Raw genomic sequence first — 288,358 nt, 5'->3', positions numbered from 1 at the left:
CAGACTGACTTTACAACCTCTTCTGTTTATTGTAGTACTTTACAATCCTAACGCTTCTATCAAGTGAACAATTTCAACGCTTATCAGTTCATGGTTTACCATTTCGTTATTTTTAAAGCACCCTCTTAATTACCATTTACTATTCTTCATTTTTTTTAACTCATACATAAAGAGTCTCATATCATTTTCCATCTAATATCACCGATGTTTCTCTAGATTCCTTACCTAATAAATTATGTTTTTTATTAAGATCATAAACCTATTGTATTTGAAAAAACGAAGTGGAAGGCGGATCTCCCGGTGTACGTTATTGTGATACTCTCGTGTCATAAGACTTACTATTTATACGAAATATTAGAAAATATATTTCCCATTTCTGGTGATATACGTATGTACCACTTTGTTTTGGGTGTCTTATAAAAGGTTAAATAACGCCTGAAAAAATATCTTCTTTATCTCTCTAATATATTCTTACTTCTTATACGTTTATTCATTTTTCCCATTGACGACAAGTATCGATACAAACTTTTACATTGGTTATGCTTATTTTTATTTATTTTATTTTAATAGTATAATTATACATTTTTACAATTTTAAAAAAAATCACTTATATTTTTACTAAAATCCCACCAAGCCACTTTCTGTAGCTTGCTGGTGAAGATTTTATTTATACTAACTTAATAACACTTTTTACATTTATAAAAACAATAAATAACAGATACAATTTAACAGCCGGAAAGATCAGAATAAACATGTTTATACAAATAATAATCTATAAATTTATTTTTAAATGCAAGAAAATATATGAAAAATTAAAATATTGACACACAAGCTACTATTTATAAATAAACTCTTTATCGAGTAGCCTCTCTCTTACTTTGCTCTCGTTACAATGTGAATTAAATTCAAGTTCTTTCGGCAATAAATTAAAAATGCTAGTTACTAAGTATTATAGAGTTCTCTTTCCATACTTATTACATACTTTTAGTACTACCAAGCCATCATTAGACGTGAAGCGTGTATTATGGTTATGTTTGAGAGGAAACTTGAATGTATTACTATTAAATTGTTCCAAAATGATGCAAAGCCACGGTAGTCCTCGAACACGCAGAGTTTTGATTGTTTTGTACAGGAGATCATTATTACTTCTTTGTTCGTAAATCTCTGCTGGTACAATTCGCTTAACTATAGAGTACTGTAAACCCTGGATCATTTTAATATTAGTTTTAGTCGAAAGTCCCCACGATTTTATACCATATCTTATTATTGATTCTACTAAAGAATAATTAATATTTTAAGAGTGATTTTAGGAAAAATAAAAGATAACTTATAAAAAGCTTGATTCAAATAGTAAAAATGATGCCATGCCAATTTCATTATAATTTTTGTTTAATATCACAATTTACTTATATCTAAAGATTTTACAAAGGAGTGAAAGATACAGTATTATTTATGTTTATTAATGACTTATTATTTGCAAAGGATACAAAGTTTGGCGATAATTTTTCATTTACTTTCATATGACAACGGCCGGTCACATGACAACGGCCTAGCCGGCTTTACCTACAGACACATTAATTTATTGAGTATAAATAATAGTTATAAATAATATAAAATATATTGTTTAGTTTTCCTCACCGGAAAATTACGTGCAGAAAATTTTCTTTTATTTTTTAAGCTCTTAAAACATAAGAATTTGCATGCATTTAATTATTAAAATTCCGGCAAATAATTCATAATATTTATGAATCAACTCTTACACTTTTGTCTTGTTTTGTTGTTCATTTAAGATAACATTCAGATGTATTAAATGTAGGTGCACATTGAGAATAAAAAAAATATATATCTCCATGTAACATTCCATATATTATTAGATACATCACACTTCGCGTCATTTCAACAGAAGCAATATAACGGATGATTGAACTGTTAATTTTATACCTATTTTAAGGTTTAAAAAAAAAATTATTTAAAATCCCACGAGATATAAATGCAAAAACTTACCTAAAAACTCGCGAAAATGCCTTTTCGTTTATGTTTATGCGTCTGTTATATGTATTTGATTAAAAAATCATTTAATAATCCGAAATATAATAGTTTTCAAAATACTCTAAATAGGTTGAAATCACTTCAAAGCATTAATTATATGCTTTAAAGCAATAAAAATTTAACTGTTATCCAATGGAAATATTTCAAAATGTTTTTAAAATAACTCCATAACAACAATTATTTGAAGACGGATAAGTCAAAAGTGGAAAAAATGTGATTTATGAATGTGAACAAAGTGATGTCTTCATGTAAGATATTGAGGTGTTGCGTTTTATTGCATATTTTTTTAACATTTTGTTTTTCAAAGTTTATTCACTATAATATTTCAGAAAACATAAAGCTTACTTAGACTATAAGTTATATCGATCAATATTGATTCCTTTGCTTCATTTGAGGTTTTGCTATATTTATAATTTATTTATATAGTTATACTATCTGCACCTAGCGATGCATAGGAAACTGCAGTGGCACTCCAATCGCGGAGTATCTAGATTATTTTTGTCATATCGCAGGTAAGGTGATTAGTCTTACTATTCGGGTAACAGTCCAGGGACAACGAAGTATTACAGTGATATATCAAAACGTAAAGAAATAGATCACGTCGCTATTTTATTCATATTTAGGAATCGAACCCGAAACCTCGGTAATGATAGGCGAATACGTCAACCACTAGACGGTTTCCAGGCGGATAAAGAAAACAGTGGAAATAACTCAATATCCTTTTTCAGGATTTTCACCTGAGAATAGCCATCGAGTCAAAAACGCTCATCCATGATTCAGGTCCTATTTTGCACGCAGGACTGTTTAATGTATCCGCCTGGAAACGGAATAGATTGTGATTTTTTTTATTTATGAATTCTCCACAATAACCTTTATATATAAAGAAATGCTGATATAACTGTCACGAGATTTCAAAAAAAAATACTGATATTTCATTTCATATAAAATCAGCAGATGCAAAAATTCATAACAAACGGATGAATATACAAGTAGAATGTATATGTATAATGTTCAGTTTGTAATTCATTTAACATGTAAAATGCTAGACTCTGTAATAAACTTCACGTTAAAAATGCACCCTCTCTTATGATCCTTAAGAAATACCTGAAACATAAATTTGTATTCTTAAAACCCTAGCGTTACATCATATTGTTCCTCTTTTTTCCTGATTCATCTCCCTTTTCCCTTCCAGTCTCTTGTGTTAAGTCGCTTAGTTAAACTCTTATTTATACTACGTATAACATAAATATGTAATACACCAGAATCTCTTTTTATCGAAAACAATTATTTTGATTTTTTTATCGTTAGTTAAAAACTAACTATTTTTTTCTTTTAAATCATTTCAATTTTTAATTTAAGATTATTTTTCGTATCTATTGCATTTTTTACTAATAATGCGTGTTTATTTTTTTGTTACTTTTAACTTCGCAGACTTTTTTGTTTTTTTTTTTCATTTATTTGAATTATATGTTTGTAATTATTTTGATTTATTATATTTAGTTCAAATAAGTTTTAATTTGATATTCAAATTCATTTGCTTCTGCGATTATAATTGTAATAACAAAATTGGTAAAGGGTTCTTTAAACCATAAATAAACAAATAAATGTTTGTACATTCTTTTATTGTTTTAAACTTGTTTACCGTTTCTTTTTGATAAAAAAGATTAATAGTATTAGTAACTAAAATAAATATTCAATCATTTAATATGAAATAACAATTTAAATATCACCAATTCAATCAATATAACAAATACTCTAAACTGTTATTTAGAAACAGTAAAATTTGTGAAACTGTAACAGTTATTACTACTTCCTAATTAAAACTGAAAAGCCAATCTCTCGTCTATATTATTGTATTATTTAAGAAAATAAAACGGTTGGGAGAAGAATAAAAAAAAAATATTTTCAGGGAGCATAAAGAAAATAGGGAGGGTGGAAATAGGTGCCCTAGACCTTAAACACAAAACTGGTCTTGCATTCATGTAGTGCCCTACATATCATTTAGTGCGGATAAGGAAACGATAAGAATAACAAAGATTGAATACTTTTGGTAGTTTACTTACTTTAAAAATACGGTACGATAAATTATTGCAAAAACAGAAATTAATAAAATAAAATAAAACTTACTGTGTGGTGATCCTGGGTAGGGTCCTTGTTCGGAGCACGCCCTCCGCCCCTTTGCCAACCTCCCATCCCTGTGTGTTCTGGGAATAGCTCCAGTGTCTTCGTCGACGACACAGGACATCGTTTTAATCCTTGTCGTCTTTTTTCATAAAGCTTAAGTTAATTAGCAATCATTTTCATTTGTATTTCATTAACTTAAACGCATCGAAGCCGTTCTTAAAAAGACCAGTTTTTTATGACATGAGTTGGTAAATACGATGTTTTGTTTCGTTATAATTTAATGATTTAATTTTTCTTCTTTAATTTGTATTTTTTAAGCAAATTGTAGCAACAAAAATAAATCCTTGAAGAATATATAAATACTTCACTTTCAAAGGGGTTTATCTAAAAGTAAGTGTATCGATTTTAATTTTCCAAGGGTTTTAAAAGTTTTTCAATTTCATATTGTTCCATCTGCTACAACCAACGACAAATTTCACTGAGTCCTCTTTAAATTGTGGTTATAATTTATTGTTTGAGGTAGGATTTTGCTTTCACGTCCCTTATTTCCACTCTCAAATGTCTTTATAAAACTTTCGAGTCTTTTATTTTTGGGTAAATAAATTCTCTCGTTTTCTTTTGATGATTTCCAAGATTATTATTTTAAAATCTGAAAAAAAATACGTTTATGAAATAACAATTGTATTTAATTTTAAATGTAAATAAACATCAAAAAAATATTTTCTCAAAACAAGAAAGAAATCATGTTACATAATATATATGCACTCTATATATGAACATTTGCCCATGTTAATTTAAAATCTAGGAAAATTTATAAATTTATATTACTTCATTAAAACTCTTTTAATCAGAACTCCAGATGGCTAAATAACAGGATCTTTATCAGAAAATAAAACTTCAAAATAAAGACCTCGCTACTACAAAAAAAAAACATCCACAGAGCTTTTATATGACGGGTACAAAATCAAAATTCAAGCCTTTCTTGGTATAACAAATCAATTTGTGGGCCTAATAAGTATTCTGCGTTTTCTTTCAAAACGTTGTATTAATTTAATATTTAATCAAATTATCCAGTTTTCCGCATATCCAGATAACGTCTGGTACTCATAGATAGTGGGAGTTTTAATGTAGTAGTTTTTGTATAAATGATACTTTAGCCCCTAGATAGGACATTTATTTGCCTAGTTGGAATCTCATTGATATTCTAAAACGATTTTTTTAAATCATAAAACAAAACCCAACTAATAGGATATTTATAACCGGTGGTAGTGGCATCCCTTAAGCTTTGCGTACTACAAAATATTTTTGTGAATACTTTGTCTATTGTGATGGGGAAAATGACGATTCATTTAAGTATTTGTAGTGAGAGTCGAACAAAGAGATGGGTTCGTTTTGAAGCCGGTAGAAATAAAAATTGGGAAGTGGTCATATTACATACTCGTATATTTACTAATATTATTTGAAATATTTGACCGCAAAGTTAATGCTCTCAATTAAAACAGTACCCAAAATTGTTATTTGTAGACTTTTTGTCAAAAATTAAAATGATTAAAATACTCAAAATCATGAAAACAAATGATGACTCGTAAATTACAAAATGGCCTAGGTTCTTTATTATCTTGGTGTCATGATAATGACATATTTTTCAATATAAGTAAATGAATGTCTACCAAATTTAAAATGAAAATAAACAAAATCATATTCGATTAACAACACGATTTAAACGAACGTTGAGACAATAAGAGATCTTGGGATAACTTTTGATAACAAACTTAAATTCAATCATTACATTGATTACATCGCTAAAAGAGCATCCAAGATATGTGGATTTATTTTGCAAATATCTAAAATCTAAATCATTCGAATTCCCCAACGTTGCAATTACACTGTATAAATCATCTGCTTGTAGCTTGTTTTATTTAATTATATAATATGGTCTCTTTACTATAATATTCATTAAATGCAGATTGAATATGTTCAACGTAAATTTTTAAAATCGTAATTATTTAGAAATGGATTAAATACCCTTATAATGAGGAGCTTCAGCCCTATGGAAAGTGGGACACAAAAAATATTTTTTTGCGCGCGGTAAAAATTAGAGCATAATTAAATTGTACGGAAAAGATTCGTGGAAATGTGCGAAAAAAATAATCAAAATGTTTTAACAAAAACGCACTACTTTAAACGACGTTACTGGTTCATACAAACCAACCAATGATACGGAAGTGATAAAGGATATCCGGTTTGCTAACCGTAAACGAATAAAATCGGGAGAACTGACAGAGAAGAATCTCTGACGTCACACGCCGAGTTATTTCATAAATCCAAAACTTTAAAAAATCAAAGCGCTGATAATACGATGTATAATTTATTGGCTTAGTTCAATAGTCTATTAACAAATAAAAAAAATACAAAAAAAACGCTGAACTTCCTCGCTCTATTATGATCGTCTAGAATACTTTCACATTTTCAGTTTGGAGTTGAGAAAGATTTTGGATGGTTTAATATTCTTGCACAACATAATATCTAACCATTTATGGTAGATGCCTATGATATTTTTGCTCAGATTAACCTTAATGTGTCTCATCGTAACTTGCGTACCAATGCTGTCTTTGTCGTGGGAAATTTTAGAACCGACGTTGGATTCTTTTTCCCTATGTCAAGGATCCTCAGAACATTGAACAAAATCTCATTAAACAGTACTGTCGATGTGTTCCGACGCAAGCGGTGTTTTCACTCCTGACTTGAGATGACACACTTCTCATGTCTTCCTACATCATACCATGACTATCAAATACGGGGGGGAATACCATCCTTATTACAGTGTTTGAATAAAGTTAGTATTCCCTTCCGTATTTCAATTAAATTTTATTTTTTCATTTTTATGTACATTACATACATTTGTCGGCCTCGAGGTGTAATGGTCAGCGCGTTAGCTTGCCATGCAAGAGGTATCGGGTTCGATTCCCGGCATAATTGATGTAAAATATTTATTTAAAAGGGTGTTTTCACACTAGATTATTTCAAAGTTCCTGGGCTAGTACCTGGAGCGTAAGACTGATCACCTTACCTACATGTAACAAAAAAAAATCAAGATACGCTGCGATTGGTGTACCAATGCAGTGCCCTATACACCATTAGGTGCGGAAAGGGAACGATGATGATGATGATATGTACATTACAAAATGGAATATCTCAATTCATACATATAAAAATAATTTAAATAATAAGGTAAAATTAGGTATATATAAAAATAACACAAGTATACATAATATCCAGAGAATAATATGTAAAAAAAGTAAGAGAAACTTGTAACAAAAAACTCCCTCAGAGACGTGAAAAATGTCAATGTCCAAATTAATATTGTTCAACATAGAGATAACCCTTCCAACAGGCATAACCATTGGCAGATTGGTCCTGTATATCGGAATGTAAAACAGTCTATGCTGTTGCTGTCTAAGGTTTTTATCCGGAATATAAAAGCTAATGCTCTGCATAATTTCAGGGTTGTCAATAATACCGCGCAACAATTGAAAGAAGTGCGTAGTTAAAATACACATTCCTTCTGGTCTTTAAACTGCTGGAATCAAACATACGAAGGAACTCAGTGGGATAAAGCCATGGATAATATCCGCACTCCCTTATGTAGAGAAACCGAAGAAATTTCTTCTGAATCCTCTCCACCATAAGAGAGTACTTCAACTCACACGGGCCTCAAATCTTCGAGCCACTCTCGAGTCTACTTCGCACCAACGAGTTATAAAAAGCTCTCAGTACTCGTGTATTACCAAAAACCCTGGTAGTGCGCAAGATTAATCTTAATACCTTCTACGCACTACTACAAACTATTTCGATCTAATCATGAAATGTCAGAGAACTCACAAAAGTAATGCCTAGATCTTTAACCTTTGAAGTCCGCATAAAATTCTGGTCATTCATTCTATAGCGGAAGAAAAGCGTTTGGTGGGCCCTGATGAAAAGCGTAACTGAGCATTTTGAAATATCGAATAACAATTTATTTCGTCTCTCCCATTCAGATAAGTTTATTATATCCGTTTTGAGAATAAATAATCATCTAAAGTTTTAACCCTCAAAAATAGCTTCAAGTCATCCGTGAATAATAAAAAAGCGATTTGACTACAACTTTTTTGATATCAAAAATAAAAAAATTGAACAGCAATGGGCCCAGGTTGGATCCCTGGGGGACACCTGAGTAAGTACTTAAAGTTTTTGATGCAAACAAGCCATGTGAAACGTATTGATTTTGGTTTTGGAGGTAGCTCACCATTAATTTTAGTATTCCATCCGAAAAATTGATCTCACTTAGCTTGTTTAACATTACATCATGATCGACTGTGTCAAAGGCTTTGGAAAAGTCGTTATATGAACAGTCAACCTGATGTCCTGCATCCAATGCAGCCGTTATATAATATGCAAGTATCATTTTGTTTGTTTCAACCGAGCGACCTTTCTTGAACCAATGCTGTTTATCTATTATAAATGGCTCGACTCGAGAAGCGATGATTTTACTTATTAAAATTTCAAATACCTCAGCTGGCGCTGAAAGTACAGCTACAGGTCTGCAGTTTTCTACGGATGGCTTAGAACCACTCTTGTGTATAGAAGTAACTTTAGATGTCTTCTAAATTTCTGGAAAGACTCCTGTATTTAATGGAAAGTTAAATAAAAAACATAGCGGCCTTAACGGCCTCGGCTTAACTTTATACTAAGTTTATGAATAAGGCTTATAGTATATATTAATAAATTTTACGATTAACATATGTTATATTACAACACAGATGTAATATTACAACACAGATAAAAAGCATTTTAAAGAAGGAAATGTAGAAACTAGGCATCCACATGGCTAATGACCTGTCATTGGCTGGTTTAAGAGGCCACTTTACACACTGTGTGACATTCACCATTCTACCTTTATTTAAACATTTATATTCTTTCGATTCTTCTTTTTTATTAAGTTAAAGTTGTGTTTTGACATTCGAAATATAAAATAAACAAAACGCGTCATATTTGATGCAACACACGAGTTCTTTATTAGTTAAAATACGTGTTCCGGGTTGACGTTAAATCAAGAATTAGTTTTATCTCTTAAGATTTATACTATCTAGACTATCTGAGGCCATAATGTTTATTTGCCAGCACTCTATTGTATATAAGAGTTATTATTTTTACCACGAATGTATATTTAATATGGTTTCAGGTTCCATAAACACTTGAGATGAAAAGAAATTATTTCGTGATGGGTAGGTTATATTGACAAAGGATTACGCCGTGGCACGGTGATCATTTGCATGAACGTTTGCCAGAAACGAGAAAATGCTTTAGGGCCATGAAAAAAACCCAAATCATTTTATTTAATAAAAAAAAATTGTGTTGTAAGTAAAAAAATGTATTGTGTATGTAGACAATTCACAGAATTTCATATTAAATTTGGTAATGTATCCAAAATAAAACACATTGTTTGTTCGAACTGTCAGTAGGGTCGCAGTGAGTCACATCTTGCTGGAGGGTGCGATTCTACAAAATGCTGCAAAGGCCCAGTTGCATTCCACCGGCAACACTACTGACTAGTCCAACTCGTTAGCGTCCACGTCACGAACGCTGGGCAATGGGATCACACATATAATGGTGTGATCACAGCAGACGAGTGGATGAAAGGCGAGTTTCTGGCTTCTCTAAACCAGAACCAACCAGCAAAGGGAAGGTAACCCTGACAGAAAAATTCACCAGAGAAGGCAACGGGAAACCACTCTGTTTTTTTTTTCTCAGGAATCACTATGGCGAGTACATCCAATAAGCAGTTGTCTTGGCTGTGGAATATAAGAGAAGCGCAGAACTGAGATGCTTTTGCTGTAGTGATTGCCAACGTTGGGGGGACCTGACAAGGCACAGCAAGGAGAAGATTGTATTTCAAATATACTTTATTTTTGAAAACATACCAGGGGGTATATTGAGACGCGTTTCGTCTTATGAGGACATTTTTAAACTACAAACAAGTTTAAAATAAACAAACGAGTTTAAAAATGTCCTAGTATTTTATTTTGGATACATAACCAAATTTAGTAAGAGAATGGTTTTAAAAATGCCAAATCAAATGGTGTTTAGATTTGAGCCTGATGCAAAGTGCTTGCACATTCCACCGGATCGCATATTGCTGCATATGTCGCAGGCGGATTATCATTTTATGCGAATTACAAATTGTCTAGGCAAATTACAAAACGGCTCTGTTTTGCAAAAGAGCTGAACAAAGATTAGCCGTTTTGCATTTTGCAACTTTACGATTAACATAAAACAGCGAAGAATCTGTTATTGAGCTATCGTTTACTATTACATGCTAGTCAATTCGGTTAATCGGGCCTCATATAATCGGCCCAGCGGGTCTTCAAAGGCCTTGGCTTATAAGAATTTTAGGTACGCTGTATAAGTTATCCACAATACAAAAAATGTCTTTTTTATGAATCACTTTGCAATGCACTCATGAGGAATTACATTACAAAAATGGCGCTATATACGTTATCTATTATAATAATATTTATATGACCTTATTTATAGACCAAATATAAAATAACGCCACGGCATAGTGGTAGAATAACGATGGTATGGCAAAAATTCTTAAACCTCGCATAAAATTATACTCGGTATAAAGCTGTGAAAGCTATCATAGTTACTAATTCCGCGCTTATACTTGGGTCCAACGTGGTATAGCGCTGGAATTAACCAGCGATCCGTCATCTGTCAATTTTTTATTTTGTAAGATGGATTGTAATTATCTCAAATTTAAACAATTTATAAAACATGCTTATTTTTCAGAGATTTTAAAGTAAAATATCGTTTATGGGTGTAAAAATGATCATCAAATTTTCATTTAATTTGGAAAATTTATATTTGGCAGATATTTTAACAACGATCCTTGTTTTGTTTTGCCGTATTGTCTAAACATTTTTATCAACGGCATAGGTCTCAAAGTATGTAATTTATTGTTTTTTATTACCAATTTCGATGTTTATATCAATAATTTGTTTGTGTTTTAATATTTGAGAATTTACTTTCTTTATTTACATTAAATAGTATTATGTTTCAAAAGTCTTATGAAAATAATGTTTGTGGAAAATATGTTTTTATTTTCAACTTGTGCTTTTATAACAAACTTCTAGTGTAAAACACCACAGTTATCAAATAATACATCAATAAATAAATACCTTTATCGATTTTGATATACCTAGATTTCGTTGCAAATAGCTTAATATTAAACGATAACCACTCTGCCCTTATGTAAAAATATATTTTATGTGTTATTAAAAATATGTTATGCAAAGCTTTTTTTTTTTTTTTAAGTTTCAATGGTAGCGAGTTGGTGGACTCAATGGCCAGAGAGGGATGTAACTGTGGTAGTATTCCTTGTTTATTATCTCTGCCTATATCCGGTTACGTTAGTGAAATTAAGGTTGGTGTGGTTGACCAAGAAGATGAAATTTTATATGATTTGCTGACATTATAATATATTACCTTTTTTCCAGACGATGACGCCACCTCAGAATTAGTGCTGCACTCTGAAATAAGAAACGAAGCTCAACTTTCATCTATTGAACCAGACGACCCACTATTTACCAAACAAGAAATAGTTGATATACTACGGAATATGAGCCCCAAAAAAGCACCGGGCAATGACTACTTTACATTAGATATATGCACTAAGGTCACAGAACTATTTGAAAATGAAGTTTTAGAAATGTACAACGCATGTTTACGACTTCATTGCTTTCCTATCTGTTGGAAGTGCTCTAATGTTATTGCTATACCAAAACCTGGCAAAGTCGAGAAAAACGATGTTAAATCATATAGACCTATTGGGCTCATTCCAGTTTTTGGAAAGGTTTTGGAAAAACTTATGATTGAAAGAATTTCTTCGCATCTTAATAAAAAAGCTAAGCCCAAAACAATATGGCTTCACACCCCAGAAGTCTACCGAAGACGCCTTAAATGCAGCCATCAGCTCTATAAATGAAGGAAAAAATAGCCGCCAAATCGTCATAGCTGTCTCATTGGACATCCGTGGAGCCTTTGATCATGCTTGGTGGCCATTCTTAATATGTCAACTACGTCGAAAAAACTGCCCTAAAAATATTTTGGAACTAGTTATCGACTATCTTGAAAACAGAGAGGTCAAAATAACACACGCAGATATAACTAAACACAAAAAGACTTATTTTTATTTTATTTTTATTTTATTTTATTTTATTTAGAAAACATACAGTCATACAAAATCAGTATTAAAAACAACAATTTTTTAACATAAAAAGACCAATTAAGTTTTCATAAATTAAAAAGATATAAACATTAAATGTGACAAAAAATAAAAAATAAATAAGAATTTTAAGTGAAAAAAAGATAATTGTTGACATTTGCGTTTTCCATGGAGGTAATAAATTAAAATAAATAAAAATACCGAATGTACACTCCGAGCCATCCACGCACACACATGAACGCACATATAAAACATACACAAACATATACATTACATGCGGCACATATGCATAGCATAAACCACTCAAGATGTACATTCAGCAACTATCCAAAATAATCGACCCCATGAAGAAATTTTCTGTACAAATGCAACGTGCAGTTAAAAATGTCTACATCAATACTGAGTCCGTTATAATTTCTACAGGTGCGTCTAATAAATGAATTCGAGGTATAATTGTTTTTACAAGTTGGTACATAAAAAAGGGAATTTAATCTAGTATAGCGAAGAGGACAACGGAAACCAATATTTTGTAAAAGATACGGCGAATCAACTATGTTATTGAGAATTTTGAAAAGAAAAATTAAATCATATCTAAGGCGCCTTTTTTGTAGTGATTCTATATTAAAATTGATCAAAGATGCGCCGTAATCATTTTCAATGTTACCAAAACGATATTCCAGGCTCCTTATAAATTTCTTTTGAATGTTTTCAATTTGATTAATATATACATTATATTGAGGGGACCATACTAATGAAGCGAATTCGAGTTGACTTCGCACATAAGTATAGTAAAGAAGTTTTAATGTATTTGGTGATGAGAATGGCTTGGAGATTCGTAAGATAAACCCTAGAAGTCTGTACGCCTTATCTACTATTGTATTTATGTGATCTCTAAATGAAAGCTTATCATCCATAAGTACACCCAAATCTCTCGCTTTCATTGAACGATTGACAATTTTCCCAGATAGTTTGTAGTCAAATAGTATACTTTTTTTCTTTCAAGTAAATGACATGACAAGACATTTATCAGAATTCAATAATAACTGATTGTCCTTGCAATAGCAACAGATTCTATCTAAGTCAGCTTGAAGAACTTCGCAATCATTTATTGAAGACACAATTTTAAATACTTTATTGTCATCAGCGTATAGCAAAAAATTTGAGTTTTGAATGCATAAACTTATATCATTGATATAAATAATAAAAAATAAGGGTCCAAGATGCGAACCTTGAGGGACACCTGATGGGATTGGTTTAAATGATGAATTAAATCCCTTGAGTGAGACCGATTGACTGCGGTTACTAATGTAGGAACATATTCAACGATGCAGATTCCCCCGTATACCAATGTTCCAAAGCTTGCGAAGTAAGACCGAATGACTTATTTTATCGAAAGCCTTTGAATAATCCGTATATAAAACGTCTACCTGAAAACCTGCATCCATTGCATTCAAAACAATATCGGTAAATTCACAAAGATTTGATTCAACTGACCGTTTCTTATAGAATCCATGTTGATTGGGATTGATATGTGGTTTTATAACATCGAAGAGCTGATCGGTTACTATATTTTCAAGGATTTTACTAAAAATGGGAAGAAGAGAAATGGGTCGATAATTTACTACAAGACTCTTATTTCCTTTTTTATGCACAGGTGTAATATTTGCCTTTTTCCATATTTCAGGAAACGTGCCTTCCTTTATTGATAATTGAAAAAGATAAGTAAGAGGACGCGCAAGCTGTTTAATACATTTAGAAATAAAAAAAGGGTGTATGCCATCAAAGCCAGCACCCTTGCTGACTTTAAGTTTTTTGAGATATTTTGTTACCAATGACTCATTTATTTCTATAGCATTAAGATCAATTACACTATTTTCTTCGGCAGGAACACTACAACTAGATGCATTAGTTTCCAAAAATTCAGAATGGAAATATTCCGCGAAAGCATTACAAATATTCTGACCGCCAATTACCAAATTATCTTTGTAGGACATTTGAAGAGGCACATCACACCCAGCTCGCTTGGACTTGACAAAAGACCAGAAAAGTTTAGGTTCTCGGTTAATGTTATATTCAGCAGTTGTGATAAAATGTAGGTAACATTCCTTATTCGTGCGTTTTTGTCTTTCCCTCAGCAAAGAAAAAGTATGATAATCAGACGCTTGAGAGTACTTTTTCCATTTTTTGTGAAATTTTTTTTTTTCTGAAATTAACTTAATTAGCGGTCGAGTGTACCATGGAGGATATCGGCAATTATTATTTGTGAGACGCTTGGGAACAAAATTGTTTATAACTCCATTTAGAACAACGTAAAATTGCTGGGTTGCGTCTTCCATGTTCAGATTAGACAAAGTATCGAACCAATTAATATCATCTAAATGGGCACAAACATCATCGTAGTTTGCCTTATGAAATAAACGAACAAATCTTTGATTATCGGGAAGAATTTTGAATTGTAAATTGAGCAAAATTACAAGAGTCTTATGATGGGCGTCTTCCAGTGTTAATGGGGATACACATTCGGTGACTACGCAGTCAAAGTTGGAGATAACTAGATCTAGAATACGGCCACGAGTATTGGCATGCGAATTGAACTGGTAGAAGTTATTAAATGACATAAAATTACATAGAGACTTGCTAAGTGGATCATCCTTAGGATCGAGGGTGCAGTGATTAAAACTGGGATTCGAAAGCCAGGCAGCATTAGATATATTGAAATCACCAATAATCAGGAAAATTTCATTAGGGGACGTTAAGAGTGTATCGGAAACTTTGTCAAAAAACTCGGATATCACTCGCAAATGTGAATTTCCATGAGGAAAGTAGGAACAGAACATATTTAAGGTTTTGTGATGTGTGATTGTGTTTACTTTAATCCAAATAACTTCCGCCGTTAGGTCCCAAGAATCTACTACAGAACTACAAAACATTTTTTTGACAGCTATAAGCACGCCTCCACCGAGAGTCTGTTGTGTTTTCTCATAATCACGGTCTCTTCGAAATACGTTATATCTACTATCAAAAATTTCGCTATCATTGATACTTGGAAGGAGCCATGTTTCAGATAAAAAAATCATATCATAATCATTAATCAAGACGTTATTTAAAAAATCATGAGTTTTGGAGCGAATGCCGCGTACGTTTTGGTAGTAAATAGATAGACTATTTATGGGATTAGCGCCTGAGAATATTAAAATATTTCAGCCTATTAAACAATAAACTTAAAATACACCAGTAAAATTGATTTAAATTATATTGGACGCACCTGTAAAATGAGTCTCTATATATCAATGCAGTCACTAAAGGCAAGTAGTTCGCTAAATTATACACATTAAAAAAGTTGAAAATATTACAAAGAAAAAGTAAAAACAAAAAATAAGGAAAACAAGAAATAACACTAGTCAGCTGCTTCAAAAGTCATATTATTTTTTCAAGATCAGCGTCTGATGAGATTTTGGATATGGGTGATCCTTCATTTTTCCTAAGGAATATGTTGCCATTTTTCACCCAAAGGAATGCGTACTCTTTATCTATTTTCAACTGCCTCGCTTTACGCAGTAAAAGCTTGTTTGCGGGTGTAAGATGCTCGTTAATGAAAATCCGGCTTGCTTCTCCAGATATTCCAACGTCCGCGGATAACAATTTTTTATGTCTGCGTGCTGCAGTTATAATCGTGTCCTTAAGTTCTCTTCTGATCAAATGTATTATGATATTAGGTTTATCGCGAGAACTGGATCCTGCCGTTGGCCAAGGTTGAACACGGTGAATAGACGTAATTTCTTCTTTTTTGATATTAACTCCAATTTTTTCTGCAATCTTAGAGAATGTGTGTATTAAATTCTCATTTCTGTCAAAAGGCACTCCACTTATTTCAACATTGGAAACCCTGTCCCACTGCTCTCGTCGTTGCTGATGAAGTTCCAGAACATTGCATTTATCAATCAAGTTTTCAATTTTTGCTTCCATTAATTTTATTTTAGTATTATTCTTTTTAACGCTGTCTTTAGTCGCCTCGACCTCCCCAGATAAATAATTTATTGAGCTTTCCATATCTTTAATGGTTTTATTTAATGATTCAAAATTTTTATTACTTTTTTCTCCCTGCTCATTAAGCTTCAATAATATATCATTCTTTAGTGATTCAAATTTTTTATCAATGTATTCAATCATATAATGATTTATTTCACCTGATTGCTGCTTACTCCTTGTAGTCATTGTAGAATTATATTATGCACCCTCTTTTTATATGTATTCAATTTTTATAAATATTTTTTATAGTATGTTTTGTATAATTTATTTAGTTAGTATGTGACTTTTAAATATGCCTTTCAACAATAAATATAAATCTTGAGTAGGTTAAATCCGATTCATTCAATTAAATGTTTTTTTTTTTAAAACTTAAATGTTTTGAAATTCAAGTGTTTTTATTTTGATAACTTAGTATTGTCACCATTCGTTAGATACAAGCACTTAGCACAGAAGTATTTGCAGAATATAAACACAAAACGACTTTAGATGTGAATTGTTTACACATAACACCGAAATAACGTTTGTGCGTATTTTACACTAAGCACTTTATAATCTCACAATGTTTATTTGTCAAAATGTTGAGTAATTATTTGATTTTTGTTAATTTATATGGACAGCGAAAATTTGTGTCACAGTTAATGTGGATGGTTATTGTTGTATTCAACACAACTTCACAAGGATGTATTCAAGGTTCAGTTTGTGGTCCAAGCTTTTGGAATATAATTTTGGATGATCTTTTACAAATAGATTTTGGAAATGGAATTGACATACAAGCGTTTGCTGATGATGTTTTTCTGACAATCAGAGCTCAACTTATGTCTGAAGCCGAAGAAAGAACAAACTGTGCCCTTTCGACAATAGCTGATTGGGGAAAAAAGGTTAAACTTAACTTCTCAGAGGAAAAAACGAAAGCGATGTTAGTAACCAAAAGAAAAGAAACTCTTCCTAATTTATTCATGAACGGTGTAAAGCTAGCTCTTGCTGACTCTATTAGGGTATTAGGTGTAACTGTAGACAAGCATCTCAACTGGTCACTACATGTAGATAACGTCTGCAAGAAGGCTGCCAATCTTTCTGGAATGCTTGTGAGAGTGGCAAAACCAACATGGGGGTGCTCTCCTGCGGTAATGCAGCAAATATATTATGGTGCAATTGAACCTCTTGTTACATATGCGGCCAGCTTATGGGGTGAAGCGGTAAAAAAGAAATGCAATAAGAAAAAACTTGACAGCTTACAAAGACAATTTGCCATAAGATCTTGTAGAGGATACAGAACCATTTCACTCATCTCTGCTCAAGCTCTAACAGGGTTTACACCGTTAGACCTTAAAATTCAAGAAAGGAAGGACATTTACAATGTTATGAAATTTGGTAAGCTGTATTCCATTCCAGATGATCGCAAGTATCAAGGAACTGCAAACTATTTCGATTTACCTCACCCGTGCGAAAGAATTCCCGAAAATATTATTTTACTTGACAAAGATATACCTCCTTATGCTCCCAACGAAATCAGAATCTTTACGGATGGTAGCCTGCTCGACGGAAAAGTGGGAGCGGCATTCGTTCCTTTTGAGAGTGATAAAGAATTACCAGGCAGAACATTTAAATTAGATAATTTCTGCTCAGTTTTCCAGGCTGAACTACTCGCAATACGAGAAGCTCTCGAATGGTTATTAAAGAAACCACCAGAGAGATGGGTTATTGCAAAAATATTATCAGATTGTCGTTCGGGCGTTCAAGCTATAACAGATACTCGGTCGGTAAATCCATTCATTGTAGATATTCAGAGTAAAATTAAGCATCTAAAAATAAGAGGGATGAACATTCAAATATGCTGGATAAGAGGACATGCTGGTATCGTAGGAAATGAGAGAGCGGATGAACGAGCAAGATCCGCAACTTGTAAAAGAACGGCACCTTTCTTCTCAGAATTTCCCCTTAGCTTTGCTAAACGCTGTATAAAACAAAATACGCAGCAGCGTTGGGAGGATCATTACCGCGCTTCTTCTGCAGGTAAAATCACTAAAATGTTTTTCCCAACTCTGGCTGATGCAGCAAACTTCCGTCATCATCACCAAAGTACTTTCGAAACGACCCAAATTTTTACCGGACACGGAGCTATGAGAAGTTATCTATATAGGTTTAAATTAAGGAATGATGACTATTGTCCATGCGATGATATTTCTTCACAGAGTATAGAACATCTGTTATTTCAGTGCCCATTTTTCAGTTTGCAACGCCATAATCTTGAAGCAGAATGCAGGAAAGATGGAATATCCTTAACAGATATCCACACTTTAGTAAAAAGTAGTTATCATGCGCCATTGTTCTTGAACTTTGCAACAATGGTGATTGGACTCATAAAGGTAATAAACCAAAATCAGTGATCGAACATCCCATTTCCAAGACAAACAAAAACTTTTTTTTTCCGAGTACCTTAGCCTTGTACATGACACGTAAGGCTACTAAATACAGGGGTCCAAATATATTTTTAAAAAAATATATATTATTTTTGTTAAGCCCCGGTCTATAAGTTGTTAACTTTGATCCACTCGTGTTTTGGCAACTGTTCGTTAATAACTCGGTAGTCAGATGGCAGAATCCATCTGTAATTTTCAAAAATGTTCAGGAGACCTGGAATATGTCATAATTTCAAGACTTTAATCCACAAACTAAAATATTTCAGTGCTGCTTTTCAATAACAAATTACCACTCTAAATGACGGTGATTTTTTTATATTTTTTAATGCCTGTATTTACTGAAATATTAATGAAAACTTTTGAAAATTTAAACATAGATAAAAATACAGATGGTCCCTTCTGCCATCTGACTACCGAACTAATGCAACAATAACTTTGAAAAATTAAGGCATGTATCACTCAAATTTTGGTGCTTTGCCGAGGAAAAAAAAAGAAGAAGAAGAACAATCTGTATTGTTGTATAGTTTTCTCGCGTGAAGGTTAAATTATTTTGCTAAAAATGTATATAATGAAATTCAAAGAACAGTATGTACTTTGAATGAGATTATTTATAATTTTATGTCAGCTAATTATTTTGACATATTACAACAGAGATGAAAAACTTTTAATAGAAGGTAATATATAAGTCTTAGCAACTACAGGGCTTATGACCTGTCAATGGCTGGCTTAAGTGTTGTTAATATAAACAGCTCCCCAGGGAGTTGAATCCAGTCCTTGTCTACAAAAATTTGGGTAAACTCAAAATATTGTTGATGAATCCACCTGGTCCATGAAGAAGAATAGGAATTGAAAAAATATTATTTTCAGGCGTTGCCAAGTATGTAGGTGAAATAATTTAATTAGATTAATCTCACACACATAAATTAAGGTTTCAGCTCTTTAACTTAACAAACATCAACAGATGAAAGAATTGAAGGAATATAGATGTTCAAATATGGGCAGAATGGTGAATGTTACACAGTGTGTAAAGTGGCCACTCAAACCAGCCATTGACAGGTCATAAGCCCTGTAGATGTCTAGACTTCTATATTACCTTCTCTTAATTTTTGTTCATCTCTGTTGTAATACGTTAATATAAACAGCTCTCCAGGGGGTTGAATCCAGTCCTTGTCTACAAAAATTTGGACTAACTCAAAATATTGTTGCTAATTATTTTGTTCGTAATAAAATCATGCGCCGTATTTTTTATAACCCCTCGTATGTTACTCAATGAGGAACTTCAGCCCTATGAGAAATTGGATACATTTTTTTTTCTTCGCGCGGTAAAAATAAGAGCATTAAATTGTACGGCAAAACTTCTTGAAAATGTACGAAAAGAAAAATTCATGAAAACGCACTACTTTAATATAATTGACGTCACTGGTTCATATGAACCAACCAATGATGTGAGAGCGCTGAAGGATATCCGGTTGGCTTGCCTTGACGAACCAATAGGAAGATCTAATAGAGAACTACCTCTGACTTCACATGCGGAGTTATTTCAGAAATAAAACTTTAAAAAATCATATTGATTATAATACGATTTTATGATTTTTTAGTGAAAAATTAAATAACATATTTTATAATTGGTTTCATTATTTTAGTAATATTCTGGTTTTACTACAATCATGTATATAGGCTTTTTTATCTATTAAATTTGATAAAATAATGCAGCACAATTTTAACGATTATTGGTCTAAAATTACGTTTAAAATAGAGTACTCGTGATGGAAAGATAAATAAATGCGTTACAAATTTGATTTCGACAAAATTGCTTTAATCTTTTATAGTATACGGACCTCCGCCTAAAGCACTAGACTAAATAATTAAATTATGAAATCAATTGATAATCACATATTACAACAGAGATGAAGAACGTTTAGGAGAAGGTAATATAGAAGTCTAGGCATCTACAGGGCTCTTGATCTGTCAATGGCTGGTTTAAGTGGCCACTTTACACACTGTGTAACATTCACCATTTCGCCCATATTCTAACATCTTTATTCCTTTGATTTTTTCATCTGTTGATGTTTGTGAAGTTAAAGAGCTGAAACCTTTATTTATGCGGGTGAGATTCATCTAATTGAATTATTTCACCTACATACTAGGCAACGCCACTTAAACCAGCCATTGACAGGTCATAAGCTCCGTAGATACCTAGACTTCTATATTACCTTCTCTTAAATGTTCTTCATCTCTATTGCAAAATGTTTGTATATTCAGCTCCCAGGGAGTTAAATCCAGTCCTTGTGTACAAAATTTTGGACAAACTCAAAATATTGTCGATTGATAATCGATTACGTTTGGAAAATAAAATAAATGAAAATAGAAATAGAAAGTAACTAAACACGAAAAATCCCCCTCACTTTATAATGGTCAGCGCATTTGTCTACCATGCGAGAGGATTCGGGTTCGATTTTGACATGAAGACGTAAAATATTTATTTTAAATGGTGTTTTTATGCTCAAATATTTAATAGTCTCTAGACTGGCACATTAAGCGTAAACCTAGCCATCGTAACTTCATTTAACCAAAATGATTGGGTACCATTGCGGTTGGTGTACCAATACAGTTCTCTATACACCACTAGGTGCGAGAATGATGAACTTGAAGCCATGAATAAATCCGAGATCTTTTGCATTGTTAGCAAACGCACTGACCGCTAGATTACGAGACAGACAAAAATTTCTGGCGTAATTAGAGTAAAATAATGTACAAAGATGTGGGGTTGTGTAAAAGGTACGGATTAGGGTGAAAAGGATTTATTCATAGCCATCCACATCCATCCCCTCTGTAAGTCCCGTAAGGCACTACTAGGGCTACTTCGTTGCTCCGTTTAACACTACCTAACAAAGCTTTAATTGAAAAGCTTTCAAAACTCAAGGAATATTGATTCACCCATTACCAATTTACCCTTGTCTCTGAGGGTAATTAGAATTTAATGATGAATTTTGGCTAAAATTGTGTTTACACTCCTTCCTTCTTTAGTGGTGGATAGACAACGTGATATATTAGATTGGAATCTCTTATAGATCAGCATATTTGATTCCCAAATTTATTTATTTTTTAGCACAACAAAAAGCCAGAAGACCTAGGCCAGAAAGAAATAATAGGTTATTAACATGATTTGATATTTTTTGGTAAATAAAATACACATTCATTATTTAAAAACTGAAAGGTATGTACTTTTTTCTGTGTTTCATTTTCTAAATAAAATTATTGAAGACTAATCACGAAATAAATTAAATATCTGCCGATGGTTTTCTTTTCTCGTAACCTTTTATGTTGCAATGAAGTCGTCATTAATTCAGTAAAGGTAGAATTATCAATCGTACGCATCAAATGTGAGTCGAGATAGTAAATAATATATTTATGTGAAAAACAACTGTACATTCATAAATTTCCAACATTCTAGCTATTCGTTCAGTTCATTGAGTGGTAATATGAATCTTATTAAATAGTTTTCTAGTCAGAATGATAGTAGGAAATTATTTATATCCTCTCTTTAATTATTAATCCGAAATTCCAGATAATTTATCCTTCCAATTCAGGGACTTTAAGATACTTCAAATTATATTAAATCAATAACGCTTTCCAATATCTTCGGAATCAAATGGTGAATGTTTTATGAATTAAACCAAAAAATATATTAAAAACAAAATACTCATTTTCATAATTACTAATTTACCTGTAATTGAACTTTTATTAATATATTTTTTTTATATCAAAAAAATGGTTAAAATTTACAATGGTTTTAATGATATCCTTAAATCTCAAATTAGCTATCCATGTTCAGTGACTACATGATATATCTAGGTGTATTATATTAATTTATATTTTTATATAATATTCAAACCGTTAGATTAAGAAAGAAATCCTTACCATGTTATAATATCTATGCTAATTAACCGCTTTCAACATTCTCCCCCTCATAAATAAATGAATATATCACCACCCGAAGGGAAAATTCATATTTTATTCAGCGCTTTCCCAGCGATACCTAATTTAAATTATAAATTAATATGATTGGAACGAAATTTGTAACGAAAAGTATGCACTCTGTAAAAACGACAAAAATAAAGACATCGTGTTTGTATTTTTTAACACACATATTTAATTGATTTGATTTTTTGCGTGAACATACAAACTATATTATTTTAGACATAGTTTATAAGTTATTGATAAACAGCTCAGATAAAGTTTTTTGTTTAGATCAACAATTTACCAAAAAATTCAAAACATATCTTATTTTTAAATAAAAATTAAAAGATTAATTTCTATCTACTCAATGCGATAAAAATACATAAATGTAACAAGAATGCAATGTATTTTTTAAAGAGTTTATCGAATATTTAATTAATTAGTGAAAAATTTGACTGAAAATCTTTCAATGAAAATAAAACCATATTGTTGCAAAAATAAACACACACATTGAAATAAAAAGACGGGGGACATTTTATGGCAGGAAATATGAAATTCTTGGTGCTTACAGAACTTATGACCTATCAATAAAGGTTTCAGCTCTTCAACTTCACAAAAATAAAGAATTTGAAATATATGGATTTTCAAATGTAAGAAGAATTATATGATTTTTTTACCGTGTGTAATTTGATTACTTGAACCCGCCAGCGACAGATCATAAGTCTTGTTTTTCATATATTCCCTTCTCAGAAGTATTTTTTCTTTCTGTTGTAAAAAACCTTTGACCAGATTGTCGTTTTGTTTTTTTTTTTATTCTTCGGTTTTCTTTCAACTGTTTTTATTTATAATCGCCGCTTTTAGATACTGTATGTACAGAATCAAACGTCATGCACACCCAAATCTGTTGTGATTGTGGCCCCAAAGTAACCCATTACCATCCCATGATTTGTTATCACATAATAATAATAATTGAAATACAAACTCGTATAAAAAGAACGAGATTCGACTTCGCAGAAGGGTTTCAAGTAACATTCGTTCAAATATTAATGTTTACTTTGAACCTGAAATGTGTTCATATTAGTATATGTGTAAATATTGTGTTTATCAAATACTTCGATGTTTTCCTAAAATACGCTGTTTGCTATTATATGAAGAGTACTTTTATTAAAAATACACGTTTTATTGGCAACAATCGATAAAAGTATATTGTTTAACGTTATTCAACTTTTGCTTTGCTGTGACTTTCCTTTTGAACAATTTCAATGCTTTTTAGGCGAGACTCTTTTATGTTTTCTCTTTTGCCGATTTTGTGAACATTCATTGTATGTGCCTATTTAACTATTATAAAATACTGTATTGTAAGTAAACGTGCTTACAAATCTAATTTTCTAATGCTTTTCCACTGATGGGATTTCTCCCTCAATATCGAACTTCGCTCTATCATAGATTCTCATTTTCTTTCATAGTTACAGTCAACTCATTATATTCAAAATGGCTATTTTATTTATGTTTTTGCTTGAACAAGCAATATAACTTTTAAAAAACATATAATTAATTAAATGGTTAATAAATCAACACATAACAAAGTCCGAGTTGAGCTAAATTAAATTTACTCATTTACTAGCAGTTGCCCAAAAAAATCCATAGAAGTTGCGTTTTTATCGTAATAAAAAAAAAGATAATTAAACAACTCATTCCGCCAATATTTACGAAAATTCGATTAACTTTCAACTTTTTTTAAAGTTTGCTTTTTTTGCTGCCTGGCCGTAAGAAAAATAAACAAAGGATCTCATCTCAAAAGACAAAGAACATTATTTAGGTCTGAAAAAAAACTGTATATACTTCGTAAAACAAATCGTTTTAATTTACAAACATTGTACGTTTGTCTCAATACTATAATTTCACAACTATCCGATATCTAATTTGTGTAAAAATATAAAAAAATAATTTTGGTTTCGATATGTAATAGGAGATAAATCCTCTTGCAACCCAAACCATACAAAAAGTGATTAACTTATATATCATTATTTTTACGTAAATTACTACAGAGATAGCGGCATATGAAGCGTAAGACTGGTCACCCTACTTTATTAAGTTATTATAATGTTATATTATAAGTCACAAAAAAAATCGAGATGCGCTGCAATTGGAGTAACAATTCGTTGCCCTATGCTTCACTGTGTGATTTTTTTTTGTATAAAACCACATTTAAAAAAAATATTTAAATCAACCCTTCCAAGACCTCACGGCATCAAAGGCAATCACTACAACCACTACCCCACGAGTTGGACTTTGGTTCACGTAATTTCTTTTTGAAGATTTTAACTTTAGAGTAACCATCGAGTGAAAACACTCGTCCAGAACTATATTCTTCATCCGCCCGGACACATATAATACACAGAAAACTAATCCATAATCGGCGTAAACTGCGTTTTGGAATTTGGTGCCTACTTACACAAACGAACATTAAATGTTAACTTGATTCTTCAGTTCTTAGTTTCTAGCAAGTTGGAACATGAAAACGAAAAATTGTACAATACTGGAATTGTATATCGTGTGTATAAAAAAGATAAAATAGGCTTAGTAAACATTCGAACGCATTGCAGATAAGTAGATCGTACGAATTCGCTATTTTTTTACTGTGTAAGTAGGTACCGTACTATTCTTAAAGGCAGAAAGTGACTGACGGCAAAGGTTATGTTGGCTTTGAGGGCCGCTGTTATTTGTCGCTTATTCTCATAGACCTGTGACTTAAGAAAACACCAAACGAAGTCGAAAAAGTCTAAGGGGGTCAAATCGCTCGATCTCGTTAGTCAGTCCACGTCAACTCCACGTGAGATACCATGCCCTTAAATCCCTCGTGCTAAATGTCCAATGTGGCATGAGCTCTATGGCACGTAGCGCTGTTCTGTTAAAACCACAAGTCGTTGGTGTCAATATCATCCAATTCAGGCCAAAATAAGTTGTTAATCATCAACCTATAGCGGTTACCTCACCGTTAGCGGTGATGGCCTGGCTAACGATGTTCTCAAAAAAAGTATGGACCGATGACGCCGCCAACCCAAAATCCACACCAAATAGTGACTTTTTAGGATGTATTATACGCTCTTGAATCTTATATGGATTAGTATTATCTCAAATTTGTCAATTTTGTTTATTGACGCACTTATTCATCCAGAAATGAGCCTCATCGTTGTAGATAATTTTTCGATGAAAATTTGGTTCAGTTTCCAACTGCTCCAGAGCTCATTCAGCGAACACACGTAGATCGTTTACCTTCAGTTCCTGGGTCAGTAAATTTTTTTACGGATGCAAGCCTAAGTCATGATGCAAAATTCGCCAAATTGTGGTCTACGAAAGGCCAAGTTCTTGTGGTCGACGCGAAATCGACTGCCTCGCATTCTCCAGCACACTTTTACGGACAGCAGTAATGTTTTTAACAGATCTTGCGTTTCGTTAACTGACAGATGTTGGTTAATAAATTGCCGAACCAATGGACTCAAATTTATCCACGGCAATGCGAATAGTGATCTCGGTAGGACGCCTATGGCGACTGTAGAATGGGCGAAGCGCCGAACGTTGCCTGAACAGAACACCCATTTTGATATAACAATTTTATCAGTTGCACATTTTGTTGAACGCTACATCCGTCCATGGTAATTTGACAAAACATACTTAATAAATGACAGCTAATTTGATTAATATCGCTTCAAAAATATGGCCGCTATTAAATGTCAAAGTTCGGCAATCCCAGTTGAAAGACCCCGTACATATTATTTTTATGATTTTTGTTATTTTCATTTCAAGATCTTTTATGTTCTATGTGTTTTAAAGTTGTTTAAAGTTTGTTTGATTTTTTTTTCATTATTTTCTGTAAGATTTTTTTTGTCCTATTTAACACTTCGCTGCCCTGGTTCTTGTATGTTCAAAAGACCATTTTCGGAAAATTGAGTTATAAATACCAAAATGTTTATTATCTTATTACACGTCCATGTAGCTAAAAAAATATTTAAAAATTCTGTTAGTAAATAGTATTTTTAGCATTTTTGAGCAATTTTCACCCACTGATTTTACTTATTTGACTTTATAAACAAATAAAATGTCTTTTGTTAAATTTGCAAAATGGTCTATTGAATATACAAAAACTTGTAAATATTGTATGTTTATATAACCAAGAATGGTAAAAGCCATAATCAATAAAATAAAATATAAATATATACATGATCAATTTTACTTACAAAGTGTTTGACAAATGTAAACTTTATGCGAGTACAAAGATATTATAATTTGTCACGTTGAGATTTTTTACTATAGTAATATGGTATATAAATCAGCGCTTTTATATAGAAGCATAACGAAAAAATACACACGCATTATTTGTGGAAACATGTTTCATTTATGAACTTTCTTTTAACATTAAGTATACATATGTATCTTTAAGATGCAGAAATTATCGCAATAAGCTATTTTTTCGAGAATAAAACACTAAATTCCACTTTCGCAACATCAATGTTTTTATAAGCTGAAATAAAAAATCTAAAGCCCATTTTGTTTTAATATAAAAAAAACGTCAGTAATCCCAGATTCGCCACGTCAATAAGTACTTTAATTATAAAAATATATATTTTTTAATGGAAAGTTCTTCATATATTGAAAATATCTTCAACAAATGGAAGAATTGAAGAAATATGGATGTTCTAACATAGGCAAAATAGTGAATGTTACACAGTGTGTAAAGTGGCCACTTAAACCAGCCAATGACAGGTCATAAGTCCTGTAAATGCCTAGACTTCCATATTCCTGTATTTAACGTATTCTCCATCCCGTTGTAATTTGTTATTCTTAATAACTCCGGAGGGGGTGAAATCCAGTGTTTTGTCTACGAACATTTGGACCAACTCAAATATTGTAATGAAACCAACTAGTCCAAGAAGAAGTTTAAAAATTGAAAAATTGTTTTCAGGAGTCGCCTAGTATGTGAAATAATTCAGTTATATGAATACTTCTTCGAATATTCTTCTTCACAACAATAAAGGTTTCAGCTCTTTAACTTCACTAAAATCAACAAATGGAAGAATTGAAGAAATATGGATGTTCTAACATAGGCAAAATGGTGAATGTTACACAGTGTGTAATGTGGCCACTTAAACCAGCCAATAACAAGTCATAAGCCCTGTAAACTCCTAGACTTCCATATTCCCTTATTTAAGGTATTCTCCATCCCTGTTGTAATTTATTAATAGTTCAAAAATGATGATGTTTTGGAAATCGCACACTCACAAAATCTTTTTTTCCGAACATTTCGTAAAATGTGACTTCCGCGGTTTATCCTTAAAGGTACAGATATTTAAAAAAATATATTATTGTCAATAGAGATACCGGTTTACTGGACGAAGGACTAACTATACGGTGACGCAAGAAAGAGAAGCAAAATATTCATCTTCGATAGCTACATAAAGGACAGCAGAACTTCCAAGATGGTCCAACAAAGTCAGCCAACACACAGGCAATAATACTATATATTTATGGATCGACTCACCCGTTTCGCTTCGCTTTACGCTTCGGATGTTTTCTTCTTTCTAAATGCGATGTTGTTTATTTGTACTCTAGATTGATGCGGCTATAAAATTACACTTTTTTCAGCGGAGGTTATACGACCAACTGCGATTGACATTGGTATATTCCAAAAAGTTATATGGAAAATTATAGAATGAGGAACTTCAGCCCTACGGGAAATTGGATACAAAAAATGTTTTCTTACTTGCGGTGAAAATTTGATGATTAAATTGTACCGCAAAGTTTCATGAAAATAAACGAAAAAACATAACGTATTAAAATATTAAAGTATTTAACAAAAACGAACTACTTTGAACGATATCACTAGTTCATACGAATTAACCAATAATAAGAGAGCTGTGATAGATACCCGGTTTACTAACCATGAACGAATTTATCGACAGAACTGACCAAGAAAAGCTGAAAAGAACCCTCAACGTCAGATGCGTAGTAATTTCAGAAATATAAAACTTTAAAAAATCTTAGCGCCGATAATACGATATATTTCAATATTTTTAAAATTGGCTTAGTTTACTAGTCTTTCAACAATTTTTTTTTTAAACCACGGAACTTCTTCAATGTGTAATATGTTCTAATAATTATGTGGCTAAAATTGTAATAAACTGAAGGTTAATATGAGAGTCGGAGTTTTGTTTGCTCGCGTGTAAGAAACGCGAATTAACTAAGGTAATTAAGGGAGTCTCTATTACCTTCATTAGAACGGAAAACATCTATCTCTTGGGATTATATCAACCTCCAAGTTAAATATCAAATCCGTCTCCTTCTATGCCAAGTCTTGCTTTTGTGCTTATTTTTATTTACCTATGTATGCAATAGTCGTAAGTTAAGTTAATTCTGGGTTCAGCTTCTTGCATGACAGTGATGAGTTCAATTTTCAGTAATGCGTTTAATTATAATACGTTTGATTGTCGGGACAATTCGAGATCTTGGGATACTTTTTGAAAGCAAACTTAAATTCAACCATCACATTAACCACAATTCAAAAAAAGCGTCTAAAATCAGTGGATTTATTTTGCGAATATCTAAGACATTCTAAAGCCCAAAAATTGCAATTACATTGGATGAACTTTTTTTTCGTAGTTTGCTTGATTTTAATTCCAAAATATGGTCTCCTAATTATAGTATTCATATAACGCGGATTAAATTGGTGCAACGTAAATTTTTAAAATCCTTAATATTTATAATTGGATCAAATACTTTCATAATCAACTATTATGATCGAGTACTTTCATATCTTTAGTGTAGAATTCAGAAGGATTTTGGCCGGTTTGATATCCTTGCACAAATTAATATCTAAATGTATAGATGCCCACGGTATCCTTGCTCAGATAAACTTTAATGTACCTAGCCGTAACTTGCGTTCCAATCCTGTCTTTGCTGTGGGAAATTATAAAACTACATTGGATTCTTTTCCTCTCTGCCAAGGATCCTCGGAACAGTGAACTAAATCTCACTAAACGGTACTGTCGATGTGTTTCGACAGCAAGGGCAGGCATTTGACTCGCGATGTCACACTTGCCATTTCCGCCTCGATTGTACTATTACATACCTTTTTTAAATTTTACACTTTGTTTATTTAATTAGATTTTAAGTATGTTTGGATTTAGTATTACTCATTAATGCCAACCAACAGGTTGCCAATCAACAGATTGGCTTAAAAAAATTTTTTTTTCTAAAGCCTGTATGTTCTATGACGTCATCAGATCTGATAATTGTGGTATGAATATATAATATGTTTAAATCTCGCGGGGCGTACCCGTTTTGGTAAACATAGTAATGGTCCATACCCATGCACAATATATTGAAGATAAAGGAATTTTTACAAAATGGTTTCATTTATTGAACGTTTTATTTAAATACAAGGATAACTAAAGTAAAACAAAAATACGTTATCATTATTTTTTTTAAAGAGATATGAATCAACACAAATCAAAAGTCGTTGTTGCAGGTTGAGGTTAATAAAAATTATGCTCCGCTTAGTAACGATAAATAATTATAAAAAAGATATATTTCATTTACTTCATGGTACAACTTCATTGGTTGATCTTCATTGTGATCACCCGCTCCCTAATTGGAATATATGGTTTCCACAAAAAATTTCCAGACCTTCATGTTTGTTGCCACCTCTTATGCATACTTTTCCCGATGTGTAAAGTTTTGACGGTACATAATATGATATACTATCGCCTGGTAACAGAGGACTTCATGGATTTCTACAAAACGCCAATATCACATAAACATGAAACGCGCCAAAAAGTGAAAGGAAATTTCATAGAAAGATAAGCTATAAGTGCGTATGCAGAGAGGACCAGGGCGTATATACTCCCTCGCATAGTAAAGAGACTCCCGGACGAAATAAAGAATGGTGATATAAATAAAAATAAAGTAAAATTGGTTTTAAAAATCTTTTTCTTTAATTCTAAGTTAAATTTGAAAAAAAAAACAAAATGGGGAAACCAAACAATTTAAAACAGTGTCAAAAAAAGTGTTAGTTTATTATTTTTTATTTATTTCGTTATCAAAAAAAACTTGATTTACTTGTATTTAATTTTTTTAAACTTTTATTATATTGATATATTTAAGATTTTTTTTATGTTTTATGTAAACATTATTATATTGTGTTACCAAAATGTTTAAAGATAGAAATCCCTGCAAAAAAACTGCTTTTGCCGTTTGAAGGGAATTAAAAAAATTGTTCAGAAGAATGCTTATGTGAAAAAAATCAATAAAAAAAAAAGTCAGATTTGGGACCTGCAATTCTGACATAAACTGCCGACGAATAGTCAGCATTGGACCTCCAAGACGTCAAAAACGAGTGATTAAAACTCTATAATTCCTCATATTCTTAGGTACTTATTTCCAAAACACGGTATTTTGTTGAATTCGTAATTATCGTAGAATAACTACGCATGTGATTGTTTCAACTTTATGTGAGAGCCGTTGAAATATTTATTCAATAAGGAGTTTTTGCACTAGAAAATTTCATAGTGCCTGAAGCGTAAGACTAACCATATATTTGTATTTTTTTTAAATTTATGTTGTTTATTTACTCATCTTCTTTTTTTATACCAACTTTACTTCTAAACACTGTTCTATCTTTTGTTGCTTTATATTGTATTTTTAAATTTTATTTTGTTTATGTGCTCATATTTTAAATAATTTTCATGTATGTAAAAGCCTTGTGGGCGTGCAAAATTAATAAAATAAAATGAAAAATAATAAAAAATGACATTCATATATAGAGAAATATCACGATACACTACAATTGGTAAACCAATGCAGTGCCCTACGCACCGTTAGGTATGGAACGGGAATGATAATGATGATGATGATCAGGATTAAAACACTTAATAAGAAATTGTAAAAAGTTTATCAGAGTTTTCATTAACTCAATGAATATAACGAACCTTATTCGTAATCACTTGCGCCCGGAGTGATATTCCAAACGGTCTCGCGGCTGTAGAAAAAGCTTCAGTCTCGCGTATTTTGTATTTAAATACGCGAGATAATAGTGTTGTCTATGGCCGTGAGAGTGGTTCAGAATAGCACCGCTGGATAAATAAGGGTCCAGGGCACAAATTTCATACTCGCCTGACGAAAAGTAGTAAAAGTAAAAATACATCTCGTGGTATCTTTTTTAAATATGTTTTTTTAATTTTAATTTTTTAAGTTTTATTTTTTTTAAGACAGCGAAAGAACGGCTCAAAAGATGTACGATGCGAATGTTGATGAATGCAGAAAACGAGGAAGACCGAGAAATACATGGCACGATCAAGTCCATCAAATACTTGAAGATGGAAATGTCAAGAGTAGGAATAATCGGCGGAGAATATGTATAAATGTAGAGGAAGCGAAGTCTGAATGCAAAGATAGAGTGATATGGCGTTCTATCCCCTCTGTTTTCCCCTACAGGAAAACGGCGTGATGGTTTTTTGTTGTTGTTGTTGTTAGGTGTACTACTTTGCTTCCGCCGTTTTTCTATAGATGGCCTTAGCAGAAACTAGTGGTAGAAATAAATAGATCATACAACTTGGGCACCTGTCAACATAACCTCATAGAAGCATTGGTCGATTTTTGTCTGCATCTTAAAATTATTTTCGATTGAAAATGTAAATTTACGAGCCAAACTCTCATGATTTTCGGGAGGCTTTAATTTTCTGCTTCAATATGAAGAAATCTGCAGCTGAAGCTCATCGAATGCTCTCAAATATTTATGATGAGACCTCTTTTACTGAAATAATGTGTAATGAGTGGTTTGACTTGAGTCAAAGTCAAGAAGAATTGGCACGATCATTAGAAGTAACTCAACAAGCAATTTTATAATACCGCAAAACCATCGGAACTACTCAAAAACAAGTAAATGGGATGCAGTACATCTTGAAACCGAGAGATGTTAAACGGTGTTTGTTTGCCTGTGAACGGTTGCTTGAAAGGCAAAGATAAAAAGGATTTCTGCATCGCGTTGTGCCTGGGGACAAAAAATTGGGATAATACTATAACCTCAAGTGCAGAACATCATAGAGATTTCCCGTCCATGGTTTCACGTCAACGGCCAAACTGAATATTCATGGTTCAAAGGTCATGCTCTGTATTTGAACCAGATTGGCGTAGTGTATTATGAGCTGTTAAAACCAGGAGAAACAATCACAGGTAATCGTAATCAAACACAATTCATGCGTTTGAGCTGAGCATTGGAAGATAAACGGCCGCAACACGATTAAATTATTTTTCATCATGACAATGACTAACCTAATGTTTGGAAAATGGTAAAAATATACATAAAAACGTTTAAATGAGAAGTCCTACCTTATCCCCCGTATTTTCCAGACATTGCTTCCTCTGAGTATAACTTGTATCGATCAATGTAGTAATGTATTTATTTAATGAGTTGCACAAATAAATTTTGAACTAGTTATACCTTAACTAATAAATAACATATCTACAAAAATTATTTCAAAAACAAGACACTTTCCGGTGACACTCTATCTACCTATATGGATGTTTGTTTCAAACAAAAATCAGTGAGACACAGCCTGGCTGACCAGCATTTCCGGTCTTATAAAGAAGTAAAAAATTGGATGGATAACCAGCTGTTTCAACGCGGGATTCGTTCGCTGCCCAAAAATGGGAGAAAGTAGTGGCCAGCAATGGACAATATTTTGAATCACAAATGTATAAGCAGTTTTTTCTTAATAAGGCTTCAAATTTCGGAAAAAAAACGGCTGTAGCAAAATTGTACACTTGATATATAAAAGATTTATCCGTGTTCAGTAGGAAAAAGAACACAGTTATATCTGTGAAATATAATAAAAACCATGAAGGAATGTTTTCGACTCAATGGCTGCTCTAGGGTACCATAAATAAGATAATTGAGTGGAGATAAACCTGCCTTGTTATGTTGTGGCTGATGCGTTGCCCACAATTCTTGCGGTCATTGATTCGATTCCCGGTAGGGTGGACGTTAAATTTAGATAACAGAGATTTTTTAAACGGCAATATTTCCATGTTCCTGGACCAGCACCTAAGGCGTAAGACTGATTGCTGTAATAGATGATTAAGTTATTCTGCATGTGATTTACCAACGCATTACTCTATACACCACTGGATGCGGAAAGGGACATCAATGTTCAAAACTAAAAATGTGAATATTCAATTAAATCTATTTTAAACCCAGCCAAGTTTTAAACTATTTGCCGTCTACGTCATCTACCAATAATCGAATTTGGTAGTTCATAACCTAGCGTTCCCTCGAAACGATTAATTTTCAATCATCCCACTACGCCATGGTGGGCCATTTTCAGTTCATAATTTTACTATGCACGTAAGCTAAAGGAAATTTCTATTAGGCCTCAAAGAAACACAACAAAGGTATACTGTACTTATGATACGAAGCATATCCAGAAAGTAAGATTACTATTTGCCTCTCGTGCTGTGAGATTTTTTTTTCCAAAAGTTGGCAACACTGGTTGGTAGGAGGGGGTCTTTTGAACGCAACGAGCACTGACGACCCTCGTTAGTACCAAAACTTGCCTCGTAGTGTTCGTTTCTGTGAAAGATGTCAATTAGAAATCCCGCCAAGTGCGAGGTGTGCGCGGTCATAAAGTTTCTTCTCGCGGAAGGAAAAACTCCGACTGAATTTTTCGCACGGATCAAAACTGTTTATTGCGAATGTGTTTAAGACCAAACAAACGTGTTTAAGTGGTGTCATGAGTTTAATGAAGGAAGAATGAATATTCATGAAGAGCAAAAGAGTGGAAGATCTTCAATTGTGACTGATGAGTTGGTGCAAAAAATCGACGAAACTGTTCGTAAAGACCGCCGATTGACTGTAGATGAAATGTCTACGATGTTTCAACAAATTTTCAGATCTCTGTCATACAAAACAGTTACAAAAACGCTGGAATCTCGAAAATTTTGCTCAAGATGGGTCCCAAATTAACCGAAAGAGCAGCACAAATTGAATCGGATCGTTAGCGCCCGCGAGTTTCGTGAGCCAAGCCGGGTTCGAACTAGTTTGGTGGCGACATTTTGAACCACCCCACATACTCCCCTGACTTAGCGCCTTCAAATTTTCATCTTTTTACTTTCCTGAAGACTCACATGGGTGGAAAAACAAATTAACCAATGAAGAAGTGGACAAAAGAGATGGCGGGAGAGTTTTATGAGGAAAGCATCAAAAAGCTTAAGCCATGACTTACAACCTGCATAGAACGGGAAGGTGACTACGTGGAAAAATAAGTTATAAATTTACAAACAATGAACTGTAATTTTTTTATTTTTTTTAAATACAAAAATTGAGTACTCTTACTTTCTTGATATGCCTATAATTCCGGGTTCTGTAATGTAATTACCGCAGTCTAGCAAGAAGTCTAGAAGGTTTCAAAATATATTCTAGATGAATATGTAATAGAAAAACATTTTAATTTTTTTTAATAAGCGGCAGGCACTTAAGTAGCATAAAATAATAAGGTAATAAAATCCTCCATTACTTTACACCGCCAACACTGTCCCTCTTTTTTGTACTGAAATATTAATGCATGGCATTTGACTTTTTTTTAATCTCAATAGATATTTAAAAATATATTTCATTTTATAAAAATTGTTTTATAAAAGAATATGGGCAGAATGGTGAAGGTTACACAGTGTGTAAAGTGGCCACTTAAACCAGCCATTGACAGGTCATAAGCCCAGTAAATGCCTAGACTTTTATATTTTCATATCTTAAATGTTCTTCATCTCTGTTGTAATATGTTATTATAAAAATTATTTAAACAGTGTACTTTATAACATTTATCAGTCCAAAAATGCTCTTTAGCCGATGAAAATAAGTCAAATAAATAAGCAGAGGTGTAAAACGAATTAAAATTTATTTTTAACATATGTATATCTTAAGGAAGTATTTTTTTTTTGTCCAAAATTTAATTTATTTAGTTGTTTATTTTATTTGTTGGTACCTGTATTAAGTAGAAGAAAATGTGTTTACCATTGTTGGAATAGGCTGTATATGTCCGTCAATATATAAATACTTACAAAAAAAATGACTCGTGAAAACGTGCAAAAACTGTCCAGATAAAAGAAAAAGACTTTTTATTGATATGTAGGTACTTGTTTATGATTGAATTCCACAACTAAAAAAAAATATATTCAAATATTAAATTTAATTCGGTACCTAGGTACTTGTTTATGGTTGAATTTCGAAACATAAAATAATGCATTTTCAAATATATAATTCTTTTAACAAATGTCAAACTCTGCTCAACTTACCAATAGTGGTGCATTTTGTGTAAAAACCCGTTTTTCAAAAATGTATAAAAAAATGACAGTTAAAAGTATTTAAGCATTGCTAAAAATCAATTTAAAATAAGTTAATATGTTAAAATTAACAAAATCTTAAGTCAATAAATGAATTTATTATTCAACAATGTTTGATTATGTCCAAATGCTTGCAGACTGGCTGGATTTCCTCCCTAGGGAGTTGTTCATATTTAGATTTATTTCAACAGAGAGGGAAAAAGTTTTCGAGAAGAAATTTGGAAGTCTAGGCATTTACAGGGCTTATGACCTGTCATAATCTCACCCACGTGATAAAGGTTTCAGCTCTTTCACTTCACAAAAGTCAACAGATGGAAGAGTTGAGGAAATGTGGATATTCAAACATGGGCAGAATGGTGAATGTTACACAGTGTGTAAAGTGGCCACTTAAACCAGCCAATGACAGGTCATAAGCCCTGTAAATGCCTAGACTTCCAAATTTCTTCTCGAAAACTTTTTCCCTCTCTGTTGAAATAAATCTAAATATGAACAACTCCCTAGGGAGGAAATCCAGCCAGTCTGCAAGCATTTGGACATAATCAAACATTGTTGAATTACTACCTGGTAAAAAAAGAAGTATAAAAAATTGGAAAATTGTTTCCAGGCGTTGCCTAGTAGGTGATTTGGTTCAGCCGGATGAATCTCACCCACGTGATAAAGGTTTCAGCTCTTTCACTTCACAAAAGTCAACAGATGGAAGAGTTGAGGAAATGTGGATATTCAAACATGGGCAGAATGGTGAATGTTACACAGTGTGTAAAGTGGCCACTTAAACCAGCCAATGACAGGTCATAAGCCCTGTAAATGCCTAGACTTCCAAATTTCTTCTCGAAAACTTTTTCCCTCTCTGTTGAAATAAATCTAAATATGAACAACTCCCTAGGGAGGAAATCCAGCCAGTCTGCAAGCATTTGGACATAATCAAACATTGTTGAATTACTACCTGGTAAAAGAAGAAGTATAAAAAATTGGAAAATTGTTTCCAGGCGTTGCCTAGTAGGTGATTTGGTTCAGCCGGATGAATCTCACCCACGTGATAAAGGTTTCAGCTCTTTCACTTCACAAAAGTCAACAGATGGAAGAGTTGAGGAAATGTGGATATTCAAACATGGGCAGAATGGTGAATGTTACACAGTGTGTAAAGTGGCCACTTAAACCAGCCAATGACAGGTCATAAGCCCTGTAAATGCCTAGACTTCCAAATTTCTTCTCGAAAACTTTTTCCCTCTCTGTTGAAATAAATCTGAATTTATTATTCATTAAAAATATTTTATATGTTTAAACGTTAAAATACAAACTTTTTTAATAAACAAAAAAAGCATTCTCCGAATTTTTTTGAATATGCGTTTTAGTCGAATGTTACCCTGGAAGTTTGATGCTTATCTTGAAAACAGCATGGTTGATCTAGAAAATTAAATTGACACGTTGATTCTTGAAAGGATCAATTTTATGCCAAGGAAGTGAAGTTTGTCTAAAAATTCCACCTTCCTACGATTTACCGTTATAACAATTTAATCTGTAACGAGTACGGACCGAGTCAAATTTGACCATAACATATCACATTTGGCTTAGAAATTGTATCTAGAATGAAATATCCAAATTTAACGTTATTAATTTATGGATTCTACTAGGTAAAATAAATTACTCGTCTCTTTAAGATTTAGACATGGACACAGGTAATCAAAACATTGTTAAATTTATGAAAAGCTTCATGCATTCATTTATTTCTACCTAAAAAATAGTTTAACACGAAATGTTGCTCATAAAATTTTGCCTCCAACAATGTGTTATATAAACTTAAGTTTTATGTTAGATATTCTATACAATTTGACATATTTAGTCCAGTTTATAACATGCTTGTTTGGTCTGAACAAAGGGTACAGAATATGTCCTATTTCATGTAGAAATATACTGTTTTCAAAGGTAAAAACAAAGGTTGCTTATTTATATTCCAATGAACAGTAAACGAATAAAAGCTGGTGAACTTTAAAAAAAAAATGGTTAAAAAGTTATATCGATACATTTATACTGAAAATAATACCAGGGTTGCTACTTAAGTTTTGAGATATGGCAACACCAGTGTGAATGTGTCAAATCTGACATTTTTATCGTAAAGTGTCCCATTTTTAATGGTTAACGTACTCAGAACGTTTTATCATACGAATGATATTTGTGTTATTAATTGAATCGGCATTCACTTCGTTATATATTATTATGAAAAAAAAACTTTGTTATTAGTGTTACACAATTTTTATTATTTTACAAGAAGTGTTGTTTACAGATACTTGAAAAATTAATTTTGTTAAAAAAATTCAACTAAATTGAGAACATTTTCGTGCGATGATTTTCTATGACTTTCGACGTGGATTAAACCAACAACAGTGTGCAAACAACTCCTTGCGGCTTTTCGTGATGAAAAACCATTTTGAGCCACTGTGTTTCGCTGGTTTCCTGAATTCAATCGTAGTCGCACTTTGTTTCCGTACGAATTTCGTCCAAAATCGGCTGTGGTGCCAAAAAAATCAGAGTTTTGCGTGAATTGATATTGCAAGATTGTCATGTGACATACCATAAGATTGAGACATGCTTGGACACTAGTTTCACTTGCATACATTCAATATTGCATGAACATATGGTCAGCAAAAAGATTCGTTTTGCGTTGGATACCGCATGTTTATTTTTTATTTTTTTATAATTTGACAATCGCTCAAAAAAAGACTCGTGTCGATTGATGCAAACAAATGTTAAGAAAATTTAATTGCAGTGCTTCAAAAGACGTCTATAAGATCGCGACAGGCGACAAATTATGGATCTGTTCATATGAACCCGAAACTAAACAACAATCAACTGTATGGATCTTTCAAGACTAGCCAAATCAAACAAAAGTTTTTCACGCACAAAGCACTTCGAAGCAAATGGTTGCCTGTTTTTTCGGAATAACTGGGCATGTCGCCACCGTTCCATTAGAGCAACGTAGAACGGTCAATTCTGAATGGTACACTACCATTTGTTTGCCAGGAGTGTTCGAAAAAATAAGAAAAACCAATTGCAGAAGACGAATCATTCTCCACCACGACAATGCAAGTTGTCACACATCAGCTAAAACCAGTGAATTTTTGAGCATTCAAAACATCGAATTGATGGGTCATCTGCAGTACAGTCTTGATTTGGCACCCAATGATTTTTTCTTATTCCCACATAACAAAAATAAATTGTGAGGTCAACGTTTTTCTTCGCCTGAAGAAGCGGTTGATGCGTTTAAATCACATTTTATGGAGGTACTTCAATCGGATTAGAAGAAGTGCTTCGAAAATTGGTTCAAACGCATGCAAAAGTTAATTTATCTTCAAGGAGAATATTTAAAAAAACACTAATGCCATTTTCGATAAATTAAAAAAATTACTTGTCTTTCTTAAAACTTAAGTAGTAACCCTCGTAGTAAGCGTTTTTACGACATGCGGTTGCGAGTATAATCTTTGAAAATAGATTTTTGTTTTAATTTAACTCAAATCCACCTCACAATCATAGAATTTTGTACTTCGTACCAGGTGCAAAGCGAACAACCGTGTTTCTAGAGTGGAGTATAAAGAACTAAACAAATTGATAACTATTACGTCGCGGAATGAACACAGTAAATAAATAAGGTCTTCAGAAAACCTTAACTACTTACTGTGTTCATTATTCGAATGCCAATTATTCCAAATCCAATTCATATATTTTATCGGTATTGTAGTATGTGATATTTTTCTTTATGTTTTTTGGTCTTTTTCTCTTACCATACTGGTCGCATCTTCGTCGCGCTTTAGATGTTAGTGAACAATTTATATTTTAACAACCTCAAAAAAGGTCTCCTCAGAAAATGTTCTAGAAGAAGATAAGAAAAGAAAACACATTTTAAAGAATCGGGTTTCTCAAACAATCAAACATGATGTTAAAAAACATATTGATTAGTTTACTCGATAATCCAATCAATCCTGAAGTTTGATTAGTTTCCACAGAATTTCCTAAATATTTTAGTGAAGATTAAGAGATTAAAGTTTTCAATAGAGAAACCTGTCAAACGTTTCCCTATTGAACTGACAATGTGCTGATTTAATGATAATTAAATAAGGAATTATCGGATTTTAGACCAAAAATAAGACAAATTAGTCTTAATTCTTTATCGAATTATGAAAACGGAGTTTTTCTTTATCATCTAGCATCATTGATTCAAAACCTAAATATTTTGACTTATTTTCCTACAGAACAAGGGTATTGATGTATTGATGGGTGTTTGTGATTTAATTCTGACCAAAATAAAATTTGACAATTTTCTAAACTGGCAGATACTTACCTGTCATTGGGTGGGTAAAATGATCTCTTTACCGTTCTGCTATAATATATTGTGTGATCGTTCATATTTTTTTAATTCTTTTTATTTTACCTTATTTGTTTCTTTTTAGTGTGGTTCCTCATTTTTGTTGAATTGTGATAAACTTTCCAAAGGGTTAAATCGAGTAGATAACTCATTTACAAAGATTTGGATAAACTTAAAATAGTATGGGTGATGCGTAGAGAGCTTAATTAGTAAATTAAATTTAGCGTATCACGATCATCTTTCACATGAAGGTAAATTAAATACAATATTTCATGCCTATTAAAATCTTAAAACCTTTGTTTTTCAATTGACACACGTTGTGTAAAATTCTATGTTGGATCGTTAATATCAATTCAAACACTGATTTAAGTCTTCTTATTTCATTTGTTTTTTGGAAAAATCAGATAATTTTTCCGCCTCATTAGGGTAGATATAGGCGAAACTTTTATCCGATTTTTTCAAACAATAAAAAAAATCATTCAACTTAAATCGGTGTTTGATTTGATTTTAAGGTACGTTTCATGTCGACATTGTTATAGGACCAGAAGCATGTTAGGCAAACGCGCCAACCACTACAATACGAAGGGAACTCATACCTAATCAATTTTCTTTTTCAGGATTTTTGAACAACTAGGATTTGAAAATAGGTCAATAACAAGGACTAAAGTCAAGACCGGAAATGTAGGGTAATAAATATTGAATGTCTAGTGTATCCATGTGTCCGCCCAAAATTCCCCACTCGCCCCTACATTATTTTTCATTATTTAAGAAACAACATTAATGTGGGTCTATCTGTCGACCTTGCGTCCGGCCTAATAATGTCACGTGTAATAATATTATGAAAGTTGATGTTTATTCGATTCAGAATATGCGACGGGGAGAAAGTAGAAATATTACTTTGCCCTAAAGAAGCTCAGCTATTTAACTTGGTTGCATAAAAAAATATCGTCTTACGTTAAAGTCACTGATGTCACATTTTCGTTTAAATGGGTTGCATGAAAAAAAATAACCAAAGCAATCTATTTTTTTCAAGTAAAACCATTTTTTTATTTAACCTTATCTTTTTTATCAATCAATTCAATGGCCGCACCACGTTGCTGCGTGACGCCAACACATAGTGATGTATTTTTTAGTAAATGAAAAATAAATTTAAGGCTTTTATTTTAGGGATCAGTTGTTTAACAAATAAAAAAACAAACTAATTATATTCAATAACTATTTCTATCACAGAATGATTTAATAATAAATAAAAAGTTTCGATCGATTGTTGTACTCCTGCTTGTTTGTCGTTCTCGTGGTGTTATAGTCAGCGCGTTTGCCTACCATGCAAGGGGTCTCGGGTTCGATTTCCGACATGGTTGATATGAAATATTGATTCAAAATTGTGTTTTCACGCAAGAATATTTCATAGTCCCTGGCCTGGTACCTAAAGTGTAAGACTGATCATCTTACCTTTATTTTACAAAAAATATCAAGATACGCTTCGATTGGTGTGCAAATGCAGTGCCCTATGCACTATTATGTGCGGGGAAAATGATGATGATGTTGTACTCTTCGGGCTATAACATCAATATTTAATCACCGATGTGGATAGTAAAAACGCTATAAAAGGGGATCTAACAAAAAAACGCTTAATACTTATCTGCAAAACAAAATGGATTTTTTACCTTTAAAAATAGACACTGAATTATTCTATTTACATAAATTATTAAATAGCAAAGCAGACTCTTTTAACCTACTCTCCAAAATTAACCTCAATGTCCCCTTTTGCGTGACAAGAAATAAGTATTTGTTCCATTTGCCGGTCTGTAGTACTAACTATACACACTCAACAACACTCTTTCTTGTATCGTTCTTGCTCTAACTATAATGCTTTTTTTTCATCTATAGATATATGTTACATGCCCTTTAATTTATTTAAAAATAAATTAAGACTCCTTATTTCTGGCTGCGAGACGATCCCACTTACTATTTAATGGTGCTCACACTTACACACACCTGAACACTTACTCCTACACTAATACACATAAACATACCTCAACATTTACTCTCATACAAATACACATAAACACGCCCTTTTGTTGTAACACAATTTAATAATATGTATGATTCTTATTTGGAAATTTAGCTGGTCTGCCTTTAAACGGTATTTTTTTTTATGTTACTGTATCATTGTCGACTGTTTATTTCTTAAAAATAAATAAATAAATACTGCACAGCTGAAGCTTGATTTTAATTCAAATTATATGACTTAGTTTATTAGCTTTACGGTTTTTATTTTAGTCATGGGTTGACATGTTTTAAGTTAAATTTTGCTTTTTTTTTGTCTATGGCGAAATTCTGTCGTTTCAAAGATTTGTGACAAAATGGACTAGATAAAAATAGGTGCGAATCTTCTCAAATAAACTTTAAAAAATATGAACACGTGAAACCAAATATGATGATTTTCATTTAGAATATTATTGCGACCTTAAGCATAACCCCAAACTTCAGAGTAATAATGCGTCAACCTATAGAGAAGCCCTGTCACTATGTTTCATAGAACGCAAGCGATGTTGGCTAGCTACAAATTGGCGGCCATTATGTTTTGTTTTACAACATGCGCATAACGGTTATATCGGATGTTTTTGTCGCTGTGCTTAGCTTTATAATTTGAATAATAACTTGGATATTTACGTTATAATAAATAAAAATCGACTATGGTGAATTGTAGTATGTTTAGTTGCAGCAGTAGAAGCGTCAAAGGTGTTGGAGTCCGTTTTCACAGGTAATTGATTTCGAATATTTTCCCATGATTTACATTGATATTTGGAATTTATTGTCCTGAGACGTGTATTAAGTTTCTTAAAAACTTTTCTTATATTAACATGTTTACTTCAGATACTATTTTTTCTCAATTAAGGGGATAAATTTGTGAATTCAAGTATGTTTACTGTTGATAATGACAGTTGATTACGGACAATATGTCGGGGCCGCACTAGGCATCCATATAAAGTTTGAGTCTTTCTCTGAAACAAACTCAACACAGGACTTGGTTCCATGGAGTTGGGATTTATGTTTCCATAAATGTAACATAAGCATATTGTGAAAAAATTTATAAATAAATAAAATAATACCCACACATGGATTTTCAGTTTTATAAAATAAATATAAGCGAATTATAGATAAATAAATTGGAATAACCCTGCAATAATAAATACACGGGTACATATTTAAAAGTATTTACAATGCAAATTAATATCCATTTCGCAATTCTCGACCTGATTACGGCTCCTTGTTTTGCTGCGAACTGTAGCTTACTTCATACTCAATAGTCATAGAGTGGTTTTCCTACGTTTGGCCTCCTCTATAGCTTAGCGCATTATTACTCTGAGCCCCAAACACTTTAAGCAGTTTTATATACTTTTAATCATCAGTGTGGTCATTATATGAAGCAAAGTGTCGTCGCATTAAAAAATAAAAATCTTTAAATTAATCACTCTTTTTTACTTCATAGGTACTTTTATAAATAATGTACATGTCTTTATATTTATAAGATAGTATAATGTAAGTAAATAGGTACTATCAGTGTATGTTGAGATCCATTATCGTGGACCCCCATTTTCATTTCTTGAACCCCCAAATTTTTTTTTCGTTGACGTAGACCCCTTGCAGGTTATCATAGACCCCTGGGGGTCGATATAAACCACTTTGGGAATCTCTGATTTAATAGGAAGTCATAGTTAATAAATTCATATCTGATTCCGAGATTAAGGTTAACGTACCTTGGAAATTAATTTTGAACTCTTTTAAGATTATATTGATGTGAACTACAATACGCAGTCCATATAGTTGAGTTGTATTCCGACTGGCTCCCTGACCAAAGCAGTGTACATCAATTTCTAAGTATCAATATTTTTTAAATCTTTTGTCACTCAATATTGTGTATGGGTGTTTCCTCATCTGCACTGCAGATCTACATCCAGAAGTTTCGGAAAAGTTCATTCTAGCAATGTGTTCGTTCAATCTGCAATAACCCTCACTTAATTTCGGCTGAACATTATTAAGCCGAAAGCAAACATTTGCGAATACCCTTTTATGCTCTACTACCTGGCTCGTGACCTAAGATTTTGGAGCCATCGGTATACCACATTATGTCTTCTTCCCTGTAAGGTAGAGGACTATTAGGCAACCATTGTTGCCTGTCAGATATAAGCACCTAAAAGTGCTTTTGGGAGTTGAATAGGGAAATTTAACTTTTTTTGCATTAAAAAAATATGAACGGTCTAAAAAATTCTATCCAGTAAATTAATATTTTAATGCTAATTATTAGTAGCTTAAAAAATACTTTTGAATTTGTAATTTTGAATTCCCGCGGAAACGGTGATTCCATTAGCCACGCCGTTAATACGTCACGATTCATGTTTATTTGTTCTTTGACATTGAAATTTGCGTAGAACAATATCACAAATCCTGACGTCACAACAACCAAGGCCAAACACGTAGCGTTTTTTGACGAACGTATTCTTATTGAATTTAATTTTAACATTTATGTATGAAAACATTTCTGAACAATATCCATTTTGATTTAGAAAATACAATTAATTATTCTAAATCCATTTCATATTATTGGTATTCGTCGTATGTGATACTTCCTTATTGGATTTTAAGGTGACTATTAAAGTCACTTCCATACACTTCGTCGATATTTTTTATGGTTTTTTTTCCAAAATTCCTACGAGTATTTTTCATATGAAAAGTATGCCGCAAGGTAAGGCTACATGATTCCTGAGGTTGCCTGGTATTATGTACCCTCTGTTCTTGACTGCACTTCCTTGCAGCTATGGATCTCTAGGCACGGGTCAGATTACACCATAGATTGGGGTTTTTTGGAATCGATGTGAACTTCTCTGAAGAGTAGGAAGGAGTCGGCGATTGGACTGAAGATAGGTTTGTTAGTTGGATGACGGAATGGGCTGATAGGCATTCCATCTAGCCTGGACAAGAAATGGTGGTATCTTCTCTTGTCCGGGATTAAATTAATGTATCTACAGCCTTGTGCCACTGGCACGACCCAACGAGGCCGGCTTTCCGCAACCCACCGACCCCCCCGGTCGCATGAGAGGAATGGGTCTTACCTGACCAGTTTTCACCAGCACAGTATCATGATAGTATTGCCGTTTAACACTGCTTTGGCTATGGCTGGTAACCTTCGTATGTTTTGTTTTGAAAAATGACATTGTTAAAATAAAACAATAAATGATAGGTAAAAAAAGTTGAGATCTGAGACAAGTAGCTGAGACAAGCATTATTAAAAAAATTAAGAAAGGGGTGATGCGTTGGTTCGGACATATTAAGCAAATGGACTATGAGAGAACGAATCGTCATATGAAAAAATATTTACGATGCATATATTGACTGATGAATAAAACGACGAAAACCGATAAAAACATGGCATAACCAAATCTAACAAATAGCAGAAGATAGATATGTCGAAAGCTGAAATAATCAATAAGCGTATATGAGTTTATGTATGAATGTCAAATAAGCGAGGTTTGTGTTTGTAAACGTCAATCAATTACTTTTCAAAACATTGTCACCTTTATTAAAAAAAATTACGACTTTCAGTTGAAATCTTGTAGTCTATTGAAAATCTCTATACAAGATGCTATAACAAATATTAACTTTGAAGGTCTATACAAAAGCTCAACTTAGAATTTCAATTTGTAGGCTCTATTCGATGTCTCTATTGGCCTTATGCAATATAAACTGTTAGAAAGTTTACTTTATGGCTTAATAAGAAAACTTTGATGCTATAGTTAGAAGACCTTTTAGAATGCAAAGATTGGTGGCAAATAAGAAATTTATGGATTTAATTTAAGTATTTACAGAAAATAAATGATATAATAAACTTTTAAACATAATACAAAAATTATTTTACACGAAGAAAAAATAAGCAAAAGCTTTTGAAACTAAAAAATCAGACGTGATAAAATGGATCATTAAGTTCCACAAAAACCCACATTAGTATGAAAATAATGTACAAACATTACACAATTTAAAATACATTACCAACTAGTAGGAAAACGAAATCAACATACTTATCAATGAACTGATAAAATTTTTATGTTTAACATGATTTTAAAACTAGGGCTAGGTTAACTTTTCATAATAGTTTTATTTGTTTTTAATTCAGATTTTTTAATTTTGATACTTTTTTATTTAATCTTTAAAAAATCACAAAACGTATACAAACAGAAATACGTAAAATTTATGCTGGACTTGCAAAAAAAGAGTAAGACCCCTGTGTTCTATATACCAAGTTTGTCACGTTGTTCAATATCTGAAATAAAAATCTGCATTACTCTTAGGAAGCTTCTTTCACTACAACGTTAGTACTCTCTTTCTTCCGATAACCCTTGTTAACAAATTATCGAAACCACTCTTTCCCATATACGTACCATATAATGATGTTTGGCAGTGGCTGTTTTTATGGAAAGAGAGGCATCTCGTTCTTAACTTTAACCGTAATACGATCAAGTGCACTTAAAGCACACATACTTTCCCTTAATATATTTCACTTTGTTTCATTTAACTTCCTGTCAAGTTCAGTAACTGAGAAGAATGATTTTCGTAGTATTATTTTAATTATTAAATATTTAACTATCGTCCAATTTAGGCATTGAATCGTGAAATCTGTCACGTGTTAGCTTATCGAAAATTTATACATCACTAAAATGTTATTTCACGTCTACTGTAGGTAACAAGAAGATCATAATTTAATTTAATTTACCTATTTTTGATTTTGGTGGGTGGGATGTATGTAAAAGGTATACGCGGCTTTTACAAATAATTTTACTCTTGACAAAAAATAAGTATATGGACTTAACAAATATGAAGATACTGACAGACAGTTATAAAAATCAAATACGTACCCTCAGCTCCTTAAGGATTCAGTAAATCTCTTGCGAGAGCAAAACTAAAATAATTGTCATTTCATATAGATTATATAGCAAAATTTTTAATTGCTCCCACAAACTATGGGAGTTTTCAATAATGTCATGAGCCTTGCTAAAGTTGCATTGGTCAGTGACATGGTATTTAAATGCGTTGAAACGCATTCCGGTCACTTGCTGCATAGCGGCATGATGATATATCCTACACTTCAGATACCCACTAGTCCAGAGATTTTCAGTAACAACAAAACAATATCATTATTCTTTCCGTTAGAGGCTAGATCTGTCGCGCACAAATAATGCAAAAGGTCCAGTTTTTTGTATGATTTATTCCAGTACAATCTTTATCTGCTTGATCAGAGCGAATTGTAATGCCAGTAATTTAGTCCCCGAAAGCTTGAACGGTAAGAACGGACAGTCAAATAAACTTTTAAATCAAAACGTCTTATACTTGAATTCAATTTTTAAAATGACGTGTTGACCTTTTCTATTTGGGCTACCCTGTTTTGCACTTGTGCAATCTGCGACCGAAATGCTCAGTGTAAAATTAAAAATTGTCATTTTTTATTGATATTTACCTCTCATATTGATTTTTAAACAACATTAATAAATTAATCAAGATTATGTCGTTAGGTATCTGGCATAAAACAAGAAGCCCATATGGCGTGTAAATAAATAAATAAATTAGTTGGTTACAACATTTTACTAGTTGTGAGATATTGCACTTTTAAAGTTGAAACCTCGTCCCTAATCAACAATTCTAACAAAGCAGCAAGTTGAATATCGTAACATTTTTGTTTTAAAAAATATTTTTATGTACTTTTTAAACAAATATTATTTTTTGCTATTTTTTAAGATATATCATTTTTCTAAAATTTGTAGTTACCAACTTGTGCCGGAAACCCGAAGATATATTATTATTAATATATTCATCTCAATTTATATTCAATTTTCAAGAAAACAGTGTTTTTCAATTCTTTTGAATGATTTATTTTCAAATATAATTCGTAATAATATATGATATTTATTATTTGCTGTAAACATTTAAATGACTTGGACATATTTGTAGATTAACTTTTAAAAAAAAAATTATCGTCATCATTCCCATTCCGCATCTAATGGTAGATAGGACACTGCATCCGTTCACCAATAGCAGCGTACTTCTTTAAATGGAAAAACATCATTTAAAATCGATATTTCATGTCAACCGTGTCAGGAATCGAACCTGAGACCTCTTGCATGGTAGGCAAACGCGCTGACCATAACACTTTGAGGCGGACAGACATTTTTGCATTGCTTAAGTAATAATGTTGTATCTTAAGTAACATATCACCGTAAGTGAAACACTTAACGAAATCACTTTTTTTTCGGCAAGACCAAATAAAGTTATGTTTAATCAATACGAATACTAAGTGTAATAAACCAATCGCTTATTTAAAATAGAATGATCGTTTTTAAGTAAAAATCCTTGACTTAAACTGTCAATAAGAATTCAATTCAATTACTAAAAAATATTACAAGTTATTTTACGAAACGTAAAAAGAAACGATACGTCTTTCATTGTTATACATAACTTAACACTTTGTATCCCGGAGCAGTGTAAACACGTGATTATATAACCACGCGTTGTGTCCCAGTCCCGTGTTTTCACGTAGTTTACCAGCTGTTTAAAAATTGCATTTCGTTGACTATTAGTGACCTTTATTAGTACTTTTTCGCTGCTGGTAAACTACGTGTTTACACAAAACCGGGACACAACGCGTGGTTATTATAATCACGTGTTTACACGGCTCCGGGATACAAAGCACAAAAAAGAGTGAGACCCTGTATATGTGCGAACAGTGCAATGTGGCTCTCCATAAATGCCAATGTTGGTAAAACTATCGTACAAAAATGTTTCAAATGGTTTCAAATAAATATGAGAAGTTTCAATTGGTATAATCCAGTATTTTTATAATTGTGACACTTTTGAGAAATCCTTCACAAAACAGGAAATTTCACAAAAATGGGCCGGGCACAGGGTAAATTCTATGTGTATTTGGCCGGTACTCAAAGTGTTAAAAGCGCCAAGATTCATGAATATTGTTTTTAATTTGTATTATGGAAAACTAATATGGCGCATCCGTGATCTTAATTAATCAAGGCCCTAAGAGCCGATCAACTGAGGCCCGCGGGACCGATTTAATAAGGCCATTAGGGCAAATCCATTAAGGCCCTCTAGGCTGATTAAATGAGGCCCAAAGTGCCGAAATCACCGGCATGTAGCAGTTAGCGACAGCCGACTGTTATTATTTTAAATTACAGATTCCTTTTTGTCCATTTTAGTCTTCTTTGTTTATTTAACGTTAACATTATCATTTTCCGCTCAAAATGTCTGATTCTTACTCTTTGGCATTGATTTAGATTATAGATAATCGTGTGCATTACTTTTAATATTTAAGAAATTTTATCTGATACAGAAAAAAAGTTTTTTTTTTTAATAAACGTCAATAAGTAGCCAACCATTAATGGAAATTGTTTTAGATAGTTAAGTAGTAATTTAGACACTTGGTCGTCAAAAATAAACGTATTACCTTTACCCATAGGGTTGAACCCAGCCTTGATTGTACATCCCTTATTGGCAGACCGAAAAGAGAGCAACCTAGAAGCACCATCACATGTAATAAAGAGGGTCCTGCCTAAACACAAGATTTTTTTAGCTAGTCGGGACCTGAAACAATGAACATTTGTACATTGTAAAACTGTGAAATAAATAAAATTATTTATTTATTTACATACTTAACTTTATTGTACATTATTTGAGACATAAGTCCCAACTCCATGGGACTAAAAGACCTGTGTTGAGATGGGACAAACAATTAGTTGACATAGATACATGAGTATTTCACCACAAATATTGCACAAGGGATTAAAGCTGTACAATGAGCTACCTGAAGAAATAAAGGAGATAGAAAAGATTAAAATATTTAAAATTAATTTGAAAAAATACGTTATTGAGAAATTTTTGATAAAAAAAAGTAATGTTATCAAAAGTTTACATTGGTTCTTCAAATGTTATAAACTAACTTAATAAAGCATAAATAACAAAGAATATAGGATTAGAAACGTAAAAAAATATTTTTCAAAAATATATTTATATATGGTACATCAATATGGTAAATAAATCTATTTTCTTCTAATACAGTGTTGTCACTAAGCAAACCCTCTCTCTCAACATACATATTACAAAACTATCATCATCTATCATTTTAGTTTTTTTTTCTCATTATTGTGAAATAAACTTCTTGAGCTAAGAGCTAAAACTAAACTGAGTTTATTTTTTCTTAGTTTATTGGGTACTTACATACATTCAAATTTTCTTTTCATTAAAAACTGCTTCAAATCCTTACTTATACCACTCTACATTATTAACAGTGAGACAATCGATACTGGAAACTTTCCATTACTTTGGAAAACTGCTCATACCTCTTCTGTTTTCAAAACAGGTGATAAAGCACTTAAGTAATAATTAATTATAGACCAATTGCCAAACTATCTTGTCGCAGTAACATTTTAGAATCGCTTATTTACGACATATTGTGTCTTCGTGTACAAAAATTATTTTCAGAACAAAAAAGTTTCTTTTTGAAACGATCTGTAATATCAAATCTCATATAATAAATCCAATTTATCAGCAAAATTATAGACAATAATCTTTAACTGAATGCCGTTTAGACAGATTTCTGTAAAGTTTTCAATAAAGTCAATACAAATTAAATACTTCTAAAATTACAATGTTTCGGTATACATGGTTCTCTCCTAAATTGGTTTAAAGCATGTCTCACGCAGAGATCACAGATCGTGGTGATTAGTGGATTTTCTGGTGATTTCTATAACGTAACTTCGGATGTAAAACAAAGATCAAATCTCGGACCTCCACTATTTCTGATATTTACTAACGGCGTTGCAACAAACATAGAATTCTTCAAATTCTTTTTATTCGCTGATGATCAAAAAATTTGAAAAATTCAAGACGTCATGATTTACAAACAGATCTCGATACATTGGACAATGACCTTTACTTCAATAAAGATTAATTTTCGTTTAAATTCTTTAGATTCGTAATTAAAATTATTAAAACCGTATACTAATACAAAATCAATAATTATATATCACAAAATGTTACAACTATCGTAGATTCTGACGCCACAGATTTTGGACTTTAATATCGACAAAATAACAAAAGAATCTTCCAAAACTGGCGGATTCATTCTACAAATATCGAAACCATTCAAAAGCCCAGTTTTTTCAATTACTCTTCATAAATCCTGAATCAGGAGCTTATTACTGTTTTATTCTATAATATGGTATCCTATCTACGATATCCATAAAAAGCGAATTGAATTTGTCCAACGGAAATTTCTAAGAACAATCCTATCCAAACAATGAACTCAATACTTTGATAGACTAGAATATTTTTACATTTTTACCCTGGGATTCAATACAATTTTTTAGCTTCATTGATGGTGTAACATAAAATTTTATCAAGTAAGATATTTTATTTCAAATTAACATCGATGTTAGAAATTTGCTTTTGGAAACTACAGAACCAACACTCTCTTCTTTTCACTAATGCCAAGAAGGTGTTTAAAGACAGCTCGGTCAATGTATTCCTACAGCAAAAATTTATACAAAATGTAAATAATTAGTTTACTTTTCGAAAGATAAAACTTACCGACCGAGCAATGTCTTGTCTCTTCGATATAATAGTTATTTATTTGGATGTTTTATTGTTAAAATATGCAATTTACATATGTAAAAATTAGAATAACTAAGTGTTATTCTAATTTTATTTTGTATATTTAAAATAACTGTTTATTAAGCAATCCATTCGGATGTATAAAACAACCTTTCGATTGGTTTAAATTAAAATAAATTAAAAACTATGCATTTTTCGTCAATAACGGAAACAATTAATTTCAGGTATTTTTTACTGAACAGGGAACTTTACTCAGCCTAGGTAAGATCAAATAAAATTTGAATGATATCGAAAAGGTATATGCATTTATTACTCAAATTTATTGATTGGTTACAATAATAGCCAAAGATAAATCTCTATATTTTTATTAAGTGGTCACTTTCAATTCGTAATAATTTATTCAATAGGAATTAGTTCATGGTACAGGAAAGACGAACTTTGAACTTTCAATGCGAAGCCGCAAAATTATTACGTGACCACAACCAACCCAAGTAAATTAGTTATGATTTTACAAATTCGGTACATATTTTTTTAATGTCGTTTTAGTTTCCAGGTAAAGGCTTAATTTATATTTTCTTTACTTTACTTTATTTTATTATCTTCCGGTTACGATCCTGAAACAGGACAATATTTATTTTAATTCATGTTAATCTAAATATTTCATATGTAGGCACGTTATAAAACAAAGAATTTTATGGCGCTCCTTTACGTTGGAAGAATACAATCGCTATTCTACTCATTTTTATTTTGTCCACAGCCGCTCTGATCCCTTAGCATGTCACGCCTTCGTCTCGTAAGTTGGTTCACATCTTGTATACCTTTCTCACTTTAACGCAATCAAAGTCGTATTTCGCTCTCGTTTCTGCTACACTCAAACGAACATTCTGGGACTCTTGCGTTCACTACTCTGATTAAGATTCAAAGTTACAGTACAACAGCAATCTCATCAAAGGGAAGTAGTATCGCCTTCCTAACCTTCGGTACCTTAATAATTGTCAAATGTAGTACTGGGTGACTATAGGCAGTGTAAATAATTTCATTACTGTAGGAAGGACATCGTGAATTATATAAAGGACGTCACGTCAGTAAAGTTAAAGTAAACTTTCAAAATTATTACAATAATCCGAATTGATTTTCAACTCAAAACATTGAGTGTGTCCAAATGTTGGAAACAATGGACCGAATTCAACCTCCTAGGGATCTACTAATGTCAACATATTACAGAAATGAAAAACATTTTAGAGAAGGGAATATAGAAGTCTCATCCACAAGGCTTATGACCTTTCATTGGCTGGTTTAAGTGGCCACATTACGCAATTAGTAACATTCACCACTCTGCATATATTTATTTTAACATAAACGGCTTTAACTTTAACTTTAACATTTATTGAATATATGTACTCGTGTATACGAACACATGTTTAACAAATATACGAACACATGTACTCGTATATATATATATTCTAAACAAAAAATGATATTGCATAACTATAACAATAGTTTCAAGTAGATTTAACAAAATGTGTACATAAAAATGAAAAAGCAAAAAAGAAAAACATTATTGAACATGAAGGAAACAATGGAATTCCCTCAAGAATTGACAATAAATAATTGAAATCAAACAATAGGAAAGGTTTAAGAATTATATTGCGAGACAAAAAAAGAAATCAGACTCGTTTTAAAACTATCAAGTCCAGAACCAAATAGTCTCAGCCTTGTCCTCATACTAATTACCATATCTGTGGAGCCTAAGGATAGGCGAGTGCATGTGATAGTTGGTCCTGGAACTTGCAGAACAAAGGGGAGATTTGTGGTGTGCATGTCAACCAAGTACACGGAAATATACCAACTCCAGCGAATCTGGACAGTCAATAAATGAATTGAGCACTTTATAAAGTAATATTAGGTCAGTTAGGATTCTTCTATCGGAAAGTTTTAAAAGACTTGCTAAAGACAACAATTGATTTTAATTAACTAAAGCAGTTTAATGTAGTTTGCCTAAGCACGGGTCTTCTTCTGCTTGGCATTACTTTATAATATGTTTTTTTTTTAAATAAAAAAAATTGGATTATGTAGTTTAAAATTAATATATTTTAGAAATTTATTCTGGACGCGCTCAAGTGAATCAGAATGTACACTGTAATGAGGTGACTAGACTGAAGAAATATATTCTAAACGACTTCTAATCAGGGAGCAATTGGGTGACTTGATTGGTGTGATATTTTTTAATTTGATAGAATAAGAGTACATTTATAGAGTACATTTAAGAGTACATTTAAGAATATGTTTAGAGTACATTTAGAGTACATTTAAGAGTAGTAAAGAGTACATTTAAGAGTAGTATAGAGTACATATGAGAGTACATTTAAATGATCTCTTGTTTATCTATAAATTATTAAATAATAAAATAGATTGCCTCGAACTTTTAACTTTAATAAACTTTCGTATTCCACATAGACAAAGAAGACTTAATTTTTTGTTTTACAGTCATCATCATGGTACTAACTATTCATTGAATACACCAATTATTTGCATGCAGCGACTTGCAAATCAATACAGTGATGATTTAGATTTATTTTATACCAAGCCGCTGATGATCAAGTCCTTTGTTTTGAAAAAGAATTAACAATTGAAAATTCAAATGATGATTAGTTCTTCACTTTTCTTTTAACTCTTTATTCTTGTGTGAATATTTTTTTTTTTAAATATATTATTGTTTAGTATTAATATTTATATAAACCATGAAGTAAATTTTTTTACTTTCCTTTTAAAGCACTTTCTTTTTCTTTTTTTTCCCCTTTTAAAGCTCTTATTTTCTGTAGTTTAACTTTCTTTTTTAAAGGTAAGTATTTATATTTGTTACAGATGTAATATTTCTTTTTATATATATATAAATACTGTTTACCATTATATACTTTTCTCGATGTTTTTGTTATTTTTTTAATATTATGCTATTTTGTGTGGTATTATTTTTCACTGGTTTTATTATTATTTTGTAAAAGGTTCGTGGAACCGTAAATAAATAAATTAATTACTAAATTTGATCATATATAATATTAAGAAACTGTCGTAGATTCGCATCTAAACTGGGCGAGTCAAATCAACAATAAGGAAAGAAAGGTTGTGATTGTTTAAACTCCTTTAGAAAAAATTCTGAACAGACCAACATCAATAAAGTGTATTTATCATATAAAATACGGAATAATTGCTTGGATCGGGGCCAGAGAAAATGCCATGTATGGATTAGGAATAGTACAAAAGTGTGTTCTAAAGGCCGAGTAAGGGATCAGATCAGGATAAATGCCATATTTTTGTATGTAAAACAGCAAATAAATTAATTAATAAATTTATCAATATACAACTCGAATCTGACAAAATTTATTTACATACGGTGTTTTTGCAGAGGGAGCTTAAATTGTGAGTTAGATAACTTAATATCTGTTTATATTTCGTGTATCATATTTACACAAATGCTACACAATCGTTGTGAGTGCAGAGTAGTAGAAACCCTTTGAAAAATGCAATTGTGAAGAGAAACGGTCGAAAGGGTTTTCCATTACAAACACAACCCCAGTAATAGAAACTCAATTATATTGACGAAAACGAGCGACTGTAGAGAGACTTAAATTAGAATCATATCTCGAATCAGATCATAACTTAATTTGCATTGGAAGCAGACTCAGATATCAGATATACATATTTATATACGAATACATAACGCTGCCCTTATAAAAACCATACTAGTTGACATGTATTTTAATAAAGGCGGATAATCTATCTCACCGAAACTTGGGCATTGTACTGTAACATTCACCATCCTGTCAATATTCGAACATCCGTAATTTTCCAATTATTTGATCTGTTAACTTTTGCAAGTAAATACTTATACCTTTTTTTCGAAACTCAGCGCTATACCCAAATGCGCAAGAATATATTATTTAAGTTACAATTTTTGAAACTTTTTTGGACATTTTACGCATGTCATATTTGTTTATTAATTTGTATAAACCACTTAAGTTTACAGTTATACGTCGACTGGTTTCGAGATTATTACCTCATCGTCAAGACTTATATGAACATACTAGAAAAGTATAAGTCGTAATGATGAGTGAATAATCTCGAAACCGACTTACGTATAACTGTAAATAAATCAAAATCATAAAAATTTATTCGAAAAATAGCTTCAAACATATGTACTACAAATATGAACAAATACGGAAAAAAACCTCTTAAAAAAACCAGTAATTAACTGGTTTAACTAAATAAAATTGAGCACAGAGTAACAATTTCTATTCTACCTATGTACCACTGTGCCCAGGCGTAATTTTATACCAGGTTTACAATTAAGGACCTAGGTATAGCAGAAGGTGGGGCATAATGGGGTAGGAAGGCAAGATGGGGCCTCGCAATTAAAGCCAAAATCAGTCAAGTAGCTCTGAGCGCATCATGCCATTTCATTTTATCCCTAGACTTCGTGACAGTGACAATGAGTGCACGTTCTTAGGATACCTTTTTTTGCAAATTTTATACTATTTTACATATTTTTTTCTGATTGTGACATAGAGGAAAGAATATCGTGAATTAAACAACTGTCTGATGGTCGCTATGATGGTTTAGTAGTTTAGGTGTATGAATCACACACGTAGAGTTCCAGGCTTGATTCCCGGTGAGAACACAAAAAAATAATAATGTGATTTTTCTCAAGCTTGGGTATTCTGTGCTGTAATTCACCACTATAGTTGGGCTTTCTAGCCTATTGTGGTATGAATAATAATAACAATACAAGCTCTAACCATTGGAATGTAAAGTAAAATCGTCAATTTATGTTACAGAAATTGTATTTAATTATTGAAAAATGTTTTTAACAAACATAGCAAAAGATGCGGCAAGATGGGGTCTCGGGTACCCCATCTTACCTCAGCGCATAAAGACTAAGCATTAGCAACTTTTGTAACCGTTTTTGTTATGTTTGTAGCGCAGAATATGGTCTAGAACTATGTTAAAAAGAACAAAAGGGGGAGCTAGTGAGAGGAATGCATGAAAAAAACTATCGAGGACATTTTAGACAGAAAATAAGGATACAAACAAGCTGCAAGATTTCATTATAAAACTCTTTTGGAGCAAAAAGCTATGTTGGCTAGACATAATAATACAAACATTGACAAAATTAAGGTCCCGTTTAATCTTCAACATACAGTTTCTAATGAAAATGAAGAGACAAAGCTGGTAAAATATGTAAAAGCCATGGAAAAACACATTTTTGGAATTATCGCAAAGTAATTAAGAAAGTGGATGTATTAACTAGCTATTAAAAATAACAAACAGCTTTGCGTGAAGCTTGAAAATATTGATGTTGGGGTTCTTTAAATGTCATCTTGACTTATTAATACTTATATCAGAAAGCACTAGGTCAAAACCAAGCCTAATATAGTGACAGCTGCGCCTTTAACTACAGTGTTAATCGCAATGCCCACTATTTAGTCCGAGACAGTTACTACCTATACCAAAAAGCAGACAGACGGAGAAAATAAAATTTCACCAAGAAGGACAGACTGCCATTCTCACATTATCCACGTATAAGAATAAGAAGGTGCAGCCAAGAATACTGTCAAGGACGAACATTAAAATAATCATAATAAAACCAACAAAATGCAAGCAGCTTTCAAAACGATCTAAATAAGATTCTTATTCCAAAAGAGAAGAAGGTGTTGCAGAGTGTTTGTATTGTGGCGCGTTACGACTTGAGTCCAATGTAGGCGGAAGAGCATGTCAAATGCGCCAGAGCTGGCCACACTGTTCATGCGCTAGAGTAGACGACAAAGACTAAGACTCTATACTTGTGTGTCCACGTTTCGAATTGTACACGCAGTAAGCGGTATCCCATCTTTCCCGCAGACGTACCCCCTCTTTCCCCTACAAGTGGAGCAAGATGGGAAAGTTCTGACTTTTCCTATTTGATTAATTTCATTTTTTTTTTACTTTTACGTTATTTGTAAGGTAAAGGACCGAAGTTTATGTTGATCAACATTTTATTAGAAAATTATCGAATGAGTATGTTCTATTGACTTTAAAGGCCCATTATGCCCCACCTTCCCCTATAACCTGTTCTGAGATAGCTAGCAATAATTCTTTAGCTATTTTTGTGTTGCATGTTTTTAATTATGAAAATATTATTTCAATTGTACAAGCATAAAAACATAATACAAACATATAAAGTTTCCATTTTGATTATGTCATGAAAATATCATTTCATCGTGTAACAGTAGTTCTTATGTATTATTGGAGATGTTTAATTTTTCAATAATTTTCAATAAGCATATTATGTTACACTTTGAATCAGTCCTAATACTCGTAATAATAAGCACGCAGAATAAGAACATCAAAGTTTTATTTAAGCTCATGTAACAATGTAGTAAAATTATCATGGTTTTTATATATACTTCTTATATTTTGACTGAGTATTTTCATGTATGAACTATTTTCTTGATAGACAATATTTTATGTAATTGTTCAACATATTAGACATTTGTAGATATACATATAGTACATATCATTCTCGACATATTATTGATAGTTACAAATATTGCCATTGTAAACTAATAAAAACAATAAACATAATTTATTGGTTCCTTCGAAGTAACGTACCTAGTACAAACAATACTACATTTGGAATTTGTAAAAAATGTAGTTTCTTTTTTATCTAACAGGTAAGGGTAGGTAACCCCGACAGAAAATTCCACCGAAGAAGGCAACGGGAAACCACTTCGGTCAATAATTCCCAGGATATCACTATGGAGAGAAACCAAACAATGGCCCCGAGTCCCGGGCGGTCCTTAAATGGACCAGGGGTGCGAAGAATCTCCCGGCTCGACATAGAACTGTGGAGGAGCTGTTTCGCACTGCTCAGGATAGGGAAGCTTTCTCCCAAGTGATCGTCAACGTCGGGGGGCCCGACACGACACGTGAAGAAGAAGAAGAGATTTCACTAAAGGTTATTAAATATTTGTATATAACCACTTACCGATTTTTCAATGTGTACCGGTTTCGTGACATACCCATCTCTTCGTCGGGACACCAATTAAGGAAGGTGTATGGTGGGTTTTGCATGTTGGTTTAATTGATGTCCTGACGAAGAAACGGGTACGTCTCTAAGCTGGTGGACATTGAAAAGTCAGTAAGTGGTTATTTACAAATGTTTAATAACATTAAGTAAAATGTTTGAACACAAAGTTAATGCTTCAAACATTAATAATACATTAAATTTCGTCTAACTTCATTAAAAATTAACTTAAAGAACTTATCAATTCAGGATTAAAATAAACGTATTTCAAAGATGAAAATTATGAAGATAAAAAAATAAGCTATCTTTTTGATTCTCTTTTTTTGGTTTTTATTTCGAAAAAACTATTATGTCAAAAGGTTACATCCTGTAAACCGGCAATAAGTAATGGTATATTACTTGTTTTTTTAGGCATATACGAGTAGGTTCATGTATATGAATATCGAAGCGGAATAGGTAGCGAAAAAATTCTTAATATATTACCCTTACTTTTCTATATACTATAGTGTATAGTGTACTTAATATTCCAAACGCGACGCCGCGCCGCGCCCGGAAAAATCTCTCCGCCGGCGCGCCGATCAGATATTCTCTGATCTCATTTAAAGGGCATATTTTTAAAAGGTACTTGGTAAAACGGTTATTTTATTTTGCATAAATTATTTTATTGTGCATTGTGACTTGCCAGTGGAACCTTCTCTTATCTATTACAACATTATATTTCACATAGAGATTTTCTACAATTTTATGAAAATTGGGGTTTAAACTGTCACTACGGTTGCAGTGAGTCACATCTCGCTGGAAGGTGTGATTATATAAAATGCTGCAAACGCCCAGTTACATTCTACCGTCAACGCTAGTGACTAGTCCAACTCGTTAGCGTCCACGTCGCGAACCCTGAGCAATGGGATCACACTCAACGGTGTGATCACGGCAAATAGCGAGAGGACGAAAGGTGAGTTTCTAGCGCCTTGAAACCTGAACCAACCAGTTAAAGGAAAGTAACCTCGACCGACGAATTCATCAGGAAAGGCAACGGAAAACCACTCTGGTCATCTTTTACCAGGAATCACTATGGCGAGTACACCCAATAAGCCGTTGTCTTGGCGGCGGAATAAAAGAGTAGCGCAGGACTGAGAAACATTCGCTGTAGTGATCGCCAACGTCGAGAGGACCTGACAAGGCACCGCAAAAAGAAGATGATATGAACATTGACATAGATATATTTTTGTAATTATTATTTGAATCACTCATTTTCGTGTAATAATCAGCCTACCATCGCCGTGCGGTAGACGAAATTAAGATTCAATTTTTTTTATCAAACATCCAAAGAAAAAAAAATCGGTTATATGTATGTATTGTATATTGTGTAAGTAGTAATTTCAAGCTAAAATCACTTATTTTCTCTTATTTAGGAATTGACAAAAATTAATAGTACATTTTTAATATACATATATGTACACAATAACACGAACAACAACAAGAAAGTGTATATATTAATAGAAAAATAGTAGATAACTTAAGTACTAAAAGTATCTTTGTTGCCATCAGAGTCCAAGTCATCACTCAAATTTTCAGTGTCATTGGACGGAATTCTTAGTAGGCTTCAAAGATCAGCAGTGAACATACATAGGACTTTTAGGAAGGAAGGGGAAAAAGGGCTGCGATTGGTGACCAATGCAGTACCCTATGCACCAATAGGTGCGGAAATGGAATGATGATGATGAAATTAGTTCCTATGGTATTATACTGTTTTCTCAGATTTATTTATTTTTTCAACGCTTTTATCCCCCATACATATAATTTTTTTAAGACTATGACTTTTTCATGCACCGATAAGTTCCGATGATTGGACCACCTACAATCCAATGTTTATAGAGTTATCTTCAATTGTCCATAAACTCAAACCAACTGTTCTGTACGAAAGAGTGTACATTTGTATTAAATTTTAAAGAATTTTTTATGCACTGGGGGTCCGGCCATAAAAATTAAACGGTTATTTACTCCTGTAAACAGACAAAAAAAACATTTAATTTGTTAAACAGTGGTTTTTTATTACTGTACTATTCAAGCTACGAAATATTTTTACGCGTCATTGAGACGTCACTATGTTTTTTAGATTTAGAATTTTATAATCCAAGCTATAATTTTTACTTGAGTGAATATTTTTTCTACTGACTTCATCGAGCATTAGAAATTGGCGAATTTATTTGTTTATTATGACGGCATAGCTATGTGAATAAAAAATGTATCAAATTTTCAACAATTGGTTTTGTTATTTTAATCAACATATATTTTTTGATAATTCCTGGATAATTATAAAATGTAATTTCGCACTATTTGTCCTACGTTTCGAATCGCATTACAGTATTCTTCAACATGGTTGATGTTATTTGTATGGATATAATAAATATGTGCATAGAATCAGTACTGTGTCGCGATTGTAGCTATATGCAGCTTTTCGATCATTTTTTTTGTTGTTTTATAAACTACGCTGTTGTATGATTTTGTAATTACTGGATACCAGGATGGTTTTAATCGAATCCTATCATCCCTGTTTAACCGTCAGAATTTGAATAACGTTGTGAAATTACGATTTTTTTTAAATATATAATACTTGTCAATCTACAGATAAAACCCTCCGACTGTATTATTTCCTGTTTAGAGGAAAAAGCATTTTAATGTTTGACACAACAAAAGTCTTTTTCGATCTTCCTTATTCATATTTTAAACATACAAATTTATTTTTACTTCACTCTATTCAAATTTATTTTTACTTCACAAGTTCACTTTTACCTGCCGTTGAAATAAATTTAGAAAAATTGGCGTGAATTTTTTAGATTTTTATTTTTTAAAAATCAATATCATAGATCCTTATCAATACGGTTTTTTTTTTAAACTGCTCTGACTTGCTGCAGGATTTTGCGGATTTCATAAATAACAAATTTAATATTCTGTATCATGTCACTGTACTTTTTATCGATTTTTGAAAAGCTTTTGCCTCTTTATGTAATATGTTTAAGGAAAATGAGCATCAAAATAAAGAATTTATTATGTTCAGCAAGGGAATATTTATCAGGGGTGCCTAGAGGATCCATTCGTGGTCCTTAACAGTATATAATTTACGTGTAAATGATTCGTAATGCTCTCAATGAAGTTGAAACAAGATATAGAGATGATGCCGCAATAGTCATTTTCAATAAAAACCCTTTAGAATATTAAGAGATACTGCAAAATGATTTTAATAAATTGTTAAATTTCGCTCATTACTGTGATCTTCGAAATCTCCACATGCAAAAAAATTAGTTTGCGTTATTGTGTTGCTTATTGCACAAATTGCTATTGAATTATTGTTACTCGTAAAAAATAAAAATTAAAAGTTAAAAGGGTATATTAATGCAATATAAACGACAGTCCATTATAAAATCATTAATATGGAAAGGTGATGCATTAGAGGCTTTTATCAGAACACAATTTAGAGTGCTTGGAATTTTATGTTAATAAAAGCTTCAAATGTTGTTAAAGGATTATATGTGTTCTGAAATGAGTGTGGTGAGCAGGTTGATTTGAAATTAAATATGGGTTAGAAATAATTTTTTTTATAAATGGCATAATGTGGTAGGTGCTTTAAAACAGTATTCGAATACAGAAATTTGAATAGTACTCAAAACTCCCAGTAAGTACGAATGTAGTATGAACAAACAAATATAACTAACCTCATTTGAATGGTTTTATTTATTTCATTATCAGACTAACAGCCAAGTACGTATGAAACCATCTAAGTTCCCTTAATTAGTTTCAATACATGAGATTTCAAAAAATATCCGCTCAATGGAATTAATGGCTTTCACCTGAATACACGTTGAAAAGCAGGAGTTTTAGTGGTTTTTTATACATGCTTACTTCGAAAAACATCTTGGAGAATTAAGAGGGTTTTATTAGTCGATGAAGTTCAAAAAATTACAAACAATTGCATTTCTGTCGATACAAAGTATTGTTGCCCTAAAATAATTTTTTTGAACTATTAAGTTTTGATAGGATTTTCAGCATGTAGGTATAACGTTTTAAAAAAATTCTATTTCTTTATTCACATTCTTCGAAATTTTACGATAGGAAGCTTTGTAATAAAAATAAATATTATATTTATGTTCTTTATTGGTAATTCTTGATGGGATTCCATTGTAAAATCTTTTATTTAAATACAAATTTTTCACCCTAAGCGCCATGTAAGTGTTAAGACTTTCTTATTGCTTTCTCTAAAATATTCTCAATCCCTGTTCTAATTTGTTGATTAAACGTGTTTTTTTTCACTTGTACCACACTAGCAGACTTATGGTATTATACGTGTTATGATTCATATCATTAATTGTAGTGGTTTCGCACTTATAGATTACGTAGACAGGGTATAGTCTAAGCTTATAACCGAGTTGCACAGTTTACACCCGCGCTGTGCCAGCGGGTACCCTGCAAGACATCGGACCCTCGCATTATATTTTATATTTCTAAAATGAACTCTTTTTTTAGACTGTAATGAGATAATATGTTAGTTTTTCGGAATATCTATATTGATTGTGGTTAATATTAATTAGCCGACTGCTAGAAAATGAAACCTTTGAATACTATTGTATTCTGGTTATAAGTGTTTTAATTGAAATTCATTGAAACGGATATTCAAAGAAAATTAGAGTAACGAGAGGGAAATTCAATTTCAATGAATTAACGGAATCAACAATAGACCGACTTAAGAACAAACAAAATTAAAACCTTACTCCTCATTCAGTGACGTTGGTACACCGCAGTTTTTTTCATTACGGTTTTCCGAAATAAGAAATCTGTGTTTATTTATTTTTTATTCGTGTACACGGCACAAATGCCTTTTTTGAACAAAAACATACGCCCTTTATAAATTTCAATATTTTATTAGAAAACTGTAAAATAATACCGAAACAGTATAGTCATAAAAATAAAACACTGTGCATTAAAATTAAAATTAATTAAACTTTTGTTATCGTTAACTTAAGAAAATAATGTAATTAAAACTGGAACAGAATCATCAGAATCACAGAGCATAAACCTTAGCAAAGCATTCTGCAAATAAATTAACAACTTCTTGAGGACTTTCATCCATTTTGTTATCTAGTTAAATATACGAGTATATTACTAAATGTTTGCAGACATATTACTAAAAACCTTTTTTTGCAATGTTTTTAGTAGTAAAATTATTCATATATAGTGAATTTTTTTTCCAATCCATGTTTAATCTTAGCAATAGATAAAAAAAAGGTTCCGAAAAATCTAGAATTTCATTGAAATTACATTATTACGATCTCACGAAATTGAAATTGATGAATACTAATAATAATGAATACTCATAAACTGGGTTGTGGTCTCGTAGCCAATGTCACGGATCAGAGGTTTGAAGTTCGAACCCTGCTCTACAATAACTTCATTCCCATTTTCTCATAGTGAGTCACTTACAACTCGTTGAAAATGCCCTCAAAATTTAAAATATTTCGGAAAATCATATGGACGTAAATATTTATTTTTGAAAGAGTCAAAATATCTCGAAAAGAGGCGCAAATTGTAATTAACTTAAGGAATGATTTGGGGGATGAGATATCCAGATTTTTCTGCCTGAAAACTCTCCAACCCCTCCCAAGCCAAATTTGATATTAAATAATATTTGGAAGATTTTACGCCAGAACGAAAAAAGTGATTGCAGCATATATAGAATATCAAAGTTACAAAAATTGTTTCAAAAAATTCCTTATTTATCATTCATCTAATTTTTAAGAAGTAAAATTGATGTTCGGGAATTTATTACATTCATTTTTATTGAACATATTATTGGTAGGCATTGGATTATATTATACACTTTCGCCATTTTGCCTATTTTTAAAAATCAATATTTTTTAAATATAAATAAAGTATTGTTTTTATTTGCAAAACGCGAATTATTTAAACCCTTAAAGAGCCCTTAACGCCCTTAACGCCCTTAAAGTTAGAGAAACCGCGTTAAGAAATTTTCGTAACATAAAATATGTATGTGGAAAGGATCAAGCTTGTTGGGTTTTCAAAAAAATAAAAATTTTTAGAGAAAAAAAATATTTATTCAACTTTTAAGAAGTTATAAAATCAGCAGAAAAATATAACAGAATATACATTAAAAAAATTACGACAATTAAACTTACATATATATAATTCTTATAAAGGGCTCTCGTATAAGAGGTTTCAGGTTTAAAAAAATTACCACAACTTCATTTTTAATTTTCACACTAATTTACGAATATTTGATTGCAAGAACTCATGAAAAGTTTAACATAAATATTTTATTTTAATATACATGCCAATCTTTTTCCGTATCCATGGGTGCCTCAAGAATTACAGTATGTTGGTTTTCGTTTATTGTTTTTGAAAATACCAGACAGAAAAGAAAACCATTTTTTAAACGGCGAACAAAAGAGATTGAAAAAAAAACATTAAAACTAAAATAAAACACATTTTTTTCACAAAATCAATAAAGATAAAAATGGTTAGCTTTCGAACCTGGCCTAAGCGATACCGGGAGCAATGTAGCTAATAGAATACCTTTATATAAAACGTTTATACCTCATATACCTTTGTATAAAGTCCCTAAAAAGGACCGTTGTGTTGTGTTGAAGATGTTGCGCGCGTTGCAGCTATCAGTGAAATGACCGGTACAAATAAAATTAAAAAAAAAAAAATTAAAAAAAATATATGTCTTTAAGTGCGGTAATGGAGATTCGAGGGTTGCCCTCTCACCTCCAATGTCCATAATGAGTCATGGCTTTGGGATGGGTTGTATTGTCCCCGATAGGTGCCGAGTGCCCAATAGGTCTTTTGATGGGGGGTTGGTTTATATTTTGTAATTAATTGTTTGGTTATTTGGGTTATTGTTAAAATTATTATAAATGAAATAAGTTTTTTTTTCAACCTTTTTTTTTATATTTTTACTTTTTTTTGCTTCTTTTCTCCCTGATTGTGTTTCTGATAAACCACGGAGCTCGTAAAATAATGCATAGTGTTTTGTTTTGGAATGACTGTAGTTTGTGGATGTGATTGACGGTTCCCCAGATATGGCAGGTATAAGTGATGATGGGACGGAAAAGTGTTGTGTATATGAGTAGTTTTGTTTTAGTGCTGAGTGTGCTGTTATTGCATATCAGGGGGATCAATTGATGCTCTGGTGGAGGTCGGTCGATGAGTTTAATGTGTTCGCGCCAGGTAAGTTTTTTTGTCGAGTGTAACTTTAATATATTTCACCGTTGAGTCCCAAGCTATCCTCTCTTCAGACATGATGATATTACCCTAGGGTCTTTTGCGCAGGAGTCGTCTACAAAAGAGGATGGCGATGCTTTTCGAAAGATTGATGGCGATCCTCCAACGGTCGAACCAGCTTTGGAATTTGTCGATGTTGGTTTGTAGTCTCTGAGTGATGGTTTTTGTACTGGCTGATCGGGTGAGGATGGCTGTGTCGTTGGCGTAGAGTGCTATGAAGAAATGGCGGTCGTCGAGGATGGGAAGGTTGTGCGTGTCAATATTATTTAAAAGGGGGGAGAGTATGGAGCCTTAGGGGAATCCGGCTGTCATTCGTCTGATGGTAGATGTTGCGTTTTTTTATTTAACTTTAAATGATCTTTGTTTTAAAAAAGATTTTAGAAGTCCGAATAGTTAAGGGTCAACGTTGGTTTGATAAAGTTTTTAGAGAAGTCTATTGTGCCAAATTTTGTCGAAAAACTCGTACAAGCGGGATGCGCCGCTATTTATTTTTAAAGAGTAACTGCCATATTGTCAAAAAATACATTGCTATTTTGTATAAATGATTTCGGGTATATATAAGAAGTACTTTCACTGCAATATTTCACTGTCCATGGTTGGCACCTGAAGCGTAAGACTGGTCACATTACCTTGATCGAGAAACAGTGTGTGTATTATTCTAATGCAGTGCCCTATGCATCATCAGGTGCGGATAAGAATTTGATGATAATGATAATATGATTATGGGATCTCTATTTTATGTTACGATTTGTACTCGTATTAAGGTCGGTAAAACTGTCTTTAACAATAATGATAATAATGTAAATCAGAATAGATTATGTTTTTATAACTAAAAAAAACAAGTTAGAAAAATACTTTTATAGCGCGAATGTACGTGTAGGTAATAAAGGCAGCTTTTGTTACGGGTTGTGTATTAGCGATATAATATGGCCATGAGTTGTCAGCAAAAATAACATGTCATCACAATATTAGTAACTTTCTTTCAAGAATAACGTGTCATTATAATATTAGTAACTTCTTTTCAAACAAAACCCACAGTAAAGCGGTGATAAATTAAGCAGAGTTAAATTGAATTACTATCGTGGTTAATATAATTGAAATTTTATAAAGTAACTCGATTTTTGCCAAAAAGAATGTTTAAAATATGTGTATAATATGAGCGAAAGACCTGCGGTCTTTATAACTATTTCGGTTGGGTAAAGCAGGGTTTCCCAAACAATTTTCACGAATATTTAACAAGTTAAGCGCGAAACAATGGCGTTCCACGGAGTTTTAATAGGTGTTCCGCAAAAAAATTTATAAATCTGTACAATAACTACTCTTTTGCAATAATTTACTAAAACAAGTAAGGATGATTCCTGAGTTCGGAATCCATTTTTGTGACGGTTAGAGTAGGCTTAAGCGCTAGCAATTATAGAAATCTTATTTCTTTAATAAATTATTAAACTGATTTGAAACAAAAATACAAAGATACAATTATATCAGTACGAGTTTGTTCAAAGAGTACTGTACAGTTAGTACTTGCCGAAACAAACTGTCATTGTTTTTCTTCCATTTTCTACAATTTATTTATGCGAAGAGGGATATCTAATTACGCTTCAGCAAACACAACAGGCATGACATATGTAAGAATTAAACTCACCAAGTGCCCGATATTAAAAAGAATTGCTATTCAATAACTCTAAATCATACTTGTAATTGAGAGTGTATTTATTCATATTATTTATGAGAATTGTCATAATTAATTCATCGTTATTCTCCTTTCCGCACCTAATGATACAAAGGACACTGCAATGGTACACCAATCGCAGCGTATCATAATATTTTTTTAAAATAAATATTTCATGTAAAGCATATCAGGAATCGAACCCGAGACCTCTTGTATGGTAGGAAAACACGCTTATCAATCCACCACGAGGCCGACTTGTTATAATTAGTCAATCAATATTTTTAAAATATTTTTTATTTTTATTTTAACTATTATATTATTACTCAAACTAAAATGATAAGCTAAGTGATCCGTTAAAATTTTCGGATTTGAGAAGCATTCCGTTACTGAAAAACGTTGGGAAACCGTGGTGTTTTTACATGGATTTTTAAAGTTATTTTGCCCACCACCCACTCTGAGAATGAAAAAAAATCTAGATCCTTCGAATGTAAGAAATATATGTTGCGTATTTTAAAAATAGCTATTGAAATTTAATTTTCAAACATGCTACGTTTTATTTCTGAGTTTAAACTTATACTTTAATGGAACCTTTTAAAACAGAGCTAATTCCTTTTTTTGAAATTTATTTAATTGGATTCATTTTTATTCAAACTATAACATAGTATTTCCAAACATATAAAAAGTGAAGGGTGAATCTGGCGCACTTTTCACCGTTCGGTAAAATGCGGCCGTTCTTTGGCTAAAAAAGCTGCGGTAAATAAAACAAAAAAAAAATTATAAATAAGATCAAAATTAATATGAGTATTTCGCTTTTTTATAAGCTTTTGCCCCCTTAGAGAGCCTAAATGCCCCCTATATTCTCTGAGCCTTCTAACACCCCCTGAAGACCTTCAGCGCCCACAAAGGGGTGTTATCGCCCACTTAGAGAGAGACTGGTGTAGAGGAAGTTCTTTTACATAAAAATCATACATTTATAAACAGATTAATAATTCAAAATCATACTTAAATAATGGACTTTATCCATGAAGATTTTTTTTTATATAAAATGTAAACGTCTTTTAATAATTAATAACCATTTGCTTTAAGAATATTAGGATAAAAAGTTTTCTCTCTTCAAATGTTCTCAACATAAGTCGCCAAACCTCTTAAGCTCTTTGTATAATATTCGTTTCTATATAATGAAGGCATATCCTAAATGGCCTGTGGCAGTATTTAGTATAATTATAATTGGAAAATTGCGGCTGAGGGAAATAATAATATGGTCCTTAATATTCGAAGGAAATATGCATTCAGTTTTTACTATAAAGAAAATTCAATTTATAGAACTGGATTATATAAATCGTATTAAATTACTTCTAATTGGCGTCGGGAAGCAAATCTTGCTTACGGAAATAGCAACATCAACTGAAACGGACCTTACTCAATTATTATTGATAACCTAAAGTCAACTCACAAATCTTATGAACGTGATTACGCTTAAACGTAGCAAATGGCGTTTTTCATTTTTAAGAAATTAATATTATAATAATTCTTGTATTGAGTTTAAGCATCGTGTTTCAGTTCCGTCTAACACAGCATGACACTCGGCCTTAAACGAGTTATACATGGTAATCCGTGAGATTAAACCAGAGCTTTGAGAAAATTAATTGTGTTTTTTCGTTCCCATACTTGAAGAACGAAATCTGATGTTTTCTAATTTATCGCTAAAGACTCGTTGGATTATGCATTATCTTCAACTACATCGGAAAGTTTTGGTCTATTCTAATTTAATGCATTTTATGTGACAACGTTTTGAATTTATTTCGACCAAAAACCTCATATATTTTTTATTTTGTACTGATCAATAAGAAAATAAATCCATAATGTACTAATTAATACATGTGTACTTTCATATCTTCATTTATAAACCGTCGAAATTTTCAGCAAATCGTTATATTTTTTTTCAAGCAAAATTGTTAAATTTTAAAAATAAAATTATTAAATCAAATTAAATGAAACTCAAAAAGAAAATAAGTATCTAAAATTTCGCCTTAATCAGACTGAACAAAACGCTCTTGATACCTATGTTGAAACTCAAGGAGTTCAACTGAAAAAGTATGAAAATCCCAAAGTCTTGTTAGAATGTTTATCAATAATTGTGGAGACATGATAACAAAAAACTATCGTTGATTACTATTCCAATCCATATAAAAAAATATAACTATTAAATTTAGCTCAAAAGAGGCACTAACTCCTGCAAATGAACAACTGCTCTGGCTACCCAAAGCCACAAAAACCTGTACATTAGAACTTCAATTATCCTAACGAATTGGGCCGGACCCAATTTGGATAATCGAAAATTTGAATAATTTGTTTTTTTTTCCAAAAAAAATGCTATATTTTAATAATTTAATGTACTTATGTTGAAAATGAAAGAAAAAACTATTTTTAGAGAAAAAATAATCAAATGAAAAGGCTTCACTGTTACTTCTATGTTGTGCGTAGTTACAAGTGCTGTATATTAGTACAGTATGTACGTACGACACACTGACTGACTCAAAATAAACAGTGGAGGAAGGGAGGACAATTCGCGGAAAGAAGGACAATAGCGCGGGTAGACAGAATCATTATATTGCGAATCGCAGTACGTTACCGTCATAATTTTTTTAATGAAATTATGAAAGTGATTCGGATAGTCGGAGTTTAGATTATTGGAGTTCTACTGTATTTATAAGTTCATATGGACAAGACTTGATGATATTCTAATACAATAATAAAAATAAACCATTCACTAATTACCAGATACGAATTGTACTTCGCCTCGACTTCAAGTTGGATAACAAACAACCGATTTATTTTTTCGGTAAATTTTGTATTTTACCGAATTCAGAATAAACACAAGACAATAGTTCTTATTGATAATTAACAAAATGATATCATTCTCTACTATCTACCGAAGTACATTATGCATACAAAAACTTCCAAACATACCTCACAAGGCAGTATCACATTATTTCATAATAAATTACCAATAATATAAATAATACTACAATACCATTTTACTACTCAAACGACAATATTTTGAGTTTATCCGAATTTTTGTAGACAGGGACTGAGTTCAACTCCCAGAAGAGCTGTTAATATTAACATATTACAACAGAGATGAAAAACATTTTAGAGAAGGTAAAATGGAAGTTTAGGCATCTACAGGGCTTATGACTTGTCATTTCCTAATTTAAGTGGCCACTTTACACACTGTGTAACATTCACCATTCTGCCCATATTTAAACATCTTTATTCCTTCTACCCTTTCGCCTGTTGATTTTTGTGAAGTTTAAGATCTGAAACCTTTATTTATGCGGGTGAGATTTATCTAATTGAATTATATCACCTACATACTAGGCAACGACATACAGCAACTTCTTTTTTTCTGTTTCTATACTTTTTCGTAAAAAAATTAAATAAGGTTTCAGCTCTTTAACTTCACAAACATTAACAGATGAAAGGATTAAAGGAATATAGATGTTTAAAAATGGGCAGAATGGTGAATATTAGACAGTGTGTAAAGTAGCCACTTAAACCAGCCAATGACAGATCATAAGCTCTGTAGACTTCTATATTACCTTCTCTAAAATGTTCTTCATCTCTGTTGTAATATGTTAATACTCGAACGACGTTCATACATGTTTTACTTAAATTAAAAAATATTTACACTCCTCACTATACATAGTCCATCGTCCCTTGACAGTACAGTATTTATAAACAAATTACATTATAGATTCTCTTTTTCGGAAAACATTGTTTTTTCATTTGTTCTTTTGGGTTTATTTTTTGTTTCTTTTATTAAAATATTTACACTGTGTATTTTTATTGTGTACGTGCTGTAACGTAAGACTGAAAAAATCATGTTATACCCCACACACAGGCTATGCCTATGTGGGATTTTTAAAATTATTTTTTTATTCTGTTTTATGTTATGCTTGTATGAAATAAAAGTAAAAAAAAAACAATAAACATAAAAATAAGAAAATAGAAAAAATATTTATTTGAGGGTATTAGAAGCAAACTTAGATTAAATGAGTTACTGAGATATTTGTGAAAAACTTTGAAAAGGAAATTGTGATATTTCTAATGAGAAAGTTCAGTGTCTTTTTTTTTCTTTTTTATTTGTTAATGGAATATTGAACTAAGCTAAAATTTGTCCATTTTTATTTTCATATATTTTATTATAAGCACTATGATTTTTGAAAGTTTTGTATTTCTGAAATATCTCCGAGTGTGACGTCAGAGGTTGTGCTATGACAGTTCTTCCGATTGGTTCGTTTACGGTGACCAAACCGGATATCCTTCAAAGCTCTCATATCATTGGATGGTTCATATGAACCAGTGACGTTATTCAAAGTAGTGCGTTTTTATTAAAATAATTTATTTTTTTCGTACATTTTTAAGAAAATTTTCAGTACAATTTAATGCTCTAATTTTTACCGCGCGCAAGAAAACATTATTTTTATCCAATTTCCAGTAGGGCTGAAGTCCCTCATTATGCTTCACTAACGCAATGGAGAATGATTAGTTTGCGGTGTCAAGTAGTATAATTGAAATCTGTTTTCGCAAAATTTAGAAATGGTTTTGAATAACGCTATTATTTAGATAGATACTCGTGGGTTATCATGTATAGTTTATTTTGGCATCAATAATTAATTTACCGTCATCAATAATTAGTTTACTGTGGTGGAGATTTCTAAGTTTGCTTCCAATACCCTCTGTACGCTCTTATTTATACCTTTTTTTCGCTCGTATCGTACTTGTTAAGCACAAAGCAGCACACTTACTTTCGATACTATTCCTGCTTAATTGCCTTTTATTCCTATCCTTAAATTTAATTAAGACAATCAAATGGTTCTTTGCGGAAACGATCACTCATTCGGATAGACTTTTAATCATCCCTAATGATTAGATTGATTTCATCAGATTACTTTGGCAGAATTGCAATTCCGGAAAATCAGAAATTGCGTACTATTTAGTAACAATTCAATGTTTCACATTTTTTTCCATAAATTAGTATAAATATGAAACAGTTTAAAAAAGTAACATATTAGTTATTTGACATTTTACGAAAAAAGATCATATTCCATAAACATTAAAAGATTTTTATGTTAACTTTTGTTACCTTAAACATCAATATCAGACGATAAATATTTAGTATACATTTTTGAGAAGGGAATATGGAAGAATAGGCAGTTCCTTCTAAAAAATGTTTTCTCTCTCTGTTGCAACAAATTTAAATATAAATAACTCCCTAGGGAGGGGATCCAGCCAGTCTGCAAACATTTGGACATACTTAAAACATTGTTATTTTATTTATATGTACATGCCTGATACAATAGTCCTCATCATTCCCTTTCCGCACCTTGTGGTGCATAAGGCAGTGCATTGGTGCACCATCGAAGCGTATCTAGATTCTTTTTGTTGCTTGAAGGTAAAATGATCAGTCTTGGGCTTCAGATACGGGTCCAGGGACTATGAAATATTCTAGTGCAAAAACACCCTTTTAAATAATTATTTCATTTCAACCATGTCAGGAATCGAACCCGAAATATCTTGCATGGTAGGCAAACGCGCTGACTATTACACCACGAGACCGACAATACCTACAATATTGCTTCTGTATTACTTATTTTTATTATAATTACCTATATTATTAATATCGGTCTCGTGGTGTAGTAATTAGCGCGTTTGCCTACCATGCAAGAGGTCTTGGGTTCGATTCCCGATATGACTAACGTTAAATATTTATTTAAAAAAGTGTAATTACACTAGTACTTTTCATGGTTCCTGGACTGGCACCTGAAGCGTACGACTGATCATTTTACATTCATGTGACAAAAATTATCAAGTTTCACTGCGATTGGTGTACCAATGAGTGCCCTGTACACCGTTAGATACGAAAATAGAACAATGATATTAATAACGACAAATCGTATGTTCGTGTTATCAACTATTGTTAGCCTTGTGGTCTAATGATCAGCGTGATGGCCTACCATGCAAGAGATCTCGGGTTCGATTCCCTACGTGGTTGATGTAAAGTATTAATTTAAAAAGGGTGTTTTAACACCAATTTTTTTATAGTTCCTGGACTGGTACCTGAAGCGTAAGACTGATCATATTACCTTCATGTAACAAAAAATATCAAGATACGCTGCGATTGTTGTACCAATGCAGTGCCCTATGCAACATTAGGTGCGGAAAGGGAATTATGATAATTATGAGTTGATATAAATGTGTTTTAACATAATCTTGCTTTTTGTGAAAAAGGGCTCTGTTAATATTTGATGTAAATATCAAACAAAACAAACAAACAAACCATCACGCCGTTTCCCCGTAAGGGTAGGCAGAGAGGATAGAACGCCACAACACTCTATCTTTGCATACAGATCTCGCTTCCTCTACATTCATACATCTTCTCATGCACGCGCGCCGATTATTCCGACTTTTGACATGTCCATCTTTAAGTATTTGTTGGATTTGGTCATGCCATGTCTTTCTCGGTCTTCCTCTATTTCTGCATCCATCAACATTCGCATTGTAAATATTCTTAGCCGTTCTCTCGCTGTCCATTCGTTCTACATGTCCAAACCAGCGCAGAGCTCCTTTCTTGATTTTGTCGATAATGCTTGTCTCAGCCTTACATAATGTACGGATCTCAACATTTGTGCATCTATCGTACATATTTTTACCACACATTCGCCTGAGAGATCGCATTTCGACAGCATTCAGCTTACTTTCATCCCTGTTTTTCCAAGTCCATACTTCGCTCCCATACATCAGGGATGGGACCAGGACTCCGTTGTGAACTGCCAATTTTGCCTCTTGTGACAACCATTTATTTGCCAAGGTCGATTTAAGTGCACCGTTCACTCTGTTCCCGGCACTCACCCTCCTTTCAATATCTTTCTCAGTCATTCCATCCCTAGTGAACATACTTCCCAGATACACAAATTCCTCTACTTGTTTTAGTATAACTCCATTCACAGTGATTTCACATTTAGTCATACTTTCATTTCTTTCAAAAACCATCACATTCGATTTATCGACATTCATCAGCAAATCGCTTCTCTTGCATACATCGTAGACCTTTGTTACCAAGAATTGCAGTTCCTCTTTGTTATTAGCAAGGAGTACAGCATCGTCAGCATACAAAAGACAATTGACTTTTAAATCACCCATTTTTGCTCCCATTCTTAAGCCTTTCAGTTCTTTCATGCAGTTATCGATATACACGTTGAACAGCCATGGTGACATAACACATCCCTGCTTCACTCCTTTATGAATGTCAAACCACGATGTGTATGATCCATTTACCCTAACACATGCTGTGCTGTCTTTATACAGAGAAGCAATAGCACGTGTTAGATTTACGCTTACTCCGTACTCCGATAACACCTTCCATAATTTTTCTCTGTCAACTCTATCAAACGCTTTTTGCAGATCGACAAATGCGCAGAAAAGCTTTTGGTTTTTAGCAAGAAATTTTTCTGTCATGTTTCGTAAAGCAAATATTTGATCCATACATCCTCTTCCATTCATAAAACCGCTCTGAATATCCCACACTCTATCCTTTGTAACTTTTCTTACTCTATCAATCAGTATTCTTCCATACATTTTGCCAACAGCGCTCAAAAGGCTGATTGCTCTATAATTTCCGCATTCTACTCTTGAACCTTTTCCCTTGTATAGAGGCATAACAACAGCCCTTCTCCAGTCTGGAGGAGTGTATTCCTCCTCTAAACATCGGTTGAAAAGTTTGTGCAGCCATACAAAAATTATTTCACCGCCCGCCTTTATAAATTCTGTAGCAACATTATCAAAACCTTGCGCTTTTCCATTCTTCATATATTTGGCAGCAATTCTTATTTCTTCCATTCTTATCTCTGTCGTACCATCATATGCATTTAAACTTACCCGAGGAGGTGCTGCAGTGCTTATATTTCCTGTATGTGTTTCATACACCTCCTCAAAGTATTCCTTCCATCTTGTTTTTATTCCACTATCATTTGTCACCATTTTCCCATCTTTTCCTTTTATAGCTGTCATACATCCACTTTCATTACTGTTTCGGGAATTTTTCACCGCTTTCCAGAATATCTTTATATTTTCTTGGAAGTTCTCGGTCATTTTGATTCCCTCTTTTTTTTTCAACAATTTTTTTCGTTCACACACACCTTGTTTCACTCTCTTCTTACATTCATTATATATGCTTTTTAATTCTGCATACCTATTACCAATTGCTTTATTCACTGTCAGCAGATTTAACCATGCTTCCTTCTTTTCTTGCACTAGTTTTTTTATTCCATCGTCCCACCAAGCATCACCTTTCTTTCTTCTTTGTTTCGTTATACCGCATATTTCCATAGCAGATTCACACATACCATTTTTCAAACATTCCCACATTGCATCAATACTCATATTTTCCACACATTCATCGATCAGTTTAAGATTTACGGCCCTTTCAAATTTATCTTTTATGCAATCATTTTGGAGTTTTTCAACTTTGACTCTAGAAGGCGCCTGCATTTTGCGGGTCTTGGACCGCCATCCTTGAAACAAGATTACCCTTGATACCACCAAGAAGTGATCTGTTTCCATTTCGGCTCCTCTGTACACCCGCGTATCAACTGTTACAGGCCTCAATCTAGAGTCAATGACTACATAGTCGATAATAGATCTTTCATTGCCTCTCTCCCACGTATACTGGTGGATTTCCTTATGATCAAAGAACGTATTTGACACAAAAAGATTCCATTCCAGGCATACTTCTAGCAGTCTTCTTCCATTATCATTCTGTTTTCCATCCCCGAACATGCCTAGGGCTGACTCCATCCCGTCTCTTCGAGTTCCCACCCACCCATTCAAATCTCCCGCAAGTATTACTCTCTCACTATCTTTTTTTCCATTCATTACATTCATCACACTTGTCCAAAACTTATCCTTCTCAGATTCGCAGTCGGAATTCACAGGAGCATATCCTATTAATAAAATAATACTCGTCAATCCAATCTTGAATCTGACAAACATAAGTCTAGAACTTATAAGGACATACTCTTTCATACACTCTATCATTCTGGGCGATAGAAACGCGGCAACACCCTGGCAGGCTCTGTCTGTATCTGGGACACCTGACCAAAGAACCAGGGCGTCACCGTGTTCCATGTAAATATAATTGTAATTGTATAAATGTAAATATAATTGTAAAAATATAAATGAACTTCGAAACAAATAAAAATTACAAATATCTTGGCGTTTGTAAACTTCAAAAAATGCAGACTCCAAGGCCAGATTGTTTGATCATTATTAACAGTTCAAAATTTAAAGTAATATTTAATGTTTTAAAAAAGGAACAAACAAAAAAGATTATAAATATTTTTATTTTTTTATAAATTTGAAGCACTAAAGCACTAACTCCTGTCTAGTTTCGATCGTATTCATCTCACATTACCATCCTTCAAAGAGAAAAAGACTTGATTTATTAATTTCATTGACAGCATACCGATAAAATAAAATAGGCGAAAATTCACTCTTTAATAAACCTTGAGAAAGAAGCTTGTTTAGCTTTGAAACCGGTCGGTGGAAAAGAATAAAAAATAGAGGTTAAGAATTTTTTTTTTTAAATTTATTTTATTAATAAGAATTCTGTTTTAAAAAATTTCACTATTACCTTTGATTTTTAACTATTACTACTGATCAAAAACCTAGATTAAGACAGCCATTTGGTTTCTAGTGCCAAGGCCTAATATTTTAGATGGTGTGGTTACTTTTAATGGGGGGATCAAATAACTGAATTATCTAAGAGCACTTACCTTAATTGACAGTTGAACCTATGTTTTATTTAGATCTAGAATGTTCTGGAACTGACCCATCAATTCGCATTTAATTGTGTTAGAGCGAACGCGTCGAGATATGATGACGTCACCAGTACTAAATTACATCGGGTGGGGGTGGGGGCGGGAGGCGGCGCGAAATATAATACATTTTGGATACTTCATTTTTAAGTCTAATATTAAGTTAAATAAAACACTTTTTAGAAAAACACTAAAAGCATTCACTGTCTGAAAATTGCAGTACCAGTAGATAATATGTAAATGCAATTTTCTTTTAAAAAAATCTAGTTTACTTAATATTTGAATGGCTTACTGGCTTTGTTGTACAATTGAACTATGAACTAATTTTGTCCAAAACAAATTTAAAATATTTTTCTTACTGGTTTTGGAACAGGACTATTGCTTTGTCTAGGCGTAATGTGTATTTTATAGAGGGTGGATCAAGAAATAAGACAGAATGGTTGTTTGCTTTATTTTTTCCGCGGCGTGGTTTGAAAGAACAACGTTTTAAAATAACTAAGCCGTGTGATTTTCTTATTTTTATAAGACTAAAGCCTTATACAAAAATATTTACATGAACGAAAATGTACAAACAGAACTAAAGTACACTTTGAAGTGACAAAACAAAATCAATAAAATTATGAAAGTTACCTGTATGTAGTTCGCAGGTAATCAAAGAACATATTTTACATAATACTTCGACCTCAGCCAACCTCATATAACCCACACTGCATTATGGACGTGTAGATCTACGAAAAATAGGAAGATCTATCTCGAAGGCGTCATTCGAAAATTTTACTAATATAAATGTTCTGTTTATTTCGGCAAAAAATTCAAAATTGCTATCAGAAGATTAATTTGATAAAAAAAGAAAGATTTCTGGTGACACGGTTGGGAACATAAAAAAATATCGGTTAGATTAGGGACAAGACTGACTCACAGGCTTAAGGCTTAGGTATTTTTTAAATGCTTATGAGGTTCTTCTCCGTTTTATGTTTCTCTAAGGTGTCTTTAAACAAACGTATGTATAAAACGGAGAAGGAAGTGAGAAAAAAATGATTAAAATTAACGAAATTTTGATTATGTCTACGGAAAGTTGTTCATAAAAAATCTTTTCTTTAACGTTGTCAAAGCTGAGCATTTAATTGAACAGGGAATTCACTCAAAAATGTATGAAAAAAATCACAAGTTCATGTGACCACTTGTTTACAATAACAAATCAATCAAAGCGTTGTCATGTTGTTGTGACAAACTGCAATAGATTTACGGTTTCCGGGGTAGCCATGTTTTTTACCGTTTAACGTGTTTTGGTTTTGACGTTTAGAGGGTACAAATCATTTGTACGGGGTTCACAACTTACAAATGTCAGACACGCACACCGACCTGTAGTCGAGACGTCGCGGGCGGTATAATATTTCGGTGGGGATTTTTAAATTGCAAACATTAAAAAATTATAGCGATTAGATGCGTGTTTATTTATTATTTTTGGTAAGTTTAATAGTCTATTAACTAAAGATGGGCATTTCAGTTTTTTTTAAATTGCCATAACGGTTATTGTTTCACAAATTGAGCTGATTTGTAAAAAATAACAGTTTAGTGCAGTGGGCGACACCCCCTCCCCCCCCGAATTTCTCAATATAACATTCATCTCAAAAACATCTCTTTTACATCCTCAAGTTCAATCATTGGTCCTCAAAAATGAGGCTCTTTTTATGATGTAAAGCATCACATTTACATGTAATAAGTATAGGTGTTTCCTCATCTGCACTGGAGAACCTACATCTAGAAGTTTCGGAAAGGTTCATTCTACCAAGGTGATTCTTCTGTAGAATGAGTAGTAGAAGTACCTAGGTACATACTTACCAACGAAAAGTTACACAATCTTTTTTACGTTTATCCGAACGGCTTTTACACTCTTTCACGATGCAATCAGGCAATTTGGTTTAAAATTAAATGCAAGTTCATGCCAAAACCCGGCTGGCGCCTAAATAACAACTAAATACGCTTTACGCATGACTGAGCGTTTGGGCATGAGTTACGTGTCATAATTTTAGAGGTCGCAGGGTACGTTTATGTGTAATAATAGGTGAATGGTTTATTGAAGAACACTGAATCAGCTTCCATGGTTACGCAAAAGTATTACGAAGTAAAGTTTAGTAAGTATACTTAATAATGTTTATTCTTAAGAGGAAACGTGGTCTGACTTTTCTTCATAAAAATATATTGCCGTATTTTCTCCCTGGATTATGGTACAAGAGCAGTGATTTTTTTTAGAGATTATAGATATTTACCATTGGCGTGTCTTTTTTGTTTTGTTTTTTGATAAATTGTTTATTATGGAAACTCAAACCACCCAAAAACCCGTAAAAACGCCCGGTTTGCAAATATCATATGATACCTATTTGTGAAAACGTATTGATACAAAAATTTTCATTTTGCAAAAAAGAGGTGTGGAAAACGGGACAACGAAACATCAATTGTGTCTCTTTTAACAAATGGTCTGACATGCAGTTGTCTTTTTCGCACACTATTAAAATTACCTGTCACCGCATCCTTATAATTTATGTAATCCGAAACACAAAAATAATTGTACAATATTTAATTACTCACATTTAGCAATACCAAAGCATTTGACAGGTTCAGCTCGTACCCGATAAAAAGAAACGGAAATCGACATTATGTAATTATTGTATACATTTTTTAATGTGTTTTGTTTTTAATGGAAAAAGACATTACGCATACCAGTCAAGTCCCTGTATTACTTATCAAAAATGTTATCCAGCTCTGTTGTAATATACATTCACGCTCTCTATTAACGTTCCTCCAAAAGTTCTTAAAAATAACCCTTGTCGTCATAGAACCCTTATTTCATCTAATTATCGGCAAAATTCACATTTACGGCAGACTTTCACAAATTTTAATACAATCACGAAATCATTAAGACAGGCGGTGCGCCGTCGCGCAATTGGTTAAACGGCTAACTGTAGAGCTGGCGTCGCGGGTTTGATTTCCGCAAGTAAGAGAAAAAAATCTGAGAAATACAATTATTTTCTAAATAGTTCTTGGTGTTGTGGTGTATTTCCTCACTTTCACACCAACTGACAAGGCTTTAAAACAAAAGCTTAGCGAATTGTTCCTTTTGAAAAAATTAAAGAAAGATTTTTTAGAGAAAAATCATATTAACGTACGGCGTTGGCTTTGGAATTAGTTTACTGCTTATTATGTATTGTTTTTTTTTGTTTTTTGTTTTGTTTTTTTATATTAAACAATGTATGACAGGGTTACGAACGATGAAATCAGGCGAGAGTATAAATCTGAGTCAAATATAATTGATAAGATTAAGAAAGGGTCTCTGAAATGGTTTGGTCACGTAGAACAAATGGACGACAAAAGAATGGTAATATATGGCGAAAATGAACGGTAACGTGAGACGAGAACGACAAAAGAAGACGTGCCATGATCAGATAAACCAAAATCTTAAGTTTGGTTATGTCAAAAGCAGACAGAACCGAAGGGCATGTATTACGAGATGTATGAATGTGGAGGAAGCTAGGAATGTATGCCAGGATAGACGTGTGCGGCGGTCCATTGTAGTAGTAGTAGTAGTAGTAGTGGCAGTAGGTTGCCCAAATAAATAATAAAATAGAAAAACATATCAACATTTGAAATTATGTAATCTCAAATAAAGTACTTATTTTGTTTGCAAAAAACATTTCATCGATGACCTACCTCCTCTTCACCATTTTTTTACAACATCCCAAATTTTATTTAATTAATTTCTGATTAAAGTCTATGTGTTCAACCCTATGGAAGAACGTTATTAAATACCGATCTCAGCAATAGTCCAACGGACAACAGATTAACTGAGTTTGCCAATTCCTTCGTTCGTAATTTTTCCGTCCATACAGAGATAAAATATTGAACGAATAATGATGAAAAACCTTTCTTAATTTTTTGTTTTTCGAAAGGAAGTTACAAAGTATTTCGTAAAGAGTTTTGGTAAATATTTCTTTAAAACCTTTGAAATCGGATAATTTAATTTTCCATAAAATATTTTAATAATATAGCTAATTAACTTTTTTTTTTTTAAATAAATATTTGCGTTCTTATGATTAACCCAATTATTTCATTTTAAGGGCCATTTTTAACGAGTTGTAAATAACTCACTATTAGAAAATGGGAACCGTGTTGGGGTACAGTGGGATTCGAATCATGCACTAGCCACAGGACCACAACCCAATTTGTAAAATTGGGATTAGGTGAAACAAGGTTAACAATAATTTGATACATCACATAAACTGGTTGAAAAATGATTGTCAAAAAAACATCACCTTTACAAAAAACGTCGCAAAATAGCTGACAAAATATGTCTATTGAAAATTACCTCGGGTTCAATTGACTATCCTGAATAACCATCCAAACTCTTTATAAAAGTTCCTCCAAAAGTTCTTAGGAATACCCTTCTTTTTCATGTTCCTCTGGTTTCATCTTATTATAAGCAAAATTCGTGTTTATGACGACCTTTCAATAAATTTAATAAAATAACAAAATCATTCAACGTAGATTTATTTGCGAATAATCATAATGACATGCGGCGTTTGCTTTAAAAATAATTCGTAGTGCTATTTTTTGTATTGGCTTTAGATTACTGTTTATTGTATGTTTGAGAATATATTTGAACTTACTGTGGGGCTACTTGTGAAATCCTGTAATTAGCTTATTTGTAATTAGTTTTGTTTTTGATACATAATAAATTAAGCTATTGGTTATCCGAATAAAGAATAAAAATAAAAATCAGTCATTAAATACGAACACATCACATAAACGGGTTCAACAAAAAATGAATTCGATCACATTGACAAGTTAACCAATATTTTTTTTTTTAAATTCATTAATAATTAAAAACGAACACATCACATAAAAAGCTTTAAAATAAATATTTTTAAATGTTTATGGCGGTATATAAAATGATAAGAATAAAATATTTTTTTTCCTTAAAAAGTATTCTTCTTCTCTTGAGAAATATTCAAAGTTTTTTTTTTCTCAGCAATGCACCCAAATTTGAGTTATACATGCCTTAATAACCCTAAATTATTATTGCAATAGTTTTTAACAAAAGACGACAATGTTTAACGTGTAGATCACAAGTAAAGAGCTTATAGAACAGGGCTGAACAATAAAATAATAATAAATAGTATATTTAATTTTAATTAGTTGTGTAAAAGACATACCCAATAAGAAAATGTCTATCGAAAATTCGTTGTTATGAAACAATCTACAGTTAAATAGAACGTGATCTGCAGTCTTATCTTTCTCTTCAAATTCACATGAAGCAGAAGTAACTATTTGAAATCTTTTGGGGGTAAACACCGTATGGCCGATTCTCAATCTACATATTTTTTAAATTTAAAAAAAATATTTTTTGCACCACAACAGACCAGGAGGCCCAATTACACTAGCGATTGCATCACAGAACACCCGGGCTTGAGAAAAATCAAATTGAATTTTTGTGTTCTCACCGGGAATCGAACCCGGAACCTTCCGTGTGTGCGTCAAGCGTCTTGACTACTACACCTTAGTTTGAATACTTTGAGGTTACTGAAACAGGATATTTTTTAGACTACTGGTTGGATAGATTTGTAGTGTAAGCCGGTCAGCGACTCAAAAAAAAATTTCATCCCATTCGTCAACCAACCTTAATTACATTAACGTAATCGGATATAGACAAAGAGAATACGGCTATGTTCAGATGACCGCGCAGCGCTGCGCGTCGAGGCGCGGGGGTAGCATTCACATGACAGGATATGTACGCGCGGCAGAATTACTTTGTAAGTGAGGGAAAATTAGATTGCCAAGAAAAAAATTTGTAAAACCAGCGGGTCAACTGAACAGGTCGAAACAAGTTTATAGAACTTGTACCGCGCGGTGCAAGATCTTGCGCGCGGGTCCTAGCGCACCGCGCGGTACCGCGCGGTTATGTAGACGATAAACACTGTTTAGTGTGACCTTGTACCGCGCGGTCATCTGAACTAAGCCTTAAAAATGAAAAACACCACAGTTACGGGCCTCATTGGCCATTGAGTCCACCAACTCGTCACCATTGATTCCAATATAGGATGGGATCCAAGCAATTCAAACTATAATTTTAATTGAAACTATAATTTTAATTGAAACTATAATTTTAATTGAAACTACAATCTGGTTGTGGTCCTGTGGCTAGTGTCTCGGACTCACGGACCAAAGGTCCGTGGTTCGAATTCCACTCTACCCCAACTCGATTCCATTTTCTAACAGTGAGTTATTTACAACTCGTTAAAAATGGCCCTCAAAATTAAATATTTGGGTAAATCATAAGAACGCAAATATTGTTTTTTTCTCAAAAAAAAAATGAAACCATAATTTAAACTTTAAATTAGCGCTCAGCCTCCGTACTGGCTGGGCGTGAATTATAGTTTCTATCTCCAATCGTAGCCTAAAATTCGAAATTAAATTGTTGACTGTTAAATAAACATTGTGTTTTTGTGTTTATAAGTGGTCGATGTGTAGACAAAAAGTGGAAAAAGAAGACTATTCATTTTAAAGCATTATTTTGCGCTTTATTCTAACTAAAATATGTGACAAGTAGTGAATAACGGAAACTTTCAAACAACAGTGCGCCTTCTTTAAAATCATATTAAAGTATATGAACCCATTAAAATCGTCAAAGAATGTATTAATTTGTGTTGCGAATGTACCAAGACTTAACTATCTGGAATACTACCTCCCACGATAAATTACAACAGTCCTAATAAAAGTGAACTTATTGATAAATACTCAATGGATTTAAAATATTCTTTCCAATATACTCATACATACAAAATTATACGTCAATCCTCAAACCACTCTCATACACACGTTTGTCTAATAATAATGTAAAAAATAAATTAAAATGAGCGGGAATTTCATACTTATTATAAAACGAAATTATACAGACTAAAATGTATACAAAGTCGTTGGAACAATAGGCTTCTTTCCCCCTCCGGCAACTACACGTGGATTGGACCATCTTCTAGGAATTTAGCAAACAACATGTGTTTGCACATGTGCGATACTGCGATTAGTGACTAGTTACTACCCAAAATCTACAAAAGCTACCCTTCGGATATTTTTATCTGTTATGTTATCCATAGTGTTGAAGTGTTTAGTTTTTTATTCATCTGTTTAGTTTTTTATTGTTTACTTTTTAGCACGAACACTTTACAAACTTACTATTATGCTCAATGTTTGTTTTTGTAAATGTATTGATAATTTTAAGTTGCCAGAATTTCACTCGTCCATGCACTTTGTAGCTGCAAGACGATTAGCAATCTACCTTCAATAGGTAAATGTTATCAAATATCCAAATTTAGTAAATGAGGTCTAGAATTCCAACCATCTATGCGCTCAGTAGCTGCAAGACTTGTTGTAATCTAACTTCTATTTTTATAAATTTGTTTTTTATTTTTGTTTTTTAAATATCACAAAATCTTTAAACTTTTTTGTCAAATAAAAAAATAAAAAATGTAAATAGGGGCTAGATTTCTTACTGTATGCGCTCTGTAGCTGCAAGACGTGCTGTAATCTAGCTCCTGTATATTATAATTGGAGACGAGGAACAAGAATCCCAACCGTCTATGTGCTCTGTAGCTGCAAGACATGGTGGGATATTTATTTATTGTACAGCGCCCTTGAGGTGATTTTCACAAAAACGGCGCTATATAAATCATTCAAATATATATATATGCATAATTACTTTTTAATTTAACACAGTATATTGTTTTTAAAAATGACAGAGTGGTTATAATTTGATATTAAACTATTTGCAACACTGAGAGAATCAGTAAAAAATATCGCCGGTGATAAATACAGTTGAATAATATATATGGATATATGAATAATAATGACTTCGGATAACTGCACAGTATAGCATCATCATTGTTGCTAAATGGACATCCCATCAGACTTGCGAAACAGCTTTTAGGATGTTTATGTTTTTTTTGCACTTAGCCACGATGTTTTCAATTTGTTTTTTCTATGGAAGCTTACGATTTAACGAAACGCCTAGGAATTTAACATATTCTTTAACGGGAACTTGAACACCATTTAGTTTGTTACTAAAATTTAGAATGGTGTGCTTTTTAGAAAAAAATACAATTTGGCTTTAAATGGAGCGAGTTCCAAAGTACTACCCTTAAACCATAAACAAATCGATATCAATCCTTAGAAGCTTGATTTATGGATTTATCAAACATCTTAATTACAAAATCGTCTGCATTCTACAAAACGGAGAGCTGAGGTGGAAATATTACATACTACGAATACTGATAAAAATATATGAAATGGATTCAGAAAAATGAAATAATTACCGAACCGTTTGGTGTTTCTATGTTTATTACTCTATTATACATTATATTTAATACAAGTCAAACAATTTTAACTGGAATTCCACTTCAACTGGAAGATTATTCATTCTTTCCAATAAAGGAAGAAGGACATTATCGTTTGCAGTACTTACGTCCAAAAAACATGGAGTCTTATCAGATTTACTGGATCATGAAAGATGAATATCAGTAACTAATACACTGAGGTTGTCGATGAAGGATTTGTTTTTACCGAAGCCAAATTGCCAGTGTGGCAGAAGATTATTCGTCTCTACAAACCATATAAGTCTAGTCTTGATTATTCCTTGCAGAATTTTTAGGAAACAACACAATCGAGCAATATGAAGATCCAGGGAATAAATCTTTACCGGGTTGGCATACTGTACAATTTGTCTTTTCCAGGAATCGGGTATAGTACAAGATTTTAAAATTGAATTATACATGAACAGAATTGGAATTTAAAAAAAAGTAAAGTGCTTGAAAAGGGAATATGGAATCGTCATGACCTGGAGATGATTCTTCCGTAGAATTAATTGCAGTCGTTAATTTGTCTAGTGAAAATGGTGACGAGAAATAGTTTAAACATTGAATTACTGGAGGGTCTTTTGGGAGTTCAGATATATTCGGAACGTAAGATGGTGCTGGTTTCCCAACAAAATCATCTATCCAAGCCGTGCGTTTGGAAGAGTTTACTCTCGGTGAATATGAACTTCTAAACCTTCTAATCAAATCCCAGTCATCCGTAAGAGATGTTTCAGGTTACATAGTCACAATAATTTTGCTTTTTGTTTCAGTTTCAATCATTCAACTTGTTGAATCTCACTCGTATCAATAAAGATTTCAGCTTTTTGAGATGGAAGATTGAAGGGATAATAGATTTTCAAATATAAAAAATGGTGAATGTCAACCGGACACTGTACTAGACTGTGTAAAATGGCCACTTAAACAAGCTTATGAAAGGTCGTAAACCCTGTTTATGTCTGGTCAAAAATATTTTTTCTCTCTTTTGCAATAAATATTTTTTTTTTTAACTCCCCATGGAGTGAAATACTGCGTTGTCTACAAATATTTGGACATATTGAAAATAACTTCGAGATATTTTTATTTGCAGATTGTTGAATCAGCTCGGATTTGATATTAACACTCTTTTCCCAGTGGACCTATGTGATTGGAAATAACGTGAAAAATATTTTTTATTTCCCATAAAAGTTATATTTCATGATCAACGCTAAAAGGCGATACAATTTCAGTAGCGCAACAGTTGAATATGCAACTTTTTATCACACTATATTTCAAAAGAAATCTAATCAAAGAAATGTGAGGAAAACAGTAGCGGTTCTTCCCACCTTAAAAATCAAGGTTGATTTACGGCGTAATATCTGCATTCTTTTGAATTTGAGAATAAAATAAATTCAGACTTTAAAAATTAAATGATAAATATTTCAGCTGCTTAGATTTTCACGGCTTTCGGATACTTGTTTGCTGGTGTTTTCGAATTATTTTGTTGTTTATTTTTAGCATATTCTTTATGATGTTTCAAACAGAATTGCATTAACTTTCTGTTGCTCGCAGGGTTCGAAAATATCATGAGATTCGTATTAATATCAAAACATCCGATATATGTCGCGATGCTAATTGGATATATGTAGGTATATGAAATAGTTATATTATTGATATTTAAAGCAGTAACTTTGTGGGCAAACATTTTACTAAATATTTCTATAAAACCACTTACAGACTTTTTTACGTCTACCGGTTTCGATACCTACCCGTTTCTTCGTCAGGACACCAATTAAACCAACATTCAGAACCATAGTTGTTCAAAAAAATAAAAAACCAAGACGACATGGATTTTAATAAGCTACCGTTACATGCACTGATCAGGTTTTTTATATTTGTATTAATATTTTTTTATTTTAATGTATTTTTTAAATTTATTTATATATTTCCATGTTGGTGTAATTGGTGTCCTGACAAAGAGACGGGTACGTGTCGAAACCGGTAGACATGGGTAAGTGGTTCATTTATTTATTTATTTAAACACTTTATATAGATATGTAGTTTACATACATATGCATATTGCCTTATGACAAATTCTTCCTACCTACCCAAACCGTTCAATTTGACAAAATCAGTGGTATATGAACATATTGTTGGTTTATTATTAATTTCTTTATAAAACAAAATATTGATAAAAAAAATATTTTTATGAATTTAAAATTGACTAAACATCTTTACTCTACAATGAAGAAAGCAGGAGGTACAGAGAGAAGGAAAAAGGGAAGAAAAAAGAAAAACTTTAATATTCAAGAAGAGACATTTCATACGTGATTTGAATGTAAATAAAGAAGGTGCGTGTCTGACATTAGTTGGTAGATTATTCCATAATCAAGCAGCTACTACTGTGAAAAAGGAGGAAATCAAAAATTAGAGCGTTGAAAGGGTATTGAAAGAGTTCTCTGGTTACTAGAACAAAGAGTTGGCCCATGCTGCCCATGCCCATGGTTCGAAGAGCTCTCTCTGATAAACAAACAAAGTAGTTAAATGCAAATATTTCATAACAGTTAAAAAGTCCTGTTTACATTATGTAAATATTACGCAAAAGACATAGACATTAACATACAGTTTAATTAGGAAGTTGCTATAAATGTCATATTTTTTATTTATTTATTTTTTTTATTTACCCCATTCAAATCAGTAAGTCTGGCTTCAGGGTGACAGTTAAAATATTTAAAGAAAAGTACCAGTTTGCGGTTATTTTATTAGACAAACTATCCATAAGTGTCGACAAAACCAAACTAAAGAACAAAAAGTATCGCTGTAGAGTTATTATTCCTCATTGCTCATGCTGAATCCTCATTCCAATCCACAACACGCAACAAATGCGACTTTATGGAGGCCGGGAAATTCCATTAAAGTTTAATGTGGGGGAACACGGGAATGTCTTACCTTCTAAGCAAACCAAGACACCTACTAAATAATAATTAACTAAATTCGATGATATATATATTTTTTCTAATTTTACTTTTTTTTCTAAAAATATACTGTTTTTACTTTTGCACTTTGGAAAATTTTATAAAAATTATAAAACGCAATCCTGACTTCGAAAAGCGATTAAAGATGTCACGAAGAAAATGCATAAATTCCATCAATATAGAGAAAAATTACTAAAAAAATGTATTTATTAATCACTTTATCCGCTGATATAGTTATATTAAATTACAATTACATGTATAAAATTTAATTGTATTTTTTTTAGCAAGTTCAGTTCTACAGAAAATTGGATATAAAAAATGTTTTCTTACACGTGGTAAAAATTAAAGCATTTAATTTGATTTTATTTTATTTTATTAACATAAATGGCAAATCTGCCTTTTACAAAAATTTATAATACTACATATTTGGCTTTATATTTTTTTTTTAAACAAAAATATCCTTAAACCCAAGATTTACAAATAAAAAATTGACCTAAAAATTATACAAGATTTATATTTTGAATATTATACAGCATATTCAGTAGAAAGTTTAAATAATAAAACATAATACGGTAATACAACAAGAAAATCATTAGTACTGTTTCATACAGCTGGGCAAAGTGAACAAAAAACTATGTATATTATGAAATTCATGAATAAATCAATATAATTACCATTCACCATCTTTGAAAAAGTTCAAAAGGTTTGTTCCATAAGAACAATACCCGACAGTAAATATATCGGATACGTGGGAATAACTATTGCCGAGTTCGTGAAGTCTATTAAATACGGCATTACAATTATACATTGTACGTGAATTGTTGCTACAAAACGGTGGCACCTGTCTAGTCATTCTTCCAGGCACCCTCAAGATGATGAGACATAATAGTTCAGGGAAATTCGTCATGATTGTAGAACAACGAATCATGTGATATTCTTTAACTTGACAGGAGAGCGATTCGATATTTTTTTTTACACTTTTGTATCATAATTTGATAAGGTCAAAAGTATATCCTTTGGTATTCGGGTAAGTTATAAATATTTCATTTTCCTCAAATCTGGAATATGAAGCTTTTATAAAACTTTTTCGAAATCAAATATAAAGGAAAGTCAATTTTGCATTTTTCGCACATCCGTCGTTGTTTTACAATCACGACTAATCAAATACTCTAATTTATCTATAAAATGTTTGAAAAAAATAATAATAAAAATGAACAACTGATCAATTAAAACGTTTTTAAGTGTTGTGATTTCAGGTTTTCGGTTTCCAGATTGTCATTTTTTCAACGTTTAGTGTATTTTGACAGCTACGGGATATTACTTTATATGATAGCACTACTTACCGACAACAACTCTTGACGCCTAAAGCGGAATGATTTCAAAATAACACAACTTTAAATAATCATAGCGTTATAATAAGATGCACAAAAATATTTTTATAAAAACTTTGCTTAGTTAGATTAGTGTCTTAACCAATAAAAAAAAACAATTAACTTCCTCATTACTTGCGCCACCGCTGCTTTGTGTAAACATCCAACTTTTTTTCTTAATAAGCTTCTTGGGATCTTACACGAGTATTTCAGTTGAAGTCTTATAAACTTTTTCCTGAAAATGCGCACATCTTATCAAAAGCAACTTTTTAAATAAATGACTTCTAAAAAATATATTTATTAGAACTAAAATCGAAAAGATATCAGAAAATGAGAAATGTTAAGAAATAATATGTTTAATTGGCGTTCTTTTAATAACCCAAATAAAAAACTTGGAATAAAAAAAGTTAAAACATGATTTCAATAGAAAATTTCATTCATTTAGAAAATGACTTGAACGGGGTCAAGAAATTCAGGTATTTAAATTTATTGTAATTATGTATTTCATTTTGGTATTTTTATGTTTTATATTTTTATCTCCCACACTTTGTTTCTTTAACATAAATAAATAATATTGTAACGAGTGACGTATACAGATCACTGCTCAGTTCAGTAAAATTATAAGCCTCCATTCTCTCATATTATCTTTTTCTTTACGTAAGATACTTCTAGTAACGTATAATTTCTAAGCGTATCGTTCCAGGCTAACTAGCCGCCACGATGGACGGAATCACTTAGAACAAACAAAAGGTGCCACAAATTGTGTAAGTATTACTTTATTCATGTTGATCCAATGTCTCCAAACATCACAATTATTTTTTATTGAAATCCACAGTCCCACTGGTAATATTAATTTAAAAAACAATGACAATTCTGTTTCAAATACAGCATGGTCAGTGACATGTTATATATTTTATTTGATTGTATAATAATGAATCTGGGGTCAAGCTGATGATGCAATCCATTAATTAATCATTCAAGAATATATTTTTTCTAAAAGCATTATCTGTAATTTGGAAAATAAGGAATCAAGAAACTGTCACTGTCACCACATAATGCTGTGTTATTTTGAAGACCTTTCCGGGCTATGAAGTTATGTTTTAAATGGAAGCATCGATCAACGACCCGTGTTTGATCGAACCAGATGACCCATAACTTTAGATGAAATGGTCCAGATTTTTAAAGCAACCGACCAAAATGATATATTTCAAAACTTTCCGAGTTCAACGCGTCATTTTTTTTCATTTATGCAAGATTATGTTTAACATCAATAATTAAATTGATATTTTTACCTTGAAGTAGTAATTTAATTGAACTCACGAATCAGGCAGTAAACTAACCATAAAAAAATGTTATAATGTTTACTGTAATTAAATTCATATGCTGTAAGGACCGGTGTATTTATTTTGAATATTTTATGTCTTAAATTTACTCCTGTGATTGATATACTAAGCTTCGAGCCTATTCGGCCCGTCATTTCCTAGCGTTGTAGCCTAGCCGGTGGCGATGGTTTCGTGAATGGAGGATTGTGAGTTTGGGAACATAAATTCCCGTAAACACTTTCAAATTTCCATTTATATTTTTATTTTTCGATCCTTCACGAACTTTCCATTGCAATTTAACCTTTGTCGTAAAAATAATAGTTTAGTGTTTTAAACAAATAAAGTAAGAGTTAGGAACTAGTTGCACTACCAACAATGCATTAAGATAATAAGTTTTTTAACTTAATGGTGTCTATAAAACTTAGTGTGCTTTTAAAATTTAATGACGTTAAACACAACCGTATTTCTTGTCTTCAAGGTTTATTGAAAGGGGTAATACATAACACATAACTGACGGAAAGTAATGTTCCTATACAGGAACATGATATAATTTTATGTGCTTTATACGTTACATTATACAGCGGAAATATTTGTTAAAAATTTCATTCATAACATTAAATAAATTTATATAGATAAATATTGTTTGTTTAATAAAAACATAAAACATACCTTCAACCAATTTCAATCTAATGAACCAGGAATTTCTTAATCTAAAATCCATATATCCTGAGATTAGAATTGAAATTACAAAAAACCATGCGGAAAGTTGTTTAATTTTGTTAATTACAATAATTTTGATAAGTAAAACCACAATATACAAAAATAGACAAATCTAAGCTTTGTAATAAAATAAATAGTTCTTAATTTAATTTTATAATATGAAATGTTCAGTTGTTTTTAAAAAAAATATTTTAGTTTATTTTTTATTATTATCACGGTTCATTAAAAAAAATATACAATTTTCTTATCTGAAACACGTTTCAGGTAATAGATTTCTATTGATTTTATTTAATTTTTTTTATTATTACAAGAGAGTCTCTATTCAAGAAAACACACATGTTATTACGATATTAATATATTACAAGAATAAAAACATAAAGTATTAAAACATATTTGTCCCGAAAAACTATTAAATAATAGTTTGTCATCGGGTGCTTTGACAAGTTTTTATTAAGATTCAAATAAAAGAGTATAGTACATAATATTGTACACATATAAAATAATTAACATAAATTTATTTAGTGTATGATTCTTTGAAAAAAAAAATAGTTTTAGGAGAAAAAAAGAAAAAACTCAGCACAACCAAATTAAATAGTAAAAAAGTAGTAAACAGAGAAAAAAAATCCAACAGACATGCTATTACCCAAAAAAGAAACAAATTAATCTGAAAATCTATTTAAGTTTACAAAGATATAATTATGGCACAATCTAGGCGGACATGGCAAGTGTGTCATCGCGAGTCGGGAGTGACAACATCGCATGCTTCTTGAATGCTTTCCTTAGCTGTAGGAACACATCGACAGTACTGTTTAATGAGATTTTGTTCACTATTCTGAGGCAGAGAGGAAAAGAATCCGATGCTGGTTTTATAATTTCCCACAGCAAAGACAGCATTGGTACGCAAGTTACGGGTACATTAAGGTTTATCTGAGCAAGAATATCATGGGCATCTATACAGTTAGATATTAATTTGTGCAAGAATATCAAACCAGCCAAAATCCTTCTGAATTCTTGACTGAAGATATAAAGGTACTCTAGACGATCATAACAGTTCATAATGAAACTATTTTATCCAATTCTAAATATTAACGATTTTAAACATTTACGTTACACTTTATTGATTTGATTTAATCCGAATTACATGAATATTATAATTAGGAAACCATAGATAGAATTAAGTTCAAGCAAGCTACTCACAAATGATTTACATAATGTAATTGCAATTTTTGGGCTTTTGAATGGCTTAGATATTCGCAAAATAAATCCACAGATTTAAGACGCTTTCTTGGAAATGTGATTAATTTGATGGTTAAATTTAAGTTTGTTATCAAAAAGTATCCCAGGATCTCGAATTGTCTCGACGTTCATTAAAATTGTATTGATTGATTAAACAATTGAAAATATTTTATTTATTTTCCATATAAATTTTATAGACATACATTTATTTAATTATTAAAAAATAAGTCGTTTCCATGACATCGAGATAATTAAATGTCATTTTGTAGTTAATGACAGTCATCAATAGATTTTATAACTTTGAATATTTTAAGGTTATCCACAAATAAAAGAAATTTGGAAAATTTTATTCCTGAAGCAATAGCATTTATGAATATCAGAAAGAGTAAAGGTCCAAGGTTGGATCCCTGTTGTATACCAGAGGATACGGAATAAGGAGATACTGAAAAACCACCGATAGCAACAATCTGAGATATGTGCGTTAGGTATGTTTTCAACCATTTTGATCCACCCCGAATCTTTGAAGTTTTAATAGTAAAAGATTATAATTGACCTTATCGAAAACTTTACAAAAATCTGTATATATGGCATCAACTTGCAAATCGTCATTGATACTGTTACTCAAAAATTGGGCGAATTGGATAAAATTTGTTGTTACAGATCGTTTGGAAAAAAAACATGTTGTTCTGATAGAATAGAATTTTTAACACTTGAGAATAATATATCATATACAAGAGATTTAAGAATCTTGCTAAGGCATGATAACTTTGCAATTGTTTTGTAATTTCTGACATCCTCTTTATCGCCTTTCTTAAGTATTGGGGAGATATGTGTAGTTTTTCATTGTAATGGAAAAATACCAGAATCAATAGATTTATTAAAGATTTTTTTTTTTTTTGAGTTTGTCCAAATTTTTGTGGACAAGGACTGGGTTCAATAACCTAATGAGCTGTTTATATTAACATCAACAGATGAAAGAACTGAAGGAATATAGATGTTCAAATATGAGCAAAATTGTGAATGTTACACAGTGTGTAAAGTGGCCACTTAAACCAGCCAATGACAAGGCATAAGCCTTGTAGATGCCTAGACTTCTATATTTTTTTCTCGCAAATGTTATTCGTCTCTGTTGTAATATGTTAATGATATAAAGAGGTAGACACAAAGATTCGGAGCAATTTTTCTATAAAAAGAGGAGGTAGACCATCTGGGCCAGCCCCCTTCCTGATATCCAATGATTTGCATTTTTTGAGAATACAAGACGATTAGAGAGTGATTCAACCTTTATTTGGGCACATGATATTCTGCTGCGAAAATGTGAAAGAATCATGAGATGCATTGTATACAGATTTGAAATAATCAGTAAACAGTGCGCTCATTTCTTTTCCACCGGTTTTATTTTTATTATGACATGTTTATAAGTCAAGTGGCAGCATATTAAATATTTTTTCAACAATTCAATTGAACGCTCGCTTTCCATACTTATTTTGAAATTTTGGTACAACTAGACAATCAACAGATGTAAATCTTGTTAGATAACTGTAAAAGTTACTGTTCTATTCAAGAAGGGTGAAGCAGCGTGCATATAAAACCATCGTATTATAATGAAATTAAAGTGATGGTTCCTACTCTTGTAAGAATATATGTAGATAATATATCCATAGATGTTGTAAATAAATATGCATCTAGGCCATAAAAGTGTAGATAGAAAGGAAAATTAAACAATAGAGATCAACCAAAAGGCTGGCAAAAGATGTGCATCTTTCAGAGAATTTTGTCTTATGAAAAATACCCGAACTTCTATCAATCTTAAACGAAAAGTGTTTATTTCCTGCCCTTTGCCAATACATACATATGGGTTTGATACCATCACACTATTCAACAAAAGTGCTTATAAACTGAGTCACACTGAAAGCCATGAAGCGAGCGATGCTATGGATTAGTATTAGAGATAAGTTAAGAAATTTAATCACAAGAACCAAAATAGGAGTGCTGGACATTATTGAAAGAGATGAAACGTTGAAATGGCTCTGAGCTGATCAAGTTGTTCGCAGCTTAGAGGATAAATGCACTAGACGCCTCCTGTGCTGGCGTTCTTGGTCTACTACCAGAAACACGATCGACTCCAGGTCCGCTGGAGAGACGATATTGTAAAGCATTCGGGAGCAGCGTGAATGCAAATAACTCAAGACCTTTTGGCATGGAGAAGAATAAAAGGGTCCTTCGTTCAGGAATAGGTGGCTACGGACTGAAGAAAGGCGCATTTACAGGGCTTATGACCAGTCATTGGCTAGATAAAATAATCACTTTTACTATTGTGTAATATTTCCTACTCTGCGTAATTTTTTTTTTATTCTTCTTTTTTTTGTTTTGAGTTAAAGAACACCTTTTTATGGAGAACAATTTTTATTTTAAAGTATGAACTTAAAGGTCAAACCGCACATTACTGTGATGATGCACTTTGGCGACGCTCTGCGACAACATTTTGTATGGAGTACCGCGCAGTTTGGCACAGTTGTAGTGCGGTTTTTTAAATCCAAAACAGCACAAATAATACTTGGTATTGCTGCAACGCTCAATGCCGTACCGCGCAGTGACGCTCTAATGCGGTTCGACCTTGATATTGAAAATATTATTTTAACAATGAACATTTTGTGATTTAGCTGACTGACGCTGACGGTGTTAGGTAAGCTCTGTTTTTTTTTTGTAATTGAATTATACTCTAGCATGCTGCGAACAAGGACAAGGTACTCGTATATTGTAAATTTGATATTGATAGAATTAGAGTTTTAACGTATGAAGCCAAGCATCTCGTTTGCTCCGTACCGTGACCCGAGCACTAGCTGCATTACTATTAGGCAGACCAGTATGGATATTTTAATAGTATTAGATTACAAATCAATTAAATTTACTAATTGTATTCTAATAGACCGTAAAAAACCATTTCATTATTAAGATTAATTGATTACACATCTATCGATCTTGGCTTGCTTAAAATAGGCCAATGTCAAATTAATGCTAACACACACTGATAATAATTAATATTGCTTCGTATAACACTACGCACGTTTTTTACTTTCCAACATTTCACGAGAATAAAACTTCAGGCGTGCGCAAGCGCTGAACCTCCCCTGGATTGGATTTGTCAGTTTGTTTTTCTTCCTCTTTTACTTAAAATCATATTACCTTCTTAAAATTAGCGAGCAATAGTGCTTCCTTCGTCAAACTATATTGGTTTTAAGAACCAGTCTAATAATTAAAAAATATCTACGACGATCTTTATCTAACCCATAAAAAAAAAAAAAAAAAAAATTATATGTTAAAAGGCACTTATGCTGTTTAATAAATAAATAAATAATAAATAATTCATGCTTTGCTTTAGTTTCAGCAATCCCCTCATCTTACCTCATTTTTTTTATACAGGTAAAGAAGACCAGGGATGAAAGTAACAAACGAGTTAAAGAAGAAGTTATTTTGCTTTTGGTATCTATTCTACTTCTCTCTCATCTCTGTACTGCCCACGGCTCTGTGCTGGACGGTTGTGAGTAATTCGCTAAGGTATCGATAAAATAGAACCTGTAGCAAAGCTGGAGCGATTGAATCAGACGATTGCATCAAGCATTCCACGGGCAGTCAATTTTCCTGACGGTTCTTCGACACTGGCTAAAATAAAAATGGCCGTGTCATACTTAAACCTGACAACCAAAATAAATCAATTAATAGCAGTAAACATTGACGCGTAGCCAATGTAGTTAAACACAAAGTGTTTTTATTTTAATTATACAATTACCAGCCACAAAATTATTGTTAAATCCAAATTTTATTTTACACCATATAAAAGTCAAAATTCAGAAAAGAGCATTATAATTTTGGTTCTAAGAAATTTATTTCGTAACACCTCACCCCATCAAATTTATTCTACGTCGTAATGTGTTCGCGTTTCAAATGTCTTTATTTTATAATCGTTCCTTCGTAAATAATCCAATTAAAAGCGGGTGTTTTATTTATTTTATTATAAATAAAACGATTTTGATGGAGTGCTCGTTAAATTCTGTAAACATTCAACAAATAGAAGTCGTCAATAAGATCGATGTTGACGGAAAAAGATGAGCTGATGCAGAAACTTACGATAATTTAAAACCATGACTACATCACGCAATAAACGTATTTTTATAAATAATAAACATTAAATGCATTATTAACATTATTTTAATAATACAACAATTGTATGTATTATTATCTTTAGAGGTATGGGTCAGTACTATGCAAGCTCCTGACGTCACTGCGACCTATAAAGATCTATTTGTGAAGGAATGTGTACATGTGTAATGTATGTATTATATAATTAGGTATGTGAGCTCACTAGTTCCTTTTAAATTTCTATACATTTTAGTTTCTGAACAGAAATAAATAGAAAAAAAGAGCATAATATTATTATACAATATTTTATATCATTTTGAACACTCGGTTTTTCGTTCAATTCTTTTTTCGAGTCAACCTGGATTGTTTTTATTTTTTCCCCTATGTATGTTTTGATTTTTTATAAATATATTATTAAAAAAAAACTTAAATAAGAAAATTATTTAAAAAGAGGAATGTGAAATCAGGTGATGAGTGTAGAAGAACAAGTAATGAGAAGAAGAAGAGATGTAAAAGGGAAAGAGTAAAAAAGTAAACTCTTTTAAAAAATCAGGCGCTACATTTAGAAAGACATTTTATAAATTAAGAAGAAAATACCTGACAGTAAAATAATAATGTATCCTTTATTCAGTATTTTATTTTATTTATTTATAACTTATTTTATGTTTTTTTATTTATCGCCTACCACTTTTAACAATTAGGTAACAAAATCACCCAATAACTGTCACAATGCAAAAACTGTTTGAATGAAAATTCGCATCCTACAATGAAATTAACTTCTTTTAATGAATCGATACATTCGTTGAAAATAATATTAAAATACGTAATATTGCAAGAATGGGTTTTTCGTTAAATTGTTTGCCTGTTTATTATTTATTCTTTTGATATATTTTATAAAGGCAACAGAGTACAGTACAACAAACATATTAAAATAACAATAAGGGAGAATAACTCTTAGGTATGAAAATGACATTTTAGTTGTAATCCAATTAAATGTGTTTACTCAAATCAAAACAGGGTCTGAGGATGTATGTGTTAGTGAGAGTTTGATAAAAAGTGTAATGATGTTAGTCAGGATAATTTCAGTTTAGAATTCTGTCAGTATAATGTATTTAAAAAAAGTTGGGGAGTCTAGTGACATCTTGATGTCAAGAGTATAATATATTTGATTGTATAAAGTTTGAGCACGATTGTTGGGTGAAATTGTTGCTGCATTTGTACTGTATTTGTATTTATGTATGTAAAAAAGTGTGTGTGTCTTGTCCGCCTAGGTAAGATATTCAAATTAATCGAGGAGAGTAATTCTGAGAAATCAATTTAGCTATTGAGTATTTTTTGTATAAATATGTAAAAGGTCAGGTTATTACAGTTTATACATTTTGTGTGTGTTTATTTATTTTATTTGGGATTAAAGTGGCCACTTAAACCAGCCAATGGCAGGTCTTAAGCCCTGTAAATACCTAGACTTCCATATTCCCTTCTTGAAGGTATTCTCAATCCATGTTGTAATTTGTTAACATAAGAAACGAGTTAACATAATTGTATTTGTGCGATTACATCATGTTTACCCGCACACAGGCAATGCCTATGTATGATTTTTTTTCCTTTTTTTATTATTATGTTTGCATGCTATGTAACGTAAGAAAAAAAACAATAAATAAAATAAATAACTGCATATAAATATGTATATAATATTTGTATGTTCATATGTATAGGTGTGTATATCCTTCACACGTGTTTATTTACCAAGTATTAAACTTTACTCTCTAGAACGTATCTATTAGCTAACGGAGAAACTACGTACACATTTTTGAAATATTTTTTTGGATAATTGAAAGAAATAAAATAAAACAAATGAGCATTGGCATAATAGTGAATGTTATATGGCCACTTAAACCAGGCAATGACAGGTCAAAAGCCCTAGAAATGCCTAGATTTTTATAAACCTTTCCATATTCTCTATCTCTGTTAAAATATCTATCAATAAAGTTTTTTTTTTTAGTTTTATATGTACGAGTATTGATAACTTTACAACACTATTTAAAAGAACAAAATAAACTGATAATAATAATATTGATTGTAACCAAGCCATCAAACAATTTTGGTGTGCTCAAATTACTTCGCACAACAATTACAATATATTATCACGAATATCTGACACCACATGTTTACCCTCGACCCTCAGGTTGTAAGACAGCAAAACTATGTTGGAAAATCGATATACTTTGGTTAAGGGTGATCACCTCCTTAGAAACCCAGCTATAATCTGGCCAAATACGGCATTGCGATGCCACATAATGGTAATTGTATTATTTCATTTTACAATAGGTTGATTCGGGAACTATACAATAGAATGGAGAAAATGATAGATTTTATAAAGGAGAAACCTTTTAAAGAAAAGTGCTTAGTTTTCACGTTTATTATTTTAAATACTGAATTTATCGATCAGATTTGTAGGGTCGCTCCATAATCTATTTTAACAACTTTCAACCCAATTTGTATTTCAATATCCAGAATGTATTAAAATCATGAATTTACATGCAAAATTTATGCTTTGCACTTTGTATTGTATATGTAAGCATTTGATTGTCAAAATATACAGTTAACAAATAAGTATTGCGCATATTAAATAGAATGTAAATAAGTAGGTTTTCTTTAGGTTAATGATCAACATTATGTAATGTTATATTTTATTTTATTTTATTTATTTATTTATTTAATCCAGTATTAAATACAAATACATAGTTAACAAAAATGTTAATACAATAGGTACGATACATTCAATATATTTTTATTTTTATTTATGGATGTAGCCACTCCACTGGCCCACAGGCACGTTCCGGAGTGTCAGTGTATTATTTGTTTTATACATTATTGTACATAATTTCACATCAATTTTGTAAAAATTCAAAAAAAAAATAAAAACATACCTACATCAATAAAACGAAAAAGGATTCTCAAGAAACTAAAATTATATTCTTATATATGAAACGTATTCCTCAGCGTCCTGTCTAGTCTTTTTAGCAATTTACTTATGATATTTAAATTGTTGTTTTTTTATGTGTACTTATATTGATAATTCATTTTAACCTTGTTAACAAATGTATCTGTTAACTGAATTACATCTTATTTTTTTTAATGTAATGTTTTTACTTCCTTGCGACTTTCTGGGAACTCATTGAATACTGTTAAGCCTTTTTTAGTCTCACCTTAGGAAGCCTCAAACCGCCTCTACTTCTCATTTTAGGTCTTCATTGATATTAGCATAATTAATATGTGCGTTTACTGTTTTAAAAATAACAAACTTTAAATTTGAAAAAAAAAATACAAATGAATTACAAATTTTTATGCGTATAAAAATAATATTCTAAAATATCATTTTATTTCATAACAAAATTATTACGTTTAAAGAAAATACATAACTTTGGAATTGAAAATTGAAGTCAATATTAATATAGTCATTGGTATTATGACATGAGTAAATATAAGTCTTCTATTTAGAAAGGAGACAATGTCACAAAGTTTGATTTTATAATTCGTTTATTTTAGCAGAAAAAATAAACGAATTATAAAAAGATACAACCTTATGAAAGAATTAATAATTTTAAACGTTAAAGATCAGATACTGGAAACGTTTTTTGCATCATTCCAACATAAGCAATATTAGTGATTAATAAGTTGTTAATTTTATTCGGATAATTAAGTAAAATCTAAGGTATACAGTGATTGAAATCCCGAATAGAAAATTTTAAATCCCATGAGAAATAATCAGGAATCTACACAAAAACTCGCGAGAATGCCTTTTCTGTCATGCTCCATGCACCATATTTTATTAAAAAATCTTTTCACGATCCCAGATAAAACAAGTAAAATAATATTTTTAATGTTTTCCGACCACAACGAAGTAATTACATTTTTACTGAATTTCCATAAAGCTTTTGAAATATTTCGAAACGCTATAGTTGCCTGCGCGTCGAAATAATTATTAAAATATACTCATTTATTTTTCAGTTTGGAGAAATACTTTGATTTGGGCATTTTCAAACGAATGTCAATCATTCGTTTGAAAATGCCCTAATAAGGCGAAACAATTGTCACGAAGTTTTATTTTTATATGTTTATATTTGTAAAAATAAAATAAAGTATTCAGTAGACTCAAATCAGTGTTTGATTTCTAATTATAAGTTTAAATATGGAGTTCTACAAAATAAACACCAAATCAATCAATAGTATAAAGAACGCTTAAATATTTAAACCCTACTTATTACTTTTATATCATTTATAACAAAATTATATCTATAAAAACACTCAATAATAAACATCAGTCAAGCTTTATTTTTTTTATGAAATGCATTCTTGTCTTCAAGGATACATACATAGACAGGGTAAGATGACCAGATATTCAGGATGGGTAACAATTTATTCCATGTAATTCCGCATAGAAATAATGTTTTATCTTTGAGGATACATACACATACTGGGTAAGACGATCTGATATCCGGGATGGGTAAATTAAAAAAAAAATAGTTACAAATTTACACATTTACACTTTACATAACGCATGGGCCCAGTTTAATATGCTAACCACTACACAGAAAAAACGGGCAAGGTTCATTACGAATTAAAATTTTACAATTGTGTTTAAAAGGTAAATCAAATAATGAACTTTCTCATTTGAAAAGTTTACCCTTGAAAACATTCTGGTTTAATAAAAATTTCAAAGCCTTGTAGAACTTTTTTAACAAATTATTTCAAAAGGGAAACACAAAACGTTTACATGTGCATTTTAAGCAGGTGGTTAATTACAAATATTATTACAATATAAAAGCAAAGACCCCGACGGATTTTGAAACTAAAACATCTACAGCAATATTTTGAGTAGGTTATCAGTATTTTCGTTAACTTGTGTATGCACAATATATACATAAATTGATAAACTCCCTGGAGGGGTATTGCCGTTTTCAGAAACTAAAGTACATTCCTCTGTCCTCGCCATCGAGTTATTCGCTGCATACAAGATTATTTTATACTTTCTTCACCTTGAGTTTAGTGTCTGAATATGGGCATTAAACTCATCACATGTCAACAAAGTTTTGTAAAGTTAAAATATTGATGATCAAACCAACTGGCGAGATAAATCCTCCACGTCTTTGACTTGTTCGTCTACCACTCTGGAGGTCTTGGGTTTTATTCCATTAATTTAAAAGTTGTCTGAACTGCAATGTTTTATTGATCCTGGACTGGTACCTGAAGCGTAAGACTGATCGTCTTATAACAGACAATCGAAACACGCAATGCCCTATGTAAAATCGATCATTCAAGTTTGTTGGTAAAAATTCTTGGTGGATATTCTTTGTAATTTATTATAGAAAAAAATGTAATAAAAGACCGTGATTCTGAAATCCACAAGTTCATGCATCTTTGAGACATCTTTGAGACCAGTTTCAATTTAGTATTACTCGTATTTCATTTTTGTATAAATCTAATACATAGCACTATTATTTTATATAAATAAACGATTATTCGGCCTGTTATGTGGCATGGACGTGACAATTCTGTCAAAAATGAAAGCAAATGACACAATAAAAATGAAGGATTTTATCTTATTGAATTCGTTTTTAAATCGTTACATTTTTATTTATGGCAGAAGCGCAGAAGCAAATATTTGAAGAAATAAATAACAAGCGAATTCTAACGCTACTGAACATAACTGTAATCATTTAACCTGCCTCTATATTTACAATACCATTTGTTTTACAGGATTCGATAAATAATCTCAGATATATAAAACAGATCTTCTCGGCCGCGGCCGTTTGGTAATTCTGATATCAAAATATTTACTCTAGAATAAATACGAGAAATCAAACAGGTGCGAAGAGGCGCCGTCCTCGTTTTAATTTCAGCGTTCAATTTCAAACCCCCTGCGCTTAATTACGTAAAACTCTGTACCTAATTTAATTGCCAATTAAATTTGGTCTGTAAATTTGTGTTTTTGGTATATTATTTAATCTCATTCGAATGACGGTGTTATCCGATTTTGCAGTTTGTTTCCTAAGAATGCCAATCGAGTAGTCGTTGGGATGCGATGTGAGTATTATTTTCATTTATTTTCAGACTTCTACAGGTTCAATTAGAATTTTCATTATAATCTTAATCACTGTTTTATGAAACACAAATAGTATACCATAAAAGTTATCGTACATAAATAATTCTAAAACTTTTTAGTACCGACATTTCGTATGTTTGCATGCCTAGTGATGGGTCGATAAATTACTGTTAAAGCGATAAGTTAAAACAGTTATTTTTAATAATATATGATTTCTCACAAGTATTCGAAACTTATTCAAATAAGGTGTACAGTAAATTCTTTTTTTTTCTTATTTATATGTATTTTGACACAATCTTAGGAACCGTTTTTTTTTTTGTTTTGTTAAAAAAATATTATTACTACTGGAAATGTATGATTGAATACCGATGATTTTAAAGTGTCATTTTCAAGCAAAATACATAATAATTTTGCGCTTTTTTATATGTAAACTATGTGTTTCTTTTTAAGTATAATTTGTGTAGGTCCTAAGTACACCTGCTTAACGTACACGTGTCATTATCTACATACACTCACACAATTTCAATTTTATTCCGATTATCTGTATTAATATTGAACGAAGAGATACGAGAGTCTCATCCTGCCACATATCTAATATAATCCATTGTAATCGCAAACCGTTCCGAAACATTTACATAACAGACTTCCTAATATTATCTTCATTTCATTCATTAATGTTTATCGTTCAAATAAGCATACTGAAACCAGTTTTAATACTATTCAAACTATTGATCCCAAATACCAAAACGTCTCGCTTAATATCTTATATATTATTATTCTAAAAATGATTGATTGTGTCTGTCATGAACGGGCCCGTTTCGCACGTATCGTGTTAATCCACACGGTCCGGTAAAATTAGGGTGGATGGATGGATGACAGTTCAGACGCTTGACTCACAAACGGTAGGTTCCGGGTTCGATTCCCGGTGAGAATCCGAAAATTCAAAATACGATTTTTCTCAACCCTGGGTATTTTGTACTACAATTCACCATTGTAATTGGGCCTCCTGGCCTATTGTGGTATATTAAAATAAAAAATAAAAACAAATCAACAATAAACAGATGGCAGAAAAATACATTTTCTGAGCAAACAGAAAAACGTGAGTGTTTGGTTTATTCATTAATAAGTGAATTGCCAATTTTGGGGACGAATAAATATTAAAATAAATTCCAAGAAAAAAATTTAAATGTCTAAAAATCGGAAGAATTTTGGTAGAATTCGGTAGATCTCTCACAAAATCGGTAGATCTCGGAAGGATCGGGTTGGTGCCCCATCGATTGTTCGGTTTTTTTTAAAAATATTTTTTGTGTTCTCACTAGGAATCGAACCCGGAACCATCCGTGGGTGAGTCAAGCGCGTTAATCACTACATCACGGAGGCCACCCGGATATTTAATATGTTATAGCTGTGTGGTTTTGGTAGCGTTATTCTGGGTGACTGGTTATCCGTTTTTATATTTATTTTTCAAATAAATATTTGTTTTCCTACGATTAACCCAAATATTTAAATTTTTGAGGTCCATTTTTAACGAGTTGTAAATAACTCACTATTAGAAAATGGGAACAAAGTTGTGGTACCGTGGGGTGCAAAGCTCGGTACTATGATCTATGGGTCTGCAACACTAGCCACTGGACCACAACCCGGTTATTTTTTTTAATTTAGATTGCTCCTAACAGCAAAAAATAAATTGTGGGGCTCAAAGGGGTACAATTTCAGTGTCTGTAATTCTAATTGATGAACTGAGCGATTAACTGAGGGCCGCAGGGCCAATAAAGCGAGGCCCGAAATGCCAAAGTTCCTAGTATGTAACAATTGGCGATAGCCGACTGTTGCCTGTTAATGAATATAAATTATTGTTGTAATATAATATATATATGTACAAAGTAATAAAGCACTTTATGCCCACTAACAAACAGCTGTGAAAAAATCTGTCAGTAAAAATTTTGACTAACTTATACCAGTCTGTTTTAGGTTGATTGAAATGTATTATTTTCAACAATAAGCCCGCCAATATAAGTACATATTTATTGTATAAGAAAAATAAATAAATTTAGTTACATTTTAATAAATAAATACGTATGATCAAATTTAACGTTTATATTTATTTATTTGGAGTTTTTTTACTAATATAATAGGCAGTATACAAAATCGACCAATCAAAAGAGAAAAAAAACCTTGCAATATAATAAACAATAAAAATCATACGATTGGAATTAAAACTCCGTCCAAGTACAAAGAATATTAGTTTTTAATTATTCTTAAGCACAAAAAATTCATTATCTTGAAGCAGTATTTTTTTTATATAAAAAACTTACAATAATAAATAATATATCCATATTTTTTTAAACTGGCTTCAAATAAGCTATATAAAATAATTAATTAATTAAATAAAAAAAGAATAATAAAATGCATTTTCCCAATTTATTACACGAAAATATCGTAGTCAAAGTTTTTGTGTAATTATCTTGCTTAGTCATAAAATATAGTAACTGCTATTAAGCACATTGAAAAATAAATCAAAAGAAATTTTTTTAAAGTATTTCAGAGAAGACTGAACATGTTTTTTTTTAAATAAAAGAAGTGAAGTACGTAATTTTTTTCAATATTTTGAAAATAAATAAAAACAAAATACGCAAAAAAAACAGTCAATAATTTGAAATTATAATATATTATGTATCAACATACATTGATGAAATGAAAATTAATAATAAAACAATGTTTAATTGATGATCTTACCTACGTCAATAACTTTTCTGTTAGAAACAAAACTTGTTATCACTTGGGAACATTTTTGCACTTTCTGTACATTTATTAATCCAGGCGAACTTTACATACAACAATAATCACTTCCTATATGTATTAGAACAGGTGACGCTGCTAAATGCTTTGTTTGATAATAAAAATTGGCACAACAGTTAATTTACACGTCGCGTTTTTCACAAAACGAATTTTATTTGAAAATGATTTAACTGAATTAAAACACGCGTACGGTTCAGTATGCTTTGTTATTTTCGTGATAAAATCCCATTGAAAACGGTATTTGCTTTGCAGCGCCCGCCGCGTCCTCTCTATCTGACGACAGAACAAACACTGGTCGTAGCTCCGTAGCACAAGAGTTTCGTAGCTTGTTGTACGGTGTAGATATGTATACTGATCTACTATGAAACCTTATGGCTTGGATATAAAGTTAGTACCTAGCTGATTCACCTTACGAGTTTTCTTCTACCGACGCTTCAAGGTAGTTTTCCACAAAAAAATGTAGTTTTGAGGTTCCGTCCGGATTTGAAGACTGTAATAACATAAATCTAAGCACGCAAACTCCTGGGAATGAATCACAACTTAATTTCTACGCTTCTGGGTATGTGATGGTACACATTTCAATATTTACAATGAACCAAAACTATCTAACCATCATAGAAATTAATGTAATGCTAAACTTTTTATAAAGTTCGATAGTTAAAGTGAAATGAAAAATACTATTGTAATCAATAATATTTTTTCAATCATTAATCTTTTAATAGCATGATGTGTAATTGGTTACTACTTTGGAATTAAGTTTTTTTCGTAAAAAAAGTATAAAGTATATTTAACTAAATTCAAATAGAAAAAATCTGGGAATGGAAAATCGAGTGGAAAAAAGTCAGCCTCGTAGTGTAGTAGTTGGCGCGTTTGCCTACCATGCTTGGGTTCTGGATTCGATTCCCGGTAGGGTCAAAAATTTGTTTGTAAGGTGGTTTTCAATGAAATATTTCATAGTCCCTGAACTAGCATCTAAAGCGTAGATTGATCACCTTACCTTTCTGTAACAGGTGATCAAGATACACTGCATTTTATTTAACAATGCAGTGCCCTATGCACCACAGGGTGCGGATAGGGGTTTGATGATGATGATGATGACTTAGCGTCAGTTAAAAAAACAAAGAAACAAATATATGCAATCTTATTCGAAATCGTGCCAATACAATAGTAGCACAACGTTCTAATCACTACACTGTGTGTCTTGATAGTTAAGGAACTTTGCGTCAGAGCAAAATCTTTAAATCCGTAAAAGCGCTTATAGTGGGTTGTTATTTCCAACTGATTTCATGAAATAAAATTATTTTAACATACCTCAATGGAGTTTAGTTTTGTAACTCGTGAGCTCGTGACAGTGCAAAGGTAGGACAATATGCTAATCACTGCACTATGTGTCTTGCTAGTAAAGGAGCTTAAATAAAATCTATAAAACATAAAACAGTCGTAATAGCTTGTTGACCCAACCGATTTTTCAAAATAATAATAAACATTTTCATTAATACTACAAGTAATGTGCACTAGGGTGAGCCGATAATTTTTATTCAGAATTTTGAAATGAGAGGAGTCTAAAAAGTTGCCTTTTGGCTTACTCGGAATGCAAAAAATATCAAAAAAATTATTGAAGTTTTCGAAAAAATATTTTTTTGCGCTAAACCGGCTGTTATTTCGTATTTAAGGAAGAAAATCAGTCCAATTAAATTTTATAATGATCATTAAACCTTATTAAATAAGCACTTAAGGGCGTGAGTTGCACTTTGTTTTGTAATAAATGGGTAGCATTGTTTTAATGAGCCATTGTTTTCGTCAATATTTCGGCACTTAACGGAAGCAGTTCCGCGGAGTGTAAACTTTTTGCATTTGGGTAGTTTTAAAACGTGTTCAATTTTGTAATGTGATTAAGTTATATCTTTACTAACAAGAAAATAATTTTATCAATATGGATAATTAACAAAATATTCAGACAGGTTTTAACTTCAAACCTCGGTTGAGGGCCAAAAGTAGTATGGAATTTTTTTTTCATTAATTTTTACGTTCAATTTGATATAAAATGCGATTTTTTAGACCCCTTTCACTTTGATGTCCAAAAAAAAAACTTCATACATTATCGGCCCACTCTTGTGTACATTGTGTTACATACTATAAAATAAATATAAACATGGCTTAATAGCGATCCCTTTACCACTGGAAATTTCTTACAGTCTAACCAAAAAACATACCCGTGTGTTATTGATTTGTAAAAACTTTTAAAATCTAGGAAATATTTACTGTAAAAATATTATATTAATGAGCAGCAAATAGATGAAGTTTTGTTAGGAGCACAACACTTAAAAAGGCAAAAAAAAATTGTACCTTGGAAGCAGGATCATCTGGAATGGTAGAACAAAAAGAGAAGTTGACTGAAGGATACATCGAGCAAGATTTTCGAGTCAAACAACATTGACCTAAAGCTCCGCAAGCAAGTTGCCAAGACACATGTATATAGCAAATTGATGTACGGCTGTGAGATATGGTGCCTTACTGAAAGAGATAAAAAAAGGCCAGAGGCCTTTGAGATGTGGTACTACATAAGAATATTAGGAATTTCCTGGAGAGATCACATCACTAATGACGAATTTCTCAGTAAAATCGAAGAAGGGGGAACCTAATCAAAACCATCTCAGAGAGGCGAGCCCGATATATCGGTCACATTATGCATCATGAGTATATGTCTCCTGCATGACTAAATAGAAGGAATGGCTGAGGGAGCAAATCACAGAGGGCGCCCGACAGGATTATTAGTAACAAATGTGCGAGGACTTGAATTGATGAACATACTAAGATCTCAAACTGCTGAGAATAGAGCGCACGAGATGCAGGACTTTTCTGCAAACCAATCCCCAGGATTGAGACTGCGAAGAAGTAGACCTGGGCAGTAATGAAGAAGTTCGGTGGCTTTTTTTATTTATTTTTCATTGGTAATAGACTATTTAACTAAGCCAATTTTTTTTAAATTTTATATATCGTATTATCAGCGCTTTGGTTTTTAAATTTTTGTGTTTCTTAGATTACTCCGCATGCCACGTCAGAGGTTTTCTTCCTCTTACTCTCGGTCGGTTCTGCCAATTGTTCTATTGAGAGTAAGTAAACCAAATATCTTTCACAGCTCTCTTATCATTGGTTAATTCATATGAACTAGTGACGTCGTTCAAAGTAATTCGTTTTTGTTAAAATATTTTTTATTATTTTGATCGTACATTTTCTACAAACTTTGATATAGAATTTAATGCTTTTACTTTTACCAAGGGCAACGAAAAAAAATTGTATTCAATTTCCCTTATGGCTGAAGTTCCTTATTCAAAACGCTTACTTCATCGGTACATACTGAGACGGTATATTTAATTTTCCTAATACCTGTGTACCTTCCTTGGTATACCGAATTTCGATCTAGCGACATGTCGATACGCGTTTTCATTACGTCATCTCAGACGTAATATGATTGGATTCAACCAATAAGTAACGCTGAAACTTTATTCCGCGTTCGATGCTAAATTAAAAATTATTTTAAGTATTTCTCTTTTGTATAGATAGTGTTTTTCTGGGTTATTATGCCGTGTTTGTGGGCTTTGTATTGCCGACGTTTCGGAGCACATTGCAGTGTCCATCTTCAGGGCTGAATGAATGAGTGTAGTTTTTAGTGGGTTTAATTGTGAGGAATTTGTACCGTGTCGCAGTCGGGCAATGTATGTGGTTAAGTGTGTGGAGTTTGTACCGTGGGCTTTGGAAGCACCGGGTACCATGAGGTTCGTAGTCGTAACCCATCATCCCTGTTTATGTTATTAGGATGCTTGTATATTTCTATGGCTTCCTTTATTAAACGGGCTTGATGATTTTTGGGCTTTCCAAGGACATTTGGCTCAAATGAGAAATTATGCCCTGTTTCTATGTAGTGCTCTGCAAGAGCTGATTTATCCGGGTAGCCCAACTTGCATGCACTCTTGTGCTCTTTTATTCTTGTCATTATGTTTCTGGCAGTCTGCCCTATGTAGACTGTTTCACAGCTTTTGCAATTTAATTTATATACTCCATCTGTTTCAAGTGGGTCCCGATCTTTTACTGATTTTAGTAAGTTTCTTACTTTTGAGGTCGTACCGAACACTGTCCTTATGTCCCGTTTCTTAAGCGTTTTTGCGATTCTATCCGTGACATTTTTGACATAGGGAAGGAACGCTATTCTTTTATCCGTATTAGCATCATCCATCTTGGAAATATTCTTTGGATTTGTTACCGACATTATTCTTCTTTTTATATCCTTCTTTTCATAGCCATTACTTTCTAATACTTTTGTCAGTATATTCAATTCCTCTTCTAGGTTACTTTCTTCACAAATACGTGTTGCCCTTCTGGCCAGCGTGTTTATGATGCCTAATTTTTGAGATGGGTGGTGATGTGAGGTAGCATGGAGATACTGGTTTGTATGTGTGGGTTTTCTATACACCGTATGTCCCAGTCTGCCATCTTCCTTTCTGCTTAATTTGACGTCTAGAAAAGATAGGCTTTTGTCCTCCTCTACTTCCATAGTAAACTGTATTGCCGGGTGGAGATTATTTAGGTGGTCTAAAAACACTGTTAATCTTTCTGCACCATGATTCCAAATGACAAATACGTCATCTACGTATCGAAGCCATACTTTGGGTGCATATGGAGCTGTGTCCAAGGCCGTTTCTTCAAATGTCTCCATGAAAAAGTTTGCTAGAACCGGCGATAAAGGATTGCCCATAGCCACTCCTTCTAACTGTTTAAAAATTTCATTTTCAAAAGAAAAGTATCCATTTGTTAAGCAGTACTCAAATAAAGCGCACATGTCTTCACTAAAAATCTCTCTTATAAGTACCATTGCGTCATTCAGGGGCACATTCGTGAAAAGTGACACTACGTCAAAACTGACTAATATATCATCTTTCTCAACTTTTAGCTCCTTTATTGTATCCACGAAATGTGAAGAATCTCTGACAAATGAAGTGGTTTTTCCCGTGTGTTTTTGAAGGAGACTTGCCAAGTATTGTGAGAGTTTGTATGTAGGAGCACCTATAGTGCTTACTATTGGCCTCAAAGGAGTGCCTTCTTTGTGTATTTTTGGTAGTCCGTATAGTGCTGGAGTTTTCGGAGCTTGTGTAAATATCTTCCAATGTAAGTCTTTAGGAATATTAGATTTCCTCACTAACTCCCTTATTCCTTTATCAATCTTATTGGTGGGATTTTTCTTTAGTTTTTCATATGTCTTGCTTTTTAATAGCTCACGCATCTTGTCAGAATATGTTTTTTGATCCAATACCACGGTTGCGTTTCCTTTGTCGGCTGGTAGAATTAAAATATCTTTATTGTCCCTTAGTTCTTTTAAGGCTATGCGTTCCTGTTTGGATATGTTAGATGGTGGTAATTTAGTTTTTCTTAATATCAGGCAAGTATCTTGTCGGATTTCTTCCGCAACTGCAATAGGGATCTTCTTACTTAGTGCCGCCTCAACTCCACATATTATGTCCTCAACCGGGATGGTCTTAGGCGTAACTGCAAAGTTGAGTCCTTTACTGAGTACCGATATTGCATCTTTGCTCAGAGTTCTCTTTTGTAATTTAAAAAGGCTTCTGTTATCACAGACTAAGCTTTTTATTCAAAGTGTTCACATCAACACGATTAAAAATTAAAATAAATCGCAATTAAAGCAAAAATGCTCGCTTGAAGACTATTTTTATACGATTTTTGACAATTCTTAGACGGTATGATTAACTTTTCGTATATCTGTATATAGTATATACCGAGGTATTTCAAAGCCGGTTCTATCGACTTCTCCCACACCAAGAAGTTTCCTCTTGTGTATTTATGTACCTTTATGTATTTCTTTTGTAAAGTAATTTATTAAACATGCTAAATAAATAAACAACCTCTATTCCAAAGATAGGAAAAAAAGTTGGTAAAATATTGTTTCGGACAACATTTTATGAACATTTTTAATCTTAATTTAAATTAATTAGAATTTTTAATGTGCACACTTTTTGTATTTTTCATCGATTTATAGAAACAAACTTTACATCTAAATAACTCCCTTGGAAGAAAATTTACCCTGTCTTCAAACATTCGAGTTGAATAAACTAACTGATATAAGAAGAAGTATAAAAACATATTTAAGAATTTCCGGTGTCGCTGCCTAGATTAGTTCGTCGGATGAATCTAACCCACGTGATAAAGGTTTCACTCTTTTACTTCACAAAAGTCAACAGATGGAAGATTTGATTAAATGTGGATATTTAAACATATTTTATTCAGTTTTTCTAATATCGATTCATAACTACTAAATTTAGTGACAACAGTCTCTACGTGTTCTTTCTAGTTTAAGTGATTATCCAGTTAAATGCCTTAAAGAGAAAGGTGTACAGTTTGACGATACAATTTTTCCAGTATTTAAAGATAGGTTTATTAATGCGTTTATTGTTCAATAAATGAGTTATAAACTTAACTCTATTCTTGTACGTATAAATAACAAATAATTTTATTTCGAACTTTATTTTCCTATCGTTTTCTTTTCTTACTTGATCTGAATTTGTATAGTACTAGGTATATATATGCATTTATTTCTGGTAATAAGTGAATCACGCTACTTTTTCTAGACGTAAAAAACTGGTATTAATTTTCTCATGTCCTAGTTTAAGGGTGGCAAACTAAGGGTTATGTGAAGGAGGCAACATTCCCGGCATTTTTGAGAGATAACGTAATGAATAGCGCTCTGCATAGTAGAATATAAAAATAAATGTCTACCTTCTGTGTTCGAAATTCACTTTGTTTGGTGATCCATCTGACTTCTTGACTGCGGTTTCTAAATCGATCGAATGCCTGACTTGCCTGAACCAGGACCGCTAAATTTAATTGTGTTTATTTTTTCACATTTTCATGTTTTTATCTCCTTAAAGCTATTTTTTTCCATATGCACCACGAAACACAAAACCATATTCAAAAGCTTAATGTAGTCATAGTGAGAAATGTTGTTGTTATCATAGCTTAAAAATCACGCTTTTTCCATATGTCACTAGGGATATGAAGTTAGCAACAAATTTTTGCAAAACAATGCGAAGTTGGCAAATACGAATTGGAAAATCCAATTACTATGTGAAATTAGTTTTATTTAAAGTAAATCATGCTGCAATGACGTTTATCGTAGTATTTTAAATGAAATTATAAAACGTAAAATACTTTAAGACACACGACCAAAAATTAGCAGTGTATTAAATGCAAATCAAAGCCTTAAAACTTTATTGGTGATGATCACAATCTTTATTTATTTATTTAACACTTTTTATACATATACTCGTCAAATTCATATACATATAAAAGCAGGCATATTGCCTAAGGCAATTTTTTTCTACCCACCCAAACCGTTAAGTTTGAGAAATTTATGTTAGTAGAAAATTTGAAACGAAAATTAACTAAAAATCTACACTATACGATAAAGAGAGGAGAGGGCATGGGAAGGAAAGAAGAAGGAGAAAGGAATATATATTAAATATCCATATGTAAGTACTGAATATAATTTATCCAATGATTTCATCTACTACATTTACAAAATCTCGACCGAGACGGCGAAAAAAAACTATACCAAAGTTAAGGCATTTTAGAGCTAAACCAACGAGTTTTGAGATTTCAGAGCTCATTGGCTTGTTCAATTGGTATTTTTAATCAATACAGCATTCACCTATGTTATTCGCCTATGTTTGACACTCCATATCTCAGCAATTTTTTTTGGTTTTGGCCTTGATTTTTCATGCGGAATACATTGATATATATGTTTACACTAAATGCAGCACTAAACGCCCGACTTGTGTTCCATTCAACCGGAGTTCCGGAGTATACCGTGTATTTGGTGGGAAATAGTGTTTTACGCGCAGCGGTAGCGAGCGGTTCGTTCGTTTTATAATTTCGTTTCCTTGTATTTTCAGTAAAATGCCGTTCTGTGTTGTAAGCTAATGCCAAATTACATCCGCAAATATTTGTGAAGCTGGCTGAATTGTGTACGTACGTAATATATATATATCGAACTAATTTGTACTTATAGGTTTTAATTATGTATTTATTTCTTATGTCGATTTAAAAAAGGTACGATTATTTGTTCATCATGTACATGAAAACAAAAATACAATTTCAGGTAGCACTAGGCTTGATGAATATCGCTTGCACCATAAAGATTCCAGCACTATTACTAGGTACCTACATAAAATCAACAAACTGCTCAAATCCATTTCGATAAGCTATTATATTGGTATGAACCTAATACAATTATTTCGCTCCCGACAATTTCTAAAATGAAAAATAAAATTTAACAATAAAAGAAAAATAAAAAGTAATACGTATCTTTTTTTTAATTTATGAAATTCTGAAATTTTCATCACACCTAATCATCATTCAGTTTAGTTTAATTTAAAATTAAAAATAAATTGAAAAACACATGTGCAGAGAGATTAAAATAAAATATCTATTAAAAAAAAAAAAAAAAAAGTATTGAGAAAACAATCCCATAGTATGTAATGCTTTAATATCTTTTATACGCAGTTTTTTTAGACAGTGTAATTAAACAATCGTTTAACTAGTCAAAACTCAATAGGGGAAAAAAGAGAAATAATGATGAGTGACGTTAAATTATTTTTGGCCAAAAACACTCCAGATAAAATAAACCTAAAATTACAAGATTTTTATGGGCCCAAAGCCTACATATTTTTAATTCAAGCCATTATATTCTCCATCAAATAAGTGACTTGTTGTAAGATATGAAGATGGCATTATTTCTGCGTATTTTGAGAAAAAATCGTGCTGCATATTTCGTTTATGTGTTACAGGAAGTAGCCCATTCAAGGAAATGCGTGATTTTTTTAAAAACTCATAAACCAATAGGGTATTATTTTTATGAATTAAAAAAATAATAATTTAGAATATCCTTAGAGAATCGGCTTTAAATATTGTATAAATCGGTGCACTTGAAACAACCTAAATTCACAAATTACGTAAACAAACATTTGTTTTTTACCCGAAAAAGTCTAGTTTGCTTCACTGCCGGCGAGGATCTGTGCTTTATAGGATAATCCGATTTTTATCGTGATGCTGATGCAGCATATTTGTTTAATTCTTTTTGAGACTGTTGTTTTGGTTGGGAGATAATTGTCCCATTCCCAACCGAGACCTACGGCACGGCAAGCGCACGTACCAACCGCTACACTTTTCACTTTTTGTTTAAATTGTATTCTGTTTTTCTTTTGATTCTGTCTTTTTTTTGTTGTATTTTTTTTATAAAATTCTTATTCAAATTTTTATTTTACACCCTCACAATATTATATTAAACAAATAAATAAATATCCTTAAAAAATATATAATTGTAAAAATATAAAAAATGTAAAATATAATATATAATTGGTGATCCATTAACCCTTTGTTGACTGAACATAGATTAAGTAGAGTTTTTGAACTTTTTCCTTTTGAATTATGTTTATAGGCTTGATATCAATTACATAGCTTTCTTGTTTTTTTTTTTTTTAAAAACTCTTCGTATCAAAAAATGTAGTGGTCCAAATTTGTATCGTCAGGGAATTGCAATATAAAAAGTGTTTTTTTCAATGCGATATATTAACAAAGGAAATGAAAAACCCGCACTATATTTAAACCACAAAAATGTTTAAGAAAAAAAGAACTTACTAGCTTCATAATTATAATATTGAGGTTTGTTAAGGAGTAGTAATTTCACACAACCAAACGGGTGAGAGCTCTACGCAAAACTGATCCCCAGAAGTAATTTTCTGGAACCAATGCTTCAAAATGGCCAAAACTACTCAAAAATGTCCAAATATGTACCGACAGTGATTAGTTGCATCAAACGCATTCTCATAAAAGAGATAAATGAGTTATTTAACACCTGGACAAATTTGAACCATCGGAGAGCAAAGGGTTAACTGAGCTTGTTAGTAAAAAGTGGGATGTAAACAAAAGGATTCATGTATGTAGGTACTTACTAACCCATGGCATCTAGAGCTTTCAGCCAATAATTCCGTAAACCGGCTATTCAGTGGTTAAACTTAGTGACCACATACCTATTTGTACCATAACTACAAAGATCTAGGTTCAATATGCACTCATAACATCGATTTTCATTTCAATAGCTATTGTTTAATATATAACAATGATCCTTTCTTATAGTGTTAAATAGTTTTATTTTTTTATATATTACAATACGTATGTATGTACAATATTTATTTTAGGACAATATTAAGATCATTTTCTTATTCTTTTTATTTTTTCGTAAAACCTATAGTCGTATATAGTAATTATTATTATTATTATAAACAAAAATGTAAGTGACAAAAAAAAACTTAGTGAGAAAAGAATAACCGTAAACATTTGTGTTTTCCATGTAGATTTTTTTTGTTTACTTAACTAATATAACATTTTTACAGTTTGAACATTTCAATTTTCATATTTTTACTAAAACTAAAATCCCACTAAGCCACTTTCGGTAGCTTGGTGGTGGAGATTATATTTACACTAACTTATAGAATATTATCTACATTTATATAAACAATAAATTAACAGATAAAGTTAGCTGTGGGAAAGATCAGAATCTACATATGTATATACAAATAATAATTATTATTATTTGTTTATTTTTTAAATACAAGAGCCTAATTAAAAAAAATACTGAAATCACTTTGCTGTATCTCTTGAGATTTTAATGGGTAGTTATTGGAAATAACTAGTGCGGTGTCATCTGCAAAAATAAATAGCCTTACTTCTTTGAAAACATTAAAAATCATTGGCAAATAAATTGTATACAGTTAGGACCCAGAATAGATCCTTGAGGCACCTCTGATAAACATTCCCTTTCTAAACTTAATAAATTCTTTATTTTTATGCTCATTTTCCTCCCCTTTAAATAATTTGAAAAATAGTTAACAAATTTCTCTTTATACCAATTGACTCTAATATATTTATTAATTTAGAATGACATAAAGTGTCAAAAGCTTCTGAAAAATCGATAAAAAGTGCAGTGACATAATGATAAATATTTCATTTATTATTTATAAAATCTGCAAAATCCTACAAGTCATCGCAACTCTTTTTTTTTAACCCGTATAGATGTTGAAATTTTTAAAATAAATATCTAAATAAATGCACAAATATTTTTCTATTTTTTTTCAATAGCAGATAAAAGTGAAATTGGTCAAGGGACAAGGGAAACCAATATTTTGTGAAAGGTACGGCCAATCAACCATATTATTTAGAATTTTGAAAAGAAACATAAAATCATATGTAAGACGCCTATTTTGAAATGATTCTATATTAAATGTAATCAAAGATTCACCGTAATCATTTTCAATGTTACCAAAGCGATATTCCAGGTTCCTTATAAATTTATTTTGAATGTTCTCAATTTGATTAATATATACATTATACTGAGGGGACCATACAAATAAAGCGAATTCGAGTCGACTACGGACATAAGTACAGTAAAGAAGTTTGAGTGAATGTGGTGATGAGAATGGGTTGGGGACCCGTAAGATAACTTTAGAACTCTATACGCCTTATCCACTATTATCATTATGTGATCTCTAAATAAAAGCTTACCATCTATCAGTACACCCATTTCTCTCGCTCTCATTCAACGATTGGCATTTTAACAGATAGTTTGTTGACAAATAATAAAAAAATTCTCTTCCTAAAAAATGACATGTCAAGAAATTTGTAAATATTCAATAATAACTGATTTTCCTTGCAATATCGACAGAATAAACTATATTAGATTTCAATTAATTATCTCTAAATTAGCTTGAAGAACTTTGCAATAATTTATTGAAGAGACTATTTTAAAGGGTATATGGAAATCAATTAAACTAAGTAAATTAGGGCAGTCAGTAATGCCATTTAAAAGCTTGAATAAAAACATCAAGTCACCAATCTGTCGTCTATTTTTAAATCTAAGGAGTCTATCTTACAATGTATTCTCGCTTCATTGTTACATTATTGAATTTGTGTATGATAGACATTTTAATAATTTATTTTTGACTTTTTCTATTTTATATTTGTGACTTCCATAGTATGGGGACCATATTTAAGTACCATGTTCAAGCCGACGTCTAACTAATGCGTAATATAACATTTTCAGGCTATTTATATCTTTAAATAGTTTAGTGACTTTAGTGACAAAACCTAACATTTTGAATGCATCACCTGTAATATGCCTATGTTCGAAAGAATACTGAGGTCCGGAATTATTTGAACATTCTTAATTGATTTGGTAACAAGGTTATATTGATGATGAATAATATAAATGTTTCGAGCGAGGGTAAGATGGCGATATGAGATCTAGAAAAAGTTTTATCAAGGCCACCTCCCCTATTGAATCCTCACAACAAAGAAGAGAGGAAAGTATGATCCAGCCGGACACGTCAAGTAAATAGAATAAAAAAGGAATGCTGGACCGTTTGGCGTGGAGTAAAATAGTAGAGACCTACCCTAAGAAGTGGACGGCTACAGGCTGAGTAGGAAGTTAAAAAATTAGGTATATTTCTGTACATTGCTATTAAATGTCAAGAAGTTCAGATAATTTAACTCACAACAGCATCGTCCAACCTTACAGAGATTACCATTGACTTTTGTGTTGTGTTTAATGTTGTGATGCATTGAACTGGGAGCGTGAGAATCCACGATAAGTCATTTTATGAATGCTCTGATTCGAGTTAAATTAAATAATTAAAGGTGACTTTTCGAGTTTCACACGCCTCCCCCTTAAAATGCAACACCCAGCCAACTCAATCATTAAGTATATAATTCCATTAAAAACAAAAGGATATATCCCTTTATGGGATTTCTCACAGATTCAACGAGGAGAACAGTATGGAAGTTAAATTACTAACGCTAAAATAGTGTTCACAGAGTTTATTTACCTACTACAAACGCAGTCGAAAACGTTGATGTTAATATATGTACTTAGTCAATATGAAATGAAATAAAAAGTGTATTTAGTAGGAGTATTGTTTACTTAATTTTTTTATATTAATAAACTAATAAATACAATTTAGTCTGCATTTATTAATCATTACAATACCAAAATAAACTATCATGATTAACAAGAGGAATGAATGATATTTTATGATAGAAAATTGATGAGATCAGAATTATATACTAATTAACCTCAAAAATATGAATCGATGGAATCCGTTAAGAAAACTGTGACCAGGTTTTATTATAACTATTATCTTCTTATTTAAACATGTTACTATCTTCCTGTGAAAATAAATAAGGCAATCTATCGATCGACTGAGGAAATTTCATTTCCTATACAATACATACGAGTATTTGCAGATTTTACATGAATTATCGATTCCAATGCGGGCTGTCCGTCCCTTAATAATTCAAATACGGAAGTTCCGATAAATATAATTCAAATAGGATAAGAGAACTTTTCCCCCATTACGGTATATAATTATTTTCCAGGATGATACATTATTTCAATCAAAAACTAGCATTGAAAGTTTATGGCATTTGTAAGGAGTTGACCAAAAGGAACCCAATTATGAAGTAAATAAGATAATAATTGATTGTCCGTAGCATCGTAAGCAAAACCGCACATGCTTCCGTAGAATTTCCATGTTTTTTCTCGACTGATAGCGCTCAGCGCATTTGCCGTTTTCGTTTTTGTCTCTGGCAGTCATGCCAGGTGTGAATTTATTGTGCATGTTTGCAAAAAGTTAGGCATGGTACCTGACAATGAGCGGTAAACCGGAAGTAGAATTCAACGGTTTTGGTTTACCATAATATACCAAAGACCTATGGTTCCTGACATTTGTTCTGTTCTGGAAACCATTAACAATATAAAACCATATCTACTAGAACATTCAGAATACTGTGCAAGATCGGCTGTCCAAAATTATGCATATTGTTATGTGATTTTAATTTAATTATTTATTCAATAATTTGAAACCCCCAAGTATTGTTTCGTTTATTTATGAATTTCCATATTGGTTTTTAATAAAACCTTTCCACAAAGATTTTTCTTTTCCTACTAATAAAAAACATAATTTGAAAACCATTGGCTTCACAGATTTTTCAAATAAATATGACATTTTAAAAGTACTAATTGTTACTACCATCTCCTTTAAAAAGTTTTAAAATATATAGTAAATTGAGAAAGTTCAACACTCTATCATTAATTTAATATGTATTTTCAATAAACAATGATCACTTTTATATTATATATTTTTTTAATTGGCGTGACACAATGTTTGCATATTATAATGGACTAAACATTAAAATTATGCTGTCGCTATTTCAAATTGAATTGATTAGGCCTAAAGTATTTTGATGTTCTCCGTCAAAACGTTTTTGTCTTTTAATAACTTAAAATAAAACAAGACATTTTTTAATTTAATGTAAATTCACAATGAAATTAAGTTTGGCCAAAATCACAAAAAAAATCTACAATATGTTATGTAACCTAAAAATATGTCAAAAACTCATGTTTTTATATAAGTTAATAAATAAGTTTATACTTACGATTCCAAAGTAAACTTACTGATATTCTCTATCTCTGGTTTTAATCGCCAGAATTGGTTGATGATATTAAATACCGGATTAATTAGGAAACAATTTTAAACTAAACCTATTCGGTAATCTGATTATTTTTATTTTTATTTTTATTGAACTTTAACAAGTGTTTCGGTCGGTCTGTTGCCAGACTGTTAAATTTAAAATGTACTGACTGGGCTTTTTTTAATTCACTAATAACTACTTAAGACTATTTTTAATGCAGAATTTCAGAGTTATATTTATTTGAAAGATAGGTATTCTGCAAAAATCCTTTAGGAAGAAATTATTGTACTGATTTATTTGTATTTCAATAAGTATATTTATTTATATTGCACGAAAAAATATAACTTCGGATATATTTTATACTATTTTTACTTTGGAGATACTTTTAGCATGCAGTAGACATCAACTGTGGTATTTACAGATTTTATTAACGAAATACTCACGCGAAAATTAAGTCCATCTCTGTTCTTTCTTTTTCCCTTTTTGGAAATTTTTTTTTTGCGCCACAACAGGCCAGGAGGCCCAATTACATTGGTGAATTTCATCACAGAACACCCAGGTTTGAGAAAAATCACATTTAATTTTTGTGTTCTCACCGGGAATCAACCCGAAACCTTCCGTGTGCGAGTCAAGCGTCTTGACCACTACACCACGAAAGCCGCCAACATTTAAATATAAACAATATAAAGTAATTAAAGTATGAAAAGTACGTAAGAAATTGACAAACGTAGGATGTCAATGTATATATTTTTAATTGCTTCGTCTAAAAATGTTATATTTTACGCCTTTGGAGGGGAATCGTAGAATTTAAATAACAGACTACAGCCTTAACTTGATTAGCGGTCGAGTGTACCGTAGAGGATATCGGCAATTATTATTTGTGAGACTCTTGGTAACAAAATTGTTAATAATACCATTTAAAATAATGTAAAATTGCTGGGTTGTGTCTTCGATGTTTAAACTAGACAAAGTATCAAACCAATTAATAACATCTAAATGGGCGTATACCTACATCACCGTAGTTTTCCTTATGAAGTAAACAAACAAATCGTTGATTTTATGGAAGAATTTTAAATTGTTAATTGAGCGAAATCACAAGAGTCTTATGATGGGCGTGTTCTAATGTTAATAAAGATACACATTCGGTGACTCTGCAGTCAAAATTGGAGATAACTAGATTTAGAATTCGGCCACGAGTATTGGCATGTGAATTGAACTAGTAGAAGTTATTAAATAACATAAAATGTGTGACACGTGTGCTTATGTTTATTTTAATCCGAATAACTTCCGCTGTTAGGTCCCAAAAATCTACTACAGAACGTAATTTCTTATCTTTAAATACTAAACTCCATTTTTTTTTAATCTTAGAGAATGTCTGCATTACGTTCTCGTTTCTATTAAAATACACTCCACTTATTTTAATATTGGAAGCCCTGTCCTACTGATCTAATCGTTACTGGTGAAGTTCCAGGGGTGCTATTCTGAACCGCTCTCGTGGCGCGAGAAAACAGTTTTTCTCGTGTATTTTGTATGTAAACACACGAGATAATACAGCCACGAGAGAGTTTGTTAAACCAGCCCAGAGCATTACGTTTGTCAATCAAATTTTCAATTTTTGTTTCCATTAATTTGATTTTGGTATTATTTTTTTAACGCTGCCTTTAGTTGCCTCAACCTCCCTGGATAAATTATGTGTTGAGCTTCTTTAATGGTTTTATTTAATAATTCAAAAAAAAAAAATCTCCCTGCTCATTGAGTTTTGATAGATTATCATTTTTTAGCGATTCGATTTACTTATCGGTGTATTCAATCATATAATTATTTGTTTTGAGTGATCGTTGCTTACTCCTTTAAGTCATTGTAAATTAATGTTTTGCACATTTCAATTTTTTAAATTTAATTCTAGTATTTTTTTTTCAAATATTTGTTTATATTGTTTATTTAGTGATTACGTAGCTTTTAAATACATATGTCTTTTGCCTAATTCTTATTCTTTAAGGTGGGGGTCAGTGCAATACAAACTCCTGACGTCACTACGACCTGTGAAGATCTATTGTGACGGGTCCCCGTGAATAGTTCTCGCCCTCCAAGCCCAGGTATTTAAAGAGATATATTTTTTAATGACCAGTATCTACTGGAATTATGTATACAACACATTGTATGTAAATGAGGAGGTGCAAAACTTTTAATCTATTGTTGAAGTAGTATTTCTTTTGGGTTTTCCTAGAAAATCTCAGGCGACTGGAGGAAGGCGATATCCAAAATGGTTTTCGGGAGCTATTATCAGGGATATTCGAACTAAGCATTCCTATCATAAAATATAGAAAGCTAAAGGCTGTCAGAATGATTTAATGTTGTTTGGGAGATTTCGATTTAGCATTAAATTTGACATTCAATCAGTATACCGAGTGTTAATTTCCAACATGGAAAACAATATTCTCGGGAATACGTATTATTTTTGGGGTTTTATTAAATCTCACGGGGCAAACGGCGGGAATATTGACACCATGACATGACACCGCGATGGAACAGTTCGGGGCGCAGATATTGCGGGAGCATTTGCAGGTCACCTCAAAACTGAATACAGTAGTGAACCTCCGCTTCTTGACGTTGACGCTGCTAAGCAGTGTACTATGCAAAACGGTGCACAATCTATGGTTATTCAAAATATCAATGAGAAAACCGTAACTGAGGTCATCGAAAAATTGAATAATACCAATTTTCTTGGTCCAGATTTTTTACCCACGTTCTTTTTCAAAGGAGGCGTAGTCTTTTAAATGAGCTTCTTTGTTTTTTATTAAATTTATCATTAAATACAGGAGTCTTTCCAAAATTTAGGAAGATATCTAAAGTTACCCCTATACACAAGAGTAGCTCTAAGTCATCCGTAGAATATTATAGACCGGTAGCTGTAATTTTAGCACCAGCTAAGTTATAGATTTTTTTATAGTTTAAGTCATCGCTTCTTGAGTCCAGTCACTTATAATCGATGAACAGCGTGGGTTCAGGGGGGTCGCTCAGTCGAAACAAATTTAATGGTGTTTATAAGCTATATTACAGTTACGTTGGATGCAGAACATCAGGTTGACTGTTCATGTTTATATAATGACTTTGCCAAAGCCTTTGACACAGTCAATCATGACGTTATGTTAAACAAGCTGAGTGAGATCGGTTTCTCGGATGGAATGCTAAAATTAATGGTGAGCTACTCAATACGTTTCACATGGCCGGTTTACATAAAAATAAAATACTTACTCAGGTGTCCCACAAGGATCTAACCATTTATCAACTAAATAATGTTTTTCATTGGAGTAAATTTAATAAAACACTGTTTTTTAAGTAAACAAATAAATAAGGATCCCTTCGAAGTAAATATAAACCTTGTTCATTATAAGCAAGGTAAAAAAAATGCAATTCCTGAGAAAAAAATATTTTTTTTAACGTATTTAACCTGGCTCCATTGCTGTCCTCTATTTTTATTAATGATAGTAAAAGTGTTATTGTCAATTCGCGGATGACTTAAAACTGTTTTTAAGTATTACAGCTTTGGATGATTTTCTTACTTTCCGGGCGGATATAACAAACGTATCTGAATGGGGAAGATGAAATAAATTATTGTTCAATGTTTCAAAATGTTCAGTTAATGTCTTTCACCGGGGCAAAACACTTATTTTTCGCTACAAAATGAATGACCAGAATCTTATGCGGACTTTAAAGGTTAAAAATCTGGGCAATACTTTTGTGAGTTCCCTGACATTTCATGATCAGATGATGTTAAGTAAATAACAGCATTTATCGATACTATTCATGGCTGATTACCTTTCGTTCCCATCTTTCCTTTGACCCATTCTTATGGTACCTACCTAACATCAAGATAGAAGAAATTCAAAATTAGAAGATTCGGATTTAGAACAAAAACCAAACAGCGTTTTTGACGACACATAATATTGGATAAAAAAAGATTGGATTCGTCACGCGTCGTGGAAAACATTATTACATTTTATAGTTCATTTTGTCACCCAGTGCCAGAAATTGAAGAACATTCAGATCATATTAAAGGTAGGTATCCATTCCATGTTCCTATCCTTCCTACAAATATTTCCAATTAACAAAAATGAATAAAATTCGTTGTTCATTTACAGTCCGCATTTCGTTTACAGATGGAAACAATTTGTAGTAGTTCATTAAAGATGTCAGGATTCTTCCTGCGTACTGCCAGGGTTTTCGGTAGTACACGGCACTGAAAATTCTTAGTGCAAAGAAGACTTGAGAGTGGATCGATAATTTCGGGACCATGCGAGTTGAAGTACTCTCTTACGGTGGAAAGGGGTCAGAAGAAAGTTCTATGATTTCTCTACACGAGGGAGTGCAGATATTGTCAATGGCTTCATACTACTGCGTTTCTCCAGAATATGCTTGGTTACGACAGTTTAAAGACCAGAAAGGATATATACCTAACTACGCATTTCTTTCGATAATTGCGCGTTATTGTCGATAACCTTGAAACTATGCATTGCGGAGCATTGGCTTTTATGTTCCGAATAATTAATTACCTTGGACACCGTCGACATAGACTGTTTCACATTCTAATATACAGAACCAACCTGCCAATGGTTATGCCCGTTATGTAAGTAACGTCACAATACGCCAATACTTTTGCTACGAACCAACCGGATATTAATAATAAAGTAACAACTTATTATTTTAATCTTACAGGCATCAACGAATCCAGTGTCAACAAAACCAATTATCCATTAATATAATTATAAATTAATTTAAAATTAAAATTAATAATAAAAATATAAAATAATTATAAAATAAAAATAATATAATAAATTATAATTAAACAACACAGCATAAAGGAGAGTTTGAAATAGACGGAAGGCGAAAGGTCGACTTTAAGTACTTGTTTTAACAACTACAAAGTATTGCTAATCATGGTTCTCCATTTAATTGTAATTTAACTAATTTGAAACTTACCGGAGAATAAAAACCGCTACTTGAGCTACCTCAAGCAGTTCTGTTTTTTTTTAATAAATAATTATTTTACAAATTTATTAAAGCATTGTTTTTTTAGTTTTGAAAAATTTTCCCCTATAAATGAAATTACAATTTAATCACCATTTTTATTTAATAATTCTAAATAGAGCGATTATTACCTATTTTTGTTTTATTCCCGAAAGTGTCTTAAATTCATCCATCTCAATATTTGTGTGTTTTCTTGCTGCAATTGGTGACCATAATAATTTATTTACTTATATATATTGTAAAATAAATAACATAAATACAATAGCCAAATTTCTGTTAAAATATGCATTAAAACAAAAAATGCGTTGTTACTTAAAAATATATATTTGTTTAAATAGAAATGTTATATGGGATTGTCATAGTAAAAAATCTTTTTTTTTATTATTTCTCGAATCTGTTGATAAAAGGACAATTTAATGCTTAACTGAATTAACCTATACATGATTTTATTTTGAAAATTACGTGCATTTTTTGTACTAAAAAGTTGAAAATAATTAAAATTGTAGACAATTTGTAATTAAACGTTGAAAGTCGATAAAAACGAGCATAGAAATTGAATTCAGAGGGTATAAGTAAATTTTTAGGATGAACCAATGTTATTCCGTGTTTGAAATAATTTATCTTCCAGGTAAATATCTATGTAACCCGTCATGTGTTCAAAAGTTGCGAAAGTATGCGTTAGTAGACTGGAACCATTTTTTCGAAATTTATTTTCCCACTGTCGGATAACTCGCATAAACAAAACATAAATAAAACATTATTAAGTATGCATACAAAACATTCATTTTACGTAACCATAGAAACAGATTCGCCTTTCTTAAATAAAACCTATTGATACACATAGTGCACCTTGAGCAACTCATGCCCAAACGCTCAGACATGCCCAACACGTATTTAATCATTTTTTACTCGTCAGCTGGGTTTTAACGTGCGCTTTACATTTCGAAATCAAAATTCCTAATTGAGTCTTAAAAGCGTGAAAAACCCATTCGGATAAACGTTAAAAAAATCATGTTACTTTTCATTTATAAGTAAGTACCTAGGTACTTGTTTATAATTTAATGACATAACTTAAAATAATAAATATTTAAATTTTGAATTATTTTTTGAATGTCAAACTCTGCTCTTTTCGCCAACAGAGGTGCATTTAGTGTAGGAATACGATTTTCAAAAATGTATTAAATATCAGTTAATATTATTTAAGTGTTACCAAAAATCCAGTAAAAAAAGGAAATTTGCAGAAATCAAGAGAAAATTATTTTATTTATTTTATTATTATTATTATTATATTAATTTTAAGCGAGTACTTGTAGCTTAAAGCTGATATGCTGAAATCTATTTTAACGATTTTTATTTCTATTTTTTTCAATTTTTTTTTTGGCGTACTCTAACGAATCTAGTCCATTTTTGAACTCATTGAGACGGCATATCGAGATCCGCTTTTGTTGCAGCTAATTCTAACCGTCAATTGCTCAGTAAATGCTTACGTGCATTTAGATTGAATCTCGTTTTCTCCAGCCTAAGGCTGTGGCCTTGAAGACGAGCATCTTGCTTAAGCTTAAACATGGGATCCAAGTTTGGGCAGCTATGGTGACTGTTGAGTATCTTGTAAGTCTCTATCAGGTCACCCCTTTTTCACCGTTCCTGTTGCGTTGTGAGATCGAGAGTTTCCAGTCTCTCCACATATGTAATCCATTTTAGGCTCGGCTATTTTTTAAATTTATTATTTAAAACTTCAAGTACAAAGAATAAGTACTTTGGCGGACTTATTGCTAAAAGCAATATGTTCCAGCCAACCAAAAAACAGCCTGGTCAGAAGAAGAGTTTGTCAAAAATTTGTATAAAAAAAACATAAATATATATCAAAAGATACATACATAAAATAAAAACACCCTAATTAATTAAAACTAACATCTGTTCTTTTAATTGGGAGATAAGGCTTACACATATTAACTTTTTGTTAAAAGTACATTATGTTATACGTATTAAATGATGAGGAATGTGGAATCAGATAATAAGTTTGGAAGGAGAGAGAAAGAGGAACAAAAGAAAGAAATTATCTTTTTAAGATCCATTAAAAACAAATGCTGTTTGTAAACATTAAAAAACAAACCCCTTTTACAAGCAAAAAAGGACATCATCTCAATTATTAAATATTTTATGCATTCTCGTCAAATGTAACCCTGATAGGTCGATGAATAGTACTAAGGAGTTGTTTTTTGTCTCTCAAAATATTATTTTGTGTTCAAAACAATTTTTATGTTCCTTTATTAAGACCTTCCAACAAAAAAAAATAATAATTTTGACCGAAAACACGTTAAACATGCAGTACAACTCCAACTGTCCGGATTAATAAGTGCCAGATGTTATCACTTAAAAACTTCATTTAAAATATCCAGCAAAGTTAATTACTTAAACTAAAAACCCGTTCGCCACAGTGCCCTTTTTTATTTTTGTTATTATAACATCTATTTTATTTTTTAATTCCTCATAACGATTCTTATATTTGGTAATCCGTATGATGAATTGAGATAAATAAAGTTCTACTGTTGTATTTATACTTACAAAAAATACGTACAATGAGCATAGAAACAACAAAACCAGAAAATTCAAAACAAGTTATCATTGTACGTCACACTTTTAAATGTTTAATTTATGGTATCGAACACCGTAGATTTTGGTTTGAAACGATTATTGTCTTTGAATTTTTGCTGTCATCAACTCAATCAACTGTCTAATTGTTTCTCGGCTTTGCTCGCTTTAAAATACGTACGTCTAGAAAATATGTTGATATTTTTTTTTTACATAAGCTAATGTCTTATATTTAAATATTTGTGACATCACTGTTCTTATAACTATCCACAAAATTACGTATTTAAACATATCGTTTGAATTTTTAGGTTATATTCTTAAAACTAGGTTCTATCAATAAAATGTTAGAATTCCAAGCTGTTGTAATGGCCGGTGGTCGTGGATCTCGATTACCAGATATTCCCGGAGCTCTTCCAAAATGTCTTCTTCCTGTTGGACCTTATCCCCTCGTGTGGTACCCTTTAAATATGTTAGAACGTCAAGGATTTCACGGTGAGCACCAGTTTGACATTAAAATTTATGTACGAAATAACAAATGCATTTTTGTATTGTCAGTGTTATTTTACTTAACTGCTTTGCATACATACTTTTTTTTAAAAATATAAGTTAATTTTTTTACACATTTTTTAAATATTAGTCTGTTTTTCCAAATTTTTCAAAATGAGCACCAAAATGACGTAGCTTACAAATAATATATAATAAACTTACAAAATTATAATACGCATTACTCCTAAACCCGGTAATTAATGTTTTCATCTTAATCAGTATTTGTTCAAAATAGATATTTTAATGTTAAAAAACGTTTTATTATTATGTTACCAGTACTAATGTCCTAATAATTACGTCAGTTACCCCAGTCCTTCGTCCACAAGTGTATTTTTCGTATATATACTTAAACGGTAAACAAATGTAACGCGTATGCGGAAGAAAGCAACATACTAAATAAAACGCACAGTTGACCGATATAAACAGTCTGTGCTTTTTACTGTTACTATGTGTTTTGCTTGCCAAAGGCGATATGATATGACGTGATGACACTTGCATCCCTCGCTGGCTATTCCCTTTCCTTTGGGGACATCTTTATGATTAAGCAGAAGTTTTAACAATGATCCTGGTTATATTTGATTGTATTTATATATTTATAAAAATATTTATTATAACACATATTTCAATTAATTAAATTAAAATATGTGCATCCAGTTGTCTAAACATTCGTCAATTATATATATTTCAGGATATAGTTTTTTTTTATTTATGAATAATGTCAATTTGTGAGTGGAGTAATATCCAAGAAATGCCTTTCTTCAATTTGACTATGAGGATGAGTAAATCTCATGACAAATAGATCATATTGTTTCATAGCCTTTTGGAAGAAATTCTCAACAATAATAAAAATTATGCAATTAGTAATTATCATTTTTGGTTTTTAACAACTTAGATTTTTTTAATAATGCTTGACATTTGTTAAGTAGCTTGTTTTTGTTTTGTTATCAACACTAATGCGAATAACATATAAGTATTAGCAACTTCACATGTGCACACAGCTTGTTCATAAATGTAAGAGAAATTTGGCACAGTCCAAAACGGAATAAGTCCAGTCGGATGTAAATATTTATAGAAGTCTTTTTTTGGGTTTATAGTTTTACCGGGCATACTTATTGCATATTATTGGCTTAGTATAAGAAAATCCAATATGTAAGGCCTTATACCACCAATATAATGCCACTAATGGTGTCTATAAATTGAATTAAGTAAAGAAATATTATCCGCTGAAAAGCATTTTAAATTGTGCGGCTCATATTTTTTTACTAAAAGTAGAAAATTCATGTTTTTGCACAAACAAATTCATGTCATCTGCTTCATTATGAATTTTCTATCTACAGTTTATTCGGATAAGAACAAAAAATTAACATTTTTTTTTTAAATACACTTCCTGCTGTTTTGCTACATAATATTACACATATTTTCTTTATATTTATCATAAACCATTCCTTTTTTTCATTCAAAATATTTAAAATCTTAGGTCATCTATTATTAATGTAATTTTCTCTTGAATTTATTAAGTAGTTTTTAATCTTATTGTTTATATAATTCTAGATATAATGCTAGTTGTCTTAGACACTGAAAAAACGGAAATTCAAAATGCATTGGATAAAACGGGATTAAAGTTGAAAATAGACTACATATCTATACCTTCTGATGTAGACTGGGGAACAGCCGACTCCCTTCGCCATATTCACGACCGAATAGTGACCGATATTGTGGTCATGTCTTGTGATTTCATTACAGATGTAAACTTAGACAACGCTCTTGACTTATTCAGAAAACATAATGCTGCGGCTGTTTCCTTACTGTTTGATAATGGACCGCAAGAGTATATCCAAGTTCCAGGACCCAAGAGTAAAGAAAAGCCGGAAAGAGATTTGATAGGTCTAGATAAAGAAACTAATCGCCTAGTATTTTTAGCCAGTGCTAGTGATTTCGACGAAGTTGTTGAGCTTCCAAATGTTCTACTAAAAAAACATCCATCACTTAGTTTACAAAGCAGACTGCTTGACTCACATGTGTATGTGTTAAAAAAATGGGTGGTTAAATTTTTAATAAAAGAGCAACATTTTACCACTGTAAAGGGGGAACTTCTACCTTACATAGTGAAGAAACAACTTTCTAAACCAACTGGTTTATTATTGGAGGATAAAAACACATCTGTCGCCCATACGGCTATACGCAAAGATATTTATGATTTAGCTACTCAGGATGGTTTTGACCAATTGATAAAACAAACATCGACATATAATGATCACATTAATGGAATGAAGGCGTGCTACCATGATGACCTGATTAGGTGTTATGCTTATATACCGCCAAAAGAGAGTTATGCTATAAGAGTGAATACTTTATCAGCGTTCTGTCTTATTAATAGTAAAGTAAGCAATATTTTTGTTAGTCAATCAATTTTGTTTATTTTTTTACATATCTGTAATATATTAATTTTGCATGCTTTTTTGATTCAGCTGATTTTTAATTACTTTTATTTAAAATATTACCACAATTATGAGTAACTCATATGATATTTTATGTTTCTAAAATCAATTTGTAGATAGATCTAACTTTATAAAAGTCACTTTACAATACTAAGATAGGTAAAGCAATTTGACATTCATGAAGGGATTGATTTTATTTATTGCACATAATATATAGTTTTGTTTCATCTTGTTCACTTCTACTTGTCTTTCTTTACTTTTTATATAAGTTTTATTTCTTTTAGATTATGAAAAAATGGGAAGACATAACTAAAACAAATATGCTGAATAAAATTCACCCGAAAAGTGATGTAAAATCTAAACAAGTTGACGAAGATTCAGTAATTGGTGAACAGTCTTCAATCTGCGAAAAAACTTCCATCAAATGTTCAATAATAGGGAACAATTGCAAATTAGAAAACAAAGTTCGTTTATCAAACTGCATCCTCATGAATAATGTTACTATAAAAGAAGGGTAAGTTTTTTTTTAAGTTATTGAAAATTTTAGTTATGAATCTGACAAATTTATAAAAATTACTATTATCAAATGAAAAACTGTAACATTTATTCGGTTAATCTGAACCAACCGGGAAAATTTTGAATTTTCTGTGTATGTATTCTATTTTGCTTTGTGGTTTAGTAATAAGTTGGTTAACATATTACAACAGAGATGAATAACATTTAAGAAAAGGTAATATAGAAGTCTAGGCATCTACAGGGCTTATGACCTGTCAATGGCTGGTTTAAGTGGCCACTTTACACACTGTGTAACATTCACCATTCTGCCTATATTTGAACATCTATATTCCTTCAATTCTTTCATCTGTTAATGTTTGTGAAGTTAAAGAGCTGAAACCTTTATTTATGCGGGTGAGATTCATCTAATTGAATTATTTCACCTACATACTAGGCAACGCCTGAAAATGTTTTTTTTTCAATTTCTATACTTCTTCATGGACCAGGTAATTTATCAACAATATTTTGAGTTTGTCCAAATCTTTGTAGACAAGGACTGGATTCAACTCCCCGGGGAGCTGCTTATATTGACATATTATGCTTACATTAAAGAATTACCCTGAAAAAAGTCCTAGTAGATCTTTTCGGCCTTATACCTTGACAAAATTACTTTTCTGGTAATTTCTTACCAATTCGATTTTTTAACATTCCTTATGGCGAATAAATTATTCTGGTGGCATAAGATCATCATTCAAAAACCCTTCCATACCCACCAAATGTACAGCATGCTCTTTTTTTAGTGCAATCAGCATTTGATATTGTCTTCACCGTTATTTCTAATTCCTGCTCACATGTTTTTTAGTTTAATATTAATGCTACGCAAAGTCCTCTAATGATAAACTGTTTAAGAAAAAACTCATTTTCTTCATATTTAAATTACAATAATTGGACAATTGATTCAATACCCATGTATTTAACTTCTTGACAACCTTGAGGTTTCATAAATGTTTATCGATGACAATATTTTCTAATAAAATAAATAAAACAACTTTGTTTTTAACCACTAATTTTTATTTTTCACCGACCGGTTTCAAAGCAAACAAGCTTCTTTATCAAGGTTTACGTAACTAATGAATTGATTCTTTTTTTTTTTCTATCATGTTCACTAAATACTACACGTGGACCCAATAAATCAATTGGTTTTTTCTTACACGGGTGGTGATTTGATTTGGTGGCAACATTTATGACTTGAATGAGAATATGTTTTAGTTATTGTCTGCAGATAAATGTTATTCGTTTCTTTGAATCCTGTTTATTGGAAAACAGTTGTGTTAACTTCTTTTTTACATTACTAAATGTTTATTCAACATTATTAAGATATTGCTCCTTTTTTAGGTTAGTGATACAATTATACTGTTTTAATCTCATCCTTTTTTTATATTTCAGGTGCCAATTGCAAGACTGTGTCATATATCCGGGGGTAACAGTTGAACAGGATTGTTTTCTTAAACTTTGTATTGTAGGTGCTCGATACAAAGTTCAACCCAAAACACAGGCTCTTCAACAAATTTATTCAGAAACCAGTGAAAATATGATTACATTGGGCTGAAATTTTCTAAGTCTAGTGGAAATAATAAGATAATATATTTTTATTAATATTTCATTTATGTACATAGTATAATGTCACATATTAAATATAAATATTAAGATTTATAATAAATTAAAATCATTAAAGTTTTGTTTATACAAATATGTTTTGTATATTTATTTACTAATACCTCATAAATTAATTACATATTATATTATTTATTATTGATGGTGGATTAAAATTACTTTTCATTGTCGCATTAGTTGCTTAAGCCGTTATAAAATGAATGTATCATTTCACCCACTAAAAAAAACATTTTTAAATCCAATTTTGGGTTGTACTCAATATTCTAATTAATAGTGATCTCAAATGATAAACTTAAGTATATTATGGAGATATGATTTGATAAATTATTGGTTGTCACTTATTTTATATGTAAATTGTGTTTAATATTGAATGTTTTAATTGAAATGATTAATAATTTATACAGTTATTACAATAAGTTTTTATATACATAAATATGTTTCAATTGTATTTTATGAGGTAACAACATAAAACATATTTAACAATGTAAAACGTTAACAAATTTTATAAGAAATACCTGATAAATTGAAAAAAAGACAACAAGCTTTACTAAATCTCTTTTCGCATTTCAGCATCATCATGGTTTTTGTTGGTAAAACAGTTTTTTTTGTATTGTAACAATAGAGACATCTTAAATATTTTAGTGAATTACATACATGCGTTTTTGAAAAAAGAACGATCAAAGTGACAGCGAGCAATCACTATAGGGTGGACAATTATTACGCATTTTACCCTACATACTTATGTACGTATTTTTTATATGACGTATAATTACATACTAAACATGGTATATCAATTTTAATTACATAATGGTGTTTTATTTTGTATAACTTTCGATTGAACATACTGTCTCTTGTCAAACTAATGGTTATAGTTTTTTTTTATATGTAACAATACTAAAATTAACAAAGGAACGCCTTACACTCGAACTTTAAAATTCAGTGATCAGTTTGCCAAGCGTATAGGGCTCTTCATAAAATCATGAATTTACTGCGGGAAAAGTTTGGCAACAATATTATTTCCAGAAAGGGTCTTTTTAATTGGCCTTCATTAATTTGATGCCTTTTGATTATTGGACCTATGTTAAGTCCATTGTATATGGAAACCTCAGGATAATAATTCGCTCTCGCTTTTAGAGATGCTCTATTACATAAAACAAAAGTGCTATAAATTTTTGGTTTAACAACAAGTTTGTCACAGATGGTTTGGGTTTGCGCTTGCAATTCTCGACCTAAGTACCTATAGCCCGTTGTATTGCTGTAAAATGTAGCTAACTTTGTGATTGATAGGCATAGAACGTTTTTTTTCCAAATGGGGTACTCTATTAACTGGTGCAAATTATTACTCTGGTATGGAAAGATACCAACATTGTTATAAAAATTGGACCAACAGAATGTGCCACGTAACTGCTAGACGCAGAGGACATTTGTTGAATATCATTTTCAAATAATAAATGTGCCACACTTATGCCAATAATTATTTGCTTCTTTTATTTAAAAGTTGAAAATTATTCTATTTCTTTCTGTGCCATATGAGGTCTCCCTGACGTTGGCGATCACTCTAGAGTAGGGATTCCGGTCCAGCGCCAACTAAAACAGCGCCTCAACCCCGCGCACTCCCGACCAGTCGCAGATGTTTCTCAGCCAGGACATCTGTCGCCTTCCAACTCCATGCTTTCCCTTGATCTTTCCCATCGTAATCAGCTGTAGAAGCGTATATTTACTTATGATATGGCCCAGATATGCGAGTTTTATTGAGGACAGTAGTTCTTTTTCGGCACTGGCTCGTCTCAACACCTCCACGTTGGTCACTAAATCTGTCCACAGAATTCTCAGCATTCTCCGGTGAAGCCACATTTCAAAAATTATTATTCAACAAAAAGAACCTAAAATATTTTTAAAATATGTATATTTTACTTCTAATATATTTATTGCCAACATTGATAATGTTGGCATGTTCTTACTGATTTTCTTTTGAAAATGTTAAATAATTTAGTAAAATATGTCATTTGCATCAGCTTCAATAAAGCAATTATGTATAAGAATCATAAATTCTGTTGGTGTAAGAATTATTTTGTCTGAACGATAAAATATTGGTATGACGAGTATGTCTATTGGGCAAAAAATGTATAGTAGAATCTTGATTATCAAGACTAGTAAGGGAAGAAAATAATGTCTGTGATATAGCAATACTGCATGACTATCAACTGAATTTTTTAGCAGGGGAACGTAAAAAGTGTTCTGTTCATATATTACTCACGATTTTAATCAACCAAAAATACCACTGGAGTATCTGAACAACTTTAATTTTTAGAGTAAAAATAGCATTAAAACAAACAATCTTTTTTTTTGCACCACAACAGGCCATGGGGCCCAATCACAGTGGTGAATTACAACACAAAACACCCAGGCTTGAGAAAAATCACATTCAGATACATTCTACTTCACTCTTAAACCACTTTATGACAATATCTAAATGGCGAAATGCTTTGGAATATGTAAAACCGTTCTATTGTGGAAGATATCTTTTCAATTACGTGTTACATTTTAGAATTCATCGTTGGTGACACCTTCATTCCCATTTAGTCGAGCCGTTCTCTAATGAAGATGATTTCTGCCTTGCACATATATTTTTTAATTGCTTCGCTAAGTACTGAGCAAAGTAGGCAATAAGTTATATTTAAAAAAAAAACGGACATAATTTTGGGAGACAACTCCTCTCGTCAACAGATGTCACAAAACTTTTAAATAGGGTAATTCAAAGAGAGACAGCCATAGTTTTTTTTGGAATTGAACGTTTTTTGCCATATAACAAATAAAGCACTTAATTAATTTTCAGTCAAGTCTATTCATTATTCCTCTATTTTTGTGCAACAATGCCATAAAAATAATATGTTTAGAAACTAAAAGCTATAATATTCCTTAACACTGTGGTAAGATGACCATGCTAGTTAATAAAAGATGGCCATTCAACTTAGGATGCGTTTTCTTTGTCTTTGTCTATTCGCTCTCATCTACCTGTGGTCATATTATTCAAATTTGCGTTTTCTTTTTGCAATTGATCTTGATACCACATGGTAGCATTTCTGATTGATTCCATTGGGTGTACAAAAAACTGTACTGAAATTCAGTAAAGTTTTCGTGCTTCCATGCTTACAAGTAGTGTACTGTAACCAGTCCTCAATTTGCCTCCATTTCCTGCTTTGAAATATTTCGATCTCTCCTCTATGGCCTCTCCTGTATACAAAAATATATAAAACACTTTAATTTAATCATAAGTTTGGTTAAAAATGTTGTGCCATGCCATCAAGTGCACTATGTGTATTTAATTCATTTTAATTACTATTATTTTTGCTGAATATTGATGTTTTGGCTGATTATTTATTGTTGTTTATTTTTGCTGTGCCGATTGCCTATCAATTGGCGTACCATTCAATCTTCATCTTTTTTTACATTATGAAATATTTTATATGCAAAAGTAAATTAAGAGTCCTCCTCAATACGGAAATCTGTTCTGAAGAAGACTGTACCGTGTTCAATTTTTTTTTTACATATTTCGCGTGTCATTTAAATATATTTTTATTTCTTCTATACTAATTTTCTTCGATTTCCGCGCCGCCTGTTATAAACGAGTCACTGCATGTTTATCTTATTCCTGTCGAAGGGTGTTATATGTCTCCAACCTATATAAAGGCAGTGATTGTTCGTTTTATTTTCATTAACATAATCGCACGCAATTAATAACGGAGTTTTAAGAGTTGATATTTTACCCACGTATCTGTAAAAACCATGTCGGAAGCAAAAAAAGAAGAGACGGTAGTAAAATGTGGATTTTGTAATTCGGATTTAGCGTTAATCTTACAAACCCATCATCGTCAATGTGCCTTATTTGTCAAAAACATTTTTAAATTAAGTAATGAAGCCTTCTAAGCTTCAAGACAAAGATGTGACCGTTTTCTTAAGACATGAAAAAGAAGTACGAAATTCAGCCAACTATATCAAAACTGTTTTCTTCAGCTTCTAAACAAGACGATGACGGACTTAGCACTTTGTACAATATCTCATTGTTGATTTTTAAAACAGGCAAACCACATACTATTGGGGAATATTTCATTTTACCAGCAGTAAAAGAAGTAATAACCAATGTGCTCCATTAATTGGCTGCAGATATTATCCGAAAAATTATTTGAGCAATAGTTCTGTGCAAAGACGAATTGATGAGATGACTAAAAAAAATTGAAAATCCTTGTGCAATCATCATTTGCAGACTTATCAATTTTTTATTCAACTGGATAAGTCCACTTTACCAACCAATGAAGCATTGTTATTGTCATACGTGATGTTTATCAAAGATGAGAAAATATGTCATAAACTATTGTTTGCTACTAATTTTGAAACAGATATAAAAGGAGAATATTTAATACGCTGGAAAAGTTTTGTGAAGAAAGGAAAATTCCTTTTAAAAATATTTTGTCAGTTGCTACGAATGCCGCATCGGCTATGACAGGTCACAAAGGCTTCATAGCGTGCTTAAAAAATAAAGTTCCTGACGTGTTTGCTGTGCATTGCGTAATTCATCGCCAGTATTTGGTTGCGATAAATCTGAGTGAAAGCCTCCATACATCACTGCAATATGTTATCAGAGCAGTTAATAAAATCAGAAGTAACTCGTTGAACGACGGATTATTTAGCCAGCTTTGCATTGGCAATGATGAAGATTTCAACCGATTGCTGGTTCGCACAGAAGTGCGTTGGCTGTCAAAAGGTACTTGTTTGACTCGATTTTAAATCTGTTTGGGTCTGTGAATTCCTAGGAAACAAAGACACGGAATTGCGTTCTCATCACAGAACGATATTGCGTACTTGACAGACCTGTATAAATTGTTTAATGATGTCAATCTCCAACATCAAGGCGACGACCTAAACTTGATTAAGACAAAAATTGCGTTGCGGCTTCTGTATCCAAACTGCCATTGTCTAAAAAAAATATCAGCAGTTGGCAATTCGATAACTTCCCAAATTTATCAGCAGTATCATTCAAAAACGACGACTTGCTTGTTTACTGTCAACACTTTGAAAACCTCCACATTGATTTCATGGAACGATTCCAGGATATTTTAAACAAGGGCATACCGGGTTTTGGATTTTTGAATTGTCAACACAGTATGAACATCCCAGTTAGAAGAAGAACTAATAGAACTGACGACAAATGAAGAATTAAAAATTGAATTTGAGAATGGCTACCAAGAATTTTGGTTGCAGAAGCCGATTTCGCACCTGTACCTAGAATTATGGTTGATTATTCTATGATTTCTGAGTATTCCCATCGTTCTACTTAGCTGAACGTGGATTTAGTGTTGTAGTAACTAAAAAGAGAAATCGGCTCCATGTTACTGAACCTGGCGATTTAAGGTTGTTTTTAAGTAAAATAAGTCTGATGTTAACAAACTCCTTAAAATGCATCAAATTCAACCATTTCGTTTGATTAGTTATAAATTTAATGTTAATAAAAACACTTCTCAATATAATTAAGTAGGTGTGGGTTTTAATTGTTCTCATTAGAAGATTATTCTTTAAACTCAGAAATAGGATAGGTGTCATATCCTATCTTACGACTATATAATATTACATTGCAATTCCACGTTTAAATATAATCGTGGCAATAGCTGTTATAGATTCGCGACAGATGGTAAGTAAAAAAATTGGGGGCTCTAAAAAAAATATTCTCAAAGTAGGTGGTCGGCAAAATAAGGTGAAGAGCCTATGGTTTAAATTGTGCCGAAATTGCGAATTGTAAATATTTATTAACGACTCCTTCCTTCCAACCCTAACCTGAAAATATGTAGCTCAAATTACTGATTGTTCAACTCTGCGCTAGTTCCTATAGTCCTTAAAATATAGCTTGATTAGAATGACAGCTGTCAAACTAATTTCATTAGTGATGGGAAATTACTGATCACTGATCAAATCGATTTTATCAGTTATTTCATGCAATCCAGAAACTCTGTTTCCGAAAATTGATATGAAAAACGCAAAAACAAGCCTATTAAAGTGTGTTTAACACAATTATTCACCAAAAAATGAGACATTTATACTTTTTTCGTGAACAACATCAAATGATTTATTTTTTTATTCGATCAATTTGTTCCATCTCTAATGTTTTTGCAAAATTATGTAACCCTGTAAGAACGTCGTTAATAAATAGTTATGTTTCAAGTATTGTATTAAAAAAATAAATTAACTCGCCAGGTACAAATGATTTTTCGTGTGTCAATATAAATAACTCTTTTGACGTTACTAAAAAGTTATGTCGTCACTTTTTCTGACAACTGTCATTCTAATCATGTTACATTTTAAGGACTATAGCTACTTAAATTCAGCTATACGAGTATAAGTAGACAGGTAATTACTTGTTAGTATTTAATGAGCTTAGAAGGGGAAAATATAATTTGATTGTATTTGATTGTTTTTGATTGTAGAACTCCGGTCATCCGGATTGTAAAATATCCAAACAGTTATCAGGCAATGAAGGATATGTATTTAATTTTAATTTAATTGTGCTATAAACAAATATTTTTTGAAAAAAGATAATGATTTTTCGTTCATTACAGCTAAAAATATGTTTTTGTAATGTGCGGATCTGAAAAGCGTCCAAAAAACCTTTAAAATGAATCCGGGTAAGTGGGTTGGGGGCTTTCAATGTCCGCGATAAATATTCGAAAATGATTCGACGTGTTATAAAAATATTATCCTGCACGCCTGCCTACTGATTTTATTCTAATAAAATAGTCAGATCGTGTATCTAGCTTTATTTTTTATAGCTTGTAATGAAAGTAATTGAAAACGGGAAAATTTGGGGTTATATTTGCCTCATGCTACATCTAATAAATTATCCGTTACTGTATCATATGGGTCTTTAATTTACAATATTGCGTAACGCAAATACATTAAACGAATACCATAGTACGCTTTAATAAGTGTTTCGGTCAGGGACAATGTTGACAATGTTGACAGAATGATCGTTTCAATCCATTGTCTCAAACCACTTCACATTGGCACTAGCCATTAGCTGTACCTACGAGTAACTATTCGTTTCATCACATATAGTGAACGTTGAAACAAATAGTTGATATAGGAGATTGTAACATTCTGTTCAAAAGCCAATATTTATTTCGTTTTTACTCATATATTTTTATAGTTACATCCATTACATGTACGCTTGTACTGGTGGTTTAACTTAAGCTGGCGCGTTTAGAAAACTCACACTAACGCATTTAAATCACAATGTTTTGAGTATGTCCAAACGCTTGCCGACTGGCTGGACTCTCCCTAGGGAGTTGTTCATATTTAAATTTATTGCAACAGAGAGGGAAAATATTTTTGAGAAGGGAATATGGGAGTTAGGTATTTACAGGGCTTATGACCTGTCATTGGCTGGTTTAAGTGGCCACTTTACTTCTGTTGACTTTTGTCAAGTAAAAGAGCACAAAAATCAACAGATGGAAGAGTTGAGGAAATGTGGATGTTCAAACATAGGCAGAATGGTGAATGTTACACAGTGTGTAAAGTGGCCACTTAAACCAGCCAATGACAGGTCATAAGCCCTGTTAATACCTAGACTCCCATATTCCCTTCTAAAAAATATTATCCCTCTCTGTTGCAATAATTTTAAATAACGCATTTAAAATCTATGGGATGTTGATTTAAAAAAATATTGTATCAAATTTTAACCAAATGTGCTATATTTAAAAAAAATTCGGTGTTGGATTAGAGGGTTGTTTATATGAATAAAAAATACAATGGATTAAGAAAATGTAATATTAATTTGCTAAAATACTTTGTTTCACTATTTTATATTTTTCAAATATTTTTTTTTTAATATTGCATTTTACTAATAATAGTCCTTTTAAGAACAAAGTGCTATTTAAATTTGAAAAAATGTATTTTTTTATAGTCAATTACTCTAGAACTGGAATGCGAAATTGTGTAGATTGTTTTAAGTATATGAATAACAAGATTTATTGTTTATCAATAAGTGAGTATACACATTGTCTCCGATATAATTTGATTGTGCATTTTAATTACATTATATTAATCATAATTATGATGAACACAAAATATTAAATAAAAAAAATGCTTGTTTAAAAATAAATACTCGTAAATACATATATGACTTTTTTTAAAGTAATTGTTTGTTTTCGCTCTAATCCAAAATATATTTTTAAAAACATTTAATATAACAATATATAACATCAAGATTTTAAAAATCAGTATTCTGCACGTTAAAAATGTTTTTGTGTAAGTTTTGCGACCTATTCATGATTTGATTAAATCAAAACACCTACATATTTATAAACCCGTGTTTTTAATCCATAACTTAATTCTCGAACATATTATTATACTTTTACAATTAAGAATCGCAGTGAAATTCAGACGAACGCAGAAGCATCCTGTGTATATTGTATTACCATATCATTAGCAACTAATAAAGCAATAGTTGTCTATGTCACGCTCATAAGCGCGTCTGAGCGCGAGAGAGACAGAGATTATTTTCTTAATGCGTATGCCGTTCGATGTCATACCATGGGCTTATTCACGGATACTACACAATGCATATGTGTAAGTATAGCGCACGCGCCAGCTTATAAAAATCCACCAGTAGGAGCGTTAGAAAAAAATTCCGACAAATAGTGTAGGTAGGTACTATGCTTTTTCGATCTATTTTCGGTTTCTTCTTATGGAATTTCGGATTTGTCCATTTTTACAACATTAACGTACAGAAATGATGCATATTTTGATATTTATTATTTTATGTGCTTTTTCATCACTATTCTATAATACGTTCACCAAATATTTTCATTGCAGTTCTAAAACCGCTTAAACGGCTGAGAAAATTTCGTTTCATAAATTACCTAAAAATAAATAAGTAACTGGGTATTTGAAATACAAAAGTTCCGTTTATTTTGCAAATAACTACGTTTTAAAAAAGGCATCATAAAATCTTTATAATCTTGACATTTCGCTGAAAATCATCGAAGCGCATCGGAAGGTACGCCCAGTAAAAACTATTGAATCTAAAAGCTTTATTTTGTCTCGCTCTCGAGTATTTTTACTAAAGAGTTGAGTGAACTATTAGTCCCATGGTATTTCAAGAGCCTATATACTGTCTACGTAATATCACATTTTTATCTTAACTTTAATTGACCACAACCACCGGCCATATAACTTGTGTAATATTTTGTATTTTCAAATCGGACTTTTTCATTTTAATCAAATCGTACAAACTCATAATGTTTAGCAACAAATCTACTCACTCACTATTAACTCATGAAGTTAACAAACAATGGCTAGAAGAATTTATCCTAACACAAAAATTGTTTAAATTAAACATGCAACCCATTTTTAAAAAAGATGTCTTCTCGTTCTTGTACAATTTTTTGATAAAATCGGAACAACCAAAGTACTACGACTAATAATAAATTATAATTGCATTCCATACCCGTTATTAAGTACCTTCTTATTTTTCCTTTTCAACAAAATGATTCAAATTAATTGAATACCTGTAACTTAGCTATTTATCGTACACATTGAAATATTCGGATTCGTTTTGGAGATCTTATGACCTCTTTTCAGATCAGCACATTGCAAAACCTTTTTTTAGCTTTAAAGAACGATTAATTACTCGCCTGTAAGCCTAAACTCCCGTTTATATATACCTACGTATCCCTTTTTTATTTTTCATTTTAATTTGTTTTTTTTTTTTAAGATTCGCGTTTTTACAATTTACATTTACTGCTTTTAATGTCTAGAAAGCCAATTTGTATGTCACCCTCAACCTAATTTTTCTAACCCTGATGGCGATAAGGTATGTTAGTTCATTGGCTTGTTAGTAAACCGGGGAAAACAATCGTGAGAAATGATCGTGTACAAGTCAAAATACCCATAGCAGCATTTTATTTTGTTTTAGGAATGAACGTTAAATGAATCAGTGCGTGGAAAACGTATTCATTGCCAAATTCGAAATTTTGAAACATAATTTTACTTGTTTTTGTAGTTATTCGGTAATCTATTGTTAAGTTTTATTCATTAGAAAAGTATTATCACGGTTATTCAATTAATATTTTCATTGTTTTCTTACTACGAATGTATCATCATTAATTTTAAACACGTAAATCACACTGTCTCTTCTATTCGTTTATTTAAGCAAAATTAACGTTTTCTTTCAATGTTACTAACCCAAACAAATATCATGGTGATACGAAAATTTCCATTTTCATTCAATGTATTTTTTTTTTTGTAAACTTGCTTGTGTTTACTAATGTTTAAATTTTTTATTTTCCATTGACTTCAATGAAAAATTTGTTCAATTATTGCCTCAATACACGGTAACCCTGTTGGCGGGTAATGAAAAAACATAATATTTCTGTAATTTGTAAAAAAAGGAGTTAATAGCAATTGATGTACATACATATATTATAAAAGAGGTAAATAATATTTTGGAGGAGAAAATATGAAAATTTAAGCATTTGCAATGCTGATGATTTATCATAACAATCCTTGTAACGTACATCAACTTTTATTTTTACCTACGAAATAGGATCCCTAAATAAATATTTTTTCCGTTAGCATAATTTATGCACACAATGATTAAATTATTAAATCTCATTTTAATTTACAATACAACATTTAAATGATGAAAAAAGTTTTGACATTAGGTTATTTATATATTTTCTTTAAACGGCATAGGTAATAAAACATAAAAGTTATCTTGAATTGACAGTAAGGTTTTGATTTCTATAGAACTCAGTTTTACGCACGAACTCGTCCTAGTGACAGATTGATTTACAAAAGAATATTTTGTAGCAATGTCAATGGTGAACTTTGCTTAAGACACAAGGAGACATTGAACTTTTATAATCTTATTTGAAGGTTATTACTAAATTACACAGTAACACAGATTTACAATACCTACAGTAATGAATTTCTAGATCGCAATTGCTAACACGAAGTTTTGTCCACCGCCATTAAAACACGGTAATCATTGTTTACTTTAAAATGGTAGTAACATTTTAAGATTTTAAAGTGAAATAGTTCACAATCAAAAAAACACCTTTTGGTCTTCCTTACTCCTCTTTACCTATAATATACATTTATATCTTCCCTTGATACTGCATTGATCTGCGGAAAGCACTGCATTCGTAGGTAAATAAACTAAATCAACTCTTAAATCGTATACCGATTGTAGTATTTCTTTTAATTGCGTTCAGTTATAAATATTGATCTAAAACAAGTAGGTATGTGACATTTTCATAGTATTAAAACACTTCAAACAAATGAATTAGCAAAAAAGCGTATTAACAAAAAATAATCCATGTACTCGTCTTTATATATATAATTCCTCTGTACGTGTGATATCACCGAACTCCTCTTAAACGGCTTAACCGATTTAAGTGCGGTATTCAGAGAAATATAGATATTTGCGCTATGCGTGTTCGTAGATATCTTCAAATAATATCATAAAATCTTCAATCTAATATGTAAAAAAGAAGAATGCATTTACAAAAAAAATGAAAAATGTTGTTTTTTTGCCTATAAAAAAAGTTTGTTTTTGAATGTTTACAAACAGCATTTGTTTTTTGTGGATCTCAATCAGATTTTTTCCTTAAATTCATTATTATTTCTACGTATTTATTTATTTTTACTGGATATTTGGTAATAGTCAAATAATATTAAATTTAATACATTTTTAAAAATCGTATTCTAACATAAGTACACCCCTTTGTTGGTGAGAAGACCGGAGTTTGACAATTGCAAAAAGGATGCCTCATTTGAAAAAATATTTATTTTATGTTTTGGAATTCAACCATAAACAGGTACCTAGGTACCTACTTCAACTTCAATATTTGTCTATTAACAATTTTTAGTTTTAGAATTTAATCACTTACCTACTTATCAATAAAAAGTATTTTTCCTTTTATCCAGACAGTTTTTGCACGCTTTGACACAATCGGAAATTTTTCATTGAATTTCTTTTGGTTTCAAATATCAAGTTCGAGTCAAAACCCGGCTAGCGGTTAAAGAATGACTTAATTCACGTTAGGCATGAGTTGAGTGTCGTAATTTTAGAGGGCTTAGGATAAAACGCAGTCTGACTTTTTTAAATTTTCTCCCTGGATTATGGCACTAGAGCAGTGATTTTTACATGATTTTGATTCGAGCACCACGAAGACTCTTGGACCCAGTTGTTTGATCGTTAATAAAAGTGAAGTTTTACTTTAGTTTAATTTATTAACAAATTCGGTTTTACTATCGTTCTACTATCAATGCGTTGTTTCACTTGCGTTTTTACTTACGAAAAATGTAACCGCTGTTTTTTCGATTCCAAATCTCAAAAACGGAATATTATGCACCGTAGAATGTGACTTTGCAAACGTCAAAAACGCAAACAAATTAAACCACGTGACAACATGGCATATTTAAACGCAATAAAATAACATCGGTAAACAGAATTTTAAAATAATTATAAAGTTTGACAATTTCGTATAGTAAAAACCCGAAGAACGATAACAATATTTTAATATCTTATTTAAAACAAAAAATGATAAGAAAAATTAAAAGACAAAAAAAATACGGTAATCCAACAAGCTCCAAATGCCAGGCAAGCCAATGTTCGGAGAGGACAACGTCTGTCGGGTCCGCTAGTATATAATATATTATAGGCACTTGTATTTATGTAGATTGTTTGAAACATAGATGTTATTTTTGTACAATCAATATTAATAATCAGCTGTGTAGCTATGCCATGCGTAGTTTTTTATGAATCCTTAGTAGACGCTAGTCCTCTTAAATCCTGGAAATTTCTTACGACGCTCTTGGATCGTCAAATTATATGAAATCTCACTTTTTTTCATTTTTCATACCCTCAATTTTAAAATCAGCAATTTCTTATTTGTTCGAGATGTCAGACTTTGGAATGAGCTACTTCTTCATTTAAAAAGTGAACCTTCCTTGGCCACTTTTAAGTAACGCCTGAAACATTATTATATATCCGTAAAACCCTAACTTCCCTTTATTTTTTCTATTCCTTTTCTTTCCTGGATACTTTTCCTCTCCCCTTCCAAACTCATTTTTCGATCCCACATTCCTTTAGTTTATATGTTTATCTGCCTACTAAAAAACAGCTGTAATCAGATAATAAATGTGTGCTAAGTATGTTTTTCAACAATATTATGTTTGCAGACAAAAGACTGGATTTCATCCCCTGGGGTGTTAGTAAGATTAACATATTTCAACAGAGATGCAGAACATTTTTAAGAAGGTAACATGGAGGTCTATGCATTTACAGGGCTTATGACTTGTCATTCACTCGTTTAATTGGCCATCTCTGTTATAATATGTTACGGTATATTTAAATATTTTTTTAATAAGCGCAAATATTGAACTTTTTTTAAATCACTTTGTTTTTGGTTGGCTGGAAGATATTGTTTTTTGCAATAAGCCTGCAAACGTGCATGTACTTGGAAGTTTTAGTAAAAGAAAAAAATGCATATTTGATTACAATTGACGCTTGGTGTTTTTTATGATTAATAAACAATTTTGTTAAATACGAACTATTTTTTTTTTCATTGAAGCATTCATTGGTTGCATGTTTAATGTTTTTTTTTTAATCCGTTTTAATTTTGTGTTTATTAATATAGTTTACCTGTTAATATGAACGCTAAATATGAATAAATCATTTATTAATTTGAATTTAAAAAATCAGTTAATTCAAAATCCATCGATTTGGTAATTAGGTATATTAACATTCTCCATGCTGCACTCAGTGGTGCATAGGGCACTGAATTGGAAAACAAAATACAGCGTATTTTTATCATCTGTTGCATGAATGTAAGGTTATTTTAAACTTACTCAGGTGCAAGTCTAAAAAAAGTGGACTACTTCAGTTTAAACAACCCTTAAAATCGATATTTCACGTCAAACTTGCCAGAAATCGAACTTAGGACCTCGAGAATGGTAGGCGAATGCTTTAACCACTTCACTACGAGATGGACTTATTCCCACTCGATTTTTTATTCAGGATTTTTACTTGAGAGCAGAATTCGGAACAAAAAACTTAAATTAACGCGGTAGTACTTAGCTAAGTGAAACTAGGTTTCTTCTCATTTAGATTATGAATAACTTTGAAGTTCTCAGCACTTTTCATCCTGTCGAATTTATAAAGCATTAGTTATTTTATTGGTTAATATAGTTCATGACTTTAAATATATTTCAGCTATTTTTTTTTGTTGCTTTTTACGATAAATTTTACAAACACAAAATACTCACATCACTCAAACAAAACAAAAATCCCTCAAATGCATGGCTTGTGTATGGGTATAGATTTTTTTTTTATAATTTCAAGAAAGGGTTCTGTAAGAATACGATATATTTATACGTCATACATTATTTAAATAAAAAATTAAAAGTACATAAATTTTTGTTAGTGAAAATGAAAAATATATATACTAGTATGCTTCACGTTAAAAAAAAGAAAAACAATCCGTTTATTTTCCATAATCAAAGAAATAAATACATTGAAACAAATTCTAATAATTAATCGTCGCTTCAGTTCGTTTTTATCCAACAGACCGAAACACGAATCTGCAGAAATTGGGCTCTAAAGTTTTTTCAACGAAATAAGCATAAATAATGACCACAACTTAAGATGAAATTCGTTTAAAAACCCCTTAAACAATTTAAATTATGTATTTTTTTTATTGAATTTTATATATAGGGGCTTTCTTATAACTTCTGTATACTTACGTAATTTCGTTAAAAATGGTCTGTTGGACAAAAATGAACTAAAGCGACGTAATATCTATCATATCCTGTTTTTCATACAGGGCGATTATTTTTTTCTCTTGTCTCGCATTGGCGAATTTTTATTGGTGATCTTTCTGTATGGGGAAACTGTATTTTAGCGCCGAGTGATAACATTGATCAAAAAATAATTTTATTAATCTAGATCGTGATGTTATCGTTATATTTTACTTATTTTTACGAGGAATAAAAAAATAATTTCGTATATTCTGAAAATATTAATGAGCCCAATGGGTAAATGGTATACGAGTAAAGCTCGAACGTCGCAGCCTAACGCCTTGCGCCTTGCGCCTTCAGCCGCAGTCGGTTGCAACTCTCGCGGTTCGCACATTTCCATCCAACTTTCTTCACCCATCTTCGCGTAACATGGAAGGACAATCTAGAAGGTCTTTCCAAGAGAGTAGATTTTGTAGATTATGGCTCTTACCAAACACCATTCGCGCGTTGACTTTCGAACGGGAAGCACGCTTCCGTAGCCTTCCGCTGCTACTGGCTATTGGCTTCTGCACTAATCGCTACAGCGCCAGCGTTACCAACAGACGTTACACAACGAATGCCAAAAGAAATCGAAATCACTCTTATGTAGTACGTGTTTGTTTACGTTGTTACGAACGGCGATGTACTTTGAAGTGTTCTGAAATTTTCCAACGCGTATTTTATAAAAGAAAATCGCGTTATTAAACTAAATAGTGTTAAATATATCGTTTTAAGTTTTTTTTTTTAATTTTTCCATATCTGTGATTCTCCAACAACCTAACATTGGTAAGATTTTTTTAAATTAAAAAACTTAACCTAAAAATTTGTTTTTTGAACATGTTTAAATTTATAATTTTACGTGCAGTCAGGGGTAGATTTCAATAAAATAAACAACAAAATTAAAACAGACGTTAATACACGGGGATTCATAAAATGATAACATTTAAATTCTATCCTTTCCTAAGCCACTGAATGATGTGAGTGACAAATCTTTTCACTATTTCTTGTTAAATCCTATTTTTTTACCAAACCGTTTTCTGGGCTCGCAATTTTTTACGAAAAACTAACATTATTTTTTAACTATACATTACAATATATAGATTTTTTGCTTGAAATTTACTTTTTTTATTCGCTGAAGTTTTCTCGTAAAGTAAATGCGATCACTTTTATAAATCGATTTATTGAAAATATTCATTTATAATCTTTATCGCCTGTTAATACTGTAAAGGTATAATTTTTAATACATTAATACTTATTATAATATCATAGACATTGTATCTAACTTAACTATCTAATTGGCATGTTTTTCATTTTCATTATCTCAGTTTTTTAACATTCAGTATACAAAACGTATGTTTTGTACGAGGAATACTTTCCTGTCGAATTTAGAACTTAAGGGGAGTCACCTACATCGAACAAAACAATATTTTCAACTATGAAAACGCGCTTTATCAACTAACTCAAAGACGTAAAGTGGAAAGAAATGACATTTTCAAGTTCTTTTACGGTCAATTGTTTGGCCGGGAACGGATTCCACGACCGTTTTTTGGCAAATACTCATAATGTCCTTGCTGTTTATTTCTTCCAGATCTTCGTTGATCATTGTCTCTTCGTGGGCTTTTAATTGGCTTAAAATATCCTCAACCTTAGCACCCTCGAGGCCTCCGCTCCGTACAACTAATATCTTCAATTGTAATGATGTAATAACTTATATTTACATATAAGTTACTTATTAAAGATCCTTGGTTTTCGACCAATTAGCGCTTTCACCCTCTAATGGGCATCTTTAATTCTACCTACAATATTATTTTCTACATTGACGTCTTCTACCATAAATTTTTTTTCTCGGCCAAAGAAGAGTTAGACGATCTTTGCTGCCTTAAATCCTGAAGTAGTCTGTTTTTCACTGAAAAAAAATGTTCTCGCATTTTTTCTTTCTTAAATAAGGCGGGTTCGCACACAATAAAAAAAATTGTGGAAAATGTAAATAAATATAAAAAAATAGAAATTGTAATAAAACGAATTTATATTCACCAGGGGCGTACCTACTCAACGGAAGTTACCTGTATACATAAATTCGAATTATCCAATAAAATTTCTTATTGACCAGCCATCGAAAATTTATATTCCTCGCATTAGAGTTTGTTTAAGAGTTATACACCCATCACAACAAGCATGATGATGTGCCAATGTACTTATAAATATCGTAATATTAAGTCATAAATTACCAATTCAACTAAAAAAATAAGTAACCTTTCGTAATATTCCAATTTGTATACTTATGTTCAGTTTCTAAACTACAGGTAAAAATTTATTGTTTCCGGAGGTGTGTAGTCATTGCATGAATAAATAAAATAGTACATATTTATCGGATGAGAGACAACATCGAAATTTAAACTCAACCACGTTATTTATATATTTTATCATTATTTTCGACAGCGACTTCAATTAAATTGACGTTTACTGACACGTTTTTTTGGAATGGCTCATACCCAATATGACAAGACTCCAAATCACATTTAATTTTCCCATACTCTGGACAAACTCGACAAAAAATGTTTTTTTCTATAGACTATGTCATAATTATAAACAATACCGTTCTCTACGGTTACTATGATATTTTTGATCTCTCCCAATCTGTTGAAATACGAAAGATTCCTCATAGGCGTTAATGGGGCGCCTGTTTAGTTGGACATAATATATGTTCGTTATAACATGCTCATTCTTTTTTTTTGCTACTTTTTACCTTTTTTTCTCTTTGAATTTTTATTAATCGTATTTTTTTTTTCTCTTTTATTCACTTATTTATTACTATTACTTTTTTCTTCTCTCTTTATCCACGTAGTGTATATATTTTGTTAACGCTTATTTAATTGAACTTCTGAATATTGCTATTGTATTAATAATTAATCATTATGTTTTGATATATTATACTATATAACATTTTATATTTGTATTTTATTCATGGCATCCTGAAAATTCTATCATTATTGATTTTGATTATATTACTGGATATATATTGTACAATTTAATAAGGTATTTTGTATCATTTACTTTGAAAAATGTACATCTACTGAAGAAATATTCCACAAATCACAACTTATGATACCAAAACAATCATACGCTAAAACAATACTCACTTACAGATTCAAAAACTAATCTTACTCAAATGAAAGACATAACCCCTACAATACATCACTAACAAATAATATAATCACTATATCCTCAACACAAATACAACTCAAACAAATACAAACTTATACCACTTTCGGAAAAGGGGATTTTGAGTATTATTCAATTAAAATCTATAACATACTTCCACTATCTAATAAAGCAATTAGTAACGAGAAAATGTTTCAAAAGGCTATAAAAAATGGATAGTGAAGCTAGGTAGAAGTAAAATGTTTAAATTTATATCAACAGAGAGGGATTTTTTTTTCGAGAAGGGAATATGAAAGTCTAGGCATTTACAGGGCTTATAACCTGTCATTGGCTGGTTTAAGTGGCCACTTTACACACTGTAAAATTCACCATTCTGCCCGTGTTTGAACATCTACATGTTTTTCCTCTCTGGTAAAATAAATTTAAATATGAACAACTCCCTAGGGAGGAAATCCAGCCAGTCTGCAAGCATTTGGTCATAATCAAACTTTGTTAGATCATTAAAGTAAATATTTTTAAGTAAACAAATTAATAACTATTGCTTTGAAGTATATATTAACCTTGTACATTACAAGCAAGGTATTGAAGAATGCAACTACATTTAAAAAATAAAATAAAAAACTTTATTAGAAGTAAAATGGATTGTCTCATTCGCTCAAACCAATATTGAATAAACCGCTCCACAAGTGTATGGCTTGTGTAAGGTTTTTGTTATTTTCATTGTGCATTTTGTAATATAAATAATATAGATGTACTTATAAACCTTATTTTTAAAACTTTGAATATTTTGTTAATTATCTCTGTTTATTAAGTTAGTCTTCTTTGTTTATTCTCTATTGTAAAAACGTTTTAAAAAAAGTATATTGTTTAGTGTCCTCGGCACGGGTAACCCCAATGAGGTCACATTATTTTTATTATTAACTACAGTTTGTAAGAAAAAAGTATGAATTAATAAATAAAAAAATAAACTTTTTTCCAAATTGTGTTTCTCTTATTTTTATATTCTGTATGAATTGATATTTATATATAGGCATTTGCCCATATAGGAACCGATTGCAACATTAGGCGTATTAATATTTCTGGCTTGCCGACCCTTCATATACTGAGCCTACTCCTAGTACTAGCAGAATTTTGCCAGAGTGTTTTTTGTGCCATTTTGTAACATTGTATGTTTAAACTAATAAATAAATAAAATAAATAAATAAATAAAATTTTCTTTAACAGTTTTGTAATTTGACTTTTGAATTGAATGATAAATAAGTTAATCCGAGTAATATGTCGAATCGCCAATTCACCTTCATCAATAAACAATTGTTGCATCATTTGGATTTCTCGGCAAGTTGAGCTATGTGCACAAATGGCACCGAAACCTACCTGCTCCTGCATATATTATATATTACCGGCCACTAGGCACGCGGTCGTGATAAAACCAGTAATTATCAGATAGATATGTACATTGCACATGGGTTGTGAGATTACTCAACTTCTATCGATCAGCTGCCAAGTAGTTACTTTGCAGGAACACTTCGCGTGTGTAGTAATACAATGCATCTAGAATTATAATTAATCGGGAATGGAATCATCGGTCGTGTTATTCAACCGCGCAATCTTTTAAAATACACATTTTCTCTCAAACTTCTGATTAGATTAAATCGGTACGTCCCTTCGCATGCATAGTTTCGGTGGATTTTACGGTAAATTTAGAGCTTTCTTACAAACACTCGATTTTCTTGGATTAAGTGTCCTCAAACTGGAATGCACTAGTAAATATGGTGGATACGAATTTTATTTTCGTTCTTTAGCTTGGCAATAAGTTAATTTGCTCGTATGCACTGTATGTTTTCATTTAAAAAAATTAAGCAAGAGCTTTTACAATATTGTACGGAAACGGTTTAATAAACTGTAAACCCCTGTTTTTTTCATAATAGTAGCACGTCTAGATGATGCTATTAAAAGTTAGTTAACTTTGCTGGCAGCGTGTTTTTTTTCTGATGCTTGTAGTGCATTCTGAGCAGCCTACGTAATTTCTTGAAAATAAAATATTTTACAATATTTGTCTTTCTTTTTTATCCTCATAACGTTAAGATGGTCGACCTTCTTGTGAAGTATATTTTCTTTTAAGCTCAATAATCAATAATACACAAAGGAACAAAAACATTTGATCCAACCTGAGTGGATTATTTGAAAAAATAATATATATTTATTCATCCAAATATACATATTCCAAAAAATAATACCGTATCCTTAACGCCACGAGTCCAAGAGCCCTGTGTTGAGTTGGGATACAACATTATGGAAAGTAGAAGCATGCATATTATTAAAGAATTCTAAAAGACTCTAAGAAGTATAAAAGTTATAACATAACCATAAATTTCAATTTCAATAAATAACTGGACAACGCGCAGTATATAAATCTATGCAATGTCTCGCAGCAGCCAGCTTTTTCCTTCGGAGGAAATTTATTTAACAACTGTAACGCGATATGAATATAGCTTGACTTATATTTTAAGGAACATATTAGTTTTGTCAATTAAATCAATCGATTTCATTGTTCCACGTGTGATTCCGGATAGTTTAATTACTATTTCGCCTTACGCTGTAAAATTCTCTTCTCGAAATAGATGTTCCCACTAAAAAAATAAAAAATCTCATAAACGAAGGGGGGGAATTTGGAGAGTTTTCACGTACTGTATTACAAAAACGAGGAATGAAACTATTTAAAAAAAAAAAAAATATTGATCGGGTTTGTTTATAGGTCTTATTATTTTTAATGTTTCTATTTTTCATCCGTTTTTCATACATCTATATAAATTGGGCAATTTTACATACTAATACGGATACATCAAATATTTTTCAAAAACAAACATTGTTAACATACCTGTTCCTTTAAATTCCATTTTTAAAAATACAAAAGAATGCACTTATTTCGACACACATCTAATAAATCCGAGCGTTAATCGGCGACTCGGGTAAGATGGAATATAGTGCAACTTCGTTCACTAACTTTAGGGCGTGACACACAATATACAACGGTTTCTAAAAAAAGTGTACACCGGTTATTTGTTAGGTTGTTTTAATTATTGGAAAATTCTAATGAAAATTTTAAAAAAAAATTAAGTAAAGCTAGCTTAGAAATATTGAACCAGCGTGCGTCTGTGTCGTTTGCATATGTATGGTGATTTTCAATATCTTTTTTTTAAAGGTTGAGGGTAACGTAATATTTGCAAATAATGTTAATATTAATAATAATATTCTTCTATGTAGGTGGTATAGATATAACGTGTCTATTTATTATACGTCAGTGACGTATTATAAAATACTTCATATTCCACTGTCTATTTGAAAATATTTTTATTCCTAGTGCTCAGATTGTTTTGGCTTGTTAAATTTTGGAATTGGAAGTAAGATTAAAGTTAATTCAAAAGACAATCACATTCTATTCAATTTACAACGTTAATAACATCAGTTTCCATATTAATAAGTTTTGTGAACTTGATGACGAAGCCTTAAACCTTAAACAATTTACGTCGCTAAATTAAAAATGATTTGGTGGTATCAAGGGGTTAATGTTCTCATCCGTTATGTTAATTAATTTGAATCGGAAGACTCATACAACGCCAACGTGCCAATAATATGTTTACACATATAAGTTTTTAAACCTAAAACGTAAAACTTTTCATTTCTTTTAAACCATTCAGTATAAATATTTGGCAATTACCATTCAACATAATGTACCATTATTTTTTACGTATTTTTATCAATAATAAATCAGTTTCTTTTGTGTTTCTTGTAATTTCAGGCTTCGAATGCTGCTCATTATAATGTAAATTTAAATAAGCGAATTCACTGATTCGTGAACGGTGCTCGAGAATTCGCTACCTATTTTAAATAAAAATGTACTGATAATTAATTATAATCACTGTGACATAACTAAAAATATGCTTTTGCTTTGAATAAGTACTCAGCAATTAGTTTTACACAGACAAATATTTCCGGAACATATTATTGTATTCACACATAATATTTTGAAGGATGTCAATCATTACACTTTGCATCATTACCTTCAGATTGTGGTTGATTGTTATCTATTCAAAAGCGCAACACATTATGTGTTCTTTGTGACTCTTTTTTTTAAAGTATTTCATTTTTTAGCCTATTAAAAGGCCATAAAGCCCTATATATCGATATAATGAAGAAGTTTAGGAATCCGAAATTATATTTTTCAATATTCTGACATGATAGAAAAAAACATTTACTGAAGCGCGAAACATTTCTAAAATGCAGGAAAAAAACAGTTCAACTGAACAAATATAAATACTCATACTAATATCATCACTCAATACAGTGCTTAAATAAGCGGTATGGTAATAATTATGTTATGATATAAATGATTTTTTTTTTAAATAAGGATTTATACCCTTAGCATACCATTTCTTCAGTTCGTCAGTTTTTTTATATGCCATGTTATACTTAATCGTATTTCCCTCTCGATTTCGCTACATTCGGTCGAATAGTCTGTAATCTGTAAAGGGGTCAAGTCTGTACCCAGGGGTACGCAAGGGCTGCCCTGGAAGATTATGGGCTTGCTCTAGCAGCTAGCGTGACGCTTCTTATCAAAATATTATTAAAAAAATAATATGACCATGAACATTTGTTTTCATTTGAGAGGCAAATAATCTAATGAATTTACTTATTAAATTATTAACGACGACGTCCTTAAATATTAAAAATATTACATAAAGTTGGTTGTACTATTTATTCAATTTTTGGCTGTTAATGAACTAGCTTTTCGCAGTATGTATCAGGAAACATCACGAAAATAGTTTATTTGGCCGTATTTTCGAATATCAATTACTTACAGATAAATCAAACTTGCGGGAAGCTCTAAAAATACAAACCTGCCACGCTACGTATTTATCTCCTGAAACACCATAGAAATATTCCTTAAAAACGTGGTTCTTCACTACAATAAGAAGAAGTAACACTGATCATCTTACCTACGCGTAACAGATAATCGATATGAACTGCATTTAGTGTACCCATGTACCATTAGGTGCGGACGGATGATGATAATTTTATTTACCCATACGTATAATATGTGTATGATACGTAAAAAAATTCAGCCAGCCATGACATTTTTTTAGTATGCCCCGGGCTGGTATTCCAAACGCTCGCGGTGGTAGAAAAATTATTTATCTCGTGTATTTACGTACAAAAAACGAGATAAAGTATTTTCTACGCCGCGAGAGCGGTTCAGAGTACCACCCCGATAGCGATGATTGATCTCTGCCACTCGTTTGTATTTTTATGTATTATTGCGCTGGCACATATGAAATGGCGTAACACAATTTGATTGAAATCAATTAGTTTTTTATAAACATCGTTTAAATTATGATGGTTTTAAAATTACCTATTAAAATAGGCACGTTATTCATGCGGAATGAATAAATAACACCAATTATATCCCTTTTTAGTTATTGATCACTACTGCCATATTACATTTTCAAATATATCGATTTCAGATCAGACACAAGGCTAATGTAATATGTAGTTGTAATTGCAGTCAAGCATATTCCATAGAGCATTAACTAAAATATGCAGGAGCTCTAATTGAAATTCAAGTCACATCACATCGTAACGTTCTAGCACCCAACGAACCAATTAAACTTAGAATAATTTGCCATGGGACCAATACCATAATTGAAAACGTAAATAATGTACTTTTTCATTCTCCTATCGTCTCCACTAATTAATGTTTTCCAACATTGCTTATTATTTATTTATTTATTTGACGGACTTACGCAGTCCATTCTTACAATGGTAAATACAATTTCTTATAATAAATACAGGCACTAATAAAATAAAATACAACTAAATAAAATTAAAGCTAGGACAAAAAAAATAAAAATTACTACCTCAAGACAAGATCCGGTCTATCTTAGTGATCTTTTAAATCTATAAAGACTTACACAAAAAAAGTCCAGATCGGTTTATAGACGGTAATTAGATTTTCTATTAATCATCATTCATTTTTCGCGTCAAATGTACCTACAAAGGACTACACCAATCCCGATGTATCAGTGATCATTTGTATTATAAATGACGGCAAGATGATCAAATCACACTTCGGAGGCTAGTCTATGGACTATGAAATCGTTGTGGCAAAACCACCTTATTAATCAAATATTTCACGTCGACCTTGCTTGAAATCCAATCTGGAACCTGAAGCGTGGTAGGCAAACGCACTTACCGGCCAATCTCCATTCGATTTATTTTTTAAGGATTTTTGCCTGAAAACATGTCATCCTTTGTTTCTCAGTCTTGGTGTATATCTCACCCGAAGGCAAATAATATCGTATTTTGCTCTCGTTTACGCTACATACGAACGAACACTCTGAGACTCTTTTGTCAACTACTCTTATCAACTATCCTTTAGCATGCCTCGCCTTCGTTTCGTAAGTTTGTTGGTATCCGATATCAGCTATTTCCCTCTATGGCAGTGGTCAGCAAACTTATTGGCCAAAAGCACCAAAAATTAGCAGTACAGCAATCAAGATTTTTTAGAGCAAAATTTCTTTTAATTTTAAACTGTTTCCTCTCGAAAAAAATCTTATAAGGCAGCGAAAACAACCGTAGTTACTCTGTATTACAAGTAAAACGTCTTTAAACGAATTAGCGATAAAAAAAAGTTTTAGCTGCAATTGTGTTGACAATATTGATCACCGAATCCATAACAATGAAAATTTCTTCTGAAAATGTCTTTGCACAAAGCGCTTCTTGATGAATGATGCAATGGTAGGCAAGTATCTCTAAATTTATTTTTGCCTTGAAAATAGAAACAAAACCTTTCCTACTTTATTGATTATTCTCCATGCATTTAATGACGGCATTTGCAATATTCTCAATAAACCAAAAGGCAACAGCCCTAGAATGTCTTGTTTAGGACCTGTAGACCAAATAAATCGAACCAAAAGTTAGACTTGCGCTGTGTGAGCCTCACTCGAGTGGCTAAAGAGCCGCATGCGGCTCGCGAGCCGTGGTTTACCGATCACTGCTCTAAGACAATCAAAATCGTATGTACTTCGCTTTCGTTTCCGCTGCATATGACGATACGACCGAGAACTGATTATTGTGCTTACGCTTTAGAGTATTTGTTGGTAGGTTCTATTTTACATTCGTAACGGCATTCTTCATTTCGTCCTAACACGGGAAATATAATGTTATTCTGATGATAAGTACTCTGAAAAATTGAATTGAAGATAAAAGAAATTGGTATTATTTTTAAAAAATCATTCTATAGTAAAAAAAAAAAATGTGCATTAAATTTTGACGTTTTTTTTACCTGCTCAGGGACGCTACATTGACACACTAATTAGTTATTGGCTACAATGTACATATAAGTGTTTCTTAACTTCAAACTACGAGGTGACCAACAAAAAAAATATTTTAGTGTCGTGTGAATTTGACACTTTATCTAAATCATGTTATACTATTATTTTAATATTCACTTACAAATTAAAATAACAGAGTGCAGTTTTAATATTAGTATTACTACACCGACCGTACACTGCACCGTTAGGAATTTCGGTACTTCAACGAGTTCTTATTTTTTCAGTACTGGAGAACGGCGTTTATTCTTGTTACGCACTAGTCCAGAGACTTTTTGTATTACCTTTTAGGATTTGGGTCACCTTTAGATAGGTCTTATGCTTATGCTCATAGCCTTGAACCTTGTTGATGCCTCTTCTTTGTAAGTACCTACGGATGGGCACTTTCAATTAGACTTAAATTGACTCTAGTAGTCTAATATTTATCTGATGAAATGCTGCCTCACTTGCTGCTCCCAATACTATGATGCATTGTTTTTTTTTTTTTATTTCCTAGTTATTGCTGCAATTTATTATCAAAATTTTCTGAATATCCCCTCTCACATGTTCAGAAATAATGAAATCGGTCATAAATCATTTGAAAACTGTAGCTTTCAGGTTTATTTATCTCGAATCGTACTTTTAAATTTAAATCAAGACCTGGATTATTCTTCCGCACCAAAAAACATTTTTATTAATATTGCCAATGAATGAATGATCATTGATCGTTGTTTTTTTTTATATACCAACTTTGTATAATTTACTTTTCTTAAACAAAACGATCCTCGAACCCTATTCGTGCGACTCTTTTAATAGAACTTTACCTTTACAATAGGTCTCTTCAACTGGTATCCTTTCTTCAACTATACCGGTTATTACTACTTTCACTCAACTGTCTGCGTCATCTTCCAGACAATGAACCAAAGGGTATCATTATAACTTGGAGAAAACATTGATAATTAACACGTACTGTACAAGTCGAGTATCTTCCAAGAACCTTAAACATGCTGGTGAAGTGAAGTCAATACGTATATGTGACAGAAATATAAATACAATTTTTGATTTTGTCCAAATGTTTGTACATAAAAGACAGGATTTCACCACCTTGGGAGTCATGAAGATTAACTAATTACAACAGGGATGGAGAATACCTTAAATAAGGGAATATGGAAGTCTAGGTATTTACAGGGCCTATGACCTGTCATTGGCTGGTTTAAGTGGCCACTTTACACACTGTAACATTTACTATTTTGCCTATGTTTCAACATCCATATTTCTTCGATTCTTCCATTTGTTGATTTTAGTGAAGTTAAAGAGCCGAAACCTTTATTTTTGTGAAGAAATTCATCTGACTGAATTATTTCACATACTAGGCAACGCCTGAAAACAATTTTCGAATTTTTAAACTTCTTCTTGGACCAGTTTATTTTATTACAATATTTGAGTTCGTCCAAATGTTTGCAGAGAAGAGACTGATTGAAGAAGAAGTTTAAAAATTGGAAATCTATTTTCAGGCTTTGCCTAATATGTGAAATAATTCAGTCAGATTAATCTCTTCACAACAATAAAGGTTTCAGCTCTTTGACTTCACTAAAATCAACAAATTGAAGATTTTGAGAATTATGGATGTTCAAACATAGGCGAAATGGTGAATATTACACAGTATGTAAAATGGCCACTTAAACCAGCCAATGACAGGTCATGAGCACTGTTAATGCCTAGACTTCCATATTCCCTTCTTAAAGTTCTATTTCTAGAACTAGATTAGTTCTTATTCTCTATCCCTGTTGTAAATTATTAATGAAATGTAAATTATTTACCCGTATGTACCTTTTACATTTAAAGATCGTTTAAAGTTTTGTCATAATTGAGTGACATTTGATAAATGTAAATTAAATTTTGAACACTGAACAGTCCTTCGAACATATTTTCCTAGTAAGGAAGACTCAAATCGAACTTAAATAAATTCCATGTATACTGTGCCTAGTCTAATCAAACTTAAATCAATTCCGTATATTATGTTCTTAGTCTAATCAAATTTTGTTGTCAAATTCATCAACAGGTTGTCCAAATTTTTGTAGACAAGGACTGGATTCAACTCCCTGGGAAGCATAAATAAAGGTTTCAGCTCTTTAACTTCACAAACATCAACAGATGAAAGAATTGAAGGAATATAGATGTTCAAATATGGGCAGAATGGTGAATGTTACACAGTGTGTAAAGTGTCCACTTAAACCAGCCATTGACAGGTCATAAGCCCTGAAGATGCCTAGACTTCTATACTACCTTCTCTTAAATGTTCTTTATCTCTGTTGTAATATGTTAATATATTGTATATGTATATAAAATCAATTTATTGCTCCTCTTACTATAATGTGTCATTAATTTTGAAGATGTTTTCAAATTGAGTTAAATTTATTGTCTTATTTAAAGATTTTTCTCATCGTTTCTTTGAATCACTTAAAATATGTATGTGTATATTTATGTTTTTCCTTTTTAAAAAATATTATTATTATTTTTACATCTGAGCATGTTTTTCATTCTTTATTTTAATTTTTAACTTTTAATTACTTTTACAAATTTTCTTCATTTTTTACTTTAATTTTTAAACTTCTTTTTATGATTTTTTTCCTTCTCTTTTTTGTACTTTAATTAATAACCTTACATATATTCACTTTATAATATGGAAACTTCACTGGTCCATTAGAATTTTGTCTAACTGTGTAAAATAAATATATTTATTTTTGTTAATCTTTGCTTTTAATTTTTGTATAAAATTGTAAGATTCAATATGTCCATGTATTTATAATTTTCTCAAACTGAACGGTTTGGGTAGGTAGGAAGAAATTGCCTTAAGGCAATATGCCCGCCTTTATATGTATATTTATTGTATATGTATATAAAGTGTCAAATAATAATAATAATAAAATATACAAGTATGTAACTGTACTGTATGTTTCCTTAATAAAATAAAATAAAATAATAATTTTGAAAAAAATATATATATATGTTTATAAAATATACATACAATTATATTCTAGTACCTAGAGACAACCATTTCAATTATTTAATTTTGATAGAAATTTTACAAATATTTTTTATTTATTACTTTTTCAAATTTATTTTTATGTTTATTGATCCTCCGCGAACAAATCGTTGTAATTTCTTTATTTTGTAAATGGTTTGGGCCAAATTGTGCAATTTTTGTGAATAATCAATAGTGAGTTAACTGAAGAATTTCTCCGTTTAAGAGTAAAATATAAACCAATATTCAATTAGATTTTTTTACTATAACCGTGAAACGAATAGTTTTGATACTTTAGAACCATTAAGTTCAACGCTCTTATACTCAAGTCCAAATCAATGACTTTATGCAATCATAAACTTCTTTAAAACCTATGATACTCGTATTTTAATGAAAAATGTTATCGTTTATAAAACAAGATTTGATTTTATTAAAAACATTATCATTATTATTTTTTTATTTGTAAATTTATTGCAAAAAATTTGCATACATACTTAATAACAGGGAATCTATATAAAACTAATTAATGTAAAATGGAAACGGAGTATTCTCTGTTTATGATAGTCTCCATCAAACATGGTTCAGCCTGTTTTAAGATGGAGATTTTTTATCTTTAGAGCATAAGTAGTCCTATACTAATAAAACAATAACATAAAAAAGAAAAACTAAAACTACTTAATTATAGATGCCTAGCTAATCAAATGTAAGAAATTAAAAATCGTTACTATACAAATATAAAGTATATATGTGTGCCAAGAATACATGTTACTTAAAAATAAGTTATATAGTATAATGTATCATAAACAAACAATATAAAGCAACAAAATACATAAAAAATAATATGTGTACCAATTATATAAAGTACTACGTGTTTTGATTTGCAAATACATTTTTCAAAAAAATCTTTGGCTACACTATTTATATGTGCCGTTTTTTTTTATTTTAAAATTTGTTTTACATTTTGAGTCTTTTATATTTGGCAATAAATCATTAAATATTTTTGGAGCATTTACATTATATTGCTTTTTACCAAAGGCGGTTGATACAAATGGGACAATACAGTTAATTTGTGTTGCTGAACGAGTGTTTATATTTTGTTGGGTTGTTTTGACCTCACTTAATTTTATCATAAAATTTAAGTAGTAGGCACCTCACAAACAATTGTCTTACATCCAATAACCTTAATTCAGCGAATAGATCTTCCGTTGGATACCTTAAAAGTTTTTTGAGAATGATTTTTATGATCCATTTTTGTGCTATTTTCACTGGTTCAAGGATTGAACGAGAGCTACCTCCCCAAGCTAAATTGCAATATGATAGTTTGCTTTGGCAAAAAGCAAAGTAAATTTGTCTCATAAGTTGAACATTCAAAATATTTCTTAGGCTTTTATAAATGTATGCTTATTTCCATATTTGCTTGGATAATTCTATAATTTGATCTTTCCAGCTTAGTTTAGAATCTATTATGACCCCTAAGTATTTTATTAAATTTACTTGTTTTAAATTTTCACATTTGCACAAAGTATTAGGTATGCACGAATGGATCTTGAGTGAAAATTTTTCAGGTTCTGTTTTTTTTGTGAGACTGAAGCAGATGAATTTGTTTCTTTTAATATTTAATGTGAGTAAATTATTGTCTAACCAATCTTTTACGCGTCAGATACCTTTTTCACATTTTTGTTTTGCTTTCATCCAAGATTCGGAGTCGAATATTAGTACCGTGTCATCAACGAAAGTTATTTGTTTATTAATTTATTTATGTATATATATACGCCCAATGGGCATTTTTAAGTACATATTTAATATGAATAGAAAATTATTATAAAGGAAAGTAGAAAGACACAATGGTCTGTAGTAGACTTAGTGGGAGTGGAAGCGGGAGAGAGGTGTTCATAATTGAATTTGATTCAGTGGTCGTTTGAAAGAATACAACTTGTTCAAGACTGGTATGTGTGTTGGCAGACCTAAGAATTCTGGGCATAGGGGAATGAAAACCATAATTAGTTATATAGTTATCGGTATAAAAGAGTAAGTTTTGTCTGAGGTTTTTTAGTTGGGATATTTAAATTTTATATTCATAAGTTTAATTATCTTAGTGTTTAGTATACGTGTAACTTGAACTTATACCCGAAGTTTCAATATTTGAGTTATTTGTAAAAACAAAAGTATAGAAGTATAAATATACAAAAAACATATTTAGCAACGATATTGTTGACATATTTAATGGTGTCGAAGTTTTGATGTTTTCTGACGATATGAAGATTTTCTAAATTTCTCATACTGATGATGTAGTATTATCGAATAATACTTAAATAAACTACTTTCGTGGTTCTCAACACATAACGTCTAATTCAATCTAAAAAAATGCCAAATCATTAGATTTCACAGGACTCAGTATCCAATAATGTTTAATTACTCTATTGGCCATTCTAAACTTGTCTCCGATTCAGAAAGACGTGATTTAGTTGTAATTTTTACACTAAATTATCCTTTATTATTCCAATTAATAGCATTAGCAATGCAGCCATCAACGAACTTCATACTCTAGGCAATAAATACCAGGACGTTGGTGATTCATTCTATGTGAACTTTAGTACCTACAGAGCTGCCCTTCACCAGTATTTCATGGGTGAGAGAAGCTAGTAGTTTTCATTAGTTATTTTTTTATTGATTAAAATTGTTTTCATTTCTTCATTAAAGTTGTTTTTTTCTTAATTTTATTTATAGGTGCAAATTATTTCTGTTTTTAATTAAAAAAAATATCAAAATTTTATATATATTTATAAACACTTTTTAGCTAAGTAGTAGTTCTAGATAATAATTTGAAATTATGTACATATTCTTTTATTGTTAGCGTTATTCTATATTGTTTTAATTTTTTGTTTGTTTTATTTTTTGTAGGTTCAAAATATTTCTATTACCAACTGTTTGTTTTTGTATTATGTTTATTTTTTTATTCTCCTTAATTTGTAAGTATCAACTCGTTTTGAATACTATATTTTACTTATAATGTTATAACTTAACTCTTTTTACGAACAACATATCTTTTTTATGAATCCCTATCAGATTATTTTCTAAAATTTCTTATATTTTCCACCCATTTATTTCTTTTTACTGGAATTTAAGTAATACTTAAATGATATTAACTGACATTCAATGCATTTTTAAAAATAGCAATCCTAAATAATTGGGACCCATGTTGGAGAAAGAGGAGAGTTTGACGTTTCCAAAAAGAATTCTATATTTGGAAATAAATTATTTTATGTTTTGGAATTCAAACATTAACAAGTACTTTTGTAGGTACCTACTTAAATTCAATATTTGAATATTCATTATTTTTAAATTTGTAATTTAATCATAAACAAGTACCTAGGTTCCTACTTATTAACGAAAAGGTACACCATCTTTTTTCCTTTTATCCGAACAGTTTTTACACGATTTCATGCACAATCAGGCATTTGGGTTTCCAATCAAAAATCAAGTTCACGTCAAAACTTGACTCAATACGCGCGGGGCAGGACTGCGCGTTTGGGCATGCGCTAAGTGTGATACATTTAGGGGATTCCGGCGTAAACGCATTATAAAGTAAATTTTGTAAGTAGAGGCGGTCTGACTTTTCACCATACAAACGTATTTTCTTTCTGTATTATGCACTAAAAGAGTGTTTTTTTTACACACTATAGACATTTGCCATTGACGCGCGTCTCGTTTTTTTTTAAATTCAACTGTTTATTATGGGAACTTCATAAAAAAACCCTAAAAAACGCACAGTTTTATCTGCGGTCTCCAAGCGCACGGTATACAAATATAACTATTTTTGAAATACACTAAATATACAGATTCAGAAAATTTCTGATACGCTGTCTAAAAAAATAACGAAATCGGTTCACTTTTGATGTGCGAAAAACGGGACAACGAAACGTCGATTTTGTCTATTCTAATAAAAGGTCTGACATGCAATTGTCTTTTTTGCACTGTATCAAGGTGGCATAACAGTGACAGGAAAACAATGTTCGAATACTTATTTATCAAAATTCCCTGTCCTCACAATTTATGTAAACAAAAACAGAAAAATAAAAATGTATGTGTACATATCTAATTAGGACTAAATACAAAAATTGATATCAAACTTTTGATTGTGTTCATCTAATCTATATACGAGTATGTACTCAAATCTGGCAATAGCAAAGCATTCCGGGATCAGCACGTGTATTTATATTATTGAAACGTAAAAGACACTAAGTGTGGTTTATTTTAATCAAAGAATAAAATCAAAATTCAAATAGGTAAATCACTATATTTTATGTTTCTTCTAGGTCTACGAGTACATCATAGAGTTAAAAAGAAGATCGGTCGAGATTTGTGTTATGCCTGTTAACGCACGACAAATATTTCTCTACTCCTGAGGATACTTCAAGAGGTTTGTACAACATATGTTTAATATAATTTATGTTAGAAAATTGTTTCGAATACAGCTAAGGAAACCAAATTTTGTAACAGGTAAATATACGAACGAATTTACAAAACCGTGATCATGTACGGCGTCAAGTTTAACAAAATCGTTGTTCAATAATAATTAGCAATGCACAAAAATACACTTGATGAAATTTGAAAGAATCACCGACTAATTGGTATTGAAAATTTATATCATATTAAATTATTAACGTTGTTTTCTTTAGTACATGGAAAAATGGGAAATAATTCATTCTTAAGACCGTAACTATAGCATTATTTTAATATAACCAGAAGTTTGTATTTTTTTATGTAGTTATCAACGATTAAAATTAATTTTCAAATTTAATATTGGTTTAAAGAACTTTGTTTGCAAAATATCTTCTCGATGTAGATCTGTTGATTTCAGTGTTTTTTGTGAAAATTTTTGATTCAATAAACAATATATATTTTTAAATAATAGTCCCTTATCCTTTTTCTCACACTTTCAGGATGTTTTCGTGTTTAACACATATTTGCATTTTTGTTTATTTTTCAAATAAGTTCATAGGTCATAAAATTATTGAGAATAATTGTTATATCCTATTGATTCTACACCATATAAAAATATCCGGCCACGTTTAAACACGTATTAACATTGAAAATCAAAAACGGAACAATGAGACATTAAAAATAATTTGTCGTTTTAGAATAGGAAATAAAGAAAATGTAGACATAGAAAATATCCATCACTCAATGAATCCTAAATAAATGTAATAATGTTCAATGTATGATATTAGGTACTATTTAACCCGGGCCCCGATTGCAATGGGAAGTTAATAAAGTTATCTTCTATTTTCTGTAAAGTAAAATAGATTTTTTTGTCCGAAATTAAATTTATTTGTATGAAAATTTAAATTGTCTTCATCGGTAACCTGTTATTATATATTTCTGTCAATTCTTTTCAACATGTTTGATGAAATGTCGACGAGAACCATTCGATAGAAGTAAGAACATTCGACCATTATACGTATTACGAGTACCAGGCGAAAAATTTGTTAAAAATCATTTTGTTTGAATATTGTCTTTATGGTTTTTTTCTCATTATCCTATTGCCAATTTGTTATTTTTTTATAAATATTATTTTTATATTTACATTTTTTTCAAATATATGTTATTGCATATAAACGTAAAATAATTATGTCTATCTAAACATTTATTCCCCCATTTCAAGCCAATACTTCAAAAAAACTGTCCACCTCAGAACAGGTATTTACTATACCTAGTAAGAATAGAGTGTGCCCAATGTGTTTGCTTATACTTTAAGTTTACTTAATTTATACTTGATTTCACTTTAATTTTGCTTATTTATATATTTTTTTACCTTTACTGTTTTGCAAACAGATTATAATAATACTATGCTTTACAATAAACGCCGATTTATTTGGAACTGAACTGAAATGAACTAAACTGAATTTCATTTAAACGATGTAAGTAAATGTCCCAGAACCAGGACTGGCAACTGAAGCGTAAGACTGATTATCTTACTTTCATATAGCAAAAATGGGCAAAATTGATCATTAGGTGCGAAAAGGTAAATAAATATTTTTTAGTAAATAAATCATTTTTAAAAAGTAAATGTAACTAATAGTTACGTGCGCATCAATACCTTAATTTTTTTTTGTTGATGCAATTGACTCTTAATCTCGCTAAAATAAATATAATTGATTTTATTTCTTGTAATTATGCGAATTAACGGATTTTTTTATGACGCCGATTTGTAAATGCCACATAGCTAACCAGTTTAGCTATACAGTTAAGTGCTACGAGCTTCGCCAGCGGCTACCTACATAATACCGATCCATATTGTTCATTCAACCATAATCGTGGAAAGTTATATTAGCTCAGCTCCTCATCCACACAAACCTAACCTATGGGAACACGTCATGTCATCAAGGATACATTATTATTATTATTGATAACTTGCATAGCTAACCAGTTCACTTATACAGTTAAGTGCTACGAGCTTCGCCAGCGGCTACCTACATAATACCGATCCATATTGTTCATTCAACCATAATCGTGGAAAGTTATATTGGCTCAGCTCTTCATCCACACAAACCTAACCTATGGGAACACGTCATGTCATCAAGGATACATTATTATTATTATTGATAACTTGCATAGCTAACCAGTTCACTTATACAGTTAAGTGCTACGAGCTTCGCCAGCGGCTACCTACATAATACCGATCCATATTGTTCATTCAACCATAATCGTTGAAAGTTATATTGGCTCAGCTCTTCATCCACACAAACCTAACCTATGGGAACACGTCATGTCATCAAGGATACATTATTATTATTATTGATAACTTACATAGCTAACCAGTTCACTTATACAGTTAAGTGCTACGAGCTTCGCCAGCGGCTACCTACATAATACCGATCCATATTGTTCATTCAACCATAATCGTGGAAAGTTATATTGGCTCAGCTCTTCATCCACACAAACCTAACCTATGGGAACACGTCATGTCATCAAGGATACATTATTATTATTATTGATAACTTGCATAGCTAACCAGTTCACTTATACAGTTAAGTGCTACGAGCTTCGCCAGCGGCTACCTACATAATACCTATCTATATTGTTCATTCAACCATAATCGTGGAAAGTTATATTGGCTCAGCTCCTCATCCACAAAAACCTAACCTTGGGGATATATATTATATTTATATCAATAGTTTATTGTTATAACGTTAGTGAAAAGTTATGTTTAAAAAATTCATTATTTTTTAATATGAGTTAATTGGTGGTTAATTATTTTGAAGACCTAATCGCCTTGTATAATAATGCTGAATTAAACCTTAATCCAATCATCATCATCATCGTTCCTTATCCGAACCTAATGAGCTTAATCATTTTTGTTTCATGTAGGTAAGATGATCAGTCATACGCTTCCGATGCCCGTCCAGGGACTATAAAATATTCCAGTGTAAAAACTCCTCAAGGTGCACTGACGGTTATAGGAACAGTGAAAGCAGTTAAAAAATAAAGCGAATATTTTAATAATAAAGATTACTAGGTAGATCTTAAAAGAAAATATTGACAAAACTTTAAATAAAATAATAATTTAATGTAACAAGGCTTGTTATTACTTATTATTTTATGTTAACCGTTAACTATTAAAAATTTTGTAAATTTATTTCGTGCGAAAAATACGTTTGATTTTAGTTCTAAATAATGTTTATACTACTTTTTAAATTTAAATAATTTCTTAAACCTTTTCTTTGTAAAGGTAAAACAAGAAACCTGCCGACAATCCCCTTTCGTGGTTTAGTGGGTTTCATTATTTTTTTATTACATTTCCTGTTTATGTTTTACCTTCTTAAATAAAAATAAAAACGAAAAAAAATTTATTTAAACGAAGATTTTTTTTTTCAAAGTAATTAACCATTTATTAAAGAATAAAATTTGTTTTTGCAATGTGCGGATCTAAAAAGGAGCCACGAGACCTCCTAAATGGATACCGGTGGGGGTTTCAATGTAAGAATACCTTTTAAAATAAACATTTAATGTCAACCATCTCTGAAACCCAAGACCTCTTACATAGTTGGAAACGCGCTAACCACGAAGCGAGAGTAATCCAGTACCTACTTTAAAAAAAAACAAATGGCTTAGGTTAGTATAAAAGCTAAGTCACTAACTTTCTTTAAATGCACAATAACAAGTCGTGCGTGTTTGTAGATTATTGGGTCAAAATATAAAAAAAACTCACTTTTAATGTGATCGCAATCATCTACCTACTTTTACATAATAATATATCATGACTTTGTATTTTTGTTTTTGTTTTGTAGTGTATGAATATTACGTATTGCCCAAGCACCGGTCGCCATGACCCCTTCCTTCTTCCAAAAGTAAAATAATCACTTCCGGTTATTTTGCAAAGGCAGCATTCCGCATACGAAAATACTTTTAAACGGCACTCACCTTACTCTCAACTACAACGAGCTTTTTTAGGCCACAATAATATTTATGTTTTTGTTTACAAACCAACGTGGTTGCATAATCATGCACGCGTTTGCCCCAAATTATTTACATATCAGTCATAACAAATAATATGAGTTTGCTTCTAAGTCCGGGTGGATAGAGATTACAGTTTTTTTTCCGTGAAATAAAAAGAGATCCCTGACTAGTGTTTTTTTCTCAATAGCTACTCTCAATAATAAACTCTGAAAAACGAAATCGAGTGGAGAGAAGTCAGCTTCGTAGTTCAGTGGTTAGCGTGTCGAGTCGCCGGAAAATTATATATTTTTTACTTATCTAAATCATGTTCCCAACAATACGTTGTCAATATGAATCTTTTTTGGGTAATCCCGTACAAGTTGAATTCGTTCAGACGTTTCGGCTACCAATGTATGTAGGTGACATCTCCAGGGTAAATTCTGTGTTTTGTATGAAACATATCTGTTAATGTACTAGTAATTTGTACCATGTCGCAGTTGCCAGTAGGCACATTCCGTGTCATTTTTGTAGTGCGTAGTGTGGGTAACATGTTGAGTTTAATTTTAGCCTGTGGTTTCTATTTATATTATTTGGGTGTTTGCGTATTTCAATTGCCTCTTTTATTATTCGTGCCCTGTAATTTTTTACAGTGCACGGTTTTTGCAAAAATTTTGGTTCGAGGGCGAAAAGATGTCCTGTGTCTATAAAGTGTTCCGTTATTACTGATTTTTTAGAGTGCCCAAGTTTATACGCTCTTTTATGCTGGTCAATTATTTTCTTTGATGTGCGCTCTATTTGTCTTATGTACACTTTATCACGTCTTTGGCAGCTCAGTTTAAAAGCTGTTTCAGTTTCCAGGGGGTTCTTATCTTTCGGGTTTAATAAATGGTCCTTTATTTTTCCCACAGTCCTCAATTGAGTTAAAATATTTAGCACTTTGGCGGTCTTGTCAATAACATTCCGTACATATGGTAAGTATGCAGTCCTTTATATACTTAAAATACGAAGATCAGAAAATAAATGTGTTGTTTACAGTATTTTTCTTAATTCTTAAAACTTTGACTCTTTTTACTTCATCGTGAATCCTGTCATTGGTGGAAACCTTATTCTTTAAGAAAAATTTTGTAGGTATATCTGAAATAAATTAAAGAGAATATCAAGTATAGGGAAGTATTAAAAAAAATCATTTTTTTATTCATCGTGAAAAGCAACGTTTTTCATTTGATAAAACCATTACAATTTTATAACATAACTTATTGCAAACGTGTTATTTAAAATAAATATTTGGTTTATATACACGTACATAATTAAATTACATAATAAAACCGGCATTTGGAAAACGAATATTTGTAATATTTTAGGAATACGTTAAATTTATTCGTCGTTTTCCGTTTTCTCTCTACTAGTGCCTACTTTTCTATGTAACGTGGTTCAGTACTCTGTAACTACTTACTGAGAATGTAATAAATAACCGTTATAGTATTATGTGCGTATTATCATAATAAGAAAGGGATAGTTTGATCTGTTTTTTACTTAGATAACGCATTCTCCGTCTCTGAATTATTAACCATCGACCTGAGATATTAAATAATACCTTATTCCGTTTTGCATTGGAAATCTGACGTAATAAGTCGGAAGAAATCAAGACTACCGGTTGAGAGAACATTGCTGTATGTGTGTAGTAAAGGTGTAGCGAGGTAGTGAGGTAGTGAGGTAGTGGGGTAGTGGGGTGAAGACCTGCCTCGTCACACGGCCACGGGTGCTCGATACTCGGCCGGACATGACAGCCTTCGACTTCTGGGCATTTCGAAAGGGCTCTCTTTTACTTCCAATTTCACGCTCATCTGACATTAATCCGTACCTAGTGAACAAACTCACAGAAACCGCTTAGTTCCCAACAAGCAGTCAAATTGCCGTTAAACATGATTTTGGTTAGAATGTAATTTAAGTCGGCATCAAACTGTCATCATCAAAAATATTTCTAAATAGCGCACTAATATTCTACCTTTTACCAACGGTATGATACAAAAAAACTAACAAGTATTTGCAATCAAAATTTATCATCATCATTCCCTTTCCGCACCGAATAGTGCATAGGACACTGGATTGGTACAATAATCGCAGCGTATCTTGATCATTTTTGTTTCATGAAAATAAGATAATCAGTCTTACGCTTTAGGTACCATTCCAGGAACCGTGAAATATTATATTGTGAAAACACCCTTTTAAATAAATATTGCATATCAACCGTGTCGGGAATCGAACTCGAGAACTCTTGCGTGGTAGGCAAACTTGCTGACTATTGCACTATGATGCCGACTAAAATTACACGAGCATTTTAATTTCAGGTGAAAATTTGACTAATTTGAAGCTGAAAAAAAAACAAGCAAAACTTATTTCTATTGGATAAACAGTTTTTTTAATCTTTTCAAATGTCACTTTTTATAAGCCTCAATATATAGAAAAAAAATCTCGTTAATACGAATACATTATTTTTTTGCCAATATGACTTTTACATAAGTATGTACGTCTGACCTCTACTCAACACAGACTTAAACTCTCAAACAGTAAGTCGTGGAGACCTTAAATTAATAATCAATACTTAAAATGCTATTTTCTCAGAGCCAAATTTTACTTACTCGATATAGACTCGAATTTTGTAACGGTAAGTTGTGTAGACGTAAAATTTATAATTAACACTATAATGGCATTTTGAGATAAACCACGATGTTTTAATCACAGAGATTTTTATTTGACTTCTCGATAGAGTCGAACTTTCTAACGGTAAGTTGTGGAGACTTGAAATTTAGAATCAACACGTGAAATATAATTTCTAGATCAGCCGCGCTATTTTCGAGCCCAATTATTTTGCTCTGCTTGATTTAATTTGAACAGTAGGTCACAAAAACTGAAATTTTAAACTACACCTGAAATACTCGACAAAAACTCAAACTTTTGAACGGTAAATTCAAGAGACGAGAAATTTAGAGCTGACATGTAAAATGCCATTTCTAGATCAAGTGCGCTTATTTCGAGATAAATTTTTTTTGTTCTGCTCGGTACAAACTCTCTTTTAAAATTAAAGCGGTTTGTCGTAGAGACGCAAAATGCAATCATTCGTTCACACGTCGTTCTAAATGCAATCTCTATATTGACGGTGCTAAAGAATCACTTAAAAATCAGTTGTATTAACGGTAAATCATAGAGACGTGAAATTTATTATATCATATAAATCAATCCTGCTGTTTTCAGAACTGTATCTCGGACTTCCTTAGTATTTAAACGGTAAGTCGCAGCCGCAGGAAATTTAAAATCATCCCGTAAATTGTAGTTAAAATTAATTTTCCATATAAACTGTAAATTTTTCAACTGTGTTTTTTTTTGTTAATTTTGTCATTTTCAAGCCTTCCTCGTTATAAAATAAAACACACTAATGGTAAATTGTATCGACGGCGTCGTTATATTTCAGTATACATCACTATTTAAAGGTTTTTTTTCAAACAAAACAGTTCTTAGGATTTAGCCAAATATTTAGATTTTTGGAGGGCATTTTCAACGAGTTGTAAATAACTCACTATTAGAACAAGGAAGTCAAATTGTGGTAAAGCGGGTTGCAAACATCGGACCTTTGATCCGGGAGTCCACGACATTAGCCACGGGACCAAAACTCGATTCAATATGAAATTATATTGCATACAAAATTAAAATAACAGGACGATATTTTTTTAACGCCAACGAAAATTGATTTCAACTCTATCCCGAGGGAAGTCGGCCAAAAATTATAGTACCATATAAAACTTAACTACAAAGACAACATACAATTTAAGAAATACAGTACCAAAAAAAATGACCGTATGCTATTTAGATAGTGTACAGTATAGAAAAATATGAAGAAATAAGTATTCCGTATAAAAGAGAAAATGTAAGAAATAAGATATAAAAAAACAAAACCATTTAAACATTTTTTTTTTTTTTAATAAACTTTCCAAATATTTTCCTCGGCGTAGCGAACGACAGCTAAGAACATTATTAAAAAAAATGCTGAAGAAATTAATAGAATGCAACTTACAGAAATACAGTATAGAATTTTTAACAGACAGTTTCTTAACATAAACAGTTTTTTGATTAATTTTATAATATTAATTTCCGTTTGATAGATAACAATACATATACCTACATTATTTTATGAAATTTAGAAATAGTGTTCAATAGTTTAGTTGATATTTTACTATATTTTATTCGTATTTATATTATCCTGATCATTTTACATTCAATAAAAATATTTTGCACACATCACATTTCAAAATCCTCTCTCAATCTTTTTTTTATTATTTATATATTTTATTATTATAAAAAAATGGTAAAACTCAGCATAACTGCTTATGCACAATAGTCATTTATTTAATATGTGAAAACATTGCAGTGACACTTAAACCTTGTCAAAAAACTTATGTTTGCATTTGGTCGTTTAAACATTACATAATTCAAGGCCGTTTTAAGGCAAGTTATTTCAAGTCCTACTAACGGATTTTATTAAACGGGTGAAAACACATCTGCTTATTCCATAAATGTAGTTTTTCATTCAAGTTTAGAGTGCACATCCTGACCTCGTGAATTTCTTCCGGGATCTCATCGAATTTCACGGTACTTATACAACTACATTATTTTATGTAATTCCAGCTATTCTCAATATTGAACCTTGAAATCCTTATGTATCCTCATTAGATATTAATTTTAATCATTGCCGTGTTAAAATCCCTTCGTAAAGAAGTAATCTGAAAGAGTCTGAATGATTCAAAACATTTTTGCGACAAAATTAAAATTATGGTTTAAAATATGACATCAACCGTTTTATTTCTAGGGATTTTTAAGCATTTTAACATTTTATCAACGTTCTTATCCTCTCTTGAAACATTTTTAAAAAAATACCTCGGACTAGCATCCCTTTCACAAACAGGTAATACATTTATAGGTAACTAGCGGGCCCGACAGACGATGTCCCGCTCAAACATTGGCTTTCCTGCTATCAGCTGGTTCAGCAAACGCAAAATCTCGAAAAATTCGATTTTTCGATTAACTATATACTGAGTTACATTTGACATTGAGATTGCAGTTGTACCTAACGGGTCTAATTGTGTATCTAAGCCATCCGGGGACCCACTCAAAAATACACAAAAAATTTCATCAAAATCGGTTTAGCCGTTTAAGAAGAACTCAGTGACATACAGGCGAACAGAATAATGATATACTTATAGGTATATATAACCAGATTATCAATAAATAAGAGCACACGTTATTTATTTTTGCCTTTTTTGAGCTATTTACACATTCGTTACATAAGCGTTAGTTTTTCGTTTTATCTCCTCGTGTGATTGGCTAAGAGTCCTCGTCATGTTCAAATCAAAATCGTGCAAAAATCACTGCTCTAGTGCCATAATCAAGGGGAAAAATACGAGAATGCGTGTTAATGAAGAAAAGTCAGACCATGTTTTACCCTGAGCCCTCTAAAATTATGACACTCAACTCATGTCCAACGCGAATTTAGTCATTCTTTAACCGCTAGCCGGGGGTTTGGCGCGAGTTTTAACATTTAATTCGAAACCAAAATAAATAAAAAGAAAAATGCCATATTGCTTCGTGAAAACGTGCAAAAACTGTCCGGATAAAAGGGAAAAAACTTTTCATTGATGAGTATGTGGCCAGGTACCTGTTTATGATTAAATTCCAAAACTATAAATTATTAATATTCAAATATTGAATTAAAGTAGGTACCTAGGTACTTGTTTATGGTTGAATTCCAAAATATATATATTTTTTTAAATAATAATATAGAATTCTTTTTGTTAATGTCAAACTCTGCTCTTCTTCCCAACAAGAGTACACATTGTTCATCAATGCAATTTTCAAAAATGTATTGAATGTCAGTTAATATTATTTTAGTACATAGAATTAAGAATAGTCCAGAAGTAGCGTAGAATCATATTTGAATACATCGGACTGTGTCTAAAAATTCAGCCACTATGCCCCACTTTTGCCGCGCGTATTCGTGATGTCGCTGCGTAATGTTGCACGATGGGAAAAAACATAATCATATCACAAATGTAAGGTTAAAAAAAAATCTGTTAATTTCTCTAAAATTTTATTGTGCACGCGGAAATGTTTATTGACACAACGTCATTATAAGTCGTAGCAACGTGAAATATGATTAATCAAATTAAATATGCCATTTCTAGATCAACCGTGCTACAAGCCTATTTTTTCTCGGATTTCTTAAGCATAAAATACAAACCACTAACGATAAGTCGTAACTAAATAAAAATTCTAAGTATGCCTCGGTTCTGAGATGCAATAATATTACTTAAGCGGAAAAAAAAATAATAACAGAACAATATTTTTTGCAATCAATAAAAATTAAATAACTCGATCCCGAACAAAACCGGAAAAACATTAAGTGTACGTATATTATTAATATAGTATTCCTTCATATGTACCGACACGATTTGCGGGGTCATACCACGAAACTTCAGAGGAACATTTTTTATGATGTACTTTAAATATATCCTTATGATTTTCTTCTAAAAATTGCGTTTTTAATTTGAAAAAAATCCGATAAAAACGTATTTGATCAACGAAGCGATACGCACCGAACGCGGACAAAGCTGCTGAGTAGGGAAAGGGTAGGGTGTTGTGAAAGGGATGCTAGCCAAAATGGCTACATAGTGCAGAGCCAATTCTTGGCATGTTGTTTTTAAGTGGATGGTGTATTTAGTTTAGATATGACATGAATTGGTGAAATATCTTCGAAAGATGCAGTTGAAGTTGAGGAATGAATCATAAGAATATCTGAATTCGAAGATAGTTGAGATGAATCGATTGATGAACCACTGTTTGAATAGTTGATCATGCTTTAGACATTATTTTTAAATCTTAAAAATAAGTTGTTTTTATTCACTCAAGAGTTATTTTAAGTTGATCTTTGAATAAATTTATACGATCGAATATTTCAATTAATATAAATCATGATTTTAAATTACAAAAAAATACTTGTTTACTGATATTTTTTTTTGGGGGTTTACAAATACCTAATTAGATAAATTACTGATTACAGTATTTGAATTATAAATGTCAAGTAGTCAATATTAATAATTTGATACTAATAAAAATGCGATATTTCGACATTTACACTTTGCGTGCTATATTCTAATTTGATATTTAATATGAATAGTCTTCAACACAAGGCGAGCGAGAATTAAGCTGACCAGCTATTAATCTCACAATTATATACCGTGTGTACATCTTGTAGGTCTTGTGCAAAATTACAATAATGTTTATAAGTAACAACTAACCATATGTATAAAAATAAAATAATGGTGAGTGAACCAAGTAGTTAAGCTACTCGTAGCATTAATTTATTTATTTTTTTGAAAGAGAAATATGTCCTTATGATTTACCCAAATATTAACATTTCGGGACCATTTTCAACGAGTTGTAAATAACTAACTATTTATTTATTTTATTTATTTATTCATACGTTTACATTGTTTGTATTCTTTTTTTATACAGAATAATATTCCCTCACTGGGGTGTCCCGTGCCGAGGGAAACATTTTACAAAAATGTGAAACATGCCTAAGATAATAATATTTAACAAAGTTATGAAATATATTAAACAAAGTTAAAAAAATGAACAAAATAAGAACAATAAAAAAAAACGTAATTAAACCAATTAACCTAATTATAATTAACATAATAAACGAAATAAAAAACCAAAATATTCATTAAAAACATAACCAATTTATATAGACTAATTAATAAAATTCATAAACAGTGCATACATTTTACATATTTGGCTTGATCCACTCATCGATCCGTGCGCAACCTACTTCCACTATCCATTTCTTAATAGCAATTTTATATTTTGATAACTTACTTATCGTCCTTATGGATAATGGAAGCAGATTGTACACTTTAACCGAGTAGTAGGTCAATCCTCTTTGACCGAAGGTTGTATTTATTTTTTTATTTTTTTATTTTTTTGCAGCATCAGGGTGGAGTATCTAGTAACTATTGTATTTGTGACGGAAGGTAAGAGACAAAAATATAAAGAAAAGAAAAGTAAAGCTAAGAAGACAATGCTAAAAAAAGAGATATCGAAGGAAAACAAATTGAAAGGAAAATATGTCATTAAAAACCACAAAATAAACAAGCTTAAATTAGTAAGGATTCTGATTCTAAAATATTTAACATTATCAGTCTTTCTGATGATGAAGTGAGTGAAAAAGAAACAGATAACGTTTGTGCTATTTGCGAAGGGAATTATTTTGACAAAAATGGTCCCAACGTTGATTGGATGTCATGTGTTCGAAGTAAAAAATGGCTCCACGAAACATGCACATCCAATCCGGATATTTGTGACCTCTGCTTCAAGTCTTAGTATGTTTTACTTTATGTCAACTTACCCCGACGAAATGAGGGAAGATAGCATTTTATGTTTTTTTTGCTAAATATTTTTTTTTATTCTTGTTTTACTTTTATTTTTAATAGTATTGTTTCTTATTCAAGTTACAATATTTTTTTTTTAATAAACGGTATTTTTTGTTTGAGACTAGGGTCATTATTGAATCTTCAGTCACTAATGATAGTCAAAATTATTCATCTTTCCCCGACTTACCTTATTAACTGTTTAACAATTAGTTTTCATATATAAAAATAAAATATGGTTATTTTATGGCTACCCGTAATATAATAAGTTTTTATGGAGGTTTGACCAAAATTGTAGTTTTTTAATGATGAGCTATCATTATTTTATTGAATCGAGAGAAATGAATATTTTTGAAGAACACAAAATTAAGCTTTCAAGGACAAAATCATTTTTTAAGTTTTCAGCACTGGATTATTGAAAAGGGGGGTTTGTCTTGGAAACTTCTTGATACACTGTGTATTATATACGTGGGGTTTTTTTTAATATTTTATATTATCATATAGTTAAACAATCATAGTTATTCCATTTATTACTCTACGCTTTTCACACAACTATACACAAGACTTTAGTCTCAGATAGTTGGAAGATTTATGTCAGCTAATTTTTTTTTTTTAATAAATTAATACATTAATAAGAGCATATTTACTGAAATGATGCTTTAAATATAACTATTGACTTATTTAAAAATATGCGAATTCATTAATCATTTACCAAACTACCATTATACCATAATTTAAGCTTGGCGTCTATGTTAAATCAAAGTGATTTTCTGAAAACAAATCAGAAATTTGGCTACAACTCGGGATTTTTATTTATAATATATTAACCAACCGATTTTAATTTTTTACAATCCATGTTATAAAATATCTTCTGTTTACATTATGTTTATGAGTATTCATCAAACTGCGTTCAACGAGTATTCTCATTAAAAAGATTAAGAAAATTTTAAATGCCAGAGTGGTAAAAATCGGATATTATTTCATTTTTGTGAATTTTTCCTTTTCAAAACTTTATTTAATACCAACGGAGCAGTTTTTTTCCTTCTACCGTGGTTATTTTAATTTATAACAATTTGGAATAATTAAAACAATAATTAAATGAATGAAAATGTTTACAAATAGAATATTCACAAACATAACAATAATACATTCAACAATGACAAAACGAGGACAATAAAATACAGGTACAGTCTATTATACCAAAAGAATACGACATGAGACTGGCCAAGCTTCCTACATTACACACAGAAAAGCAAAAATATTTTTTCATTTAATTACTTTGATTATATTGTAGTTATCCTTCTCATTAATAATTTTGATTGGTGTCGTAGATGGCCTTCTTTGACGGTAATCATAATTGAGTTTATATTTATGCACAAATCCTTCAATGATTTTTCCTGCTACGATGTACGATTATATACTAACATTGCGCTTTACACTAAACCATAGTTTCTGTTTGCATGAAGTATGTAATTAAAAACGCGTAACTTCCACCGTCAGCGTAGCTTAGAAAAATACTATTTATTTCACTGATTTCCATATCTTCATAAATATGCGAAAAAACATCTGGATTTTGAAAAAAATAATCACAACTTGCACAAAACACAGGCCTGAGAATTTGTACCGAGATTTATAAAACAGTTTATTAAAAAAATATGCATAAAAGAAACATTGTGCGTTGCCGCGTCGACGGGAGGCGTTACACATCGAAAATTACAGTAAAGTAATAGTACTCTTTTTTTGTTAATTTTGTAAATTGTTACACTAATACTAATGTTTATTACATCACAATAGTTTATTATGAAGTATTTCAAGTGAGTGTGCATTTAATAAATATTCCAAAATGCTTTTAGTATATCCGCATCCACAAAGAAAAATCTGGACTTGAAAAATAATTTAGTCACAAAAATACACTAAAATTACATTTTTAAAATCGCATAAATACATAAGTATGGGCATATTATGAGTGTTAAAATAACTAAAAAGTCTAATTTCAACATAACAAAACTTCATAAAAGAAAATTATCAAACATTACACAAAAAATAATAAGGATAACATAATTTTATACATAATGCGCATTGCTACAAAATTGCTGATGATCGTCGGTTAGTACTTTTATTTCTCATCTCGAGCGTTAACTCAAATGTATTATTGTGAAACATGGAAATTTTCTTTTCTTACTGTCTTTTTGTAACCCACAACATTTTAAATTATTTAGTGCGTGTCTTGATGGGTCCGGAAGTGCTATTACCTCCGGAAACAAACGATGCAATTCTATTATCTCGTAAGCTAGACGTAAGTGGACCAATTTTTGTGTCACTAATGTATTTTTCTTTTAAAGAACACAAAGTGCTTGTCACTAAACAAAAAAGGTGACTATGGAGTAAGTCAATTCGTTTTTACTTCGACGTGTAAAGAGTGATGACTGGGATTCATAAACCCTACCTACAATTTTTTTGATTAGATTATTAATGTATTTTTGAATGGATACTCACATCGTGGAAAAATTTTCATTCTCGTCTTTGAAAAAATCCAATTTAAAAATGATTATGTAAAAAGGTAACGTAAATGGCGTCTCTTTTACTTTATCTAGATTACATCTCCGGGATTGGTTTGCAGCAAACACCCGCACCTCCTTCAAACATTTCGCCCATAATTTGATATGCAGTTCGTATATTTCGTCCTGTCTGACTATAAGATAATACCAGTAGGAAAAGTGGCCAAATCTTAAACCAGCCAATAACATATCATAATTGCTGTAAAATGCTTAATTTTTTTTCTTGAGCAATATTTGCGTTCTTATAATTTACTCTAATATTTTAATTTCTAGGGGGCTTTTTTAACGAGTTGTAAATGAATCACTTTTAGAAAATGGGAATCGAGTAGGGGTATAGTGGGGTATAAACTTCGAATCTTTGATACATGAGTCCACGACCACTAACCACGGGACAACAACTCGATAATATATTTTATTTATTTATTTATTTAACTTTTTGTACATAATGATTATTTGTACATTGGCGGGCTTATTGCCAAACGGCAATTTCTTCCAACCAACCAATAAAATAAAAGTTTTATTTTTATAATTCAAGTTACCGAACATATTCAATAGAAAAAAAAAGATTAAAAATTTAAAGATATATAAAAATAGAAATAAACGTATTTGTTTATAAATTACCTTAAATCGAAACTATTACTCAATGGGAAAAAGGAAAAAAGAGGAAAGAGGAAAGAGGAAAAAGAAAAGGAGGGGAGATTAAGGAAGAGAAAGGAGATGTTTCTTCAGACGTGATTTAAACAGAGATAATGTAGTAACATGATGGTGGATGGGAGATGATTCCACAGTCGAGCCGCATGGACACTATATGAGTTAGAGAAGAAAGAGGAATTGTGGATGGGTATTAAGAGAGTGCCTTGAGAATGAGAACGAAGAGGTAAACCATGAACTGATAAGCGTTGAAATTTTTCACACAGGTATATAGGAGCGTATATCCCCTTCATAAAGAGGTTATCCGATTCTGCTTAAATACATACCAAATTAAGAAGTGTAATTAGCTTTTTTATCATAGGAGTCATAGATGTCATTGATTTGCAATGATGTTTTATTAAATTTAATGAAGATATCGCAGTTTTTACTAATCTATAAAAAATGGTTAGTACACAAAAAAGTATAGTGACACGGGGCGACTAATCCAAATACAAACACCTTGAGGTCGTTCAGTTACTGGAACTTTGCAATATATATTATATTATATCCAAATATGGACAAGTTTGTTATATTGCAACAGAAATGGAGAACCATTTGAGAAGGTAATGTGAAAGTAAAGGCCATATCATAAATTAACTTATACTCTCCTCTTCAAAGCGTTCTTGATTTCTGTTGTAATAACATATATAATGCACTCGTGTTAATTTCGACGGGAGTCGTAGGGGGTAGAACCCAGTACATTCGGCTTCTTAAATGTATTATTGTTTATTAAGAAAACTAAAACACATAAAAATAAATACACGTTCAGTGAATAACACAGTTTGTTTTAGATAACTACGCAAATGCGTAATATTTATGTGTGTTTACAAAAGGTATGTAGGTCTTGATCAACTCGTATAACGAAAACCATGACCTTTATTATCAAATATTCACCAGTGAGCCACAAACTACCTGTATAGTATACAACAAGTTTGGTTTAACCTACAGCAGATTTCGACAGGTAAAAATTATATGACATAACAAGAAGTTTAGTACCTATGTATGAATATACAAAACATAATATTACACTATTACACCTAGAATCTAAAAATATTCGGTACTACATAAGAATTTGTGTTTGAATATTGATTTAATATAATTTAATCAATCCAAGATATGTGACCTGATTTATATACTATTTATAAATAATATTCCCTCGCTTTTGGTAGCCGAGAGAAACATTCGACATAATTTTGAAGTTTTCCCATTCGTATTAAATAAAATTTGGCTTTTTTACCTATTTGGCCTGATCCACTCATTCCGTGCGATACCCATCTCCATTATTCACTTCTTGATAGCAATTTAGGAGGTAGGTTAAACAACTTAATCGAGAAGTAGACCAATCCTCTTTGGGGGGTAGTGTCCAATATCTCTAGTATAGTGATTTGTGTCGTGGGAGGTAAAGTATATTGTTGATACGTATAGTAGGATAAACCTTTAAATAAATTTATTTAACAGACATTACATTATTTTTTTAATGGATTCGTGATATTATTCAGGAGTGTGCAGCAAAAAGCAGCACTCCGAAAGCTAAGGATATATCGAAGCGTCACTGGCAGAATGCATTAAGTCATTAAAACAAGTTCCAAGATAATCGCATTTAAAGCTTTTTTATTCTTTCAACGCATTAATTCTTCAACAGTTTTTTTTAAGGCTTTGAAAGAGTTATATTTATTCTAAGCAAAGCATACTCGTAAAATTTGAAATCAACGTATTGCGCCTACATTAAAAAATATTTGAAATATAAAAAGACTGTTGACATACATTCTGTCAGTATAGCCTCGATATGATAACGTCAGCTTTTTTTAAACTTTTTTCCTTTAACAAAATAAACAGATGAACACTAAATGAGCCTTACTTATAAACCTGGTGTAAAGTTAGGCCTAGGCATAGTGGCAAAATAAGAATGGAAATACCATCCTTATCCTACCACTGTGATAAGGATTGCATTCCCATCCGTATTCTACTACTATACCTAGGCGTAACTTTATGCCAAGTTTATGAGTAAGGTTTATAGTTTATGAGTAATTTTTGTGTAAAAATTTCATTATTTCACAGGAAAAAAACATCCATACCATTAAATATATATTCCAATTATAAATTAAAAATGTAAACTAATCGTTTAATCTATTTAGATATTAACATATTACAACAGAGGATGAAGAACATTTTATAGAAGTCTGGGCATCTACAGGGCTTATGACCTGTCATTGGCTGGTTTAAGTGGCCACTTTACACACTGTGTAACATTCACCATTCTGTCTATATTTGAACATCTACATTCCTTCAATTCTTTCATCCGTTGATGTTTGTGAAGTTAAAGAGCTGAAACCTTTATTTATGCGGGTGAGATTCATCTAATTGAATTATTTCACCTACACACTAGGCAACGCCTGAAGATACTTTGAATTTTCATACAAATATACACATTTTCGTACATAAATATCGATATTAGTTTACCGTCTCAGTATACTGATGAAGATAGCCGTTAATAATTGCGGTCCAGCATGATACCTCTTTTATAAACATGAACATAAATACACGATATTTCATATTATTTCGTAATTTTGTAATAGAACACTGCTATGTTCAACAGTGTTTAATTACAAAATTATGAAATAATACAAAAACAATATAGTTATACATATTACACAGTTGTTTAATGCATTATTCTATTTTATAATACTATGCGATACATTATATCATACTTAGGTAAAAAAAATAAAGGTAACGCAGTAAATAAATTAGATCAAAAAACTAGTGAAACGTTTATATGCGTATATTCAAAATGTATTTATTTATACTTTTCTTTTTCGCTTTTTACAAGTTAACATAAATATTTTAACAGCATTCGTACGTCGTATCTAATTGTCACGATGAAGATCGTGCGTATTTAAAAAAAAAAAGTTTTCATTTCTGAGCTTGATTCATTAATCTCTAAAATGATATTTTTCATTATAAAAATAGAGAAATTAAAATATTATGGATACATACATATTTACATATGTACGTAAATAAAACATTCTGGTTCTGAATTTAACAGTAAAATATTTTAACCATCATCGCTTATTTAACCGAATTTCTATTATTTCAAAGAATACTATCTATGTAAGTAAAAACTATAATCAAAATGCAAGGTAATCGTATTTTTTTAAATCTTCAAGAAAAAAAAACTACATAATATACTTTGGCAGACTTATTGCTAAAGCAATATCTTCCATCCAGCAAAATTATTAATTTTCCAGAAAGCAGCCAAATCATCGAATTTCGAGAACCACCACCGCAAAAATCTTTCTTCTCCGTTTGTGTTTCGCATAATATTTATGCGATAAACGCTTTCAATACGACTACTTATGTTTTATTTGCTTTCAACTGATTTGGTAACATTAAATGCGCTACGTTTAACACTTTCTCGCAAACTAAAGTGCCGGGAGACACTTCTTTCTCTCCGGTAGAAATTATATCTACACGGGGAACGCTACGTTTTAGTGCATTTGAACAGCGTTACTTACATACATCTCGCATTTCACAATCCACTGTGCACGGTGCACGGCCAGTAGAATTTGCCAGGTAATAACGTGTTGTGACAGTACAATAACTTACGATTCCTCCATAGCCTCTCATTGTCCTACAGCAACTCTATAATTATTTCCTTGTTATTATTTTCTTATTTCATCTTCTAATTTCTACTTACATCAAAACTCAAAAGTACATGTTCATTTAAGTTTTGTTGTGCTCTATATTCTAGCTTATAGTAGCATAAAAAATATTTATTCAAAATTATTTTTTAAACTTTGCATGTTACCCTCAGCAGTTCTCGGATTTTACACGAGACAGAAAGCTTAGATAACAAATAATCTACTTAGAGGAAGTTGGACTAAACTATTTCAGCGTTTGGCGTACAGTTTATCATGAACATGAGTCTTAAAATAGTCAAAATACGAGTGTCAAGCAAACATTTTGTTTCCGCTTTCTCCTTTAAAAAAAAAAATATTTGGATATTCAACAAGGATACATAAAATACATACAATTTGTAAGTAAGCATTGGTATCATTCTTCATATATATCCTCAATTATAGAACTCCACCATCTTTCATTAAGTGCATAGCTTAATTAAATCAGTTTGAGTAATAATAAAGATTAAGTTAAAGATAAGAAAAAAGATTGAGTTAAAGAAATGTAATAAATAAAATTGAGTTAAAAAGAAAAGCAACAAATTGCTTTTAAAGAAAAATAAGGGAAAATACGAAAATATAAGAAGTAATTAAATAAATTTACATAAAAACATTTTTTATTTTTTTTAAATATTGTTTTTTTAAGAGTAATATTTCTTTCGTTTCCCGCAAAAAAAAAGAACATACGAATTTAAACTTGAAATCACATTCATGAAGGAAAAATCTTGAAATTAAAACTTTTGTCCTTATTTTCATCCATACGATATTTTCATCCAAATAAGGAACAATTTTCCTTTTGTATTTAAAACTTATCTTGGATGATGAACGTTGTATGGGAATAATGCGATATGAATGCATTAGTCGCTATTACGGACCATCATCTCGGGATCTTGGAACCGAATGCAGTTTACAAACAACTTACGCGAATATTAAAAATTAAATTGTGGCGATTGCCTAATTTAAATTATGAGGTGCCATACATATTATCATCGTTACGACTATCTAGGCTATATAGGCTAGGCGACGTGACCCGGCGTCGCGAGGCGCGACGCGGGGATGACGCAGCGCACCGACCCAACGCGCCACGTCAACGCGACGTCTAACAGCAAATCTATTTGAGTTTTGTTTTTTTTTACTGTTTTCTTTGACGAATTAATACTCTACCGCGTATCTTTTAACTGCTAATCTTCAGTCTAGAAACGCAACCTAAATTTTAACGTGAACGTAGTCACTGAGGGATTTATTGTTATGTAATCTGTTAAATATTTATCTTTATAAAGATGTATTTACATTGTACTGACACATATAAGAAGTCCGTGTGGTATAGGATGTTGGTAGTTTTAAACTTAAATAGTATATGTATATACAGGGTGTTCTTTAAACCCTGTCACATCCGAAACCACAATGGTCAGTATCGGCAAGAAGACATATTAGCATATGTTAAAAAATATTTAGAACAAAGAAAATTTGTAAAAATAAAATATTAAAAAGAACTAATGGTTGCTTACTTCTGCAGGGAAGAAACAAGGGGGCGCGGCCGTGCGGTTAACGGTGTGTCAGACTCCCCCCTCCCTCCTCCTCGTTTTTCCCCTGCAGAAGTTAGCAACCATTTGTTATTTTAAATATTTTATTTTTTCAAATTTTATTTATTCTAAAAAAATATTTTTATGTGCCAATTTATCATCTTGCTTTTACTGATCATCGTGGTTTCGGATGTGACAGGCTTTAAAGAACATCCTGTATAGGTATAGGTATCATAATTTCATCGAAATTTTAACCGTTTTATCTTTATTAGATAAATCTGAATATGTCCTTACTCTTTTAATCTAAACTATTATTTCAATATATATTAGTGAGGCAGTGTCCCATGTTCCTTATATTATAAGATGTCGATCTTGAGTACGAGACAGCAAATACTTACAATATACCGAAAGTACACATTTATTTCTCTTGTGCCACATATTTTCCGATCGACAGCCGACAACGCATTCTTCCGAATGTTATGCTTTCAGCGCTCTCGTAATTGGTTACGTAATAATGACATTCCACCAATTATTGGCGGAGCGCGGTGTGACGTGCGCGGTGCGCGATGCAGCGCCATCTCTACCACCTCGGGGTATACAGACTACAAAGCCTTTTGCTTCCGCGTCCTTGACGGTGAGCGCTAGGTCGCCGCTAGTGATGTGAAATTCGGTTGTGGTAGTAGAACAATTCGATCTACCGATAAGAGCTATTAGATTATTTTTTTCACTGATTATCATAAAAAGTCGCCGACCTTTTGCAAATTAAATTATTTTTTTATTACATGTCATTTTCTACTTGCATTCGGAAAAAATAACAGCTATATAATTGAACGTAATTATGCAGAAAGCAGCCAGTCCACAATTTAAAAAAAAAAAGATATTGATGATATCAGGTGCAGGAAGATCAACTCTATGTTTTGCTAAAAACAGCCAGGCCGCTTTCATGCAAAAAAATATTAATCACCTTCTGAAAATGTTGTTGATCACAAAACCGGCGTTTCTTAATTTGCAGAAAACACCTACAGTACCAGAAAGAGCTTGCAGTACTTTTAAAATCATTAAAACTGGTCAAATACGTAATTAGATTTACAATTGTTCTATTAAAAAAAGATGCATTCCTTGTTTATCATTTGTTAAAGTCAAAAACATTCCAACTGTTGCGTAGATTTGAGTATTAACTCATTGCATCAAAGTGCTATTATCTCAGTTTTACTTTTCTACGACTGGCTGCTTTCTGCATAACTACGTTCAATTGATAGTGGGTCGTATACGGAATAGGGAGAAAAGTGCGATCTTACTTTCCCTTCCTGTCATCAAACTATGTGGGCCTTACTCATAAACTTTGCATAAAATTACACATTAGTATAGTGGTATAATTCGGATGGGAATACCATCCGTATTATAGTGGTAGAATAAAGATAGTATTCCCATCCGAATTATACCACTTTACTTAGGCGTAACTTTACGCCAAATTTATGAATACCTAAGACCCAGTTAATCTGATTAGTTACAATAATAGTTACATAGTGTTCGTTCACATGTAGCAGAAACGAGATCGAAATGCAATCTGAATAGCTTATAGTGAGATGATTGTATGAGATTACATGATAATGATTACAAACGAAGGCATTACATGCTAAGGGTTACGTTAACAGAAAAAAAACCGAACGGTAGACGAGACGATAGCCAAAATATTACAATTTTCCACTCCCACTTTCCTTTATTCATCCTTTACCACTCCTAATCTTTTTTTTTATTTTCATTCCCACTATCTCCATTTTTTTATCTCCGTTTTGTCCATATTTATTTAATTATTGTCTTTTGTTTCGATATATAATTAAGTAAATACATGTTATTGGATGGCAGGCAGTACCGTTTATATAAATACATTTTTTAAATGTTATATTTATAATGATTGCACACCTGCACATCTCTTTTAATTCGAAGTATATAAAATAAAATTTATTTATTTATTTATTAAAAGACATTGTCCATGTATTCAATTTATAGGTTTTAAAAATAACAATAAAATAATAGTTTAAAAAGTTTTTTAAAAAAGAGAAGAAGCATTGACAAACACGAGATACATCAAGACAAGATCTGGACTATTTATTTAGTGCTCGTTAAAATCGTTGTAAACTTAAACCAAAACAGTCCAGATCTTCTCTTGAGTTAACAATACGACAAAGACGGGTCTTTGGAGAATTTAGGCCATAATTTGTTCTATGCTGATCGATGAACAGTACTTCATTGTTTCTCAACCTACTTGTCGGAATATTGAATTTAAAACGGTTAATAACGCCATTCTGTGAGCTTGGATCTTGGTTGCAAGTTGCAATATATGTAAAAATATTTCAAAAGTATCTGAGAATTTATTCGTCTTTCTTTGACTAACAACCCAAAATATTATTTGTTTTCAATTGCGAGTATTTTTTAATGGTTCTTGAATTGGATCGGTTATAAACTTTTTATATCCACATAATTATAATTTCTATCACTGGTTGTCGGTCTGAACAATCTAGATTGACCATTTTAGATTTTTAAAAAACATTGTAATCATAATAACCACCTACATATTCGTAGAATAATGTGCACATAACACCTTTCTTTAAAATGCGTATTAATATATAATGTTATTCTGTTGATATAATTTCTTTAGTTAACATGTCCCCAAACGCATAGACATTTATCGTTTTAATTTATATACACCTATGTTATTTATGTATTAAAAACGTACAATAAAATAACAAAAACATAAAACATTTGTGGAGAAGTTTATTAAATATTGGTTTGAGCGAATTCGACAATCCATTTTACTTCTACCCAGCTCCACTATCCATTATATTCATATCCATATTTATATCCATATTTATAGCCTTTTTGAACATTTTCTCATTGTTTTAATAGACAGTGGAAGTAGGTCATAGATTTCAATTGCATAATACTAAAAATCTCTTTGTCTGAAAGTGGTATTAGTATGTATTTGTTTAAGTTGAAGACCTATGATCAGTATCAATATTTAAAATTGTATAATAATATTACCATAGTGTTATGAAAACATTTTTACTTTTTGGACATTTTTAAAAAATATTACTTTTATTTGAACACCACATTCCGCAATTGCTTCAAAATATTTTGTTGCATAACTGTAGGATCATTAGCTACTTTGAGATTTTCTGAAAAGGAACGCTTATTCATCGGTTCATCTACTGTAGATTGCGTGGTTGTTTTTTTAAAATCAAATATAACTTCAATGGGCTTTGGTCTCTAGTCATTATTCTTTCCAATTCTTATACAACTAAACGACAATTTGTTTATAGAGCTATCAATTTCCTAAAATCTTTTTTCAACTTTGGCACATCAAAAAATGATGTATAAAACTGTTTAAAAAAGGAACAAAATCTAATACGGTTTTGTCAATTCAACCTAATTAAGTGCTTTGGAAAATGCTTATGGTCGAAATAATGTTCTAAATATAATCATCACGTTGTTTGATTTCACGTGTTCATATTTATCTGACGTTTATCTTGATGGGGAGACTGAGGAAAGTTGTAACAGAGGAGAGTTGAAACAATGGCGATTTCGAGAATTGAAAAATGATCCATAGCGAACTGGCAATATTGCGCATTTATTGTTTTTTTGATGTGCCACTTGATAGAGTTGGCAACAGCAGTCTACGGGGAGTGGTTGTGTGTATACGACATCTGGACGGAAAAAATACCGAAAGTAAGTTTTTGGCCAGTATTTTGATGGTCTGTTATTTGATACGTATTACGTAAACGCTAACGTGGTATTATTTTCAATGTGCACCTACTATTCAAATTACAAAGCGTGATATTGTTTTTTATAGCTCGCCTCTAGTTTTGAAGTAAAAAGCCATTATTCAGAACAAGGCCTGATTTTTCGGGCCTAGGAGAGTTGAAACAGCTTTTTTCACTCTCCTCTTTCAATTTATTATTACCAAATTGTTTATTGTTCTTGTTTCGGAATTCCCAATTAATGTGTACGAAAGACTATAGAGCAATAGTGCTATAATTTATAATAACTGCACAATAAAACCTAACCAATATATTTGTATTGATGAACATACCAACGGTTGATTACAGCACTTAAATTTGTTTCACGCGTATTTTTCTAAATATTTTTTCTTATATACTTACCTTGACCTCTGTTTCAACTTACCGTACTAGGAGAGTTGTAATGCAGGGAGTTTTTTCAGTTTTATCCGATATTCTAATTCACCCCGACTATTTTTTCCTGTTATTTTATTTAGATTATAAGTGTATAAAATTGGCAACGTTAATATATAAAATTCGTTGAGGTAGGTCTGTTTCAGGCTGAGATATACTAGGTAATGTAAAAACTGTTTCAACCCTCCTCGGGTTCCCCTACCTACCGGAAATGGATCCGATTTGACCCTTGTATTGTAAATTATCGGTTATGTAAAAATGTCTTTTTATACGTTTTTTTCCTAAACTAAATCATAATCATTTCATGATTCAGAGCATATTGTTATGAAATAATATAATTATAAAACTCACGAAAATGCCTAAAAGGCGATATTTAAAACTAGGTCAAATTTCACCTAACACCGCAAATTACGTATTTATTGACCCAGTGGGCTTTAAGAGTTAATAATCAGTGTGTTCATATATGAAACAAAGTGTAAACGCTTGCAAAAAATAAAAATCCCCAAATCAATCACTCTCTAGGGGGTAGAAAAGATTCAGAATAGCACCCTAGGGATGCAATTATGAATCTTACCACGGGAGTAGAGAGTAGTTAATTTTGGGATTTTTGCATACAACTAAATTTTGCTTCATTAAGGATTAAACGTCAAGCAAATACGAATATATGAAACCAAATATGATGATTTGTATTTAGAACATTATTGCGATATCAAACATTACTCAAAAGAATTAGATTGAATTTACGTTGTTTTCCTTTTTTAAACAGTTTTGTAGTTGACATTAATTTGACGTTAAATCACCAGTGTGAGCATGTATGAAGTAATGTGTCAATATGCCAAAAAAAATCCCCAAATTTCTTTCTTCTCTCAAGATTCATAATAGCACCCCTGGGCTGGTATTCCGAACGCGTTTACAGCGCGCTATAATGCGTATTTAGTAAGTAAAAACGCGCTATAATTTCGTTTGGAATACCAGCCCTGGCATCCATAAGCAATCTCCATGCAAAACTATTATTCATAGATATATCTGGCTTTTATATATATTTACGAATGTAAAACTTAAATGAAGAATTACATTTTTGTTTTTATTTTATTTTACTGAAAAATAATGTAAAATACAATAAACTTATACTTATACTCTGATTAGTATATTTAAATATTAAAATTTTCTTAGTTTTTTTGTTTTTAATCTTGTCCTATAATTTATATTTGCCTGGTTTGATTGTTCTCAGAAAATACATTATCAATTTTGAATTTCACTGTATTTTTTTAATCCCCGTTACATCGTTTATTTATAGGGCATACATTAATGCAGTAATATTATTATGAGCAAGCGGTACTTTTATATCTGTAAAATAAATTACATAATGCATCGGAACCAGTTCTTATGGTAATGCCCACTCTCAAGGAAAACATGAGGTTATTTGTGAACCGTTTCCTGTTTTTTTTCACTCACAAGAAAAGTGAATAATTCTCACGGTGAAATTAACGGTACAAAAAAATCGCGTGAAATAAATTATCTTACGACGTATTCACTACGCTTGGATATACTTGTATGCACTAGCCTAATAGCAAATATATTTGTTTATCCTGATTTGTTTTTTTCTGATTTTATTACTTAACCTTCATTGAAAAATATTTTTTAAATGGTGCATGCAATTCACAAAACAAGAAATGAGCTCTGGGCCGCGATTATGGTGGAAAGCTACGGACGTCATTTCTTCACCATGATGGTTTAGTTGAAGATAAATTCTCTCGAGTGATTACGAAGATACACTACCTATAATACCGTAAGTACATCGGTTTGTACCGATCGACGGGTTTAGTGTCCCTCGATACTTATATCTACGCATTAAAGGTGACAAATTTTTATTCCAACAAGCGATTTTTCGTTGAATTGCGATTTATTTTAACTTTTAATCGTTTTGAAATTGGCACTTCCTGAAGCACAAATTTCAAAGTTGAATTAAATTCAGACATTGCTGTCAGTTTTTTAAACAAACGTCTAGATGCACAGAGAATGTGTCTAGATTCTAGCTAATTAACATATAAAGCATCTAGGTGTCAAAATGTTGCCACTATAATAAAATAATCAAGTCACAATATTTTTTCCATCTGTTTTACTATCTTCAGGAGTGTGCGTATCGAGACGTTAAAAGATCCGGCTTTGTAATCGCTCGATATATAATTACAGATGATTGTTGAGCATTTCTTCGTGGTAATTGTCAAAAGTCATATAAAATTCACGTTCAAACAAGCATTGGGATTTATTGGAGTTCATAATCGCTTTGACACTTTTTATCACAGAAGCCTATTTAAAATATAAACGAAAACTATTTTGAAACTATTTTTAATTTATTTTTTGTCGAAATATATAACGTTGAATCGGGTTGTGGTCCCGCTGCTACGGTCGCGAACTCACAAATCAAAGGTCCGAGGGGTTCCCCAGAGTATAAATATTTGTGTAAATAAAAAAGAATAACTGATTGAAAATGTATAATGTTAATATTACATTCAAGAAAATTCATAAATGAAAATATACAAACAGAAAAAAGAAACTACTTACTCCTTAAAATATTTATATGACTAAATATTCGAGAGCGGAGAATCGACAGCTTTTCGCATATAAGGTAATTCATGGGATCGAGAAATATTCTTTAATTTTATTGAATTGAAAGATTACAATGAAAGATTTAAACGGTGTATAGTTACAAATTATAGCAAAATAATGTATATCATTAAAATTTTGTGATTTTTTCAACGTGTTTTGACATTTCAATGTTATGACTTTTGACATTTCACTGAATTTCATTGGAATTATAAGCGAGAAATTTAAGCTGCCTTTTACCTCTACACAGCATTTAAATAGTGCAATACCGAATGAGCTTTAAAAGACAACATTTATCAGGTAAAAATGAGTCTGATTTACTTAAAGAATAGAGGTCAAACTCCTATCCGCCAATTAAGTCGAACGTTCAACATAGCACGGCACCGTGAAATAATATAGGGTGAATTTATCAATATAATTTTTATAATTATTTTATTTATCTATAGGTAGGTAAACACACAAAACAGTACCTACTCCATGAAGCCGACTAATCTCTACTCGATTTCTTAAATAAAAACCAAAAAAGAAAATAATCTTTAAGTATCCACCTACCCTAATTTTACCGGAACGAGGGGATTGACACGATACTTGTGAAACGGGCCCGTACATCACAGACACAATCAATCATTTTTAGAATAATAATATTTAAGATATTTTAAATTTGTTTGTTTTTTAAATAAAATAAATAAATGAGTGTGGTGAGTGAAATAGTGTATAACACAATCAATTCAATTAAATTTGATTTCTCTGTCTTTATGCTAATGTGATATGTGCGCAGTGTAAAAAAATGGGGTAAAAAAAATGCCCTCGGCACGAATAGCATTTCACGGTGATTAAAAAGGCGTTTGAATTAGAAATTAAAAGATGTGAATAAAATACCTGTTTTAAAATATGTGAATGTTCTGAAATCCTCGCGTAGGGAGAAAGTACTAACGATATAAAATATCAAGAGTACTTTTTAAATAATCAAAAGTAAAAGTGGAATAACTACAAATTTTTAGCTTAAACTTTAATGCAGGCATACGCAGGTATTTATAATATTTATTTTAGTATTTTTAGCGCGTTTGCTTACCTGAGAGTAAGACTTGCCATTTTACCTGTGTATGGATAACAAATAAACAAAATACGCTGCGATTGGAATACCAACCCAGTGCCTTATGAATTATAGGGTGCGAATAATGGGTATGGTGATGACGGTAAAATTTAAATAAGTACATTTTAATAACCTCCGCACATTTTTAAGGTAAATATTTTGTTCCATTGAAAACAAATTTAAAAGATGTATTTTCGAACAGTTGTTTTAGTCTGTGGTATAATTTATTTACTCTTTTAAAACATCTATCGAATTCCTAGCTCACCTTTAGAGACACATTTCGCAAGTATTCTCATATATCTAGCCGGTGTGCTAGTTTGTATACACATTCAATCGGAACAAAATTATTTTATTAACGCAATACCCGATTCGTTTTTTAGCCAACTTGTATGTGGAACATTTCAGTTCGAATAATAACTTCAATAAATTATTTAGTAATATTTTTTCTCACAAACGATAATTGGTCATATAAAATAAAGTACCTGTATTTAAAAAAATCCCGTCAGCGGGCGGAATGATAAATAAAGTTATGTGTGTGAAATAAAACCTTGAGCGTTTTATGTGTGAAATAAAACCTTGGGCGTGATGTGTGTTATGTGTGTGAAATAAGACTTCCTCGGACGACTGTTTTCGGTTCGATGACTACTATCGGATCAAAATCCGGTTAAAAAGGGTAAAAAATCGGGAGAATCATCAGTAAAGCTAGGGTTTCCTAGGACAGCGGTGCCCGTATTTTAACGGCCGTAGTGAACGGTAATGCAGTGGACAGCCGTCGTAGAGGTGACTAGAGTGTGGTTTTCTAGGAAAACGGTGTTATCAACACCATTTAACACCGTTTTCCTAGGAAACCACTCTCTAATCACTTTTACGATGGCTGTCCACTGCATCACCGTTCACTACGGCCGTTAAAATACGGGCACCGCTGTCCTAGGAAACCCTAGCTTAAGGGAACAGTTTGTTGGTAGGGCGTTTATCTACCATGCCTGATGTTCCGGGATTGATTCCCGGCATGGTTGAAATGAAGTAATATTGAAAAGAGTGATTTTCACATTTAAATTTCATAGTATCTGGACTTAGGAGATCCAAATAATTTAATTCATGTATATTACTTAACATCTGAAAGGCACTAAGTATCTTATATTTAAATTAAATTAATTAAATAAAAGTAATCATCCTCATTTTCTCAACTTTTTTCAGGAATCAAAATGAGCTGCAAATCCAGACTAGGAGTGGTGAAAACTCTCCTGGCCTGGACTGCTTTACTAGGTAGACTATCCTCCGCTGGTATCCTCGACCCTTTCTCGTGGGCAAGAGCAGACAGAATAGATGTTAATCTCCCTTGGCTACCTTGTAAGTTTCTTTATAAAATTGAACCAATTTATTTATTTAACAAAAATAATTACCAAGGAAATGATAAATTTATCACAGCGAACAATGCCTAGACGACTTAGGGCATATTAAATTTTGTGCAATTGGAGAACACAAATAGAAATATGCTCATGTACAATCATATCTTGACATGATAATGAGGGAAAATAAGGATGACGATTTGTTAATATCGTGTTTTATACAAGGTTTGGTCGTTTACATTTTTTTTTCATATTTGTACTAAACATTCAAGCAATACATTTTTTTTAAATAATTAGAATATAAAAGATAGGTACATAACTTTTAAAGATTAATCCCATTAAGCCATCACCTTTTTTATTTCATTATTTGGGTTTACATTTTCTGGCCTTGATGTTTGATTTTACGAAAGATGTATTTGTTGTATATTTACGCACATTAAAACCAATAAATATGAAAATACAATTTATTGAATTATTTCAGTTGAAAATGAATCCCGATGCTACGATGAAATCGGCTGCCTCAATATAACTAGAAGTTGGTACCATTTGATCCATAGGCCTATAAATATATTCCCACTTCCACGATCGGTTATAAATACCAGGTAAATTCACGATGTGTCTTAGAAAATCATTTTCCATAATACCCAAATCAAAAATAAAATATTCTCCTTCCAAAACAACCCGGATAGTTTGTTCCACTCTGGCTAATGAGTGACAATTTTATGTTTATGTGGTGTTTTTCAAAATATATACGTTTATGAATAATAAAAGAAACATAATAATTTCAACATTTGAATCATATAAAATTTGCTGCGATTTGTAAGTGGATTCATTACGTTACAGGCCAAATAGGTAAAATTATGTTTTTGTTTTAAGTGTTTTTTTTTGTTAGTTGAATGTGTTTTTTTATTATGTTTTAAACGTATTTGAGATTATGATTTAAGTATGTTTCAAAATTATGTAAAATGCATCCCTCGGCCCGGGACACCCCAGTAAGCGAACATTATCTTTAATGTAAAAAAGGAATTCATTAATTGTAAAAGAACAAATAAATAAATAAAATATAAGTAACACTCTGCCATATTTTTATTTAATGCTTAAAGAGTGTACAAAATCCGTTTCATCCAAAAAGAAACATAAAGGTATCAATATTTGTTTTTAAAATAGTACTTCGTTTTATTTTCCGTTCATTATGATAAAGTATTTGTTTATACCATTAGTAATATAATCAATATTGCAGGTTTATTTTGTATACCCAGAAAAATCCGTTAGAAGGGCAAATCATGAATCCAAACAGTAACAAAACTATTGTGAAATCTAATTTTAACGCCAAGAGATTGACGAAAATAATAATTCATGGATTTATAGATACGCCGTTATCAAATTGGGTAAGTTGAAATATTTTAACTGTATAAAATGTGTAGGTACTTACATTCCTATATGTGAAAGTACGATTGCATGGGTTCGGATTATAAGTAGATATTAATATGCAATCATTTCTCCTTATTTATTTTTTGAAATAAGAATTGAATGTTACAATCACATAATAACTATTTAACAAATGGCACTAAGCAGTGGGTGTGGCGAGTATTATTTAACTATTTATTTATTAATCTCGGATAGTGAGGTTTCGATGAATTTTGCAGGTTAGCGAAATGAAAGACGAGCTGGTGAAGAATGGTGACTACAATGTGGTGATAGTTGACTGGGCGGGTGGAAGCCTCCCTCTGTATACTCAGGCCACTGCCAACACTCGACTCGTTGGTTTGGAGTTAGCTTATTTTTTAAAACAACTTGTGGTGAGTTAATAGCTCTATAAATATCCTAATTGTGTATGCGGAGCGCCGAGCGGATCACGGAGATTATGGGAAAATTGTATCAGTGCGTTTTAATTACCCGCATTAAAAAACCAAAGAAAAGTTGCAAAGCTGGACATGAATCTGTTTTTTATTAACAATCAAAGTAATTTTAAATACTGATTTTAAGCTAGGTATTAATCGTTTACTTGAATTCAGCCTTCAAGGCTTTCACAAAAATCGCACTTTTCCCTCTTTCCAATTGTTCCAAGAAGCTATACTTTTAGACCTAAGACAAATATATTGTTTTCAATTTTTAAAATATGTATTCAAGAACCAAAATTTATTTACAAATAATTCAAATAGATCAAGTCAAAGAAGGAAACGTGTGTTAGAAATACCACATTGTTAAACGAGGCTCGCACAGAGACATGCATATACAGGCCCAAAAATGTTTAGTTTTTTTTTTACTGATAATATTTCATTGATTCCAAACTTTCAAAATTTTCCTTCTTTTAAAAAACACGCACTATCCTGGATTCAAACTAAAGATATGAACTCTTTTTTTCTATGAAATATTTTGTTGCCCTTTAATAAAAATTGAATAAAATCGGGTTGTGGTCCTGTGGCTAGTGTCCGTGGTTCGAATCCCACTCTACCCCAACTCGATTCCATTTTCTAATTGTGAGTTATTTACAACTCGTTGAAAATGGCCCTCAAAATTAAATATTTGGGTAAAGCATAAGAAAGCAAATATTTCTTTTTAAAAAAAATAAATTAAAAAGTAAGGAATATTTTTATGTTTTTTTTTTTATTTTTTATTTCCATGTTTAACTACTATAAGAAAAATACTATATATTTTTTTATAGAATATTTTCTCTTTCTTATGTTCCACAAAAATATTGTCCTGTCCATTTTTTAGTATAGGAGCAAAAATTCATTAACATTTTCTTTTATACCCATGAACAGGCCATCCCTTTGTGGGATTTTTTGTTTACTATTTTTACTATCAATATGTTTTTCATTGCTTTGTAATAATGCTGTATTTTTTTAATACTCTGTTTTACCTCTTATGCATATTGTAAAAAAATATATTTGTTTAAAGTGGTACAAATTAATATTAAATTATAAACAATATTAAATTCCTTTTTTGAGTACCCGAAACATGTAATTTAATTGTAATATAATATTTTTAATTCCTTAAAGAATAAATCATTACTCCCCCTAACTCCGGTCCACCTATTGAAATAAGCGTTTTTTAAATTATTTTCCAGAAACATCATGACTTGAATCCAGCGGACGTTCATATAATAGGACATTCCCTCGGGGCTCATACAGCCGGGTACGCTGGAGAAAAAATTGAGGTAAACTATGTGTTACATTTATACAATTTCGGCACAGATCGTACAATACAAATGATTTGTTCATTCAAATTAATGCCATTTAATCCCTTTTAGGGCCTGGGAAGGATAACAGGGCTGGACCCAGCAGAGCCTTACTTCCAGGGGATGGGACATCACGTGAGACTAGACCCGAGTGACGCCATTTTCGTGGATATTATTCACACAGACGGAAAAAGCATATTCTTGTTGGGTAATTTAGTATTCTGTCTACTTGCATAGCCAGTCACTCATTAAGAAGACCATCTTTTTGTTTTTTTTTCAAAATATTTACCATGTTTACCTTGAAATTATTGATAAATTAAAATCATTTCCATTTTTGATAACGGCACAAAATTTTGCTGTTGCATACTGTCGATTCGCGATATGGTTGAGATGAAAATATTTATTTAAAAGGGTCTTTTCACCTTAGAATATTTCATAGACCCTGGACTGGCACCTAAAGCGTGAACTGATCATATTATCTTCTTGTAACATAAAATGCTCAAGATACACTGCAGTTGGTGTACCAATGCAGTACTCTATACACCATTAGGTGCGGAATGAGAATGATGATGATACAGTTATACAAATAATAACATACCGTTGGTTTTCACGCCAATTTTAATGTGTTTTTACAGTTCCCTTAAAATTATTTCAGTGCAACTGCATAGTGAGGAAGTTTAGCACTACGGAAAATTCGACATAAAAAAGTTTCTTGAAAATGTAAAAATATAAAACGAGTTCAATAAAAACTATCTACCTGAACTCACTAATTCTTCCGAATCAATTAACCACCAACAAGCAGAACTCACTGAAGAGATCTTGTGACGTCACACGCAGAATAATTAAAAAATTACAAATCATAGTGCTGATTATACGATCCATCCTTAGTTTGATAGTCTTTTGACAAAAAAAAATATTTTTTTTTAAACGCTGGACTATCTCATTATGTAGGTATTTAGGTCAGTAATCGTCCTTTTTAACTACCTGCAATTATATATATATTTTTATTGATTTAAAAATATGTATTTACTTTGGGGCCGGTTGCATCAAAATTTTTTATGTAACGAGTAGCATAACAAAGTTATCTAAATCAACTCATTTTATCCGTTATTATAAAAACGAAATATTTAAAAATTGTTTGCAACATTGAGGGTAAACTTTCTATTGAAGGGAATATGGAAGTCTACGCATTTACTTATTTATTTATTTTATCGGGTAAACAAACAGTATGTACAAAATATATTGACAACTTATTTGTATATTAGTGTAGGTCACCCATACACACACCAAAAAAAATGTTCACGCTAAAGACAATAATTCAAATTATGCTAAGTTAAACAAATGCAGAAGATAAGAAATACAAAAGAAAATTCTTAACTAGCTTATTACCCGGCATTGGCCGGTTCTCGTGTTTATAACATTAACCGTAACTTTTAAATACTAAGTAAGATGGTTTTGTAACTTATGACCATAATACGAACATATTCTATCAACTGAGAAAATATTCATTAAAGATTCAGGTTAAAAGAAATTGAATCTGAATCTAGCGAGTTGAAAACTAGCGAGCCGCCGATGCCAGGTATTTTATTTACTTACAAAGTCCCATATTCCATCTTATACATTTTTCTAAAAATACAGTTCAACCCGTCGTGCGTCTAGCTCAAAGTATATCTCTGAACAGACAACATCTATATAATCTCTGACTGACAAATGAATTAATATATTGGTAGAATCGTCTCAATACAAAACAGGACTTTAAGTCCCATGGAGTTGGGACTTATGTCTCAAATAATGTATTATAAACAACCTATAAGTTAATAAATAAATCAAATAAAACATTTATATTGGCGCGGTGCCGCCGGCCGTGTCAATACAAATTTATTTAGACAGGCGACTAGTGTTTGGGGTTTCGAAGTGTTACCAAAGTTTAATAGAACGTGCATGCATGTCAGAAAATGCATTTTTCTGCATTTTTGTTTTTTAAGTTTCTGCATTTGTTTTTAGTGGAATTAAAAAAAGGGGGTTTACAATCACTGCATCCCTAAACAGAAGCGATATTGCTTCTGTTTAAATAATGCGAAGTTATGCTTCAAATATCTGACCCTCAAACGGAATAATTGTGGTTTTTATTTTATTCAAACTACCCTTATGGTATGGGAATGTCGCTGAAAATATAATACTGATAGACATAGGCACAGACTTTGTTCCTCTATCAGGTTACGGGATGTCTCAGCCAGTGGGGCACCTGGACTTCTACCCCAACGACGGAAAGGAGCAGCCGGGCTGCGAGCTGGCGGCGGGCCCCCTTGTCCCGCTCACCCTGGTGAGGGAGGGCCTGGAGGAAGCCTCCCGCGTCCTCGTGGCCTGTAACCACGTCAGGGCCATCAAGCTCTTCGTGGACTCCATCAACGGGAAATGCCCGTATATTGGTAATTTACCCTCCATCTAAATATTATAACGAATCTTTTTCAGTAGTTTTCTTGCAATTACCGACACACTGAGATGCGAAATTTTTCCACTCAATTTTCTTGTTTAGGATTTTCATTTGAGAGCAGCCATATTTGTACCCGGACGGATTAAGAAAACAGTTATGTGTATGAATCCTGAACGAGTGCTTTCGAATCGATATCTACTCAGGCGAAAATCCCAAATAAGGAAATCGAGTAGAAAAAAATAAGTTTACGTCGTAATGTAGTTGTTGGCCCGGGTGCGATTCCTGAGAAGATCAACAATTAAATATTGATTAAGAAAGTGCTTCTGTATTGCAATATTTCACTTTCCTCAACTGGCACCTGAAGCGTAAGCCTGATCACCTTTCGCGTAACAAATAATCGATATTCGATGCATCTAGTGTACCAGTGAGTGTCTTATGCAACATCAGGTGCGAAAAGGGTAGGACGATGATGATCAAGTTAGTGATATCTCATTTAGTACTGAGAATTTTTTATTTTGTAATAAGAGGAAACGTGGTCTGACTTTTCTTCATACAAACGTTTTCCCGTATTTTCTCCCTGAATTATGGCACTAGAGCAATGATTTGTTTACACACTAGATATTTTATCATCAGCGTTTCTCTATCGTTTTGTTGTTTTGTTATTGTTTCTCGTTGGGAACTAGGACCATTCAAATACCCTTAATTAAAAGCCCCCAGTTGTCTGCCGTCTTCAAACGTACGGTAAACAAATATAAAAACTATTTTTGAAAAAAACACAAAAGGATCCGACACAGTATATTTCATTCTGATTCTCTTTCTTACAAAGTTTTGAGGTGCGCAAAACAGACGAGTGGCAGAAAAACAACGTTCAAATAGTTTTTCATCAAAATTGTCTTTCGCCGCATATCCTCGAATTCAATCGTGCGCACTTTGATTTAAGCAATGGAGAGTTAGTTTCTAGATTTAGTGTATAATGTACATGAAGGTGCTGGGTATGAGACAACTGTACCTAAAATAAGCACTTGCACACTTCTGGTCAAACAATAAGGAGAGGTCTCAGCAAAATGTCCGTACGAGATTTTCCCGGAGCATGAATTATGTCATACCCAAAACCCGTACGACTTTTGCTCAGAGACATCTCTCATTTATCGCACCGAGGGGGTTTTCAATATTAAGAACGTATTTAGCTCTCAAGGACAAAAAATATTTTCAAGAAAGGAGTTAAGGACTGGATTTTCCTTAGTGGGAGGGATTTAAGTAGGAAACTCCTTGATGATTTTCCGAATGCTTGAGTTTACTGTTTACCATATTGATGTGCCATATATATGTTTTTTTTAATATTGTTTAGAATTATTTTTTATATTTCTAATCCTATATTTGTGGTGATATACTCATGTGGCTGTGTCAAATAATTGCTCGTCCTATCTCAACACAGGACTTTTAGTCCCATGGAGTTGGGACTTATTATCTCAAATAATGTACAATAAACTTATGTTTGTAAATAAATAAATGTAATGTAGTTTTGCATTCAGTGTGATTCTTTTCTCACACATAACTGTACTTTTTATTCACCCGGATACGGAAAAAACATTAATAAGTTATCACGTGTTTATACATTCAAATTCAAATTATGTGAAATCATAATTTACGTATTTTATTATCATTACTATTGTCTTGCAACGCATAGGGCATTGTAATATTAGTATTTTAATCGCAGAGTATAGCGATCATTTCTAATTTACATGAAGGAAAGATGAATGTCTTACGCTTCAGATGATAGTACAGAGACTGAGGACTAATTGTTTATTTAATATATATACGAGTATACAAACTAACCTGATCAAAAAGAACATAAAACTATGTAGCAAAGTCAAACAAGGGCAATAAAATAATGGTATATAATTTATTCATAAACACGATCAATATGTTACTCTTCAAGCTAACCCATGCCAATCCATTGTTATCCCACACTGTTAATGGGGAAGAGATCTACGAAAAGCTGGAAGATCTATCCTAAAGAATTCCAAGCTGTGTGACGAATCGACTAATCTACACATTCTGGACATTGGGTCTTGAAAACAAAGGTTGCTCTTAGAAGATCTGATAAATAGCAGATTTTGAATCAGAAATGAAGAATATTTTACAGATTGGAATATAAAAGTCCAGGCATTCACATGGCTTATGACCTGTCATTGGCTGGTTTAAATGGCCACTGTACACACTATTTATTCAATTCATTTATTTAAATAAAACATAAACATTACAAACATACATTCAATGCGTACATATTATAAAAAATAAAAGAAAAAAAAATACATGAAAGAGACTCATGTCAAAATAGTAGGAGAATCTTGCTCCGGAAAACCCTTTCGGATACATGGAACAGATCAATATCCAGAGCGATGTTGTTCAGCATAGCGGTAGCCCTTCCAACAGGCATAACCATCGGCAGGTTGGTCCTGTATATCGGAATACGAAACAATGCTATGCTGAATAATTATCAGGAACATACAAACCATTATAATCTCAGGGTTATCGACAATACCGCGCAACAATCGATAAAAATGTGTAGTCAAATACACATTCCTTCTAGTCTCTAAACTGTTGTAGCCAAGCATTCCCTGGAGAAACTCGGTCGGATAGAGCCAAGGATAATACCCGCACTCTCTCATGTAGAGATATCTCAGAAACTTATTTTGGATTTTCTCTATCATAAGAGAGTACTTCAGTTCATGTGGCCCCCAAATCATCGAGCCACTCTCGAGTCTACTTCGCACCAAGGAGTTGTAAAGAGTGCTCAGTACGCGGATATTTTAAAAAACCCCGGCAGTACGCAGAACGAATCCTAACATCTTCAATTTAACCGCCAGTCTTTGTCTACAAAAATTAGGACAAACTCAAAACTATGTTTATACTTTTTTACTTGTTTCAGGTCACCAATGTCCTTCGTACCAACACTTCCTAGCCGGCAAATGCTTTAACTGTGCCAACGGTTGCGCCATTATGGGGTGAGATATTTCAATGGATGTTTTACTGAAACATATATGTACATATTTTTACAAACACGTTGACTTTAAACTGACTAGTTAATCACATTGTGGTTTTTTTTTTTTTACACAGCATTAAATTAATAATGTGACCTCACTGTTACTCGTGCCGAGGACACTTAACAATATGCTTTTTTTTTACATGAAGGTGTTTTATGAAAACTATTATTGTTTATTCATAAAACATAATATAAGTATAAAGGTAGGATTACACTATTCTCTCGTGTTGTAGAGTGGATTTTTGGGGAGCTATCTGGCCTGTATCGCTTCTATTAATATTGTACGGGCAAAATTACTCGTACATTGCTTTCGTGTGTTGTGTCGAGGTGCTACAACACAACAGACTAGGGCAATGTAATTCTGGCCGTACAATATCCGTAGAAGCGACTCGCGCCAGATGTTTCCCCAACACACCACTCCATTATGCTCGTGAACAATGTAATTCTACCATAACATTATCATATACTCCCCAGAGTTGAAAAACTAGTTTAGGACGGTACATAAATATAATAATTTTTGCTACAAAGCATCATAATAACAAATGAAAACCATTCTACATAGTAAGAAAACATATTTAAAACATCAAAACATAGTGTTTGAACAAATAAAAACATTCCTAGTATTCATAGAAATCGTATTATAATCTATCGGTATCAAAAACATTTAGGTTATATTTTTCTAGTACTACACTTTGACATTAATTTATCTTTTTATTTTTAAGTTAATCAAGCGATTTCACTTATTAGGAGCGGCCAGTATTAGTGAAACGTTTATTTTTGTTTAATATGGCTTCCCAAGTATGCCTTGTTTAATATTATGTTCTTCATAGAAATGTAATGATAATATGTAAACAGTGTTTCATATAGTATCCTTAAAGACGGAGGTCAGTAACAAGCTTCTGGCGTCACTGCGACTCTGAAGTGAAATCCGTTGTGACGGAAAATTTAAAAAATGTGTATTTGATCCATATTAATATTATAAATACGAATGTGTATTTGTCTGTTGGCTTGTGTTTCTTTCACTCATACTAATATTATAAATAAGAAAGTGTGTTTGACTATTTTCCTGTTTTTTATCACGCCGCAACGAAAAGACCGATCGACATGATTTTTTTAAAAGAGTAGCCGAAAAACTGGCAAGTGTCCATCCCGAAAATACATCTCACTCCCTCTGGAAAATTCTTACAGGAAAAATTAATTCATATTTACTCGATACTTTGTCGCCATAAACCATAGCCCATAGACTAACAACGGACGGGCGAATTTTTCGGATTGAGATAGTTGGAGGACCGGCAATCGATAAAGGCTACTTTTAACCTAGAAAAAAATACATCACTCCAGCTGGAAAACCATTTGTGTGAAACGATGGAACTAATTATTTGACTAGTTTATCTCTAATACCATATATTTGTATAAGAAGCTTTGCACTTATTATGCATTTCAATTGCAGATTTCATTCGGATAGCTCTCCTGGAATAATAGCTCATAAAACAAACCAGTCAGAAAATGAAGTAGCACCTTCTGTCACCAGAGAAACTCTCGGTGCCAAATATTTCATGAGTACTGGAAAAGACTATCCTTACTGCCGTAAGTGACTTCATAAATACAAATTGTTCATTTTTATGAGTATTTGTTGTCTTCCTCGTTATCGATAGGTTTCCTTGTATAAAAATCAATTTGAGATTTCAATAAAATTAAATTGATTACTATTTATTGTAACCTTATTTTTTTCCTAAATATAACACATCAAAATATTTTTTTAAATCGTCACCAAAATATTTTACTTTGACTGTTATATTATACATAATATGTATAAAATGTCAAGCAGATTAATACTACAGATTTTTCGAAATTTGATCGAAATTCTACCGATTTTTAAATATTTCCATGTTTTCCATATATTTTTTTAAACTATTTATTTGTTCCCAATATAGGCAATCTAGTTTTAAATGAATAAACCAAATACCTACTCACTATTTTCTGTTTGCTCAGAAAGCTACTTTTTCTGCCATCTGTTAATTATTATGAACACTACTTATCCTTCGGCCGTACGTAATACATACTCGTGCGTTGATTAGTTAGTATTGGTAAATAGTGACTCCCGGTTATTTTGAAAGTTGATAAATTAAAATAATGTAATTTCTCTTCATAATTTCATAGTTTCTATTTTATTATATGGAATGTCAGCAGATCACTTAGTAACAATCACCTGTAACTATTATGTGCTCAAATTTAGTAACCTGTTTCAGCGATGAGTACCTAGTTATTATTTTATCATTGCGCTTAAAATTACGATAAACGTAAAAAAATACGTAAATTATTGTGATCTCACTGGAAATCGAATCCGAAACCCTCCGTGTGTCAGTCAAGCGTCATCCATTAGTCCAAGTGAGGCGCCATTTTGTTTGATTTAAAAAAAAACACTTTTGTAGAGAAAAAAGGTAGGGAAATGTTTAATATTTCCCCCTTCCCCCCGACACTCCGCCCTAGGACAATGAATTTACCGAAATTTACCGATTTATTTTTCTGTATCTACCGATTTTCGCATGATGGAGGTTGTCAATGCCGCTACTAAGTAAAATAGGTAGGGCATTCCAAAAACGACTAGCATGATAAATTTTACTACTTTTATATTACGCATTGTCAAATTCGTGTTCAAAATTTTTTTCATTTCATTTTTGGATCTTTCTATTTCGAAACTGTATAAAACGAGGTTCCGGTGTAATAATATCGCATTAGATATTTTAACCCAAGAAAACCCAAGAAGTAACGAATATGCAAATTTCCCATTGATATACGAATACGTATAAATGCATGTGCTAAATTTTCTAATTATTTTTTTATGTTTGCAGAGAGACATTATAGAATAATAATCCACCTTGCACATCCCAAGGGAGCAGAAGAATGGGTTCAGGTACTATTTGTATTACTTATACTGTTTTTTTTGTTTGTAATTTTATATTTTTAATTAAGCAGCTGCAAAAAAAATACTTAGTGGGATATCAAATCATTGCTAGAAATTAAAATAGTAAATACATATTTACACCACCAATAAAACTTGTGTATTTTCAGGTAAATTATGTAAAACTCAGTTTATCCGTATTGCCAAATATCCGGATCGTTATCAGGAAATAAAAAATAATTGAGATATAACAATAACAAATAAAAAAAATCTTATTCAAAGCAATCCTTGCTAGACATTTTAAAGTTTTTAATGTGATTTCAATTCTCTGTATTATTTCAAAAGCAATAAAAACTGCATTGTACATCGCCTCAATTTAATAGTTAATCCAACTTTCCGGATTTATGCATATCCGGATAACGCTTGGCATTCATTTATTCGGATAATTGAAGTTTTATATTTTTATTATTCAATCTGAAAATCTAAAGCGGGTATTATTTAAAAACCGCAATGTACAACGGCGAACTATTTTTATAGATACAAACGGGTACCTGAATATTTAAAAAATCAAGTACAAATCCATCTTATGGGTACGATTCTTCCAACACAAACGTTGTTTTGTAAAATGAATTAATGACACGTGCCTAGAAAATATTGAGATCCGTGCATTATGTAAGTTACACCAACTTTACGGCGTTTGGTGTTGCGCCCGCCACCAGACTATCATTATCGACAAATCAAGAAAGGATTGCTTCGTTGGTTTGGACTTGTAGAGCGAATGAACGGCGAAAGAACGGCTAAAAGGATTTACGATGCGAATGTTGATGGTTGCATAAGACAAGGAAGACCGAGAAAGACATAGTACGACCAAAGCCATAAAATATTTAAAAATAGGCATGTCGAAAGTAGGTATAATCGGGTTGCGTGGATAAGATGGATGAATGTAGAGCAGTGGTCGGCAAACCGCGGCTCGCGAGCCACGTGTGGCTCTTTAGCCGCTAGAGTGCGGCTCACACAGCGCAAACTTCTAATTATCTTGCTACTTTGATTATTGTGTATATTACAAATGCTGTCATTGAATGCATGGAGAAGCATCATGTTGAACTAGATTGAATTGTTATAATTTCAACATATGAGGCTTAATGTATGACCGAAGTGAGAAAGATTTTTTTCTATTTTCTAGGCAATAATTAATCATGAGATGCTTGTTTTCAATGTTATGGATTTGGTGATCAAGTTTGTCAACACAATTGTCTCTAAAGCTCTTTATCGCCAATTTAATTATTTTTCACTTGAAATAGTGAGTAAATAGGGAGATCTTCGCTGCATTATAAGGTTTGTTTAATACGAAAATAAATTTGGCTCTCAGAAGAAATTTTAGTTGTTGTACTGCTGACCTTTGGCTCTTTATTAGTATGCCGACCACTGATATAGAGGAAGCGAGGGCTGTATACAAAGACGATGATATGGAGTCCTATCCTCTCTGTCTACTCCTACAGGGAAACAGTGTGATGGAATGATGTGAATCTTACGATTTTATCGTAAATCTAGGTCTTGACAGACCTAAAAAAAGAAAAATGTTTACTCATCGTTGAATTCTATTTTACCGGCCCCAAAAATAAGCAAACATTAAACAACTTTTAAAATATCGTATTGAAATTCAAATAATTCCATCTTTATGTTACACTTTATTACAAACAAAGGATTATCTAATAATGGCATTTTTGTGATATGTGCCAACTGCCAACCTTAACTCCTTTGCTAAAATGTTTATTTTTTCAACAGGGATTTTTAAAGGCCACCCTTCACTCCGATAAGGGAGTTATCAGAGGACTTGATCTTACGCCGAATAATTATGTCAAGTATGTATTTTTAATTTGTATTACTTTAAGTGCCAGTTGCACAAAAAAAAGTTAAATTGAATTAAGTTTAAAATCAAATGTTCTCTTCGATGTGGTCAAAATACGATGCATAATAAAATTAAGATAAAGCAGCTTTTTTTTTACGAACGCCTAAAGAGTTTTAACATATAAGGCATAGACGTAAACTTTAAAAAATCAAATATAAATACTAGGTACTCAATTACTATTCAATTGCATAAGAATATTAATTCTTAAAAATAAAGTTGTAACACAAATATATTATTTTTTGTCATGTGTGTTTATTAAGAATTTATGTGCGAATTTAACTAAGAAATATATGTATCTAAAATAAATATGATGTTTCATTGGCCTACATTGAAATATAAGCATTTAACCAAATTAGAAACATCAAAAACCTATTAACAACTTTACAGAAAAAAACCAGATCAGAAATTATTCTGCGAACACTAATTAAAGTAAATGCAATGTAAAATACAAAAGTTTAAATTTTTTCGCGACAAATGTAGCTTCACATTTATGATTAAATTTTATTAAATCGTGATGGAACCGCAAAAATTATTTAACTTTCCTATTTTTCTTTCTTTTTCCACTTCCGCTCCTAAATGGAGCGTGTGGTTATAACCAAACGCCTGCACGAGGCCCTAAAAGACGTGTGACGGTTAGCGGCGAAAAAATGCAACCGAACCTGTTTTTTTCCCTAATCACATATAATTCGCCATTTCTGTGTCATTATCAGGTTTTTACATTCAGTAGCTCGTGAGTCGTGATATCGCTCCCTAAAACACTGTGCACAGGTGTGAAGAAGAGGAAACTTGGGTTGACGTTCTCCTGTGACATGCGCAGCACGTGTCCAAGCCAGATCCACTGCCGGACCCTCAAAACGCTCGTTATAGGAGGTTGCTGCGTCCATTCATAAACTTCAACGTTAATTATGAAATCAAACCAACTTATGCCTAATATAATCCTCGATTACTATCTCTCAAAACCCAGAAGTTTGGTGATTTATGTTTTAGTAAGGTCCTAGGATTCGCACCCATGCGTATAAGGAGTATTGACGTAGACTAGAATTCCAGTCAGCATCGTTTTAAAGTTGCTCCAGCAGTTCCTAGGTAGATTGCGAGCTATTTGTGCATGCCACCATCCTCAGTTTTGAGAACTCCTAAGTATTTAAAGCTTTTAGCATTCTCGATCCTCTGACCATTATTATAGAATAGATAGGTTGATCAGGGTCAGAACAGGATTTGTTGCACATAATTTAGGTTTGTTTGGTATTAATATAAGGACCAAGACGAGCGGAATTTTCCTGCATTTGTCATCAACTTCCTGAAGATTATCAATAGATTTTTCAAGAAGAACCGCATAGTCTTTGTACTCCGAGTGACACAACTTTAGGGTGGGATTCATTCCTATGCCTCGATCAGGTGGTATTGATTTGCATAATATAAATTATTACGCCCTAAAGGATCGCCTTTCTTGTGAAGTGCAATTATCGTACCCATTCCCTCGGATAACGTTCTTCGTCCCAGACTTTTAGTTATAAAGTATAAAGAGGCTGAACAATCCCATCGAAATATATTTTTTTTAGTTCGGGATCAATTCAAATTTTCGCCCGGCGCTTTCCCGTTCTTCAGATATTTCTCCGCCTTAATGATTTCATCGATGGTCATAGAATGATCGATGATATTGGCTGCTCCAGGAATATTTATTTAGGCAGCTTCTGTCGGGATATAGAAAAAGTCCGAGGGTGGTAAATTAAGGAACCCGTTGAAATGATTCTTTTAGATGTCACACATTCACTCCATATTAGACCGCCTAACTGCGAACAGGGCCGGGAATAGTGTTGTCTTACCACATACTAGTATTATCAAACCGTGGACCGTTAATATCTCGAGTTTTCAAATCCAACGAATAAATGGCGCTAAAACTTTACTCCGCGTCCAATCAAATCAGAATTAAATTTTTCCCAGCAATATATCGAATCTATCCAAATTTTTGACAGAAACTGAATTTAACCCCTTTGGGAGTTATTAATAATAATATATTAACAACAGAGATGAAGATCCATTTAAAGTTATGTACGTATATACAAATATATTTTACATGTGAAGTGGCTATTAAACCAGCCAATGATAGGACATAAACCCTGTAAATGCCTAGACTTCTATATTCCTTCTATAAAATGTTATTCGAGTCTGATGTAATTTATTAATAAATTATTTATCTTTCGTATTTTAAATTAATAGGCTTCTGTGGTAAAAGGTAGATTAAAAACTGGTCAGAGACCGAAACCAGATTTTCCGAAACTAAAACTTATTTAAATAAGTTAAAAGTCACCTCAAAACCAAATAAGGCCAAAATCAGGCGTTTTTATTGTTCCTAAAGCTTTCGAGTTCATTAAAATAAGTGTTAAATAAAATACTCAATCATATAAAAGGCATAAATTTTATCTGTAAAATAGATTATTTTTAGCGCTGTTTGGTTCGTTGTAATGTTACATATGACTTATAAGTACGCTATAGGAACTTTAATTTATTAACTATAAAGGAATTATACTAACTGTAGTCAAAAAATCACAAAATCAGTCTAGTTTTTAATTTTTATGTAAAACAATGGCACAATATATGGTTGGTTGGGAGAAATTGCCATTTGGCATTAATCCCGCCAATGTATCATTTTCACAATGTATAAAAGTTAAAAATTAAAAAATACAGTAATTATTTAAATGGACTACAACCCAATATTTTTAATTGTGCATATCCTTTTATTTTTGTCGTGCAACTTAACCTTGAAGTGCAAAAGTTGATTCTAATGGTTCCTAATTTACAGATTAGAACATGGAACTACACATTCTGTCGTAGTCACTCATCCTATGGATTTGGGAGGAAAAATAAGAAAGGTATTCTTTATTATTTGTATTTTTTTTTAAACAGGCACTAAAAACGTACAAAACTTAGAATTTTAAATGACATTATTTTTTTTAATACCTAAAATTGTTACAGAAAATGAGAACCTCTCGGGGGACACAATTTTTATGAATCACTTAAATATTTTTTTACAAATTTTAACCAACTACTATAAATTGACAAAATATATTACAACAAATATTGAAAGCATCTTTAGGAAAGAAAAATAAAAATTATAACTTGTATGTAACTATTTATCTATTGAGGAATGGTTATCCCGTTGCCTACCCTGATCAACCATTGGCGGCCTCCGTGGTGTAGCAGTCAAGATGCTTGAGTCACACACGGAAGGTTCCGGGTTCGATTCCCGGAGAGAACACAAAAAATTAAATGTGATTTTTCTTAAGCCTGGGTGTTCTGTGATGTAATTCACCACTGTAATTGGGCCTCCTGGCCTGTTGTGGTGCAAAAAAATGTGTAAATTACAGTGTGTATGAAATTTACTATTTCAGGTAGAACTTTCATGGGAATATGACATGAATGTTTTGGAACCACGATCTCTCTGTCTTTTCTGGTGCAATGATCATCTCTATGTGAAATCTGTTGGCATTGATGAAATGGAATTACCAAGTAGAGGGTAACGAAACTACTTTTGATTATATTTTTAATTCTTCCATATACCTGAATAGTGCTTAAAATCTCTGTCTACGTTTATAATTTCCAAATCAACCATTAGTAAAATGAAAGTTTTTCTCAATTGATGACAAAATTAGTAAACAAAGTAGAATAAGATGACTTGAGGGCTAAAACGTGTGTTGACGGACTCAAGAAAAACGTGCGTTTTTTATCATCGTTATTATCCTAAAATTACACTATTTTAAGAACCTCTTAACTACATATGTTTATTATATACCTAGTATTATTTATCGTCTTTTTTCATTGCCTTTAACAATTATATTATGAATAAATACTTTCATTTCTTTAATTGATCATATTATTATAATACCTGTACGATGTATGAATGTGGAAGTGGCTAGGAATGTATGGCAGGATAGACGCGTGTGGCGTTTTATCTTATTTGCCTGCCCCTACGGGAATATGGTGCGATATACTACCAGTAGTATTAGTAGTAGTATTGATATTATTATAATTATACAAGTGCCCAGCGATAGATTTCTGATTTTAAATTTAAATCATGTTCGATTGGAAATTTTGTGTTTTGGTATCGTGAGCGTTGCGGATTTGTCTGACACTATGAAGCGTTAAACAGGAGAGCAGCGTGCTTACGCTATTGAAGCGTACCTAACCAATGGCTTTTCGCCCATCACCGCGCCGCGTAAGTTTTGTGCTCGCTTCGACATACGCCGCATTCGTGATACGCCATCGACTAAATTGATTGAGAACTGGGTAGCACGGTTTAGAGCTTTAGCTTCAGCAATAAACAAACCTGGGCCTCAACCGAAAAAACGTGCAATGCGTCAACGATTCCAAAAAAGAAATTAAGGTTCCACTCCTGCAACATTCAAATCGTGCAGAAATTACGAAATAATGATAGTGAATCAAGACAATCGTATGGCTAACAGATATTGTAGAGATTTTCGACTGATTATCGAATGAGGAACATCTTCTTTAGCGATGAAACATTTTTATCTCGACGATTGTCAATAAACAAATCTGCCGCTACTGGGATCCAGACAACCCGAGAAAAATGCATGAGATGCCACTGCACAATAAAAAATCTCGTTTCAGCGAGATGCATTATAGAGCCTTACTTTTTTTAATACGAGCGAGGCGCAGTCGTAACCGTCAATTCTGAAAGATAATGCAAAATTATTGACACGTTTTTTAGACAACACGTTGAAGGTGGTTATTTCTTCAATAGAAACAGATAGTTTCAACAAGATGGTGCAACTGCCCACACAGTCCGGCCATCAATGAATGCAGCTAGGGCATTATTCCCAGGAAAATTCTCATTTATCACGCCCATTCTCCAGATTTAGTGACATCGCCTGGCCCGCAAGATCTCCCGATCTCAGTCCATGTGACAATTTTTGTACAACTATCTCAAAAGTCTCGTTTACAAAAATCAGCATGCCAGTATCGCACAGTTCAAAGACAATATCCGATCTGAAATAAACGTAATTTCCAGTGCACAGAGAAGGCGTGTTTTTGAAAATATGAGGAATAGGTTGAAGGAGTGTCTACAAAACAATGGTCGACATTTAGAAAATATGATCTTTAAAAAATGAAATCCGCTTTTGTCCTCTATTTATACCTATAATTATAAATTCTTTTGATATATCTGTTTTCGTGTATTTAAATAAATTTTCAAAATTGGAAATCTGCCGCTGGACACTTGTATAAGCCAACCCTATGTTTTTTTGCCATGATTCAAGCAAAACATGATAACCAGTAACATAAAATACCTATCGAACATTATCTACAAAATATATGTAAATAAAGTTCATCTCCGTTCTACATTTTTTTACACACGGTAAATGATCCATTGTTTATCAATAAATGAATAAGCGTGAAATTTTATGAAAGCTAGAAGATTGGATATTCAATTTAAACATTCTTAAATTATGAATCGGAGTGGTTTGTAACCAACCAAATTATTATTAGTATTAACCACTTGAAGCGATATTCTCAAATCCTGTTTACAAGTTTTGTAACAACAAAAACAACTGTTTTTTTTTTTCAGAAAACGCAACATCGACTACAAGAACAAACTATGTTCTCCTAAACGAGAGTTTGCAGAAATTCCCAACAGAGGATCAGCTAACTTCTACGATACTTGCAGCACAAGATAAAACCAATTTTATGGACTAATACGAAATCATTCAATCATACTTTTGCAGTATTTGTTTAACTTTTGAAAATAATTAGACAACGTTTTTTTTATGTTTCTCTATATGACTAGTCTTCGGATTCATTCTGCATTTATCAATTTTCTGATTGAAATTTTAACCTTGCGTTATGTTTATCTAATAATATTTTTATTTTATGAATTTTTGTTAAAATTTGTATCGTTGTGATCTCTATTCCTACTGTGTAGGGAAAGTTTAGACTAATTAGTTTTAATCTTATTATTTAATTAATAAATGTAGCTATTGGTTTCTGTTGAATATTTACGATAAGTTATGTATTTTTAGCCATTTTTATGCCAAGTATATTAATAAAATAAATTACTTAACTTAACCATTATTTTTTTTACTAAAGACCTTATTAGGATGGTGCATGGTACACTGTAAACTGCACCAGTGTTAAGTCTGCCTTCCATTTGAAAAATCACTTTGATAGTTTTACACAGTAATCCAGTCAAATTGTCGAAAATAAATATAAAATACTCATTTGTTGCAACAGAGAAAAAACATTTTCTTTCGTGAGGAAATCCAGCCAGTGTACAAACATTTGGACATACGCATAGCATTGCTGATAAAATATTTCAATTTGATTTCAACTATAGCAGTCTGGAGAACTTTAATTTCGAAAAAAAATAGATATTAAAATTACTTGTAAATAGATAGCAGCTAAAGAAACAAAACAAACAGTCAATAATAATAATATATAGCCTCGGTTATTGTGAGGGGGTGATTTCGGGAATATTAAGTATGAAAATAAACCTCGTTTTATTTCATTGCAAAGCTCATAAAACAAGTCAAATGTTTTCGGGAAATGTTTCTCGATAAAACCAATTAAAAAATAAAATTAAACAAATACTGTTTCTATTTTACCCTCAAAATAATATTTACCCAATTGTTATCGATAACGAAAAAAACGCAAAAAGCTTTATTATAGATAGTTGATGTTGTTTGTTGTTATTTAGTTTTTAAAAATTACAACATTATCGTATTCAGGACATGAAGGTGCATACTTATGCACCTTCACTTGAAACGCTGTATTTTAAACTATGATGATGAATGGAGGAGAAAGCAAGCAAGGAAAATTGGAGGAACGTAATCAGAACATTTTTATTTATATACTATCACTATGCCAAAATTCAGATTTACGTCATTAATATATATATTTTTTTAAATTATAGAGAAATACTTGAGTTTTTATTATCAACCCAAATATTTACATTTTCACACCATTTCCTAAAAGCCGTAAATAACTTGTGCTCGAAAAATGAAAATCAAGTTGTGGTAGAGTGGGATTTGAACCTCGGACTTTTGGCCCGTGAGTCCACATTACTACCACGGGACCACAATCCGGTTCATATAGGTTATAATATCCTGTAATGGCGGGAATTTTAGACTTTTTTCTTGTTTCTGGTCACATAAATGTGTTTAGAGTGATGTGAAAATGTTTTCCTCTCTGTTGCAATGAATTTGATGGGTTTAAAACAGTTTATTTTTTATCAAGCCTTTAGACATTTTGAAAGGCGCGTATTATTTTGTATTGGAGCTTAACTTGAGTGTTAAGCCGGGAATTATAAAATGTGGTAGATAATAAGCCAAGTCAAGGAAGAATACATTTGAATTTTACAAACGTCAAATATATTTTGTATTTTACGTTTATTTTTGGATCACTTTGTACTCACTTCGGTAGTATTAAAAGCTAATAAAAGAAAGATAATACATGTACTAAAATTGGATAACACACATTTTAATTTTTTTTTATTAATATATATTAACAAATTACAACAGGGATGGAGAATACCTTAAATAAGGGAATATGGAAGTCAAGGCATTTACAGGGCTTATGACCTGTCATTGGCTGGTTTAAGTGGCCACTTTACACACTGTGTAACATTCACCATTTTGCCTATGTTTGAACATCCATATTTCTTCAATTCTTCCATCTGTTGATTTTAGTGAAGTTAAAGAGCTGAAACAATGCCCAAAGGGCTTTTGCCGTACAAAAGTTCTTTCAAAAATACATAATAAAGTTTACGTACAACAATAGATAGCAGTTATGCCTTCTTTTCAAAAGTTAAAAAATAAAGTTAATAAATATTTTTTTGGAAAGATACAGTAGGAGCAATTCTCAAGTATGCAATTTAATTGCTACGAAGTGTTAATTAATAACTGAATAAATAAATACCAACATAAAAAAATATGAAAATAAACCATCATATTTTAACAAACAAATGTAGAAAAGTACATGTATCAACATAATTATTAGGTAGTAAAGGAGTGACTAATTTAACCATGCTTTTTGCTGATAATTTTTAAGGTTGTACTTGACATCAGGCAGGTGAAATATTAAATATATCAAGAAGATCGTCGAACTTTTTGGTATTTAGGTGAGTTCGCACTAATTAAGAGAACGAACCCGTATGCAGAGACAAACCTTAAGGTGAGGAAAGTACATTCTATTGTCTTTACCTTCGGGTTATTCTCTGCATTTGAGATTAGATGTACTTTCCTCACCTTAAGTTTTGTCTCTGCATACGGGTATAAGCATAGTTTGATTGAAAAGATTTTATTTGGAAAGTACATCTAAGTCTGGTGGTCTTAAATGGAATCCTAAAGTTTAATTCGTTTACCAAGAATGGAAAATCTATAACATTATTTACAACAATATGTAGTGTAACAATATCAGCTATTATGCGTCTAGTTGAGAGCGAGGATATGTGAAATTTTTCCTATAATAAATAATATAAAATCTCAGAAAGGGGTTGACTCTCTCTAAGTTATCTTTATTAACATTATAAATAGGTGACCAGAGCAGAGGTGCTATTCTGAGCTGCTTTCGCGGTCGTAGAAAACGCTTTTATCTCGCGTATTTTGAATGTAAATACGCTAATAAAAGCTTTTTCTACGGCCACGAGAGCGTTTGGAATATCACCCTAGATTTGAAATGCATATTCTAACTGAGACCTCACCAGTGAGTAGTACAATAATTTACTTGAATTAGTTCTGTTAAAATGTTTCGTAATTCTAATGAACCCAAGAATTTGTACTGTTTTGTTTGAAACAATTCAAAAGTGCTGTAAAAGCAAAAAAAATCTATCAAATATGACAAGATGTTTGATTGTTTCTAACGGTGTTACAGCAGTATCATTTTTTAAATAATAGGTAGATACTATTGGACAGCATATGCGATTGAAAAACATGTGATGGCGCTTTTATATATGCAGATATTTTCGATTTAATACACACCACTCACTTAATCCATCATCCACTGTAATGTTTTAACATTAGTAAAAAAATTCACTTTCAGAAACATTTTTAAATCATCAGCAAAAAAAAGGTCTTCGATGCAATATCATTCAGCGCAATATTATTTATAAATACATTGAAAAGAAGAAGAAAATTCCTTTAAAAAATACCCATTAATTTCAGTTTGCGTCTAATCAAATAACTTTATAACCAATTAAGTGAGGCACCTTGAATGCCTGATGTTTGCATTTTTTTTACTACAATTTTCAGATTTACAGTGTCAAATGCTGTCAGAAAGTCCGTGTATATAAAATCAGCTTGTAAATTCTTTTCAAAATGCCCCGCAAATGTTAATCTCATATAACAGAGGGTTTGTGACAGTTGATCTTCCAGATATAAATCTATGTTGATGAGATGTGATTATATTCCTAAATTAATGTTTAACGTCGTCTAATCCAATACTTCAAAAAGCTTTGGTAATGCTGATAATATGCAAATCGGTTTATAATCAAAGATACCGTGTTTTTCATCTGATTTAAAAATGGGAATCATCATCATCATCATTATCATTCCCTTTCCGCTCCTAATGGTGAATAGGGCACTGCATTGGTACACCAATCGCGGCGTATCTTGATCATTTTTGTTACATGAAGGTAAGATGATCAGTCTCACGCTTCAGGTACCAGTCCAGGGACTATGAAATATTTTTATTGTAAAAACACCTTTTTAAATAAATATTTCAAATGAACCATGTCGGGAATCGAACCCATGACCTCTTGCATGGTAGGCAAACGCGCTGACCATTACACGACGAGGCCGAAAAATGGGAGTAATATGACTAAACTTCCAAGTATTAAGAAATGTTACAGTTATAAAAGTTTTTTTTACAATGGGACAACCAAAGATCTTAAACAGTTTTTAATTATGAAATGTGGAATTTTATCAGGGTGTTTGTATATGATAATAAATATGAGGTACGTACTTATAATTAACCACGACGCATTGTTGTTAAAGCGCGAAGCAACATGTTGGTCCAAGATCCTTCAATCTTCTAAGCAAGGAACTACAAAACATTAAATCACTGGTACAGTTTAGAGTAGGTTTGAGGTCTTGGATTAGCATGGAAGGAGCAGATAGACACATTCTTTAAAAAAAAATGAAAGGTAAAATGCATACTGCAAATAAATCTTATTTTCGTAATTTTAGCGGTTATCACGGGGGTAATACATGGAAAATGAAAAAGATGTATATTTATGGGGTAGTTTGGTTATTTGAGAGAGAGTAACGAGGTTTAGAAAAATTAAGATGAGTTTTAATTATCTCGGAAGCTGAAAAAATCAAGTCGGATCGGAAACTTGAGATTTAATAGAAAATCGCGTCTCCCTGGTGTCATATCAAATATGCGGTATGGAAGTTAATTCGCCATGTGTTTTTTTATTTTAAAATCCCCATCGTGATAATGTTGTTCTAATTAAAACTTAATGAATTTAAAGCCCAAAAGAGCAAAGGCCGCGTTAGCAAAGGAGGCGGTCCACTCCGGGGATCCTGCCTATAGTAATTTACTACCACTAGGTGATCTCCTTGTTATGACGAAGGAGAAGCAACTTCGCACATGGCAAGAATATTGGGTAGCCTCCTCCCAAGCCAAGGGTAAACATCTTTTCAAACTGAAACCAAATGTAACAGAAAAGCCTTGGTTTTCCAAAGTGATTCTGAACAAGTTTGAGACATCCTCTATATGCAGAATGCGCATTGGGCACTGCTGCAATGGTTCTCACCTGTTCAGAATCCATGTCCGGGACTCTGCCATTTGCGAATGTCAGCTAATGAGGAAGATTTAAACCATATTATTTTTGAATGCCCCATAAATGATTGTTATCCTCATTTCCTATCCGACCTCTCTGATATTAATATCTCATTCCCTATTTATATTCTCACTCTCTTGTCCCCACCCAATAAACGTGTATTCAAAATCTTATGTAAATATCTAGTTGTAAATGGTGTAAAGCTGTAAATATGTTTTATTATTATATGTTTATATTATATTAAATACTAACATACTAACTTGTAAATATTATATTACTAAAACATGTGTATATATGTAAAAAAACAAAAATACTCGACACTGGCTAGAACACCCGAATTGAGATGTGAAAAGGCCATGAAAAAACGAAGAAGAAGAAGAAGAAGAGTGGGGTATTGTAGTTTTTAATTTTCTTGTTTATGGTACATTTTTGACAGATTTAATCAAATGCCTAAGTGGAGGCATAAAAAATAAAATCTTAAATATCTAATTATCTAATACAATACCTGTAGTCTGTGTACAATACCAATATCTATGACTTGAAAATATGCAATTTACATTTTGTGATTTGTAGTATTTAAAATTTAAACTTGAACTTTGTTCATAATTTCAATACAAGTGCAAATAATACCACCCAGTAATTAGTGCTCAATCCCTATCAGTTATTTCGCTTCTTAATATCACCTTAATATTATGTCGTTAACTTCTAAAATAACATTAGCTACATCATGCATAGTTTCGGCAAGCATCGTAGGTTATGTTCATTATAAGCAAAAATCTGACAGGTACATACATACAGTTTGTTTTTATTTAAATCCTTTATGTATTTCTTGATATTTTCTTCGAATGAGTTCAATAAAATATTATTATTCGTCTTATAAAGACTTGAAGTAAATTAAAATTACCTATAAAATAGTAAATGTGGGATATAAGTATATGATGTAAAAAAAACGGATGTAGTTATATAAAAATAATACATATTTAGCAGCATCTCAGATATCCTCTTTTAGTACTGACTATCAAAATAATCCTTTAATAAGGGAAGTGTCTCTTACCGATTATTTTATTGACATGCCTAAAAAAACCATCAAGACACTAGGTTTTAAATGTTACCGTTTCTTATGCGCTCTTGTGTTTAATTTAGGTGAAAATGTAGGAACGCTGTTCTAATTTGTGCTTAAAAAAGACACATGTGGTTATCAGAAAATATTTTAAGATATATTATTATTATTTTCATCTTGTTTATATTATTATATATTTTGTATTTTGCTACAATACATAAGCACTATTATGTTAAGGTAGGTTCACGAATCCATTGAATACGTGGTTAGGATAGATTTACATATTGCTTTTTATTAATAAGACTGCCAATTCACATTATATTTTTATTATGGTTATATTTTTTTTATGTATTAGTTTATTAAGTTAAAAATTATTCAAATAAAAACTGTTTCTTGTTTTTGACATTTTGTTTTTTCAACAGAGACAAATTACACGAAGGTGTCATAAGAGATGTTGAAAGACAGCAAAGAAGGAAAATAGAAAATTTGTACATTTTGGAACAACAAAGTGAATTGACCAAACAATTGCAGAAAAATTTAGACAGTCAAATTACCAATACTAACAATACCCATGCATAACAAACAAAATTTTATGATTATGTAATTTAGAGAAAAATTAAAATATATTTATGCAACAGTTTAAATTTATTATTAGTTGTCGTTATAATTTATTTTTAGTACTCAATTAAAAGGTTATAAACAATCTAATATTTCATATTAAATTATTTTTTTAGGGATATTTTTTTAAGCCCACTTTAATTTTAAACATCCTACCTTAATCTGAATTAATGAGGAAATTTGCTACCCAAAATTGTATTATGAAAATACTTTCTTCGACATTATTATTATGATATGGTGAAAGGTGGCCTCTGTGGTGTATTGGTTAAGACAGTTTGTAACTTAAGTTCGTTTTGTCTAACAGACCATTTTTAACGAAATTGAGTTAAGTGTGCAGGAGTTCTGAGTTCTGTTTAGCCTTTATTTTCAAATAATATATTTTTTTTTTTAATTGTTGTAGGGGTTTTTTTAACAAATTTTGTCTTAATTTGTGGTCATTATTTTTGCCTATTTTGTAAAAAAAACATTAAAGCTCTATTTCTGCAGATTTGTGTTTTGGTCTGTCGGACAAAAACGAACTGAAGCAACAACTTGACTCACGCAGGGAAGGTTCCGGGTTCGATTCCCGGTGAAAAAACTAAAAATTAAGTGATTTTTCTCAAGCCTGGGCATTCTGTGCCGTAATTCACCACTGTAATTAGACCTCCTGGCCTGTTGTGATGAAAGATTATGATTTAAACAAATATTTCATTTTGAGGGCCATTTTCAACGAGTTGTAAATAACTCACTATTAGGCAATGGGAATCAAGTTGGGGTGGGATTTGAACCACGGACCTATGAGCTGTGAGTCCGAGACACTAGCCACGGGACTACAACCCGATTTAACACATCGCAACCAATAACGTGTTGGTGTCATAATCTTCTAAAAGGTAAACAAGTTCGGCTACTGGCTACCATACTTATCCATCTGTGGTAAAAAACTTTTTTTTTAAATAACAAAATTAAATAGTTTTATACAGACGGGTATGATTTTTAAGGAAGTGAGACTATTAATTTATATCCACCTAGTGATGTAGTGGCTAGCGCGCATGCCACCATAATTGAGGTCTCGGTTTGATTCAGTTGGGGTTAAAATAAAATAAATTGTGTTTTATTGCTGTAATATTTTCCTCGATTTCCTGACTTATCAACATTTAACGTAAAAAAATTAACATGAATATAAACTATTACTGTTAAAAGATGAACTATTTTGAATAATGCTTAATAAGTGGTTTCCAGTTAAACATCTCATTAAGAAGGTATTAAGTTTTTTAATGATTTTATCATGATGTATTTAATCATAGTAACACACCATAGACTAACACACCATTCAAAACTGTATGTTCCTCATGTATTACACCTTATCCAAAAATTATATGTTGATTTGAGACAAACTTATATATATTAATAGAATCATGACATTTAAATAACACCTTAATGAGGATTATATTTCACCAGAAGTCCCCGTAATTAAAAGTGTAAAAATAAACAGGCAAAGAACATACGTTGAAATAATTTCTTGTTTAATATTATTCTTATTATGTGTTATAAAACATTTACTTTTAAAATACCTGAAATTCCTTCATATGAATTTTGTTGCCTATAAAACCATGTGTGTCGGAAGATACCGCAGAAGTGAAAAATACTCAACTAAGTATTAACCAAATAGATTTTATTAAAATTTTAACTAAGAAATGTCACTACTCTAATACTTGATTTAAATGAAAGCTTTTGTTTATAGATATCAGTGAAATGGGGGGGATCATTTTTTTTTACTAAATAGGTACATGTATATTTCATAATTGCACAATAAAAATACATTCATATGGAGGCAGTCACAATATGATACATAAATGCACAAAATATTACTTTTTATTTAATTTTTTTAAAAACTTGTTAGGGTTAAATAAGAAATATTATAAGGTCAAGTCATATTATAACTCGTCTGGTTGGTGTATGGAATTCATTTGATTCAGGCATTTAAAAATACTTTTTTTTATTTTAAAACCTGCTCTTAAAATATAAATTAAATCAACATTGGACAAAAATAATTATTTTTAACAGTATATTTGGTAAAAAATATACTAAATAATTTTACGTATTTGAAATATAAATACTTTTAAACCAGCAGATTACGCCGATTAGTATATGCATTTTATAACCAAATATACCTTGAAAAATAATTGTATGTGTCTAATATTTATCTATTTTATTTTTAATGGCACGATTTTGAAAGGAAAATGGCATTTTTAAATGGCTAAATCGTATAATTTCCTCAATTTTTATCAGAACACAGCCGCTCACGTAGTAACTATTTATTTATATTAGAAAATCATTGAATATTAAACAAATTTTTATGCATCTTTTTGTAAATTAAAACAATTTTTTTTGGTTTTCTGGTAGTAAAATGATTTATTACATGAGAGTGAACAAAATAATAACAATAATTTACAAAGCTCATTTCAATCTTGTAAAATATTACAAACTCTTGATAGGCTGGCACATACTCCAAAGGGAAGAGAAAATATTAGCTCATATTAATAATTTCCATTAAGAATTCGTTCTTTTTTCGTGAAGGCATGTAAAATACATATGAATACAATCATTATTCTTATCTCGTTCACGCCGATAACAATATTATATATCTCATTCTACCTATTGTTTATTTCACTCGGGACACTGTCCCGCGTTCATATGATTTTAGCAAGGATCTTCTAGAACGAGAAATATGTAGTGCGGATTTACGTAGGGCAATTTTTCTGTATAGCATTCGATATAATATAGGTACTTATATATTTTAAAGCTTAATTTTTTTAATATTATAAAACCTAATTACATTATATTATATACTTTCTTTACAATAGGTACAAGGAACTTTTTTTTTAATTGGTAGCAAATTTTGGGGAATCATTGACCCAATGAACATAAGGCAAAGCCGCTACTGATAGATAGATATATTTTATTTCAATTTTAAGTAAAATGTATTGGTGGAAGTGATAGGTTTGCAAATATAAAATATGGCATACTATCATCAGTTTAGCATTTTCCACCAAAAGTAATGGTACAAACTAGAGATCATAAAAAAGCAAGAAACTGTTATTTTAAAATAGTTTATCCCTTAAAACGGTTTTGAAAGTCTCAGGAAAATAATATATACCTATACCAAAAAACTGAACATTTATTTTTTTATGTATTTTGCCTTTTTGGGTTTACAACTTGCAATGTACGCATTTCGTCACCCGCGTCTGCTACAGTCAGACTTCCCGGCGAAAACGGGAAGCCACCCTCTCAAGAAGAACTAAAAAGTCGGAAGGTAGGGACACAATTGCACCGACTACAATTCAACCTCAATAGTCTGGAAAACGACTTTCCGCCCGGTTTTAGTGTTCAAGAGAGACGAAGAAAGTCAGCTGGCCAAGCTTAAACTTAGGACCTTTTATAACAAAAGTATTGAATTTAGTTCACATTTCATACGGGTGTTTAAATTCAGGAGCCCCTTTTTAAGTGCTAACTTGTGAGGAATCTTGAACCGAACCCCTGTATGGAACAGATTTATTATACAAAATAAAAAAGGATGAAATTTCAATTATTACCAACCAAGATAAACATTTTTGTCGAGCATTTCTTCAACTTATTTTCTGTAATGTAATTTTGGGGTTGGAATTTTTGTACAAACAATTCACTAGGTATGGTTATAGATTAATAATAGTATCAGAGATTGTATGTAATTATTCAACGAAGGTATTTCTTTTGTCTGGCAAATAATTTAAAAATTAAAATTAGTGAACAATTTATCTAGCTGTACCCTGCAAGTTGTCACATCCAGTGTAGTTGTTGGCAGGGTAGAAAGTCAATTTGACTAACAATTTTACTAATTTTCTTTTTAACACTTTCTGGAAAATTAAATTCTTGTATAATTATTGTAATCCATATTGTACATTTTAAAACTTCATTAATATGAATTTAGGATAAGGTTTCACAACAAATAAATATGTTTAGTTAGAAAAGGGTGTTTGATTTGAAGCTTCGTCTTGTGCGCAGTTCATATTAAGTGAGCGAGGTATATTTTGGTAAAATTTACTCTGGTTTCATGTTTAACTTGACTAATCTGGTTGGTGGCTCGGGTGGGTGCTACCCCCCAGAATTTCCACATCACAATGATAGTAATTATGCCAGGTGTTGTCTATCTTGCTCACTCCATTACGGCTGAACTAGCAATTAATAAAATAAAATATTTTTCTTGGAAATGTTATCAATTTGTGAAACAATGATGTGTTAGAAAACAAGTAAAATATTTTAAGTTTGTCCAAATGTTTGTAGACAAATTCAAAATATTATAACTAAACAAACTGGTCCAAGAAGAAGTTTAAAAAATGAAAAATTGTTTTCGGGCGTTGCTTAGTATTTGAAATAATTCAATCAGAGGAATATCTTCACTGCAATAAAGATTTAAGCTCTTTTATTTTATCAAAATTAACAGATTGAAGATTTGAATAAATGTGGACGTTCAAACATAAGCAAAATGACGAATGTTACAGTGTGTAAAATGGCCACTTAAACCAACCAATGACAGGTCATAAGTCCTGTAAATGCCTAAACTTATTCCCTTTTTTAACCCTGTTGTTATTTTTTAAGAAAACAAGTATTCAAAATTTTTTCAATTATAGCATTTCTGATTGGATTCTCAAAAAACTGTTTAGCAGTAAACGGGGTTGAAAAAATTAGTTAAAATACAAATAAGTGTATGAAAGCATAATCTTATTACTTCACTTTTAATCGGATTTTTCAAGTACTAGCGTACGAAATCCACTTATGCATCCCCTACACAACATCTAATTTCAACTACGGATGCAAATTTAAACACCTCATGGGAAAGAAAACAGCAAATTCCTGAGTTTTGGGTAAAGATGACTTTGAAAACTTTTGTGTGCCCAATGGTTTTGTTTTATACGGAATACAGAATCAATGCAACAGATGCAGCAACATCTCGTAACAACTCTCAATCTCAATAAATAGCGACAATTCAATTGGCTAAGCCAGTATATATTATATCTCCCAAAAGCCTTGAAACCAAACTGGCCTACTTGAAGAGTGTTTTCTGCATTTAGGTAAAAATACTAAAACAAAATATTAGTTCGCCTCATGGCGAGCACTACTGACTGGCATATTCAAATTTACTGATGTAAATATGCAACTCAATGATAGTTAAGTAGTGGTACAGTAGGGTTCGAACCTCAGATATTTGATTCATAATTTCATAACCACAACCAGTTAAAAATTGCAGATATTGTCGTTGCGCCGGCAATATCTATTAAATTTTTAACGTATTTTAAACTTCTCATTACGATTAAACAATTTCGTCTCAACAAAATAAAGTTAAATATTTTATTAAAATAAAATGACGTACTTTCCCTTTTTGTCACCAATAAAAATGTATTTAAAAATGACATCCATCACTAAGAGACATCATTAAATTATCTCCTAAAAAAAACAAAATGCCACTTAAATGATATTACCGGCGCAACGACGATATATTAAAGGCAGAAAAAGTCACTGATACCTATTTTACCAGCTTTCTATTTATCATAAGGCAAATTGCTTTGTAAAATATTTTATTATAATAGAGTATGTAATCAAATGGGATCTATTTGTATATTTGGTTTTTTAATAAACCTTTGAGATTAATATTTTAACCATTTGTTCACTCTTAATTATTGTTTGGCACTATTTTCTAGAACTTAAGCCTTTTTAATATTTAAAAAGAGGGGGGATGAATATAAATACTCGTGTATTTTTTTAATTTCTATTTAACCTAAAATTTTATACATACTACATATAAGGTATTACTTATAATCAAATAAAAGGCCTGATATTTTGGCAGTACAGTTAATATCATTTTTCTTCATCTTTCATCATACTTTTTAATATGAACTCATATTCAATATCCCTACCAATAGGTGAAGGATCTTCTGGAATCCAAAATTCATCTGTATACAATTTTTCTTTGGCTATAGCTGCTAATGATTCAAAGGTCTTAGGTTCCCATATTGCAAGGTCTGCAAGCGATTTTTTATTTAGCATTATGTTGCACCTTTCCAAACCCTCCTTAAAGGCGAATGAAGATATATTATGTTGATCACAGGCAGCATTAATCCGACAAACTCTTAAATCATTCATGTCTTTTTTTTTCAAAGCTCTGGCTTTGGTTGCATATACCAGAGCCCTGTGGACGTATTTAACAGCGATGGAATAGCAATTACGACGCTTTCCAATAAAATGGGCTGCCATATGAAATATTCTTCGTTTACGCCAGAACGAATCAGGCCCTCGTGATCTAACCATCAACATAGCTGTTTGAAAGACCATGACTTTTAAGTTGAGGTTTTTCCTCGTGAAACACCGATAGTACAAGAATTCAAATTATTTAATTATTCTATATTTCGAGTTTTGAATTTTAAGGTTATTACAGAATTGCACGATTGACGTTTGTTTTTCGAAATTTTAAGTCACAGATTAAGTTTTTAAGTTGGTAGTTTACGTTTCAGTGTTGAGATGTAATAAAATACAAAACAGGGTTCCTAGTTGCATATTCGGAATACCTCATATTATATTATTATTCTCTGGGCTGGTATTTCAAACGCTTTCGTGCCTGTGTTATCTCGTGTATTTACACACAAAATACACGAGTAAAACTGTTTTATCGTGCCACGAGAGTGGTTCACCCTTGGGCTGCTATTCTAAACGCTCCCGCAGGCGTGCAAAACGCTTTTTTAGAACGTAATTATGTACTAAATAGGCGATAACAAAGCGTTTTCTACGCTGGCAAAAGCATTCGGAGTTCCATAGTAAGGTTTGTTTTGACATGTTGAAATTCATTTTTAAAAACGTTTTTTCAATCTGTCATAGTAAAAACAACAAAAAAATTGGGATTTCTTTGATTGTTTTATTTTTTTGCTTTTCCACCTGTAACTTTTAAAGCATTGCCATATATTTAAAAATGAAAAAAATACTAACAAGCCGATAGTTTCATCACTCTCAATTGCCAAACGCAAAAGTATTTTATTTTTTATATGACTATTTCGCTTAGCGTGAACAATCCAATGTGCCGCCGTATCTACTGCGCCGCGCTCTGTAACGTGAAAATGAATTATTAACTTTAAATCCTTATCATAATACGTACTTTACCTCTCATATTACTATATCCTGCGAGGAAACAAATACATACATATGTGATATGACAAGATGTATGAATGTCGAAGAAGCTAGAAATGTATGCCAGGATGGACGTGTGTGGCTGTTCATTCTTTCTGCCTATCCCTACGGGGAAATGGGGTGATGGTAGTAGTAGTAGTAGTAGTAGTAATATAATTAAGTAAGAAAAGAATGAAGTTAACGTGAAACAGAATAATAATTAAAGTACGTAGTACGAATGAAATAGAACAATCAATAATAGTTTTGTCTTATTCTAAATTTTAACTGTCGATTCTACTTGCTCTTATAACTTCTGCGTCACCGTTAAGTCAAAACAAAACTGATAAAACCTTCTTAATAACAATAATTGTTATTTGATGCAAGTTATATATGTCATTTGTAGGAGTTTATCCACTGATGAAATCCTTTAAATCTTCCAAAGTTTCATTTTAAAGTCAACATACTGTATAAAATCCCACTGAATGACATTAATATATATGTGTATACATTGTATACACTAAATGCGGCATTAAGCACCAGACTTATGATTAATTTAACAAAGGTTCCGCAGCTTATTTTGTATTTGGTGGGAAATAGTGTTTTTCTTTGTTTAAGCTAAGCAAGTGTGAAACAATGCGAAAAAGTATGACTCACAGCTTTGTATTCAGAGTAAGTGAAACAAAGAGTTTGTCCTTTTTACTCTACTAAGCGTTTTGCACAGCAATGTTGTTCCATAATTTTTAAAAAACGGTTTCAAATTTGCGTTAAATGAATCATCATCTCTATTTTATTATTCCCCAGTTCTAAATGATAACAAAACGTTTTTTTTTAAATCTCACTAGTGAAAAAAAATCAAGTTAACAACACAGTAGGTACGCAACAACTCAACATAATTTCAACTAGAAGTATCTTCAAGTTAAATTCCATACGGGAGAAACATTTCCCTCGACAAGATTTAATCAACAAATCAAAACATAGGAATTTTCTCATATAATATATTAATGACGTGTTAGAAAATGACTCCAATCGTCTCATTTTGGTAATTATTGGACTAAAAGTAACGACAAAATTAAAATCAATATACAAAACACCCCGATTTATTAGTTATTTTCATCATTATAATAAATTTTACATTATGATGAATCATTGAGTTATTTTTTGTGTTTGCAACTTGCAACACTAAGTCGCTCTTTTGAAACGAAGTTTCCGAAATGGTGGGTTCTGTCACATATTTTATAAAAACAAATCTTTCATTTTGTACACCATCCATTGTTTAAATCTAATGAAAATTTGATTTTGATGTTTTTATTGTCAGGTACTACTAAGTACTAAGTGTATTTTCGACTGCTGCGCTAATTTTTATTATAACCTTAAAATGTTGTGTTTTTGTCGTGGACGTGAAGTATATTTGATTTTTCGTTTTGCAGACGAAGGGAACTTCAAGCTTTGGTAAACGCCGAAATAAGACACACACATTGTGTCGTCGGTGCGGACGATCATCCTATCACATTCAGAAGTCACAATGCGCCCAATGTGGATACCCGGCAGCGAAGCTGCGCTCGTGTAAGTATAAGTGAATTTCCGCACATTCCATATTTTTCTCAGTTTTCATAGTTATTCATACACTTGAAAACATGTTGCATGTAATGTGAGTAAACTGTCAAAAAAAAAACCTATGTTGTGTTTACCTGAACTGTCAGATCGTAGTTTGGAGCTTTATTTAAGCTAAAGGTCTATGCGACAGTAATGAAAATATTCATCAGTATACTGGTCAGCAACGGATGCTAGTTTAAAGATCATATCTCAAGCAACAATATGATAGGTTTGGACATAGAATCCAGAATTCAAAAATAATCGTTCATCGAGGGCATTAAACTGTGTCTGAATATTAGTATTATTTTGTAATAAGTTATTTCATGTCTCTAGCCTGTTACGTTTGAGACACCGTGTTCTAAATATGCAGTGCTCTTGTATATAACAGGCATATCAACAAAATATTTGACATGACATAGATAATTAATATTTATGTTTCTGTATGTCAATACTCGTGACATTAGTTGATTCTAGTTGAGTTTTTTTTTTCTTAAAATAAGGCAGAAAGAGACTGTTGAACCATTTTTCTACTACCTATCTATTTTTCATTTTTAGAAACATGCCAAAAGTTTCATTCAGTCCAGTCGTTCAATCTCTGAAACAGGTAACCGAGTATGCATGTCTGATTAAGCTCTGTATAGTAATTTAATTATTCAAAATAAAAACCATTTAAATGAAATAGCACCAGTTCATAGTGACACCTGACCTGGTAAAACAATGGTCTATGTAGTGTAACTGATTATTAAAGCCATGTTGAGATTTACTCGAAGACAATGAGCAATCTTGAAATGACGTCAAAACATGGAAAAAATTAAAGATCCCCTTTGTTGTTTCAGCGATTGTAATCAATCATCTTTACGGAATTGAACAATATTTTTTAATTATACCTAGAAATGAATCGAGGATGATTAGTAAAAAAGAAAACCATTGTTTTCTCTTTATGCCATATTCCAGTAATATGAAAACTCCTCTCGTATGTGGAAAATTAGGAAGCGTGATTTAATATTGCTAGTATGTCCTATTTTCTGAAAAAACACATTTCCAAAATTAAAACAATTTTTTTCCTTCAATTTGATACGCGTATATAACATCAATGAAGACAGTTTTGTCAGATTATATACCAATGTGTACAGTAACAAAACTATGTTATAAAAAAAATACTTAATAAGTTATGCTGTTGGGTTAGTTAGAATTTTTTTTTGTTTACTGATTTCCTGGTGTTTTTAAGAATTTGTGTTTTTTGAAGTTACAGGTGCATCTTAGGTGTCTTGTATTTCGAAGTTTTGGTTGTAATTTATTGTAAGGATCGGACTCATACTTTTTAAAGATAAGCATTTTGAATCAGGAAGTTCAGTGCTACGGGTAATTTGATGTAAATAATATTTTCTTACATGATGTAAAAATTCGGGCATTTAATTGTACTGTGAAGTCTCTCTAAAATGTATAAAATAATTTATAAAAATTAACCACTTTGAAATGTCGCAAGTCTACAATAATAAATCAATTTAATCTAGTGATGATTTCCAGTTGCCATTTTTTTTAATGTATTTTGAAGCTACAGTGTTCTACTTTTAAATGTTAGCACGACTCACCGACAACAACTCATGTCACGGGCAGATTTATTTAAAAATTACAAAACTTTAAGAAATCATAGTCGTGATAATATATGATACATAAAAAATATTTATTTTTATATTTGGCGTAGTTTGATAGTCCATTAAGAAATCAAAAAAAAAAAATTAAAACCACTGAACTTTCTCAATGTCAGTGTAAACCACTGCATGGACAATATTGTTAATATTGACATTTTACAAAAATATTGTTCCCATTGAACAAATAAAAACACTTCAGCACTTGTCATAGTTATAATCATGTTTTATTCCTCCCTTGCCTGTCACTTTTGAAATTTATAATGTGAATTTAAAGAAATATCAAATTCCTCAACTTGAGATTGTCCAAGCCAAATACATTCTTGGCTAAGCTAATATTAATTCATGAAAAATTGTTCTAATATTGTTTGTATAGTTTAGATTCATTTGACACTGCGTGCTAGGCAGTCTTTAATTTCTGTCAACGTAATATTTTCAAAACAAATTGAATATTGCTTTGCTTATATGCTTATTGTAGTACGTGCCAGTTACTGGTTAGATTAATCACCATCTGATTCTAACATTCATAAATAAATATTAAAAAATAGTTTTACCAGTTTAATATTTTTATTATATTGTCATTTACTGCTTTAAAAAAATGCCATGTCTACTTTAATTAAGTATTTCATTAAAATACATGGTAAACAGCAAATTGTCATATGTCTATTTATAATTGCAGATAACTGGTCAGTGAAGGCTAAGCGCAGGAAGACTACCGGAACTGGTCGCATGCGCCACTTGAAGATTGTGCGCAGGAGGTTCCGTAATGGATTCCGTGTTGGGCTCCCACCAGCGCCACGTAAGGTAGCCACCGGAAATGCTGCACCCAAAGGAGGGAAACCCAAGGTCAAGCAGGCAGCCGCGCCCTGAACTCTGAAATCATTAAACAAATAAACCCCTTAAACTTCACTTATCTTTTATTTCGTTGTACATATGCTTTTCACCAATCAGGTTTCCAGATCTTATTGAAATAATTAGTATGGAGGAATCTGGTGCCATTCCATACTGAAATGGCAATTGTTCAATATGGAAATGCAACTAATTAATTATGTAAATTCATCCATCTCATGAACTAGGAAAATGGGTGAAAGTGTTTTTTATTCAGTTGATATTTTTTTACATCAACCGCAACATAAATATATTAACAAAAAATAATTATTCTTATTCTGTCATAATTTTTTAAGATGAATACTGCATCTCACTGCTGACATTTGGTTTGTTTAGAAATGATTCTACATCTTGATAAATAAAAAATAAAAAAACTACATGGTCTGAAGTTATACCAAAGCAAATTATCACTGTATTTTAATATTGGTCTGCAGAAAAGTGTAACACCTGCTGATCATTCCTATTGAAAATAGGATGTAATAATAGTGCTACTCTGTTGCTGCCATTATTTGTGTTCATTTATCATTAATGAATTTTTTTTGCAATCGTCACTTTTATCCATCTGTTTTTTTACACTTACTGTGCAAGAACATCCTCTCGTTACAGTGCTGTATATTCAATACTAGTGAAAATGAGAGATTTTTAATTGGAAAAATATGCAATTGCTTCAATTATTTATAGTTGAAGTAAAAAAAAAACCATTGGCTCACGCTCGCAGATCAAGTAAGAGGTCCAGCTTCAACGAATTGGGAGAGCTACTGCGGATCTACTAGTGTGTGACATGTGAAATTGTCTCTTGCTCCTGAGTTTACCTGTAGTATCAAGAGTGAAACAATCGTATATTCAGTACTCTGCTTCATACACGATTTGATCATATGCTTTTACTGAATACTGCCCAATAAGTATTTTTTATTTAATAAGAAAATATTTTAACTGATGTATAATAGAGGAATACGGAAAATTTTAACTAAGTATTTATTATATTTATAGAAATATTAAAGTTATTAGATGCAATGTGTACTAAGCTACACATCACTGGGAAGGGGGGGTTGATTAAGCTGTAAAAATAAGATAGTAATTAAGGCAAAATTTCACCTGCAAAGTCTGCAGATGAAACTTAAAACCACAGATGATTTCATCTGATTTTTAAGGAGTTAAGTTTATGAAGATATTGTTTATATTAATATTTATTAAATTAAAATTGAGATATTTTATAGGAACAATGCTTTTGTTACCTTAGATTATTTTTTTTTTGCACCACAGGAGGCCCAATTACAGTGGTGAATTACATCACAGAACACCCAGGCTTGAGAAAAATCACATCTAATAACATTTACCTTAGATTGGAACATTAGTCAAAAATAATAGTACTGATAGTGATTTCTGAAGTAATATCAAGATTTATTGTGGCAGAAGATACCTACTTTTTTATACGAGACATTCAAATGCCGTAAAAAAATCAAAATGAATTCTAAAAGAAGTAATTACAAGGGTTGATTGATGTGCTCCACACCTGACCTGCTACGATTTGACCGGTCAAGCTGGTGTGTGAATTTGTAACCTAATATGCCTATGTGGAATGTACCGAGCTAAAAGTCAAAACCTGTAATGATTTAGTTACAACAGGCCAGTGATCACTACAAAATGTCGCAAGGTGATGTTTCATCAGGACAATGCTCCAGCACCTAAGGCATTAGTGTCAATAAGCATCTACGTGGAAATAAATTTTTGCATGACAATGAGATCATGTGCTGTGTATAGTCTAGTTCTAAGAATATACTATGGGTTCACGCCTTATAGGGCACGAGGTCGCGTCGGCCCTACTGATTGCCAACAATAAATGCTACTATGGTATAGAAGTCTTCGCTTTTACATACTTAAGCTATTGTCTATGGACAGGTCTGAGGCCCTTTACTAGTCTAGCATAAACGTATAAACTAGTAATAAGTCAATAACTTGATTTTCGCATGGAAATTACACTTTATTGAAAATAATTAATTAGTGGTAGTCGCAATTTGTGACTGAAGATCTCGCTAACCAAGATAAACTAAGATTTTGTGAAAAAAAATTCCTACCAATCTAACAAAAAAAAAAATTTTTCCCTAAAATAATGTTTTTGAGAAGGGAAAAAGATAAGTAAATAATAATTATGAAGAATACAAAATCCTATTACCAAAAAGTTTTTGACATAACGTTTCGCCGTTTGCATACAATTAGGCGTCCGTGATAAAACTTAGTAGAGCTAATAATTAATTCGATTCATACTTTATCCATAAGCAAAGAGACAGTTTTTTTAACAATATGCGTGGTAATGTTCTAAAAGAAATTTCGAACCATTTGATATATAGAAATAAGCAGTTAAAATATTATTTCAGTACGAAAAACGATGCAATGTTTTTTAAGCAATATCTAGAGATTTATAAACAAAAAATCTGTAGATACACTCGCAGATTTTATGCTTTAGAATCAATTGATATGTTTTTAGTTTTGATTAATTACTTTTTTTAAATTGTATAATGTTGATTAATACTAAAAATTGTCCTGTCTCAAAATATGACTTGCAAATAACTACCTTTTTGCTTATGACGGCAGTATAAGTCATTGGTAATACCTACCATTAAAGTATGTATTTTTTTATTTTCAGAAAATTACGTAATATGGTTTAATGTCGAAATAGCGAATGTTTCTTAAAACCGAGATAAAAATTGCTTTATCCAAAATGACTTTTTTGCGAAAAACCAAAAAAAGTCATTTCTACGAGTACCTTTGGGAAACTATTACATATTATATAAAAATATTTTTAAAACATTTTTATATGAAAGGCACCGAAAGAAAAAAACACGCTTCTTACTGAAAATTGTGTACTTAATTTACTATTTGATTCACTTTTTATCTTTAATTTATTTTTTTGCAATGGAGAAAAATATTGAGGAAGTTATTTACATTTTATTATAACGGGTTTTTGTATTCTTAACCAAATTTAAGTTTTTTCTTTGATATGTTACCTGTTCAATCTTCGTCTTTATACGAGTTTCAATGTACCTAAGTTCAGTCTAAATTTTAAGAGGCATAATCATCTGTCAGCCGAAAAATAATAATATTTCTGTTACAAAAAACTTTTCAGTATATTTCTTAACAGAAATGCGTTTGAAGATGTTTTTTTATTCTAATAATAATTTACTGGTGTTTTATTTGATTTTGTTTTTATAAGGAAAAATAACAGAAGTTATAAAAATAAATTAGTTCGAAATCCAGTTTAAGTTTTTTACAAAAATAAATAAGTATAATAATAGAACATGTTACACGCTAAGGAGAAATTATCAAATATTATACAAGAAAAGAAGAGCACTGCAATAAGGTTGAGGACAAGGGGATAAAGTAGAGGAGAGGAAGAGAGATTTTACAATACGATGAGGAAGTTCACTGCTATGGAAAATTTAAATTAAAGCATGTAATTTTACGGCAAAGTTTCTCGAAAATATGTGAAAAAAAATAAATTATTTTAATAAAAATTATCTGATTCAAACGTCACGGGTCCTTGTGAACCATAACCAATCAATTATAGCCTTGTTATGTGATGTGATAGATTTCCGATTTCCAGGTAAACCTATCAAGCCATGATGTAAACCGAAAATGGCTGAAGTACACTTTTGACGCATTCACCGCTCATCCACCTGTACAAACACCCCATTCCTGGCTCCTGGCTACGCCCTTCCTAAATCGGGGAGGTCATTCTGTTGTACCTTGTACAAAAATAGTTTTATGTCTTGTGCCAACATATTTAGCCATATGTAGCCATTTTTTCAACGTTTTGTGTATTTTAGTAGCTACGGGGTTCTCCTTTCAAATATCAATACAACTCACCGACTAGAACTTGTGACGTCATGACGGAATAATTTCAAAATTATAAAGCTTTAAAAAAATATACATAACAATATTTCAAAATATTTTTGGCTTAGTTTGATAGTCCATTAACAAATTAAAAAAAGTCAATTGATTAATTCGGAATTCACCTATAATAAAAAACATTAACATTTGCACTTTTTAATTACATTAATTTATTAATAACTATACATTGATAAATATTTAGTTTTAAAGTTATTTTTGGAGTCATAAGATTTTGTACTAAAAATATTTAAATGGGAACCGAGTAGGCTACAACGAATATATGACTTTCGAACATATTTTTTTAGGTAATGAATTATAAAAAAAAATTAAGCCTGTCGTAAAAATGTATTGAAATATTCTCTGTTAGAGTTATAGGATAAAAAAATGAAAAATCTTAGGATAAAATTTTTACATCATTTTTTTATAGCAACATTAAAAAAAAACTGTTTTAAAATGATATGATGAAAATGAAATAAATAAGTGGAAGTGTACCAAGTATTTTTTTTAAATTAAGAACTTATATGTAAATATAAGTTATTACATCATTACAATATGGAATTCCATCAAGAATTGTCAATAAATAATTTAAATGAAAAAATTATATGATTTCATTCCTTTTTGTGTGTTTTGCACAGCCTTAACTGTTGATTTTTTTCTTTAGTATGTACCTATATATAGACTGGATTTTATAAAATTAACTATGTATGTACCTACTTCATAAAAGTGAATGTATAAATATAGTAAGCTGGTAGGTAGGGTAGACTGGGTACGATTAAAACATGTCATGATTGAAACATTTCGAAAACCACGATTTCCTACGCATGTGATGCTGCTACTCCGTCTAGCATGTTTGAATATCTAAACCGATATTGCACTTGAACCAGTAATTACCACAAGCGGCCCTAGAGGGACTAATCTAATTTTGCGCCCAAAAGTGAGTACTGAATAGCTTCGACTTTTCCTTTTAACTTTTGATCACAGTTGTGCTTTGATAAAATGTTTTACTTTAATGTTTTATTAAGTTATTAGATGCTATTTTAACTACATTTGATTGCCATAACTTTCTAATAAAAGCTTGACATTGAAAGAAATAACGTCGCATGAGTACGTTTGGAACAACTTGACTGGGGACGATTGAACGGTGTTTCGACCTTTCCATAGAGGGGTATTTCGCCAATCTAGTTGGACAAAACGATTTTTTTTCTCCATTTTATCAGTCTTAATAGATTACAATATTGACTTAACCTTAAGGAAGTATTTTGCATTACATCCATATATACAATAAAACAAGCTATAAACTTTAAGTCAAAATGTTTATTTTCGTAAAATTACATTATAAAAATTAGGATTTGAATTTAAAATTTTGTTTTCGTTCAAACTTAACTAGAACATAATTTATTAATCTATTGTAATGAAGACTATGATAAGTACTCTGGTTCGTCATCATCCTGCTCGTTTTCTTCGTTTCCTGAAACCTCTAAATCGTTGTCAGAGTGAGGCTCAGCTGTTATTATTAACTCATTTGCTACTTTTGTGAAAGGCATCGTCGTTTTTTTCTGGATGTAGGTCTCAAGCTAGTATTAAGTGTGACTGAGCTTAGTAATAGTTTATTTATTACACCACGGTTGCATGTTCCTCTTGTCGAATTTCTTGCAAAATTCTGCCCGTAGAGCCTAGAATGCTTATTGCGCGTTTCAGCGGCTTCTTTTGAAAGCAACCCAATATAACTGGAATATACGTTTTTACTGGCGCTTTTAATTATTTCATTTTGCCACCGAGAAAGGTTAGCTTTCACAAACAATTAAAGAGCTAATAATAATGGCAACTGTTTTTTATTGACTTCTTGAACTGTTACGTGAGCTTTCTTTTAACTTCATTGCTCATATTGAAGAAGTTATCGCTTGTTTCAGTATATTGAAAGAATCTCTTTTTCCAAAAGTTTGTAATTTCATCGGCACATCGTGCATTAACACGTATACATCTACTACAGAACGAAGAACGAAGCTATGCCGTTTTTCTTTTCTTACTTCTTTCGGTCAAGTATTGGAATGATTTCAATGGTCGACACGATCTTTTCTAGGTATTTCAAGAGTTTTCTGCGGCTATTTATAATTGATTCGAAGGAATATTTATTTTATTTTATTTACTTTCCTAGAAGTGGCGGATCTCTGTTTAAATTCAAATTTTATACACAAAAACTTTTGTTTCAAGTTCTTTATTCGGTCAAAAGAGTAATCTTTGTAATGCAAAATATAAGTTTCCAAATATTTTAAATTAGATAAGTTTTACTTTTGCATTTTATCGTAAAGTAATCTATGGGCCACTATTCTTACTCCTGACCCCACTTTATTATCCTGAAATAGAAGAAATACCATATTACCACAGTTGAATTTTCATTTTAATGTATGTCGTTTTTTTGCTTTCATGGTTTTTGACCCACAAGTCAGGAAAGTGGGCCTAAGGGCGGCTTATTTGATAATGGTTATACTGTACAAACTCTTATATTTTAACCACACAACAAAAAATAACCGAGACGTAACCTGAAGTACAACTAAAACCTTTCAGTGCCCTAGAATGCGGTTTAAATTGAAAAAAAAGAGAAGCGCCTTTTTTTAAACAGTCAAAACATTATAATTACACTAACAAATAAAATAATAACCGCTTAAAAAATATGTGTTCTTACCTGGTTATTCAAAACCCGTTACTATATTTTTAAAGAGCAACACTTAATTTTTTTTTTCTTTTTATCTGCAACGATTACACTTATTAAGCCAAGAAAATACTTACACTTCTCGCTACGGTCAAGTTTAGAATAAACCTACCGCATCGAGCGTAGCTGATAAACGGCAGGCCTGGGGAGATTGTCTATAGTTCTCTGTTTATTTAACTTTGTTAATTATTGATATTTCCTACTTGTTTTTTGTTTTTTTTTATTCTCTTTTGTTTCAATTAGTCCTACTAGACGCGGTTAAATCTCGTCCCCCAGTATTTCTTCTAGTGTAATTAAAGACAGTATGAAAACATTGTAAATTAATATAAAAAATTGAGTAAATTAAAAAATAATAGAGAAAACATGTAAACATGATATTTTAACTATTCGCAAACTCAAGAGTTAAAAAATATTATTCATCTATGTTTCAAAATTCTATTTCAATACTACTTTTCTATAAAATGGCCCACAAAAAATGTTACGAAATCGGGTGATTAATATTGTTTGTATGACGATGCCAGTTGTTATTCTGCTAGTTTTCCTCGCTCTCGTGGTGTAATGGTCAGCGCGTTTGCCTACCATTCAAGAGGTCTCGGGTTCGATTCCCGACATGGTTGATATGAAATATTTATTGAATAGGGTGTTATTACACTAAAAATATTTCATAGTCCCTGGACTGGAACCTGAAGCGTGAGACTGATCATCTTACCTTTATGAAACAAAAATAATCAAGATACGCTGCGATTGGTGTACCAATGCAGGGCCCTATGCCCCATCAGGTACGGAAAGGGAATGATGATTAGTTTTTCTCAGCACTTTGGTTTGATCACCGATATTTTGGATTTGTCCAAATGTTTGTAGACAAAGTACAGGATTTTACCTCCTAGGGAGTTATTAAGATTATTATATCACAACAGAAATGGAGAAATTTTAGAGAAGGATATGTAAATGTCAAGGTATTTACATGGCTTATGACTTGCAACGGCTGGTTTAAGTGACCACTTTAGACACTGTTCAACATTCACCATTTTGCCTGTTTCAGTCATATTTCTTCAATTCTTCCATCTGTTGATTTTTGTTTGGTTTGAGTTCACATGGATAAAAAAAAATTTTTCAAATAAAAAAGATATTCATGTTTAAAAATATTGATATTTTTATGTCACGAGTGCCAAATTTTCACGATCACATTGAATACTATTTCATTAACCAAAATTATTAAAACTGAATAAAGAACTTAATTTTTTTCCGTTCAATAATTTAGTATTTTAACTTTATTGTTTCAGTTGAACCCAGTAGGGTGTCAATTAAAACAAATTTTCTTAATGTCCTTATTGTTGCTTAACAGATGGAGATGTAGCCTCCAAATCAATTTAATTTAGCAACCAGATATGTATATATATATATTCCTTCAAGTAGTATTGACATATTTTCTTTAAATACTGAAGATCCACTACACGCGGTTAAAGTTAAATTGTTTCAACAGTCCCTAGTCTACCCTACATAAACCGTTATTTTTATAAAATTTACTATGTACTTCACGAAATCGAAAGATCAATAGTTTAACTTCGTCCGGTTTGTTTTATTTCCATCCATAACACTGCATCGATGAAAAATATTTTACCTGTATACGCACAGATGTCAGTGAGTCTTGTAAAATTATTTGTGTTCCAGTTTGATGAACACAAAACACCGCGTAACTTTTTTTATTGGAATACAATAGTTTTATTACGGCCAGTTGGTATTGATAGGTATCGCAAACCGAAAACGGTTGTTGTTTTGAGCTGACGTTTTAAATATAGCTGACTCGAGGCACTCTTAATTAATTTATTACAAAACGGTAAAGTTACTCTCGCTTTGCTCCGATCAATTCTTCACTCCTCACAACTTTGGTACCTCGTACCTCGTACCGTCGTACCTCAACCTCACTCAGTAAGTGGCGGAAAGTCTGCCCGAGTGGGTGTCGCGTCGTTCGACTATTTACGATTTTTTATCTTCTTTTTTATTTATTCGCTCGTGTATATACATATAATTATCGTGACGTGTAAATAACCTTTGAAAATCGCTACAGATAAATGTGTTATCTGAGAAAATCGAGGAAGATAAAAATAATGTTCGTCGAGGACGGATTCCGCCTTACCTGAGAGTACTGGTTCAGTGATAAAACATACTGTCGAGCGATATGTCGCTGTTCAAGAAAAAAGCGCCCCGTGTCCCGATTCCCAAGATTGAGGATCCGACTAAGAGTCAAGGAAATGGAGTGAACAAGCCAGTGGAAAACAATAATAGTAATCCTCATCCTAATGAACCGAGTGTCCAGCGACCGCAGTTGGTGTTCAACTGCCAGCAGGCTCACGGGAGCCCTCTAGGACGTATTTCTGGATTTTCCAATGTAAAGGAACTTTATCAAAAAATTGCCGACTGCTATGACTTCCCCGCGGACGATGTAAGTTGTATATTTATTAGGAATATTGATAAAGCCTTCCAAAAACCCATAAAATTAACCATATATTTTGACTTCTTTGATTCTAAATTAAGTATACACTTAAAATATATTTAAATAATATTATTATTAGGTATACGTATTCAGTTTGTGTAAAATCACTAGAACTATATAAGTATATAAAATATTATCCCTAGACTACCTAGTTATATTATTTAACATGGAAGTGGTCAGTGACTAGAATGTTAATTTTATAAAATATATTTGAAATAATATAACAAAACAGATACACTACTCAAACGTTTACTCGTTAACTTAAATAAGTCATATAGATATATAGAATACCTATTGTTTAGGTACGTGTTTACCTATTTCGTTGTTATCAATAAGCAATTTTTTAGAATTCGTGTAACTTGGTAATTAAGAAAGAATGTGAGATAAGCTATTACCTTGTCTTTATTTATTTTATATTGTCTTATTCTTGTTGCATAGGGATACTGAATGTTATTTTTTAAAGATTTTGTTAAATATGCAGAAAAAAATGTGTTATTTTTCTCCGACAACCATTATATTAAACAGATTACCTCCGCTAAACCATTTAATTTTGTGAAAACGAAAAAAAAACAAATACATTACTTTTACAGCGCTTTCCGGGTCGTAGCTCTTGAGAAAATGATTTCGGTTGTTTAAAAAACACGGAGAGAAGTGAAGCCTAGAGAGACCTCTTTCTGTTTTCTCTTTAATTTCTAGAAGAAATTAACACGGTGAATATTGTGACACCTTTTTATCAACATTCTGATAATATCACGCTTTCTAGACGAAAAATGATTTCGACTATAAAAAATCAACCGTCTTAATCTATTATACATTCATAATAGATACATTTTTACATAGTTATGTATGTATAAATATGTATATATACGAGTATAATAATTATTAATACAAATATGATGGGCCTTACTTATATACCTGGTATAAAGTTACGTCAAAGAATAGTGGTAGAAGAATGATAGTAGAATAAGGATGATATTCTCATCTGTATTCTACCACTATGCCTAGGCGTAACTTTATACTAAGCTTAGTAAGGCCCTATAAGTGATGGTGTAAAATCGTGATCCGGTATTTGAAATCTGTTTCTTGTTGAAAATACGAATACCTTTCGTCAATATCGAATAATGAAACGTTATTTTCAACTCTTCGTTAGCATTGATTTAATTGCGAACACGAGCGAACAATAGGTTCCTATACCTACTAGTTATGAATGTAAAAAAACTTAATGTTGAAAATTGATAAATATAGAACCCACCTACGTATTATGTAAGTTTTATTAAAAAACAATATTTCTTTCATCTTTTGGTATATTTTTTTTGCATTTTACACATTTTTAAAAATTGCACTAAGTATGCTTGTAGCTGGGTATAGATGTACCTTATAGTTTTTTGTAATGTTACGACTTGTTACCTTAATCTTTACTATTCTAAAACAATATTTAATTAATCTATTTATTTATTCTAACGGTAATTTAGCTCCAATTGAATTATAGATATCGGTAATCCACGCGGGGGGACTAAAAAGCCAGCTGGTGTATTGATTTTAAATCTCTTGTAAGCATTGCATTTAACAATAAGGAAGTTTAGTGCTACGGGAAATTGGATTCAAAAAATGTTTTCTTACTCGCGGTAAAAATTAGAGCATTAAATAGTATTGCGGAGATTTTTGAAAATGTGTAGAAAAAAAAATATTTTAATAAAAACGAACCACGTCGATATTAGGTATTCAATTGAAATGTCAACTGGCCGCATTGTTCTAGTAATTACTAGTGCTAAAAACGGCCGCATGGAGTGCTATATGTCATGCAATATGACGCATGAAAGTAATTGAGGTCTTATGTCAAAAGTACCATCTCAAAGAAAAATAGTCTTTAAGAAACAATGTTTGAAATACTGTTTGCCAAATCAAGAATCTTCATATAATTTGTGTAATCTGCAAGTTTGATCTAGGAGAAAAATCCCGCATTGAGGTTAATACATTAAAAATATAGTATACTTATTTGTATGAAAAAATAAGCTTGGAATAATCGGCTAGTTTCTTGGCTCAAAGCAGGCGCTGGGCGCACTTTATTAAAATGTATATTTATGTTAGGATAAAAATACAAACGGTGGAAATTATTTAAAATAAATGGTAATTATTTATTTGTTTTTCTGTAAATAAAGTTACACTAAAACATTATAATGGTTAGTCAAATATAATGGTAAGCTGTGCATAATCGCTTCTATACACGGTTCGCCCCTGTCTACCTACCTACTAGGTAGGTAGACATGTAGGCGGTCCTATGCACTATCGTGGATTAGGATGTGATAATGATGATGATATAAATAACAATATTTAAACTGATGTAAGACTGTAGTAAACATACATTTAAAACGAGACTTCTCAAACAGGTGTTTTTAAAAAAAGGGTTTCTCTAATTTAGTTTTTTTTTGTTATCTTTTTGTGGGTTTTATTTTATTTAACTGGGTTTATTTCATTATCGATCTTTGAAATACTTCTCTGGCTTTATTTTATGCTTTCATGATATAATGTTGAATGTATTTATTTTGTAATGCTGTTGTTTTCCCAATTAAATAAAATTTTAAAAATTAATAAACATAATTACAAAGACGGTGAATTTAGAACGATAATATTCGATTCAAATTCTATCAATATTTAAACATATCGTCATAATAAAATTGCCATATAGAAATGAAATGGTGAACGACTATGAGAGGGATAATTATTAAAATGATTTAAAATTAAAAACTCAATTTGGGATTGCCCAGAACTGTTTTCTCTCATCAACTTCAGGGGTGCCTGAAAGAATTACTAGACAGGTGCCACCATGTTATAGCAACAATTCACGTACAGTGTAATGCTGTATTAAATAGACTCCAGGAACTCGTATTGTTCTTATCGAACAAACCTATTGAACTTTTTCAAAGATTGTGAATGAATTGTCGGCCTCGTGGTGTAATGGTCATGCAAGAGGTCTCGGGTTTGATTCCCGACATGGTTGATATTAAATATTTATTTAAAAGGGTGTTTTCATACTAGAATATTTCATTACCTTTATGTAACAAAAATTATCAAGATACGCTGCGATTGGTGTACTAATGCATTGCCCTATGCACCATTAGGTGCGGAAAGAAAAAGATGATGATGAATCAAACCTTTAGTATAATTATTACATGAAACATTACTTATTCTGTAAATATTTTACTATTTAATTTTATTATTACATTTATATTTTAATTGTTTTAAACTTCTACTGAATGTGCTATATAATTTTTGACCAAATATGTTCGTATTACAAGTTTTATTAAAGGCAATCTTGCCGTACCTATTGCTTGTTGATTTTCACAACCTCGTATTTAAAAGGGTGCGATTTTACAGGAGACATTAAAAGCTTCATGACTTGCTCTATACAAAAATAAATTAAAATCTGTTAATGTAGAATGAAAGTTATGTTAAGGCAATTAAGTATACATCTAGGTAATTTAATAATTTTATTCATTTAATTCCTTGAAGTTTTTTAAAAACGTTGTTAATTTAGATACGAGACGCAGCCCTTTTTAAATAGGGGGTTGTGAAAGTTAACAAGAGCTACATGTTTTTTTTTTCTTAGCTGAATGTAGAGGTTGGCGATCGAATTGTTAGCATCGGGTATATCGGTATTTAATATATCCGTGGGTATATCCATAAGTTTATAAACATAATATAGTATTTAACTATAATAATTTTATAACCTAAGAGCATCAGAACAGATAGTGCTATTGCACTATACACCTATACAGTTAGTATATATGTATAAGCCAATTAAGTTTTGTACTTCAATTTACAAAATGTGTACCTACTCTGGTTGGCAAGACCAGCTTACCAGTTAACAGCATGGTCCAATCAATTTACAGAATTTATTATTGCTGAATGTAACCTAGATTCAGGCATTGCACCTTTGATGAACAGGGTATAGATGGCCAACCCACGTTGTGATGGGTTATACATTCATGGGTCATTGACATTTTGTCATTTCGAATCGTCTCGTCACAATTTTTTTTATGAATGTGGATTTTTCTGTAAGCGATTCAAATGTTTTTAAAAAAATATTATACTCCGAGTAGGTAGTTTTCTTTCCAGTTTAAATACATAGGTGTGTGCACAAGTGTGTGTGTGTATGTATATGGAGATATATAAATAAACATATACGTTAGTCTGCCTTAGCACGAATCTTCTCCTACTAGGCATTACTTTATAATATTTAAAAAAATATATAAATACATATTAAAAAATAATATTCTAATAATTATCATCCTCTATTTCGCTCACGCTGGGGCATAGGAAGCTTCATTAGTACACCAAATGCAATATAACATGATCATCTATTACATGAACGTTCAGTGCTAAGGGAAATTTGATATAAAAAGGCTTTCTTTCGCACGGTAAAAAATAAAGCATTTATTTATTATTGTACGGTGAAGTTTCTCGAAAATGTATGAAAAAAATCATAAAAATGAAGTACTTTGAACGACGTCACCAGTTCTCCGAAATCAATGGATGATGGTGTTGTGATAAATGTTCGGTTACCGGGAACCCCAATGTGGTAATTAAATTTATAAACATTTTTATTCGGCTGGACTTCTTATAGGTTAGACCTTAAGAGCCCGTATAGAGGTACAAAGGCATGTTTAGTTCTGGTATTTCATCTGAAAACGTTATGTGTCTTCCGGCTAACCGGTTTCTTCTTTTCTGCAGCACACTAAGCGGACTTTGGAAGATGAATCTCAACGGTATAATAGTCTCATGAATACCATTCATATTATTCTGATAATGTGCAAGTCCCCGTTTCTAAAGACAACACATTAAAAATATCAAGATGTATTTTTCATTAATTGAGTATAAATTTGGAAACTTATCTCACGTAACAGATTTTTTAAAAACTTGATAGTAAAGTAATTAAACAACAATATATTGACAAATTACAACAGGGATAGAGAATACCTTAAATAAGGGAATATAGAAGTCTAGGCATTTACAGGGCTTATGACCTGTCATTAACTGGTTTAAGTGTCCACCTTACACACTGTGTAATATTCACCATTTTGCCTATGTTTGAACATCCATATTTCTTCAATTCTTCCATCTGTTGATTTTAGTGAAGTTATAGAGCTAAAACCTTTATTGTTGTGAAGAGATTCATCTGACTGAATTATTTCACTCCATCCCTGTTGTAATTTGTTAATCTTAATGACTCCCGAGGGGGTGAAATCCAGTCTTTTGTCTACGAACATTTGGACAAACTCAAATATTGTAATGAAACCAACTGGTCCAAGAAGAAGTTGAAAAATTGTTTTCAGGCGTTGCCTAGTATGTGAAATAATTCAGTCAGATGAATCTCTTCACAACAATAAAGGATTTAGCTCTATAACTTCCAATTCCAATACATCTTGGTAAAAATTAAATAATATTTTTCGTGAACTCGCTTGTTTTGTCCGCATGTAAACAGCCCTGTAGACGGGCAGGCTATCACCGCAGAACAATGATTACCCCCACCATCGCGCGCGGCCGCATTTTCCTCGTTTGAACACCCACGGACTGGACCGTAGGACAAAAGCGACTTGCTCGGCGCGTGCGATTCGCTCCCGCGGATTTTATCTGATTTTTTTAAATCTTGGTATAAAAAAATCATGTTTATCGCGACCTCGTTCGTAACAAACGTCGTCGCGTATTCATTTTCGCAGCGTTAACGTGTAAACCACTACAGCCAAATTCTTGTTTTATCCCAGTGTCCTTTCCTGCGTGGTCAAGGCTGTTCACGGGGCTGGGACAAGACAACACTGTCCTATCTTTCGTATTGTCATCGTGTGAAACCTAGCTTATTTCAACCGTATTTTTTTATGATTTCAGTCAAAAACAAGTACAGTAGAACTTTTACTTTCCGAACTCTGACTTTCCGAATCGCTGATTATCCGAATCACGGATCATCCGAATCGCTAATTATCCGAATCGAATCGCAAAATGGGAAACCCAATTTCGGGTCCGATTCTTTGTGAAAAAGCTCTTAGCTCAGAAGCTTGATTGTTAACCTTTTTAAGGCATGTAACGGGGGGCTAAGAAACTTAAAGTCCCGGCACAGTGTCTGTGAATTAGATTTAAGGGGCAAGAAGTTATCAGCAGACTCCACAAAGCTGCAGAAGATTTTATTGAAAAATTTATAGTTGTAGCAGACTCCTAAAGTCCTGAGTTTTTGTACAACGATGATGAAACCGGTCTTGTTTGGAAAGCTCTGCCTAAATGATTATTAACGATTATTATTCAAAAAAACAAGGACATAGTATTATCATAACATATTACATTATGGACTTACAGGCTTCATCTACGAAATATTGTTTAACCTAGTAAATTGTAATTTAATATTAATGTAAATGTGTTTGGAAATAAAAGTAAAGTATTTGCAAATAAAACAGTATTTTATAAAAATAAAAAAAAAGTGGTGCTTTACTATCCTATATAGGTAAAGTTCAACGAAAGCCAGATTAAATTTTCATTTATTTGTATATGTGAACCACTTACAAATCGCACCTTTTAAATAATAATGACATCAAATAAATAACTTTTTCAGAACATAAACTAAATATTTATTGAAACCAATGCAATGTTTTATCATAACAGGCCAAGAAGCCCAATTATAGTGGTGAATTACGGCACAGAACGCCTAGGCTTGATAAAAATCACAGTATTATTTTTTGTGTTCTCACCGGAAATCAAACCCGGAACCTACCGTGCGTGAGTCAAGTGTCTTAACCACTACACCGCGGAGAACACCATGTGGAGGCCGGGTTGATAGTTACATATATTTAGAATCCTTGACTTCCACTGTCAGTGAGAACTTTATAATATACCCATCTACATAAAGATGAAAAATAATACTCATGACGCCACACAAAATCGACAAATTAAAATTTTTGTCGACAACGAGTACATGGTACGTGATGCATGAATATAATACTCCCTTATCAGCGAAATATCAATAGCCTTATGTACGAGTAAATCGTTTTTTGGTATGGCTTCAGGAAATAGGTATTCCTTGGCATTATGCAATACTTGTATGTTGTATGGGGTGGAAACACTGAGGTGGGAGCAAAAGCTACATACTCTCAACTTAAGTATGATTACATTTATTACGTATGTTGTATAGAACAATAAACATACCTACATGCTTACGCATACGTTGTAACTTCAATAAGAGATCTCGGGGTGATTCTAGACAACAAACTAAATTTTCGTGAACACATTGACTATATCATTAATTAATCTCTTAATTTTTTTGGATTTGTTTAAAGAGCTACATCCGATTTTGAAAACATATTAACTGTAAAATCACTTTACTGCTCATTGGTTCGTCCCATTCTTGAATACGCCTCCGTAATATGGTCTCCTTCATATGCTACTCATATAAATCGCATCGAATCAGTTCAGCATAAATTTATAACAAAAATTGCGTACAAACTAGGAATTACAAGAGGTCACTATAACTATACCGACATGGAACTTTTCCTGAATATATCCAGTCTCTCACAACGTCGATTAAATGCAGATTTAATTTGCATGTTTAAGATACTTAATTTAAATCATCCTTCTTAGGATGGATTGCCTTAATATAAGATACTTGATAGTTTATTTAATGTCCTGACTATTCTCCAACAAATATCTCTTAATGTTCCTTCACGTATACTCTGAAATAATGAAATTCTGTTTCTCGGTCATCATAAGACTAATTATGGTTTCCATGCGCCTTTACCCAGAATTATTAGATTTGTAAATGAAAATATAAATCAAAATTATTTTGATTTTTAATTGAGTTTTTTTACAAATAGGCTGAAGAAATATTCCCAATAAATTAACAGCATGTTTGTAGAATTAACCTGGATTCCATAATGCCTGTTTTATGTATTAACTTGTCTTTGCTTTTCTTTGTTGTATTCCTTTTATTATTTGTTACTGTATTATTATTGTTTTTCGTCATATAATTAGTTTGAATTGGACATTGTCCGTAAATTTGTGAAAAAAATAAATAAATAAAATTAAATACGGTGCGGTGCGGTGGGAACATTATACTTATACATAGGAACAAAGAAAAAAATTGAATTTATCAAATGTCAGTTGTGTTTTCTTTGACCTTTTTAATTTAATATCGTCGAAACTGTATTTTATTAAGTACATACCGCATGATTGGCCTATTTCACACCACGGCATGATAAAATACAATACGGTTTTACCATTATTCATTTATTTAATTCCTGGCAAACGCAATAACCAGTACACCACGAGACCGACTAATCTCCAGTTGATTTCCTTTGCAGTATTTTTACCTGAGAGCACTCGCTAAATTAAAATAATGGTTTTAATAAAATCATCTTTAAAATATATTTTGTCAAGTTTTACTATATTATTTCAATCGGGTTGTGGTCCCGTGGCTAGTGTTGCGGACTCACGGATCAGAGGTCCGAGGTTCGAACCCCACTCTACCCAAATTGATTTCCATTTTCTAATAGTTAGTTGAATTGAAATATTTCGGTAAATTATAAAAACGCTTATATTTTTTAAATATTTTTTCTTAATAATATATTAACCGATGATGTTTATTGTTATTTTTATTAAAATCATTAACTCTGAAGTTTTATAAAAAAAACGAAAAGTATAAATATTATCAAATTTAAATAGCTACAAACGAATCTAATAAATGTCAATCCACTATAATTTTGCCGTGCCATTTAGATTAAGATGATATGAGTGAAATAGGCTATTCTCCGTCGGATATCACGCGGCTGGTTTGTTTATTTGGAAATCTCTTGATAATGAACAGACTTCAGTACATTTGTAGTTGGTAGATAGGTCCTACCTATTGAAATAATCATTTTGAATCCGTGATGAGCTGAAGAGCTTTTCGTTTACGATAAATCAAATAAAAAAAGCTATTCGTTAATAATTTTGTATTGTTTAAGAATATTTATGAAAAAAAATACACGTCATTGCGACTGCTAATTATGAATTTGTAACCTTAATCATTCTATTCGGGTGATGTCACGTTTAAGTAAAACTTCAAAATAATTTTTCTTCCCCTTTTAATTATTACTATAACAATCATGTATATTTTACTCAAATCCAATTATTTTTAAGGTTTTTATTATAATAACGACCTATCTACCGTCAACCCTTCTATAACGCGATTATTTTGTACCGCGTTATATGGAAACCGCGCTATAAGAAACCTTTAGTGAATACTTATCAGATTATTCATGTAGAAAAGAGGCTAAGCGTATTTCAGAAATAATAAATAATAATAATTTTTAATTTCTTACATTTGATTAGCTAGGCATTTATAATTAAGTAGTTTTAGTTTTTTTTTTAATGTTATTGTTTTATTAGTATAGGACTACTTATTTTATTAACATAAACGGAAAATCTGCCTTTTGCAAAAATTTATAAAACTAACATATTTGGCTTAATATTTTTTTTTTTTTTTTAAACATAATTTTCTTATACCCAATATTTATTAAAAAAATTGAACCTAAAAATTCTACAAGATATAAAGATTAAAAAACTAGGATAAACAGAGAACACTTCGTTTTCATTTTATATTAATTAGTTTTATTTATTTTTTCTGTTATTAAATATGTATACTAATTTTATGCAATAAATTTATAAAATAAATAAATGAAATTGTACATAAATCAGACCGATTTGTTTTGCATTACCTACATACAGATATAAAATTTTCTTTCTTACACTATACTATGGGAATGAATATTTGTAATTTTACATATTTGAGTGTAGGGTCATTAAATATAATACATACTTCATATGAGTATAGTAAAAAAACTGAATTTCAGGTGATTCTAAACAAAAATATGAAACTAATTATTCATAGATTATTGAAAAATGCCATTTTTACGTTTATTTTTAATGGATATTTTTCAAAACTTGGCTTGCGGAAGCTTTCTACTATATTGATTGTAACAAATACCATAACAATATCATTTCGGTCGTTTTCACAAAATGGTGTACAAAACAAAACAAAATATACGATAAGTTATTTTTTGTTTTGTACACCATTTTGTGGAAAGTACCTAAATTATATTGTTATGGTATTTGTTACAATCAATATAGTGTAAAGTTTCCGCAAACCAAGTTTTGTAAAATTTATTTTGAAAATAAACGTAAAAATGGCATTTTTCAATAAAAAAAATATAAAAGACTGAATTATTTCACATACGTCTTTTGTCTACGAACATTTGGACAAACAAATAAATATTGTTTAAAACAATAGTTTTTAATGTTTTGTACAATATGTACATTGTACATAACTCTAAAATCGATCAGTTTTTCGGTATATGATAAACGTAATTTTTTTCGAGTTTGCTTATCAATGCTTATCAGCAGTAAAAAAAATATATATCTACATTTATAAGAATATTTTATTATGAAATACTCAGTAAAATCTTACAGTATACAAAAACATTTCAATTGAATTTATTTAGGATTAAATGTTTTCATAGGGTAAACTAAGACGAGTTTAAGTTGAAATAGTTTTATGATGTAGAAATATCAATTATGAATAGACCCCGCGATCTCGTGCACGATATAACGCACTACCAACTTACTAAAGTATATTTTTAAAGCATTATTTAATTTGGATAAGATGTTCGTATGTGTAATTACTATATTAAATAGATATATTCATAATTAGTTCTCCGCAGTTGATGGTGCATAGGGTACTGAATAGGTACGCTAAATGCAGCTAATTTATATCTTCGATTACATATCGACGCTAAAAATTGACTGATCCGCCACAAAGTGAATTTTACAGGAAACTAATCAAAGTTTTTTCGAAAAGTGAGCATTACTTTTTTCAACAATGTACGTCGAAATGTTTGCAGACTGGCTGGATTTTCTCCCTAGGGAGTTATTTAGATCTAATTCTGTTGCAACAGAGATAAAAAACATTTCTTAGAAGGGAATATGGAAGTCTAGGCATTTCAAGGCTTTTGACCTGTCATTGGCTGGTTTAAGTGGTCACTTTACTCTTTGTGTAACATTCACAATTCGGACTATGTTTAAACATCCACATTTTCTCAATTCTCCCATCTGTTGACTTTTGTGAAGCAAAAGAGCTGAAACCTTAGAGTGATAACTTAGTAGAGTCGCCCATACGGAGAAAAACAATTCTTTGATTATTGACCATGAACTTAGCTACATATTACAGCAATACAACGGGCGGTGAGAATCGGGAGTGCAAACCGAAACTGTCCATTACACGTTTGCTGTAAAACTAAACACTAAACTAAAACCAAACCAAAAGTTTTGAACCCTTTTGTTCTATGCAATAGAGCCCAAGGGCTTCTCTAGATAATTATTACTCTGAGTCTGAAACTTTCATCATGCGAGTGAGACGGGTCATAAGCCCTGTCTAGACTTCCGCATTCTCCTCTCAAAAATGTGTTCCGTCTCTTTTGAAACAAATTTTGTTCACTATGACATTCGCAAGCATAAACGGAATCCATGTAGGTAAATCATTTATACAAAAAGGCGTGTATTTAGGTACAAAAGTATCCAATACTATCCAGTAACTGGCTGACAATACTACATACAATAATATTTTACATATTTAAGTCGCCATAAAGTCGCACCGGAAATACGGGCCGATGATTACCGGAAACGGGAAGTGCGGGCGGCTTCAGTTCCGACATTGTCACTTCTTTAGGGAACTCTCTCGGGCGCCTCTCCTTTTCGCCTCTCTAAATACCTGCATAATATATTTCTCTTGATATACCAAGTGATTTTTTGCTAAGATTTGCTAAGATCAAAATCAGCTTCACGACGGCAAAATTTCGAAATCTTAATATTATTTTAATATCCCCAAATAGAACTTTCTCGAAAATCACGTTCAATCTAGTGTTTATTTTATTATAATTTAAATCATTGAGTACCACAAAGCAGAACCTTATTTTTACAAAAAGGTTTTACATAATCTCAATTACAGATCCTGATTCGGTAAATATGTTTTTACTAAGACAATTTTTTGTTTTTTTTTTACTATAACAAATAAAAATACAATATTACAACTAAATACAATTTTTACATTAATCAAATACATTTATTTACATTGACGTTTTCCATTACGTAAAATAAATAAACAATTCCTGTAAACATAATGGGGAGTGACGTCTTACAATAGTTTATTTTATTTTAATTAATAATATTTCTAGAATAACATAAATAAATTACAAAAAAAATATAAACGATGTTTTCAATCAGTGTTATATAAAGAAGAATTAAAGATGTAATTTTTCACTTCTTTCTTAAATATATTGTATTCCTGACTGTACTTTTTATTATCTTTGTTCATTTCATTAAAGAAAAACATTCCTCAATTTGTGTCAATTTTGTTTCGCAATAAATTCATGTCATTATCAAGATAAAATATATTTGATTCTATATAATTATTTCAAATATAAAACTGTTTTATAATTGCAAATACAATTATTGTAATTGTATTTGCTATTATAGAGATATACCTACACGTTTATAAATTTAAAAATGGACAGGGAATTCCTCCTAGAAAAAACAAATATTTGCCAATTGTTTTAGCTTTTGATCCTAAAAATTAATACATAAGTGTCAAACGAGGGCTGCGATTCTGTAGCAACAAGCAGTGTAGAATGAGAACCAAAGGTCCGAGGTTAGATTCCTACTCTATATTAACATGATTTCTATATTCTAATACAGTTATTATTTGTCGTTGAAAACAACCTTAAAAATGCAATATTTTGGTGTACTAGTATCGCGGGAAGGCAAATCCGCCTTAGAATTCTTTTTTTTTTCTTTTTTTTCTTGCGTATGCCATAACTGTTCCTATAATTTAGGCATTCAGATCTTAGGAACAGTTTCTACGTCTATAGTCGGTTTTACAGAGCGGTTACAACAAAAAGCAAGTAAAAAATACAATCCTTACTCGTACACCTTAGAACTTCTTTTACGAACACATATGTTAACGGATTAATCTGGGTAGAAAATAATCACAAATATATCTGCGTCTGCGAGGCCGTCTTAGGCCATGCAGGGCCCATGGGCACACAGAGTTTGGGGCTTTTAGAAAAGGGCCCTTTTAGAGTTTCGATGCCCCCACCAGGTCGGGGGCCCTAGGTTAATGCCCCACGCGCCCTTATGGAAAAGATGGTCCTGGTCTTATATGTTCCAAAAATTCAATTATTTTTTTTAAAAAAAGAGAAATACTTAAGTTCTGATTATTTACTAAAATATTAAAATTTTTAGACCATTTCCTAAAAGTCGTAAATAACTTGTATTAGAAAAACAGAAATCGAGTTTTGTTAGAGTGGGATTTGAACCCTGAACTGAAATTAAATTAATTGTGGACAAATCAGTACGCAGGTAGCAAAAAATACATGTTAATAAACGTTAGTAGGGTGAAAACGTCCCCCAGAAAATGTAATTTCTTACTAGGTAGTCTGCGTAAAATAAGTAGGTACTTATTGCAAGCAGACTACAGCATGGCTGAGTTGCGTAGGGGAGTCCGGGGCTTAAATAGACCAAATTGCGTGTAACTTTTTTTAATCATAAGATATGGTAAATATGTTTTTTCGCTTACATTGCTAAACTATTAATGTTTATTTAACATCAAAATTTCATTTTAATTTATCAACACCAAATTTTCGAAAAATAAACAATTTTATTGAAAAAGTGTTAAATTTTACCACGCACTGGGGCAAAAATTAGCAGTGCCGGGGTAAATATTTACAGCCACGCACATTCGTTTTGAACAACAAAAAAAAAACAAAAAGATGCTAACTAATATTAAAACAAAAACATAATTTTATGTAACTGAATACTATAACGCATATACGTAATTAAAACAGCCTTTCAATAATATAAAGTTAAAAAGCACAAATCGATCAATCTTTATCAGATACAAAATCAGAAAAATAGTTTCTAAACACGAAATCTACTTCCGTTTTGTTACCTTTTTTGCACATCTTCCATGCCATCAATCTTTAGTGTTAATAGTTAATACAGTAAACTCAAACTTAAGTTTTTACCAGGCATATTTTGACTATGCTCAAGACAAATCCACTATTTTCCCTATCGTTGCTTGGTTTTCGGACACCTAAATGGTTTATTTTGACCGAACTTCTTCCTTTTACTTTACCCTTTCTACTTTTTGTGCATTTAGGTATACGAGAGCTTCTCCAAAACTTGTTGTAAAGCTAAAGTATTTAATGACACATTATGTGCTAGCTTTTTAACCTCAGCTGAAAGTAATAAAAAAAGAGCATTTTAACAAATATTCAGTCATTCTCTTTTCCTGAATTCCATTAAACACCTTTCTAGGCTGTCCATATCCAGTTTCAAATTCATTTGTTTCATTCTGTTTTGTAAAAAAATATTTGTGTGGCATGACGAGTGGAGTGTGATAAAGAGTGTAAAAAATAGGTCAAGTTCTTTGCCACGCCTCTAATAGATTTAACAACAACTAACAATAACAACAACAACAACTTTAGGAGTTTCAGTATACAAATGTTGTGGTTTGGAGCCAAGCTCAATCTTTTTTTTAAAATCCACACCCTGAAATAATTCAAAAGTATGCATTTTAAATACTCATTTTAAGTATCGAGATGTTAATACTTGCCCCAATCATGCATTAATATTTGCTCCATTTCTTTGTCATTTTTTTTTATTTATTAATTAAGAATATTTGAAATATGTTTAATTAAACAAAAATTTACAAAAATGTTGAAAAACTATATACAAAAAATAATATTTTCAAAATAATCATAAAAAACAAAATTTGAAATATCCCAAAAACTAAGCATTGCAATTTTTTTTCAAATCTGGATAAAAACAACAACACACACAGGACCGTCCGATACTGTAACCTCAGCTGAACGTACAGCTAGCAGTGTCCTTAAGACCTACATTAATTTTTCTCTTTTAAACAACCTTCAATCAAAGTCTATCTCTCTTTGGTCGGCCGCTATAAGCTTGTTAATATTTGCCCCAGTTCATTTTCAAGCCCCGGGCTCCTCTTCCTATATTACCTACTACGTACAGGGAAGATTATTATTATTAATAACTATGTGACAGGTGCTATTTCAAGGTGTGATATACTTTGAAGCGGTACATAGTTTTAAGGGTATTATCATTTCACTTTTATAAACGAGCACCTACTACTAGATTTTCCTGTTTTTAGTATAAATAATAAGCAAATACAGATATGTTGTCAGGTATACTAATTATAGAACGGCTGACTCTGAATACTGAAATAAGTAATTCCATTACAGGTCAAAAAATTATACAAAATATTTTACTTTTAATTTCTACATAATGTTTGCAGATCAAATTAACAGACCGTATCACAACTCACAATACATCTGCTCTACTGAACGTTTACCTATGCGTAATCAAAATACCTACATTATATTCTTACGTTTATAGAGATGCAAGGGTCGACGTCGACGCCATGTGTTAAACCATGAATAATTATGTAAGAACCTAGAATATTATATACATAAATATTACTCAAAATTCAAAATTAACTTCAATACCATTCTAAAGATTTCAAACCTCTTTTTTTATACGCATCGTAAATTGTCAAATAAAAGAACAATCGCAAGCACAAGAGCCTGTCTCTTTTTTGGAGAAGAACAGCATAAAAAAAAAAACAAAATATAAACGTAATAAATAATGTGCCTTAATTATTGTAATATAAAACATATAAAAAATAATGAAAACCTTTTTTTACATGGAATAGGGATTAGGGTTAAAAAATATTTATTTCAATTTTAGGACTGTATTTTAACAATAAGATATTTTCTGCTATCTGTGCTATTTAGTTGAATACTTGTGGTTTTAAAAAATGTAGATATTTCTCATGCGTTGAGTTTTTAAAAATGGACATTAAAAAGGAAAAAAAACTTATTTAATTGTTTCTGCACAATTTAAAAAAAATGTATCTAAATCTAAAACCCTTAGCTACTACAGCAGTGTGTTTTATTTGGACTGATTGAGTGAACTCAGAAAGCAAAGCGAAACAATATGTACATTACATTTGCATTGATTTATTTTCGTCCCATTTATCGAAAGAGAATTACAAGACGTTATGTACATAATAATTATTTGTACATATTTATAATGAAATGACTATCAGATATTCCAAGGAGTGCTAAAACTTCATTAACCTACGCCGTTCCTTGACTAGGCAGAGGCGTGAGGCGTGACCCGCGTGAATTTTAGTGTCATGAAAAACTTTTTGTGTAGCTCTAACACAATGGATTGTTTTTGTTTTGACTAAAAGGATACTTTTTATTTTAGCCCACTATTTTAAAGCTATTAAAATATCATGTTTAATTTTTTTTTGACAATATGATAAAATGTATGGTCAATTCTTGTCTGTCTAACTTGATCAATTGTTAATTTGACTAATTCTTACTAACCCTTTGCCCCTGACTGTACAAATTTGTCCAGGTGTAAAACAGCTCGTATATCTCTTATTTGAGAATGTATTTGATATACAGGGTGTTCTTTAAACCCTGTCACATCCAAAACCACGATGATCAGTATGGGCAATAAGACATATTAGCATACTTAAAATAATGTTCAGAACACAGAATTTTAAAAAAATATATTAAAAAAACAAATGGTTGCTGACTTCTGCAGGGGAGAAGCGAGGAGGCCTGGCCACGCGGTTGACAGTGTATCAGACTTCCCCCTCCCTCCTCCTCGTTTCTCTCCTGCAGAAGTAAGCAACCAGTTGTTTTATTTGATATTTTATTTTTGTAAATTTTATTCGTTCTAAAAAAAAAATATATGTCTTCTTGCTCATACTGATCATCGGATGTAACAGGGTTTAAAGAACACCTGTATACTAATCACGGTCGGTACATTTGGTCATTTTTAGTAGTTCTGGCCATTTTGAAGTATTTAGTTTTAAAAATGAACCCTGGGGTCAGTTTTGTGTAGAGCTGTCACCCGTTTGGTTGTGTAAAATTACTACTCCTTTACAAACCTCAATATAATAATTATTATGATATCAAGAAAGTTTTGTTTTTTAAAATAATTTTGTAGTTTGATTATAATTCGAGTTTTTAATTTTTCGCATTGGAATAATAAAAACATTTCATATTGCACTTCCCCGACGGTACACATTTGTAGAACAGTTTTTTTTTTTGGTTTAAAGAGTTTTTTTTTAATCAAGTATGCATGCACATTGATATTTTTATTTGGCCTACTAGATTATTCTGATTATTTCTTATCGACTATGCACATTGATATTTTTATTTGGCCTACTAGAATATTCTGATAGTGCCTTGTGAATATGCAAAAGTATTCGTATTATGTCTTATCGAGTGTACACATTGATATTTTTTGTATGATATACCTAATACTAACATTTTAGTGTACTTGTGTTTTAGGTATATACTCGTAAATGTAAAATGTACTCTCGTCTAATTGTTATTTGCAGAGTGCTGTGTAATATCTAAGAAACAATATGCATGTAACAAATATGGCCGTATTAATTTATTTATTTAACACTTTGTATACATTTCCAATTTATATATATATAAGGGCAATTTGATAAAATTACAAGTAGGTACATGGACATATTGAATCTTACGAATGTATACAAAATTAAAAACAAAGATTTTAATTTTGTATAAAATCGGCAATCAAAGGCAGTACGACAGAGTATTTAAGAAAAATATTATAAATAATGACTTAATTTTCTTTGAACAACGCGACTCGTACTTAGGCGGCTTTATAACAATGTTACGCGGTAGTATTTACTATAAAGGGAACAATTATTTTTCTTTCATTATGCAATTGGTATTAAAGCTGCAAGATTATATTTGCTGCGTTGTAATATTTCCTAAAGAAACACTTATTTCATGTTATTTAATTATGCTGCTTATTTAGGTGGCTAGAATCTTGAACAGGCGCATCTTAGCGGCGGCAATTTGTTTCGTAACAAACTAAGTGATCTCCTATATAAATGGAACATATTAAAATCTCACCACACTTCTTGTTACATTATTCTAGACATCTACGCCCTGTTCTTCGCTCATCTGAAGAAATGACTAGTTTGTAATGAGGAACTTCAGCCCTACGGGAAATTGGATACAAAAAATGATTTCTTACGCGGGGTAAAAATTAAAGCATTAAATTGTACTGCAAAGTTTCTTGAAAATGTACAGAAAAAATAATAATAAATATTTTGATAAAAACGCACTACTTTAAATGACGTCACTGGTTCATGTGAATCAACCTATAATCTAAGAGCTATGGAAAATTTCCGGTCTGCTTGTCGCTTCTGGACCAATGGGAAGAACTGAATGAGAATAAGCGAAAATTAACCTCTGACGTTACACGCGGAATTATTTCAGAAATACTAAACTTTGAAAAATCGTAGCGCCGATAATACGATATATAAAAATTAAAAAAAAAAAAATTGACTAAGTTTAACAGTCTATTAATAAATAATATTTTTTTTAAAAACCACTGAACTTCCTCATTGTGAAAAATAATGTAAATTTTCATCGAGTGTTCTTTCTACTTCTCGAAGTCGAGAAGTATGACTTAATTATTGGCAGTCGTCTAAATACACAGCTGCCAAGTTCCCGATCCAAAAAGACGATACAATTAATATTGAGTGATAATTTGATAAAATATTTTTACAATTGCTGTCAAATAAATAAAACATTTTTATCTTATCTTTACAGATTTTATTCTGCACTCTCAATACTCACAAGGTGGACATGAAGAAACTTCTGGGGGGACAGATAGGTTTAGAAGATTTCATATTTGCTCACAGAAAGGGAAGGCCGAAGGAGGTAGAAATTGAAAAATCTGAGGAGGCTTTAGGACTTACGATAACAGATAATGGTGCAGGATATGCTTTTATTAAGAGAATCAAGGAAGGATCCATTATCGCTAATAGTCCTCATATACAGGTCAGTTAACTGAAGTATTATATCTATAATATAAAAAGTATATCGTTAAATGTCCTCGGCACGGGTAACTCCAGCGAGGTCACATTATTTTTATTATCAATCATTGTTTGTAATGTAAAAAAAAAAAAAAAAAAACATAAATATATTTTTTGTTATTTACTCATCATTTTGGAAAATTATATTTGCTTGTTGCCAAACATTATTATTGAGTTTTAATACGTAGGTACATATGTACAAAAAAACTAATTAAATACAAAGATACTACAATAAAACTAACAATATGTGCATGCAGATAAATTGATATCGATACTAGTCTATAGGAAAGGGGAAATAAAATGAGAGGAAAAAAATAGTGTTTAAGGAAGAGACGGGAAGCGTTCCTTCGGCCGTGGTTTAAAATTAATATTTCACATCCATCCTGTCAGAAATCGAACCCAGGACCTCAGGTATGGTTGGCGAACGCGCAAACCGCACAAATTAATAATAAACATCCTAATATTACGAGGCGGGCTTACTCCAATCGATTTCCATTCAGGATTTTTTTCCCAGAATCCTGGACAAATAGTTTTTGATCAAAACCCAGTATGATAATAGAGTGGAGATTATGTAATGGAAAGCGCGATCGCCTAACATGCTCAAGGTCCCGCGTTCGATTCCAGACAAGATCGCCGTGAAATATTTGTTTAATAGTTATTTTTTGCTCAGCAATATTTTACTGTCCCTCGACTCGTACTGGTAAGACTGATGTAACCAATTATCAAAATACGCTCTATGGAGTACAAATGTTATGCCTTATGCACCATCAGGTGCAGATTAGTGTATGATTATGAGGATGGTGGTGTTTTGTTTTGAAATTACTGAAGGTTAAATTATAATTACCTATTAAATTTATTCAAAAGTGACATGTGTTTCGTGGTTGACAATAACGCTGTTCACCGTCAAAGTCAAACTTACAATTATTATTTTGGAGTTTGACATGTAAACATCGACTGCACCACTGCAACTAGCTTCTGATAGGAAAATTATGATGAAATGTTTATTCATTTATTATGTAAATATTAACATAGAAACATGCATAAAATTTATTAAAAATAAAGTAAAACGTATGAGGATTAATAATAATAAGGCGACCTCCGTGGTATATTGGTTAAGACACTCAACTCACGCATGGAGTTTCCAGGTTCGATTCTCAGTGAGACAACAAAAATTAAATATAATTTTTCTCAAGACTGGATGTTCTGTATTGTAATTCACTACTGTAATTGGGCCTCCTGACCTGTTGTGGTGCACTTTCAGCACAACGATTCTAAGGCTACCAGATTACAGAGGGCTCCTTCGGCCAGCTTTTCTCGTTCGGCTACGAGCAATTTTTCCGAGTATGTGGGCACCGCCAAGGAGACTGATACCCGTATGCAGAGACAAAACTTAAGGTGAGGAAAGTACATTCTACTGTCTTCTCCTTCGGGTTATTCTCCGCATTTGAGATTAGAATGTACTTTCCTCACCTTAAGGTTTGTCTCTGCATACGGGTATTATGTCCTCGGGTGCGGTGTGCGGTATGTGCGTGTGGTGGGCAAACAATTGTAGTGCTAAAAAATAAAGGGAAATCTTGTTTTTTTATTATATTTATTACTACTGTTCTTTTTAGGTGGGAGATCACATAGAAAAACTTGATGGGAAAAACGTAATTGGAAAACGGCATTATGAAGTCGCCAAGATTTTAAAGGAAATTCCGAAAGGTTCCGTATTTACTATTCGCTTAGTTGAACCCCTCAAAAGTGGTTTTGGAAGTATTGGTCCAAAATCTGGCGGTGCTAAAACAGGAAAGAAAAACTTTGGGTCGGGAAAAGAAACTTTGAGGTTTAGAGCTAATGGAAAAGCAGCCATTGAAAATGAGGTAAACTTTTTTCGTTTTTTATTTGGTAATTAATAAAAAATACCTAAACAACTGAATAAAATAATCAACAACAATCATATGAAAAAATATATCTACAAGAAACTGAATAAAAATAACATAAAACTATGTAGCAAAGACAAACATGGGTAATGGTACACAATATATTCATAAACACGATCAACATATAAAACTCCGAGCTAACCCATGCCAATCCATTTTCATACCAGGCTGTGTTAATGGCGAAGAGATCTACGAAAATCCGGAAGATCTATCCCAAAGAATTCCAAGTTGTGTGACGAATTGACTAATCTACACATCCTAGACATTGGTGACACGGTTGGAAACATGAAAAGAAATTGATTGTAACGGAGATGGGAAATAACTTTTTTATTATTTATTTATTTAGTATTTATTTATTAATTTTTTTTTTTTAAATTATTATTTATTTATTTATTTATTATTTATTTAGTATTTCTTTAATATTTGTTCATTATTTCTTTAATATTTGTTCATTATTTATTTATCATTTATTGTTTATTTATTATTTATTAATTATTTATTATTTTTTTATTTTTTATTTATTTACTATTCATTTATTATTTATTTATTTATTATTTACTTATTATTAATTTATTTATTATTAATTAATTATTCATTTATTATTAATTTATTATTAATTTATTATTTATTTATAATAAATTGAATTAAGTATTAGCATTAAGCATTTGAAAATGAATATGAGGTCTATCTCCGTTCTACGTTTCTTTAATAATGGCAAATTGAGAGACTGCTTTATTTCAAAATAGGAATAATAACCACTTTGCAATCCGGGCAACCATATCACATTTCTTAAAAAACAGTGTTGGACGTCGGATGGTAGGTGTCTACTATTAAACCACCTGTACCATGTACCACCTACGTAATGTATGTAGATTAATATGTACTGACTATGACAGATGTAAGGAATATATATGATGAATGTTGATATCACGAAATTCAAACATATTTTTACTGTTTTCAAAGCATATTTTAAAACCCACATTTACAGCTGCATTTTAAATTCCCAGTAGAGTTAGGTGCACAAAATCATTCGAGGCCAAAAAAATAAATAAATGCAATAAAACACAAAACATAATACTAAGTACCTTCACAATATCACTCATATTGTTGAGGTACTGTTTTAATACTATGAGAATAAGTTAAAGTAACTACTGGTTATACAGGGTGTTCATAAAACCCTGCCACATCCGAAACCACAATGATCCTTATGAGCAATAATACATATTGGCACATTAAAATATTTTTGTTGAACGAATAAATTTTTTAAAAATAAAATATCTAAAAAAAGCAAATGGTTGCTTACTTCTGCAGGGTAGAAACGAGAAGGGGGAGGGGGGAGTCTGATACTGCGCCGCGCTCCCCTCACTTCTCCCCTGCAGAAGTAAGCAACCATTTGTTTTATTCAATATTTCTTTTTTTTTTTTTTCTATGTTCTAAATGTTTTTTTAAATATGCTAATATGTCTTCTTGCCCATACTGTTCATCGTGGTTTCGGATATGACAGAGTTCAAAAAACACCTTATATAATACATATACTCTATAGGTATTTATTTGTATATACATATATTAACAAATAATTATTTAAATTTTACATGTATTAACAAATAATTACTTGGGATTAAAATGTTTTTTTTAACTTTATTGTTAGCTGGCAGTTTATTTATAGGGACCGGAAAATATTATTTAATCACTTTTTATAACAAAACGGACCATGCATTTTTGAAATTTCGCATATTGTGATTATTAATGTCGCTTTTAAAATTATAACTTAAATTTGTCGAGGTTAAGAAATTTTAGAAATGCTATTGGCAATACTGTATAAATTTTAATTGAAATATTTCTAAGGCGGACATAAATCTTTTGTTCACTTGAATTAGCGGGAAGAGGGGTTGAAAACAAATGTCCAGATGAATTTTAGCCTATTTGATCAGTCACATGAAATGTCATGACTGCTCAGCTTGCTGAACATTTGCTTCAACCTTTCTACAACTAGAGTTGATTTTATTGTCAACGCAGTTCTACTCAATTAGATTTACACACTATTTCATTGATACGCTGTCACTTGTCAGCTTGGTTTTTTCATTCTTATTTTCACTAATTTCTTTAATCTGTTTGGCATCAAAAGAAGAAAGGATGCTTTGGATATTATTCCGTGATGCCACCCTAAGTATTTCCTTTAAATGTATATCCCAGGGTAAACCAAGGGTATTTCTTAAAACTGTTTTGAAGAACCTGAATCTCACAAATTAATTTTTAATAGAAAATTCCCTTACACAAGTCAAATACTCTCATCTTGTATAATACAATACTCTTGTCGGATAAATAATTGAACTAATTGACATTTTCTTTATTACAGCACGACCCTTCAGAAATAATAGGAATAGAAAAAATTAATAACATATTGGAAAGTTTCATGGGAATAAATGACGCGGATCTCGCAACCCAGATGTGGGATTTGGCGCAAGACAAGTCCAACACCATGCAACTAGCAGACGCAATCGACTCGAGCGAACTTCAGGTTTTCGGATTTACTGATGATTTCATCATAGAATTGTGGGGGGTTATCACGGACGCCAAAGCGGGTAGATTGTGAATGACAACATTCCACTATCAATTGCATGGCTTGAGACCGAAGGCGAAAAGACGCCTTTAATGTCTACTAATATGCGATATCAAGAATAGTGACTGACTGTGGCTAGACACGGCGTATTCAAACTACTGTAGCTAAATCAATAAAACATTGTACCTTCTGTCTGATATTGTGCCGTGTAATCGAGTGAATGTCCGGTTTGCCATCAATTTAAAAGTGCAGTGATTTATCCATATTTATTTTTGTATAATAAATTATTTTAATTATTGTAATACTTATTATAGAGAAAATAAATTTTTAAAAATATGTGTAAAATATGTCTATAACTTTTATCCGAGGTTCGATTCCCACTCTCACACAACTGAATTCATTAATTTGTACTATTGTACGAGTACTGTTTAGAGTATTTGGTAAAACCCAAAATTGAAATATTTGTGTTCCTACCTGCCATCATATAAATGAAGTACCTCTGTACATAATATGAAATAAAAAAACGAATTTTATGTGTACAAATATTTTACGTACCAAATTTAATGTATATAAACCATTTTTATGTTTAAAAAAAAACTGTACTTAAAGATAAAAACATGTTTTCGTAATTCAATCTTATTACTGTTTTATTGTCACGATTTTTTAAACCGTGGCGTATAAATTTATAAGACACATCACTTATTATCACAGCAACAATGTTAACCCTTTGTTTCGTTACATTATACATGGGTACAATACTATACAGTACCTACTTTGTAATAAACAAAATATATTTTGTAGTCTCTGGACTGGTATCTGAAGTGTCACACTGATAATTTTATCTTAATGTAATAAAAATGATCAAGATATGCTGCGGTTGGTGCACCATGCAGTGCCCTATGCAACATTAGGTGCAGAAAGAAAATGTTTATGATGATATTTAAAATAATTTATATGCCTACTTTATACCTACATGTTTGTAGTATTCGCTAAATAGATGAGGTTAAAATTTAGTAAGGTAGGTATCCAAAATAAAATACTTTAATTGGATTTAATTCTACTTTTATTTTTTAAATATACAAGAGTGTATAATGTGGCGTGTTCCGTCTAGTTAAAACATTATCAAACTAACTAAAATATTTACAAAGTTTCCTTATATACTAACAATAATTGCTGTTTAATGATATTGGCACATAATAGTGCTAATAGTTTATGGGGGGTATTTAGCAAGTAGAGGATTTTTATGTCGACCAAGATAAATCAAGTAATTTAGGGTACTACTTGCAAACCCGGCAAAATCCAAAATTTAAAAAAAAGTGAGATATTAATTGAAACTTATTTAGAATACAATTTTTTACAATATTTTTTACATTGTCAGTTAAAAATACGGCTTTAATTATAAGAGTCGACTTTTAAATTATCGGCTTTGTTGCAAACATGGCAACCTCTACCTGAGTATTGCAAAGTTGGTAATGTATAAAATTAAATTTATTATTTCACTACTGTTTCTTGACACAATCATGCTTATGTCACCACTGCTTACATATAAAATATTTACTGATTATAATAAAAAATGTTAGTTTTAAAAAAGTTGAAGTTAATTATTCTATCAGTTTGTGATTTGCTCAAAATAAAGAAAGATGGATTTGCTGGGTTTGCAAGTAGTACCCTCAATTAAAAATCAATTAGGGTGTACTGAATACATTTTATTAGGTAAATTATAGGTATATTGGGAAACCCTTCCATTATTTAAAAATATTTGTAGGGGTACGGCTTTAAAATTAATATAATAATTAGATTTTAATATTGATTTCTTTTACAAAGGTTTATTTTGAAAATAAAACTCTACATTGGTGTTTTATTGAATTATGAATTGAATGAAGTTATAATTTTTATTGTATAAATTATACGTATTATAAATGAGACAATATTACATATAATTTAGTGCCTAAATATAGGTTTCATTATTTAACTAAGATTTATGTTCAATATCTACTAAGGTAAAAAAATACAGTCAGTATTCTATAAAATTATTTCGTCATATGTTATCATTTTAATAAAATTATTAGGAAAGCTGTTTTTTTCATTTTTGTATATCGAGTAGAGGAATATTACAAGTTTTTATATGTTGAGTAGGTATACAATAAATAATACGTTTACTGTATAATTGGATTGTGGTCCTGAGGCTATTGTCTCGGACTCACGGACCAAAGGTCTGTGGTTCGAATCCCACTCTACCCCAACTTGATTCCATTTTCTAATAGTGAGTTATTTACAACTCGTTGAAAATGGCCATCAAAATTAAATATTTAGATAAATCATAAGAACGCAAATATTTCTATTTCCATGAAAAAAAAATAACTAAAAAATGGTACAAAATAACAAATTTACAATTGCAATTACAAATAATTAAGTTATTATTTTTTGAAAATATTAAGCAAAGGTGAATTGACTAGTTTTAACTTTTTAATTATGAGAACATTCACTGGGTTCTTGTCATTTTTTATTATTTCTAATTGTTCATAAAATTGAGCCTTCATTTTTGTTTAATGAATGCACTTTTATGTTCTTTGAATCTAATATTGAAAGATCTGCCTGGTTGACTGATATAAATGGCATCACATTCCTCACATGTTACTTTGTAAATTCCACTTTTATCCTAAATATTAATATCTTCTTTAGAATTTTTTTCCCTGTGTTATTATTTGTTTATAAGGCAACATTTATATAAGATATTCTGAAGATTTTTCCAATTTTTTCCGAAATATTTCCTAGATACTACTCAATACACCCATATTTCTAATCTAAATTATTAGAATCTTTGTGGGAAATTAATTTTAGGTTTTTTTTTGTATGTACTTTCTTTTTATAAATATTGTCTATAGTTTTATGGTTAAAGTTTATTAAACAGCAATTATTGTTAAGTATACTTATAAGGAAACTTAGAAAATATTGAAGTTAGTTTGATAATGTCTTAATAAAATGAAACGCACCACATTATACACTATTGTATATGTAGTAGAATGAAAAACAATAAAAGTATTTTATTTTGGATATCTAACCAATTTTAATATGGAATTCTACCAATAATATGCATACACAATAAAAAGATAGGGTTAGGTTTAGGAAATAAAACAATTTTAGTATTATTACTTAACTTAATCCAACCTGGGCTGGTATTCCAAACGCGTTTACAGCGCGCTATAATGCGTATTTAATACGTAAAAACGCGCTATAATTTCGTTTGGAATACCAGCCCAGGTATCTTATAGTATCTGTGCTAGAATTACAAATTTATCATCAACATCATACATAATTCTCTAATCCCCACCTAATGGTGCATAGAGTCCTGATTAGTATAAGACGTATAAGTACATTATTATATTTCATAAAATAGTATCTAACCTATCCCCAAACCCCTTTGTTGAGTTAGGATACATCATAAGTGGAGCATACAAATTGTTTTTTTTTTTAAATATATTAAAAAATCAAAACATAAACATCACTTGTATATCTCTATCTGGACATCACAACATATGCACCATATTACGATTCATCATCATCATCATCATCATCATCATCATCATTACCTTTCCGCACCTAATGATGCATAGGGCATTGCATTGGTACACTAATCGCAGCGTATCGCGATCATTTTTTGTTATATGAAGATAAGATGATCAGTTTTACGCGTCAGGTACCCGTCCAGGGACTATGAAATATTCTTGTGTGAAAACACCCTTTTAAATAAATATTTCAAATCAACCATATCGGGAATCCAACCTGAGACCTCTTGCTTGGTAGGCGAATGCGCTGAATTTGATTAGATATTTATGAAATAATTTACAGCAACATATCCCGTGTGTTTTATTCTTTATTTATTTAAAAAAATGTTTTGTCAATTTGAATTAAGTGAAAACATACTTTTTGAAGTTCTTGACTTTTGTCATTTTTTTCCAGCAACCAGCTAGTTATGTTGAAATTTAAAAATATTTTTTTTTTATGTACCTTATTACACCATCTACCAACGTTCATTACTTGTCCGAATATCTTTCATAAAACAAATTGATGAACCGCCTTAGAGCACTGAATTGTCTTTCTACTGATGCATTTACAAATAATGGAAACATAAGCAATAAGCAGATGGCGATTTTTATATTTGGGAACATTTATTCTCTTGGGCCGTTTTTATGGCTTACTAGTTTACCCCAGTAACTTTCGGCATCATCATAGACCATGTCAAGTAAAATCCAGTATAGCAAGAGGTCGCTTTTCTCCAAAGGTGGGAGGGGTACCTCTCTGGTGATGATATATTGTGTGGTTGCGGCGCAACTCAGAACAACAGCCGGCTATTAACATGCCCGCTCATGGGAGAAAGCTGCACTCCTGAGGACCTCATTGTGACAAACGACAGGGCGATATATGTCGCTGCATATTGGAGTGGCAGGATATAATCCAACCGGACACGCTAAGTAAGTAAGTATTGTCACATATTTTGGAACACTGGAAATCGCTTCAGCACAGGCATCAGTGAATTCATTTTGAATTGTTGATCTTCTGATAGATTTGCTTTAAAAAATATCGATTTCATTCATCACAATCGATGTTTTAATCACTCACCCCTCAAACTTTCAGCGATCGATAAATGAATAAATAGTAAAATGTTTAAATTCCTGAGTTTTCCTCGCATAGTGCCAATCCCCATAAAATCCCAAATTGAGTTAAGATACCCTGCAGTTTTGGAAATTCCACACAAATTGGCAACATTTGACAACATAAATAATATTGTACTTTTGACAACGTTTGACGATCTAGTGTTATGACTGGTAGTAGGGTGGTAGCAATACCTACTAGATCTAAAAGCCTTGGCAGTCAAAGCGCAGGGCAGAATCTGGTTAAAGATGCCGTAGCGAACGTTATGAATTCTATGGTAAGCCTTGTGTTTTTCATACATCTGCAAATATATTCCACTATTTTTCATCTGACAAACCGCAGCTCGTGTTTTTCTGCTTCAAATGTAGCAAATTGCTTTTAAAATAAAGTAAAATTAGTACGTAAACTATTCCTGCCTATCTAAGAAAGATTTTGGCATACAAAAATGGTTTGTAAGTGCTGTGTTCCCAATTGCAAAGGAAATTATATTTATTTTATTTTTATTTATTAGACTTTTTGTACAAAACGTTAATTGTTTTATTGGCGGGCTTATTGCCAAATGGCAATTTCTTTCAACCAACCGATACAATAAAAGTTTTATTTTTATAATTTAAGTTACAAAACATATTCAGTAGAAAATAAAACTAAAAAATCTAAAAATATAGAATATATAAAATAAATTTATAAATGTAGAATATATTGAATATTGAATAAATGTACAAAATACGTAAATCTATTTATCATCTAAATAAATCAATCAAAGGGAAAGGAGGGGAGATTAAGGAATAGATAGGAAATGTTTATTCAGACGTGATTTAAACAGAGATACTGTAGTAACATCTTTAATGGTAGATGGGAGGTAATTTCTCAGTTGAGCCACATGGACACATTATGAGTAAGAGAAGAAAAATAAATTGTGGATGGGTATTAAGAGAGTGTCTTGAGAATAAGAACGAAGAGGTAAACCACGAACTGATAAGCGTTGAAATTTTTCACGGAAATATATTTATAAATCTTGTCCAAAGGTTTACACTTTCGTGTTTTCCACTGACTCGATTGTACGATTAAAATGGCTTTAATCTATACATTGCGGACATTTTACACCGACTTATTACTCCAGGGTAAATATAAATATGTATTTAACATCGTTTTACTAAAAATCAACGCTAAATATTTGTCTCCTTAACAGAACCTCTTATGCTTTATGATTATGTATTGTATGTACTTACATGATATTCATCATTCAACACGTATTATGAATTTATTGGTTTATTTACCGTGTTTGTTGTTTATTTGTCATATGTGAATATGTATGGTTTGAATAAATGTTTAGTGAACAATCCTCAAAACAAAATGTCCAATGGTACACATTCTGTACAGGCGGGTTTAAAAAAAATAAATTATCTTTATGAATTACAGGTATTTATTATTTGAAAAATATACATATTTAAATACACAGATCTTCAGTTACCTTTGTGTCAGAATTTTTCAAAGACCATTAAGTAAACTGTTTATAACCTAAACATTTTTGACGTTACCAAACGGCAAAAAATGGTTTTCATCAATTCAGTATCTAGGCCTTGAATCTAGGTTGTGCTGGAGGTATTAGGTATTGGTTTGACAAATAGTTTGACAACCTCTGAATTTCTAAATCGAGTATAGTCAATACCTAGGAGAACCCGGGGCGGAAAGGGATAGCTAAGCTTCGATTGCAATTTGTGAGAGTTTGAAATGAATAACATAATTATTTGTCATTTTGTACATTTATTTACTTATTTATCTACAAAAAAACAAGTGGTTGACTTCCCGAAATACATAATTACTGTAAAAAAATTGTGTTTAAAAAAGGGGAAATTTCCCATTCTGCCCCACCCCGGGGCACAATGGGAAATGAACCCTGGACCCAAAAAGGTACTCGTCCCAATTATACAATATAATAAAATATTTTTTTTGCAATTTTTTTGTAGCAACCGTTTCATATAGCGCAGCGCAGTAAACTGACTGTTGTGCGCGAAGTTCACGCATCTATGTCGTACTTAGCGAATCTCCTGCCCATTTCCCGTTCCGCCCCGGTGCCCCGTTCCACCCTGGGTTCCCCTACATTTAGTCGGTGTTGGTATAGTGCTGGTATTTGTAAACAATAACTTATTACCAGTTATCCATAATTACATTGATGTGATATCTTTTTAAATAAACATATTACAACATTGATGAAGAAGATTTTAGAGATGGGAATATAGTTTAGTCTAGTCTAGGTATCAACAAAGCTTATGACCCGTCATTGCCTGGTTTAAGTGGCCACTGTACACATTGTGTAACATTCGCTATTCTGCCCATATTGCATAAGCTCTTTAGATGCCTAGACTTCTATTTTCCCTTATTTTAAATGTTCTTAATCTCTTTTGTAATAAATTTATTTTAACAGCTCTCTAGGAAGTTGAATCCAGTTCTTGTCTACAAAAATTTGGACAAACTCAAAATATTTTTATTGTCATTTTTAGACCATGCTAATATTTATATTATTAAAAATATGTCTTATCTAAAATTTGCATTTTTATTTCGCTTCCTGAATTTTTTATTTGAAAAGATTTTTTGACTTTGAATTTCCCGCAAAAAGGCTTTTAAGGCGATTGTAGCGCCGCGCCGCTAGACGGTACTGCATATCTGTCAAAATTATGTTACAGAACCGTTGTTCTAAATGTCGCACCTGTCTTCTGTCTTGTACTAAAATGTATAATCTGTGAATTTGACGTTGAGCGGTGACGTTTCTCAGCTCTATTTAGTTAAAAATGGCTGCTTTATCGTTTGGTCGTTTCGCTATTCGGCGTAATTGTTTTGATAAGAGATATGACAGTTTTTTTAAGGTATTGTGTATAAATTAGCACTTAACTTTTTATATTACTGCGTCATTTATTTTTTCTCATATATACTGTATTTTATGTAATAAATGTATTTCATGTTTTTATCAGGTTATAAACTTCATATATTTCTTATTGCATAAATTCAAAGCATTTATCAAATAATTTACATTATTTTATATATAGGTTTGTTAGATACAGGTGTAATTTGTATTATTTAGAGTAAAAAATACGCCCAATATATTAAAAACTATATGATAACAGAATATACAACTTTAACAAATGAAATAATAAAGTGCGTCTTTTTTATTACATTATTAAATTGGTTTTATTAAAAACTCAAGTGTGCTTTTTCAGATCGTATCTTGCAGTTATAGCACAAATAAATGTGGTAAATTGTATAACAGTGCTTTAGAAGCTATCTGTGATGTAAAAGATGGTTCTAAAGTCCTGGTGGGGGGCTTTGGATTATGTGGAATACCTGAGAACTTAATATCTGCCATGTTAAAGCATGGTGCGAAAGATCTGACTGTTGTATCTAATAACGCAGGTAATAAATAATACTTATAATGAACTCCTTTTAACAATACAAACCATTTTTTATTTAAATCAGCATAATATACTTAATTTTATTGACATTGTATATAATTATGTTAAGGGTCTACTCCAAAGCGAGACCATGTAGTGAATCAAGCATCTTACATTGGTAGTAAAGTAACATAGTTTAAATATGAGTTGCATTTACATTTAACCTGTTGAGGTTTATAATCTATTTTTATATCGGTCATAAAATTACATTTTCACACAAATGTCATTCAATTCATCCAAACAAATCAGATTTCTTGAGGCGAGAATGTTTCTAATGGGCACCAGGACTGTTTGAACTAATAAGAATCAATTTGTATTGAAAATATTGCATAATAAAATCGGGTTGTGGTCCTGTGGCTAGTGTCTCGGACTCACGGACCAATGGTCCGTGGTTCGAATCCCACTCTACTCTAACTTTATTTCCATTTTCTAATAGTGAGTTTTTTACAATTCATTTAAAATGGCCCTAAAAATGAAACATTTGGGTAAATCGTAAGAACGCAAATATTTCTTTAAAAAAAAAATAATAATGAAAATTTTATATAGGTATTATAAGTATGACTAGTTTTATAAATACAAAATACATTTTTTCAGACGTGTTGTCAAAAATAAATACAGTAGAGTATATTTATATTTAAAGTAATAAATTGTTTGAGAAATCTACATTAAAATATCCCGGGGCTCAACTTTTTCTTCTTCTTCCAAGTTGGTATCTCAATGCTAAGGATCGTGACTACCGTGAACACTTCTGATTAGTCTGTTCCACTCCAATCTGTCCTCAGCCCGACGAACCGACACATCAAATTTTAACCCCAAAGTCTCCTTTATTTGGTCAGTCCATCTATATGGAATTCTATCCCGGCTTCTCCTACCTTCAACTCGACCTGACATTATTGCCTTTTCTAGATTGTCTGGCTCACATCTAGCAATATGTCCAAATTAAGACAGTATCCTCCTCAGACACACCACCGACAGACGAGTTGTAATATGGAGCTCTTCCAGTATCGATGCATTCGTCCTTCTGGCTGTCCAAGGCACACCAGCCGCAGCCTTCTCCAACACCACATCTCGAATGCATCGATCCTCTTCCTCTCTTAGGCACGCACTGTCCACGTTTCAGCTCTATAAAGGAAAATGGAGAATACCAGGGCTTCCATCAACCGTTGTGTTTATTGATATACCTCGATCTCGCCAAATCTTCTCCAAACGGTTCATTGCTTTTTTGGCCATTTGAATCCTGCAACCAATCTCAAGTCTGCAACTGCCGTTGTTGGAAATAAGCGAAACGGGATACACAAAGTCATCTATCAACTAGGTAACTTGAAAATCATCATTTGTGAGTTTTCTACTTAAAACACATTTTTTATCCTCCTCTCCACCACAGCCAGTTCAACCTGTTTCATTTAACTGTAAATACTTCTCAGCCTGTACGTTTTATTGCATTTTTATTCTAATAACATTTAAAAAATCTACAAATCTTGTAAATCATTTTTTTTAAACCATATAATTCATAAATTCAAGACCAAATTCCTTACTAAAAATTAATCATAGCCAATGAATGAACTAGAGATACAAATGACACAAAAATTTGAAAATGCATTTAGTTCAGCGCTCTTCTCGTTTGCGAACTAGATGACCGAGATGTGAGAAACATGTCTAGTTCAATGTTTCCAACCTTGTCAGTAAGACCGGGGTTGTTCGCAAACTACATACCTCGAATAAAAAAGTGTCTGGTTGAAAATAATTTTGCCAGAAAAACATGACTTTTATCTTGATTGGAATAGATCGGTTGATATCATTTTAACAAATTTAGATAACACAATCATTATCTATTAAATGTCTTGTTTATATTACTATAAAATTAACTTTGATTTAAAAAAAAAAAAAAAACAAATTCAATCTTGATTTACAATACCTAATTTATTACTATATAATTTTATTCAAAATTATAAGCGTATACCTATTTTTTTTATTATTTCACGTTTGTTATTTTACATTATATTTTAATTTAATGTCCTTTTGAATTATTAATTATAAAAATGTTAAATCCAACAAAAAGGATGAAAAAAATATTAAATTAATAATATTTATGAAAAAATAACAGATTGTAAATAAATATTTTTTCTGTCTTAAAACAGGGAAACTATCCTTAATTGGGCAGTTTAGATGTCTCACCACAAAAAAACAAAAAATATCTATGTTTACTTTTACTACTCATTAAACCTTTTGTATATATGACTAAATGTAAATTGCTGTTATAAATATGTAACCATAAAAAATATTGAAAAATTAAAAAAAAGTTTTTTTGCCTAATGTAACCTATTTGAAATATTTATAGTATTTGTATGACTACAGATTCCATTACTTATTCCAGGAGTTGACAAATTCGGTTTAGGTTTATGGTTGAAGCAACGACAAATTAAGAGAATGATCGCTTCATATGTTGGAGAAAATGCAGAATTTGAGAAACAGTATCTCGGCGGTGAACTCGAGGTCTGAACTCATTTTAATATTGTAATGTTTTTTTTTTCCATTTCTATTTATTTTATGAGTGAAATTCAGTACATAAGTAAATAATTACAAAAATATGAAGTGCAAAAATAAATTAAATGTTTATAATACATTTCCAATTGAAGTAAAAAGATTAACATATTGACAGCCACATGTCAATATATTTATGAAAATTTAATGTACATGCACAAAAATATTAATGACTAAACGGAATAGAGATTTCCATAATATTAACACAAAATAAACTAGCTGTGCCAATCAAAAAAATATTTTGCCTCAAACTGCATACGCTTCCATAACAAAATATTTAGCTCTTGATATTCAGGCTTTGCCAAGAATTTTTTTTTAAAGATTATGTCAAGCACAGGCTGCTTGGAAAGACCTATTATGGAATCATAGAGTATGTGCAAGACAATACAGCTTGGCAATAGATTTGTGTTTATTCGTTTGTTGGCTTGAATTTATTAATTTCTTAATTTGAATTTATTCATTGTTGAATCGCATTATATAGTTATAATTGTTTGACGTTTGCAGGAGATTCAATGAATCCTATCGTCATGATCTTAGAACAACGATGGATGTGTGATAAATGCGACATTGACTTTGTTTTATATTTGTACTTTTAACTGTATATTGTAAAAGCCCTTTAGGCGTTTATTAAATAAATAAAGGCTTTTTATTCTAGGTTTAAAAAAAATAAAATATACATATATATATATATATATATAACTGGCCTAAGTATCAAATGATATTCTTTTGTACTTGTTAAGTTTTGACATAAAGTGTCTGAAAAATTTTTAAACCTCTCATGTAATGTTGATGTATTGTTCTACAATCATGATGATATGTAAAAAAATAGTTCAGCAAATTATAAACAGTTTATTACATATAAAAACAAAATTGTATAAATAGTATTTCTCGTAATGTGCCTAGTAGACATAGTAATTTAAAAAGTTAAATTTTACTTTTTTTTCTTCCTATTTACTTAGGAAAAAATGCGGTAATGAGTTTTGATGCTGCCTTTATTTTTTAAATACTCACTTTTAAAACAAAAAATATTGATAACAATCTTATATTTCAAACGGATTTATCTCCACTCAATTCCCTTTTTCAGGATTTATGTTTTCTCATTGTCCATTATGTTTTCTCATTATGAAAAATATATTTTTTAAGCATGTTTAATTACAGGTCAAATATCATTTTTCAAGCGAGCGTTTTTAGCTTGAATTGGGATTTAATTGAGTTTGCGTCAACTTTGCTATTATCTTATCGCACAAAATTGTTGTTTATAAGACCATGTTAATGATATTATGAAATGTTATCACAAAAAAAAAACATTTTTACTTGTATTGTGGATCGAGTACTTGTACTTGTTATTCTAAATTAGTAATGTGCATGATCGACTATTTTAGCCATAATTTACTATGTATTAGTTGATCAATCGGATATTCTCATCACCATTTATGAATTGTTCGGTTATATCCATCAATCGATTATTCTAATGAATGCACAAACCATTGTTGCGGCCTCCATGGTGTAGTGGTCAAGACGCTTGACTCACATACTGAAGGTTCCGGGTTCGATTCCCGGTGAGAACACAAAAATGTAATGTGATTTTTCTTAAGCCTGGGTATTCTGTGATGTAACTCACCACTGTAATTGGGCCTCCTGGCCTGTTGTGGTGCAAAAAAAATTAATAATAATAATATCACCGGCCTAACTTGTAAAACTCATAAATCCCAAAATTGCCTTATTTTTTAGGGGAGAGTAAAAACTGTTTTTACTTCAGTAGCGAATTGTAACAAAGTTTTATTTATAGTGTGTTTTTTTTAAATAACGCAACTCTGTCAGGATATACAATTTTTACACACATATAGATAATTTAAAGTCCTAACAAAAAATGCCATAATGTCATTTTTTACTATTAATATGTTTTAAGTTCATAGTGCGGGATATATAACTACTTTTAGATTTTACCCAAAATATTGCTTTTCCAGCTGGAGCTTACACCACAAGGAACTTTGGCGGAGCGTATCAGGGCTGGTGGAGCTGGAATTCCAGCATTTTTTACTCCCACTGCCTTTGGAACACTAGTTCATGAAGGGGGTACTCCCATCAAGTATTCAACTGATGGAAAAGTAATTCACTTATATAATTTATTTTCAATAACTCTATTTACACCTCCGCAAGTTTTAAGATGCCAAACCACAACCAAAATAAATAAAACTTGAATCAAAAGAAATAATAACTTTGTGCTACGATTTATGATTTCAAATAGTATATTAGTAATTTCACTAATAGTATTTCAATACGTAGAGTATAAAATGCTCATTAAGTTTCAATAATTGTTTTGTTAAATTGCCTTAACATGATGTTTCCATTTAATCAGGTGGATATACCTAGTCAACCAAGACAAGCTCAGATTTTCAATGGTAAACCCTACATAATGGAAGAAGCTATTACGGGAGATTACGCGTTCATCAAGGCTTGGAAAGCAGATAAACATGGAAATCTAGTATTCAGATTAAGTGCCAGAAATTTCAATCCAGCAATGTGTAAAGCAGCTAAGATTACTGTTGCTGAAGTTGAAGAAATAGTTGATTGCATTGATCCAGATAATGTCCATGTTCCTGGAATATTTGTACACAGATTAATAAAAGGTTTTTATCTTGAGTTACGTGTTTATAGAGTTACATTACATGCTAAGTATAATATATCAAAACATTTTCTTTCACTTTATACAAATGCTATTTTTCCTTGTGGTTTATTTTTCTAGGAGAGAATTATGAAAAAAGAATTGAAAAACTCACAACATTAAAAGAAAAATCAAGTTCGGTGCAAACTCCAGTAATGAAACTAAGGGAAAGAATAGCAAGAAGAGCGGCCGCAGAATTTAAAGAAGGAATGTACGCTAATTTAGGAATAGGTAAATCTTATATTTCTCTCAAATTGTATATTCAGTTACACTTACATATAATTAGTACCTATGTATATAAATTCGATACTCTTATCTTACTGAGCAAATATAAACTCTCTTATCACATGGGATAATTTTTATCTTCTTTGTCAACAAATAATTAATATATTTAATAACTTAATACATTTACGTAGTGTTGCTATGTTATATTGATATTATTTAAAAATAAGTTTTTTCTTAATAGTGTACAATTGAATCAAGTGTATTATTTATTTGTTATACAACCCTTAAGTCATAATTCCAAAATATATTAGATCTATCAAGAGAAATGGTCTTCTTCTTCTTCGATAGAGCCTTGTCGGCCTCCAACTCCGCCAATTTGCGACTTGTAGGCTCTGTGTTGCATAATTATTTACGTCGTCCTCCCACCTCGGCCTAGATCTTCTAATTCTTCTTCTACCCCCTGGATTCCCAGTCATGATTCTCTTAAGTACCCGTGTTAGAGTACTAATCGTTTTTTTATTTTAACCCCTTTAATCCCTTTAATTTTTTGCATAGAAAATCCCAAGCATTTCTAGTAAGAAACATTATTTTATTTTTTATATTATATTACATACACAAAATTACAATTTATACAAAGTTGCTTTGACTAACTAACTAGGGTTATTTACCTCGTTCTAAGACAGTCAAAAAAATCTATAAAAAACAGTAACCAATATATAGAAACAATTATAAAGGTAGTGTGGACGAAGTGAAAAACACAGTAAAAAATTTAGTAAAAACGTGGTAAAAAAATGTAGTAAAAACATAGAAATGAATGTAGTAAAAACATAGTAAAAAATATTTAAAAACCCACAAAATGTGTAGTAAAAACAGAATACATAGCAAGAAACATATTTAAAGTCATAATAAAAAATAAATATATGTGTACAGCAAAAAGCATATAAAAAAAACAGCAAAATACCGAGTAAAAAGAGAAAAAAAACATTGTGGAAAAACAAACTAAAAGGTGTAAAAAATAAATTTAAAAAATAAATTTGTATATAGTAAACAAAACATTAAAAAATAAATAAATAGTAAAAACAGATTCTAAAGTTAGGAGGATCTTAAAAAATTCAATCAATAAAAAACTAAAAATATGTATTAACAATTCAAATTAAAACATGTGATGGCCATCTAACAGCCACCTTCAACCCCTCAGACTCTCTGCGAACAATTTGTCTGAGTAAAGTAGTCAGTAACTTTTTTAGCTTATGGCTCTTGCAACATTTTTATGGTTCTGCCATTATATTATATAGCTTTTGTCCTATGTAGGAGTATTGTCTCTGTGCTAAAGAAGTTCTAACCATTTGTTGGGAATTCAGATCGCTACTGGAACTTCAAGTCTTATAATGATAGGAAACTGATGGATGTATATCTCTGTCAATGTGAGTGACCACCGCTGCTCTCAGTAAATATTGCTGTCTAATATCAAGCACTGCAAACTCCTTGGATAAAAAACTCTCTCATATCTGTAAGGCTTTTTCAGAATGGCGTTTATCAATGACTTTTGTGCTTTTGCTGCTGGGTCCAACTCTGTCTTGGTACAGCTACCCCAAGCAATTACACCGTATGTCATGATAGAATTTGCCAGTGCAAAGTAGGATTTTAAGTCCTTGGGTGTTAGTATATTCCTCGGAGGTAGAATGAAATGTATCATGCGTTTAATTTTACATGAAATTGTTTCAATATGCATATCCCACCTAAAAAACCTATCAAATTTAATACCTAGGTATTTTATGTTTGTAACTGATTCTAACTGTACACTATTACAGTTGAACTCACCGTGGCATTGGTGCAGTCGTAAATCGTAATTGGTACGGGGTTGACCAGCTAAAGTTTTGCTAAAGCAAATATATTTAGTTTTTTTTTTAATTCAGAGTATTAATCTTAGTAATCTCAGTTAATACCTTTGAATTTTGGTTAATCGAGTTAAATCAGCAAGTTTACAAAACATCACCAAACATTTATATCTTGAAATTCTGAAAGTTTCAAAACAAAACTTGTATACAACAAAAAAACTTTAAGGCTGATGATTGGCCGATATAAAGGGATTAAAAGGGCTAAGCCTTAATTTTCTAATACTTATCAGAAATGCTTCAGTATTACTGTGTTTTAAAACATATCATTCTGATGGTCCGGGCCTTCATGCTATCTTTTATAATTGCTTATCATCATATTAGGGGCCATTATAAAAACCTTCATACTGTTTATAAATTCTATTATTATGATTACAGGAATGCCGATGCTCGCAAGCAACTTCATTCCACCAAATGTAAATATTTTCCTCCAGTCAGAAAATGGCATCCTCGGCCTTGGGCCATTCCCTACTAAAGAAAACGTAGATCCTGATCTCATCAATGCAGGAAAGGAAACTGTTACTATTCTACCAGGTCAGTTATGTAATAGAAAAACATTTTAAATATTATATTTTTTTAATACATAATATGTACACATAATTCTTATCAATGAGTATCATTTTAATATAAATATTATTTTTTAGGTTCTTCGTTTTTCAGTTCTGATGATAGTTTTGCCATGATTCGCGGAGGTCATATTGACCTCACAATACTCGGTGGCATGGAAGTATCTCAATATGGAGATCTCGCTAACTGGCTTGTCCCTGTAAGATATTTATTTATCAATATAAAAGCGTAATATATTTTATTTTTTATAGCTCCTGTACATTAATTTTTACAAAATATGTAAATAACAGTAAAAAAAAAACACAAACAATAATATTTTAAAAAACCTAAACAATTACATTTTATTTTGGTCCAATGTGTTGTAGAAAACTGAAAGTGGTACCTATTGCTAAAATTTGGAATGCAAAAAGTTACAGTTTCTTATCCTGTAGTTTAGTATGTGACAGGCGCTTACAATGACTATCATCAGTTGGATGCTATTTAAACAGGACTCAACTTTGAGAGCAGTATCCAACGAATATTATCAAGGCCAGCAGAGATATTTATTACGTATGTTGACATAGAAAATACGCATATTGTCTGACTATCTTGCAAAACTCCAATCTCCAAAAACAAAAATTTTACAGGGTGAAAAAACAGTATACAGTAGACGCTCTCTTAACCGGCGCCGCTTTAACCGGCCTCTTCTAGGAATGCCTCTTTTGGGGTGACGTGTGGCTTTTTCCTATTCATATTTTTTACAGTTTGTGAAATGTTAATTTTTAATGTGTGAGTTTCTAATACAGAATAAAAGTTCTGTTTTCTTAGTGTTTTGAAAAAATGGTGTTTTTTTTCTTCCTTGCGAAAGTGTTTTTTTTTCATGTGTTTTCACTACCTTCTCTTTAACCGGCTTTTTTGTTATCCGGCCCTGGGTCGGTCCCGTCAAGGCCGGTTAAGAGAGCGTCTACTGTAATTTCAAAAAATTATACTGTTTTTTCACCCTCCTGTAAAATTTTTATTTTTGGGGATTGGAGTTTTGCAAGTTAGTCAGATGATATGTAGGTATGTATATGTACATACATACTGAAAATAATGTTTGAATTTGGGAATCGCGTGCGTCCGAACATTCTTTGTAGAAATTCAAGGAATGTCGATTTGTAGATTTATTTATATTTAAATTTCTTTTAATAACAAAATACTTATTCTTTAACAATTTCCAAGGGATGCGCCGCATCATCAGTATGTATGGGCAGAACACGCCTGGTATGCGGATAATTATTTATTTTGGTGCTAGTCCATAAGCCCTTTAAATGAATAAACATCTATATTTCCTCTTCAAAATGTTCTCCATCTCTGATAATGATCAACTCCACAGGGGGTGAAATCCAGTACATTTCTACCAACATTTGAATATGCTCAGAATAGATTTGGATCTGGTAGTCACAGGCACACTATGAAAACTTGTTGAAATGTTGAAACTATTAATGCACACTTTAAATTGCTTCTGACGAGTGAACCTTTTATATGCTTAATGTAACAAAATGTAAAGTATAGCATTATTATTGGTATGTATCCAATAAAATTTTGCCAAAATCATTCCCAAGATTGTTGATAGTAACTGATCATAGGGAGTGGTTATGCTAAAAACCATCATTCAAAAGTTTAGAGTAAAAGCTCTGACATAAATTAAATAATAATTATCCTCGCATTATTAATTATTTTTCACAAAAAAACAAACAAACCATCGCGCGTTTCTCCATAGGGGTAAGCAGAGAGGATTGAATGCCATATCACTCTGTCTTTGCATACAGACCTCGCTTCTTCTTCATTCATACATCTTCTCATGCACGCAAGCTGATTATTCAGACTTCATTATACAACTTATTTATTATAGGTGACTAATGCTTCTCTTAATCCATTTATGATTGTCACTCATGCTAGGACCCATTAAAATAATGCAAATTGTAAACATTTATTTACCCATGTCAAAAAGGTTATTAAAATTCCAAAATTACTTTTCAGATTTAAGATATGTATTGAATATTTAGGTATATCAAAATATTCCGTATATTATGTGCTAATGTATTCACAAGCTTAAAACGGAAATATTAAAATAATTGGTGTCTGTTGTCACACGGGTCTTTTGGAATGATTAATAATTATTATTTGCACAACTTTGCTTCTGCCATTTTCCTATTGATGGCTTTAGCGGTAAGTAGTGGTCAAAATAAATAGATCATACACGTCATGCAATAAACTTGGGCATCTATCAACATAACCTCATACAAACATTAGTTGATTTGTGTCTGCATCATAATGTTATTCTCAATGGAAAATTCTCATTGTTTACAAGAGGTTTTAATTTTCTGCTTGAATATGAAGAAATCTGCGACTGAGACTCGTAGAATGCTCTCAAATACTTATAGTGAGACCTCTATTAAAGAAATAACATATCGTGAATGGTTTTAACGCTCCTAACCGCCGCCATAACGCTGGAAGAGGGAAGATTTTCGAAGATTCGGAATTGGAGGCATTACTTGAAGACTCGTGTCAAAGTCAAGAAGAATTGGCAAAATCATTGGAAGTGACTCAACAAGCTATTTTGAAAACCGTGGGAATGATTCAGAAGCAAGGAAATTGGATGCTGTAATTTTGTGCAATAAATTGGGTGAAAGTGGTCAAGATATACTTACGTATTCTTCAGACATTGCTCCCTCTGACTATCACTTATTTCGATCAATGGCACACGGCCTGGCTGACTAGCACTACCGGTTTTATAAAGAAGTAAAAAATTGGATCGCTTCAAAACTTGTACCCTACCCGAAAGATGGGAGAAAGTAGTGGCCAGCGATGGATAATTATTATTATTAGTTATTTTCATTGTGCATTTTGTAATGTAAATAATGTAGATGTACATATATACCTAGTTTTTAAAACTGTCTGAATATTTTGTTAATTATCTCTGTTTATTAAGTTACTCTTCTTTGTTTATTCTCAAATGTAAAAACATTTCAAAAAAGTATATTATTATGTGTCCTCGGCACGGGTAATCCCAGTGAGGTCACATTATTTTGATTATTTATTATAGTTTTTAAAATAAATAAAAATAAAATACTAGGCGGAAGCAAAGTTGTAAACTTATGTTTGAAGACCTGTTTAACCGGATGTGTCTTAAATGTATTTTTATTGATAGCTTGTATGTCTGTGTTTTCCAGAAATTAAAGTGCTTGCTGATTAACATGAATTCTTAATCAAAGTGTTATTTCAATAATAAATAAATATGTATATCTAGATTTGAAGTTTTCAAAAACAGAACACATGTTTAGTTTTAGAAAAATTTCTATCAGTCAATTCCTGCCTAAATATTTTAAAAGACAACATCATTTTACAAAAGGATGTTATTGTTTAATAATAAACGTATGAAATGTAGAATTGTTAATCATTGATTTGATTTTTTGTATCTTTATAGGGAAAATTAGTTAAAGGGATGGGAGGTGCCATGGATTTAGTAGCTGCTCCAGGAACTAAAGTAATTGTTACTATGGAACATACATCTAAAGATGGGAGCCATAAAATACTCCCTCAGTGTAACTTGCCATTGACAGGAAAAAACTGTGTCAACACTATCATCACTGAAAAGGTTTCCATGAATCATAAATACAAAATATAACTAAATTTGTTGCAACAGAGAGAAAACACTTTTGAAAAGTTAATATGGAAGTCTAGTCATTTACAGGGCTTACTACCTGTCATTGGCTGATTTAGGTGGCCACTTTACACACTGTGGTGTAGAACATTTGATTTGTTTTTTAAATATTAATTTTATATAACATTGCATTTTTTAATACATTTTTCATTTCCTTGTTTTTTTTGCCACTCCCTTGTAAAGTGTAAAAAGGGGGTTTCCCCGTAATTTTTAATCAACATGTCTTACGAAGACTTGTCATATGTGCGCAGTAGTATTATCCTGTAAAGCCAAACTTAAACTGAAATAAAAAATAATTAATTGCAGGCAATCATTTTAAACATTTATTTTTACTATCCATTTTTCTTTTCAGGCTGTATTTGATGTAGACTCAGAAAAGGGACTGACTTTAATAGAATTGGCTGAAGGTGTAACTGTAGAAGAAATAATAATGTCAACAGGGTGTGAATTTGAGGTGTCTCCAGAACTGAAACCAATGCAACAGGTGTGAGCAAGTAACACCAGTACCTAAATGCACTTTCGACACGAAATGAAATTTTGAGTTGTTTTTAATATTTTTGCCATGTTTAAGATTTGAATTTGAATCAAACAGTAACTAATGTAACATATTGACAATACTGTAACCAGCACCGGATTGTGTAACATGGAACAAAGCGAGATTCATTAGATGAAATTGCCAGTGTCTTTTTAAATGATATTTTTATAACAATGTAAAAAATATTGTAATTAAATATAGGAATGTATTATAATTAAATATAGGAATGTATTATAATTAAATATAGGAATGTATTATAATTAAATATAGGAATGTATTATAATTAAATATAGGAATGTATGCATGTGTAATACATATAAATATAATGTACGAGGGTTTTTTTTTTGTATTTGTGGAATGAGGCAGTAAGTGATAAACATTTATTTCTTTTTGTATCCTCCCTGTAAGTGAAAAAAATCATTGAATTCTGCAGAAGCGTTCAATTGCAATGAGAGTGAGAAACAAGTTCAGTCGATAAGTTCTGCCCTTTAGTGAGTTGCCTTCCTGGAAACAGGAAATCTATCACAACACTCTACCACTGGTTGATTAAAGAATCAACCAACGTCACAAGTTCTAAAGAGAAGTTCAGTTCTAAAGAGAACTTGTGACGTAGTATATTTTATTAAAATAATTTTTATTTACATTCTTTTTACGGCATGTAAGAAAAATAAATTTACATCCAATTTCCCGTAGCCCTGAACTTTCTCATTGCTTAATTATTTGA

General features: G+C 31.5%; 7 protein-coding genes across 9 annotated transcripts; 6 read left to right on the top strand and 1 right to left on the bottom strand.

Annotated features, from left to right (window-relative positions):
* Nucleotides 1-129,540: 129,540 nt before the first annotated feature.
* eIF2Bgamma (eukaryotic translation initiation factor 2B subunit gamma) lies at nucleotides 129,541-134,657 on the top strand. The gene is made up of 5 exons (XM_088231635.1): nucleotides 129,541-129,605; nucleotides 129,737-129,920; nucleotides 131,526-132,355; nucleotides 132,697-132,926; nucleotides 134,354-134,657. Exons 2-5 carry the CDS (start codon nucleotides 129,770-129,772, stop codon nucleotides 134,514-134,516), a joined length of 1,374 nt encoding a protein of 457 aa, XP_088087761.1. The 5' UTR covers nucleotides 129,541-129,605; nucleotides 129,737-129,769; the 3' UTR covers nucleotides 134,517-134,657.
* Nucleotides 134,658-149,869: 15,212 nt separating this feature from the next.
* LOC148284999 (pancreatic triacylglycerol lipase-like) lies at nucleotides 149,870-217,117 on the top strand. Of its 3 annotated transcripts, none has more exons than XM_088231615.1 (16): nucleotides 149,870-150,199; nucleotides 167,284-167,387; nucleotides 197,419-197,571; nucleotides 198,052-198,172; nucleotides 198,811-198,958; nucleotides 199,217-199,369; nucleotides 200,641-200,730; nucleotides 200,824-200,959; nucleotides 202,968-203,180; nucleotides 206,118-206,193; nucleotides 207,682-207,818; nucleotides 209,084-209,145; nucleotides 210,919-210,995; nucleotides 213,843-213,912; nucleotides 214,432-214,556; nucleotides 216,624-217,117. In XM_088231615.1, the coding sequence occupies exons 3-16, from the start codon at nucleotides 197,427-197,429 to the stop codon at nucleotides 216,730-216,732; spliced, it is 1,662 nt and encodes a 553-aa protein (XP_088087741.1). In that variant the 5' UTR covers nucleotides 149,870-150,199; nucleotides 167,284-167,387; nucleotides 197,419-197,426; the 3' UTR covers nucleotides 216,733-217,117. The 3 variants fall into 3 exon arrangements, with proteins under 3 accessions (XP_088087741.1, XP_088087734.1, XP_088087749.1); XM_088231608.1 differs by having other exon boundaries at nucleotides 202,950-203,180; XM_088231623.1 differs by lacking the exons at nucleotides 207,682-207,818; nucleotides 209,084-209,145; nucleotides 210,919-210,995; ... (1 more) ...; nucleotides 214,432-214,556; nucleotides 216,624-217,117 and having other exon boundaries at nucleotides 202,950-203,180; nucleotides 206,118-206,197.
* Nucleotides 217,118-222,249: 5,132 nt separating this feature from the next.
* LOC148284998 (protein PET117 homolog, mitochondrial) lies at nucleotides 222,250-229,999 on the top strand. Its single transcript, XM_088231903.1, has 2 exons — nucleotides 222,250-222,618; nucleotides 223,317-229,999. The coding sequence occupies exons 1-2, from the start codon at nucleotides 222,527-222,529 to the stop codon at nucleotides 223,471-223,473; spliced, it is 249 nt and encodes an 82-aa protein (XP_088088029.1). The 5' UTR covers nucleotides 222,250-222,526; the 3' UTR covers nucleotides 223,474-229,999.
* On the bottom strand, nucleotides 229,364-230,014 carry mRpL20 (mitochondrial ribosomal protein L20). Its single transcript, XM_088231891.1, has one exon. It carries the CDS (start codon nucleotides 229,855-229,857, stop codon nucleotides 229,384-229,386), a length of 474 nt encoding a protein of 157 aa, XP_088088017.1. The 5' UTR covers nucleotides 229,858-230,014; the 3' UTR covers nucleotides 229,364-229,383.
* Nucleotides 230,015-231,868: 1,854 nt separating this feature from the next.
* Nucleotides 231,869-234,833, top strand: RpL37a (ribosomal protein L37a). Its single transcript, XM_088231881.1, has 3 exons — nucleotides 231,869-231,896; nucleotides 232,110-232,245; nucleotides 234,604-234,833. Exons 1-3 carry the CDS (start codon nucleotides 231,894-231,896, stop codon nucleotides 234,792-234,794), a joined length of 330 nt encoding a protein of 109 aa, XP_088088007.1. The 5' UTR covers nucleotides 231,869-231,893; the 3' UTR covers nucleotides 234,795-234,833.
* An 8,205-nt stretch (nucleotides 234,834-243,038) lies between these two features.
* kermit (PDZ domain-containing protein GIPC-like protein kermit) lies at nucleotides 243,039-268,258 on the top strand. The gene is made up of 4 exons (XM_088231871.1): nucleotides 243,039-243,853; nucleotides 262,675-262,905; nucleotides 264,554-264,802; nucleotides 267,219-268,258. The coding sequence occupies exons 1-4, from the start codon at nucleotides 243,590-243,592 to the stop codon at nucleotides 267,453-267,455; spliced, it is 981 nt and encodes a 326-aa protein (XP_088087997.1). The 5' UTR covers nucleotides 243,039-243,589; the 3' UTR covers nucleotides 267,456-268,258.
* Nucleotides 268,259-274,735: 6,477 nt separating this feature from the next.
* On the top strand, nucleotides 274,736-287,964 carry SCOT (Succinyl-CoA:3-ketoacid CoA transferase). The gene is made up of 10 exons (XM_088231837.1): nucleotides 274,736-274,939; nucleotides 275,291-275,483; nucleotides 277,896-278,014; nucleotides 280,030-280,170; nucleotides 280,422-280,692; nucleotides 280,809-280,958; nucleotides 283,226-283,381; nucleotides 283,492-283,613; nucleotides 286,863-287,033; nucleotides 287,452-287,964. The coding sequence occupies exons 1-10, from the start codon at nucleotides 274,865-274,867 to the stop codon at nucleotides 287,587-287,589; spliced, it is 1,536 nt and encodes a 511-aa protein (XP_088087963.1). The 5' UTR covers nucleotides 274,736-274,864; the 3' UTR covers nucleotides 287,590-287,964.
* The last annotated feature ends 394 nt before the right edge of the window (nucleotides 287,965-288,358 follow it).

Source organism: Micrasema longulum, unplaced genomic scaffold (assembly GCF_059751315.1).
Source record: "Micrasema longulum isolate JH-2025_06_02 unplaced genomic scaffold, ASM5975131v1 h1tg000071l, whole genome shotgun sequence".
Classification (NCBI taxonomy): domain Eukaryota; kingdom Metazoa; phylum Arthropoda; class Insecta; order Trichoptera; family Brachycentridae; genus Micrasema; species Micrasema longulum.
The sequence above is the reverse complement of the archived record's forward strand: the minus strand, read 5'-3'. Positions and strand labels throughout refer to the sequence as shown.

What these genes read in the sequence shown, in the direction of transcription:
- eIF2Bgamma (XM_088231635.1), top strand. Translation starts at nt 129,770, where the DNA reads ATGTTAGAATTCCAAGCTGTTGTAATGGCCGGTGGTCGTGGATCTCGA. An exon ending in AGAACGTCAAGGATTTCACG is followed by an intron (nt 129,921 to 131,525) that starts GTGAGCACCAGT and finishes ATATAATTCTAG; the next exon opens with ATATAATGCTAGTTGTCTTA. An exon ending in TCTGTCTTATTAATAGTAAA is followed by an intron (nt 132,356 to 132,696) that starts GTAAGCAATATT and finishes TATTTCTTTTAG; the next exon opens with ATTATGAAAAAATGGGAAGA.
- LOC148284999 (XM_088231608.1), top strand. Translation starts at nt 197,427, where the DNA reads ATGAGCTGCAAATCCAGACTAGGAGTGGTGAAAACTCTCCTGGCCTGG. An exon ending in TAATCTCCCTTGGCTACCTT is followed by an intron (nt 197,572 to 198,051) that starts GTAAGTTTCTTT and finishes GAATTATTTCAG; the next exon opens with TTGAAAATGAATCCCGATGC. An exon ending in CGGGAAATGCCCGTATATTG is followed by an intron (nt 203,181 to 206,117) that starts GTAATTTACCCT and finishes TACTTGTTTCAG; the next exon opens with GTCACCAATGTCCTTCGTAC.
- LOC148284998 (XM_088231903.1), top strand. Translation starts at nt 222,527, where the DNA reads ATGTCGTTAACTTCTAAAATAACATTAGCTACATCATGCATAGTTTCG. An exon ending in TATAAGCAAAAATCTGACAG is followed by an intron (nt 222,619 to 223,316) that starts GTACATACATAC and finishes TTTTTTCAACAG; the next exon opens with AGACAAATTACACGAAGGTG.
- mRpL20 (XM_088231891.1), bottom strand. Translation starts at nt 229,857, where the DNA reads ATGGTCTTTCAAACAGCTATGTTGATGGTTAGATCACGAGGGCCTGAT.
- RpL37a (XM_088231881.1), top strand. An exon ending in GGCAGCGAAGCTGCGCTCGT is followed by an intron (nt 232,246 to 234,603) that starts GTAAGTATAAGT and finishes TTATAATTGCAG; the next exon opens with ATAACTGGTCAGTGAAGGCT.
- kermit (XM_088231871.1), top strand. Translation starts at nt 243,590, where the DNA reads ATGTCGCTGTTCAAGAAAAAAGCGCCCCGTGTCCCGATTCCCAAGATT. An exon ending in ATGACTTCCCCGCGGACGAT is followed by an intron (nt 243,854 to 262,674) that starts GTAAGTTGTATA and finishes TTATCTTTACAG; the next exon opens with ATTTTATTCTGCACTCTCAA. An exon ending in CTAATAGTCCTCATATACAG is followed by an intron (nt 262,906 to 264,553) that starts GTCAGTTAACTG and finishes TGTTCTTTTTAG; the next exon opens with GTGGGAGATCACATAGAAAA.
- SCOT (XM_088231837.1), top strand. Translation starts at nt 274,865, where the DNA reads ATGGCTGCTTTATCGTTTGGTCGTTTCGCTATTCGGCGTAATTGTTTT. An exon ending in AACTGTTACTATTCTACCAG is followed by an intron (nt 283,382 to 283,491) that starts GTCAGTTATGTA and finishes ATTATTTTTTAG; the next exon opens with GTTCTTCGTTTTTCAGTTCT. An exon ending in TCGCTAACTGGCTTGTCCCT is followed by an intron (nt 283,614 to 286,862) that starts GTAAGATATTTA and finishes GTATCTTTATAG; the next exon opens with GGAAAATTAGTTAAAGGGAT.